Source organism: Panthera onca, chromosome F1 (genome assembly GCF_046562875.1).
Source record: "Panthera onca isolate mPanOnc1 chromosome F1, mPanOnc1 haplotype 2, whole genome shotgun sequence".
NCBI lineage: Eukaryota > Metazoa > Chordata > Mammalia > Carnivora > Felidae > Panthera > Panthera onca.
This window is the reverse complement of record NC_138355.1, coordinates 66,287,470-66,556,381: the sequence shown is the minus strand read 5'-3', so window position 1 is coordinate 66,556,381 and position 268,912 is coordinate 66,287,470. Positions and strand designations below refer to the sequence as shown.

General features: G+C 53.1%; 21 protein-coding genes and 2 long non-coding RNA genes across 60 annotated transcripts; 11 read left to right on the top strand and 12 right to left on the bottom strand.

Moving 5' to 3' along the window:
- Positions 1-2,299: 2,299 nt before the first annotated feature.
- F11R (F11 receptor) lies at positions 2,300-26,740 on the bottom strand. 2 transcript variants are annotated; one of them, XM_060644520.3, is made up of 10 exons: positions 26,574-26,740; positions 7,026-7,094; positions 6,753-6,860; positions 6,419-6,565; positions 5,908-6,110; positions 5,413-5,515; positions 5,168-5,275; positions 4,936-4,948; positions 4,553-4,601; positions 2,300-4,419 (listed from the first exon to the last, which is right to left on the bottom strand). In XM_060644520.3, the coding sequence occupies exons 1-10, from the start codon at positions 26,632-26,634 to the stop codon at positions 4,384-4,386; spliced, it is 897 nt and encodes a 298-aa protein (XP_060500503.1). In that variant the 5' UTR covers positions 26,635-26,740; the 3' UTR covers positions 2,300-4,383. The 2 variants fall into 2 exon arrangements, with proteins under 2 accessions (XP_060500503.1, XP_060500504.1); XM_060644521.3 differs by lacking the exons at positions 2,300-4,419; positions 4,553-4,601; positions 4,936-4,948; positions 5,168-5,275 and adding an exon at positions 5,048-5,119.
- A 17,540-nt stretch (positions 26,741-44,280) lies between these two features.
- TSTD1 (thiosulfate sulfurtransferase like domain containing 1) lies at positions 44,281-45,680 on the bottom strand. Of its 2 annotated transcripts, XM_060644517.2 has the most exons (4): positions 45,541-45,674; positions 45,261-45,383; positions 44,572-44,734; positions 44,281-44,477 (listed from the first exon to the last, which is right to left on the bottom strand). In XM_060644517.2, exons 1-4 carry the CDS (start codon positions 45,614-45,616, stop codon positions 44,426-44,428), a joined length of 414 nt encoding a protein of 137 aa, XP_060500500.1. In that variant the 5' UTR covers positions 45,617-45,674; the 3' UTR covers positions 44,281-44,425. The 2 variants fall into 2 exon arrangements, with proteins under 2 accessions (XP_060500500.1, XP_060500501.2); XM_060644518.2 differs by lacking the exon at positions 45,261-45,383 and having other exon boundaries at positions 45,541-45,680.
- Positions 45,681-45,916: 236 nt separating this feature from the next.
- USF1 (upstream transcription factor 1) lies at positions 45,917-51,576 on the bottom strand. Of its 5 annotated transcripts, none has more exons than XM_078440594.2 (11): positions 51,439-51,576; positions 49,591-49,683; positions 49,139-49,188; positions 48,861-48,976; positions 48,424-48,525; positions 47,985-48,180; positions 47,674-47,761; positions 47,480-47,538; positions 47,256-47,350; positions 46,883-47,011; positions 45,917-46,799 (listed from the first exon to the last, which is right to left on the bottom strand). In XM_078440594.2, the coding sequence occupies exons 2-11, from the start codon at positions 49,596-49,598 to the stop codon at positions 46,608-46,610; spliced, it is 1,035 nt and encodes a 344-aa protein (XP_078296720.1). In that variant the 5' UTR covers positions 49,599-49,683; positions 51,439-51,576; the 3' UTR covers positions 45,917-46,607. The 5 variants fall into 5 exon arrangements, with proteins under 5 accessions (XP_078296720.1, XP_078296719.1, XP_078296722.1 ...); XM_078440593.2 differs by lacking the exon at positions 51,439-51,576 and adding an exon at positions 50,693-51,427; XM_078440596.2 differs by lacking the exon at positions 51,439-51,576 and adding an exon at positions 50,693-51,423 and having other exon boundaries at positions 45,917-46,697.
- Positions 51,577-52,521: 945 nt separating this feature from the next.
- ARHGAP30 (Rho GTPase activating protein 30) lies at positions 52,522-68,439 on the bottom strand. Of its 2 annotated transcripts, none has more exons than XM_060644511.3 (12): positions 68,225-68,439; positions 62,833-62,935; positions 60,439-60,583; positions 59,415-59,497; positions 59,149-59,256; positions 58,464-58,591; positions 57,553-57,724; positions 57,371-57,474; positions 57,207-57,284; positions 56,246-56,647; positions 55,035-55,300; positions 52,522-54,943 (listed from the first exon to the last, which is right to left on the bottom strand). In XM_060644511.3, exons 1-12 carry the CDS (start codon positions 68,319-68,321, stop codon positions 53,309-53,311), a joined length of 3,321 nt encoding a protein of 1,106 aa, XP_060500494.3. In that variant the 5' UTR covers positions 68,322-68,439; the 3' UTR covers positions 52,522-53,308. The 2 variants fall into 2 exon arrangements, with proteins under 2 accessions (XP_060500494.3, XP_060500496.3); XM_060644513.3 differs by having other exon boundaries at positions 55,206-55,300.
- Positions 68,440-69,744: 1,305 nt separating this feature from the next.
- On the bottom strand, positions 69,745-86,021 carry NECTIN4 (nectin cell adhesion molecule 4). 3 transcript variants are annotated; one of them, XM_078440590.2, is made up of 9 exons: positions 85,538-86,021; positions 76,895-77,254; positions 74,839-75,129; positions 73,774-73,894; positions 72,736-72,884; positions 72,351-72,507; positions 71,856-71,943; positions 71,395-71,469; positions 69,745-71,103 (listed from the first exon to the last, which is right to left on the bottom strand). In XM_078440590.2, the coding sequence occupies exons 1-9, from the start codon at positions 85,614-85,616 to the stop codon at positions 70,879-70,881; spliced, it is 1,545 nt and encodes a 514-aa protein (XP_078296716.2). In that variant the 5' UTR covers positions 85,617-86,021; the 3' UTR covers positions 69,745-70,878. The 3 variants fall into 3 exon arrangements, with proteins under 3 accessions (XP_078296716.2, XP_078296717.2, XP_078296718.2); XM_078440591.2 differs by having other exon boundaries at positions 71,868-71,943; positions 85,538-86,018; XM_078440592.2 differs by lacking the exon at positions 71,395-71,469 and having other exon boundaries at positions 71,868-71,943; positions 85,538-86,019.
- A 9,680-nt stretch (positions 86,022-95,701) lies between these two features.
- On the top strand, positions 95,702-97,400 carry KLHDC9 (kelch domain containing 9). The gene is made up of 4 exons (XM_060644509.2): positions 95,702-96,239; positions 96,548-96,707; positions 96,801-96,999; positions 97,119-97,400. Exons 1-4 carry the CDS (start codon positions 95,722-95,724, stop codon positions 97,283-97,285), a joined length of 1,044 nt encoding a protein of 347 aa, XP_060500492.1. The 5' UTR covers positions 95,702-95,721; the 3' UTR covers positions 97,286-97,400.
- Positions 97,401-97,609: 209 nt separating this feature from the next.
- Positions 97,610-109,087, bottom strand: PFDN2 (prefoldin subunit 2). The gene is made up of 4 exons (XM_078440664.1): positions 108,963-109,087; positions 98,887-98,975; positions 98,652-98,775; positions 97,610-97,919 (listed from the first exon to the last, which is right to left on the bottom strand). The coding sequence occupies exons 1-4, from the start codon at positions 109,035-109,037 to the stop codon at positions 97,743-97,745; spliced, it is 465 nt and encodes a 154-aa protein (XP_078296790.1). The 5' UTR covers positions 109,038-109,087; the 3' UTR covers positions 97,610-97,742.
- A 2-nt stretch (positions 109,088-109,089) lies between these two features.
- NIT1 (nitrilase 1) lies at positions 109,090-112,091 on the top strand. Of its 5 annotated transcripts, none has more exons than XM_060627563.3 (7): positions 109,091-109,219; positions 109,789-109,887; positions 110,137-110,391; positions 110,523-110,626; positions 110,836-110,969; positions 111,138-111,263; positions 111,548-112,091. In XM_060627563.3, the coding sequence occupies exons 1-7, from the start codon at positions 109,167-109,169 to the stop codon at positions 111,812-111,814; spliced, it is 1,038 nt and encodes a 345-aa protein (XP_060483546.1). In that variant the 5' UTR covers positions 109,091-109,166; the 3' UTR covers positions 111,815-112,091. The 5 variants fall into 5 exon arrangements, with proteins under 5 accessions (XP_060483548.1, XP_060483546.1, XP_060483547.1 ...); XM_060627564.3 differs by having other exon boundaries at positions 109,100-109,188; XM_060627566.3 differs by having other exon boundaries at positions 109,194-109,380.
- Positions 112,092-113,049: 958 nt separating this feature from the next.
- Positions 113,050-124,495, bottom strand: DEDD (death effector domain containing). Of its 5 annotated transcripts, XM_081791940.1 has the most exons (7): positions 124,384-124,495; positions 122,532-122,564; positions 115,289-115,677; positions 114,984-115,091; positions 114,428-114,574; positions 113,199-113,590; positions 113,050-113,167 (listed from the first exon to the last, which is right to left on the bottom strand). In XM_081791940.1, the coding sequence occupies exons 3-6, from the start codon at positions 115,611-115,613 to the stop codon at positions 113,214-113,216; spliced, it is 957 nt and encodes a 318-aa protein (XP_081648066.1). In that variant the 5' UTR covers positions 115,614-115,677; positions 122,532-122,564; positions 124,384-124,495; the 3' UTR covers positions 113,050-113,167; positions 113,199-113,213. The 5 variants fall into 5 exon arrangements, with proteins under 5 accessions (XP_081648066.1, XP_078296786.1, XP_078296787.1 ...); XM_078440660.2 differs by having other exon boundaries at positions 113,050-113,590; XM_078440661.2 differs by lacking the exon at positions 124,384-124,495 and adding an exon at positions 124,225-124,325 and having other exon boundaries at positions 113,050-113,590.
- A 152-nt stretch (positions 124,496-124,647) lies between these two features.
- On the top strand, positions 124,648-134,431 carry LOC144614844 (uncharacterized). Its single transcript, XR_013553072.2, has 3 exons — positions 124,648-125,171; positions 132,509-132,602; positions 132,710-134,431. It is a non-coding gene; the product is annotated as an uncharacterized LOC144614844 (long non-coding RNA).
- Positions 134,432-142,805: 8,374 nt separating this feature from the next.
- On the top strand, positions 142,806-146,524 carry UFC1 (ubiquitin-fold modifier conjugating enzyme 1). Its single transcript, XM_060644508.3, has 6 exons — positions 142,806-143,032; positions 144,809-144,876; positions 145,116-145,179; positions 145,475-145,551; positions 145,793-145,883; positions 146,087-146,524. Exons 1-6 carry the CDS (start codon positions 142,910-142,912, stop codon positions 146,165-146,167), a joined length of 504 nt encoding a protein of 167 aa, XP_060500491.1. The 5' UTR covers positions 142,806-142,909; the 3' UTR covers positions 146,168-146,524.
- A 615-nt stretch (positions 146,525-147,139) lies between these two features.
- Positions 147,140-153,276, top strand: USP21 (ubiquitin specific peptidase 21). Of its 3 annotated transcripts, none has more exons than XM_060644504.3 (13): positions 147,140-147,349; positions 148,171-148,866; positions 149,610-149,669; positions 149,839-149,959; positions 150,168-150,279; positions 150,454-150,609; positions 151,124-151,188; positions 151,429-151,532; positions 151,714-151,800; positions 152,081-152,159; positions 152,401-152,508; positions 152,616-152,730; positions 152,903-153,276. In XM_060644504.3, exons 2-13 carry the CDS (start codon positions 148,192-148,194, stop codon positions 152,991-152,993), a joined length of 1,773 nt encoding a protein of 590 aa, XP_060500487.1. In that variant the 5' UTR covers positions 147,140-147,349; positions 148,171-148,191; the 3' UTR covers positions 152,994-153,276. The 3 variants fall into 3 exon arrangements, with proteins under 3 accessions (XP_060500487.1, XP_060500489.1, XP_060500488.1); XM_060644506.3 differs by having other exon boundaries at positions 147,141-147,349; positions 148,171-148,533; XM_060644505.3 differs by having other exon boundaries at positions 147,141-147,349; positions 148,171-148,794.
- Positions 153,277-154,002: 726 nt separating this feature from the next.
- Positions 154,003-157,742, top strand: PPOX (protoporphyrinogen oxidase). 4 transcript variants are annotated; one of them, XM_078441151.2, is made up of 13 exons: positions 154,003-154,197; positions 154,379-154,484; positions 154,623-154,757; positions 154,855-155,003; positions 155,139-155,271; positions 155,575-155,719; positions 155,827-156,017; positions 156,475-156,535; positions 156,719-156,837; positions 156,918-157,028; positions 157,128-157,277; positions 157,399-157,441; positions 157,525-157,742. In XM_078441151.2, the coding sequence occupies exons 2-13, from the start codon at positions 154,398-154,400 to the stop codon at positions 157,665-157,667; spliced, it is 1,467 nt and encodes a 488-aa protein (XP_078297277.1). In that variant the 5' UTR covers positions 154,003-154,197; positions 154,379-154,397; the 3' UTR covers positions 157,668-157,742. The 4 variants fall into 4 exon arrangements, with proteins under 4 accessions (XP_078297277.1, XP_078297278.1, XP_078297279.1 ...); XM_078441152.2 differs by having other exon boundaries at positions 154,004-154,197; positions 154,888-155,003; XM_078441153.2 differs by lacking the exon at positions 154,379-154,484 and having other exon boundaries at positions 154,005-154,197; positions 154,872-155,003.
- A 96-nt stretch (positions 157,743-157,838) lies between these two features.
- B4GALT3 (beta-1,4-galactosyltransferase 3) lies at positions 157,839-163,554 on the bottom strand. 5 transcript variants are annotated; one of them, XM_060644502.3, is made up of 9 exons: positions 163,424-163,515; positions 162,818-163,003; positions 162,474-162,619; positions 161,831-162,105; positions 161,070-161,305; positions 160,279-160,469; positions 160,027-160,149; positions 158,755-158,859; positions 157,839-158,624 (listed from the first exon to the last, which is right to left on the bottom strand). In XM_060644502.3, exons 4-9 carry the CDS (start codon positions 162,090-162,092, stop codon positions 158,351-158,353), a joined length of 1,191 nt encoding a protein of 396 aa, XP_060500485.1. In that variant the 5' UTR covers positions 162,093-162,105; positions 162,474-162,619; positions 162,818-163,003; positions 163,424-163,515; the 3' UTR covers positions 157,839-158,350. The 5 variants fall into 5 exon arrangements, with proteins under 5 accessions (XP_060500485.1, XP_078297283.1, XP_078297281.1 ...); XM_078441157.2 differs by having other exon boundaries at positions 162,474-162,548; XM_078441155.2 differs by lacking the exon at positions 162,818-163,003 and having other exon boundaries at positions 163,424-163,554.
- Positions 163,555-170,396: 6,842 nt separating this feature from the next.
- ADAMTS4 (ADAM metallopeptidase with thrombospondin type 1 motif 4) lies at positions 170,397-182,402 on the bottom strand. The gene is made up of 9 exons (XM_060644500.3): positions 178,903-182,402; positions 177,468-177,791; positions 177,084-177,216; positions 176,364-176,534; positions 175,360-175,646; positions 175,066-175,252; positions 174,639-174,814; positions 173,578-173,753; positions 170,397-173,063 (listed from the first exon to the last, which is right to left on the bottom strand). Exons 1-9 carry the CDS (start codon positions 179,524-179,526, stop codon positions 172,637-172,639), a joined length of 2,505 nt encoding a protein of 834 aa, XP_060500483.3. The 5' UTR covers positions 179,527-182,402; the 3' UTR covers positions 170,397-172,636.
- Positions 182,403-183,152: 750 nt separating this feature from the next.
- Positions 183,153-192,938, top strand: NDUFS2 (NADH:ubiquinone oxidoreductase core subunit S2). Its single transcript, XM_078440859.2, has 14 exons — positions 183,153-183,288; positions 184,090-184,196; positions 186,965-187,155; positions 189,120-189,240; positions 189,413-189,525; positions 189,789-189,863; positions 190,019-190,096; positions 190,273-190,358; positions 190,767-190,886; positions 191,563-191,692; positions 191,969-192,064; positions 192,243-192,326; positions 192,469-192,526; positions 192,719-192,938. The coding sequence occupies exons 1-14, from the start codon at positions 183,194-183,196 to the stop codon at positions 192,754-192,756; spliced, it is 1,392 nt and encodes a 463-aa protein (XP_078296985.1). The 5' UTR covers positions 183,153-183,193; the 3' UTR covers positions 192,757-192,938.
- A 530-nt stretch (positions 192,939-193,468) lies between these two features.
- Positions 193,469-197,638, top strand: FCER1G (Fc epsilon receptor Ig). Its single transcript, XM_060644501.3, has 5 exons — positions 193,469-193,634; positions 196,408-196,499; positions 196,670-196,705; positions 197,098-197,118; positions 197,255-197,638. Exons 1-5 carry the CDS (start codon positions 193,586-193,588, stop codon positions 197,315-197,317), a joined length of 261 nt encoding a protein of 86 aa, XP_060500484.1. The 5' UTR covers positions 193,469-193,585; the 3' UTR covers positions 197,318-197,638.
- A 290-nt stretch (positions 197,639-197,928) lies between these two features.
- Positions 197,929-199,780, top strand: LOC144614921 (uncharacterized). The gene is made up of 2 exons (XR_013553242.2): positions 197,929-198,418; positions 198,627-199,780. It is a non-coding gene; the product is annotated as an uncharacterized LOC144614921 (long non-coding RNA).
- On the bottom strand, positions 199,573-201,219 carry APOA2 (apolipoprotein A2). The gene is made up of 4 exons (XM_060644499.3): positions 201,177-201,219; positions 200,930-201,005; positions 200,564-200,696; positions 199,573-199,805 (listed from the first exon to the last, which is right to left on the bottom strand). The coding sequence occupies exons 2-4, from the start codon at positions 200,979-200,981 to the stop codon at positions 199,688-199,690; spliced, it is 303 nt and encodes a 100-aa protein (XP_060500482.1). The 5' UTR covers positions 200,982-201,005; positions 201,177-201,219; the 3' UTR covers positions 199,573-199,687.
- Positions 201,220-203,146: 1,927 nt separating this feature from the next.
- On the top strand, positions 203,147-208,350 carry TOMM40L (translocase of outer mitochondrial membrane 40 like). 5 transcript variants are annotated; one of them, XM_060644494.3, is made up of 11 exons: positions 203,147-203,521; positions 203,844-203,994; positions 204,285-204,352; positions 204,639-204,731; positions 205,011-205,112; positions 205,256-205,361; positions 205,550-205,672; positions 205,789-205,865; positions 206,077-206,179; positions 206,535-206,640; positions 207,754-208,350. In XM_060644494.3, the coding sequence occupies exons 2-11, from the start codon at positions 203,880-203,882 to the stop codon at positions 207,833-207,835; spliced, it is 975 nt and encodes a 324-aa protein (XP_060500477.1). In that variant the 5' UTR covers positions 203,147-203,521; positions 203,844-203,879; the 3' UTR covers positions 207,836-208,350. The 5 variants fall into 5 exon arrangements, with proteins under 5 accessions (XP_060500477.1, XP_060500476.1, XP_078297337.1 ...); XM_060644493.3 differs by having other exon boundaries at positions 203,744-203,994; XM_078441211.2 differs by having other exon boundaries at positions 203,147-203,994.
- Positions 207,294-212,256, bottom strand: NR1I3 (nuclear receptor subfamily 1 group I member 3). 6 transcript variants are annotated; one of them, XM_078441210.2, is made up of 9 exons: positions 212,047-212,249; positions 211,513-211,652; positions 210,959-211,089; positions 209,663-209,832; positions 209,311-209,450; positions 208,904-209,049; positions 208,691-208,807; positions 208,414-208,519; positions 207,294-207,528 (listed from the first exon to the last, which is right to left on the bottom strand). In XM_078441210.2, the coding sequence occupies exons 2-9, from the start codon at positions 211,617-211,619 to the stop codon at positions 207,399-207,401; spliced, it is 1,047 nt and encodes a 348-aa protein (XP_078297336.2). In that variant the 5' UTR covers positions 211,620-211,652; positions 212,047-212,249; the 3' UTR covers positions 207,294-207,398. The 6 variants fall into 6 exon arrangements, 4 of the variants coding, with proteins under 4 accessions (XP_078297336.2, XP_078297334.2, XP_078297335.2 ...); XR_014136453.1 differs by having other exon boundaries at positions 207,415-207,528; positions 208,414-208,515; positions 212,047-212,243; XM_078441208.2 differs by having other exon boundaries at positions 208,414-208,807; positions 212,047-212,256.
- Positions 212,257-221,659: 9,403 nt separating this feature from the next.
- On the top strand, positions 221,660-245,690 carry PCP4L1 (Purkinje cell protein 4 like 1). Of its 3 annotated transcripts, XM_078440860.2 has the most exons (5): positions 221,660-221,909; positions 231,388-231,626; positions 243,965-244,019; positions 244,617-244,712; positions 244,892-245,690. In XM_078440860.2, exons 2-5 carry the CDS (start codon positions 231,492-231,494, stop codon positions 244,984-244,986), a joined length of 381 nt encoding a protein of 126 aa, XP_078296986.2. In that variant the 5' UTR covers positions 221,660-221,909; positions 231,388-231,491; the 3' UTR covers positions 244,987-245,690. The 3 variants fall into 3 exon arrangements, with proteins under 3 accessions (XP_078296986.2, XP_081648065.1, XP_078296987.1); XM_081791939.1 differs by lacking the exon at positions 231,388-231,626; XM_078440861.2 differs by having other exon boundaries at positions 244,617-245,690.
- A 14,443-nt stretch (positions 245,691-260,133) lies between these two features.
- MPZ (myelin protein zero) lies at positions 260,134-265,347 on the bottom strand. Its single transcript, XM_060644491.3, is given in 6 exon segments — positions 260,134-261,365; positions 261,490-261,547; positions 261,713-261,848; positions 262,098-262,311; positions 262,550-262,716; positions 265,205-265,347. Coding segments are annotated over 6 exon segments (936 nt in total). The 5' UTR covers positions 265,272-265,347; the 3' UTR covers positions 260,134-261,071.
- Positions 265,348-268,912: the final 3,565 nt, after the last annotated feature.

Genomic DNA, 268,912 nt, shown 5'->3' with positions numbered 1-268,912 from the left:
GCCTGGGATCTAAGAATGCTTTTTACACTTCTAAATGATTGGGGGGCTGGGGGGGGGCAGGGAATAAAAAGTTCCTTATTTCAGGACATGTGGAAATTATGAAATTCACAAAGAGACCATGGACAGCTCTTGTGTGAGGTGACATAAAGTGCTTCCCAAATCTTGCCTCATTTGCTTCTAAAAACTTCATTGGGTGAGGCTTTTAGGTGACAGAGACTGACGGGAGAAAACCTTGCCAACATCAAAGGCTGGAATCAGGCGAGGTCTGCGACCTCAAAGCTGGCAGTCTTTCCAGTACACGACACCCTTTTGAGAGGTCTGAAGGGCACATTCTGAATTATAACCAGTCTCCTTTGTTGTTGTTGTTGTTAATTTTTTTTTAATGTTTATTTTTAAGAGACACAGAGCACGAGCAGGGGAGGGGCAGAGAGAGAGGGAGACACAGAATCTGCAGCAGGCTCCAGGCTCTGAGCAGTCAGACACTCAACCGACTGAGCCACCCAGACGCCCCATAACCAGTCCCCTTTGGACAGTCAACCGTTGGTCCCGATCCTCTGTGAGGCCATCCATACAGTAATCTTCAAATATCTACAGGCTGCCATTTTGTCTTGCCGGACCTTTGATTCTCAGCTTGACTCTTGGTCTCTTTACCATCCACAACACTTTTATGAACACGTTCCAATTGGCCTATAATCGCTTTAAAGTGTAGCATCTAAAGCGACCTGATACAGGGGTCCAGTGCCATGAGCGGACTGCCTGCCTCTCTAGGTCTAGACGCTCTGTATCTTTCCATCTTTATTCATGACTTGAACTTTTTGGACCCAGAGGCAGAATCGTCCACTTACTGCTACTGAATTTTGGTCTAGAAGACGGAGTGTATCATTTGTGCTAAGATTTTTTCTTTTAATTCTAATTCCAGGGTAGTTAACAGTGTTATAGAAGTTTAGGTGCACAATGCGGTGGTTCAACAACCCCATCTATTACTCAGTGCTCTTCTCTTGGTCCCCCTCACCTATATCTCCCACCCGCCGCCCCTCTGGTAACCCTCTGTTTGTTCTATTGAGATGCTTGAATTCTCATTCTGCAGCCTAAGTTGCTGTTCTCTTTTGCCATCCACGAATACGATATGTACGCCTTCTGATTTTCACCTGGGTCACTGGCAAAAATGCAGTGGGCTTTGCCCTTCCTTCCAGAAGGTGGCACTCATAGGCCCTCCATTTTACCAAGAGCTTCCTATTTGTTTCACTGCGTCCCCTGGATCCTGTTGGGGTGGCAGGCTCAAGTGAAGTCACGGTTCAGAGGAAACCCCAGGTAAACATCATCGCTTTCAGGGTCCTCTCTGACACCCACAGGGCCACTTCGAAGGAGACCTTGTTTCCTCCTCCTCCTCCTGAATTCTTTTCCATTCAGGGTCACTGAGAGTGGGACGGTCTATCTGATCTTCTCTCCCCAGCTCTCTCGAGCCCAGTCCTCCCACTTGTCCAGTACTGGTTGTGAATTTGGACAAGTAACTTGGCATGTCTGTGCCTCTTTTCCCCATCTGTGGCCTAGGGGTATTAATAATAGCCAGTAAGTGAGTTAATGGATGATGATAATCATTCAACAAGGTACCCCTCAAAAAAGAAAAACTTCCATTTCATGTTAGATTTTTGTTGGGGGTGGGGTGGGGGGGGGGACACCTGGCTGGCTCGGTCAGTTAAAGCATCTGATTTCGGCTCAGGTCCTGACCTCATGGTTTGAGGGTTCAAGCTCTGTGCTGACAGCATGGACCTCGCTTGGGATTCTCTTTCCCTCTTTCTCTGCCCCTCCCCTGCTTGCATGCATTCTCTCTCTCCTCTCAAAGTGAATAAACTTTAAGGAAAAAATTAGGTTTTTTTCCTTAAAGTTGTACTTTTTCACTTAACACCCCCCCCTCCTTAAGGTGTCCCCATGCCCCATAAAGCATATTCTCCCTTCAAAGGGACCAAACCCATTTCCCCTCCCCTTGATCTGTAGATTCTGTTAAGACAGAACAAACACATCCTTGACAAGCATTTTATCCGCAATTACAGTGGGTTCGTGTCTCAAACCACCAATGCCCATAGAATTCTTCCCTCCAAGTGTCACTGGAAAGAAACGTCCACTTGAGTCATTCCCATTCAAGCACGGGCCAACGGTAATTTGGGGAGAAAAGTTAACTATCGGTCTCCGTGGAAGGAGATCTCAAATCTCTTAAGACTATCGGGAAGGTTTTGAGTCTCCAAACCACTCTGGAAGTCCCAGTTCGTTTACCACACAGAACTTCAGGCTGTAAACAAACTCAATGTGAAAAATAAACATTTATTACAAAATTAGCCTTGACATTTCGAAATGAAAGCAGGCAGGGTGTTTTCCAACTCAAGGGGACTGTGGTAAGCTGGAGAGGTGACTTCCAAGGCTGGTCACGCATGACTTCTGTTCACCACAAGTGACCGAGAGGGTGAGGAACCACTCACCTCAGACCTGACGGGACAATGAGTCACCTCTGCTTCCCTGTGGCCTTGTCTCCGCGTCCCTCCCACCCCGTCTCCCAACCAGGAGGCTGAAACACGCTTTAAAAATCTCTTTCTTACTGAACCATTTCATCATCTCTGCTTTTACTGTTTAATTAAATTTTATCTCCATCTGAAAAAGCTCTTTTTTTATTGGCCCATGACCCTTAACCGATGGTTTGGCTAGGCTTGTTTTTCCTCTTGGAGTCTCGATAGAAAACTCAATTCTGTCAGGGGTTTCCAGATCAGGGAATAAAACCTGGCAAAGTGGGGCTTAGCGTCCCCCACAGAAAGAAGTTAAGCAAAATCAACCCTTGAAGACCCCCCGGTGTTCGCCCTCTCGCTCGTTAATAGACCGGGCGACTATGGTAGAGGGGGAAACAGAAATTTAAGGGCAAAAAGGGCTGTCCAGACGCACAAAGGAAAGCAACGTCAGGCAGGCCTACCTTCCCATCACTCACACGCGGGTGGCCTGGCCACCTGGTCTCAAATTACCTTTCCTCTAAACAGCACCCCAGCCCCCAACTCCGCTCCAGTGAAGCAATGGTTACTTTACTGCTCTGGGGCAGTCTGTTCTCCTTAGAGAAGTCTTTCGATGCATCTGGTTGGCAGAGGGGGGAGGGGAGGGTGGGCACTTTCTCCCCTCAGTGGACCAGACCAGCGAGAACCCCAGGGCACAGCATCGGCTTCCTCCGGGTGTGCTCCCGCAGCCGAGGGCACTCCTCCCGCCGCCAGAGGGCTCCGGAATGAGGGCCCCAAGCTCAGAAGCTCTGCCTTGAGACGGGAGCCAGGAAGGGGTGGGACAGGGGGCCAGGACCAACCCAGGTTGTTGGGAAGCAGGGTTCCAGGCGCCTTCCTGTTTGTACAAAGGAGCCCGGGAACTTCACTTCCCCAACTTCCCGCGACGAGAGGCTTTGACAAACCAGCAACATCCGGCTACATCCAAACACACACCAACAGTCTCACCAAAGAGCGAAGACGCCCTGGACACACACCGCATTTCAGCAGAGAGCTAGGACCGAGCGCGCGAATGTGCACGCGCGCGCACACACGCACACGCACGCCCACACCCCACAGCAAAGAGCTAAGACCACTGCGCACGTCCGCACGGCTCTGCAGACACATCTTAAAAGGGTCCATCCAGTTGTTCCAGCCAAGGGAAGGGTGATGGTCGGAGCTCCCAGCTCCAGCTTCCTTTTCTTTAGATCAGGGGTTTTAAAACCCTTCCGCTCAGTGTCCCCTGAGAGCCCCCCCACTATGCTCTCCATAACAAAGCTCCGGTTTCTTTCTACAGACACAGATGGTGTCCGCCTGCGTTCAGGCCGGTGTAAGAGGGTCTCGGGGGCACTTCCCGTGGGAAGACAGAAGAAAGCGGAGTGGGCTGCAGGGGCGGGAGAGACTTGGTGTTGTCACCCCGCAACCTCTTCGGTGGCTCGGTCTCCAGTCCCCACTCTGGAACAGTGCGTCCCTCCTCACCACGGGAGGAAAGGGCCGAGGGACCAAACTCCAGATCCCTACTCGGGGGGAGGGGCCGCCGCCACACAGGGGGTATCGAGTGCCCCGCCACTGTTGCCACGTTCTGGGAAGGGAAGTCAAGGGGCGTGACGCTCAGGGCTGTTCCCTGATCCCTCGTAGGGATGGGGGACGAAAGCTTTTAAACAAGTCCCGGGCCACTCGGCAATGGCGGGAAAGGAAGGGCGGGATGCAGGGGGAAAGTGTACACAACCACATCCTAACTAAGATAAACGTGGGGACCCCTGTGGGGGCTAGAAGACGCGTAAGGGACCCTGTGAAACTACAGACACCACGGGCCGGAGTCTGGTAGCACCGGAAGAAGGCAAGCACGGAGGACAGGAGATGAGTCGGACCAGGGTCACACCAGGAATGACGAGGTCTGCCTGAATTCCCCCTGGAGAAATAAAACGCCCAAATCAACCCTGTACACTCTTGTTTAGCTGATAAGCTCCTGAACCTGTAAACACAGGGGAGGAGCCCCTCACTCCCGCAGGGAGACCCTCCCGGTCCCAGGGGAGCACACTCACTTCACTGCGGGCAGCGGGCTGGCTGTAAATCACCTTCTTACTCGAGGTCCTGCGGACAAGCCAGAAGATGGAGACGCACAGCAACCCGCCCCCCCCCCCCCCCCAACCCGTGCTCTCTTTAACCTCTGCTGGCCAACGTTAGAGGCTCGACCGAGAACTTTACGGAAGCACAGAGCTCTCAGTAGGGAGGGGTGGGTGGAGGGAGACCCGACAAGTGCAAGGTCACAGGGAACGGGGAGAGGCAGACACACAGATGGCCACCCAACCAGGGTGGCCTCTGCCTCCAGCCCCTCCCCCCGGGGCCCGTCTCCGCTTCAAACCACACGCATCCTTGTTCTCAACCTCCTTTGGAGACCTCCCAGGACGGCAGGTGGCTCACTCACCCTTTCTTTGTTCCTGAAAAAGAAGAAAGGGGACCGTGAGCGTCAGCGGGATAGGGGCCGGCCGGGCGCAGAAGGCTGGGGGGAATGGCACTCAATAGGTCACTGGTGCTCACCCGGGAGAGAACCCCTGCACACGTGGGCTCACTATCAGGTCAGTACTCAGATGGCACCCAAGGACCGTGCCCTGGAATGGGGACGATACAAAGGAGAGCCGTTGAGGGCAAGTACTTACTGTCAAAGTAGCCTCGTCTATAGGCGAACCAGATGCCCAAAATCAAGAATCCAAGGAGAATGAGTGTGACAAGGACAGCTGCCACAATGCCCCCCACATTCAACTCCGCTGTGAGACACAAACGAGAGGTCAGTCCTCTGAGGGCTCACTCACGTGACTGACAACACCACCAAAGCCAGGGTGGAAAGCAGACCCCGGGCCCCACCCCAGGTCCCAGCTCAAGCCCCTGCTAGAGCCTTGCTCACCGGCTTCCATGCGCACAGCCTCTGACCTCATGGGCATCCCGTACCCATTCCGCGCCTCACAGGTGTACTCGCCCGTATCCCAGGCTGACACGGGATCGAAGACCTGAAGGGAGGAAATCGGTTGGCCTCCTGCCTACAGAAGCCAAGCACCTACTTCTGGTGTTTTGTAAGTAAGCTCTACGCCGGACGCGGGGATCGAACTCCCGACCCCCGACACCAAGAGCCGCAGGCTCTACAGGAGCACCCCCCCCCCCCCATCCTCGTTTTTAAATTGCAGTATCGTGGACATACGCTGTTGCACTGGGGTTTCGGGTGCACGGCAGAGGGATCTGTGCACCTTATGACACCCTCATCCTGAGAAGCATCCAAGCCCCCATCTTTAGTCTTCTGACCCTAACGCCAAGCTCATCTTGCTGCTTGTCTTCCCCACCTTCCAGGGCTCTTTGGCCCTGCCCCCCCCCCCCCCAATACCCTAACGCACCACCCCATCCTTACCAGCTCCCCTGTCTTTTTATTCAGGCTGTAGGAAGAGTTGCTGAAGGCGCGGTTGCCCTTGGGATCCGAAGGCATCGGGACCCCGTCCTTGAACCAGTAGTACTCAGAAGGGGGGGAGCCATCCTTCTCTGAGCAGGTCAGCACTGCCCGACTCCCGATGGTGGCAGAGGAGGGGATGTGGACCGTGGGCTTGGATGGAGGCACTGCGAAGGGACAGAAGGGGCCCAGCACAAGTTCAGACAGCGCCGCCTAGAGGCCAAGCGGAAGACAACCCCATAGGTCAGCTCCAGCCTCCATCCCTTACCAGGCCCTCCGTTTCCCACTGTGCGAGGGGGAGGGGCGGGGCTCGTCGCCTCTGCAGCACAGAGACTGAAGCCCCCCACCACTCCCCACTCCCCCCCCCCCCCCCCAGCGCCCTGGCCATCAGTGAGCTCCAAAGCTCGGCAAAGCCCCTTGAGGACCTGGGAAGCAACGAATGCCAAACCCACACACAAAACGCGTGGGCACATACCAAGCACAGTGAGCTGGACGCTGACCTCCCCGTACGTGTTGCCGCCTTCGTCAGACACCATGCAAGTGTACGTCCCCGTGTCTTTCCGGGTCACCGAATGGAAAGTGATGCCACTGTGCGAGAAGGTGACTCGGTCTGCATAGGAGGCTACCAGGAGAGAGGAAGGGGCGGCCGGCTGAGTGCGCTGCGGGGCCACGAGAAGCTGGGTGGTGGCAGGGCAGGCCGCGTTAGAGTCCGCGGGACCTGGGCCCCAGGGTGCTCCTCTCCCCCGGGGGTCGGGCCCCGTCGACCCCTCCACAACCTAGGCCACCGGGGAGGAGGTGGGGCAACTCACCCGTGATCTTGTTTTTATAACAAACGAGGCTGGTGATGTCACCATGGGCGAACTTCCACTCCACGCGGGGGTTGGAGAAGCCCGAGTAGGAGCAGGACAACTTGGCGGCTGTGGGCAGCGCAAAAGTGAGCGGGACGAAGGAGCGGCGGCAAACGGAGGAGGAGAAGGGCCCCAAACTGCGTCGGCGGCTCTGCGCTGCCCGCCCTCCAGGCCCCAGGCGCACCTGCTTCCCCCCCTCCGCCCCACCCCCCTGCACAGCCGCCCACGACTCACGTTTGTCCTCAGGAACTCTGACATCGGGCTCAGAAGTATACACTGCGCCCCTGCCCAACGCCAGGGAGCCTGAGGAGGAGAGGGGTGGGCCATCAGGAGGGAGACACCAGAGCGGCCCAGCTGAAGGAGCTCCTGAGGCCCTTCCCGTGGCTTCTCCAAGGTGAAGAGACTCAGGAGATTCAGGCTCCCCCTGGGTCTCACGCCTCCTCACCAGTACCCTAAATACCTTCAAATGCTTTTTGCCACCATCGCAGGCCAATACTTCCATTATCAATGGAAATAAAATATTTCTCTCAGAGGTAATGTCTTTCATTTTTTTATTTTTCCCTCTGCAACTCCCAATAATCTAATTAGATTCCTAGTAGTCCAAGAACAGCTTCCCAAATGACTTTTCATGGTTCAGAGAAAGCTTCTCAACAAATAATTAATTGCAGTCACTTGTCAGACACTCCTGGCAGGAAGCCAGCAAAGCTGGAGGCAAGGGAGGTGGGTCAGGCAGGCAAGGAGGCAAGGAGGCAGGGAGGCAGGGAGGGAGGCAGGGGGGGCAGGGGGGCAGGGAGGGACGCAAGGAGGCAGGGGAGGAGCAGTAATGAGGATAATAACAATACTCAACATTTGTAGGGCATTTTGTGCTTTTTAAAGTGTTTTCACCTACTTTACGCTGTTTGATCCTCGAAACCAGAATGACAGATCAGCAGGACAGGTGTTATTATCCCAGTTTTACATGAGGAACCAAGCCCATGAGAGAGACGTAAAGAATCGTGCCTAAGATCACGCAGCTGGGTCTGAGCTGGGGTCGGGACCAGAACTGGGCTAGATCCTCTCCTAGATCTAGACACGAGATCTCCTCGTGCCCAGTGGAGAAGGAAAAGAAGGGGTGGCATGTGCTGGGGACACAGAGACGAGGCTGATTGCACGACAGGGTCGCTGGAGGGTCCAGCATTCCAAACGAAGCACCAGGGCCTGGGCTCAGACAGCCGGGCTCTGCTATAAACCTGCCCTTGGACAGTCACTCCCGTCCATGTTTTCCAAGTTCAAATTCACCACCTGGGCTTTCCTTATATCCCTAAGAGTCCCGTCTTCCTTAGATAAATGGAAGCACATTTTTCCTTTACGTAATCACTCGCATAACTGAATACGGTCTCGTGACCTCTGAAGCGCCCTCTTCTCACCCAGAACACGAAAGGTTTGGACTAGATGTTCGCTCAAGTCCTTTAGGGTTTTTTGGGGGGGGTTTGGGGACGTTAATGTCTAACGAGGACTTTTATACATACATTGATATCTATGAGGACTTTTATACATACATTGATATCTATCTGACACAACACTGTGACTTCGTCCAGGTACGTATTCTCTCTCCCACTTTACAGATGAGAAAATTAAGTGTCTAAAAAAAGTTCTGCATCTAGCCCCAAGTTTTCATAGCTATGAAACGGCAGAGCTGAGAGGAAAACACAGGTTCCCCCTACACCCCCATTTCCCTCATTATGTCAGACTTTTATAAACCATGCAGTTTCTCAGAGAGGCCGTGGCTTAATGGGGGGCAGACTATGTAATAAATGCCATTCTTTTATCTGTGAGCTATTTATACTAATATTACCTTATATGTGTGCATTTGGCATTACATTTTAATGTCAAATGTATAATCAAATATAATAACACGTAAGAAACTTAAACCAGATAGCCCTCCCTAAGTCGAAAACTGAGCCCATGGGAGTCTCTTACTCAGCTGTGAGGGGGGAACGCGGAGAATGAAATGCTTTGATTTTCGCCCGGATCAGTTTTCTCTGCTTCAACGATGGGCACTTGTTTTCTAAGATCCTCACATTTTACAATTTGCTACCCGTGATGTGCAGTGCGATGCTCGAACGAGATCTCTCTTCAGGAATGAAGGACTGACTTGTTGTCATCCAGCCTCTGGGACTTCTGCCAAATCAAAGCCCTCGGCCTATCAGCCCTTTCGGGGACAACAGCCGGGACACTGCGGGGCCCAGGGGCATGCGGTCCACCCGGGCAGGGACAGGGGCAGCTGGCATCCAATGCCTCATCACTGAATGAGAGGAGGGAAGCCCCAGGGAACCCCAGGTCTACTGCCCCAATCCCCCCCCACCACCCCACCACCCCCCAGCTCAGAACAACGCTGAAAAGCTATTCCCACCCCGTAAAGCTCCCTGGGGAATAGGTTGAAGCTACTCTGCAGCCCGAATTCTCCCTCTGCCCAACCCTGCTTCTTTTCCCTCCCCTGCCCTCCCCGAGCTGTGGACCCCAAGAGCCCTCCGTAATAAATGTCCTGGCACGATAAAGGACATCTCAGAGTCAGCTTCCTTAGAACCCAACCTATGACATGACCCAAATCAGGAAGAGCTTCTAATTCCACTAAAAACTAGCGTTTGAAATAAAGGGCCGCCAAAAAAGAAATGACAGCACAGGAATTTGGTGATTGTTTCCGCATCACTTCTGACGTCAGCTAAAGTTCTTTTGAGACCTCTCAGACCTCCGGATCTAAAACATTCAGGAACCACACACACACACACACACACACACACACACACACACACGTCCTCCCCAGCTCCTCAGTGTCCTGACCTCCATTGGCTAGTCCAGCCTTCTCTGGTTTAAAACACGGGCTCTGCCCCTCGCCTGGGTGGCTCAGTCGGTTAAGCATCCGACTTCGGCTAAGGTCACGATCTCACAGTTCACGAGTTCGAGCCCCGTGTTGGGATCTCTGCTGTAAGCACAGAGCCCACTTTGGATCCTCTGTCCGCCCCCTCTCTTCCCCTCTCGCACTCACTCTCTTGCTCTCTCTGTGAAAAATAAGTAAACGTATAATAATAATAATAATAAAATAAAATAAATAATAATAATAAAATATAAATAATAAAAAATAAATAAATAAATAAATAAATAATAAAATAAAATAAAATAATAATAAAATAAAACATAGGGCCTGCCCCTCAATGCCATCCCACCTCCCTCGGAGGCAGGACTGCAGCTGACTGTCTGTGGCCTGTCAACACTCTCACTCTATTGTGCCTGTGAATCGTCGCATGTGTCATACTCAGCCTCACCAGTGCTCCCTCCTCACCGTGGGACACCTCAGCCACTGTGGTCCACGCCTCCCCCCACCCCCTCCCACCTCGCCCCTGAATAAGCCTCTGGAACCAAGCTGCCTGATTCAAATCCCAGCTCCGGTACCTACTAGGCTGTGTGACTGGGCAAGCTACCTAAGTCGCTTTGAACCTCAGTTCACCCATCTGTAAAGTGGGGATAATAACAGTTTCTACATCAAAGGGCTGTGGTTGAGTTAAACAAGCTAATACAAATAAAGTGCTTTACAACAGGAAGCAGCAAACAACTATTATATTTTATTATTATTATTATTATTATTATTATTATCATCATCATCATCATCTGCCCATAGGTTCTCCACACACTTAATTGTTGACTTTAAAACTTTCTTCAATAAGACGTATAAATAAATCTAAACACTGCCTGAAAAATGCTTATGTTACAGCCCACCAAACCACCTCTCCTCTATCATTGCAATTGTCTTGGAAAAGCTAACTCTTCTCTAGAACCTTCCCAGGTAGACCAGCAGAGCGGAGGGCTTCCCCTCACTGCACCCCATCTCCATCAGGACACCCAGGCTCTTGCCCATGGCCTTCATCTATGTTGTATTTCCCTTGCCTCCTCATCCCCCCACCCCCCAGACCTATACTTGGCTCAATGACACACACAGTAAACCAAAATAGAAGGAAAGTTCACCCTTTCACCACGATGCTTAATTTACTACAAGTTCGCAGTAAGAAAAGCCACAAAGTCAAAGGCATCAACAGATTTTGGACCCTTTTGTGTACAGAAAACCTGCACTCAATCTCGCACACCTCTCTAGAGGGACTCCTCTCCTCCCTTCCTCCGCAAACTTTTATTTATTTGTTTGTTTGTTTGTTTTAGAGAGAGGGCACAAGCGAGTGAGGGGCAGAAAGAGAGAGAGACACAGACAGACAGACAAGGGGGGGCTCACCTGAGGCTCATGTTTTTTACCCAAAGCCAGGCTTGTGCTCACCCGTTGAGGGGCTCAAACTCATGGAACTTGAGATCACGACCTGAGCCAAAGTCAGGGTGGCCCTTCCTCTGCAAACTTCTTCAAAGAAGGCGTCTACACACAGTTCCCAGCCCAACACACTCAATCACCGCCTAACCTACCGCAATATGTCTTTGGCTCTCACCTTGGAATGAAAATTGCTTTTACTAAGATCACCAGTCATTCGCTCCTCAACTCTATGACGCCCTGATTATACGATAGAACAGCGATTTAATAACAGCTCCTTGGGGGGTGGGGACATCATATTAAATGTATAGTTAGGCTGTACGTCGCATCCCAATTTCCAAAACATTGAAGTAGTCTTAGAATTAAGGACAGCCACAATTGGCTTTTTCAGTTCCCTTCAGGGGCCCCTGTAAGAGGCCTGGCCCCGCCGACCACTCCCTTCCTCAGAAGTCACGCGCCCCTTGGTTTCTGCGTGCCGCCCTTCTGGTCATCCCCACCACTGACGAGTTTTCTCATTCTCTCCCTTGAACCGTGCTTCCTCTGTGGATCCCTTAACATGAGTGCTCCCCAGCATTCTATCCTGGGCCTTTTCTCCTGTCCACGTTCTCTCCGGGAAATCTCGAACACCACCCCAAAACTCATCTGCACCCACACGCGGCCACCTCCAGTCCCCGCCTCCCACCTGAGCTCCTGCCCTCATCACCGGAGTCCCCACACCCCTCCCCGTCTGCCGCCTGCTCCCTCCTCCTCCTCCTCCTCCTCCTCCTCCCCCAGGTCGGTGGTGGTGTCACGGTGTATTTCCATGTATTCCATCCGTCATCGTCAGTCAAACTGGAAGCCTTCCAGCAGCCACCACGCCTCCCCTCCTCAAGCAGCAAGCATTGGCATCGTCCCCTCCCAAATCTCCCTCAAACTGTGACCGTCACTTCTTAGCACCATCATCGTCTGATGAACCACAACTCGTCTCTCAAGCACACTCGGGTGTCTCTGCCTCATTTAATCTTAACCCACTCAGATCCACCCTCCATCCCAGGGCCGGAGGAAGGGCTAGTATTTACTGAGCACTTACTCTGTGCCAGGCAGTGCTGCAAGCGTATTGTATGGTCTGTCTCTTCATCCCTGCCACCTTGGGAGTGGGGCGATACTGTTTATTGCCATCACCTCTATTTTCTACACGGGGAAACTGAGGCCCCGAGCAGCAAACTGCTGGTGCTGATTCCAATCCAGGCAATTCCTGGGGCTGAAAATGCCAATCTGACACTCGCCTCAAGCTTTCAAGGATTCCACATTGCCTCTCAGATAAAATTCAACGTGTTGGGGGCGCCTGGGTGGCTCGGCCAGTCAGGCACCTGACTCTTGATTTCAGCTCAGGTCACGATCTCATGGTTCATAGGATCGAGCCCACGTTGGGCTCTGCACTGAGAGCACAGAGCCTGCTTGGGATTCTCTCTCCTTCCCCCCCCTACACCCCTCACCCTCAAAATAAATAAACAGTAAAAAAAAAAAAAAAAAAAAACAAACAAACACACCAAATTCTTCATCGAGGCAGAGGCCCAGCAGTACCGGACCCTCTGAAAGGCTGTCTACTCTTGGCGTGTTTCCCCTCTAGCAGTACAGAGGACTTAAAATTCCCAGCAAAGAGCCATTTCACAACGTCTGCTTTGCTCCTGCCATTCCAGCTTTGCAGAACACCCTTTCCCCTCTTTCTCCCTCTGGTCAGCTATTCATCCACGTTATTTTCCAGGAAATGACCTACCAACCCCCGATCCTACCAGAGCCAGCTTCAGACCTCTTCCGGAGGCTTGAACTACCCCATGCAACACACGGGTGAAGTACTTCCCACGTTATAATGACGTCATCTGTGCACATAAGTCTCCCCTAGCAGACAGTTAACCCCCCAGGGAACAGGGACCAGGTGTTATTTATTATTCTGAGTACTCCGTGCTCAGCAGAATGCCTGGTACAACTTGACATTGAACAACACGGAGCCTTAAACGAATTAGGTCCTAGCAGACCATTCACCATAACATCTACTGTTAAGGTTTATCTACAAAGATAACCCCAGTTTTCACTCTGGCAGATGGGGCACGCCCAAATGAGGAAAAAACAAATTTGATCCAAAGCTCTATCTTTTTAAAAGTTTAAGAAACTATTCTACCTTCGGGGGGGGGGGGGGGGGGGCGGGGAATGACTATTCCATCAATCTTTTTGTAAAAACTTAGTTTCAGAACATAAAAATTAAGTGGTTTTTTTTTTTAAGTTTATTTTTGAGGGAGAGAGAGAGAGAGAGAGAGAGGAAGAGAGAGAGTGAATCCAGAGCAGGCTCCACACTGTCAGCGTGGAGTCTGGTGTGGGCCTCAAACTCATGAACCGTGAGATTACGACCTGAGCCAAAACCAGGAATGGGACCCTTAACCTACTAAACCACCCAGGCACCCTAAGAATTGTGGGGTTTTTTAAAGATTTAAAAAAAATTTTTTTACGTTTATTTTATTATTGAGAGACAGAGTGAGACAGAGCATGAGCATGGGAGGGGCAGACAGAGGAGGAGACACAGAATCTGAAGCAGGTGCCAGGCTCTGAGCTGTCAGCACAGAGCCCGAAGCAGAGCTCGAACCCATCAACTGTGAGACCATGACCTGAGCTGAAGTCAGACGCCCAACCGACTGAGCCACCCAGGCGCCCCAAGATCTTTTTTTTTAAAACAAATTGTTTTTTAACATTCATTTATTTCTGAGAGACAGAGAGAACGTGAGCAAGGGAGGGGCAGAGAGAGAGGGAGACACAGAATCCAAAGCAGGCTCCAGGCTCTGAGCTGTCAGCACAGAACCCAGTGTGGGGCTCGAACTCACGAACTGTGTGATCACAACCTGAGTCGAAGTCGGACACTTAACCGACTGAGCCACCCAGGCACCCCAGGATTTTTTTTATTTTTAAGTAATCTCTACACCCAACATGGGGTTTGAATTCACAGCCCCAAGCAAGAGTCACACGCTCCACTGACTGAGCAGCCAGGCGCCCCCCAAATTAAGTGTTTTTAAATTTGCTTCATAGTTTTGGAATACAATCAGAGTACTCTGCACATGAGCAATTTCCAAGTGGCATTTTGCAACAGGGACTAATTTTTTTTTAAGTTTATTAATTTTTTTTGAGAGAGAAAGAGAGTACACATGGGGGAGGGGAAGAGAAAGGGAGACAGAGAATCTCGAGTAGGTTCCGCACCGTCAGTGCAGAGCCCCACGCGGCGCTTGAACCCACGAACTCATGAACGGTGAGATCATGACCTGAGCCGACTGAGCCACCCAGGCGCCCCGAGGGACTCGTTTCTCCGCGTGGGTCGCAGTGCTTACAGACTGCTTTCCTGCATCCAGGGAGGTGTGAAGAGACAAAAGAGGAAGTTGCAGGAGGTTTTCTGATGCAAGGTCTAAACCAGCAGCATGAAGTGGGGGGAAGGATGTGAATCCATTGAAAACATCCCCACTGGGGGCGCCTGGGTGGCTCAGTCGGTTGAGCGTCCGACCTCGGCTCAGGTCATGATCTCACGGTCTGTGAGTTCGAGTCCCGCGTCGGGCTCTGTGCTGACAGCTCGGGGCCTGGAGCCTGCTTCGGATTCTGTGTCTCCCTCTCTCTCTGCCCCTCCCCTGCTCACGCTCTCTGTTTCTCAAAAATAAATAAATGTAAAAAAAAAAAATTTTTTTTAAATAAAAATAAACAACAACAACAAAAATCCCCACTGTCTTCATGACCACAACAGGGAACTCCAAGCAGGTTCAAGTCAGCTGGGGAAGAGGCCTTGGCCAGGTAGGGCATTGCTCTCACTGCAAAGGTATCTTCAACACGGTTTACGGTTGTTATGGACCAAATGGTGTTCCCTCAGCTCCTATGTGAAAGCCTGAATCCCTGGTACCTCAAAATGTGACCGTATCGGGGCGCCTGGGCGTCTCAGTCGGTCAAGCCCCCAGCTATTGGTTTCAGCTCAGGTCATGATCTCAGTTTTTGGGTTCTGAGTTCGAGCCCTGCATCGGGCTCTGTGCTACAAAGTGAAGCCTGCTTGGAATTGTCTCTGCCCCTCCCCTGTTCATGCTCACTCACATGCTTGCACTCAGGCTCTCTCTCTCTCAAAATAAAGAAACTTAAAAAAAATGTAACTGTATCTGAAGACAAGGCCTGTCACAAGACAATTACATTAAAATAAGGCCCGTATGACACGCCCTAATCCAGTGTGACTGGTGTCCTTTATACAAAGAGACACCAAGGTGCTCATACAGAGGACAACCAGGGACAGAGTGGCTGCCTGCAAGCCAACGAGAGAGCCTCCAGAGGAAACCAACCCTAACACCGCAGTGGTCTTGAACTTCAAGCCTCTAGAACTGTAAGAAAATCAGTCACTGTTGTTTAAGCCCCCACCCTCACTCTCCCCATCCGTCTGTCTGTGATACGTTGTGACCATGGCCCAGGCAGATGAATAGAAAGGTCTCAGCTGGACATCAGCAGTGAACATTCTGGCTGAATCCCCTGTAACTACAGCCTTGACTTAGGTAATTATGATGACATTTCCAGACAATGGAAGAATCAACGCTCTGCTCTGCAAAGAAAACCATCAACAGAATGAAAAGGCTGCCTACTGAATGGGAGAAAATATCTGTAAATCACTTATCTAATAAGGGATTAATATCCAAGAAAATTGAGAACATACAAAGAACTCACAACTCACTAGTAAAACAACAACAAGAACAAAACACAATCCAATTAAAAACTGGGCAGAGGATCCATATAGATGTTTTTCCAAAGAAGACACCCAGATGGCCAGCAGGTACATGAAAAGATGTTCAACATCGCTAATCATCAGGGAAACGCAAATCAAAACCAAAATGAGATCTCACCACGCGTTATTATCGGAGACAAGAAGTAACAAGCACCGGCAAGGATAGAGGAAAGAGAACCCTTGTGCATGCTGCTGGGAATGTAAACTGCTGTAGCCACTATGAAAAATAGTGTGGGCGTTCCTTGAGAAATTAAAAATAGAAATACCGTATGATCCAGAAATTCCACTACTGGGTGTCTATCTGAAGAAAAGAAAACCACTGCTTACGAAAGATATATGCTCCCCATGTTCATTGCGGTGTTATTTACAATAGCCAAGATATGAAAACAACCTAGGTGTCCATCGATGAATGGATGAAGGATATGTGGTCCACACATGTAACAGTTTATTATTCAGCCGTAAAGAAGAATGAAACCTTGCCATTTGTGTTAACATGGGTAGACCTCGAGGCCATTATGCTACATGAAATAAGTCAGACATGGAAAGACAAATACCATAGGACCTCACTTATATGTGGGATCTAAATTAAAAACAAAACTGGGGCGCCTGGGTGGCTCAGTCGGTTAAGCCTCCGACTTCGGCTGAGGTCGTGAGGTCGTGATCTCGCAGTCCGTGAGTTCGAGCCCCGCGTCGGGCTCTGTGCTGACAGCTCGGAGCCTGGAGCCTGTTTCAGATTCTGTGTCTCCCTCTCTCTGACCCTCCCCCATTCATGCTCTGTCTCCCTCTGTCTCAAAAATAAGGGTTAAATTAAAAACAAAACTAAGCTTGCAGATACAGAGAACAGACTGGTGGTTCCCAGAGGTGGGGGATGGGCGGTGGCAAAATGGTTGATGGGGGTCGAAGGTTACAAACTTTCAGTTATAAAGTAAGTAAGTCATGGAGACATAATGTATGGCACAGTGACTACAGTTAATAACACTATATTGCAGGGCGCCCAGGGGGCTCAGTCAGTTGAGCATCCAACTTCGGCTCAGGTCACGATCTCGCGGTTCATGGGTTTGAGCCCCACACCGGGCTCTGTGCTGACAGCTCAGAGCCTGGAGTCTGCTTCCAATTCTGTGTCTCCCTCTCTCTATGCCCCGCCCTGTTGTGCTCGGTCTCTCTCTCTCTCTCTCGAAAGTAAATTAACGTCAAAAAAATTTTTTTTAAATAACACTGTATTATATCTCTGAAAGTTGCTAAGAGAGTAGATCTTAAAAAAGTTTCCATCACAAGAAAAAACAATTCTGTAACTATGTATGGGGATGAATGTTAACTAGATTTACTGTGGTGATTATTTTACCATCTATAGAGATATGGAATCATTATGATGTGTATCTGAAACTAATATAAGGCTATGTCAACAAGAAAAATAAATAAATAATTAAAAGGAAAGAATCAACAGAACTCCTGAAAACCTTTTTATAAGACTTGTCCTATACTTTCAATTACAGTTGACCTTTGAATGACACAAGTTTGAACTTCACGGGTCTAGTTATACACAAAATTTTTTTAATACAGTACAGTATTGTAAATGTATCGTCTCTTATGATCTTAACATTTTTTTCTCTAGCTTAATTTATTGTAAGAACACACTATATAATACATATAACAAAATACGTGTTCATCAGCTATTTATGTTATCAGTAAGGTTTTCAGTCAGTAGTAGGTTACTAGTTTTTCGGGAGTCAAAGAGTTATGCACAGATTTTCTTTCTTTCTTTTTTAAAAATGTATATCTATTTTTAGGAGAGAGAGAGAGAGAAGACAGAGAGTGAGCAGGAGAGGGGCAGGTGATAGAGAGAGACACAGAATCCGAAGCAGGCTCCAGGCTCTGAGCTGTCAGCACAGAGCTCGATACACGGGGCTCAAACTCATGAACCTCGAGATCACGACCTGAGCCAAAGTCAGCTGCTCATCTGACTGAGCCACCCAGGCTCCCCTGCACACATTTTCAACTCCATGGGGTTGAGACCCCAAAACCCATGCGTCGTTCAAGGGTCAACTGTAATCATATCTAAATTCTAGACACACATTACTGACCATGACCAAATGAATAACATAGGAGCAAGAATAAAATGATAATAGCAGTTAGCGTTTCTCGAATACTCACCACATGGCAGGACTCTTCTGAGCCCTTTACAGGATTAATTCATTTGATCCTTGCCATGATGCCATGAAATAAACATTACTGTTGCTCTCGTCTTCCAGATGAGTTCATTGGGGCACGTAAATTAAGTAATTTGCTCAAGTACAAAGCTAATAGGTGGCAGAGTAGGATTCTAACCCTGGGAATCTGGCTTCAGTATGATACATTATCAAAAACTATGTAAGAAATACATATTGCCATCTCAGAGGTCAAAGTAGATCAGAAGTATGTCCAAAATGTACAAGCAATATGTAGAATATGACCCTATATTTATAAATAATAAAAACAATCTGAGTATATGCATAACAAAATCTCTAAGAACAGATTCCAAGCACTAGACAGTGCATATTACCTGAGACCGCAGGCAGCTTTTCTTCTCTATGTTCTATATTTGTGTCATCAGCAAGCACGGGATTAAGTGTTTTAATTTAGAGAAAAACGCGGGGGAAAGGGGATGAAAAAGGGGGAAAAGAAAATCAGATCACAAGAAGGAGAGAAGAAGAAACAAAGCCAAAAGGGAGAGGCAAAGACGTTGATTAAACAAAACTTTAATTTTTTCTAACGTTTATTTATTTTTGAGAGAGAGGGAGACAGAGCGTGAGCCGAGAAGGGGCAGAGAGAGGGGGAGACACAGAATCCGAAGCAGGCTCCGGGCTCGGAGCTGTCCGCACAGAGCCCGACGCGGGGCTCAAACCGACAAACCGTGAGATCATGACCTGGGCCGAAGTCTGGCGCTTAACCGGCTGAGCCACCCAGGCGCCCCTGATTAAACAAAACTTTAAAGGTGAAATGAAGTAATAGATGAGAAAGAAATATGAGAGTACTAAACCATTGGGATCCTGGACAGTGCAGGTGAGTCTGATAAATTTCAAGGAGAGAAAAAGGGCAGGAGGTAAGGAGAGCAAAGGCGACTTGGAGACACTGTAGTTGACAATGGGGAAGTAGATAGGCGGTAGGAGTGGCTCAAGGGGGTGGGAGTGGGGAAGAGAAGTGAACCGGATAAAGAGAAGGGGAGACAGATAGTGATGCAGCCATTAATACTTAAATCAATCCCTACATGTTTTCATATGCTTCAGAAGAGAGTCGGTGGCGTCGAAATCTGTAAGACTGAGGATACAATTCTTGAAAACCACCATGTATCTGAATAATAAAACAACCGTGGCAAGTTATTATTTTCCAGAAGCAGACGCACGGATCTATCTCATCCCACCTGGTTTTCTTACATTGTGACTGAAGTAGATTCTAGGTTTCCTCCTCTTGAATCTGGGCACTGTCTTGTGACTGCTTCGACCAATGGAGTGTAATGGGAGAAATGACACAGTGAGCCCTCCCATGAAGGTGGGTGCCATATGCATTGTGTCCTTAGATTCTAATTGCAAAAACCCCATGAGACACAAGTTCTATTGTCACCATCCCATGTTCCAGATGAGAACACTGAGCTTAGAACAGCTGCTCCAAATCACACAGCTATAAGCAGCAAAGTAGAAAGGGAATCTTGTTGTTGTTGTTGTTGTTGTTGTTGTTGTTGTTTTAAGTAATCTCTACGCCCAACATGGGGCTCAAAGTCACAACCTGGAGATCAAGAGTCGGATGCTCTACCAACGGAGCCAGCCAGGTGCTCCATGGTGGGAAGGGCATCTTAACCCAAGTCTGCCTAATTCCGAGGCTCTAAAACCATGATACTACCGGGGCTCAGTCAGTTAGTTGGCTCAGGTCATGATCTCATGGTACCTGGGTTTGAGCCCTGCATTGGGCTCTGCTCTTACAGCACAGAGCACGCTTCAGATCCTCTGTCTCCCTCTCTCTCTGCCCCTTCCCCGCTCACTCTCTCTCTCTCTCTCTCTCAAAAATAAATAAACATTAAAAAATAATAATAATAAAGGGGCACCTGGGTGGTTCAGTCAGTTAAGCATCCAACTTCAGCTCAAGTCATGATCTCACAGTTCATAAGTTTGAGCCTCGCATTGGGCATTGTGCTGACAGCTCGGAGCCTGGAGCCTGCTTCGGACTGTGTCTCCTCTCTCTGCCCCTCCCTTGCTCGTGCTCTGTCTCTCTCAAAACTAAATAATCATTAAAACTCAAAATAATAATAATCATAATCATAATAATAAACTATGATGCTACAGAGCATCTCCGTCAGACAAGCAAGAAAAGTCTACTCATCCTTCAAGATCCTTTTCAAATGCCCCTTGCCCCACTATGACTTTTCCCAGTCAGAATTAATCTTCCCCAACTTCTAGGAATGTAGCCTAAGAAAACACTCAAGAGTTAAGCTTAAAGATGGAACAATTTCATGTTATTTAGCACAGCAAAGAAAAAGAAAACCTCAAAGTCCAACAAAAGGTGAACAGTTCATTATGATACAGCCATACAGTAGAATACGATAGAATGGATTTTGTTTAAAGCATATTTTGCTTAAATATACACAGATACTACATTATTCATAAAGGAAAGACTACAATTAAACACCAACAGTAAGTATTTATCTCTTGATAATAGGCCTACGTGTGATTTTCTTTTTTCCATATTCCTGTTTTCCCATTTTTCTACACTGAGCACATATCGTGTCTCTCTCTTCTTTTTTAAGAAGCATATATGTACATTTTTTTAATGTTTATGTATTTTTGAGAGAGAAAGAGAGGCAGAGAGAGGGGGAGACACAGAATCTGAAGAGGCTCCAGGCTCAGAGCTGTCTGCACAGAGCCCGATGTGCGGACTCATGAACTGTGAGATCATGACCTGAGCCGAAGTCGGACGCTCAACCGAGCCACCCAGGCACCCCTATTGTTTCTTAATAAAAATTTATTGTTTTGAAAAATTGATCTCTTCCCTTTTATGCTCCCCATTTTGTACTTTGAGTGCAGCTGCTGGCACCCCCTCGTCAGTCTACGTCTGTGGTTCCTGGAGGAGAGAATCTGTAGGTCCCCAGCTCCTAGCACGGTGCCTTGCCAGCGAAGATGCTCCATGACCCCTAACTGAAGCACGCTGTGAGGACAAGGTGGTCACAGAGGGCGGAGGCTTCCAGCTAACAGAAGCCAGCAAGCATCCCTGTACATGTAGACCAGATCCGCCACAGAAAAGCTACTTCCTTCTACTACTTTATTTTTTTCTTTTTTTAATCTTTATTTATTTTTGAGAGAGAGAGACAGAGTGTGAGCAGGGGAGGAGCAGAGAGAGAGGGAGACACAGAATCCGAAGCCGGCTCCGGGCTCTGAGCTGTCAGCACCGAGTCTGATGCGGGGCTCGAACTCGCGAACCACGAGATCATGACCTGACGACCTGAGCCGAAGTCAGACGCTCAGCCGACTGAGCCACCCAGGCAGGCGCCCCTCCTTCTACTACTTTATTAAGAAAACTCTGAGGGCGCCTGGGTGGTTCGGTCGGTTAAGCATCTGACTCTTGATTTCGGCTCAGGTCATGATCTCAGGGTCGGAGAGATCAGGCCCTGCCTCAGGCTCTGTGCTGCTGGTGGCAGAGCCTGCTCGGGATTTTCTCTCCCTCTTTGCCTCTCCCCACCGTCTCAAAATAAATAAATAAACTTAAAAAGAAAGAAAGAAAGAAAACTTTGTTTCCTCTACGCATCCTGTCCATTAGAATGTTCCTTAAGTTGCTTTTCTGCCATGAGTTTGTTTGAATTCCTTTTTTTTTTTTTTTTTTTTTTAATAAAAGGAAGAAAAAGGAGGGAAACCAGCCAGCCAGTCTCTCTGGTCTTCTCTAAGAATTCCTCCGATCTTCGCCTCCAGGCATATGAGGTCTACGGGAGGTGGGGGGGGGGGGGGGGCAGGAGCTGGAGAATGAGGGGGAGCCCTCACCTCCAAAAGGTTACTCCCGGGTTTCCTGATGTGAGCCAATTGTTTCCAATACCCCCAGCTCTCCTAAGAACTTTTTTTCTTTTAATTTTTTTAATGTTTACTTATTTTTGAGAGAGAGAGAGACAGAGGGTGCACAAGTGAGGGAGGGGGAGACACAGAACCCGAAGCAGGCTCGGGGCTCCGAGCCGTCAGCCCAGAGCCCGACGCGGGGCTCGAACTCACGGACCGCGAGATCATCACCTGAGCCGAAGTCGGACGCTCAACCGACGGAGCCCCCCAGGCGCCCCATCGCCTCAGAACTTCTAGATAGCAGGTGTGGTCTCTGCTTTGTCCCTACTCTCTAGCACAGGGCTGGAACACGGTAGACACCAATGTTCACCGGATTAACAGATGAACTTGACAAAGCAATATACCATCGGGACCTGGCCCTAGGGCTTCCACCCCCGGTTTGCCCTTTCCTCCCCACCGGCCACCCTGTAGAGACGGAACTCGCTCCTGGGGGTTAGGGCAGGACGGATAAGGAATGCAGGGGCAAGAGGAAGGCTCTGTGAGCCCGACAGGCTGGGCTAAGTCTAAACAGCCCTTCTTGGCTGCGCTTAGAGTGACGTCAGTGGCTGGCCCGGTGGGCCCTCAGGAGGGCAGAAGGTGGGGCGGGCAGCGTGGGACAGGAGAGCTCTCACTGGAAGGCTCCCTCCCGACCTCGCTCGGCAGCATTCCCAGTTCTACCTGCTGGGCTCCTCCCCTCCCCCACCCATCTCCCCATTACAAGGCTGTGCCCGCCCACCCAGGGCTGCTCCCTCCAGGGGCCTGGCATCACACTTCCCGGTCGGGCCAGCTGCTTCCTCCTGTCCTATCCCCACATTGCAAAACAAATACCACAGCCGGACTTTAGACAGAAACCCTGCTTATCAGGGAGTCCCAGACAGATGAACTCTTGAGTTTTCAATGCCTGGCAAAGCCCAGCGTGCGTCCACTCACGCGGCTTCCCCCCCCCCAGCCCCCTCACAACGCCGCACCCTCGTCCACAATGACATCTGACGGGCCGTCATCCACATCTTTCCTGGACCGCGGCAAAGGAAGCTCGTCTGAGTCGGGAGGCCCCCAAGGTCTCCTCTCCTCGATGCTAACAGAGGCGAAAAACCAGGCCCACCATTTCCAGCTTTTAAACCTATCTCTGAGCAAGGGTGCCAGTGTCCACAGAACAGGTGGCCCTCGACCCGGTGGACTTGGGCGGGTGGGGAGGGTGGGTCCTAATGACCAAGGCCACGGCACCCAAAAGGAAAAGATCTCCAGGGTATCCCAAAGCGAATGAAACAAGGGGCCTGATGTAGTAGAAAATCTGTAGTGTGCCTCATTTGGTGCAAGAAAGGGCAGAAACAAATACATATTTATATGTAATTGTGCCTGTGTAACAAAACACCGGAGGGGCACCTGGGTGGCTCAGTCGGTTGGGTGTCCGACTTCAGCTCAGGTCACGATCTCACACTCCGTGAGTTCGAGCCCCGCGTCGGGCTCTGGGCTGATGGCTCAGAGCCTGGAGCCTGCTTCTGATTCTGTGTCTCCCTCTCTTTCTGCCCCTCTCCCGTTCATGCTCTGTCTCTCTCTGTATCAAAAAATAAATAAACGTTAAAAAAAAAAATTAAAAAAAAAACCAAAACACTGGAAAGAGACATAAGAATCAGGTGGGGGGGGGGTGGGGGGGGGCATGGACTGAACCTTCTACATCCTTCTGATTCTCAAACAATGTATTAACCTGTTCCTTTTCGTTGCAGGAGCTCTACCCCGAACCAAAACCAGGCCGGAGATCCCTGGCAAACCAGTGAAAGAAACCAGACAGAAACATGGTGAAGTGAAAGTGTCCTGGGGCCCGGAGGTGAAGACTGAGGCAGAGACACCACAATCCCAGCCCCGCTCATTTCCTAGTTCCTAGTTCCTGCTGCCATCAGCCACTAGGCTTCAGGTTTCCAGGGAACAATTCTTTCCTGGGAGTAGCAACTGGCAGGCAGAGGGAGGGGAAAGGAGAAGTGACTCATCGACGTGGAGTTTGAGGTAAAGCTAGCAAAGCTCAACAGTAAAGCTGGAAGGGCTTGGGCGGGAACCGTCCCTGGAGAACACCAGCGCTCACAGGCGGACCCAGACACAGGGGGCCAGCAGCCCCTCCCTCCGGGAACGGCTCAGTGGGGACACCACCCTCAAGGAGGGGTGAGGAGGAAGGACCAGGGTTCCAGCCCAGGTTCCCCTTTCTTCCCCGTGGTGACACCAAAAGTCATCCTCGTCACACAGGACCCTGCTAAGCAGAAATGCCTCTCCCTGCTTGGGAGATGGCTGGAAACTTCTAAGTGCAGGTTCCCCAGGGAGAGGGAGACCGTGTTCTCCATCACTGGTTGGCTTTTCCCCAGGCCCAGTTCCCTCAGTGTTTGGGCTCCAATCCCTGGCCAACAGCCCGGGCCTTCCTCTCCGCTGAGCTCCCCAGGCTGGGGCTGGACCTTTGCTTGACTTGGATAATATCCTGCCCTTTTTCTTCTTCCTCTCTGATGGGCAGCAGCCCTGATGGAAGAGAGAGCATGTGGGCACCCACATATGATGCAGACATCCCTGGGTCACAGGACAGACCAGACACCCGAAAAACAGCCTTTAATGGAGTGCCTGGGTGGCTCAGCGGGTTAAGCATCCGACTTTGGCTCAGGTCATGATCTTGCAGTTTGTGGGTTTGAGCTCCAGGTCAGGCTCTGTGCTGACAGGTCAGAGCCTGGAGCCTGCTTGGGATTCTGTGTCTCCCTCTCTCTCTGCTCCTCCCCTGCTCATGCTCTATCTCTCTCTGTCCCTCAAAAATAAATGTAAAAAAAAAAAAAAAATTTTTAATGTGACATGGTCGGTTCCCCCATCCCCCGGACATGTTACTTCCCAGGACCCACAGTCCTGTCAAGCTGATGCAACATCACATCAGGTTCCCTGCAAACCACCTGAATCCCTGAAGAGACTGGAGGACGTCCCCCAGCTCAGGACGGTGCTACCACAATTCTTTCAGTGCCAGTATGAGATTATTGGGGGATGTCACGACGCACAAGAGTAGGAAGAGAGAAAAGGGAAGACGAAGAGGAAGAAGACTGTGGCTCCAGCAAGCTTGTGAACCCGACACACTCTGTCACAAATAGAGTCACCACTGAGAAACTTCTGGGTCTGGGGAAGGGAGCACTGGCACAGCACGAGGCCGAGTACCAGTAGGAGCCCCACACGGAACCGGCATGGTTGTCACAAGCAGTTCTACGGCCCAGGCAGAAATGAAAAAGCTGAAGAGTAGGAAAAGACTGGAAAGTGAGGCAAAAAGGAAAATGGAGACATAGAATGAAGAAGACAAGTGAGAGAAGACTCTAGTGGGAACTGAAAAGGTAAGAGGGTGGACCCGGGAGCGTGATCCCAGGCTGATGTTTGAGGTCGCGGTTCCCGTGCCACAGGGTGCTTGAGACGCGGACCCGGGAGTGGGAAAAGGAAAGGGACTCAGGAGATTTTGGTGCCATTCCCAGGTCCTTTCATCCATCTGGAAAAGTCATTTCCCCTCTCTGGACCTGTTTCCTTGTCTGTACAATAGGGCGAGGGTTAGACTTGCCTCTGGTCCACTGCACCCCAAGGGCTTTTATGTTTTTGTGATGAGGGACAAAGAAATTGTCCATCCATCCGTCCAAGGGCAGGGAACCTATTTCCACGCTTCGCAACTGGGCAAAGTGAACCGCCGTATAACCACCGATGCGGCTTTTTGTTTTTAATTTTCGTTCCCTTCACACTTCCTAAAGCTGCGTTCTTCAAGGGACCAACGAAGATCCCCCCACAGATCGCATACCCGCACCACGACCCACAGAGGCACAGACCCTCAAGACCCTGGCGGACCACGTCCAGCTGCTGACACGGGTCGCCTGAACTAAGGCCCAAAGCATCACGCAGCCCGGCCCATAGGCCCAAACCTATCTCTGGACGGAGGCAAGCCCCAGCAAGTGAGTCTCATTGTTCCACAGGAAAGGGAGTTTACAAAGGAAACAAAAACTCTCAGAGGCGGCCAGGGGGAGGGCAGAGCCCTGGCTCTGGGAAGCCTCCAGCCAACCGACAGGCAGGTCCTTCCCCTGGGAATAGTCCCTCGGTCAACAACAGCCACCAAGGGCTCTCAAGGTAGCTACTCCAGAAAGGAACTTGAAGTGCTGTGTGCTGAGAAAGTTCAGATTTCGAATTGATTTCTTCTTCGGACTTTGCACCCAGACACTTCTCCCGGTGGTTTCCCACCCCACCTCACCTCCGGTAGGTCTGCCCTGCCGACCCTTGAGGAGCAGACCACCCAGGGGCCAAAGGAGTCAGGGGTGCGGGGCTCGGGGCTTCTCCCGGGTTGGGCGCGGGTGTCGGGTGCGCGCTGCGGGGCAGGATGGCCCGCCCCGGCGCGGGCGGAGGGGTGCGCCTGGGCAGAGGCGTGCAGGGCCCTCGCCGGCAAGCGAGGCTGTGAAAAGCGGGGCCACCCCCTCCCGGTGGGTGCCGGGGCAGGGGGTGGGGGAGGGGAGCAGGCCACCCGCCGGGGGGGGGGGGGGAGGGGGAGGGGAAACAGGGAAGGGCCAGGGGTGGAAAGGCAACTCGCTGGGTGAGGCTGGCGGGTTTCTCAACGCCTCTGCTGCCGCGGGCGAGGGGCGTGGGGAGCGCCTCCCTCCAACCTCTGACCCGACCCACCGATTCCCCCCGAAACTCCGGGAACTTACTCAGGACGACCGACGTGAAGACGAGCAACTGTCTCCTCCCGGCTCTCGCCTCGGTCCCCATGGCGATCAGGACCCCGACGCGACGCGGCCGCTGCAGCCCCGGAGAGAGTCAGAGATTCCCCCGCAGCCACCCGCGGACTAAAACTCCAGCCGCCAGGTCGAGCCCCGCCCGGCCCCGCCCTCCACGGCGATTGGCCGGCGCCCCGCCCCTGCGCGCTCCCATTGGCGGAGGGAGTCGCCGCTCCCGCTGAGTGATTCACCGTCGCCAGGTGCGACCTCGGCCCCCGGCTCCCCGCCCCCCGGCGCTTGGCGCCTTTCCAAGCCCGAGCCGCCTCCGATTGGCCCGCGGGCCCGTCGCGTCCGGGGACCAGTGCGCACCTTCTGCAGGTGAGGACGCCCTGATTGGTCGGCGTTCCTCAAGTAGGGACTTTCTGACTGGCTGCTTCCGAGTCAGGACCGGAGGGAGAGCCCGGGGGAGGGCGGGGAGGGAGTTGTGCTCCGGGCCTCGTGGACACCCGGCTGGGTTTGCTTTCCGTGGCTTGGGTGTGGGTTTGCGGGTACATCGCCGGGTGCTGCGGGAACCTTGGCCCTCGTCCTTTGGCAGGTGAAAGCCACACATTCATATGGGGGGGGGGGGGGAGAGGGACCCGGAGAGAAGAGGACGCGAGCCCCAAAACGCCATCCTCCGTCCGCCCCATCCGCAGCATCACAAGCTTCGAGAGGGGGCGCGCGGAGAGGAGGAAAGGGAAGGGAGCCCTCAACTCCAAGGCGGGAAAAGCAGAATTACCTTCTCTCAAGAACTTTAAACATCCGATGGGGTCACCCACACCCGGATAACACAAGCTGACCCACAGACAGATGCCCCGCAGACATCACCGTGAGAGCCAGGATTTGCCCTTTACGCACGTCCGATGTGTCAGCGAAACGCTACGTTTCAAAATTGTTTATCCTCTCTCTGTGACTCACAGTCGGGTGCTGACTAAGCCCCTCTTGCTATAGACTATGTTAACACTCTAGCTTTCTGTTAATGTTTATATTGTTGTGTCATTTTTTTTTAATTGAAACTCACGCTCACCACCTTTACTATTTCTAGCTTTTGCTTTACCATGATTTCATCTTAACTGTTCTTGCCAAGTGGAAAACTTCCTGAACATGGTTTCATTGAGTGAGAAGTCCACACCTTTCTGCAAACCGGTAGGTAGCATTCTTTGACCTTCTGCTTCTTGCACTGTTGCTCTCAGTCCTTTGTCCACATCGCTTCTGGTCCCACCCAATCTGAAGCAATGGTTATTTAAGCACCTAGTGGATGCTGTAGGGAAAAACAGATCGATATAAACCAGTCTCTGACTTCACATGACCGACAATCTACTCCCAAGACTGATACAGAAACAAGATATTATGTAACCAAAAGAAACTTCATGTTACTGAACTGAAACAAATGTTCCGTGCCTGCCAGGGGCAAAGTTCTCTTCTTTACCCTCAAAGGAATTTAAGGTCTTGGAGACAGAGGCAGATACAAGGGGAAGGATGAGCTAGGAGAAGGGACCCGCAACTCGCAACTGCAGGGTTGCGAGTGTCAGAGAAAACTTTAAGGGCGGGGGGACTTGAGCAGCAGTTAAAGGAACTCTGATACTGGTCAGAAGTCTTTAGATGGAAGGGTCATCTTAGAGGTCGTTTAGTTCATTCTCTTGCCCTACATAGGAAGGCTCATACAACCACAGAGTGTTTTTTTTTTTAATTTTTTAATGTTTATTTATTTTGAGAGACACAGCATGTGCAGGGGAGAGGCAGTGAGAGAGGGAGACAGAATCTGAAGCAGGCTCCAGGCTCTGAGCTGTCAGCACAGAGCCCGATGCAGGGGCTCCAACCCATGAACTGTGAGATCATCACCTGAGCTGAAGTGGGACCCCTAACCCACTGAGCCACCCAGGTGCCCAACCACAGAGAGTTTATACATCCTCTGTTTAAACTCTAATAAAAATTCTCGAGGCAAACCATTCTGCTTTTTTGCACAGCTCTTAACTGTTAAAATATCCTTTCTGGGGGCACATGGGTGGCTCAGTCAGTTAAGCATCCAACTTCTGATTTCAGCTCAGGTCCTGATCTCATGGTTGTGAGCTCAAGCCCAAGTGGGGATCCGTGGGGCTCCTCGGCGCTCCGTAGGACTCCACGCTGAGCATGGAACCTGCTTTAGATGCTCTCTCTCTCTCCTGCTGCCCCTACCACCCCTCATAAAAAAGTATGTATATATACTTTCTGGAATCTGCTTGCTGGTAACTTCCAGCCTCTACTCTCTGGAGTTACGCAAAATAATGTCATTGTTCTTTGCCAATGACAGCCCTTCCTTCAAGTATTTTAATATACTTATTATGAGCCTCCTAAGTCTTTCCTTCTCCAAGCTAAACATCATTAAATCCTTCAAGAGTCTTCATATGGCATGGTTTCGCAATCTTCCGCCCCCCTCACCCCCCGCCAGGCACGGGAGAAACCATCTCTCCATGAGACAGACAGATCTCAGTTCAAATCCGGTCCCCCAGTTTCTAGCGAGTCCTTGGCCAGCTCACATCCCTCTGAAACTTTCTGCATCCAGAAGGTAGTTCTGATGACAATAATACCTTACAGCAAAAACAAGGATTAAATAATATAACACACACAATATGCTAAGCACAGCACCTGGTCCATTTTAAGCACTGGGGTGATGGCTATTTCCATCACTTGAACTTACAGCACAAGAATGCATTCACAAAATATAATAGCCATATTACACCGCTGAGTTAGTTACAGCCGACTTGTGGCAAAGTCAAACCCACAAGGCTTTTCTTCTTTTTTTTACATCGATAATAACTTTTGTTGTCATAAGCTCATCTACATTTTCCTAACATTCGGGCTTTAACCAACCTTTTTTTTTTTTATTCTAATTTTATTTATTTATTTTTAAATTTACATCCCAGTTAGTTAGCATATAGTGCAACAAAGATTTCAGGAGTAGATTCCTTAATGCCCCTTATCCATTTAGCCCATCCCCCCTCCCACAATTCCTCCAGTAACCCTCTGTTTGTTCTCCATATTCAAGAGTCTCTTCTGTTTTGTCCCCCTCCCAGTTTTTATATTATTTTTGCTTCCCTTCCCTTGTGTTCATCTGTTCTGTGTCTTAAAGTTCCTCATATGAGTGAAATCATATGATTTTTGTCTTTCTCTGACTGACTAATTTCACTTAGCATAATACCCTCCAGTTCCATCCACGTAGTTGCAAATGGCAAGATTTCTTTCTTTTTTTTTTTTTAATTTTTTTTTTTAACATTTATTCATTTTTGAAAGGCAGAGAGAGACAGAGCGAGAACGGGGGAGGGGCAGAGAGAGAGGGAGACACAGAAACAGAAGCAGGCTCCAGGCTCCGAGCTGTCAGCCCAGAGCCCGACGTGGGGCTCGAACTCACGGACCGCGAGATCATGACCTGAGCCAAAGTCGGCCATTTAACCGACTGAGCCACCCAGGCGCCCCAAGATTTCTTTCTTTTTGATTGCGGAGTAATACTCCAGTGTGTGTGTGTGTGTGTGTGTGTGTGTGTGTGTGTGTGTGTATACCACGTCTTTTTTTTTTTAATTTTTTTTTAACGTTTATTTATTTTTGAGACAGAGAGAGAGCATGAACGGGGGAGGGTCAGAGAGGGAGACACAGAATCTGAAACAGGCTCCGGGCTCTGAGCTGTCAGCACAGAGCCCGACGCAGGGCTCGAACTCACAGACCGCGAGATCATGACCTGAGACGAAGTCGGCCGCCTAACCGACTGAGCCACACAGGCGCCCCAACGTCTTCTTTATCCATTTATCCGTCGATGGACATTTGGGCTCCTTCCATTCTTTGGCTATTGTCGATAGTGCTACAAGCCTTTATTTTCCATTGGACTACTATTAAGTCAGGTCTCTCACATCCTGTACTTGTTCAGTTGTTTCTTTTTTCTTTTATGTTTTCTTTTATTTATGAGGAGGGGAGGGGCAGAGAGAGAGACCCAGAATCCGAAGCAGGCTCCAGTCTCCGAGCTGTCAGCACAGAGCCTGACGCAGGACTCAAACTCACAAACTGTGAGATCGTGACCTGAGCCGAAGTCAGACGCTTAACCAACTGAGCCAACCAGACGCCCCAACAGTTGTTTCTTAACTATAGTACATTTGCATTTAACCCCATTCAAGTTCATATTTTTTTGTTTTGAAAATGAAATATTCATATATACAAAAGTATACATGAGATAATGTTAATGGTTAATGTTAATTGAAAAAAAGGAAATACAAACAGTATGCATCCCAGTTATTTCTATACAAAATATTTGTGTATACAAGTATAAAGCATGAACGTAATTTTACGGCATGCGAATGATTTTTTATTCTCCATATATTTATTTTTCTCATAAAATTGCTTATATAAACCAGTTTATGAATCTCATTGTCATTGACATTTGTTTCTGTTTTTTAATTTTCAATTTTATTTTTTTATTTGAGAAAGAGAGCTGGGAGAGGTCAGAGGGAGAGAAAAAGAGAGAGAAAAAAAACCTTAAGCAGGCTCCACACACAGTGTAGAGCCTGACGCGGGCTCGATCCTATGACCCTGGGATCATGACCTGAGCCGAAATCAAGAGTCAGACACTCAACCGACTGGCCCACCCAGACGCCCTGACATTCAATTCTTATAGTCTCTTTAAAAAGGAACAGATTTGTAAACGTCAGGCTGGTGAGTTTGCCTGCAAAGTTGAAAACTGGAAGGGATTATTAAACGTAAATCTTGATCGCGTCATCCAATATATTAGCAATTGCACCTGAATTTGTGTTCTATGCAAGTTTCATAAACGTGCTTTCTGTGGCCTAACCCAGTAGGTTGATAAAAAAATATTGAACGAGGACAGAGTTGAAAACGGAATCCTGAAGTGACCTCTTTCCGAGCTGGCACTGTTAGCATTCTAGGTATTGATATTCCCAAATGTTCCTGCTGAGAGACACCGTGTTTCTGCCACGTATTTGTCTAATGGATACCTTGAATTTTATAACAAATCCTGTTAGTCATTTTGCTTTAGTCTCTAGGAAGACCAAATCCAAATTGGCAATTCAAGTCCAAAAACTGATACGCATTCCTGACTCCATCTGACTTCATCTGACTATCCTGAGTATGCTCTTCAATTTTCCCTTTACCTCGACATATTTTTTGAAAAATCTTTTATCCGGGGGCACTGGGGCGGCTCAATCCGTGCAGCCTCCGACTCTTGATATCCGCGCAGGTCGTGATCTCACGGGTTCGGGAATTCAATCCCTGCCTTGGGCTCTGTCAATTGAGGAAATAAAGACAGTGGCTACAGACAGGTCAACTGAGATTTTGCTGAGAGGGCAGCAGAGAAAAGAAGCAGCAGCTGGAGGGCTGTTGGAGGAAGGCAGAGCTAGTACTTTTGCATGGAAACACTGTATGCTAATGGCAATGATCCAGCAGAAAGAAAAAAAATCAGCGCCGTGTGAGAAAGAGGGGACAGCGGCACTTCCGAGTTCTTGAGGAGAGAGGGGATGGGACCCAGGGTTCAAGGTGGGTGTTAAAAAGGAACAGAGCCAACCATCCTCCGTGACAAGAGGGAAGTGATTGGTACAGCTGGTCATCCGTTACTCGTCTGCGGGAAGATGATGGAAATTCCGTCTGACTTCTGTTCTCAGTTCAGTAGGAGGCAAAGTCATTGGCAACAAATGCACAGGGGAAAGGAAGGTTAGGGGATCTAACTAGTGGGGGGACTTCCTGTGCAGGTAGCACCCTTGCAAGCATGGTGAGCCTTCCTAGAACCTGCCAGGCTTTCTGTGAGAAGTGTGGCAAGCGCCAGCCCACAAAGTGACACAGGACAAGACAGGCAAAAGATCCTCTGTAGGCTCAGGACAAGCGGCATAATGACAGGAAGCAGGGTGGCCACAGCGGGCAGACTAAGATCATTTTCCAGTAAAAGGCTGCAAAAGTACGAAGCAGCTTGCATTGAGGTTTGAAGGTGTTGAAACCAGATGCAAATCTAAGAGAATGCTGGCTGTTAAGAGACACAAGCATTTTGAGGGCACTTGAGTGGCTCAGTCAGTTAAGCATCAGACTCTTGGTTTTAGCTCAGGTCATGATCTCACCGTTCATGGGTTCGAGCCCCTTGTCAAGCTCCGAGCTAACAGTGGGGAGCCTGCTTGGGATTCTCTCTGCTCCTCCCCTGCTTGCTCTCTACCCGCCCCCCCCCCCACCTCTCTCTCTCTCTCTCTCTCAAAATAAATAAATAAAAACATTTTAAAAAAAGATGTGAACATTTTGAACTGTGAGGAGATAAGAAAAGGAAGGGCCCTGTGATCCAGTTCCAATCCTCATATTTTGTTTTATTCTGAAGACAATAGAATCTTGTGTTAAAAAAATAAATAAAAATTAATCAGTTAATTAATTAAAGATATTTTTAAAAAATGGGGCACCTGGGTGGCTCAATGAGTTGGGCGTCTGACTTTGGCTCAGGTCACGATCTCACTGTTCATGGGTTCGAGCCTCGCGTCGGGCTCTGTGCTGACAGCTCGGAGCCCGGAGCCTGCTTCGGATTCTGTGTCTCCCTCTCTCTCGGCCCTTCCCCTGCTCGTGCTTGCTCGCTCTCCCAAAAATAAATAAACATTAAAAAAATTAAAAAATACAGGGTGGAGAGAAGTGGAGACAGGAACTGAACACACACTAAGAAAGTGTATCGGGACTAGTGAGCTGTGTCAACTGCCTACTAGATATTTCGGACACAAATTTAAAGAGAGATCCTTCACACGGGTGTGAGTTTTACCCCAGCTGTTCGACTGCAGGGAAGGAGTAAGCCGTTGGGTTTGACCATAGTTGGGTTTTTCCTAAGCAAGCGGATGGAGACAACAGCAAGGCTGCAGAAGGGGTTTCCATCTCTTACAAGTTCTTACTAGTTCTGTGTCCTTCCGAGCCTTCCTTTTGCGAACATAAGCAATTACACATAAGTAAGCAAATAAATAAGTAAATGTGTGGTTATACACACACAAACGCATGTCCATATTGTCTTCCTTTTTTTCTTTCAAGATTTTCTTTAAATTCAAGTTCGTTAACATATAACGAAAAGCCTTTTTTCAAAGAGAGGGCACGCGCTCACTGTGTGCACATCCCTGGAAATTGGCGGGGGGCGGGGCAGGCTTCCGCAGATTCACGCTCAGCGTGGAGCCCAACCTGGGGCTCAATCTCGTGGCCCCGGGATCACGACTTGAGCCGAAATCAAGAGTCAGACGCTCAACTGAGCTACTTTTTTTTTTTTTTTTTTTAACACAAAAGATAGCATAGTACCTTTTTTCCCACTTAACAATGAATCTGGGAGATCCTGAGTACACAGAGAGCTTCCTCGTTCTTTTCTGCAGTTCCACAATATTCTGTTGTGTGCTTAAAATGTTGTTGATTCAGCCAGTTTTCACTAAGAGACCCTTGGATTGCTTTCAGTCTTTTGCTAACGTAAGTAATGAAATGAATAAACAGGTACACGTGTCATTTCACATGGGTGGAAGCTTATTTCCAGAAAGCTTCCAGAAATGTGAGTGCTGGGTCAAAGGGTATATGCAGATACTGACAAAGAGCCCTCCCATAGAGTGTGTACCAATTTGTATGTACGTAATCTATTTTTTCAATCTTCACTTTATTTTTTTAAAAGTTTATTCATTTTTGAGAGAGAGAGAGAGAGAGAGTGAGCGGGGAAGGGGCAGAGAGAGGGGGACAGAGGATCCCAAGCGGGCTCCGGTGCTAACAGCAGTGAGCCCCTTGTGGGGCTCAGACTCACGACCTTGAGATCATGACCCGAGCTGAGGTCTGATGTTCAACAGACTGAGCCACCCAGGTGCCCCGACATAACTATTACCATATCTGTTCTCCCACAGTCTTGCAAAAGAGAGTTTTCTCAGACATTTGAATATTGGCTAAACTGATCAGTGTAAATTCAAGTACAATTTACATTAGTGCATTTACCTGATTAATGTAAAATGAGTTTAGTTTTTTCGTGTCATTTTTAGCGTCTTTTCAAAATTTTATTTATTTACTTATTTTGAGAGAGAAAGAGAGTGCCAGCAGAGTGGGGCAGAGCCAGATGTGGGCTTGAACTCAGGAACCGTGAGATCATGACATGAAGGGAAATCAAGAGTCAGAGGCTTAACCCACTGGGCCACCCGGGTGCCCTGTGTGTCTTTTTTTTTTAAAAAGAGAGACATTTTTGGGATGCCTGGGTGGCTCCATCGGTTAGGCGCCAGACTTCAGCTCAGGTGATAACTTTGAGCCCCGCATCAGGCTCTGTGCTGTTAGTTCAGAGCCTGGAGCCTGCTTCAGATTCTGTGTCTCCCTCTCTTTCTGGCCCTTTCTGACTCACGCTCTGTCTCTCTCTACGGAAAAATGAATAAACGTTTAAAAAAATTTTAAGAGAGACATTTTAAGGGAGACATTCTATCTTTTTAATTTTTATTTATTTATTTATTTAGAGAGACCGTCTTTTTTTTTTTTTTTTTTTTTTTTTAGTTTAGTTAACATTCAAGTTAGTTAGCATATGGTGCAACAATGATTTCAAGACTAGATTCCTTAATGCCCCTGACCCATTTAGCTCATTCTACCATCCACAGCCCCTCCAGCAACCCTCAGTTTGTTCTCTGTCTTTAAGAGTCTCTTATGTTTTGTCCCCCTCCCTGTTGTTATGTTATTTTTGCCTCCCTTCCCTTCTGTTCATCTGCTTTGTATCTTAAATTACACATATGAGTGAAGTCATATGATATTTGTCTTTCTCTAATTTCCCTTAGCATAATACCCTCCAGTTCCATCCACGTAGTTGCAAATGGCAAGATTTCATTCTTTTTGATTGTCGAGTAATACTCCATTGTATATACATACCACATTTTCTTTATCCATTCATCCATCGAAGGACATTTGGGCTCTTTCCATACTTTGGCTATTGTTGATAGAGCTGCTGTAAACATGGGCGTGCATGTGTCCCTTTGAAACAGCACACCTGTATCCCTTGGATAAATGCCTAGTAGTGCAATGGCTTGGGTCGTAGGGTAGCTCTATTTTTAATTTTTTTGAGGAACCTCCATGCTGTTTCCAGAGGGGTTACACGGGTTTGCCTTCCCACCAGCAGTGCAAAAGAGATCCTCTCTCTCCGCATCCTCGCCAGCATCTGTTGTGGGAGAGACAATCTTAAGCAGCCTGCGAGCCCAGCATGGAGCCCAATGCGGACTCCATCTCAAAACCTTGAGATCAGGACCTGAGCCAAAATCAAGAGTTGGACGCCTCACCGGCTGAACCCCCAGCCGCCCCGGGGTTTAGTGTAACTTGTGTATCTCAAAGTGAGCATCCCCATAACTTCAAGAGTCCTGTGTATTCTGTGAGCTCTTCATTTGTTTTTCATTTCTCTTCATATGTTTTGCTCATTTTTTATTGGAGTAATTGTCTTTTTCTTATCCGTTTGTAAGGGCTCTTTATATAGTCAGGAATTAGACCTTTGTGTACACACTGAGTTGATTTTCCCCCCAGTTGGCTGCTTGTCTTTTGACTTGATTTCTGTGATGTTTGCCTGTCTTTGCCATGCAGGCAGAAGGCTTTTGATTGCTTGCGTTGTTTGTTTGTTTGTTTGTTTTTGTTTTTGAGAGAAAGAGAGAAGAGAGCACGTTTCTTGGGCTCCTCACTGGGCATGGAGCCTGCTTGAGATTCTCTCTTTCCCCTCTCCTGCCCCTCCCCCACTCTCAAAAAAAAAAAAAAAGTCACATGCTCCACGACTCAGCCAGCCAGGCGCCCATGGACTTGAGCTTGAGCTTTCTTGATAAGTTTATCCCTGGTTCTGCAAAGGAACGGTGATAGCAATGACCCATGCATAGAATCTACTGCATTAGGAGGAATACAAAGGCATGAGGAAATTAATAAATAGCAAAATGTTGGTAAGGTCGATGAATTGGGTGACTTGGTAGGTTGAGGAACGTGGTGACAAATAGGAATAGGAATAGGAAGCAGAGTGAATGAGTGGGAAGGACGTCCCTCCGGATAACCTGATGACATTTTCCTGACTCATGTTCTCTTTGGGGTCTCTAGCAATGAACTTATCTTATGTTTTCTTTCAGTTTTAAAATCTGCTTTCCTAGAGTCCACTTCTTTTTTTTCTTAGTTTTTTAAAGTTTATGTTTTGAGAGAGAGAGAGAGACAGAGTGTGAGTGGGGGAGGGGCAGAGAGAGAGAGGGAGACACAGGGTCCAAAGCAGGCTCCAGGCTCCGAGCTGTCAGCACAGAGCCCCACGCAGGGCTCGAACTCACAGACCGTGAGATCATGACCTGAGCTGAAGTCGGACGCTGAACCGACTGAGCCACCCGGGTGCCCCTTCCTGTAGTGAAGCTGGTATATTTGCACTGGTATGAAACAAAACAGACTTTGAAACTAGTTGAAGGGGACCTAATGAGAAAGGAATCCAATCAGGAGGAAGCGTTACAGTTCTGTGTACAATCTAATACCACAGTCTCCAAATATACAAAGTAGAGGTAACAGAACTAAAGGGGAAATAGACAAATCCCTATCATAGTGACAGATTTAAACATACCTCTGTAAGAACCTGAGAGTACAAGTAGACAAGAAAATTCTAGAGACATAAATAGATTTGAACAATCTATTAATTAATAATCAATTAATAAATATAATTATAATTAATAAATTGGACCTAACGGACATAGAGAGCACTGTACCCCCAAACTGCAGGATATACCCTCTTTTTTTTGCAAATAATTTTTAACAGTTACTTATTTTTGAGACAGAGAGAGACAGAGCATGAACGGGGGAGGGTCAGAGAGAGAGGGAGACACAGAATCTGAAACAGGCTCCAGGCTCTGAGCTGTCAGCACAGAGCCCGACGCGGGGCTCGAACTCACAGACCGCGAGATCATGACCTGAGCCGAAGTCGGCCGCTTAACCGACTGAGCCACCCAGGCGCCCCTGCAAATAATTTTTAAAAATTTATTTGTTTATTGAGAAAGAGGGAGAGAGACAGGATCCCAAGCGGGCCCCACCCTGTCAGCACAGAGCCCAACGCGGGGCTCGAACCCACAAACCGTGAGATCATGACCTGAGCCAAAACCAAGTGTCGGGTGAGCCACCCACGTGCCCCTGTACCCTCTTTTCAAGCGTTCATGGAACATCTACAAAAATTGACCACACAATTGGCCATAAAGCCAGTCACAACAGAGTTTAAGTTTGTACATGCAATGTATGTTTTCTGAGCACAGGGGTGGTAAAATGAGGGTGTTCACTTTGCAGAAATCCATCCAGCTGCACGCTTATGAAGTCTGGCTGTTCTATTAAATATATTTTCTTTTTAATATGACATACTTTCCCACGGCCTGTCACACGTTCCCTTCCATCAAGTTTCAAAATACCTACGCAATTTTATTTACCTTCTTGTGTTCATTATTCATAGATATATATCCACACCTTCTACATGGCAGGTACTTTACATGTGTTACCATTAAAAAAAATTTTTTTTAATGCTTATTTAATTTTGAGACAGAGAAGGAAAGAATGCAAGCAGGGGAAGGGCAGAGACAGAGGGAGACACAGAATCCGAAGCAGGCTCCAGGCTCTGAGCTGTCAGCACAGAGCTCGACGCGGGGCTCGAACCCACGAGCTGTGAGATCATGACCTGAGCCGAAGTCAGACCAGAGCCACCCAGGTGCCCCTACATATGTTATCTTAATCAACTTCCACAACCGGGCACCTGGGTGGCTCAGTCGGTTGAGCATCTGACTTCGGCTCAGGTCATAATCTCACGGTTCGAGTTCAAGCCCCGCATCAGGCTCACCGCTGTCAGCGCAGGACCCACTTTGGATCCTCTGTCTCCCTCTCTCTTTGCCCCTCCCCCGCTCACACGCTCCCTCAAAAATAAACATTAAATAAATAAATAAATAAACTTCCACGACTATCCAAAGAGACGTGTTCTAACCCCCGTTTTTACAGATAAAGAAAGTGAGGGTTGGGATAGTTAAAAAGTAGTTAGCGGTGACCACTAGCCTTTCCTCTTTACAGAAAAACGTGCTACCCTTCATGAGTATTAGTCCCAACTTTCTCCCCTTGCATTTTTCCCTCTGAGAGTTACTCAATACCTCGGGAAAAATTCCACATTTATGGAAGTACCTCCTCCGAGCCAGGTGCTGGTTGAATTGTTGGCCACACAAAAATGGAGTCAACATAAGCAAAGAGCCATCCATGCAAGTTATCACACAACATGAGAAGTGCGTGCCTCCTCCCTGTCCTCCTGGTCTCATGGCCTTTGTGGAATTCAGTGATACAATATCATCTACTTATTTTCCTCCCTCCTCCTTTAGTTTTAAAGCCCTCTGGATGAGGACAGCAAGTGTCCTGCCAAATACATTCTTCCAATTCTTGTGAAATTCAAAGTAATCACAAAAGAGCCTGGAAGCTTCCCAAACGGGGGGAAATGGTGAGCAGGCGCCACCACGGGGAGGAGGGAGTAGAGGCTGCTTAGTCCCCTAAAAAAATCCAGCCTGGTGGGGGCAGGTGCTGAAGAGGAAGTTTGCAAAGGCGGGGTGACGCCAGATCTAGGCTACAGATTGCTCAGAAGGCCGGGCCATGATGCGTGCCCGAGCCAGTAGGCAACAAGGACTTCTTGTAAAATTATCGACTCTGACTGATAAGATAAAATGTTATTCTTTTAATTTTTTTAATTTTGTTAATGTTTATGTATTTATTGTGGGGGGAGGGGAAGAGAGAGAGGAAGACAGAATCCGAAGCAGGGTCCAGGCTCCGAGCTGTCAGCACAGAGCCCGACACGGGGCTCGAACCCACGAGCCGTGAGATAGGACCTGAGCCAAAGTTGGACGGTCAACTGACTGAGCCACCCAGGCGCCCCCTTTTAATTTTTAAAAAAATTTCGGGGGCACCTGGGTGGCTCAGTCAGGTGAGCGACCGACTTCAGCTCAGGTCATGACCTCATGGCTCGTGAGTTCGAGCCCCACACGGGCTTTTGCTTCTGTCAGCACGGAGCCCACTTCTGATCCTCTGTCCCCCTCTCTCGTCCCTCTCCTACTTGCATGCCTGCACGCTCTCTCTCTCACTCAAAAATAAAAGATACAAACATTAAAAATTTTTTGAAGAATTTATTTTTAGTTATTTATTTTATATTAGAGAGAGAGAGAGAGAGAGAAAGTGCACCAGTGGGGTAGAGGGGAAGAGAGAGAATCCGAAGCAGAATTCAAGCTCAGCCCCACACGGTGCTTGATCCCACAACCCTGGCATCACGACCTGAGCCGAAATCAGGAGTCAGACGCTCAGCCAATTGAGCCACCCAATTGCCACTAAAAGATTTTATTTTTATTTTAATTTTTTTTTAACGTTTATTTATTTTTGAGACAGAGAGAGACAGAGCATGAATGGGGGAAGGTCAGAGAGAGAGGAAGACACAGAATCCGAAACAGGCTCCAGGCTCCGAGCTGTCAGCACAGAGCCTGATGCGGGGCTCGAACTCACAGACTATGAGATCATGACCTGAGCCGAAGTCGGCCGCTTAACCGACGGAGCCACCCAGGAGCCCCAGATTTTATTTTTAAATGAAAAATAGTCAGTTGGGCGACTGAGTTCACTCAGGTCATGATCTCACAGATCGTGAGTTCGAGCCCCCTGTCAGGCTCTGTGCTGACACCTCAGAGCCTGGAGCCTGCTTTGGATTCTGTGTCTCCTCTCTCTCTGCCCCTCTCCCACTCACGTTCTGTCTGTCTCCTTCAAAAATAAACATTAACAAAAAAAAAAAAAAATTAAAAAAAAAAAGATTTTATTTTTAAGCAATCTCTACACCCAAAGTGGGACTTGAACTCACAATCCTGGGATCAAGAGCAACATGGTCTTGCAGCTGAGCCACAGCCACACACCCCAAGGAACCAATTGTTGTTTTGTTGTTTTAAGTAAGCTGCACACCCAACATGGGGCTTGAACTCCTCACCCTGAGTCGGGAAGTCGCATGCTCTACTGACTGAGCCAGCTGGGCGCCCAAAAATGTTATTTTAAGGTTGCTCAGCCAGCGGTGTTTCCAAAAGGCTGAAGTCAGAAGATTCTGAACCTTGGCAGGGTAGTGAGGCTCCACAAATACCCACTGAGAACTCGCGTTCGTTTGGGGCACTTCTGTCTTTAAGGAGCTCAAACCGACTGGGAGGAGTTCACAACAAAAACGGAGGGTGACAGATATGACACAGGTATTGGTCCACACAACGTGGGGCAAAATTTGGTGAGAGGAAGGAGCCCAGTGGAGTCTGGAAAGGAAGGCAGAAGGCAAGGGGACAGACAGCTGGTCCGCTCGAGCTCCCGGCCTCACCTGTTGAAATAGTTAGCTATGAGGAAAGGGAAGAATTAAAAAACAAAAAAACAACCTTTTAATGTTTTTTAAATTTACTTTTGAGAGAAAGAGACACAGAACGAGCTGGGGAGGGGCAGAGAGAGAGAGAGAGGGAGACACAGAATCCAAAGCAGGCTCCAGGCTCTGAGCTGTCAGCACAGAGCCTGACTCGAGGCTCAAACCCACGAACCATGAGATCGTGACCTGAGTGGAAGTCGGATGCTCAACCGACTGAGCCACGCAGGCGCCCCTGAAAGGGAAGAATTTTAAAGGGCAAAGGAATGGGTTGGAACAGCCTTATCAAGTTTATGAACCAAACAGTTAATGAGGGAGAAAGAGGAAAGATCTCTTCATGATGACCAAGCCAGGGGGCATGGTCGGTCATGGAACACAGGCCAGTTTACTTCCGGGGCCCTCTCTGACCCTCATCAGCTAAACTGAAGAAAGCAAATAACGTAGGTTGGCAGGCTGAGAAGGAAGCTAAAACACTAGTGTACAGCGATAGAAGATAGACAATGGTGCCTAGAAAAAGATTAAGGATGGAACTGACTGCAAAGGGGCCCCAGAAAAACCTCGGGGATGTCAGTGTTCTAGATCTTATCAGGGTGGTTGTTACAAGTGAGCATACGCTTGCCAAAACTCAATGAACTGTACATTTAAGAACTGTGCATTTTATTGGAGGTAAATTATGCTTCAAAAAAAAAAAAAAAAAGGAAGAAAGAAATGCTATAATCCAATTACAATATTTGAGGAGGCAAAAAAAGAACACTAGAGCAGTTGAGAATCAAACAAGGAGGGAAATTAGACCCCAGGAAAACCTTCCAAGCAGTCTGAAAACCAAAGGGAGGTGGGTGTTTGAAGGAAGAAACGGCAGGGACGATTTGCCAGAACTTAGCCCAGACTCACATGTTTCGATTGTTATCTGTAGACCCAACGCTGTCCAGCTAAGTGCGGACAGAAATGAACTGTGGTTGGGGCACCTGCGTGACTCAGTCGGTTGATTCCCACTCAGGTCATGATCTCATGGTTCATGGGTTCGGGCCTCGAGTCCGGCTCTGTGCCGACAGCTCAGAGCCTGGAGCCTGCTTCGGATTCTGTGTCTCCCTCTCTCTTCTTTGCCCCTCCCCCGCTGGTGCACTGTCTGTCTCTGTCTCTCAAAAATAAGTAGACGTTAATGAAAGAAAGAAAAAAGAAAAAAAGAACAAAGGAAGGAAGGTAGGAAGGAAGGAGTGGAGGGAAGGGAAGGAGGAAGGAAGGAAGGAAGGAAGGAAGGGAGGGAGGAAGGGAGGAAGGAAGGAAAGGGAGGGCGGGAAGCGTGGGAAGGGAGGGGAGGAAAGGAGGAAGGGAGGAATGGAGGAAGGGAGGAAGGGAGGAAGGAAGGAAGGAAGGAATTGTGGTTAGCCCAGGGAGAATGGGAGAGCCATGACAGAGAAGCTGGAGAACCCAGAAGAACAGATTTTGTGGAGGTGCACGGTAGGCTGTGACATAAGACACAGAAGGGCTGGGGACAGCCCAGGAGGTAGAAGGGGAGAGAAAAGGAGGGAGAGGAAGGCAAGGAATGCAGGGAATTGAAGGCATTTCTCCAGAAACTTGAAAAATCAGAAAATTGGGTCCAACTTCCTCTTCCACCAATAAAGGAACAGAATTGTATTATTTATTTTTTAAGATTGTATCTTTTTTCATTTTAAAAAATTGTTTATTTAAATATAATTTATTGTCCAATTGGCTTCCATACAACACCCAGTGCTCATCCCAACAGGTGCCCTCCTCAGTGCCCATCACCCACTTTCCCGTCTCCCCCACCCCCTCCACCCTAGGTTTTTCAGTATTTAAGAGTCTCTTAGGGTTTGCCTCCCTTCCTCTCTGTAACTAAATATGTTTATTTATTCTGAGAGAGAGAGAGCACAAGCGAGCGAGCACAGGGGAGGGGCAGAGAGAGAATCCCAAGCAGGCTCTGAGCTGTCAGCACGGAGCTCGATGTGGGGCTCAAACTCACCAACCAGGAGATCATAACCTGAGCCGAAATCCAGAAATGGAGGCTTAATCAACCGAGCCATCCAGGCACTCCTCTTAAGTTTTCATTTATTTTTTTTCAGGAATCATCCCGCCCAACGTGGGGCTCAAACTCGCAACCCCAAGATCAAGAGTTGTAGGCTCTACCGACTAAGCCAGCCGGGCGCCTCAAGGAATAAAATTTTAAGACAGCAAACTTAGGAAGTCAGAACTCTGGCATGAAAATATTTGCAAGGTCTGGAAGGACATGCATCAAACTATGCCCCGCACCAGAGGGAAGGTACAAACACACCGTGTTGAGTTTTGTCAGCAAGTGTGTGTTTCTCATTTTCCTTAACCAATTAAATTTTGTTCAGTCCAGCGTGGGATCAAAGGACGGTGTTGCTAGAAGCTGGGGCCTGTCTTTGGTGTAACCTCACACTTGTAACCTGTGTTTGACACACCTGTAGGCATGAAGGGTGACATCTGTTCAGTCCCTCACTGCCTGGAGCTGCCCTTTCCTTTCCTCAACCCAGTGACGAAGCCGGAGGGAGGTGAGGTGGGGGCTGGGGACCCGAAGGGCAGGGGCAGGGGCAGGCAAACTATGGCCATCAAGGACTAGATAGTAAAAATGTTAGGACTGGAAGAACATAGAGTCCCTGTCACAACAATGCCGCCATTTTGCACAAAAGCAGTCACAGACAACGTGGAAAGAACAGTCATGGCAGCAAGGCCAAGCCAAGCCCCAGTCGGCTGCCCTCTGGAGCAGTGGTTCTGGTCCCTGACTGCACATTAGAATCACTTGGGGGGTGGGTAGGGGGGGGGAGAGGGGCACCTGGGTGGCTCAGTCGTTTGAGCATCCAACTCTTGGTTTCACGGTTTGGGCCGTGATCCCAGCGTCGCGGGATCCAGCCCCATATTGGGCTCCATGCTTGGTATGGAACCTGCTTGGGACTCCCATCCCCCCCACCCCCCCACCCCCGCTCTCGCTCCCGCGCTCTCTCTCTCAAAAGAAATGTAAACAACACTTAAAAAAATCACTTCGGGGGCTCATAAAACCACCACTCCCCAGGTCTCACCCCCAAGATTCCAAATCTGGAAGGGGACCCAAACTTTTTTTTTTTTTTAAGGTACCAGTTGATTCTGATGTGCTGAAAACCGTTGTTCCAGGAGAATCATCCTCTCAGGAAACTGCAGGGGGTTGGGAGGTTGGAGTGGGGGTGGGGGTGGGGGACAGAGAATGCTGGAGAAGGACCCAGGGCTGAAGTGAAGTCTAGATCAAGATTGGGAGTGTTCGCAGTGCACCTGACAAACTGCTTCCAATGCTTCGAGTAAACGGTCTTTATTTGATGCTTTTGCGCGCAGAGCACTGTAAGCAGTGCGCCAGCTGGGGAGTCAGACCCTCCACCACCCGCAGTTACGGTGGCCGCGGTGGGGAGGGAGAGGGGGCCATCAGTAAGCCACCTTCTACCTAACCTTCTTTCTGGAACCATTCTCTATAGGCCCCTGCGTAGTTGCGAGCCCTGTGGAGACAAAAGGGGGAGGGGGTGAGGGAAGGACAGGCCCGGGAGGCAGTCCCCAGTCACCCCCAGCTGGCGATGCGCACCTCCCCCATACCCTGTGTATCCAAGGCCCTGGGCCAGCTGCGTGGCCTGCAAACCCCGCTTGCCCATCTGGCAGAAGAAAATGAGATTCTCATCGTCCCGCTTCGGCTTCTCGGCGGAGTACACAGCCTGGAAAGCGGCGGGCTCCATTTGCAGGGCACTTTCCAGCTCAGACACTGGGAGGAGTCGAGGGGACAGAATGGGAAGCCGGCAGCTGGCGATCTCAGGTTCACACCGGGCCCGGCAGGACTGGCTCCCGCGGCCCGAGCGCGTCTCCGGAGCGCCCCCAAACCACACCGGGTGACCACGCCACACCCCAACCTCAAGGACGAGGCAGGCCCGCCCGCGCGGGAAGGCGGCCGCACACAGCTGAACGGGGGCCACCTCCCCTGCGGCGAGGAGGAGCGGCGGGCGGGCGGGCGGGCGCCCGGCCTCGGGGAGGTCAAGCGCGGAGCAGCGGGTCCGCCCCTTCCTCGCCGCCTGCGATCCGCTCAAACTGGAAGGGCCGGTTCCGCTGCCAGGATCCGCCTCCCACCAGCGTCTCTCCAGGAAGTTGGGAGGTGGGTGGGTAGGTGGGTGGGTGGGTGCGGGCGGCTTAAGGCAAGGCGGGACCCCCGCAGCCGTGCCTCCCCCACGCCGCCCTAGACGCCCCTCCTGCACGGCCTCTCGGCCACCCGCGCGGGCGTCCCCTCGGCCCCATACCCGGGATGTTGAGCGCCCCCGGGATGGTCCCCGCTGCCGCCTCCTCCCGAGATCTCACATCGATGAGCCGGGCCCGGCCCGAGGCCAGGAGCGAACGCAGTTCAGGGAGCGAGACCGTGGGCGCTGAGGAGGGAGGCACGAGAGCCTGGAGCGGAGCGCGGCGCCCCAGCCCGGGAGCGAGAGCGCGCGGACCTCCGCGCCCCCCGCCGCCGCGCCTCCTCCCGGGGGCTCCGCGCGCTCCCGGGGGTCGGCGCGAGGGCCCACGTCTCCCCGCAGGTACCTCCGGCCATGGCGCGCGCCGCGACGGCGAGCAGCAGGAATGCGGCCCCGGGCCGCCCCCTCCGTGCCCGCAGCATCTCCCCCGCCTCCCGGAGCCGGGACCGGAACCGGAAGCGAAGGCACCGCCTCCCGAACTGCCCCCTCGGCACCTGTTCGCGCGCGGTACAGCTGACACCCCCGCCGGCCCGAGATTCTTGCGACTGCCCGACTGCCCGGCGCGGACGGTCAGGCTTGGCCCAGGCACCGGGACTCAGAGTCATGAACACGGGAGTGGCACCCCACCCTAACCTGGGCCGACCAACCCTTACTGGGCAAAGTGCAATGTGCCCCCCTCCCTTCCGCCCTGGGGCCCACAAAAAGGAAAACCGGGAGAGAAATGTGGCTCTGAACATTTTATCTTTAAAAAAAAAAAAAAAGAAAGAAAAGAAAAGAAAGTAAAAGAAAAACCGTCCCCACAAGGGGGAAGGCCCCAAGTGGGCCCCCGTCTGTTGTTCTCCCCGGCTCCAGAGACTTCTGCATAGGCCTTAGATGCTTGCCGGCCAATCTCCTCTTCCTGGGGGCAGCGGCCGCTGCTAAGCATCCTTTTCCCCACTTCTCGCTAAAGCCTGTTCCCCAGAGTCCTCAGGTGCACGTCTGAGCTCCAGGGTGAGGAAGAACCAGTGGAAGAGAGCGCCAGAGTCCTGGGGCAGGCCAGAGCATCACTCGTTAGCGGACCCTCTGCTGGCACTCTAAGCGAGCACGGGGCAAGCTCCCCCCACCCCCGGCTCTGTGTGTCCAGTATCCAGCACGGAGACAGCACATGCATGCGCGAGAGGGGCACAAGGGCCCAGGGGCTGCATGGCGCGGGGCCGGGCAAGGCTGTCCGCGCCCGCCCACGCGTGTGTTTCAGGCCACTGCAGGCTGCTCGGTCACAGGGCCTCAGTTCAAAGCCACGCCTTCTGACTCCCCCTGGTCCCACGCCAGAAGTGGGCAGTGAAGGAAAGGGGCACGGGGTTGGCCTGCTGCTCCTGGGCTATCTGTAGTTCTCAGAAAGGGGCTGTAGGGCCCAAAGCCCCGGAGTCCCCATAGTTAGTTGCTGTCGTTCTTAATGACGACCTCTACTCCGTGGTGCCGCAACTGAGCTCGAAGCAGCAGGTTCTTGTTTTTAAGATCTTCCACCTGACGCGGAAAGGAGGCGATGAGGAGAGTAAATAGAAAAGTTGGCACTTTTCTGACCTTCTTCAGGCATCCACTAGTGAGGGGAAGAGGATGAGGCCCGCTCTATGGAAACCAAAGGAGGGAGTCCCAAACTGGCTCGGGGGCCCTGGAGTCGAGGAGGGCTGTACGGAGGACAGGGGTCTGACCTGCTGTCGAAGCACATCATTGTCCAGCTGCAGCTGGTCAAGCCCTTGCAGTTCCTCAGACAACCGGTGGTTACTCTGTCGAAGCTCCTGGATATAATCACAGGCTTTGGAGAGAATCCCACCTTTACTCTGCGAGAAGAAGCCAACAAAATGAGGACTAAGGTGCTCCCTGCCTGGCCTTCCTAAAGCACACACACACCCTGGGCCTCGTTTTCCCCTAAGGACGGCGGGGTAACCTTTCACAAGGACACGGGGAACCTCAGAGAGAGAGAAGCACGGGTTCCTGCCACGGGTGCCCTCGCCACCATTTCTGCAGGCGATACCAGGAGACAGAACCCAGGCATCCGGCCCACTCCCGGGGCCCTCCCGTGACCTGGCCAGACTTGGTGCTCTCCATGGAGCAGTCTGGGATGATCTTGGACAGCTGCACAATCCAATTGTTGATCTTGTCTCGGCGGCGGCGTTCGACTGTGGGGCAGAGCGGAGGTCAAGGCGACTCTGTGAGAACCGCCCCCCCCCCCCCCCGGCCCTGTCCAACTCCCCAAGCTCTCTCGCTCAGACACCACGCTGTCCCCGATGCCACCAAGCAGTACCCACCTTCATTATGCTGAGCCCTGCGTTTCTCATCCCGAGTGGTCCGCGGAGCTTCTGACTTCCTGACGACAGAGCCCAGGGCGGCCAGGGTAAGGGAAGGACGAGAGAGAAGATTGGAGGTGGGGTTAGGGGACGACACAGGAGTTGGCGGGGATCAAGAACACCACGGCAGCCGAGGAGAACCAGGGGTCACTCACGGGGAATAAGGGTGAGTCCTTGGGGCAATGGAGCGCTGGCTTCCTCCCTGCAACACTTCTTGTGGCGACATCATCACAAAGAATTGGCCTGTGAAGATGCGGGGTCGGTTCTGTCAGGACGTGGGACCAGGAACCTCATCGAGCTCTGAGGCCAAGGCCCTAGGATCCTCTAAGAAGGACACACTTCCTCCTGCTGGAAGGGCAGCCCCAGACTCACTGCCTGCCCGGGTCTTAGCGATCGTTAGGGGGTCATGAGGAAAGGCCTCCTGCCCCCAGCCTTGTCCCTCCAGCCGCACCCTCACACGTCTCACCGGTGCCGGGAGGGGTCGCCTGCCCCAGCAGTGCCTCTGAGCCCTGCGTCGTGACAACCGCGGCCGCGCTCCCCGAGGTGGTACCCGCGGCCCCATCGCCCACGGCAGTGCTGGGGAAGTAAGTGTAGTGCGTCTCGGCAGCTGTCCCCTCGGCGTCAACCGTATCGTCACTGGTGAATGCACCCTGGATCACCGCCTGGGAAAGGGAACATGAGAACAAAGTTCAACGACAGTCGGGTACTTCCCACCGAACTACTCACTGCACAGCTCCTATCCCCGAGAGGAAGGAGGGAGAAATATCGAGAAAGGGAGAACCTAGCACCTTGGGACAAAGCAGCCCCAGGTGCCTCACCGCCCCAGCCCCAGCCCCAGCCCATGGGCTCAGCTTCATTTTCCTCCACGGAGCCCTGGGCCCCCTCCCCAGCCCGTACCCTGGTACCTGGGTCATGGACTGAGTGGCAGGATAGCCACTGATGGCGCCAGTCCCCTCAGTCTGGCCATCCAGCTGCCCCTCAGACACCTGGATCACCCTGTACATCACCTAGAAGCAGGAGGAAAGGGAAGCGGTGGGGAGGGAGAGCAGGAGAGTAAATGCTGGGGACCCCAGGACCCTCGTAAAGCTTCTCTCAGATAATGCCCCAAAACAAGAGTGCGTCAGAGACAGAGATTCAGCCACTCTCCCCTCTTTCCCCAGAAGTGTCAGCACGCCCCCAATCCCTACCCCAAACCTCATCCTCCAAGCCCCTCCCCACCCCGCAGGGGTCCACACCTTCGCCCCACCCCCACCTCCAAGCCAGGTCTCCCCCTGAGGGTTCGATTACCTCCCTCAACCCCAACCCCAGGTAACACCTGCAGGCGCCTGGCCCCCTCCCTTACCTGGCCCCCATTCTCAGTTCGGAAGACGTACTTGACGTTGGGGTCAGGGAAGGTGGCAGATGACTGGATGCTGGCAATGGCCACGCTGGTGGGGTCCTCCCCAGTTGCCACCGCTCCTGAATTAAAAGAGCGAAGGAAAACTCTGCGAGGTATGGACTTTCTCCCCCTGTTCCACGAAGGACAAGGGTGCACAGGAGGTGCGCCCGCGGGGGGGGGGGGGGGGGGGCAGGGAGGGGCCACGATGGGCTCTGGGTCTCAGGTCTGTTTCTACCACTCACCTTCCTGAATCTGCACTGTCCCCTCTTCCGCTTCAGCTGTTTTCTGCTGCCTGTTTGTGATGGGGGGGGGGGGGGGGAATAAGGCAGGAAGTGAATAAAAAGCTCACTGACCCAGTTACATGTGGCTCCCAAACTCCCATGGCCTTCCCAACAGATGCCGGGTTAGGTTAGAATAACAATCTAACTGGTATTTACTGAGTGTTTATTGTGTGTGCGTAGCACCGAACTCAGCACTGAACACGCGTTATTTTAGCTCATACTAAGAACAGCACGATGAGCTAAGCAGCGTCACTTGCGTTTTGTAGATGGGGAGCCAGATCACAACACTAGTAGGTGATGGAGCTGAAACCGGAATCCAGGTCTGCCTGACTCCAGAGCCAGTGCTCTCAGCCGTTGTGCGTCCTCCCCGGCCTCCCACCTCCCGCCCCAGACCCTACCTCTTCTTCACTCACCCCTTCATCTCTCTGTAAGGGGGCACATCCAAGGAGCTGGTCCTTCTTTGGAAGCCTTTGTATCTCCCGCCTCACAGGCCAGAGTGTTAAGTCCTGGTAGAAAATCAGGGAGTTTGCGGTGAGGCCAGGAAACTGAACAGCCTGTTTCAAGAAGCCAGGCTCCATGAAGACTCAGCCAGGAACAAAGCGCAGTCATCTACAGGGGACAGTTTCCCCCCGTTCTGATGCTGAGAGGTGGGCTACAGTATTTGAAAAAGTAACTCTACAAATAGTGCTCCTCGGCCCTCCACGATCACTCCAAGTCACGTGGGCACTGATGCTTCTTCCCGCTTCTCGGCCACAGAAATTTCTGTACCAAGAAATTTGTTTTCAAATCTAGGAAGGGACACCTGAAATCCACTGCTATTGGCAAACCTCCCTGAACCGTAAAGAACATCCGTGGCCCCTGGGCCTCATTCTGCTTAGCCCCTTGGGCTCTTGTTTCGGGGTGTCCAGATTTGTGTCATCTGTTCAAGACCCTAGAGTCCAAGTGTGTCATCTACAAGCCCCTTCTATTTTCTTCACCAAGCCTTCCCGTGGAACAACAGGGTTGCTAAAATGTTGCCATGACAACTCCAGATCAACTGAATCCCAGCAAGAAGGGGGGAAAAAAAAAAAACAACACTCCAGGCTCAAGGTTCGGGAAGGAGAGACAATGGAAAAGGAACTCATTTGCAAGGTGGCCCGCCTTAGGATCCTGACACCGGCCGGAGGGCAGGAAACACAAAGAGCGGAGAAGACAAATGTCTCCAGAAAGATACAGCTACACGTACAAAACGACAAAACGATCCCCGCACGAGAGGGTAAGCTTTTTTGTCAAAGGTCCCCCAAACCTCTCCTACCCAAGGGAAATCTTCAGCGGATGACTGAAAAGCCCGCATCGAAGGAAAGTATTGACCGAAAAGAGAAGAAAAAAAACCCAACCAACCAAACAAACAAAAACAAAGGGCGAAGAAAAAAAAAAAAAAGAAGAACCGAAAGCGAAAGTGTCCGGAGGAAGCAGCGCAGCGAGAAGATCCCAGTCCCTAAGGGGAAGTAGGACCAGGGTTTCGGGACCACCTACCTGTCCATCCCCAAACCTACGGAGGAAGTGCCCCTCCGAGGCTTGCTGCGCTGACTGCAGGAGGAGGCGATGGAAGAGACCGCAGGGCACAGGAGGCGTCTCTATCGCCCACAGCTGTCAGCCAGGGGCAGCCTCGGAGGACACCCAGCAACGGGGTCAGGCCGCTTATTCAAATCTTAGTTGGACATCCGGAAGCATTTCCTGAGCATTAGGGGATGCGACACGGAAACGCGGGCGGGATGTTGTGGCGTGCACGCTCGGGCCAGCGGGGCCCGGCAAGAGCCCCTGCTACGTCTGGACACAAAGGGGAGAACGACCAAGTCCCGAAAGAAGTCGGGCGCCCGACCTTGCCCAAGAACGCGGCGCGTCCCTGCAGGCCCCGCAGCCAGCAGGCGCGAGCCCGCGAGCCCGGGAGCCCGCGAGCCCGGGCGGCCGCCGCGCTCCCTCGGCGGCCCGGCGCTGCGCTCGGCGGCCCGGAAAGGGCGCGGGGCTCGGCGGGCCCGCGGTCCCGGCCCCGCGGCAGGCAGCGCAGGAGGGCGGGGACGCGCGCGCTCGGGGGCGGGGAGTGCGCTCGGCCCACAAAGGGGGGCGGGAGAGAAAGAACCGGGCTCGGCCCCCTCCCGCAAAACAAAGGCTTCCTCCCCGGGAGGTCCGCCACCTGAAAACGGGAACAAAACCCACGCTGCCCTGCCTTGCCGGCCCACCCAGCCCCTAGACTCCCGGCTCGCGTCCCGTCCCGAACTCACCGGCCAAGGCCGCCTCAGCCGCCGATCTCCCCCGACCGTGTTCTCCCTCTCCGGACTCGGAGAGCTCCATGGACGGCTGCTCATGCGCACTCCCGGCCTGCGGCCATGTTGCTGAGGGGCGGAAGTGTCTCTCTCGACCCGCCCAGGCTCTGAGCGGCCCCACTTCCGGTCGATGCCGCTTGAGGAAAGGAGCGGTTGGGTGGGGCTGTCGCCGGGGCATAGAAGAAGTCACTTCCTGGGGCCCGGGGAGAGTAACACTGGAGTATTTGCGGCATTCGGCAAGAACGGGAGAACGACGACTGATGCGTGCTTCCATCTTTCTGCTGGACAAGGCGTTTTTAGGGGCAGAAGGGAGGGAGGTTGGCTTAGATCAAGGGAGAGACGTCGGACGGAGGCGCCATCTTTAACAAGGGCTACTTGGGAGGCCATCTTGGGTCGGGACGCTTTTTTGGTGTCCACTGGAGACGAAGATAGATTTGGGTATATTCCTTTGTAGTAGCGTCAGCAGTTGCTCACCCAAAGACCCCCCCCAGAACTTCCAGTTTTTGTGAGGCCCTCAGTTTCTGTGAGAGGGATCTTGGTTCCCATTCCTTCTTAGTTAAGACCTACTCTTAATGGATTTGGAGCAGTGTGGTGTGATCAGAAGAGTTTAGCCTCTGGAGCCAAACTCGGATCTCAAACCTGTCTCTGCCGCTTCTTACCGCTGAGAACATTGGCAAGCCTTTTGGCTTAATTAGCCTCAGTTCTCTCATCTGTAAAATGGAGACACCAATACCAAACTTACCGAATCGTTATACGGACTAAGTAAAATCAAGGGTATAGATGTTATGCTCGTAGAATACCTCGCCTCTACTGGTAGGTCATGAGCATTATGTAAATAAAAGTTTCTCTTCCCCATTTCCTGACCACCATGAACCCAGCTCTAGTTTCTAGCCACAGGTCTCCTTGACAACAACTGAGGAAGAGCACCCTAACAGCAACAGCAAGAAGACATCTTGCCAAATATGAAAATGTAATACCCGTCACCTAAGACTCTAGTTAAAAAAAAAAGAACAAAACAAAAAAACACGAGGCTTCACGCTGTGTAGGTATAAAAGTACAACTTTTATTCTGAGATTGCTTCTTACTGGGATGGAACATCTGTTCCCAGCCTGTCTGGAGAAACAGTCCCAGGGCCTGAGTTATGCTATTCCCCTTCCTTGAAATAGGAGGAAGTTATTCCAAAGGAAAAAGGAGAAGCCAGGGAGATCTGCAGAAGATCTCTCTTCCTAACGGTGACTGGAGGCAGAGGGTGGGGATGCTGGAGAGGGAGCCAGTCCCTCCCAACACACTTTGAGGACTTCAGAGAGCTTCCTTGACGTGGTCCTCCTAATCTGGAGCTAGGAGAGTCAGGAGGTACCCAAGGGTCCAAGAACAGAATAAGGATGGGCAACTCGGAAGTGTTGATGTGTGAGAGCCTCTGACCTGGCCCCACCCTCCCCTCCTCCACCCTGGGCTTCCATGAAGGGAAGTGCCCGGCCCCAGAGGAGGCAGGAACTTAGCTGGAGTTCCCTCTTCATTCTTCACTTCGAGAAACCTCTTAAGTTTTCTGCCTACTCTTTGTTCCCTTTGACCAATGACCCCGCTCCTTGGTAGCAGGACCTCGGTGACTTCCTTGGGAATATCCTAAGGGATAAGTGCTTTGTGTCTGAGACAAGCTCAAGTAAACCGACGGAGGCAATGCTTCCCACAGTCGAAAAGAGAAGCTGGAGGGTCAAAGCCTATGGTGCTGGACACTCCAGCCGTTCAGGCTGCAGGAGAAACAGCCGGTCTGGGAATCTGGAGGTTCAAGACGACTTACTGTCCCCTTTGCCCAGCACTGTGGTCCTACTCACAGTCCCTCACCTCTCCCAGGGTTGGCCTGTGTTTCAAACGCATATGATCGGCGCTGGGGGGACAGAAGAGGGTCGGGGGGCTGGGGTTCCCGGGGGGGCAGACTAAGCCGACTCCGGTGTCCAGACCCTTCTGTGTCTTCTTCGGGTGGGAGCTCCAGGCAGCTAAGTGGCCGAGAATAGGCAGGGATCACACTACACGGGGAGGCTCTGGGGACGAGGCTGTAGTCCCCACCCCCCGTACAGGTCTGGGTCCGCCGAATTCCCTGAGCCTCAGTCCTCTGGCGGTCCCGGGCCAGGGCCACAGCAGCATCAAAAGAAAGACTGCCCCCGTTCCTCCAAGAGGAACGGGAGGCTCGGGAACCCCAAGCCCTTTCCCCAGGAGTCCCATCAAGCCGGCCAGGCCTCGGGCATGGGTTTGCAGGTGCCACGTGGATCTTGCTACACATCGCACTAGGCATCTTGGCAAATTGTGGTTTGGGGGGCACCACAGGCACAGAGCGGACCTGTTGGACCTGGACCAGGCTGGAAGCCAGGCGCATGCCCACACCACCAGCTGAGCCAAGAGGACAGGGACACGGGTTGCAGCCCTCTGGACCGAGCGGCCCCCCGGGCTCCATCTCCTGTGGCCGGGGTGGCTGCGGGACCGCCTGTTCTGCCTCAGAGGACTGGGGGTTGCCCTCTTCGGCACTGCCAACCTCCAGGGGCTCTGCGTGTGACCCTTCAGGAAGGGCGTCCTTCTCTACACGGTCACCTCCAGCACTCTGGTCTCCCTCACGCTCCCCGTCCCCACTCTCCTGTCCCTCGCTGACCTTCCCTGCTCCTCCTTCAGCTGCTGCTTCAGGGCTTCTGCCGTCTTCACCACCTCCTTGGGCTTCTCTTGCCCCTTGGTTCTCAGGCCCCTGCTGTCCTTTGGCCTCATCCTCTCTGCCTCCGACAGCCTCTTGTTTGTGTACAGCTTCCCAGCTCCCCTTGGCAACTTGGGTTTCCTGGGCCCCGCACTCCGGGTCCCTTCTGGCTTGTACCTCGGCTTCCTCTCCTCCCTCAGCCTCTTCCCCTCTCTCCTTCCTTTCTTTCTCCTCGTCTTTACCCTGCTCTCCTCCTGTTCCCACCGCACGCTTAGCTTCCTCCATGCTGCCCTCCTCCTGCTCACCACGGGACTCCTCTTCCTTGGCCTCTGGCTCTTCCCCACCCCCTTCCTTCACACTGACCATCATCTCCTGGCTTTCCCCAGCCTTCCCTCCTCCCTCACCTGCTTCTCCATCCTCCACCTCGCTCTCCAGACTCCCCTCAGCCTCCTCTGGGACGTCCCATCTGCCTTCAGGCTCAGCCTCCCGGTCCTCCCCACCTTCCCGGCAGGCCTGCTCTCCCTCAGCCTGCCCTGGAGCCCCCCGTCCCCTGCATCCTGCTGCCTCTTCTTCCAGGCTCCCTGGACCCTCCCAGTTTGGGTGTTTGGGCCCCAAAAGGGGACTTAGGTCATCGTAGGCACTCAGGAAGACTTCCTCCCCACTCTCCTCTTCTCCTTCAGGCCCGGGGCCCGCAGAGTCCGGGGAACAGCAGCTGGGAGCCAGGACAAACTGTGCCTCGTCCAGAGACAGGTCATCCAGGGGCGGCTCCACAGAGAACTCCTCCACCTGCGGGCATAGCACCGTGGCTCAGGACCAGGGGGCCCTGCCCACCCTCTGGCCTCCCCGGCACCCCAAACCCAGCACAGCTCCTTCTTACCTGAGGCCCGACTCTCAGGAGCTCCTCTAGGTAGCCCATCCCAGGGTCGTCCTCCCCAGGGGAGAAGGCTGCTCCTGCAGTTCCTGCCTTGGCCACCTCCCCATCTTCCACCCCCACCCACTCGGGCTCTGAGCTGCTTGAGTCCTCTAGGAAGGAGAAGGAATCCTGCACCTCCTGGGACAGGCAGTCCTCCAGGGCAGGGGCCACGTCCGCCGGGCCACAGTCAGCCGGGGGACCTGCGGCCGAACTTGCCTCCAACTTCTCATCTGTTGAGAGAAAGGTAGTCCCAGGAACACACAGGTCAAGACCAGCCTTGACCCTTTACAAAATGGATCTTCCTAGCCTTGCTACCGTATCGGGACCAACGCCCCCGGCATAGATTTGGTCCGTGGCCAATGCTTTCAGACCAGCATCCCTACCTACTGGCTTATCGCTCCCACCAGGTGCCAGGCACCATCCTGTACGTTTTACAGTGCACTGTCTTATTTCTTCCCCCCACGACACAGCCCGATAATGTAGGGTATTTGTCCCCATTTTACACACGAGGAAAGCAAGACCCAGAGAGGTCTGTCCAAGGTCACGCAAACAGTGAGTGGCACGGCCCAATTTTGAACCCAAGTCTACTTAACTCTGTAGCCCGAGTCCTTCCCCGCTGCCCTGTGCTGCCTCAATACTTCTCATCAGTGAGTCTTCAGAACCCCTGAACTAACTCCATGGCAAATAACTTAACCTAGGTCTCCAGTCCCACTGCTGTGACAGAAGCACAGCAACAATGACGGTGTCGTAAGATCGCAAAAGAAGAAAACAAGCGAATGCCTGCAAAGTCCTTAACACAGCCCAGGGCATACAGTAAACCTTCAATATATGTTAGCGACTGGTGTTAATCCTATGTTACCACCAGCGTCTATTACACAGCCCCGCCTTGTACTCCGTGATCCCTACTGTCTGAGTCTGACCCGGACTCCCAGTCTCGGGTATATCAGTGATCTGAAGACTGCCGGGGGTCCTCTCTCTGTGGATTTCACAGAACCTGATAATATTACCGGATCCCCCCCTCCCCCAACCTGGAAGTCAGGGAGGCAGCCGAAGGTGACCACCCAGAGCCTGAGGACTGAGGCGTCTGCCATTCTCGGGACAGATACCTTGCATCAGAGCTTCAGCCTGGAATTCTAGTCCCTTCTCCCAGGCCTGGGAAATCCCCGGGGCCTCACCTGGGGGGCCGGGGCCGGGGCCGGGGCCAGGACCCGGGCCAGAGGCAGGGCTTGGCCGGGGCTGTAGGGCGGGGCACTCAAGGCCGCGGGTGAGCCTGGCCAAGGAGACGTTGGAGATGATGTTTGGGGGCACGTTGAGGATGGAGGTGATGTGCAGTGGGAGGTTGACGTTGTAGGGGTCCGAGATGTGGACTCCAGCACAGCGCTCTGCTCGGCTGCTGCTCCCGGCGCGGATCCCCGACCGGCCGGCCCGCGGCGTGCCAGGCTCAGAGTTGGTGCCGCCCAGCGCCTCCGGCTCCCGCTCCCGGTCACCCTCCGCCGCCTCCACGGAGTCATTCTCCAAGCTGTCCTGCAGCAACGCGCTCGGCTGGGGATGGCTGGGTCCCGCCAGCCCCTCCGGCTCTGTGCGGGAGAGAGCGCAGGGCGGCAGAGGGGCCCGGACACCTCAGGAAGGCTCTGGAGAGCGGGCCCTGCTTTCTCAAGCCTGAGAGTTAGGACAGCCTGGAAGGCACCGGGCCCGGCTTCCCTTGGCCACCGCTGCGAACCTTCCACAGTGACACTTACTTAGGAACCCCCCCCTCCGTCCCTCCGGCCGTCCCTGCCCCCCCCACAAACCCACACCCCGCTCTCTCCCCCTTTGGACGCTCATTTGAACACACCTGTTGATCAGATGATCAACTCACTATTGTAAACCCAACATCGGGTACTGTGGCTGGTGTATAATAAGCACGCATTACGTGTATATTTTTCTTTGAAATTAGCGAGCACACAGCCACGTGTACAGACACACAAACACGCAGGAGTGCACACACAATGGTCTCATCCGTAACACTGCTATTCCCTTGCAGAGACACCCACACACGCACACGCAGGTGTTCGCCAGCCTCTTCATGCACGCGCGCACACGCACGCACACGCACGCACACACACACACACACACCACGTGCACACCTGTACTCACCATCACTGACCCCAGCCGCAGCACTCAGTGAGTCCATGCTCTTGGCTGGCCGCAAAGTCCCCTTATCGGATTTGTCCTCTGCAAGACATGAATGTTTGTAGGGCCAGGGTCCTGCTCGCCTTCAGCAGAGCACCCCCCCCCCCACTACGTCCCTCCAGACTCACCTCTGTCCTCAGCGCCCCGCGGAAGTTTACGTTTGGCCTCATGGCCAGAGCGACCCAGATTGAAGATAGATTTCCACTTCCTGACCTTCAGAGACCCTTTCCTCCTGGAAGGAATGGAGAAATCATTGGGGTTGGAGCCTGGCGGTCAATGTCGGGGAGGAGGGCCAGGAAGGAGACCTTACTTGTGCTCCGCAATTTCAATGATAGTGTGGTAGGGCCGTATCTGCGGGGGTCCATCACCAGCCTGCAGGATGCTAGGCAGATTGTAGGGCAGGGACCTGGGCATAAGGTCCTCGGGGCTGCCTGATGCCCGGGCCCCTGGAAGTGATCGCCATCCACTCTCCATTTCACCACCTAGGGAAAGAAGAGGAATTGGCCGGCCAAGAACAGAGATGACAGGGCGCCTGGCTGGCGCAGTCGGTTGAGCATCCGACTTCGGCTCAGGTCATGAGCTCACGGTCCGTGGGTTCGAGCCCCGCGTCGGGCTCTGTGCTGACGGCTCGGAGCCTGGAGCCTGCCTTGGATTCTGTGTCTCCCTCTCTCTCTGCCTCTCCCCTGCTCACACTCTGTCTCGCTCTCTCGCTCTCAAAAATAAATACATATTAAAAAATTTTTAATAATAAATAATTATAATAAATAATAAAATAAACATTTTTTTTTAAAAGAGTTGAAAGAGGGCTTCAGCTCCCTGTAGCACCCTCCCACCCACCAACTGACCGCCAGGCTAAGGATATACTCAGAGGCCTTGGGAGACAGACCCTCTGTGTCTGGCTCCTCAAGAGGGCGTCCTCGGGGACAAGGGTCAGGAGATCCCAGCCCACCGGCCAGGTGGGCTGGGGTAGGAATGATCGGTCACTGGCCCCGAGAGCCAGGATGGTGATTAGAAGGTCAGGCTATGCAGGAGAGGTTTGCTCAAGGACGGACTAGGCCATCACCTCTCCAGGATTTTCTCCATGTGACCACAGCTGTGAGTCTCAGCTGTCTCATCTGCAAAACGGGGAGACTGAACGAGGTGGCCTCTGAGGCCCCCTGTGACCCTGACATGACTCCCCAGACAGACGGTGGTGCTGTGGTGGCTGGGAGGGACACTCACTGGAAAGGGCAGCGCCCCCAAAGAGCTGGTCCACATGCGTGAGGATAAACTCGACCACGATGGACTGCACCCGCACCTCCATGAAGGCTGCTGTCCCATTGAAGCCCGAGGCCTCTATGTCCTTAGACCTGTGGAGACGTGGAATTATTCCCCTCCAGCCCCACCACACTTCCCCGTCTGAATTCTCCCTAAAAATACCCCCACCCCCCCTCCCCTGCGTGCCCTTAACCTCATCCCCACCTCTTAAACCACATGCGTGATGCAAGCCTCAAATGCCTTCCTTCAGGAAGCCCTCTGGGAATTTACTCCCGTCAGAATTCATCTCTAACCTTTGCACGCGAGGGTGCCTCGTTATAATGACTCTCAGGACTTCTCATGGTCTGCCTTACACCACGGGGGGTGATATACAGGCCAGATCTCCAATAGACCACGAGACGTTTGCTCGACACACCTTCAACAAGGACTCTGAGCTCGGGGACACGGCACCAGAGGAACAAGTCCTCGTGTCCAGTGGGTAAGCCCCGTCCCGCTCAACGTAATTGGGAAACCCCCTGTTTCTCACCGGGCTCTAGGAGGCCTCACCCCTTCCCCAGGGCACCCCCACAGCCACGCCCGTTCCTGGGGCAGCCTCTGGGGGCTGGGTTCTGCCAGGATCCGCCCCCAGGCTGCTCGCACATGTGCCCACCTCAGCAGGTTGGGGGCCCACACGATGGCCAGGTTGCGGGCGTGCATGTTGGTCTGAGCACTGAACGAGGCCATGTGCACCAAGTGCCGCGTGAGGAACTCCAGGGTCCTGCAGAAGGGGGGCATTGTGGGCCGGGGGTCACACAGGGGACGCCCAGGGCCGGGGTCGGATTGAGGTCTGGGAGCCGGAAGGAAAGAGACAAATCGACGCCCCAGGGTTGCGTGGGGCGCGGGGCGGCCCTCTGGGGAGGGAGGAACCCCACGCACCTGTAGTTTGGGAGAGGGAGTTCTCCAAGCACCTCGAGGATCTTGATCAGACGTTCTGGCTCCAACTGCACTGCCACGGCCTCCTGGTGGGGAGGAAGGTTCAAGAACCGGGTCAGCCGGCCGCGCCGCCCTTGCTGACTCCTCGGAGGTCAGCCGGCCCGCGCCGCCCTTGCTGACTCCTCGGAGCACTGAGCCCAACCGTCGGAAAGAGCCTGTGCTGCACCCCACCCCATCCCCCAGCCCAGCTCTTCGGAAGCCACGCGATGAGCAGACAGAGCCCAGAGCTCGGGGGGCCCACGGCACCTGCTGCTGGGTCTCAGCCCTGCCACCCCAGAGCTCTGTGACCTCGAGCAACTCCCTGCCGCTCTGCCTTGGCCTCCTCCCCCGGTGCCGCTCCGGTACAGGAATACCTCCGTGGTCCCTCCCTGCGGGTGTTCCAGGGGCCGTGGAGTTATTCCGAGGTGCCCAGGGAGGCCTGCGCCCACGCGGTCCGGCCGGCGTGGGCTGAACTGTGTGGGCCGCTGCTCCCGGCTCCTACAACCCTATCGTGCTCGACAAAATGCAACTCACTGTTTAAATGCTACTGAACTCAAGATAGCATTTTTGTCCCGGGTTCCCTCACTCAAAAGCTGTCCAGCATCCGGTCCGCTGGTGGAGGCGCGCTCCGGGACAAGTTTTGACGTCTAAGAAGGGTTCTCCTTCTCTCCCACGGAGGGAAGCTCTGGCCCAGGTGATTTCCCAGGGCCCTCTGCTCTCCGCCTGGGTTCTACGTCCCCCAGCCTCGTCCCTGCACCGTGCGTGAGCCGCAGGCCCCAAGGGAAGGAGGGGAGGCGAAGAGAAGAGGGGGGAGATTGGCGGGAGGGGGGGGGGGTCTTTTCCTTTTCACGTGGTCTCTGTCATTCGGGATCATCAGCACTCTGTCCGGCCGTGAACACCCACTTGGGACATCGGCGCCAGGACGATCACCCCTCAGCCTCGTCTTCTCCGCCACCACCCCCCCCCCCCCCCCGGCCTCTCAACTCACAGCAAACTTGTCATAGAGCCGGTAAGTGAGCAGAGGGTCTGGAAGTTCCCTGAAGTAGGCCTTTAACAGGGAAGAGACACAATGGATGTCCTGCAGGTAAACATCTCTCCGCAGGTCCGGCTTCCGCTCTGCCTCAAACTCCTGCCTGGGGAGGTGCGGAGTGTGAGGCGTGGGGGAAGGGGCGTGGGGGGGCAGTGGGAGAGGCGGGGGGCAGTGGGAGAGGCGGGGGCTGTGCGGGTGGGTCCAGGCAGGGTCAGCGGTCAGCAGGCTCGGGACTTGGGAGGAGGACGTTGGGGCGTGTGTGTCCGTGAGGCAGCAGACGCAGGGGCACCTGTCGCGGTGCCCGGGGGGTGTGCAGGCGGCCGGGTGGGTAGGGAAAGGGACCCGTGCGTGCGGGCACAGGGAGACGCGTCGGGGATGGAGCCGCGGGGGGTGAGCGGCAAGGCAGGGGGGCGTCCGAGCCAGTAAGGGTGGAGGGGTGCGCCTGCACGTGCTTCTGGGCTCGTGAAAAGGTGGAGGGGACGCAGATCTTGGAAGGAAACGTAAGTGTAACCCTTCGTGGTTACAGCCCACAGGTTCTCAGATAAGACGCCAAAAGCACAAGCGGCCAAAGGACAAACAGATACACGGAGCGTCACGTGACAAACTTTTGGGCGTCAGAGGACAGTGTCACGAAAGCCAGGACAACCCACAGAACGGAAGAAAACATGTGCGAAGCGTAGATTTGCCGGAGCGTTTAGTATCTGGACCGTATGAAGAATCCTTACAGCTCAAAGGAAACAAATAACCCAATTTAAAAATGAGCGAGGCGGGGAGGTGGGGGGAGGGGTGGCCGGGTGGCTCAGTCAGCTGAGCATCTGACTGTTGATTTCGGCTCAGGTGGTGATGTCATGGCTTCGTGAGTTCAAGCCCTGCAACCGGGTTTGCGCACTGACCACAGAGCCTGCTTTGGATTCTCTCTCTCTCTCTCTCTCCCTCTCTCTCTGCCCCTCCCCGACTTGGGCTCTCTCTCTGTCTCTCTCTCAAAAAGTAAATGGATAAACTTAAAAAAAAAAAAAAAACGAGCAAGGGAGGGGCGCCTGAGTGGCTCAGTCGGTTAAGCATCTGACTTCAGCTCCAGTCACGATCTCACAGCTCGGCTGGTAAGTTCGAGCCCCGCGTCGGGCTCTGGGCTGACGGCTCAGAGCCTGGAACCTGCTTCGGATGCTGTGCCTCCCTCTCTCTGCCCCTCCCCTGCTCACACTTTGTCCCCCCCCCCCCCTCTCTCTCTCAAACATAACTAAGCCTCAAAAAAATTAAAAAATAAAAAGATCTACAAGTGAGCGAGAAGCACACAGGATGTTCGGCGTCATTGGCTGTTAGGGAAGATGCGAACCCAGGTGAAACATGACTTCACATCCGCTGGGATGGCCGGCGGGATGCGGGGAAATTGGAGCCCTCGTGCCCGGCTGCTGGGGGTGCGAACTGACGCCCGGCCACGGAAAACGGTCCGGCAGCTCCTTAAAAAGTTCGACATGCGACCCAGCAAGCCCGCTCCCACGTGTCTACCCCAGAGAACCGAAGCCGCACATCGGCACCAACACCGGCAGGCGAACGTTCGAGGCCGCGCCGTTGCTCGCAGCCAAGAGGCGCACTGCCCATCGGCCGATGTACAGATGAACCAAATGTGGTCGAGCCGCACACGGATGGCTTACTCAGCCGGAAACGGAGATGAAGTAGCGGCAGGTGCGACAACGTGCACGAGCCCCTGCCGGTCCACCACGTAAAGAAGCCAGACGCGAAAGGGTACGGTAATACGGTTCCGTTTGTATGAAACGTCCAGAACGGGCAAGCCCGCGGAGCCAGGTGGTGGACCCGTGGCTGCCAGAGGCTGCGGGAAAGGGGAAATGTGGAGCGAGTGCTTTGGGGGTTGATGAATGTTCCGGAATGAGTGGTGATGGTGGCATGCCTGGCCTTGTGAATGTACTAAAAATCGCTGAGTCGTACGTATTTATTTTTAGTGTTATTTTTTTTGTTTAGTTTTGAGAGAGAGAGAGAGAGAGCGGGGGAGGGGCAGAGAGAGAGGGAGACACCGAATCGGAAGCAGGCTCCAGGCTCCGAGCTGTCAGCACAGGGACCGACGCGGGGCTTGAACCCACAGACCGTGAGATCATGACCTGAGCCGACGTCGGTCGCTCAACCCACTGAGCCCCCCCAGGCGCCCCTGCGTCGTACACGTTTAAATAGTGAGTTTTATGGTGTACGAGTTATATGCAATTTTTTAGAACTGGGTGGGCGTATATGGGAGTGGAGACATGCACCTCCCGAGGAGAGACTCCAGAGTCCACGCTTCCTTCTCCCCGCTTCCCTCGCCCCTCCGGGCCCACGGAGCCCTCCCCTCCCTGCCTGACTCACCGGAGCTTCTGGATGTTCGAGGAGACCCCCGAGAGGCGGTAGATCCCATCTACTACCCCGTATTCTTCCACGAACTCTGCACAGCTCCTCAGCACCTGTGGCACTGGGGACACAGATGACACAGAGAAGAGAGATCAGCAGGCCTGGGAGGACAGAGACCGCAGGGGATCTGAGAGATGGAAGCATTGGGGACAGGGGTTGGGGGAGACCGAAGGCAGAGCTCGCGGAATAGCAACCCGTCGCAAGGAGGCTCAGAGGACCTCAGCCCCCGGTCTCTCCGTCCATTGGGTCCAGAGAGTCTGCAAAAATGCCCCAGGTGAGGGGGGAGCACACTGCCTGTCCAGACCGCCCACTCCTGCTGGAAAGTTCTGCCTTTTGTTGAGCTGAAATCTGTCTCTCTGTAATTACTACCTGCTACCCCAGAATCTTCGAAGGGGCAGCAGTCTGCTTGGAAGGAGACTCGGAGTAAAAGGACGGGTCTCGAAAGTGCATTTATTTAGGGGCGCCTGGGTGGCTCAGTCAAGGAAGGGTCTGACCCCGGATTTCGGCCCGGGGTCACGATCTCACGGTTCGTGAGTCCGAGCCCCACATCGAGCTCTGTGCCGACAGCGTGGAGCCCGCTTGGGATTCTCTCTCTCCCCCCTCTCTCTGCCCCTCCCCCGCTCTCTCTCTCTCTCTCTCTCTCAAAGGAAATACCTAAACTTAAAAAAACAAGGAAAGTACGTTTATTTAACACTCTATAGAAAATGAAGGAGCATGAGTTGTCCGGACCCACAAGGCGCAGGGCTGACGGGGACTGTTGTCAAGCCAGGAGGCCAGTGCGTGCGTAGTAGGTCTGTCATAGGAAGGCGCACAAGATCGCGGCAAACCTGCACACAGGTCGGGGCAGGAGAGAAGCAGCGATGTGCCAAGCTCTGTGCGTTAGGTATCCTAGTCCCCATTCTGCAGAGGGTCAGAGAAGTAACGAGTGCCCAGCATTACCAGCTAGCGCCAGGATTCCCATCCAGGGGTGCCAAAAGTCGCGTTCTCTTTCCCACCCTGGGGCCCCTCCCCTGTTGCCAGACCGTAAGCTCCTGAAGGACAAGATCTAAGTGCGACCGGTTCTGTGTGTGTGTGTGTGTGTGTGTGTGTGTGTGTGCACCCTCTCTGAGACCCAAACAGAATGTTACTGATTTTGACATCCCTCATGTTTTCTTTTTTCTTTTTTTACGTTTATTTATTTTTGAGAGAGAGAGAGAGAGAGAGAGAGAGAGAGAGACAGAGCATGAGCAGGGGAGGGGCAGAGAGAGAGGGAGACACAGAATGGGAAGCAGGTTCCAGGCTCCAAGCTGTCAGCACAGAGCCTGACGCGGGGCTCGAACTCACGGGCCGAGAGATCATGACCTGAGTCAAAGTCGGACGTTTAACCGACTGAGCCCCCCAGGCGCCCCGACATCCCTCATGTTTTCTGACATGATGTCTCAGACTCGGGAAATCTTCCAACGCCCTGTGTGAAACCCTGTCTCCAGAAGGCCGTGTATTTCTCTTGCGAAAGCTTTCCCTGCCTTAAATCTTCTGCTCCATAAACACTTTGCTTCAGCCCAGTCTTCACTGCTCGGCCTACAGATGGAGGATAAAATAGAAACCCCTCAGCCTGGTGCATAAGGCCCTGCAACGGCCGGGCCCAGCTGCTCTCCCAGCCTCGGCTCCGGTTGCCTCTCCGACGAGCCCTAGGATCCGGCTTTTTGCTGCTCCGTGAACACGCCTTGGCCCCGTAACTCGTGTCGTTCCCTTGCCTGGAAATACCCTTCCCTCTGTCTTTGACGGGTGAACTCCAATGCGTTCGCCAAAACACGCCTCAAAGATCACCTCCAACTCTGAGCCCCTTGCTTGTATCTGTATCGTGGCACTTACCACACTTCGTTATCACTGGTTTCCTTTGCGTCTCCACCTCTGAAAACCAGTGACATGTTCCCCGGCATCTAGCACGGGGTGGAAACAGCAGGTGCTCGATAATGGTGTATTGATGACTCGGGGAAGAGAGCCATCAGGTATGAGGATGACTAACATCCCCTGGAGGTTGAACTAGAGAATATTGCCCAAGACAAAACACTAAGTTCGATTCACCAAGACTTTCTAGAGAAATCCCTCTCCCGTGTCAGTGTCATGAAAAGCTGTCTCTCCTCAGCCATCTGGTTTTTTTTTTTTCTTTCCTTATGGGCTTTATGAGTCTTAGACCTGATTATGTTCACCTCTTTGGTTACCAGGAAGCTCAGAGCCCACATCTAGAAACCGTGTAGAATCGCCCGATACGCGCTTCTGGGCACGGATCTTGACCTTCCTCTCATTCCCCCTTCAACCCAATTCCCTCGGTCATTTTATTCTATGTTTTTGTAAAGTGTTAGCTTTTGGAATCATCCATCCCAAGTTCTTGGTGGGATGAAGTAATTAATTAGAGAAATACAGAGTGAAGGAAATAATCAATAAACCCATTATTCACTATTGTAAACCCTCCTCATGTGGCCTGGTGTCCACACCCTTTGTCCCCCACCCCCACCCCAGAGCCAGGACTTGGGTGAGACAAGGAAGGCCCAGGTGCAGAATTTACGGAAGCACCCATTCCTAGACCTGTGCAAGTGCCAACTGTGCACAAACACGACCTTCAGAAGAGCATGGAACTCTTGATCTCGGGGTCATAAGTTCGAGCCCCACATTGAGAGTACTAAAAAAATTAATAAACTTTTTAAAAAAGGGAGGGAGGGAGAGAGAGAGAGGAAGGAAGGAAGGAAGGAAGGAAGGAAGGAGGAAAGGAAGGAAGAAGGAAGGAAGGAATGAAGGAAGGAAGGAGGGAGGGAAGGAAGGAAGGAGGAAAGGAAGGAAGGAGGGAAAGAAGGAAGGATGGAAGGAAGGACAGAAGAAGGAAGGAAGGAAGCAAGGATGGAAGAAGGAAGAAAGGAAGGAAGGAAGGAAGGAAGGGGGAGGGAAAAAGAAAGGGGCACCCTGGGTACTGTGGTGGCCCTAGGTCGAGGGCTTCCTTAAATTTTGCGCCTTGGTCACCTCTCTTGCCTCACCTTAGTCCTGGCCCTACAGTTCACCATCTATCCTTCCACGACCTGTGCCCATTTGCCAGGGCCCCCTGACCTCAGGTTCCCAGCACTGAAGAAACGGGGTGGACCCTCCTCAGGTGCCTAGTGCCACACCAACTCTCTTGGCCGCCATATTACTCCATTGACTCATAGATAGTCCGCTGTCACCCAAGGCCTAGGTCCTTTTCACATGAACTACATCCAAGCCAGATCCTCCCCATCCTGCCCTTCTCTGTTGATTCTGAATCTCCAGAAAAGGCCCTTAAAGAAGGTATTAGAGAGCCTAAGGAGTCAGAGCCACGGAGGAGGTGGGTCATGGAGATGAAAGGAGAGATAACAGGCCGAGAGACGAGAGACGGGGCGGGGCGGGGGGAGCGTCAAGGAAATAGAGATCAGAGCCATGGCATCAGAGACGAAAGTAAGAGACAGGGCTGAGGTGATGGAGTCAAGGGCTGGAGACCTCGGGGAACGGAGGCGGGGTCCGAGAGGAGGGCCCAGAATTTAGAGACTTCGAGGATCAGAAGTGCTACCTGACCAGGGTAGCAAAGAGCTAAACGTTAGGAAAAGGAAGAACTCAGTAGAGGTAGGGCTTGGGGAAGGAAGAGATGGCCCCCGGGGCAAGGAGCTGGGAGAGGGTGCTGAGACAGAGTGAAGACAGATGGAGAAAACCAAGATCCTCAGGGAGGATAAATGAAGCAGAAACACAGACCATGAGTCTTGGGTTGAAGAGAGAAGCCATCACCAGCCTCTCTCTGACCTTTCACTGTCCACCTGTCTGTGCCCAGGGAAGGGGTGGATAGGGAGAGGGGCCCGAGATCACTCCATCCTTGGGCTCAGGTGAGGTGCTGGGGAAGGGAAGCGGGTGCTCCTCTCCTCCTCTGGGTCTCACTAGGGCCAGGCCCCAGCAACCTTCCAGAGAACATGCCCCTCACCTGCTGGGAATGCAGACAGGCCAGGAGGGGATACAGGAGTGGGGTCTGGGCCCGCTGGGGGTTCCATGTTTCAACATGGCGCTGGGGGGGGCCACGGGGAAGGGCAGCCCCAGGATGAGGAGACTGAACTGAGGGTTTGCAGAGAACTGGAAGCACATCAGCCCCATTGGATCATGTGGCCCTTGCTTGGCCCAGAAGTCATCATTCTCAAGAGGAATCCCTTGTAAAGGAGTCAGCCCTGTGCTGGCAGTCAGGCTCTTCACGGTGAGAAGAGAAAGGCAGAGCAAAGCCTTCGGGACTTCAGCTCTTTAAGACTCTCTGGGGCCCTGGGTTTCCCTGAACGGAGGCCGGTGGGGATGGGGGCCCCTGGGGGAGGAGAAAAGGGGAAGGAGGTGTCTGGGGATGAGGGGGCGGGGCTAAGAGCAGGAAATGAGCCGGGAACCACCATCACCCTCCCTGACTGAAGGCACCACAACCCAGAGGGGAGAAGAGGAAATGACAGATTGGGGTGGGGTAGGGTGGGGGGGGGGGTGGAAATCGTGCCCTTCTCTGGGAGGAGCTCGGAGGGGCACAAACAAGCCGGGATACCTGTGTTCAATTTCAAATCAAGGCGAAGTTTGTGAGTGGCCACTCCATGCGGGGATGAGCCCCGAGTGGTCCCCCGTCCTGCTGGCTTCCGAGCCCCTCCAGGGAACTCAGGGAGGCAGCCGACAGGCCCCACGCCCACCTCCTTGCACCCTGCACCCCTGCCCTCCGACCAGCCTCGGGGCATCTCTCTGACCCTTCCTGCAGCCCACATTTCAGCCGCTTCTGCCCTCGCCCCTCCACTCCCAACCCAAACCCGCTCCTCCTTTGCACAGGGAGAGTCACAGAGACTGGCAGAGGGAGGTGCCAGCCCACACCCTCACCTGCGGCCCGCCAAGGCTGCAGAGGGCCCCGAGCCCTGCGACCACGGCCCTGGGGTGCTCTCCTCCAACCAGGAAACCCCCGTGCACCCCAGCGCCACCCTCAAACTCTCCTGGCACCCTTCTCCTGTCCCCTTTCATTCAGACCCAAGGCCCGTCCATGGGCCCTTTCGCCATTCGTCTCCTGGCCCTGTCCCGCCGCCTCCCGTCCCCAGCAGTGATGCCTTCCCCTGTCTCTTGCCTACGCCTCTCGGTCTCCCAGCTCTCCGGCCTCCCCACCCACAGGTAGTTACACAAGGGGGCTCCCCTGTCTCCTCGGCCGCCGAGCCACATTTCCTGCCGCACCTGCTTGACAGCCGCCTGGGCGCTGACCCCGAGCCACTGCCCCTTCGCCACAGGCACCTGGGAGCTGCCTCCGTCCCTGAGGCTGGACCGGGCTGGAGAGGCTCCGGGCCCCCCACCCAACAGCAGCCCTGAGCCACCTCCTTACCCTCCTGGCCGGAACGCTGCAGCTGCTCCTGTAAGTCGCACCCAAACACCCTCTCCTTGGAGCTGCCCTTCTTCTTCCCTTTCTGCCGAGACTTCATGGCTGGAGCCCCCAGGTCCTGGCCCAGCCACCTCTCTGCCCCCCAAGACCTTTGCCCTACCGGTCCCCCATAGGATCCCAAGCCAGTCTTTGGGCTTGGCCCGGCCCCAGGGGGCAGGGCTCCGAACCAGGGCGGGGTGGAGGGTGGCCTGGGCCACGGGCCGCAGCTCGCGCCTCTGGGGGCCCCGGCCACACGGAAGCGGCCGTGGAAGAGGAAGCCGCCAGGACCCTGGCAAGAAGTTGTGTCTCGTGGCCCAGGCTGGCACTCGCCCCTCCGGCCCTGCTCAGCCCTGGGGGAGCAGGAAGCCGTGTGGCTCCTCAAACCCGCTTCCTGTTAGAGCATCTTTGCAACCACAGGGCCTGGGGTGGGGGAGGCAGCCGACATTCACATCCTCAACCCAGCGCTGGGACTTCGCTCATTGGTCAAGGGGAGGTGATGTCAGAGCCCCGGGGTGGGGTGGCGGCGCCTGGGGCGTGAGCAGGTGGCTGACACCCTCGGAGATCAGAATTCGGGGTTCCGAGGCGGAGACAGGGGGCCGGCCTGAGAGCGAGGTGGCACAGGGCCGTGCGGAGCCCCCAGGTGGATGCCAGGCTGGGCCCCTGGCGGGCCTGTGACGAGTCACATTACCTCGCTGAGCCTGTTTCCACACATGTGACAAGGAAGGGGGTGAACTAGGTGATCTCTAATCCTTCCAGCTCTTTCCACGGAACTCATTGGAGGGCCAGCTTCTTTGTCTGGAAAGAGCGTGCACAGCATTCTGCCTCCCAGGCCCATTTTGGTGACGCTGGGGCACGACACAGGATTGACGACAGGGCGCACAAGGGCGCCGGCTGTCCCAGAAGGACCCGGGGACTCGGAGACGGCAGAGGGTCTGGCGGGGACACGTCTTTCCCCTTTACCTCCCAGCCACAGACATGCTCTCTCCTCCTGCCCTACTCGGGGCCACAGGGAGGACGATGCAGAGGGAAAATCGAGTTGTTCAAGGCTTACACAGCTCAGGGGCAAGACAGGAACCAGGCAGAACAGCTTTTATCTGTTTATTTAAAAACAGAATATCATTTTATATACAAATATGCACATATTTACACAAAATGTACACACTAGGACCCCAGATCTTTGGGCTCCACATCCAAAGTCCTGAGCTGGCCAGGGAGCAGGGGGTGAAATCCAGCTGTTTTCGGGCCAAGTGGGGCTTGGGTACAAAATCTAGGCATTCTGGCTGAGTGTGTTTCTGGTGGGCAAGGCAACGGTGGACCGTATCTAACCCCAGCACCCCCCCCAAAACTGCCAAAAGAGCCCCAAGCTAGTGACCCGGAGGCCCCTGGGGGAAAGGAGACATTCTTGCCTCCAGCGGCAGCTTTGCCCCACCTGACCCCCCTCTGCCCTGGTCCGTAATCACGACCCTTTCTCCCTTACACCAACTCCGAACCAGGAGCCCTTGTCACCCAGTCCCCGCACCTCCCCCCCAAGGGACCACAAACAACTGGGGACACAACTAAGAAAAAAGACGCGGTAGGGAAGGGACCGGGGAGCCTCTAGGGCCAGGGACCCCACCCTGTCCTCCTGCAGCCCCTGACCCAGGGGCTCACACCGTTGACTCAGACTCCACAACTCCAGGCTCCCTCCCAAGAGGCTGCCTAAATTAAAGTGTCTTAGCAGGAACACCTTTCAGAACCATGGGCGTTGGCCCCCTGCTGGGGTCTGAGCACAGTCTCTTGGTCTCCCGGGAGGGGGGTGGCTGACCAGTGGCTGACTCCCAGGGTTGTCGGCTAGTCATACTCCAAGCAGTCCAAGCAATAACCAACATCCAGAGGCAGCGCAAATTTTCTTTCAAAGACAATTTGAAAGAAATTCAAATTTTTGTGTCTCTTATTACAGTATTCGGAGCAGTATTCCCTACAGAAACTCCCCCAGCAGGTCTATTTATAGAAAATAGGCAGGTGCAGCAGGGCCCAGAGGCCACCAGAGGCCACCAGAGGGCCAGGGGCTTCTTCCCGAACAGGGTTAGCCTGGCAGGCCCCTGAGCTGGCCGCTTCACGCTTGCCCCCGCTGGCTTTCAAGTGGAGGGAGCCCAGCTCCCCAGCTCAGAGGAGGCCAGAATCCAGCTCTGGCCTGTGCACCTGCGTCTGGCCCACCGTCTCCACCTCTCGCCTCCAACCTCTGCGTCATTAATACTGCTCTGGGGTCCGAGGAGATAACCTGCGCTTACAGATAGAGGTCACGCAGCCACACGACACGCCAGCAAACCCACCACAGTTCACTTGGAGGCTGACATGAAGCACGGGCACATCACCCCCGCACAGGCACAAGGTCAGCGAACGCTCACACATGCACACGGTGATCTGTGCGCGCACACACACACACACACACACAGGGAAGGACTCAACCAGCAGAGCCCCCCCTTTGTCGAACAGAGGGGCTGGAGGAAAAGGTTGAGCAGTCGGGATGGGGAGCATCTTCCTGAAGAAATAGGGTGTTTAGAGAGCCCCCTCTCCCCGAACAGAAATCCCCAGGTCAGCAGAAGGAGCCAGGCTTAGGGGACGGAGGCAGGCCTGGGTCAGACCAGATGCCCCCGCCCATTGATGTAGATGCCATTGCCTGTGGGTTTGGCCCGCAGGGTCCCGTTCTCTTGGACGAAATGGCTCATGGCCTGTTTGATGCCTTCGTCCCGATCTTCCTCCTCCTCTGCCCGCCCGGAGCCTGGAGACAGCAGTTCAGTCTGGGTTTCAATCTCCCTCACCGTGGTCAGCGTCGAGTAACTACGGCCCTCCGGCTCTTCGCTCTGGACGCCAAGGGCAGAGGGCAAGTCAGGAACCGAGGCAGGGGAGCCAGACGGGAGGGGGGCCGGGTGGGGAGCCGTAGGGTCAGAGGTCAGGGGCTCAGACACAGGGGCCAGGAATGAGCGTCAGGCGCGGAGTGGGGGGAAGGAGAGCCACAGGTGAACAAAGGCACAGCCGAGGTGCCGGGCCCGAGACAGAGGGTCTGGTGAGGGGCGGCTGGCGCGCCACATCCCCGAGCAGGAGAGGGGCCTGAGGACAGTGGTGGGGACGCCGGTGGGGCCGGGGGGCCTCACCATCACAGAGCAGCTACTGTTGTCCTTGAGACTATCGGGGTGGCCCTCGGCTCTCAGCCCTACACTCTCCTCCGGCTGTGGGGCCCGGACATGGGGGAGGAGTCAGAACAGGGCTCAGCCTCCTCCGTCATCACCTCTCCCCCCACCCGACCTGTCCACCTGTCTGCCTGTCTGCTCTCCCTGACGCCCGTCCTCGCCCCCCCACCCGGCCCCACCCTGGAGCCAGGGCTGACGGCGGCTTCCCCGAGCAGCCCCGGGGGCCAGTGCTAAAGGGGGGCCAGGTGGACCCAGAGTGGACCCCAAAACAGCTCTACTCCCAGCCCAGGCCACGAGTCAGTGGCCAGACCTGGCCGAGGGCTGTCTGTCCTCCTCGTCTGCAGAAGGGCCCCCCGAGCCCCCCTTCCCCCCACCTCTCTTCCCCACCCTTCCCCTCCCCCATCCCGCTCCCAGATGCACCCGACCTTGGCACACACCTGGCTCCTGGGGTCCGAGTGATGGGAGTGCAGCCTCCGGATGGAGTTCTCCCGGGTCAGGGTCAGCTCCTCCTCACTGGGAAAGACACGCCCTTGTTAGGAGCTGAGGGTACTGGTGGCTCCCAAGGTGGGCAGGCCAAGAGCCTATGTGAGCCGGGGCTGGAGGGTGTGGGGGCTGTGCTGTCCCCCCCCCCCCCCAGTGTGAGTGAGTGGCTGCAGAGCGAGCGTGAGCCCCGCTAGGGTGTGTGTGCTTGGGGATACCCGGGCACGTGGATCTGGGCCTCCCCACCGACTCAGCTGTGGCCCCAGCCCCCCTGGCTCCCCGAAGGACCCTGCCCAGCTCCGGTCCATGAGCTCCCCAGCCATCAGCACCACCCCCCCCGCCCGCCTCCCCTCTCTCCTGGGTGCCGGCCCCCACCTCCCGCTCAGCCCCCTGGCTTTGCCCCCAGCTTAGCTCCGCCCCCCCCAGCGGCCACGACTCACTATTTCTGGGTCATCTGCTGAGCCTTGCGCCGATGGTACCGGGACATGAGCACGACCACCACCACCAGCAGGAGGAACAAGAGTGCGGCGATCACGCCCACCACCACCACTGAGGCCGACACCAGGTTCACCTGCTTCCCGGGGGCCTCCTGCGGGTCTGCGGGAGACAGGCCTCGGTCTGGGGGGGCTGCCCACACCCCCGCCCTCCCCAACCCTGCCCCCGTGTCCTCCCAACACACCCCCCAAACCACCCCCTCTGCAAAATACACGCGGTCCAGCACCCCCCCCACCGCCCCCGCCCCCAGCTCACCCTCTCTGTCACCGTTGCCCCTCCAGGCTCTCGGCCAGGCCCCCCCCCCCCCCCCGTGTCTGCCCCGGTGCTCACCAAGGATGTCCACAGTGACCCGGGAATCCCTCGAAGAGAGCTCGTTGCTGACGTGGCACACGTAGATGCCGCTGTGCTCGGGGGTCAGCGGAGGAAAGCCCAGAGTGTCCCCTTCCGCTCGCACCCCGCTGGGCAGAGGCCCGTCCAACCTGGACGACAGGGAGGCTGCGGCGGCCCGAGGCTGCCCCCACCCAACGTGCCCGGGCAGCTCTCCCCTCCCGCCCCCGTGACGTCACCCGAGCCGCTGGCTGTTCCCACGGTGCCCCTCCCTCCCCCGGGCAGGTCTGGGCAGAGGCCCCTGCTCCCTGCCGCCCAGGCTGACCCGGGCACCCCCCCACACACACACACACACACACGTCACCCGGCACTGGGTACCAGGGAGACACGGTATGAGGTCCACACCGCAGGACACCCCGTCCCTCTCTGGGCTCAGACGGACTGGGAGAGTGTGACCGCAGGCCCCAACACCCACGACATTGCGTGGCAGGGGACCTGAACGGAGCCCGGGGCACGCACGAGGCCACACGCACGGTTCATCCGCTCACGTGTGAGAATGTGCCTGTCGGGGGCTCACACACGTGTGCACCTGACCCCTCCCCAACCCCCTGGACACCTGAGACCCGGGAAAAAGCCAAGGAACCGGCAGAGGCGGGCGGCTGGCACTTCTAAGGTGCTTCCAAGGGTCTTACAAGATCACAGCAGTGCCTTTTTGTCCTCTCCGCCTCAGGTACTCACGTAAACATATAAAACATTAATATTTAAATCTTGCGCTATGCCTCGCGATTGAAGAGTTAGGGGGAAAAGCCAAGGACTTACTAGCTTGTTCCCTCCCAACGACCGCGTGCATCGTGGGCCCCCGGCTGCAAGCCCATCGTGATATTTGGTGACCACGCGTATTCTTGAGTGGGCCTGAACACGTGCCCCACTTTATCCGGGGTCCAGAATATACCGTCCCAGCCCCTAATGAGGACACGGCAGCCCTGCGAGGGAAGGACCCTGGCCGCAAGCGAGGCCCTCCCCCCGGGGCCAGGCCCTTACCGTGTCCAGTTGTACGAGGGAGAAGGGTATCCCTCGCTCAGGCACTTGAGGGTAGCCCCTTCTCTGCCCACCTGCCACAGCTTTTGGTCTTCGAGGCCCCTCACAGAGGCCTCGGTGAGGACTGGAGTGGGAGGAGGGAGGAGGAAGAAGGGGAATGAGGCTTTCCATCATCTGCTCCTCCAGGGGCCCCCTGCTCGGGCCCCACCCTGCCCTTCTCTGTCCTTCTCATCTGCTTCCAAACCCAGCCCAGCCCAGCCTGGCCGCCGGGTCCTGGCCCCCCCCGGCTCCCGTGTGGAGCTCTGAGCTCAGAGCCCACTGTGGTTTGTCCGGGCAACGAGCCTAGAAGTCCCTCAGCAAAGAGTCACGCTTTTTCGGAATCCCCTGTGGTCCCCCCGGCACAGTGCTGGTCGCGGAACAGGTGTTCCGTCAATGCTCCCTGATTCTCCAAAGACGTAAGCATCCTACTTGTCTCTACATTTCCTTGACAAACATTTGCCGAGGGCCTACTTTGTGCCAAATGCTGGGTTCGTATGAATAGAAAACAGCCCTGTGCCCGGAGAGGCTCTGAGCTTAGTGCTGGGAAAACGGTATCTGCTGCGGACTGAGGACCATTCAAGCACTCAGCGTCGTGTGAGATGCTTTGCGTTCGTGGTTTCTAATTCCCATCGGAACCCTGTAAAGTTCATGTAATTATACTCCTGCTGCGGAGGAAAATGAAGACGGACAAGATTGACTAACAGCCGGTGCACGGCAGAAAGAGGGCCTGTCCGACCAGAACCAGGGTCAAGCTGTGGGGCCCGAAGCTGTCTCTCTTCGTGTGTGTCACACAGTGCTTTCAAGTCTGTGTTTATACCGGATTCTCCCCACAACCCTGTGGCGTAGGACAACCCCCTTTGTAAACGGGACACCAAAGGCCAGAGAGGTCTGAGTGATCTGTCAAGGTCATCCGGGACGGCCTCCTGGTCTTCGACCTTTGCACTAGGGGTCTCCCGGCCACACGAGGCCGCCTTTCACGATCCAGCCTGGCCAGACTGGTGAGTCTCTACCCAAGGTTCAAGTACTCACAGGCCACTTGGAGGATGTGGGTGATCCTTTGGTCCTGCAGCAGGCCAGGATGGGACACCACGCAGGTGAGTGGCTGCCCATTCATGCTGCGGCTGGGCACCAGGTGGAACTCCGAAGTGACAGCAGCTGAGCGGGAGTGCTTGAAGGAGCGGCTGGTCGCGGTGCCCTTGACCTCTGTGTCCCAGGTCACGCTGGGGGCTGGGCTGCCCTCTGCCGTGCAGGAGGCTGCCAGCGTCAGGCCCTGGCCTTCTTCTAGCGCCGGACCAGGGTTCAGTGAGGGCAGGGGAGGCACTGCAGGGGGGAGGAGGCAGGGGTCACGGTCTGCACACCCGTCCGGAGGCCCTGGCCCGTCCCAGCTCGGTCTTGCAGGGAAACATTTCCAGGCCCTGTTCGTTGTCTTATCTCACCAATGTGGACACCACCAGATGAGTGGTAGGCTTTCAGCTTTCTCCATTGTTTTGATTTTTAAAATTTTTTTTTACAACGAGCAGGGATCATTTTTTAATAAAAAATGATGAAGTAAATAAAAAGCTGACCAGATAACATCTCTGTGCTAATAATAATAGCCAGCACTTAGTGAGCACTTATTATGTGCCGGGTATCGTGCTAAACACTCGATCGATGTTGTCTCATTAATCCTGCCGGCGGGCCAGCAAGGTGGGCATCCCTACCCCTGTTCTACAAGTCAGGACACCGGCGCGTTGGGGAGGTTAGAGGATTTGTCCCAGATGGTCAGCTGTTGGAGGATGGGGCCCAGATTCACACTCAGGATTTTCACCCCCAAGGCTAGTGTTACTAAGTTCCACGCAGATAAAGGGAAACTGAAGAAGGTTCTTTATTTCTATCTTCTTGACATGAACAGCTCAAGCACAAAATGCAAAAGCCTTAAGTAGACCATAGGTCTAGGGCATCCATAGACCACAAGGGCCCACAGCGCAAAATGGTGGTTTAAAAGAAAGGTGGGGGCGCCTGGGTGGCTCAGTCGGTTAAGCGTCTGACTTGGGCTCAGGTCACCATCTCACGGTCCGTGAGTTCGAGCCCCGCGTCGGGCTCTGTGCTGACTGCTCAGAACCTGGATCCTGTTTCAGATTCTGTGTCTCCCTCTCTCTCTGACCCCCCCCCCCCCGTTCATGCTCTGTCTCTCCCTGTCTCAAAAATAAATAAAACGTTAAAAAAAAAAATTAAAAAAAAAAAGAAAGGTGATGGTGAGGGGCGCCTGTGTGTCTGAGTTGGTTGAGCGTCTGCCTCTTGACTTTGGCTCTCAGGTCATGATCTCACGGTCTGAGATCGAGCCCCGCATCAGGCTCTACCCTGACTGGTGCAGAGCCTGCTTGCTTGGGACTCTCTGTCTCCTCTCTCTGCCCCTCCCAGGCAGGTGCAGGCGCTCGCTCGTTCTCTCTCTCTCTCTCAAAATAAACAAATAAAAATAAAATAAGGTAAAATAAAAGGTGATTGTGATCTCCAGCCACATTCACTGAAGGTCCAGACCAGGAAAGGTATGAGCCCCACTGGTCAGGCACAGCCACGCCCGTTGGGGGCTGGGTCCCCGTGGTTCATATCTCAGCCCCACATTTTAAAATCGTCGATGGCCAGGGAGGCTGCGAAGGAGTGCCTTTGGTAGAACCACTGCGGGAACTAGTAAGTGTAACTTCCGGAAGAGGAGACTGGGGGCTGGGGTGGGCGTGGGGAATGGCAAAGGTCCTCAGCTCTTTGAAAGGCTCGCGGGCAGGGGAGAGAATGAGCCTGTGCCACCTTGCTTCGGAGGGCGACAGCGACCAGGGAGGGTGGTGCAAGTCCACAGAAGAATGTTCTATTACGTGGACTCTTCCCCCAGGCTGACCGCTGTGTGCGTGGCAAGCTGCTGAGGTCACTCGGAGGGAATTTCTGGATTGGGTGGGAGGATGGGCTGCGCCGGGCTCCCTCACCCCTACGGGACCCCACCTCTTACTCCCGCTCGCCCGCTGCCCCACGCCTCTCGGCGCCCCCCACCCCCGCTCTCGCCTGCGAAGCCGCGGGCGAGGGCCTGGTGGCCCCGTGCGCCCGGCACCCCACTTACCCAGCACGCGGAGCCGCAGCCGCGTCTGGAAGCTGCCTGCGGGGAAGGTGCTGACGCGACACTCGTACTCGCCCTCGTCGGCCTGCACCGCGTTGCGCAGGAGCACGGCGCCGTCCAGGGGGCTGCGTGGAGGCGGCGGCTGCTCCACGCGGCCCTCGTAGGCCGCGCTCACGTGCAGCCCGTACTTGGAGTGCAGCAGCGCGAGCTCCCGGGCGCCCTCGCCCGCGTCCACCCGAGCCCACGCCACCTGCCCCACCTGCTCGCCGGGCTCCCCTCGGTAGAAGCAGGGCAGCTTGGCGTCCTGGCCCAGCACCACGGTCACCGGGTCCGAGGTCTCCAGCTCGCCCGCCCGGCAGCGGCCTGCAGGGGGCAGACAGGAGCAGCCTAGATTAGGGGCGCGGCGGGAACCCCGGGGGGAGCACTTCCTGATGCAGACGCCCGGGGGCGAGGAGGCCACCGGAACTCCTGGAGCACTTTCTGCTTGCCAAGCGCGTTCAGTCCATTACCTCATTAGATCCACACAGCATTCCCGAGGTGGGCGTTATTATCGCCATTTGACAGATGAGGAAACTGAGGCCCAGAGAGAGGAAGCGACTTGCCTAAGGCCACGGGGACGCCGGGTGGGAGAGCCACACCCTCTCCCAGCCCAGGAGTGTGGAGGCTGCAGCTGGAGAGAGGCAGCCTCCGCCCTCAGGGAGTTCCCAGTCCTCTCACGAAAATGGGTTTTGGGCGTAGAGACCGGGGAAGCCCTGGGCAAACCTTCACAGAAGGTTCAACCCACCAAGGAGGGGGCGGGGGCGGGGGGGAAAGTGAACGCTTTCAGGAAGTGTGGCCGGGAGACGAGGCAGGGATGGAAGGCAGCTGGCGGCTGGGATGGGGCACGTAGGGGGCGAAAGGGGCCCTTCGGAACATTCTTTTCATGGCTTCAAGATGACCGATCTGGATTCCCAGAGAGCAGGCCTTCTCTGTGGGAGGAATGGCCGCAACGGAGGCTCAGAGACAGGAATGACAAGTCACTGAAGACAGAAAGGCCCCAGGTCAGAAGCCCAGAGAGATGAGGTCAGGGCAGACACCCAGCGACAGGGTCAGAACGGTGGCGAGCGAGCCGGAATCAGAGGGGCAGAGACGGGGACCAGCGGGGAAGGGCGAGCGTTCTGTGCATCGACAAGGACAGCACGCAGCACCCAGGGGCATCTATCAGGTCACCTTGTTTTCAAAGAAGGATCCCTTTCCTGTCTTGTCCTCATGGAACCTGAGGTCTGGAGACACATTTTGTGGACGTGTATGGAAAGGCGTGACGGTCTCTGATTTAGTGCTCAGGGGTGTGTTGCAGGCCACTTGGGGGATGGGACAGTCACCGTGGACCCGCGTCCTGCGGGAGGGCCTCGTGCATGAGCTGGGTAGGACCAGGAGGGGGAGACCCCGGAAAGGGATTCCAGGTGAGGGACCCAGAGGGGTGGAGAGGCTGGCTGGCTCAGGAAGCAGGGCGGAAAGGACGCACCTAAGGCAGGCGGTGTGCGTCCAGCAGGACAGGTACACGTGCTTGGGCCTTGCACACCAGGGGAAGGAACTCATGGGGAGCCATCACTGCGGCAAGAGGCCAGTGGCTGTGTGCCCTCCGGCTGGAAAGCAGGGAGACTGAAGCCCCGAGACTCTCTAGGAACCCTTCATGCTGTGGGACAGGGAGGAGGGGACAGTCCTGGAGGACCCTCAGCAGGATTTGATCACTGACCAGAGAGAGAGAGAGAGAAAAGAGAGGCCGGACAAAGACAACTCCTACCGGTTCCAGGATGAGTGACGTAGAGGGGGGGCGGGGCTTGGGGAAACTCAGGGTCCAGGAGGAATAAATAAATTCGTGGAATAAGGCATGTGAAACGCAGGGCTGGGGGCAGAGGGAGGGTTCTCTCTGGGAAGCCAAGAGCTCTCTGCCTTGGGATGTATATCCAGCAACGCCCCGCAGCGCGCAGCCCCTGCCTCTGGCCACACATGCCTGGCTCACCTGGGCCCCTCCCGGGAGGTGCTCCTCCCGGTGTCTGGAGGGATGACTCCTACTCAGCCTTAGACTCCGCTTAGACAACGCTTCCTCCGCCACCCCACCCCCACCTCAGGCAGAATGAGGGGCCCTCGCTCCGTCCTGCCCTAGCGCCCTGCTCTGACCTCGCCACCGTACTGTATCCCCCCTGGATTGCATTTGGGCGCTTCCCGTCTGCCTCTCCCGCCGGACGGAGCTGCCCAAGAGAAGAAGCTGGGTCTCACATCACATAGGGAAACACGGTTTTCTGACTTAGGGCTCAGTGGCAGGTGGTCTGCCTTCTTGGCACATAAGGGGACCTCGATGAATGTTTATTGAATGAATGAATGAATGAATGAATGAGAGAGAGAGAGAGAGAGAGACAGGGAGAAGAAGGAAAAGGTAGAGCGAGCAGGAATGAACCTTGGGCTGGGCTGGGCAGACAGGGAGGGGGTTGGCATGGCAGCCCGGGGTGGAGGCAGGCTGGGCTGGCTACCTGGGTTCGATGCCAGAGGGAACAGCTCTGACCGCTCACAGGGAGAAGGCCGGGGCTGGATGGGGCAGTTATGGAGGGAGGAAGTGGTCCACTCGGATGGACCAGAGGGCTCCGGGGAGGCTGAGCATAGGCCAGAGGAAGGGGGTCCCCGTGACCCTGTGAGCAGGGGTGGAGGGAGGGAGGGTGCTGTCGGGAGCTGGGAGGACCCAAACGGGACGGGACAGACCTGCAGGGCCAGATACCGGGGCCCTGACCTGCCTAAGCTGGTGTGGGTCCCACCCAGCCCGGCCTGGGAGTCCGGCTCACCACCCGCACCCCTCCTTGGCAGGGAGCAAGGCTGCCAAGGAAGGGCTGGAGGTGGGCTGGAGATGGGGGCTCAGCCCCAGCACATCCTCTGCTTCAAGCACTGGTTTCCGCAGGCACAGGGGTCACAAGCCCTGCTCCGCTGGGACACTCAGACCCTTCTACGGGACACCGTCGGATGGCGTATTTCCCATCCCTATCCCTATGCTTGCCAACCATCCGGCCCCTCTCCACAACCCATCGCCCACATTTTCCCCAACATATGTCTCCCTTAGGGCACAACAGACCATATGCCCGCGTCGCGGTCCTCTGCGTCCCTCCCCGTAAGTCCAAGATCCCCACCGCCGAGCAACAAGCCCACGCTTCGCAGGATGAAGAACCCAATAAAACAGGAGAGCCCCTTCAGGACCTCTCCCACAGCCCCCCATTGTCCTAAGTCCCCTATTCACCAGGAGCATCACAGCTTCGGGCAACAGCCCCTCACACTTCATACGCACACACACACACACAGGGGCTGCGACAGAAGGAGGAGAGAACTTGGGCTCTAGAATCCCCATCCTGGACTAAACTGGACCCAGAAGCCCAGACTCCCAGGCCAGGGCAGGCCGGCGCTGCCTCCTGCCTCTCTCCCCCACCCAGTGCCCGCCTGGCGTCAGCATGATGATGTCACCAGAGCGAAGGAGACACGCCGCCCGCCTGGTGAGGTCACCCTGCGGGCATGTAGTTGCCAGGCGGGGCCAAGCCCACGGACCCTTCTGCTGCGAACTGTTCGCCGAGGCTGGTGGACTCTGCTGGCTGGGCACTCCTCCCTCTGACCGTCCCCACCCCTCCTCCCGGGAGCACAGGACGCTGGTCAGGAGCCCTGGTGATTCAGATGCCGCCACAGAGCAGCAGGCCCAGCCACAGCCGCCACCAGCCATCACCTTGCGCAAGGAAAGAACAGGCCCAACTGGCCAGACGGGATCCCTGCCCTCGGCCTCCCCCACCCCTGGCCAGGCCCCCACGGGCCTCTTTGGGGCCCTGCCCTCTGTGTACCCCGCCCGCTCCCAGACAGGCCCTCCATTCCTGGTCCGGGTTGGCTCTCTGGGTCCCAGCTTTCCTCTGTGTGGGGGGCCTGGCCTCTGATCTCAGGAGGGGAAACTGAGGCTAGCAGCTGCAGATAACAGCGTCGTTGGGCAAGGAGGCTTTCCTCTGTGAGGGGCCTTTCTCCCTCGGTATCCCCTGCATCTAGGGGTCCTGGCGACGAGTCTGTGCATGAGTCTTTTGCGTGTGAATGTCTGATCACTTTGGGAGAGGGCCTGGCGGGGTGTAAGTGAGGCCGACTCCTTACTGAACTTGGGGGTGTTTTGCACTTCTAAGCGCTCACGTGTTATCGTTAGGAAGGTGTCTGTGCTCGCCTGCCTCCAGAGACAAGAGCCACGGAGTGATCTGTGTGCAAGCGTGCGCGCTCCCGTCCCGCGGAATTCTGAACACAGGGTAAATGTTTTGATGCTGGTCCCTCCTGGCTTCCACGTGTCTGTCTGTCTTAGCTGCCCGTGGTCAGTGGTGGGTTGGCTCTGCCCCTTCGCCTCTGCGGCCCGTCTGGAGCGGAGCCAGGCACCCCTCCCCACCTCACCCCAGACTTGAGGGCAGATTCATCTCAGGCGGAGGTACCCAGAGATGAGGTCACTGTCCCTCCAGGTGATGGGAAACTGCCGTCAAGGACTCCTCAGCAGAGCAAAACAGAGGCTCACCCTCCCCTGGCTCCTCAGGCTCCTGCTAGAAGGACTCCCCCCCCTCCCCCGACCCCCCAACCACCTCCCTCGGCCCCCCAGGAGGCCTCTCCCTGGGAATCTCTGTCAGGCCTCTGCTGCTGCCACCACCAGAAAAACCAGCTCTAGCTCCGGGCCTGGGGTGAGGGTTGTCTGGTGTGGGTTTGGTGGGAAGGGAGGGGGCGGGGGGGACTCCTGCTTAGGGCTAGGGGGAGGGGTCCAAGCGGTCCAGGGGCTCAGGCTCCTTTGTTAACTCTTGCCTCCCCTCGCCCCACAGTGGCAGCCTCTACCAGACAGAGCTGGAATGGGTGGGAGTGTTTGGGGTAAGAAAGAACCTGGGAGGAGCCCTGAAGCCCCCCATTCAAGACAGGTGACATCAACCACCCGGCAAGCCCTTTTTTCTTCCACCCTTCCTCCCATAACCTTGGCCTTGGAGGTGCTAAGGAGCCTGGAAAACCAGGAGACTCTCCGTCTGCCTTCATCCACGTCCCTCACTTGGCCCCCATCGTCCTAAGCCCCCCAGCTTAGTGACAGCTTCCCAACCCGGGCAAAGTGCCCACCCACAGATTAGTGTCTGGGGAGGGGGGCCACACCAATCACAAAGGCAGCTGAGAACAATGGGGGGAGGACAGGCCTTGAGGCAGCCCGGCTCTGGCCCAGACACAGCTCCCAGCACAGATAAGTCCCCTAAACCCCCCCGGAGCCAGAGTCTGAGCCCGGCTGAGTCACGACAACAGCCACACTGTGGGTGGGAGACCCAGAATTCAGCTTCTCCCAAACTCCTGAGATCTTAGCCACCCGGCACCCCTAAATCCTGCCAGCCACCTCCCCCCAAAGTGGGGGCCAGCTCTGCCCCACCCCAAATCAACCCAGCTCTCAGGACACCAGTTACAAAGGCAAGCGAGGAGGGGGTGGCCAGAAAACGCTGGGAAAAGTTCCTGGGGCCAGAGGCTCCCCGTCCCAGGGAGAGAGAGAGACGATCCAAACCACCTCCTTCACAGCCCTCCTCTACGAGGCTTGGTGGCCCGGCCCCAGTTCTGAACTTGACCTTCGCGTGCGGTTTTAGATTCAGCCCCTAGGCTCCTGTCCTCCCTTCCCTCCTGACTCAGCTCCCCACCCCACCCCCAGCCTTCTACTCTGCTAGCCTTTGGTCAGTGCTAGAGTAAGCTTTGGAGGCCGGAAAGCCCAGGCAGTCTCTCCTCCCGAGGCCTAGCTCCCTACAGTGGCTGTCCTCCTCAGCCTGGAGGACTCCAGGGCCCCGAGATGATGCTCCAGAAGCTGGGACCGTGCGCTGTGCCACAAACTCCTCACCGCCATCTCTGTAGCTGGGGTCCTCTGAGCCCAGCCCCCGCGAAACACCCGGGTGGGACCAAGGTCACTGGGGCCACGGGGCTTCCCTTGTGATTCTCCTAGTCCCCGCTACCTTGGGTGGGGAAGCTAGCTTCCCTTTCTGGCTTCCCTGGGTTAGGGTAGGTCCTGCAGGAAAGGGCCTGCCCCCCTCTGTAAACAGGAACAGAAAAGCAGGGATGGGGGCCCCTCCCTTTCTAGGAAACTAACCTCAGGTAGAAAGCCGATCCTAATCTTCGGAGGGCACAGAATTCAGGGCAACCCCCCCTCCCAACACTCTGGCCCTACAATCGGGTCCAGACAAAGAGCTAGAAACTAGCATCCCACTGGAGGGGTGTCTGTAGATTTGAGCCGGTCGGCTGCAGGACAGGAGATGGAGGGAGTAGGGAGGGGACCTTACCCGGAAATTCATCCCATTAAGGAGAGACAAAGAACTGTGGTGTCAGGCACCTCCCAAGCCTGGGCTCCTCTCCCTGTCAGGGGTGGGGCAGGGCCCTGGGGCTCAGAGCTCTAATGGCCCAGGAGTGGGGGGGCACTGATTTGCAGCAGGGCAGGGGCGGAAGGCAGCATCCGGCATAAAGCTACCTTGGTCCCCACTGAGAGATGGGCCAGGACCCTTCCCCCCGCCATCACCGCAGCCAGACTGACCGCCTCTTCCTGCACCCAGCACCCCCCTTCGGTCAGCGGCTGGACAGGCACACGGCCACAGGACTGCAGAGGTGGAAGGCCCATAGAGATCCCGGGGTCCCACCTCGTGGGCTGCCGAAGTCTACGTTCTTAGTTGCCAAAGGTCACCTAGCAAATGGAGACCAGAAATGGGGCCACAACGCAAGCCTCCGGACTCCCAGCCCAAAGCTCTTTCGGAGGCAAGACCTCCGGCTTTCTGGGGGCTTCCACAGAGAGGAGCCAGAAGGGGGGCGGCAGTGGATGTGGTCGTCAGGCTGGGAACCTGGGGCCCGCGCTGCAGGCCTCAGAGCACCCTCCAGCTCTGTGCAGGTCCTCGCAGCCATGGGGGGGGGGGGGGGGCGGCTCACCGGGCCCCAGTTACCCCGGATAATTCTGGAGTTAGGGTGCCCCTGTAGCCACGGCACCTGTCCATCGGGCATTGGGCAAGGTCGGGGTGATGCCCTGACTGCAGGAGGTCTCCTCTCCCCTTCCCTGGGCTTCTCTTAGAAAGAACAGCCTCACGTCCTGGAAAAAGAAGGCAGGACCACGTCCCGTTTGCCACCACATCTCCAGCATTTAGTCCCCTGGCTGTGCCCCGTGCACACTCAGACCTACTAGCCTTTAACAGACTGGAGGCTGGGAGACCCTGGACACTCGCCCTGGTCTTGCTGCTAACACTGAGTCGTCTTGAGACGTCGCTTGCCTGTTTGTCTCAGTTTTGCTGTCTGTAAAATGAGGCAGTTAGAGCGGTGGCCTCTCTGACCCTTTCCATGTCCTGAGACATTGTGGCTCCACTCTTCAAGGGTGGCCAGGTCCCCCAGAAAAGTGGCTGCCGAGTTCTCTGGCCCCAGCGACCAGACCCCACCCTCTGGGCCTGAGCAAGTGAGGAGGGTTGTCTGGAAGATGGGAGTTAAGGCAGGGGTGGAAAGCAGAGGGGCTGGAGCTCAGGACCCTGTGACTGGAGACTGGCCGATGCCCTTGCATCCCCCCTCCACTATAAGATCAGACAGGAGCAGTGCCCCCCCCCCCACCCCCCATCTGTGCCTCATGCTCCTGACAGCTTCAGCTGGTGACGGAAGGAGAAGGAATCCCTGCCGGGCCCCGCTGGACAATGACACTTCCTTGCTCCTGGGCCTATCCAGACAGGGCTCTGTCTTCCCAGGACAAAGATTCCCCAGTTACTCATTACTCTGGAAAGAGCCTAGGGAATCCCACTATGGTGTCACTGTGCCTACACATGCTTAGACACACGCACACACACGCATTCTGTTCCCCACTCTGGAGATTGTCAATTCCTGTAATTTACATCTACTACATACACATTAGACAGGAGTAACCGAAGGCATCCAGATGAGAAAATGAGGAGACAGGGAATAAACAAAAGGAGACCACACCCTATCTAGAAGATACTCTACCCTAGACCTCCCCTCATCTAAGCATCACCGCCCCCATTAAATAGTGTCTCCAGGGAAAGAGAGGGGCCCGAGGGAAGGCGCCCCAGCTCCCCCCTTGTCTCCCAGCAGGTGCTCCAAAGCCGGTACTGTAGGACCTCATAAGGAGAAGGGAACAGAAGGGCCCTGGCCACGGTCTGGGCATCAGGCTTCCTGCACCCTGATGACTGCTGACACCAGCTCCGCCCTGAGTCAGCCCAGCTCCAGTCAGCACTTCTGGAGCCCCGGGAGCAGGCGAAGGAGCCTCCAGGAAACCCTGGGGTGAGAGGGTCCCCCACCTGTGCCACCTCCCTGCCCCACCTGCACTGGGTCGACACGTCCGCTCCCCGGGCTGAGGCAAGGCTGTGGCAGAGGCGGGCAGGGCCCCCAGACGCAGGGCTGTGGCCTGGGGCTGGAAGAGGGCGCGAAGGGAAAGAGTGAGGCTGGCCCTTCTGGGGGCGCCATCGGCGGTGGGGGGGTGGGGGTGGGAGAGAGAGATTGGTTGCTCAGTCCAGAGTCAAAGGGAAGAGAATGTTTAGGTGTGCGTGTGTCCGTGTGTGCGTGTGCGTGCGTGCGTGTGCGTGTCTGTGCTGGCTCGGGCTCAGAAGCAAGGGTCCCGATGGTTCGGGCAAGTCCTACCTGGAAACGATAGCAGCAGCAGCAGCAGCAGCAGCAAGGCCTCGGGCCCCCGCATCTTGGCTCCCAGGGACAGGGGCATCGGTGGAAAGGCAGAGCCGCCCAGTGTTTCTGACGGTCCCCTGAGTTCTCCCTGGGAGCCGGCTCTAGAGCTGGGTAGGGCGCGACCCGGAAGGCAGGAAATCACGGAGTCCTCAGGCACTGCCTCGCCTGCCTATCCCTCCGGGGTCTCTGCTGGGGACCCAGCCCTCCTCTACCCGCCCAGCTCCGGCTACCCCCGAAAAGCCGTGATCGGGAGCTCCGAGCTCCCCCAGAGCTGCTTCCCACGCCGGGGCCAACGACGACGGCAGAAACCTGGGAACCTGCTCAGCAGGTCAGAACAGGTGCGTCTCTGGGGGTTGGGCCTGGCACGAAGACGTACCAGCCACCGCCCCCACGGCCTGGGCTAGCTAATGGGCGCCAGGGAGGGAGGGCAGGAGGGAAGGACCCGGCGGTGGTGGTGGTGGCGGCAGGGCGGGGGTGGGGGGGGTGGGGGGGGATCCCATCGTCAGCTCCAGGCTTCACCGGGCAGTGTGGCAGGGGCTGGGGAGGGAGAGGCAGGGTGCGGGGGGCGGGGCAGGAAAAGGCCCAGGGTGGCTCAAAGAGGGAGGCACCAGGCCAGGAGGAACAGGGGCAAGGCCCTTGTGGGTGGAAAGGAGCCCAAGCATCCCACACCCCAGCCAGCCTCGCTGCCTCCCGGGGGCCTTGCCAAGTTCCCCAGTCTCCTGCAGGGGCTCGGCTTTGAAGCTGAGAACCAGAGAAGGGCCAGAACTGGGAAGTATGGGACTGGCCTATATACCTCTTGCTTTAGGTGAGAACAGAGGCCCAGGGAGGGGAACGGCCTTGGAGGACACACAGCTTAGGTAGGAACACGGTTTTCTCAGACGCCTGTATCCTCAGACAGGGGGCTGGTTCCAAGACGCCCGAGAAGGAGCTTAAGTGACACCGTCCCCAATGCCACCGTATATGGAAGCTGATGGACTGACCAAGAAATGAGCCCCGCGGGTTCCTGGCCTCCCTCGCTGGATCCTCTCTCCACTTCAAGGCCTCCTCGTCACCTGGCCAGGAGTCCCCAAAGTGCACCAGCCCAACACTCCACGGTCATTTTACCCTCTTATCCCACGGTCATGGGACAAGACCACATGTCTGGACTTTGCAAGGTCAAGCTCGATTTCAAATACTCTGCCCCTGTATCCCTGTAAGTTTTTTCCTACCTGTAAGCCCCCGGGTTTCCATTCCGGATGCAAACAATATAGCCGCCAAGTGACACAAGACCTTGCTGGCCAATGTGGGATAGCCAGAGGATGGGGGCAGGCTCTGAACTCCCTGAAAACTGAGTGACCAGGAGCCACAAGCTCACTGTCAGACTGGGGCTAAAAAAAAAAAAAAAAAAAAAAAAAGGAAAAAAGTACTGAGCTAAACATGAGGAAAGAAAAAAAAAAAATATATATATATATAGGTTACAATTTGCAGCAGGACCCTTTTGTCTGGCCGGAGGCAGGAAGCAGGGTCCGAGAGCAATAAGGGAGGGTCACTTTGCTTAGACTGTGCTCTCCACACCTCACACCCCCAACTCTGTCACAATCTTATTCATCTTTCAAAGCTGCCCTCACAGGCCACGTCTTCCGTGGGGCTTTCTCAGCGCCTCCCACCCAAAATGGATCTTCCTCTGTCCTTCCCCAGCCTCTGCTAGTCCCTTTATTATAGCCTGTGCGCCCATAATTTGTGCACATCTTATCTCCTTGACTAAATGTAAGCTTCGGTTTCAAGAAACATGGATTGGGGCCTGCTGCGTGCCAGGGACTCAGTTAAACGTGTGAAACCAGGGGCCAGGACGGGCAGCTGTAGTCTGTGAGCTCCTGGAAAGTCAGGCCTGTTTTATAACCTTTGTCGCAGTCGCCCAGGCCCGCACGGGACACACTTCTGTCCCTTCTGGCGCACGTTTGTGAATGAATGGATGTCAGCGTGGAAAGGATGGTCAGGGAGGGCCAGGGAAGGGGACACCCCGACTCTCCCGAACCTGAGCCGTCACCCGGACTCTAACCCTGGCCTCAGGACCATGACCCCAACTCCTGGCAGTGACCTTGGTAGTGACCCTTTCTTCAAGGGCTATTTCCGGCAGGCCCTCCTCAAGGGCCAGGCCAGATGCCAAAACTCCCCAGCTCCTCTCCACCTCCACCTTGGCAAACCCCTTCCCCTCTTTAGGACTCAGGTCCCCACCTGTGCCAGGGGAAGCGGCCTCACCCCGATGCTGCTTTGAGATGCAGTGTCGCAGGGGTGGGGTAGGGCCAGGGGCTATGGGAGGGGGGAGCATCCTGTATTATAATTATAATTATCACACCTCGGATCCTATCGCACGGTTTCCTTCCCACGGATTCACCCCTCCTGGTCCGGGAAACCACCGGAGAAACCGAGGCATGGGGTGGGGGGGCAGGGGGACAGCAGTGGGTTTCCAGTTCTGGTTCCGTATCTCCTCAGCCTTCCCATGCACCATACGCCCCCAACCCCGCCCCAGTGCAACCAGTCAGGGAGTCTGTGAGCCCCTCGTCCACTCACCCCCAGCTCCAGCCATGTGGAGAGCTGACGGGAGGCGGGACTTGCCCGAGGTGTCGCTGGGGCCGAGGACCCAAGGTGGTCCAGCCAGGCCTCTGGTTGAAGTCGAAGTGTTGCCCTCCCTCACCAAACAAATATCCGTCTCCAAATCTCTCTGCTCCCTGGGCCATCTTGCGTGTCTCACAAGGGCCATGCGCTTGGGGGACAAGCCCTCATACGCAGGCCTTTCTGTCCCTCTTTTGGGATGAGTCCTGCGGAAGGCAGATTCTAGGGCTGGGGCTGGAAGAAAATCCTGGCTGCGGAAGCCTTTCTAGGCCAGTGCCTGGTATCCTGCCCTCCGTTCTTTGCTCCCCATCGAACCCCCATTCCCCTCATGCCTCGCTACCTACCTTCCTCCCACCCACATTCTGGGCCCGAAGAATGGGAACAATTCAAGCCGCGGTGGCATCGTTAACGTGCGTACGTGTCTGAGCGGCGTCACCAGGCCTGCCTGCCTCAGTTCAATTACGGACACTTAGTGAGCACCGCTGAGCACCAGGCTCCAGGGAGGGGACGGGGCCGCAGCACACACGGCCCCTGCCCTCCGCGAGCCCCTCCGTTGGGGGAGGGGGCCGCGTCGGCCGGCAGACGCCACGTCCCGCCACCGTGCGTTCCCTTCGCGTCCTCGTGCACGTGCAGGGTCCAGGCTCAGGGCTGTTTCCGCGAGCGGAGCTGCAGATGCTTACCGTCCTGTGGCCGGGCACCCGCTTGCAACTCCTGTCTGTCCCCGCGGCAGGCTGCACACCTAGGCCAAACCGGTCGGGGTGGGTCGTGCTGAAAGTTTTGTTTGTGTCAGTGGGACTGGGAGGTGAGTCAGGGAGGGACGAGGAGGGGTGGGGTGGGGTGGCGAGGAGAGTGAGAGCGAGGGTCAGGCTGAGCGAGGGGGAGGAGGAGCGGACACGGGGGCGGGGTGGGGGGAGAACCTTGGGCTTTGGGAGAGACGGGGTAGTCCAATCAGAGTGGACCGAGTCGGAGGCACGAGGGTGGACGGCGTGTCTGCGACCCAGTCCTGCCCCGCTGTGTGGCCCTGCGCGACACGAAGCTGCTTCCGATGCGCTCGTCGCCTTGGCTTCTGCACTTTGCACAGAGAGGCTTCGGGGGCGCTGACCGACACTGTGGCAGAAGGTTCCCGACAAGGGGTTTGATTCCGTCCCCCGGGACCGCGGCTCCTTCAGGTAGAGGCTTCAAGCTCATTTCTGCTCCTTCCGGGGCTGCCCCCCTCACACAGAGGGTCCCGCACAGAGGAGGGGTTCCCGGAGCTTTTCTGCCACGGAGACACCCCTTCGCCCCCCACCCCTGCAGCCGGAGCTTCGCTGTGCCCACTGTTAGAATGGTGGCACCCAGTTTTCCGGAAGGTTTCATCTAAACGTTCCATCTGGCACGCGCTCTGCTGTTCCCATTCGCCCCGTTCTGCAGGCCCAGGGATCCCGGGTACCCAGCCCCGGTCCTTCAACGACAACCACACTTCCTGGTTGCCTCACAACATCCCTGGGAGCCCAGGGGGCTGGGTTTGTTTGCCGCTAAAGAGGTCTAAAGCTGGGGTGACCCACCCAGGGCGACGGCTCAGCTAGAGGCGCGCCCGTGGGCTCCGTTTCTCAGTCGGCCTCCGCGTGCGCAGCCCCACCTGCTGGCTGTCACCCCCTGGACCCCCCAAGCGTCGGCAAATACACGACCGTGAACTCAGGGACCTCGAGCATGGGGTAGGAGACAGATGCCCTTATTCTTTGACCCCCCTGTCTCTGGATGGGCTGGCCCTTTTAGAAGGCTCTAGAAGTGGGTGCTGGCAGGTCTAGGACAAGAGTCGGAGCCCTCACGGAGAGCAGAGTCTTTGGAGCAGCAGCGAGAGATGTAGCAGCAAAGGAGGAAGTAGGAGCAAAGGCAGGCAGGGTCCTGAGAGCTCGGACCCCAAGCGGTGCTCCCCATGCATCCTCCCAGTCTCCATCCCAACCGCGGAGGCTCCTCCCGGGAAGCCCGGCTGCGGGGAATCATGGGGGGAGCTCCCCAGGGGCCAGACGGGTACCTTCAGGTGCTCCCGGCCTTTGGGGCTTCTGCTCCCCTCCAAACAGCGGCCTGGATGCCCAGGGCAGGGTGCCTGTCCAAACCAGACAGCCACCCCCCCGCCATCAGCCTGAGCCCCTGTCACCACCCGGCGCAGCTGCCCCAGCGGAAAGCAAGCCTCCAGAGGCCCTGCCATCAAGTGTCCGCCTCGGACCAGGCGCTGGGGGTGGCAGGACGGCTGCAGAGCGGAAAATGGCCCCGTGAATCCAGGAGACCAGAAGGCCCAGCGCGGGGAGAAGCCTGGAAGGGCTGGGAGCTGCGAGAAGAGTGGAGAAGCCCCTGAGGGGAAAGGTGGATGTTCTCGAGGGGACACAGGAGCAGAGAGGGGCCGAAGCTGACAGAGCACGGGGGCCAAGGGGGAGCGCGGCACGGGGGGGGCGGGGAGGGGGGAACGGGGAGGAGCTGGGGACTCCCCGTAATTTGAGGGCACATCTGCTTTTGAAGTTTGTTGGCACAATCTTCCTTCTGTGTGGCCTGGGAACATTCACCTGTCCGTCTTGTAAACCCGAGCTCCCTCCTCCTCTCCCCTCCAAGCCCCAGGTGGCCTCAGACCTGCGGCCGGCCTGTTTCCATGGCCAGCACTCAGCAGCCGCGTGCCTGCCCTGGTCAGAGGCCAGGACGCGTCACAGCCGTCGAGGGGCCCAGTCCCGGGCGCCCAGGTTCCATCTGGGTCTGCGCCCCCCACCCCTCCCCGGCCCCCAGGAAGCAGGGGCCAGGACTTCCGGTTTCCGGCCGTCCTGGGGCAGCACGACTCGTTCTTGGCCTTGCTCCCGCCACACTTGGGAGACCTGGACTCCATCCTGCATCGGTTTTCAGCCCCACACACAGCGAGGCCGGGAGCTTGAGAAGTCCCGGGAGGCAGAGGTGCAAGCTGAGCAGGCCCCCCACTCCCCTGCTGGGCATTCCCCGCCCCCCACAACCCCGCACACCCCAAGATGCACGCGTGCCTTCCCCTTGCACCCCTAAGTGACTGCCCTCCAGCATCACCCCGAAGCCTTTTTGAACCTCAGTTGCTCCTTCATTTCTAGAAGTGGCATAAAAAAAGGACTAGGGATCAGGAAACAGAGCGCGAGTTCCCTCCTGCGACAGTTTGCAAGATCAGGTCCATAACGGAAAGGATAGAGGAGTAAAGACTGGAATCTGTCTCCGTTTGCCTGTCAGCTTCCCTCCCTGGGCCTAGGCCTCCACCCTCCAAGGTCTCCTGTGGGGAAATCCTACTCCCTGAAAAGGCCCCGAACATCGGAGCTCCCTCGGGTCCTCGTTAGTCATCAATATACCCTCTGACTGTGCCCAGGGGCCCCACACTGAGTATACAGTCTAGAACACAGCCAAAGGGGAGAAGCCTGGTCACTCCTGGAAGGTTCCAGAGCTCCTTGAAGGAAAGTCAGATGGTTGCCTCTGTTCAGTGTGGGGGGGGGGGGGGGATGGGGAGGGGCGGGAAGAGCAGACTTGGAAATGGTGACAGATCTCAAGGCACACACAGTAAGACCAGGTAGAAACCTGGAGAAAGAAAGGAGTTGGGGCAGAAACACACACACACACACACACACACACACACACACACACACACACGGAGTAACGGAGGGGCGTAATTCGGAGACAAAGACGCTGAGACAAGGCCTGAAGCAGAGACACAAAGACCCTAAAGAGAAGTTTCTGAATGCCTAGGTGTCCTCATCTACCTGAGTTTCAGCCACTCAACAGTGGGACCCAACAACGTTTCCTCTTCAATACCGCCAAGTCCCTTAAATATTCAAAATTTTGGGGCACCTGGGTGACTCAGTCAGTTAAGCGTCCGACTTCAGCTCAGGTTCATGATCTCGTGGTTCATGAGTTCGAGCCCCGCATCAGGCTCTCTGCTGTCACCACAGAACCTGCTTCAGATCCTCTGTCCCCACCCTCTCTCTCTCCAAAATAAACATTTAAATTTTTTTTTTCAAAAATTCAAGATATTCCCCATCCTTACCCCATCTCTCCACCGTCCTCCAGTTAGACTGATGCCGCCCCCCACCCCCCACTCCGTCTGCTGACAGGTCCACCTTTTCTCAAACCCCTTCCAGCTCAGGTCACAGTTACAATCGGATGAGCTCTCAAGATCTGGCCTCTTGCGGTCTCTTTTCCCAGCCATTCCTCTGCCTTTCTGTTTATCCGTGTCCTTATTCTGGCTGATCTGAGAGCAAAGCACCAGAATTAGGGCCAGGGAAGCAGGGAGCCAGGAAGACAACTGGCCAGAGTGAGCTGTGGGGAAAAATGTAGAAAGGTCAGAGGACAGTAGAAGAGGCAGTGCGGGCCGGCCTGAAGGGTGGCACAGCCGGGGACACATCGGCAGAAGGAACTGAGCAAGTCCTGAGCAGGCGGGCGGTTGTGTCCTGAACAATGCTGAGAACCGGGGATGGCTCCAGGGCCAGACTGAATTTAAGGGAAGGAGAAAAGAGAGTTTTCTGAAGACAGATTGGGTACAGATTTGGGGCTGGGACAGACATCTGAGACTGGGAAGCTGGGCAGCGGGCATCCTTGTACCAGAAATGGCCAACTGGGACCAAACTCATGGGATCAGGTCAGGACTGTGAGACTTTCAGAATGATCTGCCCTAGCCCCCAGCCCTGGACAGACATCGTCCCGGAATATTATTAGCAGGTGAAAGCAGGTCCAGAAAAGGAGGGGCCCTTGTGGCTGCCCTTCTCCTGTTCTCCCAAAGTCCTTTGTCAGGCCTACCCTTCACTTTATCCTAATGCCCCTTCAGCTTCTGGATCACTGACAGGGTCATCATAGACCACTTTAGATGCTGCTCTGGGTATAAAATAAGTCATACAAAGGCAGACTGGCTTGTGTTTTTTCTTTTCTTCCTGTCTTTTATTTCTTCCTTCCTTCCTCCATCTCTGGCTCCCTCCTTTCCTTCCTTCCCTCTTTCTTTCCTCCCTTCCTTCCTTCCCTCTTTCTTTCCTCCCTCCCTCCCTCCCTCCCTTCCTTCCTTCCTTCTTCCCTCCCTCCCTCCCTCCCTCCCTCCCACCCTCGTCTCTCTTTTTCTTTCCCCTAGACTCTTTTCTACCTCCTCCAAACTATGGGCTTGGTTCAGACTAACCAAAGGAGATGGGAGTCCTGAGCAGCTCCTTCCCTGGGTCTATGTCTGGAACAGCAGTGGCTAAACACCTCAAGCTTCTAGATGGCCCTGGAGGGGGTACCACCAAGGAGGATGTGGGGTTCAGGCTCTACATCCAAGCGAAATGCAAACCGCTGAGGGCTCAGAGCCAGGGTGGAAGCTGAGGGAAGGAACACAAAGCTGTGAGAGAGAAGCTGGAAAGGCCCCTGGGGTGGGGAGTTCCCGGCTCTACCCAGGAGAGGCAGAAAATGACTCTGGCCAGGGGCGCCTGGCGGGCTCAGTCAGTAGCATGTGACTCTTGATCTTGGGGTTGTTAAGTTCAAACCCCACCTCGGATGTAGAGATTACTTAAAAATAAAATCTTTGGAGGCGCCTGGGTGGCTCAATCGATTAAGCATCTGACTTTTGATTTTGGCTCAGGTCATGATCTCACGGTTTGTGTGTTCGAGCCCAACGGCTGGGCTCCATGCAGGGCATGGAGACTGCTTAAGATTCTCTCCCTCCCTCTCCCTCTACTCCTCCCCTGCTCTGGAGTGCACGCTCTCTCTCTCTAAGAAAGAAAGAAAGAAAAAGGAAGGAAGGAAGGAAGGAAGGAAGGAAGGAAGGAAAGAAAGAAAAAGGAAGGAAGGAAGGAAGGAAGGAAGGAAGGAAGGAAGGAAGGAAGTTAGTTAAATTAAATTAAATTAAATTAAATCTTTGGGAAAGAAAAAAAGAAAAGGAGTCTGGCAAAATGGGCATATAGGCCCACAAGGCTTAAGTGAAATGACCACCCCGCCTCCCTTGTCCCAGGCAACTCCTTGCCTAAATCCTAGCTGGTTGGAGGCTAGCCAGTCAGAGCAGTCTTAGGGAGAAGGCTGGCTTTCAGATTTCAGTCGGGGATGTTAGCAGTTGGGGATTTTCTAGAGATTTCGTTACCATGATCTGGTAAAACTGAGGATCATCTCCGCCAGACTCCAGGAAAGCTGGAATTGGGGGGGACGGGGACTTTCGAAGCTCTTACTGGTTCTCGGCTTCAAGGACAAGTGGGAAACGGGTCTCGTAACCTTCCAGTCTCTCCGCGCCTTCCCGCACATACTGTTGCCATGCTGTGTGCTCAGAGGACGTGTGCTCAGAGGACGCGCACCATCAGACCCCTGAATCACAGGTCCTCCCCGCCTGCAGTCCTGGTCTCCCTCGTGCCTCCATTTCTGGGGCGTGATGGGGAACGAGCTGATGTGTGGAGACCACAGGCGACGATAGCAGCCATCACCCGCATTTGCAGCCCAGGGCTGGGGACACACGTCCGGTTTCTGTGCTGGGAGCAGAAATCTGTCTGCATTGGCTCCTGGGGCCCAAACTCCTCAGCTTGGATCCGGGCCTCTTGGTCCCTCACCGGGTCCTGGAGGGACAGAGTCAGGAGGAAGGGCAGGGGACCTGGCTGGAATTAAAGGGAGATACCAGGGAGTAACAGATGCTTGTTTTTCTGTTCTTCTGCCCCCTCCCCCACTACGCCCCCCTCCAGCTTCCAGGGCTGGGCAGCTGCTGGCCTGGATCTTCTCGGGAGAAACTCCCTGCCCTTAACCTCGAGTTCCAGATGCCACAGCACCTCAGTTTCCTTGCAAGCCTATGAGGCGAGCTGAAATAAGGAATTATTCTTCCCGGGACACCGTAGTGGAAAGTTCTCCAAGTTTCAGGCATTCCCCCTCACCCCCAACCCAACCCCGCCCCCCAACACGCGCGCGCGCGCACACACACACACACACACACACACACACACACACACACGCACACACACACGCACGCGCGGTGTGCCCTGACAGCAGGCTCTACCACCCTCTAGTGGCCAGAACAGAAAGGACGCTTCCACCCAGCCCACCGGGATCTTCAGCCTCTAGCAGGGAAAGTCGTCTGCAAGACGCCTGAGACAGAAAACCCACAGCACAGTTTATAAATGAGAAATCTGAGGGTGCCCGCGGTCACCCCGAGAGTCAGGGGCACGGCTGGGACCAGAACCCAAGTCTCCTGACTCCCACTTTCACGCCCCCTCTTCCCCTCCCCCAGACTCATCCCGGGGGAGGGCAGGTGCAATTGGAAAAGGGTGTCCCTCGTCGCCCCCCGCAGAGCCACGCCTGCACCTCAAATCAGCTCGCGGCTTTGATAACGGGGGTCCGTCTGAGGACCTGGCCGCCCTCTGACAGTCTTTCAGGATTGTTCTGGACTTCGCGCAGCTCCCGTCGCCGCGGTGACAACACCGTCCCTTCCCTCAGCTACCCGGGTCTCCCGGTCTCCACGGTAACCGGTGCTTTGCGACCTTCTGTTTGCAGCCGGTCGCGCTGCCAGTGCGGCAGTGGTTGCTGGGCGACGGCGGCGCGTGGCAGGGACCCGGGCGGTTCCTGGGGGGCAGGTGGGGGGAGGGGTCATGGCGCTGGCGGGGCCCCCGGGGGGCGCGGGCTGGACCTGGCGGCCGGTGGCCCGGGACGCGCTCCTGGCGCGGGCCTTCCATTCCTGCACTGAGCTGCGGGGACGCTTCTACCTGGTGGGGGGCCTCCCGGCCGGAGGGGCGACGGAGCCGAGCGGCGACACGGTGGTCTTCGACCCGGCGGGGGGCCAGGCCGTACGGCTGGGGGCCCGGGGCGGCCCGCGGCGCAGCCACCACGACGCGGCGCCGGTGGGCGGGCGCTGGCTCTGCGTGGTGGGCGGCTGGGACGGGTCGCGCCGCGTGGCCACCGTAGCCGCGCTGGACACGGAGCGCGGAGCGTGGGAGGCGTGGAGCGCGGCCCCCGGCAGCCGCCCACCCGCCGGCCTCAGCAGCCACACCTGTACCCGCGTCTCCGACCGCGAGCTGCGGGTGGCGGGCCGGGAGGGCGGGACCCGCACCCAGCGTCGCTACGGCAGCGTCTACACGCTACGGCTGGACCCCGGCGCCCGCACCTACAGGTATGGCACCCCGGGCCCCGCACCGTCCCCCGTCCCTTCATCTGTGCTCTGGAAAAGCGCAGGGGAACAGAATCGCAAGCACTCCGGCCGCAGCCGCACCCCGGCACCCGCCTCCCCCCGCACCCACCGTGACTACGATAGCGAGCTCGTTCTCTGCCGCTGCTACCCTCTCTCTCTCATCCGACCGCTGCTCGGTCCCTGCCTCCTTTCCATGCTTGGCACCACAGAAAGGGGCTGGGGAAAGGGCAGTACAGCACTTGTATTTTCCAGAAAACCCAACTCAGGCCCGAACTGCTGCATATCCACAGCTATAAGGAAGAGGGCTGTCACACAGCCTCACGCTCGGGTCACTGCGCTGCCCTGCTCCAAACTCCCGGGCCCCGCCCAGGCCACCAGCTCCTGCTCTTTGGGGGCTGCAACTCGGCTGAACCAGAAGTAGCCGGGCACTGGAGTCACGGGAAGCTTGGGGTACCTGTCGACTCACAACTTGTTAGGGTGGAAAGGGGCAAAAACTGGGAGGCCCAAATCCCTCCAGCCAACACCCCTTCTTTCTCCCGCAAGGAGGAACCACCTGCTGCCCCCCGTCTGAGGGAGCAGCTTGCCAGGCTTGTGAGCACTGGGCAGGGGTCCCGGCAGGGGCCCCGGGGCCTGCGGCATCACTCGTGTTCCGTGGTGGGGCCCTTTGCCGTGCTGTTTGGCGGAGAAACTCTGACCAGAGCCAGAGACACCATCTGCAATGACCTGTACATCTATGACACCCGTGAGGGCCGGCTGGTTGAGGCGGGGAAGAGGGTGGGGAGAAGGTGGGAAGACGAGGAGGAGCCCCATGGTGCCAAAACGGTACCGCCTCAATAAGCACCCTCTGCTCTTCCCCAACAGGCAGGTCCCCTCCTTCGTGGTTCCACTTCCCCTGCGCAGACCAAGGGCTGAAGCGCGTGGGCCATCGCACCTGCCTTTGGAATGACCAGCTTTACCTGGTTGGGGGTTTCGGTGAGGATGGCAGGACGCCTAGTCCACAGGTTTGCATCCTGGACCTTTTTATCTAAAGAACATGCCAAGACACATCGCCAAGCCCCCGTTTTGTTGCAAACTCGCGGCGCGTTACCACCAGACCGATCTGCCTCATTTCACCTGCTTATTAAATTTCAATCTGAGAGTCAACATTTGTCTCTGAATCTTTTGGGGGGGTGGGGGAGGGCAGTGAATAAGGAGATACATCTTTATTTGCAAGGGAAAGGATAAAATATGGGGCCTCCTCCGAAACTGTGAACCATCAGCCCGATGGAGCCAAACCCCACAGATCATGGGCTTTTTTCCATGCCTCATGCAGATCCCGCCCCTAATATTGGGAGAAAGCTTGAGGCTGGAGCTGAGCATTCTGACCAAAACATTTAATTAACAAAAAAATATTACAATAGCAGAGAAAATAATAATAATAACAATAAAGAGAAATCAGAAGAAGTGGGAGTCAGGGTAGAAAAAAAAAAGCAAAGGCCTTGGTCCCTAGGAGACCAACACTCCGGCTGAGGTGGACTTGGCCCCAGCCCCGTCGGAGTTTTCCTTGGCTGCCGGCTTGTCATCTTCCCCCATGAGACGAATGTTGTGCTTTTCCCGGAACTCATTTAATTCTCTTCCCTTTGCCTGAAGCTGCTGTGTAAGTGTCTCAATGATCTTCTGTATCTAGAGGGCCAGCGATAGGATTACATGAGGATTTCAGGAACAACCTTCCCCTACCTGGGATGGACTATAGTTGGGGGACGGGAAGGAGAGAGGACACCTGTAACCTCACCTTTTACCAAGTATTAATAGTAGAGCCGAGACCCTAAAAGTATGCCTTTCTCAAACACAACGGCGTGTGAGCTTTAATGTACGTTAAGAACCACTTGGGCTGTTTATTTTTAAAATGCCACTCCGTGGGGTGGCTGGCTGGCTGGCTCGGTCAGTAGAGCATGTGACTCTTGATCGTGGGATTGTGGGTTCGAGCCCTATGTTGGGTGCAGAGAGGACTTTAAAAAAAAAAAAAAAGGATGCCACCCCATAGGCCCCCTAGCCAGTTGTTCTGAATCGGTGGGTCCAGGCAGCTGCATTTTGGGTCAGGCCTCCAGGTGACCTGGATGCAGGTGTCCCCGGACCACACTGTGAGAGACCCTGCTCTCACTGCTGCCTCTCCCCCTTGGGAGAGCCAGGCTTGTGAGCCAGGTCACAGAGTGCCGGGGAAGAGGCCGCCAGCCAGCAGTCCCTCCTGTGTGAGGAGTTAGACTTTGCACAGCATAAAAAGCACAGGCTGACAGGCTGCACGTGCCATCTTCAACATGGGTGCCCGCCCACTTCCTCCACCATGCTCCCCCAGTCCCGGCCTCCCTTCCCTCACCCCTCGGGGCCCAGAGCTTGTCCGCAGGGACTCCCGCTCACCTGCTCCTTGTTGCTCTCCAGGGCCGGCAACACCTCCTTGACCGTCCGCTCCACCAGCACGCCTCCCACCATGCGGTAGCACTTGCGGGCTTCGTCCACCTCCTTCAGGGTGTCTATCACCAGGCTGGGGTGGGAGGACAAGGCCGCTCGGAGAATCCAGCCCCGCTCCACGGCAGCCCGCCCTTACAATGTGGCCTGCCCGCCGCTCCTGTTTGCGCCTCCCCAACGCCCTCACCTGTGCTCATTCAACTCCATCTCTAGCTCGGCTGCCTTGGACGCCAGACCCCGCTGTTCCTGTCGAAGGCGGTTGAAGCCAGCAATGACCTTAGAAGGTGAGAAAGAGTTAAGTGAGAGAGGAGACAGCGGGCACGGCAGAGGGTCAAGACACAACACAGGACGGCGAGCTTTGGACACCTCCCTTAGAAAAGGAGTAGAACCCACGTCTGTCATTTCGACCTTCAGTCTGTCCGGAAGCCACTCACCCTGCACTGAGAGCCTGCCCGGTGTGAGAGAGAGCTCTGCTAGTCCCTCTCGCAGCTTCCCGTGTGGTGAGGAACAGGCATGTGTAACTCAGGATGGGGTGGAGAGCCACTGGGGCACCTGCAGAGAGGCTTAGACTTGCAGGTAAAGAAGGCTGTTCGGAAAGACTCTGTGGTGAGTTAACTCCTGTTTGGACCTGCCCAGCCGGCATTCTTCCCACAGGGGAGCCGCCCCTCCTTAGCTCAGGGGGTGCTTGTGGGGCTACCATTCACAGGACCCTTGGCCCTTGACCACAAGGGCGGTGACCTGTTGTTCTATACCAGAGTCTCTGTACAGGAACTGATTTGGGGGGTAGAGAGAAACGGGTACGGAAGACAGGTGCAGCGAAGGCAACTACTTGTCCTGCAGAGACGATCCTCCATTCCTCCTCCTGAAATCCCCAAAGCTGCCCTAGTTCTTGAACTTGGTGGGACTCAGTTATTTAACCTTTCTCTTCATTGTGGTCAATTCTGTGAACTACCCGCCAGCCTTCCAAAACACTCCTTCAAAAAAGAAAAGGTTGCTCAGGGTCCATGTCTGTAGCCTGGAAACCCCAACTAACATAGGCTTCCTGACAGACACGGCCTTAACTGAAGCCTGAAGGACGAGAAACTGGGGGAGGAAAGGGTGCAAAGGAGGCATAAGAAGTAACACACATAAAGGCCCAGAGAAATGATTACTACCAGCTCCTTGTTCCCCAGAAACAGAGCAGGGAACCTAAAACAGCGTGAAAGCCAGACTGGGTACTAAAATCACCACCTCCGTCACTCTCAGTACAGGGCTCTGATGACTGTGTTTAGAAAGAAGTACCAGATGAAAGGCGGAAAATGTAATGAGGAAAGAAGATCGTGGGGGTGTGTGTGGGGCAAACATGGGGCCCAGAGACAAAAAACCAGGTTCAAGTTGGTCTGTGCCATATATTGGCTCTATGGCCTTGGACATTTAATCCGATGGTTCTCAACCCCGGCGCCACGTTAAAGTCCCCAGGAGAGCATTTTCAAAACACAAATGGTGGAACCTCAGAACAATTACACAATCACTGGGTGAGGCCCCTGGGATCTCAGCACTTCTAACACTCCCCCATAATTCTAATGTGCATCCAGAAAGGAGAACCACCGGGTTTCCCCCTCTGGGCCTGAGTTCCCTCACCTGTGACACACACAGGGTCACCTACTTTATAGAACTGCTGTATGGTGTGGGCTAGTTAGGAAAGGGCTTCGTAGGCAGGAAAAGTGCGTTAACTGCTGTCATGGCCTTCTCCCCAAATCCAAGTGCCCCCTTGGCCCTTCCTGATCAGCTGAGGGCCGTGGGCCCGCCCACGCTCTCGCTCCCAGCCATATCCTGCCCAGTCTCATGCTACTGGTGACCGCCTCATCTTTACTAGGACCTTCTATCCCATACCTCTCTCCACAAGGCTCATCTACAGCTGATAAGACCCTGCTGGCTGGCCTGTGCCACCCCTACACCTCTTTTCCTGCTCAAAAAACCAAGAAATAAGTCTGACTAGGAGGCCGTCGCCCCAGTCGTATGCTGCCTCCTCCCGGCCACCAACCTTTGATCTCCGTGTACTTCTCGCACTCATTGCAACAAACGCTTTGAAACCTAACTCCACTACCTATACCAAACTATTCCATTTATGGTTAGCTTTTCCTTCACTATCGATGTTACAGATCAAAGTAATTTCATCTATGGAAATTCCACAACGAAACCAGATTCTAGATGCTCTCCCAGCATCCAAATGACCCTCTCTTCTGGATGTATTTTGTTGAACACATCAGTGAAATCAGCTTAAGAGTCTAAAATTTCTGAGGCCTAGACTTATTTTCCTTAGTAATTAGTAGGAATCTACTTTTCAGCCACCAATTTAACACAACTAAAGGCAAGAAGAGGTTTTGTTTTCAACTCCAATTTTTCTTCAAACATTATTGCTAATTAACAACCCCTACTTCCTCTTGGCCCAGTTTATGAACTTTTAATCAAATGGCAAATTAAAATAAATCTATTTCAGTGTATGAGTTATCTACAGTTATTATGGAAAATTTCAGCCACTGGTGCACTTAAAGGAAATGAAATCTCTTAGCAGCTAACCGTAACCTAACTGTAAATTAGATGCAAAATAAGCCCATAGTAACCTGCCAATGAAGACAGAAAGGCTGTGATGTATTCCCACGTTCTTCCTCTGAAAATACTTTTCTAATGGTCTTTTCCCTTATGGCCAGACTTATTTTCTTTCTCTTTCCCTTATTGCCATTCTCCTAAAGTTGTCTGGCGTGAGAAGGGATGGTTAGGTCAGTGTTGATTCCCTCAGCCCTACTAAAATCTTCATCTTACATGTAAACATCCCTACTGAAAAAGAATCCAATTAAATTAAAATACCAACTGTTTATCCTATTCAAAAGTAACTTCAATCCTGGCAACTATACAGAGCTCTTTACATTCTTGGCACACTTTTATACAGGACATGGTTTTCTACCCCCACCCCCCCAGCTTTACTGACATAAAACTGACATATTACATTGTGTAAGTTTAAGGTATACATTATGATTTAGTATATGTATATATTGTGAAATGATTGATAATAAAGTTAGTTAATACATCCCATATGTTAACCCTCTCTGTGTGTTCACATATAAATGCATATCAATTCCTTAAATTTTTTGGTAGAAAAGCTTTCCAATTTTAGTGCATTTCTAATTTTCAACTATGCAGGCCTGCCTTCTAATCTTTACTGTTGTCTTCTTTGAAATTTTAAATATGCAAATGCAACCTCTTTTAAAAAAATTTTTTTTTTTTTTTTTTTTTTTTTTTTTAAATTTTTTTTAACGTTTATTTATTTTTGAGACAGAGACAGAGCATGAACGGGGGAGGGTCAGAGAGAGAGGGAGACACAGAATCCGAAACAGGCTCCAGGCTCTGAGCAGTCAGCACAGAGCCTGACGCGGGGCTTGAACTCACGAACCGTGAGATCATGACCTGAGCCGAAGTCGGACGCTTAACCGACTGAGCCACCCAGGTGCCCCTAAAAAAATTTTTTAATGTTTATTTTTGAGAGAGAGACAGAGACTGAGCAGGGGAGGGGCAGAGAGAGACAGAGGGAGAGGGAGACACAGAAACTGAAGCAGGCTCCAGGCTCTGAGCTGTCAGCACAGAGCCTGACGCGGGGCTCCAACTCAAGAACCGTGGGATCATGACTTGAGCCGAAGTCGGACTAACTGACTGAGCCACCCAGGCACCCCTGCAACCTCTTTTTAAATACCTGTTTTTTCCACAGTCCTACAATATTGCACCTTCCGCCCAAGGTTTGTAAGGAAAAGAACACTACTATATGCCAGGCACTCTGCTCGACTCTATCTCATTTAATTCTAAAACAAACAAACAAAAAAGCACAGTATAAGACCTGTACCTTCATTTTATGGGTCAGTAGACCAAAGATGGTGGAGAGAGAAAGAGGGAAGAGGGAGGAGGGAGGAGGGAGGAGGGAGGAGGGAGGAGGGAGGAGGGGAGGGGAGGGAAGGGAGAGGGAGAGGGAGGGGAGGGAGAGGGAGGGGAGGGAGAGGGAGGGGAGGAGATAGGCAGCAGGGAAGGGGACAGGCAGCAGGGGAGGAAGAGGGAGGGGAGGAAGAGGGAGGGGAGGAAGAGGGAGGGGAGGGAGAGGGAGGTGAGGGGAGGAGATAGGCAGCAGGGGAGGGGACAGGCAGCAGGGGAGGAGGAGGGAGGGGAGGGAGGGGAGGGAGGGGAGAAGGAGAGAGAGAGAGAATGTGTTAGCGCAGTAAGCTGCGGAACTGGTACCTCTCCCCAGCTCTGTGGAACTCTAAGGACCCTTTTCTAGCTGATGTATTATTCCCAGCTTGTCATCCGTCACCTCTCATAGAGGTCAAACTAGGGGGTGTCTGGCTGGGCTCATTTGGAAGAGCGTGTGAATCTTGACCCAGGGATTGTGAGTTCAAGCCCAACATTGGATGGAGAGATTACTCAAAAAATAAAATCTCAAAAAAAAAAAAAAAAGAAGTCAAACTAGTTTTGTATGATTTATTTGCCTGCTTTATTTTTTCTTTCTTTTTTCTTTTGTTTAATCACTACCGTATAGTTTTGGTAACTTCACAAAAAATCTGCAATCAATACCTTTATCCCCAAAATGTCCTTTGGTCTTTTTTTTTTCTTGTCCTTTGGTCTTCTTACCTACGTGATATTTACTCTTATTGGTTCACTGAAGAATAGAATAACAGGTCAAGAATTACGACTGGATGCGTCTGGAAAAGCATTTTATAGGGTATCACTCACTAAATATCTTCTTTTCAGTTCAGTGCCCTCTTTTCCTGACAAACATACTCAGCTGTCAAAGAAAACTTCTTTGACCTTATTACTCCAACAAATAATGGTTCTAAGCCCTTCTCTTCATCTTTTTTTTTTTTTTTTTTTTTAAAGTAGGCTTGCCGCCCAGCATGGAGCCTGTTGTGGGCCCCAAATCACAACCCAGAGAGCAAGACCTGAGCTGAGATGCAGAGTAGGGCACTCAACTGACTGAGCCACGCAGTCGCCCCTTCATCATGTTTTTAGGACTAGTCTATACTCACTGCCTCGACTTCCTCACCTCCCATTCATTCCCAGCCCACTTTAAATTGCTTTCTATCTATACTAGTTATTAAACTATTACTACTTATTAAACTAACTTCTCAAAGATCACGAATGGCCTCCTGCCTAACCCAACAATTTTTTCTCAATTTTCACTCTGCTGCTTTGAAACTCTCTTAAGTAGCACACGGTAAGGTGGAACTAGCCCAGACTTCTGAGTCTATTGTGGACGGGTTCATATCCTAGTGTTTTTGCTGTTTACTTGCTGTATGACCAAGCTACTTAACTTCTCTTGGTTTCCTCATTTATAAAATGCAGTTAATACACCATAAAGCAGGGTTTCTAAACGTCAGCACTACTGAAGTTTTGGGCAGGAAAATACTTTCTTATGGGGGGCTGTCCTGTGCATTGTAAGATATTTAGCAACCTCCCTGATTCCACCTACTAAAAGCCAGCAGCAACTCCTACTTGTGACAACCAAAAATGTCTCCAGGCAATGCCAAATTTCTTGGGGGGGGGGGGGGGGAGTCCCAGCAAGCGGAGAACCATTGTCTCAGGGTAGCAATGAGGACTGAACTGAGAGGCCCAGTGTAACGTACATTCTCTTCTCACTTTTAGCTTCCAGGACCCTTCAGTTCCTTGGTTCTCTAACCTGTCTTAACACTCCGTTCCCCTTCCTGAAGTTCTTCCTCTCATCCCAACAGTGGAGAAGGATCTAAGATTCTTTTCATAGCACTTCTCCCTTTATTACCTATACTATTTCAACTGGTATTCTTAGCTACCTCTGTGGTTCCAACAACTGCCTTCATTTGACTGCCTGCAAATCCAGGCCTCAGAAATTCTAGACCCAAATTTCAAGTTAGAGGAAGGCATTCGGAAGTCAGTCAGCAATGGCTTCAAAATCTGTGAGCGAGTTACCCCTTTTCTGAATCTCAGTTTCTTCACCAAGAACATAAAGGTAGTATCAGTCTCCTAGCATGTTTGTGAAGATCAACTAGTTACATCAAGAACTTAGGACAGGGGCGCCTGGGTGGCTCAGTCGGTTGCGCGTCCGACTTCGGCGCAGGTCATGATCTCGCGATCTGTGAGTTCGAGCCCCGCGTCGGGCTCTGTGCTGACAGCTCAGAGCCTGGAGCCTGTTTCAGATTCTATGCCTCCCTCTTTCCTCTGACCCTCCCCTGTTCATGCTCTCTCTCTCTCTCTCTGTCTCAAAAATAAATAAATGTTAAAAAAAAAAAAAAAAAAAAGAACTTAGGACAATATCCAGCAGAAAACAGATTGTCATTAAATGGTAACAATTAGCACGGAACATTTCCACTTAAATGTCCTACGGGTACCGTAAACTCGGGTCATTCAAAGCTGAACTGATCATCTTTTACCCCGTTTTAAACTGCTCCCTTTTCTTGTCTCCCCCAGTTCTGCTAATGACACCACCCTGGCCCTCCAGGTAGGAAACCCTGGTTTCGTCTTTGAACACACCTTTATCGCAACAACTGCCAAGTTTATTGCATCAATCTCAGAAATTTTTCTTTGGCTCCCTGACATCACCCCACTTCGAGCCTTCATTATCTCTTGTCTAAACTACTCCCGTCGTCTTCTAAATTATCTCCCTAGTTTTGGACTCTCCAAATTCATCCTATACGCTGCTGGTGACTTAATTTTCCTAACACTTGGATGACACAGCAAACTGTTCGTGACATATTAGGCTTACAATGCAGATTGCAAAATGGTATATACTGTACGATGCTATTGTACTGGACCAATATTATAAAGTATGCAAATTCGTAAAGAACACACATCCTCCCTTTCCATCTACACATGCATATACAAAAACATAAAAGAGGGGAGAAACCTCTTTTGGAGTATATCAAAGGATATACTCCAAAATGGTAATAATAGTTATCTTTTGGACAGTAGGCTCATGGGTACATTCACTTATTTTGTACTTTTTCCTGTGTTTCCCACATTTTCCATAATAAACATGCCTTATTTTAGGTAGCAGAAAAAAAAAAAAAAAACAATAGTGTACCATATACCCTTCTGTGACTCGGGCACTGCTTACATTAAAGAGTTCCAAATTCTTGGGGCGCCTGGGTGGCTCAGTCAGTGGAGCATCTAGCTCTTGATTTCAGTTCAGGGCATGATCTCACAGTTCGTGAGTTCAAGCCCCCGCATAGGGCTCTGAGCTGACAGTGCAGAGCCTGCTTGGGATTCTTCTCCCTCACTCTCTGCCCCTCCCCTGCTCGCTCGCACACGCTCTCTCTCTCTCTCTCTCTGTCACACACACTCTCTCTCAAAATAAACTTAAAAAAAAAAAAAAAAAAAAGGTTCCAAATTCTTTGCCATGCAAAGACTCAGCTTGCTTTAAGCACCACAACTTTCTTATACCTTGTGATTTAGCTAAACTAACGACTCACTGTCAGCCTGTGCTTTCCCTAGGTCTCCTCTTCTCATCCTATTCCCTATATTCTATTTCCATTACCACCTGTTCAAATCTATCCAATCCTTCAGGCCCAGCTCAAATATCTTTAATACGGTCGTGGTGTAAATGGAAAAATAGGTCTGTCTGATTCTCAACTCGCTCACTCAGTTAAAAGCCCCACCCTTCCAGTTACTGACTTTGGGTGAGTTAACCAAAGTCTCTGAAACTCAAATGTCCTTACCTACAATATAGGTAGGTAAGGTATAGGAAGACAACATAACCTACCCAAATGGCATAATAAATTAACAGAAGATCAAACAAATGCCTAGTACAATGTTACTTCCTTCTATCTTGTTTATAAGGGACCTATGTAGCTCACGTTTGCAGCAGTGATAAATCATACACACACACACACACACACACACACACACACACACACACACACATCTTTAAAGTCAGCTCCAGGCCCAACGTGGGGCTTGAACACATGACCCTAAGATCAAGAGTCACATGCTCCACCTACTGGGCCAGCCAGGCGCCCTGATAAATCTTCTATTTTTTACCCAGTGTTCTCTCTAGAACACAAAGACCACAGAATGCTAAGCAAGAACAGCCTCCGAACTCAATTATCACAACCGCTCAGCCCTCTTTGAGGGGTTCTTTTCTTTCTCCACAACCCCTTAAATATTGGCTCCATCCTCGTTCTGCTTCTCTTCTCACTTTCTGTACAAACCCTAGAGGATTTCACCCACAACCGTGGCTTTGTCTACCATCCATAAGCTTATAATTCTCTAATCCGTATCTCTGACTCAGGTTTCTGTAACTCAAGATTTATAAATCAAACCAACTACTAGATGTCTCTACTTGACCGTCCTACAAGAAACCCAAACTCAACCCCCGAAAATAAACGTATTTTCCCTCCCCGACATTTCCGATCTTCCTACATTCTCTACGGCACCAGCATCCATCAAAGACAGAGATCTGAGAAATATCCTAGATCCCTCTCTATCCCTTTTCCCCCACATTCGAGTCTTGCACCCCATGCCATACTTTGTCTACCTGCACCCTAAACGTGCCAGGCGGTTTTATGCCTCGGTGCTTTTAAGTACCTTATTCCCTCTACCTAGGAAACTCCCCACTTCCTTCTTTGCCTGACTCACTCCTCTCATCCTTTAGAATTCACTGGAAGGAATATCTCTTCCAGAAGGGGAAAGAAGAAAAGAAAAACAAAACAAAACAAAACAAAACCTAGCATTTATTAAGCACATACTATATTCCAATCACTGTGCAAAAACACTCTGAATACCTTTTTTGACTAATAATCAAAATAGTGATGAGGTACGCACCATTATGCATAATTTTTATTTTAGAGCGTGTGCACATGCGGGACAGAGGGAGAGAATGTTAAGCAGGCTCCACGCCTGGCACGGAGCTCGACTTGGGGCTCGATCCCACGACCCTAGGATCATGACCTGAGCCAAAATCAAGAGTCGGATGCCCAAGAGACCGAGCCACCCAGGCGCCCCTGCACCATTATATTTTCACAGGAGAGCAAGGTGAAAGAAGTCACCTATACAAAATAAATAGCAGAAATGTGATTCAAACACAGATCTGTCAAACCCAAGTGCACTTCTTACGCTCTAAGCCACCCCACTATACCACAGCTTCCCTTTCCCACCCATTCCTCGAATCTCATAACCTCTTGCTAGGGGGTCCCTCCTTTAGCTACCATAAAGAGGGGCCTGTGTGGAATACTGTACATTGAGTCTGTGAGCTAACTTGAAAACAAGATCTAGGTTTCCCTATACACAGCAGAGGGCCTGGCACAAGGCAGACCCTCAGAAAGTATCAGGTGTCTTTTCCCTTCCCTTCCATCTCTCTCCCCCCTCCCCCGCAGAAACTCTCCCCCCCCCCCAAAACCCCACAGCACTTTATACCTGTTAGAACACTCACCTTCTGCCTCATATTAGCATTTTGTATGTGTTATTTTACTACGGGCTCTTTGCATGGGGCAATTTGAAAAACCCTTATGCGGATACCTTTGCCTGTAGCAACTGTTCCACAAATAAATGATAAATGAACCTGTAATTAGAAGAGCTCTTGTTTATGTTTTCCTTTCTATCATGGAGATTTCTTCCCACTCCCATTAAAACACTAGCCTCACTATTAGCAAATGGCTCCCATGCCACAAAAGGCTTTCTGAGTTATTTATCAAACATCTCGCGATGCCAGAGACTGGCGGAAATGCAAACTCGGGTTAGGAAAGGGTTTCTGGTCGCTAAAGAAATTCAATCTTACAATGAGTCCCGAATCAAAACAGTATGAAACACTAGACTGTTCGAGTATGTGAGTCACGTGGCTCTGCAGGGTGAGGGCGACTGTCAACGTGGTTTCAGGGTCACGTAACAGACCACATACAACCAGCCCGTTGACTAATCCCCTGGGATTCGTTACGAGCGGCCTTGCCCAGCCTATCCTGTTTGAGGGTGCGGAGAAGTGGGGAAAGTGACGACCTATCTCCCCTCACAACTGTGCATCCTCCCACACCCCGCATCTCGGGGCTCTCGCCTCCTGCTGGCTCACCCAACACCCCCAAGGGAGGCGTGGCCTTCACCTACCAACCCTTTGGCTCTCTCCCTGGGGGCTCGGCCAGCTTCTCCAAGGACCCTCCCCTCTCTGGGCGGCCTCGCAAAGGTGGGACTGGAGCGAGGCCTGCACCGGCCACAAGCTCCCCCCCTCTCTCCGCATCGACTTCGGACCCGGCCCGGCTGCCCTCCTTCGCGTTCTCCGCTCCTCACCTGCTCTGCCGACACCGCCCCTTTCCCCGCGCCGCTGCCGCTGCTCTTGCCGGCGCGACCGCTGCTCTCCGCCATCTTCGCCGCCTGCTGGGCTTCCGGCCTGCGCAGCCCCGCCCCGCCGTGCGTCACATCCGGTCTGGCAGTTACCGCCCACTCGCCCCGGTGCCTCTGCCTCCAGGCCGCTCTTCGGTTCGGATCCTGCGGATGGTTTTGGCTGTGTCTCCATGTAGGACCTACCGTCTGCCCCGCCGGCCGCGGTGAATTCCGCCTGCGGTGCTTTAACTTGTGCAACAGAGACACTGCCCCTGGGAGAGGGGCAGAACCCTTTCGGACGGGTTAACCGGAGAGTGGGGGCGTGGGTTGGGATCTGGGTGCCAGTGCCCTCTGCCCAGCACGGGGCGGTGGGAAAGGAGGGAAGGTGAATTTCCCCTCAGAGATTCCGGGGTGGGGGGGGGGGGGTGGTATGTTTTGAGCAGCAAAGCTGTGCAGGTGTGCAGTCAGGAAGAGAGACTGGGAAAAACAAGGAAGTTTCATGGAGATGACTTTTGAAGCGCGGATAGGTTTGGCTGAGGAAAATGGCTTCAGTTTAATATGAGATCACTGGAAGTCGAGGTATTCAGGTGCCCAGTAAAGCCCTTTCCTCCATCTTCCCACTTTATGATCTCTTCCTGTAGCCCATAATTACTTACAGTAAAGAGTGTTTTGAAGACTTAGGGGGTGTTACTGGCAGGGCCCCGATTCGGCCCCACAGTGTGAAAAGTCAGAGAAGCCTAGAAATGTACTCCTTGAGGGAGGGGCCGGTGTCCTGATTTCTCACCGTCTTCAGGCTGGGCTTCATCATCAGGCCTCCTCACCAGCTCCTGTCCCTTCTTTTGTGTCCTGGACTCCGGATCCCTCGACCGTCAGTACTTTGTGCACAGCCCAGGTAACACGTTTTGTTCTGTCCTCAGTGCCTCAGTAGATGCTCAGTAAATGTTTGTTAAATGACCAGATGGTGGGAAACACTGGGGTACCAACCATCCACAGAACATTTCATCAGTGGGTGGTTGTGCCCCGTTAAGAGCACAAATCAAAGGGCAGTCCAGCCCTCCCGCCTCCCCATTTGAGACCCTGATCATTAAACTGGGATTTTCCCGTGCTGGGAAATCTGAGTCCTGCCTTGTGCCATTCACAGGCCCAGAGCCATGGCCATCTTCTCTTCTTCCTGGGAACTACCGCTGGTGGCTGTGTGCCAGGTAACCTCAACCCCAGACAAGCAGCAGAACTTTAAAACATGCGCAGAGCTTGTTCGAGAGGCTGCCAGACTGGGTGCTTGCCTGGCTTTCCTGCCGGAGGCATTTGACTTCGTTGCGAGGGACCCTGCAGAGACGCTCCGCCTGTCTGAGCCACTGGGTGGGAACCTTTTAGGAGAATATACCCAGCTTGCCAGGTATCAGGGCAAGGGGGAGGAAAAGGTAGTTTCTTTGTTGGGCACTTGTCCCTGAGTTGCCAGGTGGGAGGGTAGAACCTTGAGAAGAGTCGTCCGTGTCGCCTCCTCCCCCTGCCCCCCTCCTCCCCCAGGGAATGTGGACTCTGGCTGTCCTTGGGTGGTTTCCACGAGCGAGGCCAGGACTGGGAACAGACTCAGAAAATCTACAATTGTCATGTGCTTCTGGACAACAAGGGTGAGACTTCCGAACTCTCCAGCCTCCCTCTTCCCAGGCTTCGCTACCTAAAGTAAGATCCTCCAGAACTGTTACGCAACTCTTTGCTTGGTCAAGGGGCATTTGTACTTGGCATCCTAGCTTACAAGCTAGCTCCCTGGGAGGAGAGGAACGAGGTTGGCTGCTTCTAGGGCACCAGCACTGAGCACTCCTTCTCCATCTTGCTCCAGGGTCAGTAGTGGCCACTTACAGGAAGACCCATCTGTGTGACGTGGAGATTCCAGGGCAGGGGCCTATGCGTGAGAGCAACTCTACCATCCCGGGGCCCAGTCTCGAGTCTCCTGTCAGCACACCAGCAGGCAAGGTGGGAGTTGTGAGAGGAGGAGATGCGGGATCAGGAACACGAGGGAGGAGAGTAGGAACACTCTGAGGTGGTAACAGAGGCTGGAAAGCCCTAAGGAGCGGGGTAGGGAGGTAACGACTAGATGCCGTGACAAACAGAATAGGGGTGTCAGGCTCTTTTTCATTGCAGGTTGGTCTAGCGATCTGCTACGATATGCGCTTTCCTGAACTCTCTCTGGCATTGGCTCAGGCTGGAGCAGAAATACTTACCTACCCTTCAGCTTTCGGATCTGTTACGGGCCCAGCCCACTGGGAGGTAAGAGACCCTCCCTTCAAAACCCAAGGGCCTCCTCTAAACTTCCTTCTCCACCCTTGGCCCTACCAGCCGAAGAAAAGATTTTCCTCCCCTTCCCACCCAGGGGGAAGCGTTCATTCCCTAGATTGCTGCCCTTCACGTTAGAGAACAGGTAACAGTAAATCATTCCTAGGCAGTTATCAGAATGGTCACAAGGAGTAGACTGGCCTGTAACATCCGTCACCTATCGATTCCCCACTGGACGTTCCATGTACGTGAGTGAACGCATGTCTCCTCATCCCCAGGTGTTGCTGCGGGCCCGTGCCATTGAAACCCAGTGCTACGTCGTGGCAGCAGCACAGTGTGGACGCCACCACGAGAAGAGAGCAAGTTATGGCCACAGCATGGTGGTGGATCCCTGGGGGACAGTGGTGGCCCGCTGCTCTGAAGGACCGGGCCTCTGCCTTGCCCGAATCGACCTCCGTTATCTGCGACAGCTGCGCCAACAGCTGCCTGTGTTCCGGCACCGCAGGCCGGACCTCTACGGCAGTCTGGGCCACCCACGGTCTTAAGACTGACTTCTGTGAGCTGACACTCCCATCGTGAGCTGGCGTTGCCGTGACTTGATGGCAGGACCCAGGCGCGGCTCCCCTCACGTGGAGAAGCTCGACTGCCTTGGCGGAACACAGGCTCAGCTTCTCGAGAAAGAAGAAACTTTCGCCTGAGCTCCCATTTCAGTTTCAGAAAGGTGGAATTTTCTACAGTCACTGTTTATTTCATGAAAACTGAAGTTATGCAGAGGGCTGAGCAGCACTGGCATTGAAAAAAATAGAATCATCAGAAAGTCTGTGTCTGGACATCTCCTTTGGGAGCTAAAAAGGGGAGGTGGGGTCGTACCAGCCGGACGAGGCTCCAGTTCTAGGCCTTCTGGCTCCTTCGACAAGCCTCCCTGCCCCGATCAAAGTGCGACACTCAGTGCATGTCCCGGCCCCACGCTCCCAAGCTTGAGCATGGGAGTGGGGTGGGGGGGGGGGGGGAGGAAAAAGGAGAGAGGGGTGGGTACTGAATGACTTCGCTTTCACCTAGACTGCCCTTCGCCCAAGCCAGAAGAAAGCAAAGGGGAAAGGGCTGCAGGGTACATGATTTATTTTCACTTGAACATGGAAGGGAAGTCTCACACTCCCCCTTCCCCTTTCCAGGGGGAGTGTATTCTTATCAGCAACCCCTTTGCCATCCGCCCTGTGCGGGAGCAGGGAACTAGGCTGCCCTAGTCCTCTTACCTCAGACTCCCTTTCGGAGGGTTTGACCAAAGGGGGGAAAAGGAAGGCGCCACCCCAGGCAGAGGTTTCAAGCCATGGAATGGAGGAAAACGAGGCAGAGAGGAGCAGCACCAGAGGCCGGCAGAGAGTGGAGAGGGCCACAGCTTCTTTGTTTTTTAAAAATTCTATAATTTGGGAGAGGGTGGTGATTAGTTTCCAAAATATGCTTCAGAGTCCCACCTTCCACACAGCTCCCTCACTCAGCCCTTTGGTTTTTGCAGACAAAATTTAAGAGCCCTCAGAAAGCCAGAAGTACTGATGACCCCGCAATGCACCCGGAAGCAGTGTTCACTTCGATCCCCTACAAAGACTATGTTCTATAGACTTTGCTTCTCCCTCTACGTTTGTCTTACGGCTCAGTGGCAAGGTGGCTGTAGACGCACATCAGGAGGGGATGTGGGAAAGGGAAACAGGGGAAGCCCAGGCACGTGGGTGCAGGGAGGGGTGGGGAACACCGCTTCCATTTTCCTTTGTCTTTTCCTTTTAAAAAAAAAAAAAAAAAAAAAAGGCAGGGGTGTGATTGGTCGGAAGGGTAGAGAACAAACCCCAGAACGGTATGTGAGCTCCAGAGGTGGGCGGGGGGAGCAGTCCCCCGAGAGGTGAGAGGTGAGAGGGGAAGTCCCCCGAGAGGTGAGAGGTGAGAGGGGAAAGGTCAGGGCAGTGCCTGCAGCATCAAGTTCCTCAGCAGTTTCTGCCGGCCCAGCTCGTAGTCCTCCTCGTCCACATTCACCAGCAGCTTGATGGCTTCGTGGCCCACAGCCTGCTTGAGGGAGTCTGTGATAAAGACACCTTTGAGCGCCTCTAGTAGCGAGCCGTTGATGTAGTCGCGCCAGAAGGCGTCGAGGTAGGTGAGCTCGGAGAACTTGATGTCGCAGATGATGGAGCCCAGGTCCCGGGACTTGAGGATGGTGTTGGCCTGGTTGAAGCGCTCGAACTGCCGCTCCAGTGGGTCCTGCTTGTTGGAGAACACGTTGCCTTGCAGGGCGGTCTCGTGCTGGCAGTATTCGGCCCGAACCCGCAGTCTGATGTCTGTGGGGAAGAGAAGACACGCACAAGCGGTTGCGGAGGGGGCGCGGACAAGCGGGCTCGAGAGGCTGGAAGACCGGCGGAGGAGCAAAGCTGGGAGCGTCACCTGACGGCTTTCCTGCCTCTCCCCCCGGGACCAGTCCTTTCCCAAGCACCTCTGAAATCCTCGCCCGAACACACGAGTTTCCTTTAAACAGGCCAGGCCCAGGCCAGATCACTGCCATCCCTCACGAGGAGCACCCTGCTTCCAGGCAGTATGTTCCTAACAGGCACAAGTTCATTTAATTGTTTTCATTTTGTTTTTAATATATTTTTTAAATGCTTTATTTATTTTTGAGAGAGAAAGAGCGTGAGCGGGGGAGGGGCAGAGAGAGAGAGAGAGAGAGAGAGAGAGAGACACACACACACACACACACACACAACTCAAAGCAGGCTCCAGGCTCTAAGCTGTCAGCACAGAGCCCGATGCCGGGGCTCAAACCCATGAACCTTGAGATCATGACCTGAGCCGAAGTCCAAGGCTTAACCGACTAAGCCACCCAGGCGCCCCCAGGCACACGAGTTCATTTCAGTATTCGATCAAAACTTGGTCCATCCTACAATAAGGATGTTGTAACAGCATCCCTTTGATCTCGTATTAACTAGAAAGACGTGAATTGGACTCTGCCACAAAGACAGAGGAATTCTCTCCCCACAGATGAGGCCGTTCAATCCCACTAAACCATTCACCCATTCAATGCGAGCCTGGCACTAAACAGCATAAACTGCCCGGGGTCTCAGCACTTCTCCGTATTTCCCCCTCCCATCTGCTCCACCTCCAGAGCCCTTAAATTTCCTCACCACATGTCTGCTTTTCCTTGGGATCTGGTGTTACTGACTTCCGGCGTTTTCGCTGGCTCCCGAGTGTGGCTCTCCCTCGAGCTGGCCGCTTGCTACACATCTGAGGGCCCGACGTGGGGCAGCACACCACAGGATAGTGGGGAGGCACTGGCCAGAGGGGAAAAGGGGAAAAAACATAGTAGGGGAAAGGGAGAAATACAAACCGATCTCTTGGAATGAGGAAGGAATCGCTCAAGACTTAGCACTAAGAGCCTACGGGACCTGAAAAGAGGACGCACGATGTGGGGACAATCACAGGACGCAGGTGAAGCATTAACACCTCACCTAATTTTTATAGGGCTAGATGCTGGGGAAGCGGGGGTGAGAGAGACCCGGCGCCCTTTCATGCAGGCTGGCGAGGCTGGAAAAATGGCGAGTTTAGGGTCTTCTTTTTTTTTTTTTTTTAAGTGAGCGCTATTCCCAAAACGGGGCTTGACCTCACAACCCCAAGGTCAAGAGTGCATGCCCCGCTGACCGAGCCAGCCAGGAGAATTCAGAGGAGTTCCTATCTTCTTACCTGTTTTAGGGGATTGGGGAGGCCTCGGTTCTGGATCGCTGAGGGCTCTGGGGGTCACGTAGCGAATTGACGTCTCCTCCAGATACTTGTCTACAAGATCGGGGCACACTACAGGAGGGGAGGGGGTCCTTCAGGAAAAGATGCACCCCCCGCCCCCGGTCCAACCCTCCCACGGGCCTCCTAACTCCTCCTAGGTAGCCCCCAGGGTCATCGCCTCCTCCCACCCGGGCTCCTGTGCTGCCGGCTCCAGGCCTCCCACCACTGGTCCCCGGGCCCCCGCGGTCTGGCCCCTCGTGCACCCTCACCGGCCCGTCTCCTCTTGAGGGTGACGTAGGGCAGCAGGTCGTGGCGAGTGATGATACGCAGCAGCTGCAGCACCTGGCGGAAGTTACTCTCATCGCAGCGGCCCTGGCGCTCCAACGCCAGCAAGAAGTCACGTCCGTTTCGGATGAGGCCACGCTCGTGGTCATCGATGACATCGACAAAGAGGAAGGAAAGGACGCGCACGTCCCTGTGTGTCAGGTGGGCGCCCACGATGTCAAACATGCGGTGCAGGCTATAGAGCCCGTGCTCCTGCTCGCCGCATTCTTCGGGCCACACCTGGCCGGCCCGCCGCTTCAGGCCCGCCATGCCGGGGGCTCAGGTGCGCGGCGCGGTCCAGAGTCCCCGCTCGGCGGCCGCGGGCCCCGCTACACTGTAGGGACGAGGAAACAGAGCCTGTGAGCCACCCGGTGGAAGAACTGGTCTTGTTCGCTCCCGTACCCCCAGGGCCTAACGCCGTGCCTGGCACACGGCAACACCGAGGGTTTATCACGTTTTAAAAAGTGATTACTGCAAAATAAAGCCCAGAGCTCTCCACATCCAACAGCTGTTACCTTAAGTCCAGACCCTACTGGAGAAACAGGGTCGCGATCCCTGAGAGTGTTATATGCAACTTCAGGCTGCAGACTCAGCAGGAATTGCCGTTAGAGGGTACCCCGATTCTTCCCCTGCCCCCCAAATACTGCTTTTGGTCCCTTTGTGCTCTCCCTCCTTCCCCCAACCATCTCACCTCTTAAAGGTAGGCAATCCCGAGAAAAGTAGAGAATTCACTTTCTTTTTTTAATGTTTATTTATTTTTGAGAGAGAGAGACAGAGTGTGAGCCAAGGAGGATCAGAGAGAGAGAGAGACGCAGAATCCGAAGCAGGCTCCAGGCTCTGAGCTGTCCGCACAGAGCCCGACGCGGGGCTCGAACTCACAAACTGTGAGATCGTGACCAGAGCTGAAGTCAGATGCTTAACCCACTGAGCCACCCAGGCGCCCCAAGAATTCGCCCTTAACTAATATGGAAGCTGCAGGAGACAAACCTACAGACGGACAGTAGGGAAACTGAAAATCTTTAGGTAAACCTAGTTTTCATTCTGCCCGTATCATTAACAAGCTAGCTGTGTAGCTGTGTGACTTCAGGCAAGTCACCTCACTTCAAAGTCGCACTGTCCCCCATCTACAAAACATGAAGGAAAGAAGCTACTCCTCAGACTTGTTAAGAATCCAATTAGAAAATACATGTGAAACTGCTGGGGCGATGATTGTGAAAGAGATTTCAAAGAGATAAGCACCCCTGACCTCTGCAGCCCAGAGCCACCCCCTCCCCCAACCTTATCCTCATACTTCCTGCAATCCAACCAAGTTCAAAAGCCTAACTGCACAGGAGGCTAACCAATAACGTTCACCCAAACTCATGGATTTACATCAACGAACATTACTACGTTGAGCACGCTCGTGACCCTCCTATGCCAGGTGAACTCACCAGTGATGTTCACGCACCATTTGGATATATGCCCCTTCTACTCCTTCCTCGTGGTTGTCATTTCCCCACCCCCTCGCAATGACCCACAGCAGCCAACACTCGTTCTGTAATTTGTTATTTGTGGGTTTTTTTTTTAATATTTATTTATTTTGGAAGAGAGAGAGCACGAGAGAGAGAGAACGAGGAGAGGGGCAGAGAGGGAGACAGAGAATCCCAAGCAGGCTCCACGCTCAGCAAAGAGCCTGACGCGGGGTTTAATCTCACAGTCGTGATCGTGACCTGAGCCAAAATCGAGTCAGACGCTCACCCGACTGGGCCCCCCAGGCGCCCCCATAATTCAGTGTTTGGCTCACCAAGTTTCAGCATCAAGCTGGATAATGTCAATGACCTGTGACCGAGCCTGAAGTCCACAGGCTTCCACATCCACACTTGTCACACACACGTGCCACCCAATACTGTTCCACCAAACCACAGCTCCAATCACCTGATCCATTATATATTCCTATTGAAGCCACTTCTAAATACGTCTCCAATCACCTCCACCACCCTGCTTCAGGTCCTGATGATCCCTCACGTGGACTATGGCCACAGCCTCTCGAGGGCTCCCCTGCCCACCAATCTTAACCCACCTAAGTCCATCCCTCATATCCAGCTGAATTCGCTATCTAAAACGCACAACTGAGGAGCGCCTGGGTGGCTCAGTTGGTTAAGCGTCCGATTTCAGCTCAGGTCATGATCTTGCAGTCTGTGAGTTCAAGCCCTGTGTCAGGCTCATGCGGACAGCTCAGAGCCTGGAACCTGCTTTGGATTCTGTGTCTCTGCTTCTCTCTGCCTCTCTCCCACTCATGCTCCGTCTGTCTCTCTCTCTCTCTCAAACATAAACATTAAAAAAAACATTTTTTGGGGGGCGCCTAGGTGGCTCAGCTGGTTAAGCATCCAACTTCAGCTCAGGTCATGATCTCACAGTCCGTGAGTTCGAGCCCTGCATCAGGCTCTGTGCTGACAGCTCAGAGCCTGGAGCCTGCCTCAGATTGTGTCTCCCTCTCTCTCTGCCCCTCCTCTGCTCACGCTCTATCTCAAAAATAAATAAAAACATTAAAAAAACCCACATTTTGAAAAATAAAATGCACAACTGACCACATCACTTTTCTGCTTAAGACCTATCTACAGCCCCCTCCTTACCTAGAACACTCCAGACTCCTCACACAACACACCAAGCCTTCTGAGATCAGGCCCTGCCTACCTTTTCAACCTCATAACCCACTTTTGATTCTCTACCGTTATCGGTTTGTTTATAACTCACATACAGCAGGCAGCTCATTTCTCTGTCCCTTTCTTCAGGCTACTGCCATTGCCTGAGTGCCCCTCTCCCTTCTCTGTACCCTACCCCCCTATACCACTCCTCTTTTTCACACGGCTAACTCCTACTCATCCTTTACGAGTCAGCTCAGATACCATCTTCAAATTCATTCTCCACACCTCCATGCTGGGATACGTAATCCTCTTCTGTGCTCCTATGGAACATCATGCCTATTTCTTTTTTTTTTTTTTTTTAATTTTTTTTTTTCAACGTTTTTTATTTATTTTTGGGACAGAGAGAGACAGAGCATGAACGGGGGAGGGGCAGAGAGAGAGGGAGACACAGAATTGGAAACAGGCTCCAGGCTCCGAGCCATCAGCCCAGAGCCTGACGCGGGGCTCGAACTCACGGACCGCGACATCGTGACCTGGCTGAAGTCGGACGCTTAACCGACTGCGCCACCCAGGCGCCCCATGCGTATTTCTTTTAAACCCCATTTGTGTATTTATCACCCCAGCCCATCTTAAGCAACTCGTGAAAATGGACTAAGTCACATTCACCTTTATATTCTCAGTGCCTAGCAATGAATAGAGGTTGGTACACAGTACTCACAACCTACTGAACCGAGCTTAGTCTCCAAGAAATCATCAAAAGCAGCATCAATTAAGGAACAAACCCACACAGGGGTGCCTGGGTGGCTCAGTCGGTTGAGCGTCTGACTCGGTTCAGGTCAAGAGCTTGCAGTTCGTGAGGTCGAGCCCCACGTCGGGCTCTGTGCCGACAGCTGGGAGCCTGGAGCCTGCTTCGGATTCTGTGTCTCCTTCTCTCTCTACCTCTCCCCCAATTGCACTCTGTGTCTCTCTCTCTCAAAAATAAATTCAAAAATTGGGGCGCCTGGGTGGCGCCGTCGGTTAAGCGTCCGACTTCAGCCAGGTCACGATCTCGCGGTCCGTGAGTTCGAGCCCCGCGTCAGGCTCTGGGCTGATGGCTCGGAGCCTGGAGCCTGTTTCCAATTCTGTGTCTCCCTCTCTCTCTGCCCCTCCCCCGTTCATGCTCTGTCTCTCTCTGTCCCCAAAATAAATAAAAAACGTTGAAAAAAAAATTTTTTAAATAAATAAATTCAAAAATTAAAAGCAAAAAACAAAAAACAGATACACACACCCTGGTTACCACGCATACACTCTAGCTAGCCGTAGCCTCCCCTACGCTGTGTGGAACTACCCATACCACGGCACCCTACTAAGCAAGAAGATTGGTGGTCCCGTTTTATACACCGAGACACTGAGGCTAAGTTACAAAAGAGAGTAAGGCACGCCAGGGTGGCTCAGTCGGTTAAGTGACCGTCCGACTCTGGACTTCAGGTCAGGTCATGATCGCACGGTTTGATCAAGCCCCGGGTCAGGCTCTGCGCTGACCAGATGGAACCTGCTTGGGATTCTCTCTGCCTCTCCCCTGCTCACAGTGTGTGTGTGTACGCTCTCTCTCGCAAAATAAATAAAGTTTAAAAGAGAGAGAATAAAATGAGCCACTTCCAAAGAGCCAAGTTGATGGGGTCTTAGAAAACTGCAGAGCAAGTGAACCCAATCCTCCCTTCCTCAAGAACCTAAAAGGGAAGCAAAGACTCATACCCACAAGAAAAGGGGAGCTCCATCCCGCACTCACTTAGCCCCCAAACATGGGTTTGATATACGGACAAGAAATATGGCTCACAGCTACTTAGGAGAGCCCAGATGCCCCCCACCCCCCACTCGCCTGCTGAGCACGGGAACAGCTGGGAAAACAGCTACCCAACTACAGGGTAGTTTTCTCTGTATCTTCCTCTCACCTGTTGTACTTACTGGGTACAAATGGGGGCGGGGTGGGGGGGGGGTGCTGAAGGAAAGTAACTCCTTGCTCATAGCAGGCAACATGAGAAAACCGAGCCTCCTTAGGCGTCTCCCTGTTCCCTGTCCCACCTGTTCCTCTTGGCCAGCTGCTGATTATGAGGATCTCAGAAAAAGCAGATGGGCAGGTTTCACATTCAACCAATCCTAAGAGCAGGTTGCTAGAGAGCTCCCTAATTCAAACTGTTCTGACTTTAAGTCCCCGGAAATGAAGAAATATGGTCCCTACATACCTCGTCCCTGGAAAATGAGGCAAAATGCAGGAAAGCATTATGGTCCTAATTATTATATATCAATGTATGCAATTCTGTAATAGACCTCAGTCCTCTGAGGGTTAACTCCCTAGATAGGATGGAAGAAACAGCCACCTTAAGTCCTAGACCCCAGGCTGGATCATTCAAAGTGCCAGGAATTATCAGCGCTTCTAGGTCAGTGGTTCTCAACCACGGAGGACGCTGCCTCCCTCCCCCCCCCCCGCCCCCCCCCCCCCCCCCGGACATCTGGCGATGTCTGGAGACATTTCAGACTGTTATGACTGGAAGGGGTAAAGGACTGTGCCAGTGGCATGCAGTGAGTAGAGGCCACGGATGTCTCTAAACATCTTAGAATGCCTAGAAGAGCCCCCACAACAAAGAATTATCCAGCCCCAAATGTCAATAATGCTGAGGATGAGAAACCCTGTTCTCGATGGACCATGACACGAAGGGGCCAAAGAAGAGAGACAGTATGTCACCGTCCCCCCTAGATCTAGAGACGGAAGCCATTGGGTCCCTCTGACCCAAACCCATCGAACAGTATTTCAGAAGAAAAGCAAAGCCGGTCAGACACAGACTATAAACTCGTAAGTCCAACGAACCCGAAGGAGTCCCACCCACTCCAACCCTGGCTTCTCTAACACCTGCGGCTGCCATTCAGGTGAGCAGCAAGCGGTGGGCCTACACTCTCTTCGGCCCCATCCCAGGAGGTCGAATGTGACCTAGTTCAATCTGGATCTCTACGAAGATAAGAGAAATGCCATCCTGTGCAAGACAAACAGAAAGGATCCTGCCCTTAGGCCTCACAGCCACCTTTCAAGTCCTGAACCTAGAGTTGCAGACCCTTCCTTATTTGACTGCTCATCAGACATCCTGCTTATTCTATGAAGCGAAATGCAGAAGAGGCTAGAGTTTCCCAAGGCCGTGTCCTTGAGAGAACTGTCAGGAGGCTGACAGGCAAGCTAATACGCACCCCCCCCCACCCCACTTAATTATCATCTGGGATGGTGAGTTCACTCAGTTAGCAATCCAGATGGGGTTCCAAGAATCGATCTAACTTCAGTGCTGAAAGAACATGCCCAACTTCCTCTTAAACCAAAATATACTCAGCTTTCTGTGGAAGTGAAGCTTGGGAACACAGCTTAAATTATACAGAGATCCCAGAGAGACCAGAGTCGTGAGGAGAACGTACCCCCTCTAAACAACAGAATTAAGAGACCTTCTGAGTCCCGGTATCTGAAATATTGCCAGATAACAAGAAACGGACCAAACGCTCCGCTCAACGAGAGTCCTGATCCCGCGGGCTGCTTTGAGTCCACGTGAGAACCTAACAGGGGTCCCCCCCGCTACAGTTCCCCAAGAATAATTCTTTATTCCGAGGAACCGCCGCATTTCCTGGAGTTGTAGTTTTTTGCTAGTTTGTTTTCTTTAGGGAGGCCCAAGCCAGCCCAGGGCCAACAGACGGTGCCTATATACCTACAGAATTGTCTGTCTGGTTCCTACTTCCAAGCAAACTCTAGTCTCATCCCAACCAGGAATGACATCCGTATTTTTTGAGGTACTTGGCTCTCTCAGAAGCCCTTAGAGGACAGTCCCGCGGAGGAAACAAAAAAGAATGATCTCTTGAAAGGAAGACGCAACTCTGGTATCATCGCAACCAGGATGACATCTGTATTTTCGTAGAACTAGAGGTATTTGGCTCTCTCCGAAGCCCTGGGGGACGAAAGTCATGTGGAAGAACTAAAAGAGTGAGGTCTAGAAAGTTGGAATGAAAACAGCACGGAGAAGCCTGAAGAGGGCAGAAAGAGCTTTCCTGCTGGTGGGATAGGGAAAATGTAGCCAAATATCTAGAAGTCAGAATTACACAGTATGTTTTCAAAAGGAAGATTCCAGGAACCCTGAACAACGAAAAGACAAAGGTGAGGTGCTGCTTCAGCAGCCCTCCAAGAGTAACACTCAGAGACACTGTACAAGGGCACCAGTTCCGTATGTTAAAAAAAAAAAATGTGTCTCTCAGAGCTCGCCAAGAAGACTAGATAATGACAAACCAAAGCTGGGGGCTTGCCCCCACACACCTGATTTCTGCTCTCCTTTTCCTCCTACCAATTTCCAGTTATCCAGAGACACAGTGACTGCAACAGGTCTTAGGCACTCAGCTGGGTAGGTGAAAACACACGTTCCCTGGCCTCGAACCCCTTACTGGGCTCAACCCCAATGCATTTCTCTTGCCATTCCCATCCCCTTCCATTGTTCAAAAAAAAAAAAAAAAAAAAAAACAACCAAAAAACAAACAAAAAAACCATAAAAAGTTCCAGACTTACCTTTGCAAGAAACTTAATTTCCCAGGTCTCTTCCTAGCACAAGGTTGGAAGCCAGCAGCAAAACAAAAACAAATGAGGGGGAAAGAGTCAATTTTCCAGCATGATTTTGAAACATCAAAGGCCCAAAAAATTAGTCAGTCCCAGTTCCAAAAATACAGACACACCTAAAGCCATTTCGATTAAAATGATCCACTGTGAGCCAAAGGGGAGAACTCACTCCCAACCAAGTCCCCAGGCCTCCCTAACGCTCTACTGGCCAATTCACGAAACAATACCAACTCCCAGAATTTCCAGCCTGGGTGGCTCATGGCAAGAAAGGTCCCAAATTCGACAACTTGCGGGAAAACCAATCATCCTCTGATACCTGCTCACCTGACTCCTCAATGCCTTATGAGACCCACGTCTTTCGTTACATTTTTGTTACATTTTAACACTGACTTTCAACTTTAGGGAGAACTGGAGACAGGGAAATGATTACAGCCAAAGAAGGCACTTTCTATCCCTTCCCTTATCAGACCAGACCTAGCCTCCAAATTCTGTCTTCACCCTTTCCCTTTGCACACAGTGAAAACAAAATATCCACTGAGGCCGGGCTCCCTGATACATCTACATTTCACCAGGGAACCTTTCCTATATGTGAACGCTGACCCCTCCCTCTTAGCACTTAAACAGAAAAAAAAAAAGAAAAAGAAAAAAAAAAGTCTGGAAACTAAAGCAATCATTTAATTATCCAGGCTGCCCAGATGCCATCCTGTTTTCTGTTCCCTTTCTCAGACTTCCAGAGCCTCCACCCTGGCATGTAGGGCTCCAAACCAGCATGGCTGTTTCCCCATTCTTACACTGCTAATTGCTAGAAACTAGAAAAGTCCTTTACTCCTTCTACACTTCGGCGGCCGTGACACCGGCTTCCCCGTTCTCCCTTCTTTCCCTGACCAGGAAAAACAAGGGAGCAGTAAGTCAGGGAGCCTCTGGAAAGCAAATCCAGTTGAACCCCCATCCGTTCTCCAAATTCCCTAATTCTCCCAATTCCCCATTTCTCCAAACCATTCCCTTCTGCCCTTCCCACCCTATTAAAAGCTAAAGGCCTGGCCATTAGAATTGGTTGCAACTGAGGCTGCTTAACTCTGCTCGCTCTTCCTTTCCACGGGGAAAGGGAAACCCCCAACCTCTATCCCCCGTGCAGCTCCACTGTCCTATCTCCCAGCCCATTCCCCTTCCTCCCAAACTTTCCTCTTAGTCTCTCACTTTCCCCATTACCTCGTCACACCGCCACGCTCTCCATTCCCCCCAATCTCCGCGCTCTCCTTTTCCACCCAAATGCTCCCCTAGGCCCTTCCCCCTCCCACCTCCAATTTCACACTTTCAAAACCGCCCCCCCCCCCCCCACGTCTGAAGTCCCCTCCTCACCCTTTCCCACCCCCTCCCAAGACCGCTCTCCAGAGTCCAGTCCCTCCCACCACATGCCACCGGCCCCTTCCCCTCCGCACCCTCGGCCGCTCCCTCCCGCGCCCACCGCCCTCAATCCGGCGGGATCGCAGCCTCACTCCCACCTCGGCCGCGCCAGCACCCCCGGCCGGGCCCGGCCCGGCCCTTGTTTACGCCCCTCCCCGCGCCCAATCCCCCGCCTCGCCCCTGCGCTCTCCCACAGTTGCCACCTCCCCCGCACGCCCCCTCGGCCGCTCCCCTCCCCCACCTCGCAGCGTCCCGTCACCTCCCTCTCTCGAGGTTCTCGGGCTGGACGTCGCCTCCGCCTCCCCCTCCACTTTCCTTCCCCTAGCCCTCCGCGGCCCCGCCCGGCCCCGCCCCGTCCCGCTCGCCTCCCCCTCCCCACCCCGCCGCCCCGCCGCCTCACTCTCGGCTCAGGCTCGGCGCCGCCATGTTGGATCCATCCGCGCCGCCCTCCCGTGCCGTCGCACGCCGCCGCATCCGGGCTCCGGCCGCCGCCGCCGCCGCCGCCGCCGCCGCCGCGGGCGCGGGGGAGGCGGGGGGGGGGCGGCCGCGTCCGGAGCAGCGCCTCCCGGAACCCGGCCGGTTAGCGGCGGCTTCGAGACCATAGTGAGGCATGAGCCGGGGTGGCCATGCTAGGTGTGGGCAGCCTGGCAGCGGCATTAACCGGGGCGTGGATAGCTTCACTTTGGGTCGAGAGACTAGAGACTGGCAGCCATCTTGCTTTGGGGCAAGCGGGCAACGCAAGTTCTTCCCGACGGCGGCTTCAGGGCCGTCACGAGGCGGGAGTGCGGGTTGCGTTTTCGGGTGTGAGGACGTTGGCGGCGCCGGAGCCGGCCGGTGTCGACTTCAAGACCCATCGAAAGACTGGGACTAGCAGCCATGACTCATGAGGGCGGAATCTAGCAAGGGTCGGACTGCCCCCGCGAACTTCGGGAAAGGTTCACGATCGGGATTTGACCTTTGCCCTGAACTTCCGGTAAATCCGGACTTTCCGTGAACCTCAGTCCGGAGCCGAGAGCGCTGCTCGGATGCCCCCTCGGATTTCACTCTTTGAGCATTTGCCTTTTAAGCGCCCGCTTCCCGAAGGAAGTGTCGCCAGAGCCGAACCTTTGACTGGTGGGAATTGGGGCTGGGGGGGGGGGGGGCCGGATACGTTCTGGAGCTGTCAGCAGCCTGTGGGTTAAAGGAGAGGTAACCGAGGAGGCCTGGGAGAATGGGAGGGGCCGATGGCGCAAGGCCTTGTAAATTAGTTGATTTTATCCGAAGGGCCGTGATTTTATTCGAAGAGCCTTGGCCGAGAAGGGAACAATTGTGTTTGCGTTTTTTAAAGATCGCTGGTTGCAGTAGGGAGAATGGATAGGAGGGAACGACGTTAGAGGCAAGGAGACCAGTTGGGAAGTTTTTTTACCCACGCAGGAGACGGGGGTGGTCCGCCCTAGAGAAGGGCGACTGCAGGCGGAGAAAACTAGATCGGAGATGGGGATGAGGCCGAGGTTATTTCCCAGTGCTCTGACTCGGACAACTGGGGGAAAGTGATGCCATTTTCTGTTTTGTTTGGGGGGAGAGAATGAGTTTTCGGTGCCTGTGGGATCCCTATCAGACAATTGAATATTCGGTAACGTGGATTGGAAGGCCGGCAGAAAAGTTTGAGGTGTGCGTGCGCGCGAGCGAGCGTGTGAACGTAGATAGTTGTTGAAGCCGGGGAAGTGGATAAGACGGCCTGGAGAGGGATGTCTGCGTCTGAAAAATGAGGGGAGAACAGGAAAGGGGGGCGTTGAGAAGGGGCAGACGAGGGGAAGAAGGAATCCAGGAGAGAGGTATCAGGGAACCTGGTCAAAGTGATAAACGTAAGAGATTAGGTAAATGTGGACTAAAATGTGACCAGTGGGTATTGCAAAATTGCCTTTAGTAATTTTGAAGCACCTTGTTTCAGAGATGCGGTGGGATAGGAACCAGAGTAAGTTGAATTGAGCGACTGGAAAAGGACAGTTTGTAAAGACCGTTTTCTCACGGTGTTGTCTGTAAAAAAAGGGGCTGGCAGTCGAGTGTAGCCTGAGGCTGAATTCCAAAGAAAGGGAAGGAGTTTTCGCTGCCTGTGGGAAGGCCAGAACTACCAATGGCGATTGAATATACAGATCTAATAGTAGAAGTAAATTAAATGGAAATTACTACCTGGGGAAAAAAAGCAATGCCAGAAGAACCCATACAGCACATTTACACAGGCATTAAAAAATTGACCATGAAGAGTGTGGGCCTGAGAAGGCTGGAATTTATACTTTTTATTTTAGATCCGTCTTTACTGTTTGAATTTGTTTTCCTATGTACATATGTGGTCTTTACAGAAAACTACTTTTTTTTTTTTTTTAAACTTTAGTGATATATAGGTCAGAAATTCGGAATTACGAACATTTCAGTGGCAGTTGAAGCTGTAGATTTGGGTAAATTCCAGAGAACAGCAGAGGGCTAAGGAGAGTGCTTTGGGGAGAATTCCAACATTTAAGGTACAAGTAGAGGGGCACTGGATCGCTCAGTTGGTTAAGCATCTGACTTCAGCTCAGGTCATGATCTCACGGTTCGTGGGTTCGAGCCCCACATCGGGCTCTGTGCTGCCGGCTCAGAGCCTGGAGCCTGCTTCCGATTCTCTCTCTCTCTCTCTCTCTCTCTCTCTCTCTGTCTCTGTCTCTGTCTCCGTCTCCCTTCTCTGCTTGCTCTCTCTCAAAAATAAACATTAAAAAAGAAATTTTTTTTAAAGTCCAAGTAGAAAAAGGGCCCTCGGAGAATCTTTGAAGAGGAACAGCCAATGAGAAAGAGTAGAAATGGGGTGATAACTGTTGTAGAATCTGACGGAAGAGAGTGAGTGTTTCAAGAGGATCACAGTTGTTAAAAGTGTCAGATGTCCTCAGGAAGGCACCTAACAGGAAACGTGCTTTTAGTTCCAGACCTACTTTTTCTGGAAGCTTGGCACACAGGTCACATGCAGATCATGAACCTTCCCCCACATATGTGGAATCTGATCCCTGTGCTTTCCACCCTTGTGCATCATGGCTGCCAGTCCCATCTCAGAATCCGGTTCTGACACCACCCATGTTTCCACACTCAGCATTGCTGCCTCTCCCGTTCCTTGCCATGGCCCTGAAGCTGCCCTCAAGAAAAAACCCGTGTTGGGGCACCTGGCTGGCTCAGTGGGGAGAGCATGCGACTCAAGAGTCTCAGGGTTGTGAGTTCAAGCCCCACATTGGGTGCCGGGGTTACTTAAAAAATAAAATTAGAAGTGGATTCTCTCTTTTAAAAAAAGGAAGAAAGAAAGAAAACCCTGTGTAGCCGAAATGGTGAAGATAAGGAAAGTAGGGGTATAGACTGGAGTTGAGCAAGTCAAGAAGTAACGGGGGCGGGGCGCCTCATTAAAAGAAAAAGAACTAACTCGAGGTCACGTGGATTTTCCTAAAACCACCCAGAACGATAGGGGAGTTGGCAGACAGAGGTTACTGAATAGGTGCTGGGGGTCCTCAAAAAGCAGGAGGGCTGGAGCTTCAAGGGGGAACGAGTTTTAGCAAGATGGTGAAAGCACAATCCTCTGAAGATGAACAGCCTCTACTTTAGAAGGTTGAAAGGGGGGCGCCTGGATGGCTCAGTCGGTTTAAGCCGCAGACTTCAGCTCAGGTCATGATCTCGCGGTCCGTGAGTTCGAGCCCCGCGTCGGGCTCTGTGCTGACAGCTCAGAGCCTGGAGCCTGTTTCGGATTCTGTGTCTCCCTCTCTCTGACCCTCCCCTGTTCATGCTCTGTCTCTCCCTGTCTCAAAAGTAAATAAAACGTTAAAAAAAAAATTTAAAAAAAAAAAGGTTGAAAGGAATGGGGTGGGGCGCCTGGGTGGCTCAGCCAGTTGGGCATCCGACTTCGGCTTGGGTCATGATCTCACAGTCATGTGAGTTCGAGCCCCGCGTTGGGCTCTGTGCTGACAGCTCAAGGCCTGGAGCCTGCCTTGGATTCTGTGTCTCCCTCTCTCTGCCCCTCCCCTGCTCATGCTCTGTCTCTCTCTCAAAAATAAATAAAATAGAAAATAAAATAAAATAAAAAGAAGAAGAGGGGCACCTGGGTGGCTCAGTCGGTTAAGCATCCGACTTCGGCTCAGGTCATGATCTCCGCAGTCTGTGAATTGAATTCGAGCCCCGCGTCGGGCTCTGTGCTGACAGTTCAGAGCCTGGAGCCTGCTTCAGTCCTGTGTCTCCCTCTCTCTCTTTTCCTCTCCCCCTCATGCTCTGTCTCTCTGTCTCTGTCTCTCTCTCTCTCTCTCTCTCTCTCTCTCTCTCTCAGAAATAAACATTATCAAAAAAAGAAGGTCGAAGGGAAGAGGTCTCCCTTAGAAAAACCAAAAATTTCCACCCCACTCATTTCCCCCCTTGAACCCATGGGAACTCCTCCTCTGTAAACAGCCTCCTCTCTCACCTCATTTTCTTCATAGATTGCTCCCTCGCTTTCCCTCGAGGAAGACTCATCAGGACATAGGTAGCTGTGATGTCGGGGGGGGGGGGTGCCCCCAAATACGTAAGTCCCCCCCAAAAGAAAAACAGGTCTACTACTGAAATTAACCTCACGTTCTCGCCATACCCACATCCTGAAAGTGGCTTGACATGCTGGCGATGCGGACGTCATGGCAGTAATTCCTCTCCATGAGCCCACCCGTCCTCTCCAAACTTAGCGCAACCGCATTGAGAGGTTCAGAGAGGAAATGGCGTGCTGAGGACGGCCTTCTCCAGTAGTGTGGTGTCCAGTGTGCCCATTGAAGCCTACGGGGGAGAAACCACAGTGCCTCTAAGCTCAGAATGGAAAACGAAAGGGAGGGCCGGGGCTCCCCTTCAACTTAGCAACTGAGCTTTACAAATCCCAGGGCCCGGCCGGCTGTCCCTAAGCTAGTCAATCCATCGGTGGCTGCGTCTGTAGGAATGTTTTGTCTGGGGAGCCTTGGAAGTTCACTCTCTCGACATGAAGCCTTGAGATGTAATAGGTGTTGACGAGATCGTAATGGCCACGTCAGAGCTGAGCAGATTTCCTGAGATGAACTGTAAAAACACGAGCTAAAGTGGAGAGACCCGTGTGGAAACGGGCACTGTCACACCTGTCACCTGAAAAAGTGTGTCGAACACATTAAGGTTTTGTGTTAGCCATAGCTAAACCATTTCCCCCTTGGCTTAACCTCTCCGTCACCTCTACAGTGAAAGCAACAACTTCGTCTCTTGCCTTATGATCCCTTTCTACCCCCTCCTTGCTTCCACTAGAAATTTGGGGAAATTGGGGCACCTGGGTCGCTCCGTCAGTTAAGCATCCGACTCTTGGTTTCAGCTCAGGTCATGAACTCGGGCAGTCCTGAGTCTGAGCCCCACTTTGGGCCCTGTGCTGACAGTGCGGAACCTTTTTGGGATTCTCTCTCTCCCTCTCTCTCTGTCCCTCCCCTGCCCGTGCTCTCTCTCAAAATAAATAAACTTGAAAACAAAACAAAACTCTGGGGTGCCTGGGCAGCTCACTCAGTTAAGCGTCAGACTTCAGCTTAGGTCATGATCTCATGGTTCATGGGATCGAGCCCCACACTGGGCTCTGTGCTGACAACTCAGAGCCAGGAGCCTGCTTCCGATTCTGTGTCTCCCTCTCTCTCTGCCCCATAATGCGCACGCACTCACTGTCTCTGTCTCTCTCTCTCTCAAAAATGAATAAACATTAAAAAAAAAAAAAGTCCTCTTGACTCTTGCGGGACCACTCTGATTCCTGTGTCCCTGCCTGGGCTTTACTCTTGAATGTTGGCCCTTCAGCGACTTGTGGACCTGACAGTTCTCTCTAGTTCTTGGGTCTGTTAACTGCAATCTGTTCATGTTATTCTTTTTCAGCCAGACATCTTGTTAGCTCCTAGTTTCATTTGAACTTCAAACCTACCTATAAGCCCTTAGCTAGAACTCCAGTATCTCCTGGCTTCTGAATGGGACCACAATCAGTCATGAATCCTAGTGACCTGTGTAAAAATCTCCTTAACCTGTTCCCTTTGCCCGTTCCCCTGCTCTGACTCACTGATAACGACTTTGGGCAAGTTCCTTCGCTTCTCTGAGCTTCTGTAAAAGGGCAAATATAACATCCACCCCATAGGTCATTGTTTTAGTGATTATATTAAGTTAACATATATGAACTGTTAGCATAGGACCCAGCCCATGGTAAGTGCTCTATCAATGTTACCCAGTATTTATGGGTTAGAATTTTCAGCAGGTTTCAGAAATCCCTGGGGTTCTTTACCAGTGCTCTCTGCTGCCCCCATGTGGATGACTTTTTCTAAGCCACTGGGTATCCTACAGGCCATGACCCAAAACGGCCCTGCTAAATCGGCCTCCCCGGCTAGCTAATTAGAGAATCAATTCTTTGGTTGATTGGTTGTTCAGTCAAATAAAAACGCTTCTATATTCTAGCCCATTCTCTGTTTAAAGGAACTTGTCAGGAAACCTATGTTTTTCTGAAAGCAAGATATACCATCAGGGTGCCTGGGTGGCTCAGCCGGTTAGTTTCAGGTCATGATCTCACAGTTTTGTGGGTTCGAGCCCCACATCAGACTCTGTGCTGACAGTGCAAAGCCTGCTTGGGATTCTCTCCCTCCCTCTCTCTCTGCCCCTCCCCACTCATGCTGTTTCTGTCTCTCTCAAAATAAATAAATAAACTTGAAAAATTAAAAAAAAAAAAAAAAAAAGATATACCCTCTATGACATTCTCCTAGTTTGTAACAAAGTAACACGGGCAAAGAATGTCACTTAGATTTACTTAACTTGGAGCGCCTGGGCTGGCTCGGTGGAGTGACTCTTGATCTCAGGGTTGTGAGTTTGAGCCCCACACTGGGTGTAGAGACTATTTGAAAATAAAATCTTTAGGGGCGCCTGAGTGGCTCAGTCAGTTAAGTATTCACCTCTTTGGTTTCGGCTCGGGTCATGATCTCACAGTTCATGAGATCAAACCCCACGTCAGGCTCTGCTTAGGAGTTCCTCTCTCCCTCTCTCCCTCTCTGCTCCTCCCGTATGTGTGTGCTCTGTTCTCTCTCTCTCTCAAAATAAATAAAACATTTCTAAAAATACTAAAATAAAATCTTAAAAAAAGACACAGGTAGGTCTTCATGGAGCTCACTGTTTACATGAGCATACAGACACTAAGGAAAGAAAATAAATATTCTAAATTGAGAGAGGTGCTAGGAAGGAAAAGAACAGAAGTCTGTGACAGAAAAATGAGTGATCAGGAAAAGTCTCACTCTCTCTCTCTCTTTAAATGTTTATTGATTTATTTTGAGGGGGAAAGAGTGAGAACGAGCAGGGAGGGGCAGAGAGAAGGAGAGGGAGAGAATCCCAAGCAGGCTCCACACCATCAGCGCAGAGCCCGATGCGGGGCTCAAACCCACGAACCGTGAGATTAGGACCTGAGCCAAAACCAAGAGTCTGACGCTTAACTGACTGAACCCGCCAGGTGCCCCAGGGAAAGTCTCTCTTTGAAGAGGTGACTTGGAAACTGAGACCCAAAGGCCACAAAGCAGCTAACCACCCTGCAGAGAATAGGATACTCCTAGGCTGAGGATACCTAGGCAAGAGGACCAAAGGTGAGGAAGACTTGACATCGCGTAGTGGATTGCGGTAAACGGCTGTAGGCATCTGGGGACCACAGCCTTCTTTTCTCAGTGCGCATAAATCACTTTTTTTTTTTCTTTTTTAGTTGACATGTAATAATGATTTCAAGAATTGAATTTAGTGATTCATCACTTACATATAACCCCCCAGTGCTCATCCCAACAAGTGTCCCCCTTAATGTCCCTCGCCCAGTTAGCCCATCCCCCCTCCAGCAACCCTCAATTTGTTCTCTGTACTTAAGAGTCTCTCACAGTTTGCCTCCCTCTCTGTTTTTATCTTCTTTTTTCTTCCCTTCCCCTATGATCATCTGTTGTATTTCTTAAATTCCACATATGAGTGAAATCATGTAATATTTGTCTTTCTCGGGCTGACTTATTTCACATAGCACAATACACTCTAGTTCCATCCGCATTGTTGCAAAGGCCAAGATTTCATTCTTTTCAATCACTGAGAAATATTCCAGTGTGTGTGTGTGTGTGTGTGTGTGTGTGTGTGTGTGTGTGTGTATATGTATATATAAACACATATATACCTACACATATACCTACATATATATATATATTTGTGTATGTGTGTGTATACCTACATATATATATATATGTATATATATATATATATATATATATATATATATAGGTATATGTGTAGGTATATATATATATATATCCCACATCTTCTTTATCCATTCATCATGTCCATATCCTTGATGGACATTTGGGTCTCTCCATCCTTTCGCTATTGTTGATAGTGCTGCTATAAACATTGGGACGCATGTGCCCCTTTGAATCAGCACTCTTGTAGCCTTTGGACAAATACCTAGCAGTGCAGTCGCTGGGTCGTACGGTTGTTCTATGTTTAATTTTTTGAGGAACCTCCACACTGTTTTCCAGAGCGGCTGCACCAGTTTGCATTCCCACCAGCAGAGAGAAGTGTTCCTCCTTCTCTGCATCCTCGCCAACATCTGTTGTTCCCAGAGTTGTTAAGGTTAGTCATTCTGACAGGTGTGGGGTGATATCTCATTGTGGTCTTGATAAGCCATTTTTTAATACATGTTCTGTAATTTTACTAAGAATCAATCATCTGTTTTTCAGTTTCCAGAATTCACCATCGAGAATTGCACCCTTTGAAAATGTGGACATTTGCTGTATTGTGAGTTCTTCAGATTATGTAAAGGGGACAAAATTTCACTTACATAATACTTCTGATTTCTAGAATACCATGTGTCCAGGGGCTGAACTCATTTAAAATGCTAAGGATCCTGTCATTTAAAATGCCAAGGATCCTAAAATACTGTTTTAGTTGATCATTAATGAACTTATAACTAACATAAAGAATTTTCCTCACTCCTCATTTTACATCATTTCTTCATGTTCCAAGCTTTAGCTATTTATATACGTTTCCATACCGTTAAAATAATAATATAATTAGCATTATTACAGAAGATATCTTATTTACCTAGATCACTCATGCGAATCAACTTTAAAATTACAGCAAATAATAGTAGAATTTAGTAAAGTGGGAGGAAAGCAACATGTAAAAATAAATATCCTTTATATATATAAACACTAAGTTAAAGATGTAATTAAAGAAAAGACTCCATAGCAACAAAACAGATAAAATGCCTAGGAATAACCTTAACAAGAATGTGCAAGATCTGTATGAATTTTAAAATGCTACCCACATAAAAGAAAACTTGAACAAATGGAAAGTAACATCATGTTCTTGGATAGAGAGAATATATAATGATGTCACTTTTCCAAAGTTGTCTATAAATTTAATATGATCCGTAGAAAAATATTGGCAGGAGTTTTTAAAATTAAACAGGCTTATTTTAAGTTTACATGGAGAAATAAAAGAGGATTGAAAGGAAAATCCTGGAAAAGTAACAAAGAGAAGCTGGCCCAGCCAGATTGAAAAATGTATTATAGGGGCTCCTGGCCAGCTCAGTCCATATAGCATGTGATTCTTGATCTCGGGGTTGTAAGTGTGAGCCCCACACTGGACGTAGAGATTACTTTAAAATAAAAATCTAGGGGCCCCTGGGGGGCTCAGTGGGTTAAGTGTCTGACTTCAGCTCAGGTCATGATCTCACAGTTCATGGGTTCGAGCCTCACGTCAGGATCTCCGCTGTCAGCTCAGAGCCTGCTTTGGATCCTCTGTCTCCCTCTCTCTCTCTGCCCTTCCCCCTTTAACACTCTCTCAAAATAAATAAATAAACATTAAAAAATAATACAATTAAAATCTTAAAAAAAAAGAAGAAAATATTATGAAGCGACACTAATTAAAGCTGTGGGTGATGTCCTGTGTGTGAACAACTCTATGCAACAGAATAGAAATGAAAAGAGACCCAAATACATGTCGAAATTTTGTATTGATAAAGGTTTGCATTATTGAATTCATTAATTACTTTTTAAAATGTTTATTTATTTTGAGAGAGGCAGAGACAGAGAGCGAGCGGGGTAGGGGCAGAGAGAGAGGGAGACAGAGAATCCCAAGCAGGCTCTGCAGCTGTCAGCACAGAGCCTGATGCGGGGCTCGAGCTCATGAACCAGGACATCATGACCTGAGCCGAAATCAAGAGTTGGATGCTTCACCAACTGAGACATCCAGGCGCCCCAAGAATATGCATTATTTAATGAGTGGTGTTGGTGCAACTGAATCAACATCTAGGGGGAAAATGTTGGGTCCATACCGCATACCCTTCATCCAAATCAATCCCATATAGATGAATATCCAATCATAATTAATGTAAAATACTAGAAGCTATCTAAACTTAAGGGCACAACAATGCTGAATGTAAAAGAACGGAAAAAGGCATACCACGCAAACATAAACCAAAAAGAAAATTATGTAAAGTAGATATAGTAGACTTCAAGGCAAAAAGCATTACTAGAAATAAAGAAGGGCACTTCATATCAATCACTGCAACTTACCAGGAAGCTGTAAATTTGTATATATTTAATAACAGTCTCAAATTACGTACAGCAACAGAGCTATAAGGAAAAAATAGACGAATTTACAGTCATAAGAGGAGACTGAACACACCTCACTGTAAACAGCAAGGCTAAACTGATAGAGAGTATCTCTTTCAGAATCAGTAGACCCCCCCCAAAAAAAAAAATCAGTAAGGTAGAAAAAAACTTAAATAATATGAGGATCAAATGGAATTCGGCAAGCACGTATAGTCCACTATACCTAACCACTACAAATTACAAATTATTTTCAAGCACACTTGGAACATTTTATTACTATTATTTTTAATGTCTATTTGGGGGAGAGAGAGAGAGAGAGCATAAGCAGGGGCGGGGCAGAGAGAGAACAGGGGACAGAGGAGCAGAAGCAGGCTCCGTGCTGACAACGGTGAGCCCGATGCCGGGCTCGAACTCACCAGCTGTGAGATCATGACCTGAGCCGAAGTCACACATGAGATCGTGATGTGAGCTGAAGTCAGATGCTCAACTGACTGAGCCACCCAGGTGCCCTGCAGTTGGAACATTTAAAAAAAAGACGGTATTGTGCTGTAGAACAAATTTCAATGGATTGAACGTATACAAAGCATGTTTCTTGCTGTCATTGCAGGTAAGCTAGAAATCAGTGACAAGGTAACTACAAATTCTGTTTTACAAATTAGGAAATAGCCTCGGTTAAGCATCCGACTTTTCGTCTCAGCTCAGGTGTTGATCTCACGGTTCTTGGCATTGAGCTCCATCGGGCTCTTCAGTGACGGCGCGGAGCCTGCTTGGGGTTCTCTCCCCCTCTCTCTCTGCCCCTCCCCTGCACTCTCTGTCTGTCTCTGTCTCAAAATAAATAAATGAACAAAAATAAAATCTTGGGAAAAAACACCCAATTATAATTGGAGTTAGAGGAGAATTTGAACTGAATGATAATAAAAATAGTACATGCCAAAATTTACAGGATGGGGCTGAAGCTATGCTTTACCAAGGAAATGTATACTCAATGCATATATTAGGAAAAAAGAAAAGCTGACGATGGGTGAGCCTCGTGTTATCTCAAAAACCTAGAAGTAAATTAAACCCAAAGAAAGCAGAAGAAAGAAAGTGTGCGTGCAGAATGTCGGGAAGGACATATACTCAAAATAATAGAAGTTTTTAATCTCCTGGGGTAGGATTTTGAATTGATTTCACTTTTCTATATTGTTTAAATAAGCTACAACAAACAAAGCCATTTTCACGTTAGGAAAGAGAGTAGTAGAGGAAAACACAGGATAATCTTTTTGTTGTTTTTTAAGTAAGCTCTACACCCAGCGTGGGGCTTGAACTCACGACCCTGAGATCAAGACTTGCACGCTCTGTAGACTGAGCCAGCCGGGTGCCCTGGTTTTTTGTTTTTTGTGGGGTTTTTTGCATACGTATATTTTTTTAATTTAATTTTTTATTTTTTAAAAATTACATCCAAATTAGTTAGCGTATAGTGCAACAATGATTTCAGGAGTAGATTCCTTAGTGCCGCTTCCCCATTTAGCCCATCCCCCCTCCCCCAACCCCTCCCGTAACCCTCAGTTTGTTCTCCAGGTTTGAGTCTCTTCTGTTTTGTCCCCCTCCCTGTTTTTAGATTATTTTTGTTTCCCTTCCCTTATGTTCGTCTGTTGTATCTCTTAAAGTCCTCATATGAGTGAAGTCATAGGATATTTGTCTTTCTCTGACTAATTTCGCTTAGCATGATACCCTCCAGTTCCATCCACATAGTTGCAAATGGCAAGATTTTGTTCTTTTTGACAGCCGAGTAATACTCCATTGTATAGATATACCACATCTCCTTTATCCATTCATCCATCGATGGACATTTGGGTTCTTTCCATCCTTTGGCTATTGTCGATAGTGCTGCTATAAACATGGGGGTGCATGTGTCCCTTTGAAACAGCCCATCTGTATCCTTGGATAAATACCTAGTTGTGCAATGGCTGGGTCGTAGGTTAGTTCTATTTGGTTTTTTGAGGAACCTCCATACTGTTTTCCAGAGTGGCTACACCAGCTTGCATTCCCACCCTGGGTGTTGTTTTTATAAAATAATCTAGACTGTTGTAGCGACATACCAGAAGCCATGTAAGCAAAAAGACTGGTACGCTCCACCTCGTGCATGAACATTTTCTAAATGGTTAAAAATGCTGTTAAGAACAACAAAGACTGAGAGTAAACTGGGAAAATTATTTATAACTCATCACAAATGTCTAATTGCTTTCATACAAAAAAGGAAAGAAAGAAAACAATAAGCCTTCACATAAATCACTACGAAAAAAATGAATGGTCATTTAAAAGAGGCAAAGGCTATAAGGATTCACAGAAAACGAGAAAGGAAATACAAATGAACGCTAAGCTTATCAGAAGACATTTAGCTAAGGGCGCCTGGCTGGCTCAGTTGACAGAACATGTGACCCTTGATCTCAAGATCCTGAGTTCAAGCCCCACATTGGACACAGAGCTTACTTAAAAAAAAAGAAAAAAAAAAATCAGCCTCACTCTTCATAAAAGAGGTAGATGGACATTAAAATTGTTCTGAGATTCCATTTCAATCACGGAATTAGCAAAAACAGCTCTTTTGTTAACCATGACCTGTTTGGGGGAGGGGGGCGGGGGGAGACCTTGTTGTTTCATTTATTGCTAACGGTACTACAAATTGCTTTACTCTTTCTGGACGGTAATTTGGCAATATTTAGCAACACTTAAAATGCACACATCTTTGGAGACAGCAGTTCCATATATGAGTATTTATTGCACATGTACAAAATGGTGGATAGACCAGGCTATTTACTGCAGCACTGTTTGCAACAGCAAAAAAACTGAACACAATCTAAATATCTCTCCATGAGGGTCTGGTTGGAGAAGTTATGGCAAATCCCTACATTGGGAGGTACTTCCTAAAGAAGAAGAGGGGGAGAGAGAAGGAAAAGAAAAATGAGATAGTTGTATATGCATTATATTAATAATAATTGTATATGATGATATATTACTATATTATATATTATTATAATATTATAATATTATAATATATAATAATAATATATATATAACTAGCTGGAGGAGAGGGCCCCTAGAGAAGGGACCTAAGCTGCCAAGGAATGAGGTAAGAGGGAGACTTAACGTTTGACTCTACATCCTTTTGCACCTTTTGAATTCTGAGCAGGTTCATGGATTAGCTATTCAAAAGCAAATATTTTTGAACTCCAGGTATATAAAATTTTGTGTTCTGATGTTTGTCTCATAACTATTTTCATATAGCATATCGCATAGAATTAATTAATGGTTCCTACGAGCATTCTCCCCCTTCCATGATAAATAATGATCTTTCCTCGTGGCTTCCTGCCTTACCTGTGCTCTCAGTCTGCCTAGAACGCCTTACCTCCCCTGCTCTCTCCTCGCCTGCACGTCCAGGGGATTCATCCTAAGAGTTGGGGTTCAAAGGCCATCAGCCTTACCCTGTTCTCTCAGGCATTGTCGCTCAGACAGTACTTTGTACACCTGGGGAACAGAGACTTTTTTTTTGATGGTAATTGTCTGCATATTCGTTCCTCCTCCCCAATGAAAAGAGGTCTTTTCATCTCTGTTAACCAAATCCTCTGGCACCCCCAGAGCTTCCCAGCTGGTAGGTAGAAGGGAAGTCACATTAACAGTGAAACTCAGAGTCCACAGTTCCCAAGTTCCTATGAGCACCTCAGGGGGGCCCACGCGCACGTCAGCCCATTCCAGGGAAGAGGTTGGTTGTCACATACGTGTTCCTGCAGTTCTGCCGTGCTTGCATGTGCAAGTGGGGGTAGGGGCAGAGAGAGAGAGAGAGAAGAGAGAGAGAACTCCAAGCAGGCTCTGCACTGTCAGCCCAAAGCCTAACTCGGGGCTCGATTTTACAAATCGTGAGATGGTGACCTGAGCTGAAATTAAGAGTAGGACTGACTGAGCCACCCAGGCACCCCAGGGCTTTCTTTCATGGAGGCTGACTGTGCTTCACTTTCTTCAAATGTAAATGAGGACAATGAGAGTACCTGCCCTGAGGTTGTGGCCAGATGTAAGGGAGTTGATTTTGCAAAATGCTTAGGACACTGCCTAGCACACAGTAAGCACTATATAAACGTTAGTTGTTATGGTTCTCTTTACCAAGTGCTTCTAAGTGCGGACCCGATTTTTCCCAGGGCATAACGGAGACAATGTTATAATTTATGATAATTCTTTGCTAGGCAATAACAGAAAAATTTCCAAAATTGGCTGCCCATCTGCACGTATCCTCTTTAGGGTGGCTCCCTCCCTCTAATAGAGCCAGCAATCCCTTCACCATTTTGAGGTGTCTTCCAGCATATTGGAGTCTGGACCAACCCCATAAAGACCAGAGCAGGGAAAACTTTCAATTTCTTCTCTAATCTGTGGTCTATTTCTCCTTCCGTCCAGGAGCTACCTTTTCCTACGATGGCTGACAATGGGACTTTCAACTACTTTCAGGGCCTCCCCTATATACCCAACTGTACTATCCCATCAAAAGAAAGGTCTCGCATCAGTGAATTTTCTAGACTTGAATTATCCAATCAATCCTGATCAATCCTTTTTTATAGCTGTTTTAGGGTCATTTCCGTGAGGACAAGGACTCTGCCTGCCTTGTACATGACTGTATTCCCAGTGCCTGGAGGTAATAGGGACTTCATAAACATTTGCTCATGAATGAGTTCTTCCTTTGAAAAAAGAAGTTCAGGCCTGCATACTCTTCTCTCAGTTTTCTAGGTCCTAGCTTCTCATCACTTATCAGAATTACACAAAGCAAGAATGAGCTTAAGTCCATAATTTAAAAATAAATATTTCACAAAAGTAAATATACCCTACAGAGTTGCAACTATGCCTCCCATAGGGATGGCTCTTTGTACTTTCATACACGTTATGAACTCTGCTTTTTACTAAATGGTCTAATAAGGTAATTCTCCAACACAATTAAACAAAAATAAGATTCAGATTTTAAAAGACAGCTTTTTTAGTGCTTACCTTACCCACTAAGATTTTCATTCATTTTATTTATTTTTTAAATATTTATTTATTAAGAAATCTCGGGGCGCCTGGGTGGCTCAGTCGGTTAAGCGGCCGACTTCAGCTCAGGTCATGATCTCACAGTCAGTGAGTTCGAGCCCCGCGTCGGGCTCTGTGCTGACAGCTCAGAGCCTGGAGCCTGTTTCAGTCTGTGATTCCCTGTCTCTCTGCCCCTCCCCCGTTCATGCTCTGTCTCTCCCTGTCTCAAAAATAAATACAATGTTAAAAAAAAATTTTTTTTTAAAAAAGAAATCTCTACACCCAACATGGGACTCAAACTTATAACCCCAAGATCAAGAGTCACATGCTCTTCTGTCTTAGCCAGCCAGATGTCCCAGATTTTCATTTATTTTTAAAAATACTGACTGAGCACCTACTTTGTGATAGGCACTACAGTACATTATTACATTTTAGAAATACAGCAATGAACCAGATAGACACACAGTCCCTACCTTGAACTTCCAGTCTTTTAAGACAATTAAACAATTAACAAAGTGTGATGAGTCCTTAACATAGGGGAAGTATTCTAAGGACTAGTGGTCTGGCTGCAGTTGAGAGAGGGCAGGTCTGCATTGATCGTTTTTGTATTTTGAGATTCCAACTTAAGATTTTGTTTGTAAATTTGGCTCTGCTACTACAGAAGGTTTGAAAATTACTGCTATAGGGGCGCCTGGGTGGCTAAGTCTGTTAAGCGTCCGACTTCAGCTCAGGTCACAATCTCGCGGTCCATGAGTTTGAGCCCTGCGTCGGGCTCTGGGCTGATGGCTCGGAGCCTGGAGCCTGCTTCCGATTCTGTGTCTCCCTCTCTCTCTGCCCCTCCCCCGTTCATGCTCTGTCTCTCTCTGTCTCAAAAATAAATAAAAAACGTTAAACAAAAAATTTAAAAAAAAAGAAAAAAAAAAGAAAATTACTGCTATATATTTAATCTGAATTTCATCCTGAAAGCCTATTATGTGAAGGAATGAATGAATAAAGAGACATTGCATTTATAGTTACAACCCTATAAGCATTACTATCCTCCTTTTAAAACATTTTTTCTTCAGGGGCACCTGGGTGGCTCAGTTGGTTAAGCATCTGACTGTGGCTCAAGTCATGATCTCACAGTTCATGAGTTTGAGCCCCTTGTCGGGCTCTGCTTCAAATTCTGTGTCTCTCTCTCTGCCCCTCCCCTGCTTGTGTGTGTGTTTTTTTTTCTCTCTCTCTCTCTCTCTCTCTCTCAAAAATAAATAAATAAACACTTAATAAAACATAGCAACAGAACTGTAAAAACAACAACAACAACCAATAAAACTTTTTTTTTTCAGTTTATTTGTTTGAGAGACTGAGAATGGGGCAGAGAGAGGAAAGAGAGAATCCCAAGCAGGCTCCTCTCAGCAGGAGCTGGGATGCAGGGCTCAATCTCACAAACTGCAAGGTTGTGACCTGAGCTGAAATCAAGAGTTGCAGGCTTAACTGAGCCATCCAGGCACCCCACTATCCTCCTTTTACACGTGAGAAAATACTGTTCGCACAATTACTCTCCAAAATCTTTTCCCCCCAACTGTATTGAGGAGTAACTAACAAATATTTTTGTATATATTTAAAGTGACGATTTGGTATACATGCATGTATATATCATAAACATGTACACATGATGATTATAAACACATATACGTTGTGGAATGATTACCAAGATCAAGATAATGAACACATGCTTCACATAGTTGACTCACATAGTTAATTCTTTGTGTGTGTGCGTGTGTGTATGTGTATGTGTGTATAGTGGGAATGCTTAAGATCTACTCTCAACAACTTTCAAATAAATATACAACACCATATCATCAACTATAGTTATCATGCTGTACATTAGATCCTTGGAATTTATTATTTTTATTAGAAAGTTTGCACCATTTAACCTACATTTCCCCATCGACCCCTCACCCCATCACCAAAGTCATATGACAACTAAATTGCAAAGCCTCATTCCTAATCTCTGTAATCTGTACCACTCCACAGTGCCTACACCCAAAAGGGAATAAATCTTTACTTCCCAGAGAAGAGAGGCTGCTAGTAAGGTATTGCAAGGCTTTGCCTTAGCTTTATCCAATACGTAATTTTTTTTTTTAAGAAAGAAATATATGGCATGCTAATAAAAGACAAAAACCACATTATCATCCTAATGAACACATACAAAAAAAGCATTTGGAAAAAATCCAACATCCATTCATGATAAAAAACCCTCAACACCACAATAAGAAGGGAACTTTCTTAACCTGATAAAGGACCATCTATGAAGAGCCTACAGCTAACATCATAACGAAAAAAGCCAATGCTTTTCCTCCTAAAATCACAACAAGACAGGGATGTATGCCCTCAAAACTTTTATTCAACATTGTACTGGAAGTTACAGCCATTAGAAATGAAGATATAGCATGCTTATAATTAAGATATAGCTTTGTAAATGGACGATAGAATTTGACGAATCTGATTCAAAGTTACTGCCACAGGCTGATTAAGGGAGTAAACATGATATGTAAATTAAAGCCAAAATTGTGTGTGGGTTGAAAAGCCAACAGGAAGATACAAAATTCTGCAAAAGTATGACCACATACCTACTGTGTGCCATGCACCAGAATCCTTCCTGGGTGATTTAAATCCAGATTAAAAAATGTCTAGGCTAGACTAAGGCAAGTTTTCCTGCGATCTTTAAACTGCTTGGGAACTTACTAAGAATTCTCTAATTCGATTGTGTTAATTCTTCAGGACCGAGGGTGTGTATACTTTGATTCCCCATGGTTTCCAATCATTATCACGAGATCAATATCCTTCTGTTGGATGACTGCTTTGCCCCTGCTACCTGAACCGAACTACATGGAAGCTAAGGAAGCTTATCCAAACACGTGAACAGCGCGTTTCAGGAAGACAGTGCCCCGCACAGTGCCTACACCAGCCTGAAATTCTAACAACTCTCCCAAGTTTGGGAAGGCGGCCGAGTTTTCTGAAACTCCTTCTCTGAGCATGAGCGGAAGTCACCCTTTGAGCAATCTGCGGGGTTTTTAGATAATAGGTACCATATTAAGAAGCAATCCGTTACGTTCTCTTTTTTCCGTTGCACCCACAAGCAAGTGACCAGGTGACGAATTTGTCTTCGTTACAAGAAAATAAAGACCGCACTCAAAGAAGCCCGAAGGCAGCCCAACAAACAGCCCATCTTCCCACAGTAAAGATGGCGGCCCCCTGAGTGTAAACTGCAGGCAGTACCACTTCCGCGTTTCTCTGGCGCCCTCGTCCAAGATGGCGGACGAGGCTACCCGGCGTGTGGTGTCTGAGATCCCGGTGCTGAAGACTAACGCCGGACCTCGAGATCGTGAGTTGTGGGTGCAGCGACTCAAAGAGGAATATCAGTCTCTTATCCGGGTTAGTTGTGCTTCTGCGGCCGGCCGCGTCGCCGAAGGGTTGCGGGTAATCGGGTGTCCTTGGGAATACGCTCCGTGTGGAAGCCGCTTCCGGTTATAAAGTTGAAGTCCCAAATTCAGAGAAACTGGACGATTGTGGGGCTGGGGGGCTTAGGAGGGTATGGGAGGGGGCAAAGGAAACTCAGTTTGGGAGCCCAGGCGGGGCCAAAGCAGCAGTTGTTTTAGGGATACGCCTCCCCGGAAGGTGACGTGTCCCTCTGGCTCCAGGTGTTTGCTGTCCTGGATGGAGGGGAGGCGGTCAAAAGGGATCCCTGGGGCTCCAAGTCCCTGGCTCGTCGCTCTGCTCCTTCCTTCACTCTTCCTGAGGGAGGCACAGGCTAAGGCTGAAAATTCAGGCGTTAGTTGCCAAGAGTTGAGGAGTGAAGCTCACAGTCAGGAATGAGCTATCTTCCCGGCTCATCTCCCTTCGTGGAAAAGGAAGAAAGTTTGTCTTCCTTGCCGTGACCTCTGTTTCAAAGGGCAGCAGCACTTTATTCGCTAAAAACAACAACAACAACAACAACAACAACAACAAAAAACACCACATTTATTGTACACCTAGCACCTAGGAACGGGATCCAAAGCCGAATAAGCCGGAGCCTGCTGAGATGGGTAGAAACAAATCCTTACAACTCGTTAAGGGGCGGGAGAGGGGGAGGGAAAGATTGCTAGGATGTTTTGAGAGCAGAAGGTGAGATACCTAATCCAGCTTGGGTCTTGTCCGGGAGGGCTTCCTCGAAGAGGCAGTGCTTGAGCTGAGCCTGAAAGGGTAAACATAATCTGATCAACATGAGGATAAGAGAAAGATGTTGACGGGAAAAGAAACAGCATGAGCAAAAGCATAGAAGCTAGAAAGGGCACGATGCCTATGAAGAAACAGAAATGGAAGCAGTTCAGAGTTGCTAAAGCATCAAGTGTATGGCGGGGAATGGTAGACAAGGCTTGAGAGATCGGCTTGAGCTCTTGAAATTTCTGTTGTAGGCACTGGGATACCCTTTACAGTATTTTAAGCTGAGGGATAGCATGGTCAGATTGGGGTTAGGTCAATCACAATGGCAGTGGAGAGGAAAATGGAATTGAAAGAGATGAGATTGAAGGGAGGAAGCAAATTTAGGAGGCTGTCATTAATCCAGGCGAAAGAAAGGTGATGATCTAAACTGGATAGGTATAGTTAGGATAGAGAGAAGAGGTAGATTTGAAGAACCTTCAAAGGGTAAAATCAGCAGGACATCGTGAAGGTCTGGGGAGAGGAGAGGAGAGGGAAGGTCAAGGATGATTCCCAGGGTTTGGCTTGCATGACTGAGTGAATGCGGTCATTGAAATTGGTGCAGTGAAGAAATAGTCTGAAGGACCAGGGGGAAATGCTGAGTTTGAGGTGCCTGTGAAGGGAAAGTAAAAGTTTCAACTTACAGGGGCACCTGGGTGGTTCAGTTGGCTAAGCTTCTGACTCAGGTCACGATCTCATGATTCATGGGATGCAGTCCGAGTCAGGCTCTGCGCTGTTGGCAAGGAGCCTGCTTGGGATTCTCTCTCTCTCTCTCTCTCTCTCTCTCTCTCTCTCTACCTTTATCTCTCCTCCTCCCCCACTTCTGTGCATGCTCTCTCAAAATAAATGAGCTTTAAAAAAAAAAAAAAGTTGGGTACACACTAAGAAAGTAACCACACACTTTTCTGTTGAGGGAAGAGGACTGCCCTTGGTCTCAACTCCCTCCTCAAAGACCTCATTCTCTGCTTTTAGTACGTGGAGAACAACAAGAATGCCGACAATGATTGGTTCCGACTGGAGTCCAACAAGGAAGGGACTCGGTAGGCAGACCCTCTTGGTCGTTTGGGGGGGTGGGAATCTTACGTGGCTTGAGCACTTTAATGTCCCAGAGCCCACTGCCAGGTCTTCCCTGCCTCCTGTTAGCTGCCTCCCGCCCACAGTCCAGAGTGCCCCAGTTCCCATCCCATGAGTCTCCCAAGCTGATCACCTAAGCCAAGAAGATGTTATTTGAGCATGAGAAGAATGGGCAGATTGGACTGAGGTTTGGTCTTTGTTACAGGTGGTTTGGAAAATGCTGGTACATCCATGACCTGCTCAAATATGAGTTTGACATTGAGTTTGACGTAAGTCTGATGGAATGGGAAATACGGAAGTTAGTGGAAGGGGAGGGATTAGGTGGCTGTTAACAAGCTAACCTTTCTTGGAGAAACCAGAGAAAACTTTCAAAATGGGAGGGAAACGCTAAGGATTGGAGCAAGCAGAGAGGACAGCTACTCCTCTCCATGTCCAGCATCCCTGCGTCGGCATGCTGCTTGGGGGGTTTGTCGCACATTTCAGTTCAACCAAGAGATACGTGTGATTAGATTAGTTCCTTTCTATCCCGATGCTTGTGTCATTCAGGCCTTATATTTCCTCCAGATTCCTATCACATACCCCACTACTGCTCCAGAAATTGCAGTCCCTGAACTGGATGGAAAAACAGCAAAGATGTACAGGTAGGACTCAAAAGGAGACGGGAAAAGGTCTAAGAGGCCTTAGGGAAGACCTCTGGGAGACAACAATTGTCCTAGCGCCTAGAAGGCCTCCACGCTCCCCTCTACCGCACCTGGGCAAAGTACTCAGCTAACCTTGTGCCTAATTCTGATCACTGGCTATCATCTTGTGCTTCCAAGAGGCTGCTATGCTTTATGGTAAACCTTGCATGTCAACACCTTCTTCCTCCTGTCCCTCTCATAGGGGTGGCAAAATATGCCTGACTGATCACTTTAAGCCTTTGTGGGCCAGGAACGTGCCCAAGTTTGGACTCGCTCATCTCATGGCTCTGGGGGTAAGTTTGGGATATTTGGCATATTAGGGGAGGGAGAGGAATTAGGCACTGAGCAATGTAAGAAAAGTAACTGAGAGTAAACAGGGAATAACAGTGTTTTCCGTGGGCATGCTCATAAAAATCTGTCTAGGAAGGAGCTTCTGATGGGACAAGAGGCACTGACTCGGTGGTAGTAATCTCACAGGGTCTCCCTTGTGTTGCAGCTGGGTCCATGGCTGGCAGTGGAAATCCCCGATCTGATTCAGAAGGGCGTGATTCAGCATAAAGAGAAATGCAACCAATGAAGGATCAAGCCACTGAGGCAGGACAGAGGGACCTTTGACGGGCTATGTTCTGTTCCTGTTTCTGTGCCTCACTCCTACTCATCCACCTGCTTCCCCCCCAAGCCCCTCCACCCATAATTGTTACTAAGTAGCCGCATCAGGCGTTGCTGAAAAAAATAAACAACACAATCACCACTGAATTTCTAAGGCTACACAGGGAGGGGAAAGACGGGGGCTTTGGAAAACCAAGGCAATTCATATCCCTTCCCCAGGTGGAACAATGTGAGATCCAGGAAGGATGGGAAGCAGGCTGGAAAGTGGGTGCATAGTCTTTTTGGTCTCTGGAGATAACTCATCAATAAAAGCTGCTTCCTCTGATGACCCGTCGTTCTCTTTGGTGACTGTGAAGAGACGGTGAGCCGGCTGAGACCCAAGGCACATGTACAACGACCTTAGTGTGGAGGGAGGGGAAGATGGGGGGTGCTGTGGTGAGGAGCTGGGAAATGAAGGGAAATCTTGACTGCTCTCCCTCCTGCTGAGATCTGCTTGCAGAGATCTGCTGGTGTCCTTTAGCGGGGTGCCTACTGCTTTGGTCTGCAAGATGCTTGAGGAATGGTTTTGCAGGACCAGCATTCCCCGCCCTCCAGGGATCTTCCCATCCCTGTGTGGAGTGCCGGATGCTTCTCCACCGGTCTGAGGGCCGGACCCAAGCATCGCAGCTTCCCACACTGGCACCCGGACTCCCCGGCAAGGATCTGTCTGCAAGCCTGGGGGCCATACTACGACCCTCGGATCTTCATCCCTATGGTCACAGGACCCTATGGCTGCAGGGACTTGCTTTGGAGAGACGGTTTAAAAACCATTCAAAGCAGATCTGGGAACCGGCGGTCCTAAAGTTGGCTGCGTTTCCATGGTGTCGGCGGCGGAGCCAAGGGGGCGGGTTCACGCAGGCGCCGAGGAAGGAGGTGGGTGGATTCCGAGTGTCGGTGCGCAGGCGCCGTGAGAGGCGGTGAAGCCGGTGGCCGGTGGCCGGGCGGGACCAACAAAGATGGCGGCGGCCCCTGCGGCGGGAGAGATCTGGGCAACAGCTGCAGCGAAAGCTGCAGCCCGGCCCTCGGGGGGGCTGCACGGGGGTAGTAGGGGGTGGCCCTGAGCTGGGGCTTGGCCCCGGCTGGCCTCCCCCGTCGCCTCACCGGGGGACAGGTACGGGCCGGGGCGCTATGGCGTGGGGGAGGGGGGGGCCGCGGGAAGACCGCTCCAGACCCGAAAGGACGCCCTCCACAAAGGCAGGGCGCGGGGGGCCCAGCAGGCCTGGGGGATCCGGGCTGGAGGGACAGCATCCGTGGACCGCAGGGACTACGCCGCCGGACCCCGTAGCCAATCAGCGGCCTCGGCCTTTCTGCCCTCGAGGGGGGCGGACCCGGCTGAAGCCCTGCCGTGGTGGGAGAGGTGCGGAGATGAGGGTCTCGTTCGACCTCCCTCCCCGCCACTGCCCCTGAGCCCCAAACACCTCGTTGCAGCTCAGACGTGGGGGAGGGAGTGATTCGCAAGGCACCCGTTTAGTCCGCTTCAGTGCAGCCCGGAGGGCAGGCAGGGGTTTGAGGGTGGGACGCTGTCTTTGGGGCTGTTTTCCTTACATCCACACCCTCGTTTGTCCAGAGGTTCCAAGTGACCCAGGGCACCTCCCGTTGACTAGCCGGGTATGGGGGCCCTCGTCATGAGCGTTTAGATCATAAAGACCGCCGAGATAGAGACTGTCCTGGGCTTTTCAGTCAAGCTGTGTTCTGCAGGAAGGGGACGGGGAATACAGAAAGAGCCAACGCGGGGGGGCTGCTGTCATTCATTCCCTTACTCAACGGATACCGAGTATTTACTTTGTGCCCAATACGATGCCAGGTGCTGGGGATACAGTGACTGACGTGACAGACGGGGTACCTGCCTGTGGAGTATGTAGAAGCTAGTGTGGTAACCTAGGTTCCCGCCTCCCTCCACATGCAAATACTGACCCTCTCTTCTCCTCCCAGGTCCAGCCTGTGGTGTCCACAATGCCCCAGGCCTCTGAGCACCGCCTGGGCCGGACCCGAGAGCCACCTGTTAATGTCCAGCCCCGAGTGGGATCCAAGCTACCATTTGCCCCACGGGCCCGAAGCAAGGAGCGCCGAAACCCAGCCCCCGGGCCGAACCCCATGTTAAGACCTCTGCCTCCCCGGCCGGGGCCCCCTGAGGAACGGCTCAAGAAACTGGAGCTGGGACGGGGTCGGACCTCAGGCCCTCGTCCCAGAGGACCCCTTCGGGCAGATCATGGAGTTCCCCTGCCTGGCTCACCACCCCCGACCACCGTGGCTCTGCCTCTCCCTTCCAGGACCAACCTAGCCCGTTCCAAGTCTGTGAGCAGTGGGGACTTGCGGCCTATGGGGATTGCCCTGGGAGGGCACCGTGGCGCTGGGGAGCTCGGGGCTGCTCTGAGCCGCCTGGCGCTCCGGCCTGAGCCACCGGCTTTGAGACGCAGCGCTTCTCTCCGCCGCCTCGGGGGCTTTCCCGGTCCCCCAACCTTGCTCAGTATACGGACGGAGCCCCCTACTTCCCATGGCTCCTTTCACGTCATATCGGCCCGGCCCTCTGAGTCTTTCTACTCCGATGACAAAATGGTGAGGACTTGTCCGGCACCCGTGGCCTTCCGTGCCCGTGCTCCTCTGTGCCTCCAGCTTTCTTGCCATCAGGTGGCTTTCCTTTCCCTCTTTTCCCCGAGTTCCTTTCCCAGTCCCTCAGTGCAGCAGCTGGGACTCTCCTCTCCCTCACTTAAGTACCCTCGAGCCTCGCAGACCTTTTTTTCGGGGTTGTCTGTGAGTCCCCAGCACGGTGTGCCGTTTCAGTCCCCAGAGAATTAACCCAACCAGTTGGAATTCTTCTCCGCGTCCCCGGTCCCCGGGCCCTTACTCTCCCTTGCTTCCCCTTCTCTCCTAGGATGCTGCCTGGGCCTAATTAATCTCTGGAGCTGAAGAGAGGCGGGCTCAGAGCATCTGAGTTAGGGTGGTTGTCCATTTCCCAAGCTAAGTGAGCTAGGTTGACTGCAGTTGTATCCATCAGGAGAGGGCTCAGGAAGGGGCCCCGGGGGGCGGGAGTGGGGCCTTGGGGGAAGCAAGGTGGGCATGGGGAGCGGCTGGGCAGCCATGCCCGTGCTTGGGGAGCTGCCCCAGGAGCTGCAGCGCCGGCCAGCTGGGCAGGCGAGTAAGTGGGGAGCAGGTGGGACAGCCCTGGCCGAGTCCGTGCTGCGCTCAGCTGCGATGGGCTTACATGCTCACGGCCAGTGAGGTAGGGGAGCCCCCAGTACCCGGTGGGGGAAAGAGGGTGGAGCTTGGGGGTGCAGTGCAGGGGTGGGGAAGCGGTGGGCAGCATGCTGTTGAAAGGTCGGAGTGCTGGGCGGGATAGATGGGAAACCGCTGACTCCACTCTGACCTTCCAGGCTCATCACACACTGCTCCTGGGCTCTGGTCACGTTGGCCTGCGAAACCTGGGGAACACGGTGAGAGCCAGCCTCCTGTCCTTCCTCCCTATCGGGAATGAGAAATGGTGCGGGCTGGGGGTGGCGGGGGGCCGACCTGGGGGAGGTGGGGAAGGAGCGCACTGAAGCCCTTCTAGGCGTCAGGTCAGTGGTCTGCAGCAATGATGGCCGTGTCTCTCGCGCCTCCCAGTGCTTCCTGAATGCAGTGCTACAGTGTTTGAGCAGCACTCGGCCTCTTCGGGACTTCTGTCTGCGGAGGGACTTCCGGCAAGAGGTGCCTGGAGGGGGTCGAGCGCAAGAGCTCACTGAAGGTAGGGCAACACCTCTTGCTCCCCCCTTTCCGGGTCCTCTCCCCGACCTCTGGGTCCGCCTGCCAGGCACGGTGGCCCTGACCGTTGCATCTGGCCATCTGTTTTTCCTGCTGCCTGCTTCCCTAGAGGTGGTTCTCCGCCCTCTGAGCCACCCCTGGCCCGCCTCTTCTAGTCACTAACCTCGGTCTCCCCACGCCTGCCCCGACAGCCTTTGCGGATGTGATCGGTGCCCTGTGGCATCCTGACTCCTGTGAAGCTGTGAATCCCACCCGATTCCGAGCTGTCTTCCAGAAATACGTTCCCTCCTTCTCTGGATACAGGTGGGAGAGCCGGAGGGGAGGAGGCTCCTCTCTGGGCCGAGCAGGGGCCCTGGCCGCGTTGTCCTGGGCCCTCGGATGTCCTTCATCCGAGAAGTGGGGACCGACGTGCGGGTGGGGGGTCGTGTCTGGGGACCAGGTGGGGGTCGGTGGCCCACACCCTGTTTCTGGCCGCAGCCAGCAGGATGCCCAAGAGTTCCTGAAGCTCCTCATGGAGCGGCTGCACCTCGAAATCAACCGACGAGGCCGCCGGGCTGCACCCATCTTGGCCAGTGGTGCGGCTGCCTCTCAGCCCCGCCGCGGGGGGGCTCTGCTAGAAGAACCAGAGCTGAGGTGAGGTCACTCTCCCTCCTTCACCTTCCCGTACACGCTTGGCAGCCTTCACCCCACACAGAACTGGGCTAGTCCGGATGGAGGATGTAGGGTCCAGGGAACCGCTTAGCCCGGAAGCTGGTTGGAGAAGCAGCGCAGAGGTCGGAGGAGGGAGGGAGGCCAAGGGTACGGCTGGAGGCAGAGGGCAGTGCTGGGATGGCCCGGGGTTGAGGCAGAGGGGATAATTTACAACCAGGGACCTAAAGAGTTTCAAGCCAGGTGAAGACAGCTGTTCTTTCCCTGTCCTTCCTTATTCCCTTCTTTTCCCTCACCTTGGATTTCCCCGGAAAGCCCTCTGAGCCTTCTGAAGCGTTACTCCTTTGACCTACTCCTTTGACGCTTCTTTGAAATGTAGAGAAGGAGCTGGGGGTGGGTGGGGTGCAGGGCTGCGTGAGTCGTTTCCGTGGTGTTGGGGGGCCGCCCCGGTGTCCCCGCCGTCTCATGGGTGCTCCTCGCTTCCCTTGACCTGTGGTAGTGACGATGACCGAGCCAACCTAATGTGGAAGCGTTACCTGGAGCGAGAAGACAGCAAGATTGTGGGTACGGAACCGGGCAAAGCCACGCGGGCAAATCAGCGTGGGGGAGGGGTGCAGGCTTGGGAGAAAGACTGATACCATGAAGGGGTGTGGCAGCGAGACTAGAGGGTGAAAATGCGGACGAGGGGGCGAGGGGGTTAGGAAAAGAAGGGTCAGGAAGAGGGGTGGGAAGAGAGGAGGGGCCAAGGGAGCACCTCTGGCATCCCGGAATGACTGTCTGTCCCGCCTCTTCGCTTCTGTCTAGACCTGTTTGTGGGCCAGTTGAAAAGTTGTCTCAAGTGCCAGGCCTGTGGGTATCGCTCCACGACCTTCGAGGTTTTTTGTGACCTGTCCCTGCCCATCCCCAAGGTGGGAGTCCGGAGGATTCCAGGGTTGGATGGGACATGGGTTCTGTGACCCGTCCCTCCCCACCCCCAGAGCGTGGGAGGGAGCCCTGTGGGAAGCACTGAAGCCTGGGTTGATGGAGACGAGTTGGAGAAGCACATCCAGAACATGCTGACCTTTCATTCCTGTTCCCCCCCCCCCCCAGAAAGGATTTGCCGGGGGCAAGGTATCTCTGCGGGATTGTTTCAACCTTTTCACCAAGGAAGAAGAGCTGGAGTCAGAGAATGCTCCAGTATGTGGGGTTCCACAAGGGATACAGTAAGGGTGGGAGGCCTGGGGAGGGGGCCCGTCTGAGTAAAAGGGGTCGCATGATGCTTTGATACGGGCGTAATATTTGTGTGTCTGGGTTTGTGTCGGGCTCTCAGATACGGCCTAGGAATCCTAGGGCGCAGGGGAGTGGCCCCGAGGAGAAGGGAGTAATGGGAAGCGTGGTAAATTTGTGAGTTAAGGTGTCAGAAAAGCCGGCTGAGGGGCGGAGCACGTTAACATGACGTTATCTGACATTCATTCAGGTGTGTGATCGATGTCGGCAGAAAACACGAAGTACCAAAAAGTTGACAGTACAAAGATTCCCCCGAATCCTCGTGCTCCGTATCCTGATCTTCAGATTCTTATTTGTCCCGTCCGGTTGGCCCCCCTCGTTTTCCATGTCTGCCCAGGCTGGACGTTTGGCAATTGAGTTTTCCTTAGGAAAAGCCTGCCACTCCGCCTTTTCCTGCCCTGCTCCCGGAGGGGAGGGGACAGCATTCAGTCCCCTTCAAATGCCCTCTGCGCCCCCCCTCCCCCCCCCCCCCCCCCCCCCCCCCGCACATGCTCCTTAACTAGGGCTTAGATCTTAATCGATTCTCTGCCTCCCGAGGCTCCATCAAGAAAAGTTCAGTAGGTGTAGACTTCCCGCTGCAGCGACTGAGCCTAGGGGACTTTGCCAGTGACAAAGCCGGTAAGTCTGGAAGGGAAGGTCCTGAAGAGCTCCTCTGAAGGGGAGGGAGAGCGGGCGGGAGCGGGCCCAGCTCTGGCCCTGGAATGTGGTCGACTCTCGCCCGACAGGAAGCCCCATCTATCAGCTGTATGCCCTTTGCAACCACTCGGGCAGCGTCCACTACGGCCACTACACGGCCCTGTGCCGGTGCCAGACTGGCTGGCACGTCTACAATGATTCTCGGTGAGACCCGCCCCCCCCATTCCTGCCCCATCCCCACCGCTGCTCCCCTGTCCCCCGTGTGAAGCCCCAGAAGGGCGGGGCGCTCTTCCTAGATGCCCCAGGTTGATCTTGCGGGGAGGAGGGAAGACCCGGGAGCCGTCACAAGCCCCGTCCCCTCTCATCCTCCTCCCAGTGTCTCCCCTGTCAGTGAAAACCAGGTGGCGTCCAGTGAGGGCTACGTGCTGTTCTACCAACTGATGCAGGAGCCACCCCGGTGCCTGTGACACCCCCTTTACGCCCTGGCACCTGTGACGCCCTTTCAACACCCTTAAGCCCCAGGCTCCCCATTTACCTCAGAGACGTCTATTTTTGTGTCTTTTTAATCGGGGAGGGGGGAGGCGGTGGTTGTAGCTCCCGTTATTTTTTTTATTAAGAAGTACCCTTCCACCTGGAGGCTCCCTCGTCTCCCAGCCCCATGTACAGAGCTGCCCAGGTCCCTGCCCGTGTACAGCCCCCAGACCCTCTACAACCTCACTTTTTGTGAATAAATTTATTAAGAAAAAGTGATGTCCTTCTCTGTATTTGCGCTTAGGGGGCAGATAAGAGAACCGGCGGAACGGGAGTCCCCCTGGGACCCAGTTCCCTCTCTGGACAGACGGGGGCGCTCTCGGGCGGAGGTGGGGGTGCCGGACCCGGACACGCGGGGGCCAACGTGGGGGCAAAGAGGGAAGGCACACCTGCGACTCGTGAAGCTACGGGGAAGCCAGTGCAAGCTCGGGGCGCCGTCTTCTGCCCGGAACGGGGCTGCCCCTCGAGGGCGAGGCACCCGAGGACCCCTGTTGACAAACACGGGGCGCGTTGCCGGGCGGCCCCGGCTCCCGTAGGCCCGGGCTGTTGCTAACATCAAGGAGCTGTTTACGGAGCCTCCTCCCCACGGAGCGGCCCGTGTCCCTGTCCGCTCTCCCTGCACCCAACGCTCGCCTCTCTCCCATCCCCCCCGCCTCTGGGCTGTCACCGTCGCCGGGCCTGGGACGCCTGAGCCGGGGCCCGCTGACCGGGCTCCAGTCCTCGCCGCCGCAGCCCCCGGGGAGGGCAGGGCCCGGCCGACCGCCCTCTCCAACTGGCACCTAAGCAGTTAACCGCCGCCCGGCGCCGCAGCCTCACGCAGGGCCGGCCTCCGCGGGGCGGGGCAGGGGCGGAGGGGGGGGGGGGGAAGCCACCTCCGGCTCTGTGCTCTCATTGGTGGGCGTGATCCGGGGCCTCCCAGGGCCCGCCAATCCGGAGGCGGGAGGGAGTGGACGCGGAGTCGGAGGGCCCGAAGGGGGCGGCCGGAGCGGCGGCGTCCGAGCCGCGGGCCTGGGGCCCCTCACGGCGCCACGAACCCTGCGCGGGCAGATAGCGCGGGCGGGGTCCTTATCCGCCTCCACGCCGGGCGCCGGCCGGGGAACCCGGAGACCTCTCCCTCCAGCTCCCTCGGCCCTCTCGCGGGTGGGTCCTGGGCCCTGGGCGGGGACCTCACCGGCCCCACCCCGTCCGCGGGCTCTGCGGGTTTCCCCTGGAGCAGTGGCCCGGACCGGGGGTGGAACGTGGAACCTGGGGGGCTTCCGCAGAGCAGGTGCAGCCCCGTCAGCCTGTCCGATCCCCCTCCCCCACCGCGCCCCCTACCCAGGCTACGCCCAGGCTTCCTAATGGGCCGGACCGTGGTCGTGCTGGGAGGAGGCATCAGCGGCTTGGCCGCCAGTTACCACCTGAGCCGGGCCCCCTGTCCCCCCAAGGTGAGTGCCCCGTCGTGCCAGAGGGAGGCTGCTTTAATACCCTCCTCCCGTTTCCAGCAAAAGGGAGTGCGCTGCCCTCTTCCCCTGCAGACCATTTACCCCGAGGCTATGTAGGCCGTGCCGCCCTCTTGTCCCCAGGTGGTCCTGGTGGAGGCCAGCGAGCGTCTGGGAGGCTGGATCCGCTCAGTCCGAGGGCCAGGTGGTGCTATCTTTGAACTTGGACCTCGAGGAATTCGGCCGGCGGGAGCCCTGGGGGCCCGGACCCTGCTCCTGGTGAGAAGGCTACGGAATGCCTAGGAGGGCTTGCGGAGGGCCCTTCACTAGAGGACAGGCTTGGGAGGGAGCATTGGTGGGCCAGTCCTTTCCTTAGTTTCTCCTCTTCCTGAGGATGTGTGGAGAGCAGGTTTCTGAGCTTGGCTTGGACTCAGAAGTGTTGCCTGTCCGGGGAGACCACCCAGCTGCCAAGAACAGGTTCCTGTATGTAGGTGGCGCCCTGCATGCGCTGCCCTCGGGCCTCAGGTAACGCCGTCACCTCCTTACTGCACCCCTGCCCGCCTGGCTTTCACCCCTTCCACCACTGCATCTCCCAGTCTGTCAGCCCTCCCGGCAAGAGGAGCCAGATGAATGGAAATGACTATGCCTTCCTCAGTGCAGGGGGCTCTTCCGCCCTTCACCGCCCTTCTCCAAACCTCTGTTTTGGGCTGGGCTGAGGGAGTTGACCGCGCCCAGGGGCAAAGACCCTGATGAGACTGTGCACAGTTTTGCCCAGCGCCGCCTTGGACCCGAGGTAACGTGGCCCCAGAGGCCCCGAAATCCCTCCCCTCCTAACCAGCTGCAGAGCCCTCCACTCATACCTGCCACCTAGGGGGGCTCTTCTGTAGGGCTTAGGGACGCCCCCTTCTCTTCACATCCAGTAGTCCTCAGAACAGTCGGGAGTGGATGCTCTCCGTTGCTTCCCATTCTTTTGCTACAGCGGGACTGCTTCCCAACCGAAACCCTACCCCACCCCTGTTCCCTACCTAGCAGGGCCAGCGGGAAGTAGGCTGTGCGGCTTCTTCCTTGGCCTCTCAATCCTGGTCTCACCCTTAAGGTGGCGTCTCTAGCCATGGACAGCCTCTGCCGAGGAGTGTTTGCAGGCAACAGCCGAGAGCTCAGCGTCAGGTCCTGCTTTCCCAGTCTCTTCCAAGCCGAGCAAACCCATCGTTCCGTTTTACTGGGGCTGCTGCTGGGAGCAGGTGAGTGGGGATTGGTTCAAGGGGTGAAGATATTAAGGACCGCCAGAGTAAGGGACTGGAGGCGAGGGTGCTGTTTTAATGATTCTTCCCTGCCTCCCCCTGTGCAGGGCAGAGCCCGCAGCCAGACTCCGCACTCATTAGCCAGGCCCGAGCCGAGCGCTGGAGCCAGTGGTCCCTCCGAGGAGGGCTGGAAACGTTGCCCCAAGCCCTTAACACCCACCTGACTAGTAGAGGAGTCCGTATTCTCAGAGGCCAGCCCGTCTGTGGGCTCAGCCTCCAGGCAGACAGGCGCTGGAAGGTAGGAGAGGCCCCTGGTGTGGAATGTGTGTCTAATTAGAGTTTCCATCTTTGCCTCTATGTTTTAACCAGGCCGGGGTGGGCCAGACTAGTTATTCATGGTTTTCCTAGATGCTGTTTAAGTACGGGCTACCCCGGGGTCTTAGACTTTATTTGTAGACCTTCCTCCGAGATCTGCCTGATCCAACTCTAGACAGAAGTAGTGCTTGTAAGTGGCTTAGGTAGGGGAAGGGCCAGCCCAGCTCCATTACGAATCTCAGAGAGGCCACGCTGGCTTGTCTGGTCTGCTTCCTGGAGTAACTGGGAGGGGGGGGGGGGGGAGGGGGCGGGGGTTCTGTGCTGATCGCACAGTCTCTTCATCCTGGCTCAGCACTCAGTCTCTCCTGCCCGTTTGGTGCCTAGGAAAGTGGGGCAACGCTCCCATTCTGTCTGTCCCTCAAATGTTTTCGTCCCGTCAGGTGTCTCTAGGGGACAGCAGTCTGGATGCTGACCATGTTATCAGTGCTGTTCCGGCTTCAGGTAACGAGGTAGCCACCGTCCCCTTCCCCGGCGGGAGTGAGGCAAAGTTCAGCTTCCGGGACCCACGGGACCATCCTGCGCCCCTGAACCGGCCATCCCTGTGGGGGGTCCAACCCCGGGGAGGGCGGGCGAGACTGGTGGGCAGGCCTCCTGACGCGGGCCCCCGCCTGCTCTCCCCCCCAGTGCTTGGCAAGCTGCTCCCTGCGGAGGCTGCGCCTCTGGCCCGGGCCCTGAGCGCCATCACTGCGGTGTCTGTGGCTGTGGTGAACCTGCAGTACCGAGGAGCCCGTCTGCCCGTGCAGGTAGCCGTGACACAGAGGAACGAGAGGCGTGGGCTCAACCGGAACCTCTCCTTCCTGACCCGGTCTTCTCCTCGCCCCAGGGATTCGGACATTTGGTGCCATCCTCAGAAGACCCGGGCGTCCTGGGAATCGTGTATGACTCAGTTGCTTTCCCTGAGCAGGACGGAAGCCCCCCTGGCCTCCGAGTGACCGTGAGAAGCGACAGCTTTGCTTAGCGGGGGTTTCCAGAGGGCTCCTCCGTGCCCAGCGCAGGTCAGGCCAGGCTGCTCAGTGCCATATCCTCTCCCTAGGTGATGCTGGGAGGGTCCTGGTTACAGACGCTGGAAGCCAGGGGCGCCGTCTTATCTCAGGAGCTGCTCCAACAACAGGCCCAGGAAGCAGCTGCCACCCAGTTAGGACTGAAAGAGCCACCCAGCCACTGCTTGGTCCATCTACACAAGGTGAGTTGAGCAAACGCTCCTCGACTCCCACCGAAGGCAGGAAGCGGTGCATTTGTCACCGTCTACCTGGGCCTGGACATCAGCAGCAAAAATTTCCCCGTATCCCCTCTTCTCTCCCCAGAACTGCATCCCCCAGTATACACTAGGCCACTGGCAAAAACTGGGTGAGTTGGGAGAGCGAGTGTGCTGAGGAGGGCAAGGAGACCAGACCCCCAGCTCTAACCGTCCTTTCATCCTTTCTTTCCAGAGGCAGCTACGCACTTCTTGGCTTCTCAGAGGCTGCCCTTGACTCTGGCCGGAGCCTCCTACGAGGGGGTTGCCGTCAACGACTGTATAGAGAGCGGACGCCAGGCAGCAGCCCGGGTCCTGGGCTCGGAACCGAACAGCTGATCCCCAACTCCCACCTCCTCCTGGCCCCGCTGGTGGCAGTTCTTGACCCACGAAAATAAAAGTTGCTGGAGCTTGGCCGGATCTGGTTGTTCTGTCACCTACAGGCACGAGGCGGCAGGGGGGGAGGTCGCAAAGATAGGCACGAGGTGCCTGGGATGCAGCAAGCAGGAGCAGAGGCAAGACAAAGTCCTTTATTAGAAAATATATCAAAATCCCAGCCCCCTGCGCCAGGTCCAGAAGAGGAAGCTACTCCAGCACTGGCAGAAAAGTACCCAGGGAGGGGTTTCCTTCACCAAACGTTACTTCCTCGGAACCATAAATAGAATAAATATTCACAGAGGTCCCAGGAAAAGCCGGATCACTCTTCTCTCCTGGAAGAGGAAGGGACTTGGGGTCCAGCCCTGCTCTTACCCCTGGGGCCGGGGACTCTCAGGAGTCATCACATAAAATCATGACATCAAGGATTCACAGTCATAAGCCCTGGCAGGTGACCCTAGAAAGAGGGACCCCCAGGTCTAAAGGAGCCCAGCTCCAGTCCAGCAGTGAGGAGAGGCCCTTGCCTCCAGCCCAGCACTGGAGTTCAGTTCCCCCACGTCCCCTCTGAGAGCAGTGAGGAGCCGAGGGCGGGGAGAACACGACCCCTCGGATTCGGTTTCATGATTGAGGTGGGCAGGAAGGAGTGGTCAGTGTGAGCCCTGGGGGGCTGTGTGGTTGGCAGTAGGCAGAGGGCCAGGCCTGGCTGGGGGCCGGCGCTGCAGCATCTCTTGGCGGAAGGCCTGGGAGGAACCAGGTGGGTAACGGGGCCCAGAGGGAGTCCGGGGACCCCGAGGGTCAGTTCCAATGTCTGCTGTGATGTTGGTATAGAGAGGGCCCAGCTCTCGAGCCAGCAGTCGGTATGTCAGTGAGTTCATCCCATCTTGTGTCCAAGAATTCTGGGTACGGACCAGGAGGTCAAATCTGAGGGTCAGAGGTTGGAGAACTAAGGCCCAGAGAGAAACAGCCGGGGACTTAGGGACCTCTAGGCGTTTCCTGGCTGGGATGCAGAACCCTGAGGGCCCAGTCACCATTCGCGGGCAGTCCTCCCTACCTGTGGGGGTTTTCCTCATTTCCCTTGTCTCCTCGGTGCTTCACCATCTTATAGTGCCCCACGGATGTCGGGGGCCGCGAGATCTTCATTCCAGCCAGACGTACCCTATGGGAAAAGTGAGGGCACCGTGGAGGATCCGGAGTGGAGGAAAGCTCCTGACAGGCCAACAGGAGCTACGTCCGGCCAGCAAGGAAGCGATTACGTGTTTCTGTACACAGAGAGCCACTCTCACCGGTTAGGCAAAAAAGTGCCACGTACTGGAAGGAGAGAGAAAGTCAAAGAGAAAGAAGGAAGTGGCACGAGAGAACGCAGAAGCTGGATGTATCCAAAGCCTGGGGCTGGTGCCAGCGCATCCAAACCCTGGGGCCTCGTTAAACAACGGGCAGAGGTGGGTTCGCACGTCCCACCTTTGCTCTCTGAGTGGCTAACGGGAAGCGCCCTGGCAGTCCAGGAAGGGCAGGGAGAGGAGCCATCTGATCAAAAGGACAGGGCAAGACCGAGAGTCGCGGACCCAAGCTCAGCAACTCTCATCTAGAATGGCGGCCGAGCTGCCTCAACTCCCTCACCCCGACCCCTCCACCTGTCCCCGTCATTAGGAAAAGAACGGAACCAAATAATCAGGACCTGGAAAGAAACAAACCCCATCTGGGACACACAGAAGCAAGACCTGAAGATGGCCTGGGAAGGTACTGGAAGCACACGTACGTTTAGAAACTGCTGGGTCCTTCACACACATACAGAGGACAAGAATTCAGAGAGCTGGTCCCGGAGGGGCCAAGGGGGGAGGGGACGCAATGGGTCTAGCACAGCAAGCCCAAATCCTCACGCCACAGATGGGAAACTGGGTCAGCTGAGGCTGAAGGTCAAAACGTTTCACAGGTTAAAAATGAGCTGGCACCGTGCCAGCGACACGGACTCCAACCAACAAAGTGGTTCTGGGCGGTATGGAGCAGAGCCCCTCCTCCCCTGCCCCACCGGAAGTGGTCTGGATGCAAGCCTGGCGGCAGGCAGGACTGCAGTATCGCTAGGCCCTCTTCCGACTCTGGAAGGAATCCCGTGATACTGTAGCCTCTTGATCTCATCGTCTCTCCCAGAAACATAAGTCATCAGGATCTAGGAGACCGGGGGACGACAGAATGGAGACCGGCACGCAAAGCCTGACCCGGATGGACTGAAAAAGCTAAGGGAGAAGAATGGGCCCGGTGTGGGTGGTCTCCGAGGACAGGCCCCCAGGCGGGGGTGAGGGGAGGGAGCGGGGGCAGGAAGTCTGACCTGGTAGCAATGTCGTCATCCTCACCGCCCCAGCCCCAGTATTCATTGGGGAAGCCATTCATCTTCAGGTACTGGTCAGGAGTGAGCGCTGAGACTCCTCCAAAGTACTGGGGGTACGGGAGGCTAGGGAGAGAAAGGTGCCTGGATTCCACAAGTCTTTTGGGGAGACATCCCCACCCACATCCCCTTGGCCCTCCTCCCAGTGGACGGTGGGGTTCCCTACTTCCCCGCGCCCTCTCGTGCCCTCTATACCTGTATCCGAACTTGTTCATGGCGACAGCGACGTGCCGGGGTCCCCGGGGGTCACACACATACAGATTGTGGTCGTTCTCGGGCAGCAGGTCCACGTCGTGCAGGAACAGGCAGTCCCATTCCTCGTCACGCAGGGCCTCCCGCACCCCAACGTTCAGCAGCTTGGCCCTGTTAAAGGTCCCATTGCCGGCCTGGAAGGTAATGGGGGAGAACCAGACCGTGTCTGTAGGCAGCATGGAGAAGAGGGGCCCAAGTACAAAAATGAAAGGAGGGAGATCAAAGGCGGGTGAAGGGAGGGTGGCGAGCCGAATGGAGAGAAAGACAAACTTTCGTTTTTCGTTCAGCAAATACTCGTGGAGCATCAGCGTGTGTCTGATACTTACATGCCGCTGTCTAGCATTTTCATCCTGACAACCAATAGCCACGGAAAACAGGTGTCTATTAGTTTTCACTCTTTGCCTCATTTCAGGGGGTTAAGAAACGTGTTCAAGGTCACGTGTGGGACAAATGGCAGAACTAACTTTAGTCCAGGTCTGGCCGGTCCTAAACTTGCACCATTGCAAGTTCAACAAAGGAAGAAATCACGGAAGACCGTGGGAACAACACCCTGCACAGAAGCGGAGGAGTTACGGGGCGAGCCAGCTGGCCGAGCAGTGCTGCGTGTTTCCCCATCTTCGACGGTCCGACCCCCTCAGCACTGTTCCGGGGACCTACTACGTGGGAATTGGGGGGGGGGGGCGGGCAGGGACCTGAGGCTCCGTCACAGAGAGAGCGGGGCTGGGCCGGGGTACCTGGTGGATGACGTAGATGCCGTAGGCAAGCTGCTGGCGCTGCAGGAAGGGGTGCAGGTGGTAGAGCAGCAGGCGCAGGTGATGCTCCCGGGCACGGTGGGGCACAATGATGGCGGTTCGGGAGCGCGGCTCACACCCCGCGGGGCGGTACCGACCCCCCGGTTCCACCCGGGGATTCCTCTCCACAATCTCCGCCAGTGACGGCACCGGGCTAAAGGACACGGACACAGGACCCACTGTAGGGAGAGAACGGCCAGGTCAGGGATTCGAGGGGCAATAAGAAAAGGACCCCCAGGCCTGGGAACGCCTCTGGCCCTGGCAGTCTGCTGCCGGGGCTCAGCTTTCCCAAGGGCTCGTTAGAAACCTCACAAGCCGTCACTGGGACAGCTTTACAAAGTCTGGAAGGTGCAGGCTCTTCACCCGGCCTGCCTCTTTTCACGCTCCCTCTCTCCTGCCTCGCTGGGCCGGAGGCTACCGTTAGAAGATGGGAGAACACAGGACTTGCAACTAACTAAACCAGAGCTCATCTACAAAGGAAGCAATTCCCAGCTCAAGGCAGGGAGAGCACGAGAATGGCCAGGCGATGGAAAGCTGTGGCTCAACCCAGGAGCCCAATCTAATTCCAAATTCAGAATGGGCTCCACGTCAACCTCAGCCCACCTTTCGGGTACTTTAACATCCTCCAAGGCCCACTCCTGCCGCCCCAGCCCTGTCCCCACACCTTGGCCTTCCCTTTACTTCCTCGTCCTTTCTGCACTCACCTAAGAGAGGAGATCGTTCTGGACAGTAGGGCAGACCTTGAGGAGCTGGAGGACCCCCTGGGGCAACAGGGGCCCCAGGTAGGTGACTGAGGTTACTGTAGACATCATGGGGATGAGAATAGTCAAATGTCGGCCCCTGCTCTCGGCCAAATAGGGCACTGAGGCTTCGGAAGCCCCCCAGGGACAGGTACATCATGACAGCCAGCTGGGAGCCCACAAGCAGGGCCAGTGTGCAGGGCCGCTCCAGCAGCCTCCGCAACATCCTGGGGTGAGGTCTGAGGAGGGAGAGAGGAGAGTTCTGGGGGGCAGGCAGGCAACGAGCAAGCCAGCAGAGAGATCCTCAGTTAAGAATTGAAGGCGGCAACGCGAGTTAAGAGGAAGAAGAGACAAAGAACAAAGTCGCAGAAGGGAGCACACAGGTGAACGGTCAGGCACGAAAAAGAAACAGAATGTAACCGCCAGCAGCCCTACCACCTGCCATTTCCAGCCCAAGTTTCACTCTCCTCCACCTCCTCCCCAAACCACTCAGCCAACTACTCTCGGTCCCCACCCCCAAGAATGCTTACATCATTCAGGTCCCATGTCCCTTTCACAGGAGTCCCTGGAGAACCTCCCTTCCAATTTTAGAGGGGGAAAGACTCACCTAGGTTCAAGCTGTCTTCTTCGGGGTCATGGGAGCTTCGGGGGGTCCCGGCGGGGCAGAGATGTGAGGCATTATCTAAAATTGGAAATGTCACAGAGGACAGAGAAGGGCTCCATCCAACACTCCAACAGCGATCCTGGGGCCAGCTGTAACACAAGTGGTCAAGGATAACTACCCACCCAGAGGGGCAGAGCTCAACATCAGGGTGAAACTGGGAAGTGAGGGAAAGCGGTTGGAAAGACAAGGGGAGGAGCCAGAGATCGTAGGTCCCTGGCTTCTGCCCCGGCTGCCCTAGAGTGTCGGTTCACGCTTGCTTAACCATACCCCACCCCAACAGGACCAACCTGTTTGGGGAGTAGGGACAAGGCAGCTAATGGAACCATTATTTTCGCCAAGGGGTGAGGCAGTCACGACAGGATTGTGGAGTGGCCTCAGGAGGACCAAGGGCGGAGTAGGAAACAGGCTCCTTTCCGTTCTTCACGTGCCTGGGAGCTAGCTCCGCAGGTGCAGGCAGCGTGACCACCTGGGAGCTGCAAGCAAACAGCCCCGGAGCGCGGCGGGCAGGAGGGTGGGGGTGGCCTCCTCTACCTTTTCTACCCCATCCCCGTCCTAGCGGGGGTGGGGAGGAGGGTTACGGCTAAAAGTGAGGCAGGGAGAAGGAGGGCTGGGCAGAACCTGTCGGGGATACCTGGCCTGGCTCACCGAAGGGGCGTGGCCAGCGCGCTGCAGAGGGTCACAGACGGGTTCTTTCCGCGCACCCCCATCCCACCCCAACCTCCTCTTGCATTTGCAACGTGAGCCCACCGGCCTCTGTCCGAACGTCCACCTGGGACGCCCCCCCCCCACCCCCGCTCAAGCTGGTCTCCAGCCTTTGCCCAAAACTTCTCAACGCGCCAGTCGCCCGAACCTTTCTCCCGGGCCTCTCACCCCATCACCCCCAGCCCACATACCTGCTCTCCAGCTTCCCGTCTTCACCGCCACCCCGACTGCCTGGCGGGCATCGCCGCCGCCATCTTGGAAGCGGGCGCCGCGGGGCGGGGCTTGGCGTCACGGGGCGGGGTCTGGCGTCACGGGGCGGGGCCTGGCGGGCGGGGCGCCCGAGACAGAGGGGGACAGAGGCCGACAGAGGCCCGAGCGCAGGGTGGCGGGGCTGGGGCGCTCCGAGAGCCGGCGGGGGGGCTCTCCTTCCTGGACGCGCTCCGGCCCGGATGCCATTTCCCACCCCTCAGACTGGGAAGACATCAGCTCCAACCAGGGCTCTCTTGCCGGGCCGAGCCTGACCCAGAGGCCAGTGCGACAGTTTCTGGCGCGCCCCAAGACCTGTCACGGCGGGCCAGCCTCTTCCCGGCGTGTCCGTGGTGCCCCTGCGACTTAGTGCCACTTAGTCTCACAATTGTTTCTTGCTCAGGGTATCTCGTTGCGACTGCTCAGGCGCATTTTTGTATCCCCAGGGTGTCCCGCGACCTTGAAATAGAAACGGTTAGTTAATAAAACAAGGAAACATTGAGTGAAGAGGGAAGCGCCAGCTTCAATGTAAAACTGCGTTTTCCCAGATATTAGAATAAAATGGACGCTCCATTAGTACCCAATATGTTTATCTTGCGGCTTCCACTACCCTCTTAGCATGTTATGTTCCTAAGAAGCTGCTGTTCAGAGCCAGGAAACTTGGAGTAAGTCACGGTGTCTGCCTCAAAAAGTTCATGAGCGTGTACGGGAGGAAGGGAAGGATATAAACAATATAGTGTGATAAACACGATTGCCCAGAAATTGCAACCCATTCTCACGTAGAGACTCGGGAAACACTTCCCAGAAGTGACGATCCCGCTGCTGCCTTACGAGATTCTGTTTCCATGGGAACTATTTTACAACTCTGTAGGTAACTGATCCGACATGCAAATTTTGTCCCGATATCGGGTTCAATTAACCCCCTATTCCCCACATCACACAAAACAAACAAACAAGCAAACAGTTTTTGCCTCCATTTTCATATTCAATTCTGTACTCTTGATCTGTAAATGTCTCTTCTTCAGATTTTCTTTTAAACTAACTATACCATCTGCCAGTTCCCTCGTGAGTTAAATAACATCTTTCACACGTGTTCATTTTTATTTAGATATTGACAAAGACTCTCCTCAACCAAACTTCAGACAGGCTCCTCTGAGGTTTCTTTTCAAATAGGCCTCATCCTTGGACCACCAGCCACTTTCAGCAAGAACCCTGCTAAGTCAGTTTAGCCAGGATCTCCTTATCCTTGATGTAATTTTCCATCCACTGACCCTCTCATACTTCTCATTGGCTCTAAATAGCCCCTTGTCCTTATTGTACTCAGAGTGGAGCCCAACCTCTCTGACTGGGATAGTCTTTACACGTATCACAATGGTCCTGAAGAAAGTCTTCCTTACCATTTGAACAATTGTCGTCAGAATAATTGTTTCTTTAGCAGCATGACCGTCATCATTTTACCTTTTTCTGAAAACTGTATTTTTTAAATTTTGTTTTAAGTTTATTTATTTATCTTGAGAGAGATCACACGACCTGAGCTGAAACCAAGAGTCACATGCTCAACCGACTGAGCCACCCAGGCGCCCCAAGACTCCCCGATTTCTCGTGTGGACCGCTGGGTGGATGGTGGCATCATTCAGTAAGAAACAAAACTTAGAAGAGGCACGTTTGGGCGAAACAGTAGAGATGACCAGTTAAACTTGGGACTTCATGAACTGGAGATGCCTGGGGAGGTTCAAAATGAGATAATGGTGGGTTTCAGCAGAATCACCGGCTTTTGATCATACACACCCTGGCTGTGTGATGTTGAACAATACACTTTCTAGGTTTCATCTATAAAATGAACCCCATCTTAAGGGGTTTTGTGATACTGTGAACTAGGGAACAATGCCAGCAGAAGTAGATATTCAGTCTATCTGAATTTTGAGCACAAAGTAGGAACAGAATAAAAGCCCTGATTGTTTAAGGAGTTCACGGTGTCGTGGAAAAGACAGACTCCTAGAGAAAGTGGAAATGTGGTTCACTCACAGGACCCTTCCCCTGAGCCTCTCTACTCCTCCATGGTGTTCAGTTTTTGAAAAACTGAACTTCATCGTCTATCCCACATCTCCACCTGCCTTCTGCTGCAGTTCTCCTGCATTAATTCGCAAGCTTCATTTTCAAGAACTTGCACCTCTATTCCATTTCACCCTGGCCACACTCCAGACTTGATCATCACCTAGAAATGCTATGTCTCTGAAAACGTAAATTCTAATATTGCTGGTTTCTACCACAGTATCCTGTCTTTCTACGTTCTGAATAAATTCTGGGAGCTCAGTTGGTTAAGGATCAGACACGTGCTTTCGCCTCAGGTCATGATCTCCAAGTTTTGTGAGTTTCAGCCCGGGGGCCGGGCTCCATGCTAACAGTGCGGAGCCTGCTTGGAATTCTCTGTCTCCTCTCTGCCCCTCCCCCGCTCGCACAGTCTCTCTCTCTTTCAAAATAAATAAATAAACTTAAAAGATAATAATAATACAGACTTCAAGCTGTATTACAAAGCTGTGATCATCAAGACAGTATGGTACTGGCACCAAAACAGACACTCAGATCAATGGAACAGAATAGAGAACCCAGAAATGGACCCACAAACATATGGCCAACTAATCTTTGACAAAGCAGGAAAGAATATCCAATGGAATAAAGACAGACTCTTCAGCAAGTGGTGCTGGGAAAACTGGACGGCGACATGCAGAAGAATGAACCTGGACCACTTTCTTACACCACACACAAAAATAAACTCCAAGTGGATGAAAGACCTCGATGTAAGACAGGAAGCCATCAAAATCCTCGAGGAGAAAGAGGCAAAAACCTCTTTGACCTTGGCCGCAGCAACTTCTGACTCAACAGGTCTCTAGAGGCAAGGGAAACAAAAGCAAAAATGAACTATTGGGACCTCATCAAAATAAAAAGCTTCTGCACAGCAAAGAATTCAGCAAAACTAAAAGGCAACTGACAGAATGGGAGAAGGTATTTGTAAAGAACATATCAGATAAAGGGTTAGTATCCAACAACTATAAAGAACTTAACAAACTCAACACCCGAAGAACAAATAATCCGGTGAAGAAATGGGCAAAAGACGTGAATAGACACTTCTCCAAAGAAGACATCCAGATGGTCAACCGACGCATGAAAAAATGCTCCACATCACTCATCATCAGGGAAATACAAATCAAAACCACAATGAGATACCACCACACCTGTCAGAATGGCTAAAATTAACAACTCAGGCAAGGACAGATGCTGGGGAGGATGCGGAGAAAGAGGAACCCTTTTGCACTGCTGGCGGGAATGCAAACTGGTGCAGCCGCTCTGGAAAACAGTATGGAGGTTCTTCAAAAAACTAAAAATAGAACTACCCTACTACCCAGCCATTGCATTACCAGGTATTTATCCAAGGGATACAGGTATGCTGTTTCGAAGGGGCACATGCGCCCCAATGTTTATAGCAGCACTATCGACAACAGCCAAAGGATGGAAAGAGCCCAAATGCATCCACGGATGAATGAATAAAGAAGAAGCAGTATGTATATACAATAGAGTATTACTCGGCAATCAAAAAGAACGAAATCTTGCCATTTGCAACGACGTGGATGGAACTGGAGGGTATTATGCTAAGCGAAATTGGTCAGTCAGAGAAAGACAAATATCATGTGGCTTCACTCATGTGAGGAATTTAAGATACAAAACAGATGAACATAGGGGAAGGGAAGCAAAAATAATATAGAAACAGGGAGGGGGCCAAAACAGAAGAGACTCTTAAACATGGCGAACAAACGGAGGGTTACTGGAGGGGTTGTAGGAGGGGGGATGGGCTAAACGGGGAAGGGGCACTAAGGAATCTACTCCTGAAATCATTGTTGCACTAGATGCTAACTAACTGGGATGTAAATTAAAAAAAGAAAAAATAACAATAATAAAAATTTTAAAATCCTAGGACCCCTAGTGGTCCAGTCATGACACACAACGCAATAGAAGAAATCTGGTCTCGTTTCAAAATGAATTTAAAGGCATATAAATCTCTAGTTTCTCAAGGAAACATCGGAGGCATTGGGAGGAGACAGCACGGACCAGGAGCACATTCTATGGAACAGCCCAATGTCTTTAAAATCTTCGCTCTCCCATTCAACGTTGTCCACTGAGATGTAGCTTCTAACTCCAACCACCCCTTCCAACCCTACTGGGCCACTTACAATATTATCCTCCAGCTTCAAAGCTGTTTTACTTGTCTTTGGTTTTGCATAACAGAGAAGAACCCTTGAGCTGCCCTCCGGAGCAGAAACTCTTTCTTCTTCCACCACCCGCTTACTCTCCTTGGGGGCCCTGCAGTCTCACAGCCTTCTAGAAGGGGAGGCAGACACCTCCTCCAGGAACACTTGTGGCCCCATCTTCTATGCTAGGCGTCCCTCATCTCATGGCATCTGTCACGGGGGGCTGGCATTTTGGTCTTACTTGACCGTCTCAGCCACCAGACTGTGAACTCCAAGGACGGGGACCATGGCTTCCTTTTATCATCCCCTGAACGTAACCAAGAATTTGTAGCACAAATTCTACAAAATAGCCCATCTTATATCTGACCTAGACGGTTCCTCAGTATACTTATTTTCTCATGCTAATACAGGAGTGGAAAGAGGGGGCAGGCAAAGGAAGAGATCGGAGGGGAAGAGAATCAGCATGTATTGGCAGTTACTAGAAGCCAGACACAGGGCCAAACACGTACACCATTATATTCTTCTTCTTTTTTTTTAATGTTTATTTATTTTTGAGAGACAGAGAGAGAGAGAGAGCAGTGGGGGGGGCAGAGAGGGAGAGAGGGAGAGGGAGCATCCCAAGCAGGGCTGGAACTCACAAACCGTGAGATCATGACCTGAGCTGAAATTAAGAATCAAACGCCCGACGACCGAGCCACCCAGGCGCCCCTGCCATTATATTCTTAAGTTCTGACAACCTCTCCGTAAGGCAGGTAGTAGTAATACCCACTTTACACATTAAGAAACCGATGGTCACCGAGATCAAGGAATCTCAGATCACATCATCACGTGTGAGTAGCAAAGCTTAGATTCAGTCTGACTCCAAAACTCGGTGTCCTTTCCAGATGCCGTGAGAGCGTGATTCTGACTCCTGTTCATAACCCGATGGCTTAGTTACTGAACAAATGGAGAAACAGTCAGTTCTCCGTAGGAAGTGCTATTCCAATTAATATGTTTTCCTCTGACCCACTTTCAGGCCAAAATTCTCATATTTGCAGCTTCTCGATGCTTGTACGCCTCTACGTTATCGGGAGGATGTGCTGATACATCTCTTTGAAGCTGGACAGGCCAACCTCAGGGTGCGTCCCTGCGTTTGCAGGGCCGGGTGCTGGTTTCCCAAAGACCGTGAGGGGTGTCTTAAACATGCTTCCTCTCCTCCCTTTCCTTCCGAAGGCTACTTAAGTCCTCTGGGCCTGTGCCTATACAAGGTCCTTTCTGGGGAAATTGTTCAGTAATTCCTCTCTGCCACCACCCACCCCCCCCCCCACCCTCCCGCACCCCTCGGGCTTCTTCTGAGCATTTTTAGAACCGGTGGTTTCCCTCAGCTGTCAGCTGGTTGAGTCTTGCTGCAAATGATTTTGGCTTACCCCTCTAGCAACAGTCAATGGGGAAAGTATTCAATTGGTTCAGAAGCATCCTCTTAGCCAATAAAATGTTAATACATCGAATTCCACTTTCTTCCCCCTCCTTCCCCCCCCCCCCCCCCAGCCCTGACCAATGAGCTGCTGGGTTTTGTCACTGACTGTCAGTCTGGTAGTTTAGAAGGCCAAACACTGTAATACTACATGAAGATTGAAGAAGAGGGGCTGGGGCTGGGGTAGACGTGTACGTGAGCAGAGCATCCCAGAAACCTGGCTTTCTCACCCCCCACCGCGAAAATCGTGGCTGGACAAATGCCCGGATTTCCTCTGCTCTAACCGCAGAGGTGGAAGATCTGAGGGGCAGAAGGAGCTTTAAGAAATTGGCTCAGCTCACAGTTATTGTTCAAGCCCCCTGCCCCACCCCAAACACACAGGCACAGCACTTAACACCCCATAAAATGGTTGTCCAAGGGGCGCCTGGGTGGCTCAGTCGGCTAAGCGTCCCACTTTGGCTCAGGTCATGATCTCACGGTCCGCGAGTTCGAGCCAAGCGTCAGGCTCTGAGCTGTCAGCACAGCCGACAGAGCCTGCCTCGGATTCTGTGTCTCCCTCTCTCTCTGACCCTCCCCCGTTCGTGCTCTGTCTCTCGCTGTCTCAAAAATAAATACGCGTTAAAAAAAAAATGGTTGTCCAAACTCTGCTTGAACTTCTCCAGGGACAGGGCGCTCGCTGCCCTCGTCCTCCCACAGTCACAGACCCCCCTTTCATCAGCTCACTGTTGTTCTCTCTTTTTCCCTCTAAGACCAGATACTGGAGCTCGGTGTGCATAACGTAACTTCCTGGTATTCCTGTTTCTCCTCCCGATTGCTCGCCCACAATGTAGCACAGGCCCGGGAAGGCAATAAGTAGGCAGACTGGAGAGACAAGAGCCCATCTGGCTCTTACAAGAAGGTATGAATTCGCCCCATCCCTGGCAAGAACTGGCTGGATCCCTGAGGGGGGCTTCAGGCCAGTCTCTAGCCGAGATAGGGGAAGGGTGGTCTGGAGAAGAGCGTTCCAGAAAGGGGTCGGGCGTCGCCCGGGATTGAGGGCCGTGATGCCCACTACTCGTCTTTGAGAGGCTAGCTCTCTGTGTCCTCCGCTTTCACGCCCACCCAATCACAGACACGGTCCCTAAGCTCTTTCCCTCTCTGGGAAAAATTTCATAAGTTGAAACCAAAATGTTTTGTAATGTTTTATTTATTTTTGAGAAAGAGAGAACAAGCAGGGGAGGGGCGGAGAGAGATCGGGGGGGAGGCGGGCAGAGGATCCAAAGCAGGCACCACCGTCTGTGCTGACAGCAGCAAGCCCGCTGCGGGGCTCGAACTCCTGAACTGCAAGATCACGCCCTCTGAGCCGGGAGTCAGACGCTCAACCGACTGAGCCACCCATGCACCCCTGAGAAAAGTTTCCTCTTTATGCCAGGCGGAGCCCGACGCGGTGAGGGAAGGGCCTCCTGTTAAGAGGCTGCACGTGAAGGTGACTTTCAAAGTGTGAACTCCCGCGAGCACGACGGAAAGGCGAGAAGGCCGTCAGGGTGGCCCTCTGCTCAGCCCAGCCTGAGACTCACCCTCCTTACCCCTCACAGCCCACTGAGTCTGGGCTCAGGCTCTATGGCTTATCTGGCCCTTATGATGCAGAGCTTTGCAACGTCCTGTTGTTTCCGATGGGCGAGCCCCGTCAGTCACGCTCTGTGTGTGTGCGTGTGTGTGTGTGTGTGTGTGTGTACCTCGCACGGACTTCGCACAGGGCTCTGCCTATCCTTCCGATCCACCTGCCACCCCTTTTCCAACCGCGCGTCCTCCACGACGCACACAGGGTTGCCCCGGTTCTTTCTTAAGCAAGGCCACCTGCTCGGAAGGAAAAGTACAGCTGTGTCTGGTGCCCTCCTGCCCCTCGAGTCTGTGTTCCCTGTGTCGACCTCCAGGGAACACCTGGCTGTCTGCCCCCCCAGACCCGCCTCCCCGCCATTCTCCTCGCCCTCTGGACTTCCCAAACCATGCCCTGCCCTCTGTTAAATGCCGTTCTACCCTCACACCTTCAGAGACGTCTGCTGTGTTTGCCCCGGTTGATTCTGGGGGCCCCTGTCCTAATCACTCAGTAGTCACAAGGGTAACCTCTCACGCGGTTCGGCCTTTGCTGTTCTGAAACTGTGGTTATCAACTGTTTCCAGAACAACCCGGTGGGGATGGGTATTATCAGCCCCCTGACGCATAAGAGCCGCCGAAGGCTCAGCACCAGTGACTTCCCCAACACCACTAGCCGGTAAGACTGAACCCCAACTCAAATTCACGCCCGGGGACTCCCTCTCCAGTGCCCTTCCTACAATGACATCCCCACCAGACCCCACGAGGGGCCCTCAGTCCTAAGTGCCTTTTGTGTGGATGGAGCTGTTCTTGTTTTCCTTTGCGCCTTCTCGTTCTTATCAACTGTGTCTGGGGTCGAGCGTTTATTCTGTCTCCATTGACTGGGCGTCTCCAGGGATCAGGGACACAGCCGTCCTTTCTCTGAGAGTCCCTCCGAGTGCAGGACGGCGTTCTGCCCACCAGAGGAGCGTGGCCTGGGGCTGAGGGTGGGCACCGCTGACGTGCTCTCCACCACCTCCGAGCCCCTGGACGCCGGAGGCAGGCAGAGCGGCGGTGACACTACCTAGAGGCAGCGGCCACCGCAGAGCACTTGACCCAGCGCCGGGCACGATGCTAGTCCTTTATTTACATGACTTAGTCCTCACAACAATTTCCAAGGGAGGTATTATTATTGGCAACTGAGGAAACGAACGTTCGGAGGTGTGGAGCCGGGGTGCAAGCCCACATGTGTCTGACTCCCAAAGGAGCACATAAATAGCAGAATTCAATATATATTTAAAAAATATGATAATCCCTTACTCCCTGAAGGCCTATCCTCCCCTTGACTCTTCCTTTCCCAGAAAACAAAGTTCAGGGAGAAGAAAGCAGGGCAGGATGTACCTTATACGTGAACACACACACACACACATGCACAGGCACACACGCACACACACACACACACACACACACACACATACACACGGATCAGTTATGCCTATCACCACCACCCTGGATTTCCTAGCCGGGGTGAGGGTTATGAGGGGCGGAAGTCAGTTTCCCCAGGACCCTAGCCCTCGTCCCCTTCCCTGGTGCTAAATAAAAGTGAATAAATACTAAATAAATACAACTGCTGCCCCCGGCTTCCCCCTCCCTCCTGTGACCAGCAGGGTGGAGGGGGCAGTTTAGATGGGGGACTGTCCCCAGCCCCTTCCATCCACCACCCGTCACTGCCGTCCAGGGCAGGAAACCAGGGCAGGGCCAGCCTGCGCATCAGGGCAGGGGAGGAGGGCAGGCCTCACAGTCTCAGCCCCTCCCCGCCGTGGCAGCGTGAGGCAGCCGCGGAAGCCCCCTCTCTCTCCCAACTCAGTCCGAGGCCCCGGTGCCCGCAGAGGGCAGCAGGGACGATGAGGTTATTTCCTGCCCGCCCAGGGGCGCCGCCGGAGGATCTCCAGGATCTGTGCCTTGCGGTGCAGCCAGTCCTGGGGGGTGGGACGCGGCGTCGAAGGGGCCGGCTGGGGCACGAAGAAGCTGTACCGGAGGCGAGCGTTCTGGGGGTTGCTAGCCACCAGGACCTGCAGCGTTAAGGGCTGGGCCAGCGGCCCGTGGCCTGACAGTGTCTCTGAGGCCGCGGTGGCCCCGCTGTAGCGTAGACTGACCGCCCCGGGCAGCACCACATCCGTGGCAGAGGGCATCAGGGTGTATTCACCGTTGAGGGCGTAGGAGCCGTCCTGGAGCTTCAGGGCCAGGTAGAGGCTGCGGACACCGGGGGCCCCCTGCTGCCGGACAAGGATATGAGTGGCCCCCGCGGGGATCGTGACCACGTTGTTGTACCCGTACCTGCGTGGGAGGAATAGAGGGGGAGCTCAGCATCTTCCGGAATCCCTCCAGCCTTTCCGAGCTGTGTTTGTACGGCCGTATGTGTGAGTGTGTGTGCAAAGAGGGTCGTCCCCCTAAAACTGTGTAAGGGGTCCGCATAGACCTGAGATCCGATCGTCTCAGATCTGTAGGTCTGAGCTGTGTGCAAGCGTGCCCTCCCCCCTCTTCTCTCTAGACCTTTGCATCCGGTGCCCCCTCACTGAGGTGCCCACTGAAGCCCACCTCTTCGATGCCGGTCCGATTCCCACTCTCCCTCCAGGAGCAAGTTACCTCCTGGGGAAGCCCTCCCAGAGGCCCACCAGGGCCCTCACAGCAGCCCAGGCTGCCACCTGCTCAACACGTGGAACCCTGTGCTGTACCTGGCTACTCATCTGTCTCCCCTGCGAGACAGGAAGCTCTGTGAGGGGAGAAACAGCGTTAAGTTCATCCTGGCATCCCCAGGGGCCCGAGGGGAGGAAATAAATAGCGGACGAACCTGAATTTTCTGAAGGAGCCGGACTGCTTTCGGCAGCTGGAACCATCCCCCCCGCACACCATGCACTTGTCAAACTTCTTTTTGGAGCCGATGACACGGTCACAGCCGGCGTGGATGCAGCGGCCCTGCACACAGACCGAGGAGCTGTCCGGGGAACAGGGCGTTCCGTCTACCACCTGCCGAGAGAGCAGCAATGCCAAGTCAGGAGGGATTGGGTGAAGCCAGATCCCGCCAGGAAGGCACCGTCGTAAAGGCTGGGCAGGGGGGGACGTGGACGGGGTGCGGCGTGAGCCCCACCTCTGTAAGGGGTGATGAGCGTGGCGACAACAGAAATTTAAAACTCTACCGTTTTCAGAATACTCCCTATGGACCAGGCACTGTGCTACGTGCTTTGTAAACAAGAATGCAAATCTCACAAGCACTCCTTGAGGTTTCCAGAGATGGAACACGGAGGTTTCAGAAGGATGAGCACAGTCTCCCAAAGGGGAGACAGCTGGCAAGTAGAGGGGCCCAGGCGGACACCACAAGTCCGTCCAAGTCTCAACACCAGCCCTGAACCTCGAAGGCAGCGACCCACATGGACGCTAGGGGGCGGCCGACGTGTACGAGTTTTCCCCGGGGTAGGGGTGAAAAATCTGCCAGGGCTCCTCCCTTGGGCCTTCAACAAACCGCCCTAGCGCAGGGAGGGAGTGGGGAGGCGCCCCTGTCTCCAAGAGGCCTGTCCAGTGACGGACTGGCCATCCGCGAGCTGAACGAGGCCACCCCTGGAATTCAGAGAGGAGCCCAAGGAAACGGGGTCAAAGACTTGCCCGAAAGGCCACATCCCTTCTCACGAAGCAGAGCCCAGGGAGACGGGAAGAGAGAGAAAAAGAAACCACGGGAAACTTATCTAGAGTCTGGGGCTTGTTTTCCCAATACCCGGGGGACAGAGGAGCCTGACCGAGCCCGGGCTGGCCCCGCACGGCTCTGGGCTGCTTTGGGGGAACTGTGCCAGCTCAGCAGGTAGGGGGGCTGCGGGAAAGACCGTGAACGCACGGCGCCCGGGGGCGTCCGGCCCTCACCCGTGGCTCCAGCACGTAGTAGTAGCCCAGGGCCCGGGCCTGGCAGGTGAGTTTGCACTGGTCCCGGGGGGCCACCCCCGTGTAGCGCGGGACCCAGTCCATGGGCCCCGGAAAGCTCTTGAAGAGGTCGGTGCGGTGGTTGTAGGCGGCACACTGCTCTTCGCGGAAGGTCAGTGCTGTCGGGGTAAAACGGCCGGTCAGGGTCCTCTTTCCTTACCACGTCCCACCGGAGCCCCTCCGTCCCAGCCCCTCAGGCCCCTGGACGGCGTGGCACCGCTCTCCCCCCACAGACTGCCAGAGGAGGTCCCTGAGCCCTGAACGGTGAGGTCGCTCCCCTCGACAGCAGGGGACAGTCCCTACACTCAAGGGACGACCGCCTCAGCCCCACCGTCCCCGCCTGAAGGCCTCTGTCCCTCCCACTGCTCACCTGACCCCGTTGGGCAGTCCTGGGTGTTGCAGGAACGGAAGCGGGTGCGGCGGCCCTCACAGTACTTGCCGCCGTTGCGGGGGACCGGCCGCGTGCAGTCCCGGGAAGAGAACTGGACGCCGCCCCCGCAGCTCCGAGAGCAGCCGCCCCATGATCCCCAGGGACCCCAGCCGCCAGCCTGTGGGACCTGCAGAAGCAGAAAGGGTGCCGTGCCAGTAAGTACAGTCTCCCAGGCCCAGGGCCAGTCCCCACTCCCCCTGGCCCCCTGCTTGCACCCCTGGCCTGGGACCTCACGTTGAAATCCTGAAGCTGGTCCACGTGGAGGCAGCGGCCACCCATGCAGGCCTGCGCCGGGCCGCAGGGGGTGCCATCGGCCCAGGGGGAATGCTTGGTCTGGCACATGGCATGGCCGTTGAGATGGCCGGAGCACCAGAGGGCAGCACAGGGCGGAGGCAGCTGCGGACAATGGCGTGAGTCAGGCCCGAAGGTCAGCTGGCACTGGCGATCAGCGTCATAGTCCTTGCCGGGGAAAGTCACAGGCAGATGCAGGGGCGCCTCTGGCTTGTCTAAGAGACAGTGCCCTGGGAAGGGGGTAGGGATGTGAGGTCAGCAGCGGGCTGAGGGAACGCTCTAGGTTGCCGGCTGAAAGCTTGGACTCCCTGGGGCCTGAGGGATCCTAGAATCCAAATCCCAAGGCCGGAGAAAGCTTTCAGTAGCAGAGGCAATTGCCTGGGTGCTTGTTACGTGATGAGCCTCGGCTAAATGCCTGAGCGACGCTCTCTCGTTTAACCGAGAGACCTGTTTTACAGATCGGACACACAGACGCGAAGAAACTTACACTCTCTACGCGTGTCTAACGAACAGCATCAGGACAGGAACCCAAAGCCCTGAGTCTTCCTACCTGCTCTAAGCAACTACAGGGCTCTGGAGTCTGCTTCCTATCAGCAACCTGCCGAGTAGCAGGCCGTCCCTCAGGCTTGCACACCTCAAGTGACGGGCAGTCACCCCCCCTCACAGCGGGCCCATTCTGGTGTGAACAGGGCTGACCCTTAAAAGGTGAGATCTAATTCTACCGCACCAAAAGTTGCCTGCCTTGGCTGTGCTATTTATTCTAGAGGAAGTGGGAACCACGCAAAGACAGAAGCATTTCTCACCCCGTCCCACACTGCAGAGGAAACACACTTGAGGTAGTCAACTGGGTCCATGCAGAACGTAGCAGAAGAGAGAGTATGGTGGGGGGTGGGGGGCGGGGCAGGAGCCCAGAGCCGAACAGAGAAAGGGGTGAGCCATCTGCTTACCATAGCCATTGTCCAGGAAGTCAGTGATGAAGCGGGCACTGCAGGGGGACCAGGGCTCCTCGGGGTCCACGTGAGCCATCACAGGAGCCATGACATGGCGGGAGGTACTTCCAGGCCCATTCAGACCAACACATGACTTTGAGTTGTCGTGGAGCATGTTGAAGACATGGCCTGTGAGAGCAGAGGCCTGGTTAGGGTCCAAGGGTCCCCTCTCTGTGCCCTCGGGGGGCTTCAAGCCCATGATAAACCTGGTTCCAGCTGTGGATGGTCAGATTCTCCCCGCATCCCACACTGCCCCCGCCCCCATCTCCTTCCGGTGTTCCAGGGTTCCTCCATATGTACCCCCCATGTCTCTGTCTCCCCTTCCCCCCAAACACACTCAGGGCACCTCCCTACCCCCTTTGCCTTGTAGCCAACGTTCCCAACATTCTATCACTGACTCTGACGAATAGTCTCTCTCTCAATATTGTGCCGTCCTCAAACACACACACACACACACACACACACAGAGTTCACAGTAAGTTTCCACACGCTATCTCATTTAATAGACGAAGCTAAATGTTTGTCTACATCCACAGCAGAGAAGGATAATGGCCCTGCGCCTAGGCCGGGTCGCCTTGTGACCCCTACTTGCATTCTAGTGAGCCCATTGTCCCCTTTCCCCGGGCCTGCTACCTCTCTCATCCATCCCGGGTGCCCCACAGCCCCACTCCCAATTACCCAGTTCGTGAGCAGCGGTGAAGGCTGACTGGAGCCCATCGTCCTCCACAATAGCACAGCTCCGAGCCGGGTCACACACGGTGCCCACGTCGGCCATGCCCAGAGTGTCGCAGGTGGAGACCCCACACAGGTCCTGCGGAGAGGGGGGGGTCACAGAAGACGCATGAGGAACCAAGACCCCCGGGGCCCGCCGGGACGAGAGATCTAGGTCAGCTGGGCCCCCGGCACGGTCGGGGCCTGGATGGCCCCGGCCGCGTGGCCCGGGGCCGAGGCGACACGGCGTCGTGCGGCTCCAGGGGCGCCGTTTCCGGCACGGTTTCCGCAGCGCCGCTGGTTGGGGAGTTAACGCAGCACGTGGCCCGTGGGGGCCGACTGGGGCCTCACCTGCCGGGTGAACAGAATGGCCGTGTCAAAGTGGGCCGGGTCCGAGTCCTCGGGGGTGTTGAGCCCTCGTTGCCAGGCGCAGAAGCCGCGCAGGGTCTGGGCGGCGCTGGGCCCCACTTGGGGCCCTTCCTCGCCTGGCCCCAGAATCACGAGGCGAGTCACCACCAAGCTGACGGGGTTGCGGATGCTTGGGTGCTTGAAGGCCTTGGCCGCTGCCGCCATCACCGTCAGCAGGTAGCGCTTTAGCCCGGCGCCGTGAAATGCTGCCATCTTGCCGTCGGCCACCACCAGAGTCTCCACAAATCTACTCAGTGAAGCGAAGCGCTGGATTGGAAAAGAGGGGGGGGGGCGCCCTGAAACAGCCACCCAGCCCCGCGGATCACTACCCCCCACGCCCCCTTACTTCCTGGGTCTGGAGCTCAGCAGAGCCAGCGGCGCCACACGTTCCCCACGGGTCTCGCCTGGGCCCTCCCCCCAACCCCAAAGTCCCAGGGCTTCTGTGGTAACTCTGAGAAATCAGCTGTCGGTTCTGAGAAGGGGAGGGGATGGGGGGGGGGATGCCACGTCCCAGGGCTGCGTGAGCCCCAGAGGCGAAAGCGCAGTGAGAATGCCTCTGGGAGGGGTTTGGGGGTCCCCCAGGCCCGAGTGGTGCGACGGGGCCTGCAGGCCTGGAGCTAGAGGGCCGGGCTGCAACGTGTCTGCCCTGTGTGGTTGGAGGAACAATTCAGTCAGCAGCTAGGGCCAGGGCCAGATCTCAGCGTGGCGGGTGTGGAGGGAGAGCGGCTGGTCTGGATTAAAGCGAGAGAGGGAGGGAGGGGAGGGGGGGGGAGGCCGGCCGTGGGAGGGAGGGAAGGATGGAGCCTCAGGCCGCCTTGCAGTCAGTCCGCAGTGCTGGAAGGGGACTGACCAGGTAACGGGGCGCCTTTCCTCCTCGTCCACTTCGGCCCTAGTTTGCACTTTGCCAGAACTATCGTGAAGGCAGCACCAGAAGCCAGAGGCCAATCCTCACTCCTTTCAAACCTCTCACTCCTTTATAGTTGGTGGGGGGGAGGGGGGGGTAGAAATCAAATTTGGGGCACGGAAAGTTTGGGACGGCCAAGGGGCCTTCAGGATAGCCTTATCGCAGGAGACGGTACCAGTAGGATGCTGTGGCCAAGCGGGGTTGGCGTGGCCAGAGGGGAGGTCACTCCCGGCAGAGAACCCCGAGAGCCCTCCTCGGGTGGGATCAGCAGTCCGGCCAGGAGAAGGGATGGGGCAGGGAGAAGCCAGAGCCTTCCCGAGAAGGGAGGCTGGTGGAAAGAGCGGAGGCAGACAGAAGGCAGGGAAGAAGCAGAATGGCCAGCAATGGAAGTGGGTGGAGAGAGCGTGAATGGGGGTCAGTAGGACAGACATGGCGGGAGGACGCTGCAGGACACAGACTCCAGGGTTTGCCTACCTTGGCTCTTCGGGGGCTGGGGCTGGGGTCCCCGGGGGGAGCCTTGACGTTGCACATGGGGCCCTGGCCGCTGGCAGGACTCTTCCGGCGTAGGATGTGAGCCCCGGGGCCCCCGGCAGAGTTAGGGGTGCCTCCCTCCAGGGGCTGGATGTGGAGCTCAGTCCCCCGATACTGCAGCACCCCTAACAGGGCTCCCCCGTCCCAGTGCAGAGATGCCACCGACTCTGGGTCTCCATTGACGGTGCCGGTGAGGTAGGTGCCCGGCTCTGGCCCTCCCAGCAGCTCAGGTGCTTGGCCCAGGTACTGCACCGTCAGCCCCTCAACCCGCACGCCGGGGTCCTGCTCCAGCTCTAGCAGCAGCGTCTCCCCAAAGGCTGGCAGGCGGTACAGAAGCCTGGCAGGGGCGCCCAGACCCGGCAGGATGCTGCCGTTAAGCTTCTCTGGAAACACGATCTCCTCCTCCCGGGGGAGGGGGCTGGCCGGCCGGGCCGAGGGCAGGAGGGAGGCCAGCAGTAGCAGCGGCGGCAGGGAGACGGGCGCAGGGGGGAGCGGCAGGCGGGGTCGGGCTCCCCACGGCCAGCACCCCGCCAAGCCCCTCCTGGGATGCCGGTCCGTCCTGTTCATGGCACTGGTGCCGCGGCTGGGAGGGATTGAGGCCGTCTGGGCACCAAGTCCTCCCCGCCCTGGCTTTGGAAAGCTCCTCTCTGCAGCCTGGGGGCTCGGACTTGTGCCAAGGTCAGAGGCAGAGTTTTCAGAGGGGCCGGGGCCGGTCAGAGGAGATGGGGAAAACTTGGCCCTTAGGCTTAGGAGAGGCGCCTAGTGGCCTGGCTTCCCCCAAACTCTCCTCTCACACCCCCTCCTCTCCTATGTCTTTGTCTCTCCCTGCCCGTGTCTTCTTTAGCTTCTCTGGCCTCTCCTTCTGGGCTCCCTCAGACTGTCTGGCTTTGCCTCTGTGCCTGCCCTGTCTCTGGCTCCTTCCGCTGTGCCTTTGTCTCTGTCTCTCCTCCTCTCTCTCCCGTGTCTATGTGTCTGTGGGTCTCCCTGTGGGTTCTTCCCAGCCTCTCTCCGCGCCAGCTCTTTTAAGCAGCCCGAGCTTCGGCGATTGGCTGAGCTATAAGCCATTCAGACAGGAGCTTGGTTGGTGGAACTCAGATGGGTGTCTCATTGCTTCCCAAAAATCCTAGTTTTTGTTTTCCTTTAAAAAAAAAAATGGGACTTGCCCAGGGGAGGGGAATCTCTAGCAGCCGGATGGATCATAGGCACCGGGCCAGCTGATGACATAGCCTTTCCCCAAACCCCACAGTCGGCTCTCAGCTGTCTCTTTCCCTTTTTGGTGGGACAGAGCCCCAGGAGGGGTAGGAAGTCAGGGAAAGGGCCTGGTCAACATGCACAGAAAGGCCACGGTCCCGGGAGAATTCTCGCTCCCATTCTCTCATCTGGCATGGCCTCCCTTTTCTCAGGGCTCCCTCAAGAGCTGCCCTCTGCCCCTAGAGGCTGCTTTCCAGAGCTGAGGCAACTGAGAGAACTGCCCAGGGAAAGGCAGTGGGCAACAGGTAAGGAAGCACCGAGAGGGCAGAACAAAGGAGGTGGCCGGCCTTTGGCTCAGGACGGGAACAAACAGTGGGAGAGAAGCCGGTCGGCCAGGCGGGAGATGGGGCAGGCAAGGAGACAGCCATCAGGGAATTTACTGCCCAAAGGTAGGATGAGTCGGCTTGGAATGGGCATGTGGAGCAGGCAGAGGATAAGGCAGGAGGGGTTAACGACTTTTCCTTTTATAGAAGGAGGATCCAGGGTGGCACCTCCTCTTCTCTAACACTCCCTCTCTCCCTCGGGCTCCCCCGTTCCTGAGTTACCACTACCCACACCCTCCAAAGCCCGGAACAGCCATTCCGCCTCCATTCCCCCCAGGGCTCCCCCTCCCCACTTCCTGGCTCCCCATTTCCCTGGCCCAGCTCCCAGTAGCTTCCCCCAGGCTCTTGGCCCTGTTCCTGCCCACTCCCAACTGCCCTAAAACCCTCCCCCAGCCCCAAGTCAGCCAGCCCCCAGCACAGAAAGATTTGCTCTCTCAGAAACCCAGATGCACCCAAAGTCAACCCATCCTAGGGAATCCCCCCACCTGGCTCCCTCCTTTGGCCTCACATTGCCCCGAGAACACAACTGTTCCCGGAATATCTAGTAATCTTTTATTTCTCACTGCCCATGAGACAGGGACAGGGTGGAGGCAGGACTGTGTGTATAGGGAAATTAGGGTACTGGAGAGGAACAGGAACCCAGTGCCTGGGGTGGGGAGAGTGCCTGGGGAGGAAGGGGCAGTATTCGGAGAAGGAAGTGGTTCTAGACGGGAGAGAACTCAGCAAAGAGGTCTCCGGGGGTGGACTCTGGAGGCACGGAAGCAAGGGGTACAGAAGGAGGGAAAATTTCTGCCCACCCCATGCTGTGGCCACTCCTTTCCCCAGGATATCCCCAGGAAAGAGAATGCAGTCAGCCGTGCCTTTCCTTTCCCAGAGGCAGATCACCTGCCCCTGCCCCCATTCCCCTATCCACTCTCTGCCTTGTCACCTCCTGTCTCCCAAATCATATCCGCCAGAACACTTCCTTTCCCCCTCCCTTCCTGCTCAGGTCACTAATACCTGCCCTGGTGCCCACCACTTCCGGAGTCACCCACCACATGCCCTGACTGTGGCCCTAACTCTGGAGGGGGTTGGGGTTGCAGGAGTCAGACAAAGGACAGGAGACCAGAGGGGGCAGGGGCAAGAGGAGCCATCACCAGAGGACTCTTACTGCCCCTTTCCACCCCCCATCTGAGATGAGGACAAAGGGGGTGACTAAGCAATGAAAGACAAAGGGCCTCAGAATCAGAGCAGCAGCGTGTGGGGGTGTCGGCCGCAGGGAGAGGGCACAAAAGATGTAGTGTCCTAGGTAGCCCCCCCAGGAGCCCTCACAACGGTGCCGGCTCAAGTTGCCTCCAAGGCTAAGCAGCCCGGACTCGACCCTGACTTCTCCTGGGGCTGGATTAGGGTAAAGAAATGCAGTTCCCCCCCATCACATTCACTGTGTCCAACTACAGGGGAAGAGAAGGCCCAGGGAAAGGGTGGGGGGGACGAGGGAGGCAGAGCCTCTGCCTGGCTGCCCAGTCCACCCCGGGGCCGGGCCCAGTCAGTTCCCACAGCCAGGGATGTGGCCCCACCCTTTGGTATGGTTCCCATTAGGTCAACTCCCAGGCTAGAAGTCTGGCTTTCCTCTCTTTCTCCACAGCTAAGAATTCCCTGCCTCTGCCACTTTCCTGGTCCGTCGGCCCCACCCTGCTGCACTGCTGGTGGGCTCTCAGGGACCCTGGTGCGGGGAGGGGGAGAGATTTGGGGAAGGCCTCTTTCCAGGCTCAGAGCGGGAGGGATGTGCAAACTCAGCGGGTGGCCCAGCGGGAGCTGGGTTTGGAGGCACAAGGAGAGAACAGAACCGGCCTCCAAGGCTGCAAAACGCTTTGTTCCATACAGGACTGGGATCGGACTCCTGGTGGTACTACATCTCTACGCCGCCGTCGCCAGGGGCCAGGACTAAGGCGGGGTCGGAAAGACCGGAGGGAAAAAGGGCTGACCCCCAGGGAAGTGGGGTGTGAGGCATCTCTCAGGTCGCTTCCTGGGTCTGTCATTCTGCAGCTTCTGGAAGCCTGGCAGACATCAGGGTCACCCACAGGGGGCCTCCCCGCCTCTTGGCCGAGGTGGCTCCTACACACCCAGCAGCCCACTCCAGTGCTGGTGGCCTTGGCGTCCTCCTCGTTTTTCATTTGGGTTTGGCGGGAGCTCTCGGGCCCGCCCAGCCCCGCTTGGGCCCCCTCTTCCCTAACCCACTCAGGCCGTCTGGAAACGAGCTGGCTTTCCCCGCTCCGAGTCTCTTGGCAAAGCCTGGGGCTGCCCCGGGAGGGCCGGGCTCAGAAGCCGCCATCGGGAGCGGGGCTCGGGCAGGGGGCGGCCCCGGCGGGGCGCAGGAGAGCGAGGGAGAGCCGGGGGGGGGGCGGCAGGGCACACACACAGGGTCCCGCGGGGGCCGCAAGCTGCTCCGGCTCCCGCCTCTGCGAGTCAGCCACGAGCGGCCAGGTGAACCGCGCCCCGCCGCCGCTCTGAGAGCGAAAGTGAAGCCCTGGCGCCGAACCCGGATGTAGTCGGCGGGCGCCCGCGACCCTGCCAGCTTCCAAGAGGGCGGCCCCGTGGCGCCAATGGGCGGGAAGCCCGCGAGGCGGCGCGCAGGAAGCACTTCCGCCCGTTCTCCTTCCCGCAGTCCGCGGCGGGGCAAGATGGCGGCGCTCAGGGCTCTGCGCAGCCTCCGCGGCGTCGCGGCCCAGGCGCTGCGGTCCGGGGTCGGGGGCCGGCTGCCCGTTCAGCCCAGCAGGTGAGACTCCGGGCAGCCCTCGACGCGCAGCCCCCGAGGCCAGGGTTTCTCGGGTCTGGGGTCTCCGCGGGCCCTGTGACACCCCCCCCCCTCCAGGAAAGAATGACCCAGGCCGGTGACCCCCTCGCCCAGGCCTTCTGTCTCGGGCTCCAGGATGCAGTGGCGCCCGCCCTGGCCGAGGGAGGAAAGAGGGTCTCGAGCTCTTTCTGCCAGGGGTGAAATCAGCGGAGGGGCGCCCGTGCCCTTGAACGTTAATGATAGTGTCACCTTCCCCTTGTGCCTTGCTGCTTCTCCCGAACCTCATCACGGGTGGCGTGGGACTGCTGAAAAGTCTCGTTAGACGAGAAGAGGGAGGTAAAGGAGGAGCACAAGCCAAGACACCTCCCTTGTCCCCGCGTCGGTCCCAGGGCATCACTCGGGTCTTACCTGGGCCGAGCCGCGGAGCCAGCATGCCCCTCCCCCGCCATGCACCGGCCCGGGACACCTCTTAGTCTTTGGTTGACCGTGAACAAACACCTTTCTTGCGTTCGTATTCACCAAGGTGGAAAGAAGAACATGATGAGAAGTGGAAGGAATTAGGATCCCTAACCTTGCATGCCCAGGAGTGACCAGGAATTAGGCAGTTAGTAGCAACGGAGCCTCTAGAGGTCCAGCTCGTTCTGCCTAAGCTACGCTGTGTGTCAGTCACTTGGCTTTGGAGAATCCCAGGCACTTCCCTGGGCCCACCTGAGAGTGAACGGGAACAGAGGAACCAAGCCCTGTTGAGGCCCCTGTGTCCAGGATCTGTCTTTAACTCCCTAGAGGTTCTCGGCAATGGCAGCCAGATATGGAATGGGCAGAGCAGTTTGGGGGAGCGGTCATGTACCCCACCAAGGAAACGGCCCACTGGAAGCCTCCACCTTGGAATGGTGAGTTCCCAGAGCTCCTGTCCCAACTCACACCCATCCCTGCCCCACGCTGTTTGCCAAGTGCTCCTGAGCTCTCTGTCAAAGCAAGTTTTAGCCCCCGCCCCCCGCGCCATTTTTGCTGATTTTTCTAGCAATGCCACAGACACGATAACAGCAGGCATTTGTCAAGCAGAGAAGGAAAGGAAGAACATTCCAGGAGAAAAAGAGTAGGTCCCAGTCAACCCTTGGAGGTCCCTACCAGATTTATCTTTCTCCCTGCAGCTTTTTCCAGAGGTTCAGTATATTTCCATGTCCCTTGGAAGCCAAGGTGGTTTTTCAAACCTTCAAAGGCACTGCTAGTTGTTTTTCAAAAAAGCCACAGTAACAGTAGCTGAGTGCTTCCCAGGTGTCAGGAGTTTTGTCTGACTTATTGCGTTTAGTCCTTGCAACAACTCCATGAGAATGATGCCGGTATTGTACCGCTTTGGAGGAAATTACGGTGCCGGGAGATTAAAACTTGGTCAAGGGCACATAATCGGATTTGTGTCTGGGTCTGTGTGACTCCAAAGCCCATGGTGAAGAATTTGCGTTGCAAAGTTAAGCTCTTGGCTTCAAACCTCAACTCTCCATTTACCAGCGAATAAAGCGGCTATTTCACAGCATCACTGTAAGGATTAAGTGAGATTGTAACGTGGACCGGTTAGTGTAGTGACTGGCACACGGTAAGTTCCTCCATAAGTATTGTTATTAAGGGATACTGATAATTGAGCCACTACACCCTACTGCCTGCCAGCACTAATCTGTCTCTGTGTAGGTGAGAGTTTCACAGATACTTCCTTGTTTCTGAGATTTGATCTTTGTTGATTCCATAGCCTGGGATGCTCTTCTCTGCCTATTTGAATCATTCCCTGTATTTAAGAACCAGCTCTTGGGGCGCCTGGGTGGCTCAGTCGGTTAAGCCCCCGACTTGGGCTCAGGTCATGATCTCACAGTCCGTGAGTTCGAGCCCCACATCGGGCTTTGTGCTGATAGCTCGGAGCTTGAAGCCTGCTTCGGATTCTGTGTCTCCCTCTCTCTCTCTGCCCCTCTCCTACCTGCACTCTGCCTCTTTCTCAAAGATAAATAAATGTTAAAAGTTAAAAAAAAACAAAACAACACCAAAAACCAGCTCAGATCCTGCCTTCGTGAATTCTTCACAGTATTCTTTTCTTCCTTTAAATATTTAAATTTTTTTTTTTTAATGTTTATTTTTGAGACAGAGAGAGACAGAGCATGAACAGGGGAGGGTCAGAGAGAGGGAGACACAGAATCCAAAACAGGCTCCGGGCTCTGAGCGGTCAGCACAGAGCCCGACGCGGGGCTCGAACTCACGGACTGCGAGATCATGACCTGAGCCGAAGTCGGCCGCTTAACCGACTGAGCCACCCAGGCGCCCCTCTTCCTTTAAATATTTAACAGCTAAGCCACTTAGTTGGTAACTCTGTTACTAGTTTCTCACGTGTACTTATTTTCCAAATTAAATCGTATGCTTTTTGAGGGTAACAGCTGTCATTCAGTGGTAGCAAGAACTAAATAGACATTTCCTGAGTAGTTGGGCATTCATCAGATAGATTTGGAAGGCCGGGTATCATGGTGGTTAAGAGCGTGGACCCTGAGGGGCGCCTCAGTGGCTCAGTTGTTTGAACATCTGACTCTTGATTTCCGCTCAGGTCATGATCTCATGGTTCGTGAGGTTGAGCCCTGCGTCAGGCGCTGCGCTGACAGCGTGGGATTCTCTCTCCTCCTCCTTCTCTTTCTCTCTCTCTCTCTCTCAAAATAAACAAACTTAAAAAAAAAAAAAAAAAGCTGAACGAGCTGAGCTAAATCCTGGCTCTGCCACTTGCTAGCTGTCTGAGAAGTCATTTATCCTCTCTGGCCTCAGCATCCCCAACAAAATAAAGATAATAATAGAATGTACTACTTGTATGGTTATTAGGGGAATTAAGTTAATTAAAATCAGTGAAGGGCTTAGGTTGGTGGTTGGTACGCAGTAAGAGCTATACAAGTGTTATCAGTATTATCATCTTTAAAAAGGTCTGGGGGGGGCACCTGGGTGGCTCAGTCTGTTAAGTGTCCGACTTCGGCTCAAGTCCTGATCTCACGGTGCGTGGGTTCGAGCCCCGCGGCAGGCTCTGTGCTGACAGCTTAGAGCCTGGAACCTGCTTTGGATTCTGTGTCTCCCTCTCTCTCTGCTCCTCCTCTGCTCGTGCTCTCTCTCTCCCTCCCTCTCTCTCTCTCTCTCTCTCTCTCTCTCTCTCTCAAAAAAACATTAAAAAAAAGAAAAGGACTCTGGGAAACATGGAAGGGCGAGATTTGGGTGCCTGGGTGGCTCCGTCGGTTAAGTGTCTCAACTCTTGATTTCGGCTCAGATCATGATCTCAGTTTGTGAGTTCAAGCCCCACATTGGGCTCTGTGCTGGCAGCTTGGGATTCTCTCTCTCTCTCTCTCTGTCTCTCTGTCTCTCTGTCTCTCTCTCTGCTCCTCCCCCACTGGTGCTTTCTCTGTCTCTGAAAAGTAAATAAACTCTAACAGAAAAAGAAAGAGCAAGGTTTGTGCGTGGTCCCCCCTCATGAGAAAATCTCGATCTCCCTTCCCGTTTTTCCGTGTAATGGTCTTCTTCCCCGTTATGTTGGCAGTTGGGAAGTTAACAAGGTGTGGATTGGTGAGGTGAAAGAGGGACGGGGAGAGGCTGACTCCTTACTGTCTCCGGGGAGTCACCATTTGGCTCTGAACTATTTCCCACTTCTCAGATGTGGACCCTCCAAAGGACACAATGGTGACGAACCTGACCCTGAACTTTGGGCCCCAGCACCCAGCAGCCCATGGAGTCCTGCGACTAGTGATGGAGTTGAGTGGGGAGATGGTGCGCAAGTGTGACCCCCACATCGGGCTTCTGCACCGAGGAACCGAGAAGCTCATTGAGTACAAGACCTATCTGCAGGTGTGAGGGCGAACAGGGGCCTGCTGACGGGACCTAGGCATGCTGTGGCCTGGGGCATTGCCGGTTTGCTGCCCCCAAAACCCCGGGGGAGGAGGGTGTTGAGGATGCAAGGACCGTTTTGGTTGGAGGACGGAGGGACGTGGCAAGGGATGTTTGAAATCCATCCAGATCTGGTTTATCCAGCAGAAATGCTTTGGAGCCGGAACTACACCACCGGCTTTTCTCCGGCTGACTTTTGGCTGACCCCTTTGCCCTTTTTCGAATGCCTCAGTTTCCCTGTTCTTATCATACCAATACGTCAAAGCCGCGATCCCTGGGGGCAGGGAAAGGGGGGAGAGACGTCAGTTCCCTAGGACGAACAGCCGATTCTCGTATCTTCCGGCTGTCTTAAGTTTGTTTTCGAAACACTCAGTGAGTCAGAGTGACCGAGAGAGGGTTTGTGGCAGTGTGCCGTGTTTCAGGAGAGCTGTGTGACCCCCAGTGGTGAGGGTCAGGTTTGAGGGAATTGGAGCCGGGGTGAGCATCTGAAAGTTTTGTCTTAGTGCCATGAGGAGAGGGCTTGATGACACAGGGTGACGGGGTTAGGACAGAGCCAGCTGACTAGACTGCGCTGCCCCCGAGAGTCCAGGCACCGATGGTTTCTGGTCCCAGAGACCGTGGAGCTAAACGGTGCGGCACTAACCCGCGTCACAGTGACATCAGGACAAGAACTGGCTGTCCCCGAGAGGGCTGTCGTAGCCCCGCCCCCTTCCTGGAAGCTGAAGCTGGTTCAGTGGTTCGGCAGACAGCTAGACTTGGCTTTCTTGGTGTCCCGGGGAAAGAACCCTTTCTCCCCAACTGTTCCCGCCAGAAGCCAATCCAGTCCTTCTCAGGGCCCTGTCTTCCTGAAATCTCTCACTCACCCGATCACTCTGACAGCCTTGTGGGCCAGAGGAGCGTTGGCTGTGGTGTGCCGGGGCCAGCTCAAGCCTGCTCGCGAGAACAGAGTGTTATGTTTCCAGGCATTTTGTGAGCCAGTTGTTAAACGTAGCCATTACTAAAAATTAAATGATCTTGGCTTACAATTGATTGATTGATTGATTGATTTTTTAATAAATTTTTTTTAACGTTTTATTTATTTTCGAGACAGGGAGAGACAGAGCATGAACAGGGGAGGGTCACAGAGAGGTAGACACAGAATCTGAAACAGGCTCCAGGGGGGGCACCTGGGCTCAGTCAGTTAAGCGGCCGACTTCGGCTCAGGTCATGATCTCGCGGTCCGTGAGTTTGAGCCCCGCGTCGGGCTCTGTGCCGACAGCTCGGAGCCTGGAGCCTGTTTTGGATTCTGTGTCTCCCTCTCTCTGACCCTCCCCCGTTCATGCTCTGTCTCTCTCTGTCTCAAAAATAAATAAACGTTAAAAAAAAAAATTAAAGAAAAAGAAACAGGCTCCAGGCTCCGAGCTGTCAGCACAGAGCCCGACGCGGGGCTCGATCTCACGGACCGCGAGATCATGACCTGAGCCGAAGTCGGCCGCTTAACCGACTGAGCCACCCAGGCGCCCCTTGGCTTACGATTTAATAAATTATATCAAAAGCCAGGGTAAGAAGTACTCAGAGCTCATCATTTTCTTGCTTGACTCCTCTGTGCTCCTAAGTGATTTTATTGTCTCTGCATGGCAGAGACTGTGCTCCCCTGCCCAGTGCTGTGCTCAGTTATGTAACGTTGGTAGCTTAAAGCTGGCCCTGCTGGAGTATTTTCACCGTGGAAATGGGCACACGCAACAAATCACCCCTTCAGAGATTTGACTATTAAAGAAACATTTACCAGCATGCTGCTGGATATCGGGCACTGCCTTGTTTAGCTCCTGAGACTAGAAGGTTAATGCAGCGTAGACTTTTGATGCCCACTGAGAGCAATGCTTTTGGCAGGCAGTCTGAGGGCTCCTGGCCTGTCAGGTGTGACCCAGGTTCTTCCTTCTTCCCAGGCTCTTCCATACTTTGACCGCCTAGACTATGTGTCCATGATGTGTAATGAGCAGGCCTACTCACTGGCTGTGGAGAAGTTACTCAATATCCAGCCTCCGCCCCGGGCACAGTGGATCCGAGGTATGCCCGTCTCCTTCCTGTGGCCCCGCTGTGAGCGCAGCCTAGTGCCCCTCCCGCACCATTCCCATCGTGGGAGCATCCAACCCAGGCTTAGTTCGCAGACCCTAGACGCTGCCCAGAACCGCTGTGTCCACTCGCTGTCGATCCTCTCGCTGTCTTCCTGTCTCTACAGTGCTGTTTGGAGAGATCACACGGCTTTTGAACCACATTATGGCTGTGACCACACATGCCCTGGACATTGGGGCTATGACCCCTTTCTTCTGGATGTTTGAGGAGAGGGAGAAGGTAAGAGAAGGAGGAAAGGATAGGATAGGCAGGGAGGTACAGGAAGTGGAGAAGGTAGGAAGGAGCCAAGGGATGGAAAGGAGACAGAACGAAGAACACGTAGAGGAAGAAGGTATATTTAACTTGGGTTCTGTCCTTGAGGAACTCTGTGTCATGAGGGGTTGGTAGGGCACAAGAAGGCAGAGGGCAGGAGAGTGGACCACCATGTTGCTGGACTTAGGGGCCCAGGACTTTGTCACTAATTCCCAGTGTGTCCTATCAAGATGTTTGAATTCTACGAGCGCGTGTCTGGGGCTCGGATGCATGCTGCCTACGTCCGGCCAGGAGGTGTGCACCAGGTGAGCGGACTCCCCTGCCTTCTTGAACTTTCGGTCCACGCCTGTATCCTCTGTGGCCACTGGAGGGCAGCCCCGGCTGATGGAAACGCCAACCCTGTAGCCCTGGGGCAGGGAGGCTGAGCTGTACTCTCTGTCCTTCTCCGTTTGGCTTCTAGGACCTACCCCTTGGGCTTATGGATGACATTTATGAGTTTTCTAAGAACTTCTCACTTCGGATTGATGAGTTGGAAGAGGTAAGATAGGAACTGGTGGGAAGAGTCCCTCTTTTCCTCTCAAGAAAGGCTTGTGGGCTTTAGTGTATGTGCTGCCGAAGCAGCTTGTGGGTTTTAGTCCCTAGTTGTAAAGAGATACAGAGGCGTTTGGAGGGAGGTGTGGAGGGTGTTCACACGCCGGTTCTCTTGATCGATAGATGCTGACCAACAACAGGATCTGGCGAAATCGGACAGTCGACATTGGGGTCGTAACAGCCGAAGACGCACTTAACTATGGATTTAGGTGGGAGGAATGACTTCTCTCCTTAGGGGGCGCCGGGGGGGGGGGGGGTGTCGGTCGGCTAAGCGTCCAACTCGGTTTTGGCTCCAGTCACGATCTCACGGTTTGTGAGTCCGAGCCCCGCATCGGGCTCTGCACTGACAGCGCGGAGCCTGCTTGGGATCCTCTCCCTCTGCCCCTCCCCTGCTCTCTTGCACACACTCTCTCTCTTTCTCTCTCAAAATAAATATTTAAAAAAAAAAAAAGACTTCTCTCCTTGGGCACGGGGTAGTTCTAGCCTGCTAATCTCGGCTTCGGGACGGTGTGGCGCCTTCCGGGCCATGCTCCGAGCGTGGGGGCGGAAGAAAGCGCGCCTCCTCTCTTGGTCTGTGGAAAGTGACCCTTGTTCCCATCGTGCCCCATGCCCCACAGTGGCGTGATGCTGCGGGGCTCAGGCATCCAGTGGGACCTGCGGAAGACCCAGCCCTATGATGTTTACGACCAGGTGGACTTTGATGTTCCTATAGGCTCTCGAGGGGACTGCTACGACAGGTAAGGCCCACGTCCCCTCGGCTCGTTTTCCAGCTGCTTCCCCTCGTCTGACCTGTTTCTCGGTTACTTTCTTTATGCCCATATTTTCCCATATCTGCTGGAGCTCTTGGTCTGTTAAACAAGGTGGTTTTTTGAAGCACTTTCACGGGTGTACATCTTCTTTTGCCCTCATCCTCGTGTTTTAGATGGAACTAGTTTTGGCTGAGAAAGCTGAGGCATAAAAAAGGGAGCGATCGGCCTGGATTATCCTGTTAGTGGGGGTTGAGACTAGAATCCTCCTGACCCGGGGCTCTTGCCACCAGAGTCTAAGCTTCACGTTCCATTCTTGTTTGCTGACCCTGAATGAGATTCGCTTGTTTTCTTTTTGAGTCAGTTTGACCCTTACCCATTCTGCGGTCCAGGAAGTGTCTAAGAGGGCAATTGAAGAGGGAAGTAGTGCAGGGCACGGTAGGGGGAGAAGATCAGGAGAGGACAGGGGGCAGGAGCCAGTACCAGAACCAGAAGACTGTAGGTTTTACCTGGGGCCAAGCCAAGCAGAGATCCCGCGCTAGGAGAAAAGAGGAAGGGGAAAAAGTCAGCCAGCCCTTTGCGGGTCAGCCACGGGCGTCCTTCCCAGCCTCACGTCCCGTGCCCTGACCGGTCCTCTCTTGCTCTGAGCCTGTCTCATCCACCCCAGGTACCTGTGTCGGGTAGAGGAGATGCGCCAGTCCCTTCGAATCATCTTGCAATGTCTCAACAAGATGCCTCCTGGGGAGATCAAGGTCGATGATGCCAAAGTGTCTCCGCCTAAGCGAGCAGAGATGAAGGTTGGCCCCGGGAAGAGGGCAAAGGGAAAGGGGCCAGCAGCCAGGGAGGAGTACCCTCAGATGACCTCCTCCTCCTCAGTTTTCCTTTTTGGAAGAATTCGCCATATGAGTCTCAACCTCCCGTAGCCTCCTCTGTCACTCTGTCTTCTCTGCTTTCTCGCTCACTGTGTGGGTTTTAGTTTCCCCGAGGGTAGAGGTTATTGTCTGTGCTGGGGAGGGGGAGGCCCGGGAAACCTTTGGACCGGCTTCCTGATGCTCCCTTTTTCCTCTTTCCAGACTTCCATGGAATCACTGATTCACCACTTTAAGTTGTATACAGAGGGCTACCAGGTTCCCCCGGGGGCCACGTACACCGCCATCGAGGCTCCTAAGGTGAGGAGAGATGGGGAAGGATAAGGCTGTCTGTGCGCTGGGGGACCGGAGACAGATGTCCAAGTAGCTGCTTGGTCACCAGCGCGAGAGAGGACACGCGGGCCAATAGAGAGGTTTTCTGGGCAGAGGAGAGTGTTCTTCCTGTTAACGGAGGCAGCGACCTTTCTTCCTTGGACAGGGAGAGTTCGGGGTGTACCTGGTGTCCGATGGCAGCAGCCGCCCTTACCGATGCAAGATCAAGGCTCCTGGTTTCGCCCACCTGGTAAGAACCGACCCCGGTGACTCTCCCTCCAGTAGAGGAGTCCGTAATTTCTGACCTTGGTTGAGATTTTCACGCACTTTCCTTGCTTCTCCTCCCACCCTGCTAATCTTGCCTAACACTGTTGCTGTCTCAATCTCTCCAGGCCGGTTTGGACAAGATGTCAAAGGGACACATGCTGGCGGATGTTGTTGCCATCATAGGTACGCGGCCTGTCTTGTAACAGAGATGCCACAGACGAGGGAGTTCGGGACTCTAATTGGGGGCGGAAAGCGAACACTTCCTGTTCAGCACAGACAATGGGCCCAGAGCCACATCCTCAATCTCCTGGGCACGGTGATGGGTTCTGGATTTTGGATAACACCGCGTTTTTCCTCCTCCCGTTGGTCTCTTAGGTACCCAAGATATTGTGTTTGGAGAAGTGGATCGGTGAGCAGGGGAACAGCGTTGGATCTCCCTGCCGGTCTGCTTCCTCCTTGGAGCCTGGCCGTCTCTGGAAAGGGACTCTGTGTGTGTGTGTGTGTACACGTGCGTGAACAGTTAGCTGTCAGGCTTTCCGTGCATGTACCAGAAAAGGAGAAATTATAATAAATAAGCCGCCTTCCGGCCCCTGTGCCCAAACTTCTGGAATGTCTTCCTCAGTATCTTACTGCCTTTCACTTTGCTAGGAAACTCAAGAATGTTAATTAATTAACCCTGCTCTTCTGTCTGAGACTCGGTTCTTGGCAGTCTTTCCTGTTCCTCGCCACCCCCTTCTCTGACTCTTGTCTTTCCCACTTCTCCATTCCCCGTTTCCTCTTTTCCTCTCGGTTCCCCCCTGCCCAGAATTCGCTGCCTACACAAATTGGTAAACCCCTCTGCCTCTGCCCAAGTCCTGGGTCAAGCGTCACATGCAAGGGAAAGGGCTGTGGTGGGCTCTCAGGGAATTCGAAGGGACGGTTTATTCCAGAGGTATCTGAACAGGGCGGGGGTGACGGCGGGTGGACGCGGTCTTTCTCAAGCGCGGGAGTCCCCCTTTCCCCTGGTGGCAGGGGCCTGGTCACTGAAGGCCTGAGGCGTGAGAGCCCATATCGAGCTCCCTCCGTCGGCCCTTCCGGGAGCCGCCCGGGCTCTAATGCAGGAAGGGGAAGGGGCCGAAGCTGGGGGAAGGCGGGGCAGGAAGGGGGGAACTCTGTGGTCAGGGAGCCACTCGCTGAGCACAGCTGCACAGTGCTGGCAGCGCGTCCGATCCCCGGCTCGCCGCCCTTCAGCTCCGGCCCAAGATGATTCCAGCTGTGCTCTTGATCATCCTCCTTTCGGTGGAACAAGCAGGTGAGCTGGTTTGGTGCGGGACCGCGAGCCGGGCTCCGGGCTGGGAGTCAAGGGCACGCGTCTGGGGGCCGAGGCAGGGGCAGAGGGGGGCTGGCGGCGGGCAGGTGGGCGCGGGGCTCAGATGGACACCGAGACCTTGAGGCTGGTCCCGTCTGGTCCCCATCGGGGTGCGAGAGTCCTGGTTCCCTCCCTTGTGGTCTGGACTTATTTAGGATCGATAGCGGGCAAGGCTTCAGTGTGGCAGGGAATGGTTGTGTGATGTAGGGCCGGTCTGGGGAGAAGCTCCCTTCCCCATGATCAGCATTTCCTGTGTGGTGTCTTTGGGCCGGTCCGCCGGGAGGTGATCTCTAGCTGGTTAACGATACTGACAGAGCCCCTTCAGGAAGGCGGGAGCCCGTCCTTAGGTTTGGGAGTGAGGCAAGGACAACCAAAATAGACCCGTGTTCTGCCTCCGTGGGCCATCTCCGGCGTAGACCATTCTGCAAACAGCCGCCATGAGTGTGGGCAGCACTCGATGCCCGGCTCCGGAGGCCTGAGCACTGGCCAAGAGATGGGGGCAGATGTGGGGAGTTCTCAGCAGCTCTAGGTTTCCGGTCACTCAGTGTTCGTTTGTTCTTTCTTTCTCTTTCTTTCTTTCTTTCTCTTTCTTTCTTTCTTTTTCTTTCTTTCTTTCTTTCTTTCTTTCTTTCCTTCTTTCTTTCCGGTCACTCAGTGTTCATTCCTTCGTTCTTTTTCTTTCTTTCTCTTTCTTTCTTTCTTTCTTTCTTTCTTTCTTTCTTTCTTTCTCTCTTTCTCTTTCTTTCTTTCTTTCTTTCTTTTTCTTTATTTCTCTTTCTTTCTCTCTCTTTTTCTTTCTTTCTTTAATGTTTATTCATTTTTGAGAGACAGAGACAGAGTGTGAGCAAGGGAGGGGCAGAGAGAGAGAGGGAGACACAGAATCTGAAACAGGCTCCAGGCTCTGAGCTGTCAGCACAGAACCCGACGCGGGGCTCGAACTCACAAACTGTGAGATCCTGACCTGAGCCGAAGTCGGACACTCAACCGACCGAGCCACCCAGGCGCCCCGGTCACTCAGTTTCTTGATCCGCCACCCCTCGCTCGCTTTGGGCCGCCCGTGTGTATGGTTTTTGAAGAGGGTTGCCGCTGAGGCTTGGGGAGGAGGGGTTGAGTGAAACGTCAGGGAGATGGGACATTGAAAGATTGGGGGGGTCCAGCAGCACCCCTGTGCAGCGGAGAGAGGGAGGGATTCCGTGACTGCCAGCATGCTGCCATGAGGCAAGAACGGAGCAGGGGCACTGAGGCAGAGGGAGGGGCACGAGCTCTGACAGCAGAGAGCCTGGAGTTGAGCTCCAGCTCTCTCCCTTCATCCTCTGGCCCTCAAGGAGTTACTTAGCTCTCTCCAGCCTCAGTTTCTTCATTTGTAAAATGGCGACCACGATGTCTCCCCCCCACCCCCCCACCCCCCCCACGGGGTAGTTTTGAGATTTACGCGGTATTGCGTGAAAGCGCGTCAGGGCATAGAAATTACTCCATTGACCTCACTCGTGTGCCCACGAGCCCTTCACATAGGGGCTGAGGGCAGACGGGGGCTGGTGCTCGGACCCTATTTGTTTCTTTTAAGTTTTTATTATGTACTTTTGAGAGAGGGAGACACACAGAGCATGAGCAAGGGAGGGGCAGAGAGAGAGGGAGACACAGAATCCGAAGCGGGCTCCAGGCTCCGAGCGGTCAGCACACCCCGACACCGGGTGCGAACCCGCGAACCTTGAGGTCATGACCCAAGCTGAAGTCAGACGCTTAACCGACCGAGCCACCCAGGCGCCCCCCGCCCCCCATCCTTGTTTGATTTTTGTTTTAAGTTTCTGTATTTATTTTGAGAGAGAGAAAAAACCCAAGCAGGTTCCCCACCACCAGCACGGAGCCCCTTGCAGGGCTCAAACTCCCCAACCGCGAGACCGTGACCTGAGCCGAAATCAAGAGTCGGAGGCTTAAGTGACTGAGCCACCCGGGCACCCCGCTGTTTGATTTTTTTTTTTTTTTTTTTTTTGATTGCACAAAACTTCCTCTCTCCGCGGCCCAGGGTGAGTGAGTAACAGGGCAAGTGTCCGGACGCGGAATCCAGCCTGCTGTCATCCCGCCGAGGCTGGGCCGAGACGCTCTCCCGGCCGTGCGCAGAGCCATCAGGATCTGTGAGGCCTAGGAGAGCAGACACCTGTTTTTCCACTTCGACGTGTCTTGCTGTGGGCCCGAGGGTGATGAGGCTGGGGCTCAGGGATAACCAATAGCTGCCTTCCCTCCCTTCCCCGGCTCACATCCTTCCTGTCCAGCCCTCAGCCACAGGTCACAGGACTCAGCAGAGACACTCCTGTGGTTTCTTCAGTGAAATTTGTCACCGCCTGTCCGTCACCCTGCCCCTCTGGGCTGAGGTTTCGGTCTCAGCCCAGTGAACTCAGATAAGTCCCTTGAGGGCTGTGAAGTGCTCAGTGGCGCCTGAGGAGCCGACAGCGCGAACCCAGGGGGCTCGGCTCTTAGCACCTACCTGTAGGGCGCCATCGAGGTGGTACCCGCCATGCGTCCTGTCCTAGCCCTGCCCTAGTGCGAGGGAGAAGAGGGTAAGCCGAGGAATAGGATCCAGAGAGGAAGCTCCAGTGTCTCTCTCCTCGGAGCCTCCCCGCCAGGCCCTGTCCTACCTGCCGGAGCCCTTTCCCTTCTGTCCCCTGGTGCCAGATCTTCCCTGATGCCCCCACCCTTCGGGCCCCCTCTATCCCCTCAGCCGCCCTGGGAGAGCCTCAGCTCTGCTATATCTTGGATGCCATCCTGTTCTTGTATGGTATTGTCCTCACCCTGCTCTACTGCCGACTCAAGGTAAGGCTGGGGGAGGCTCGGAGGGGGGAGAGGGCTGGAAGAGGCATGGGAGGGCCGGCCGAGCAGCAGGGCTTTGAGGAGCGGGAATGACAGGGGCTCCCCGCGAAGTTCGGAGGGACGGGGTTGGGCCACTAACTCCGCCGTTACTGATTACCTTTCCCCCACTCCAGATCCAGGTGCGGAAGGCGGCGATAGCCAGCTATGAGGTAGGGACCCTTCCACGCGTGGGGGTCTGTTTGACGGCCTCTCGGCCTCGGGGTCCGTGGCCTCCGGGAGGGCGTGAGTCTTGGATGCGGACCGGCACGAGCTTCAGAGCCCCCGCCCCCACACCCCATCCCTAGCCAAGTCACGAGTGGAATATTCGGCGGGTGACAAGGGAGGGTCACGTGAAGAGTGACCATGAGCACGGGCGGGTTGGATGTGGTGTGTATATGTGCGTTGGTGGCCATGTGGGCACGTGGCGTTCCTGCCCTGGAGTGTCGCTGCGAGGACCCTCCCGCCCCAGGGGCCTGCCACCTCCTCGGGAGGGGACGACGCTGCCGCGGGACCCTGAAGGAGCGGTGGGTCTCTAATGCCTTTGCCCCTTTTCCCTCTGCAGAAATCAGATGGCATTTACACGGTGAGTGACCCTGTCTCCCTCCACCCCAGCCCCGGGAAGTCGGCAGAAGAGGGTGGGATTTTGTGTGACTGTTGGAAGACATGGGGTCTATGGGGGTGGGTGGGAGCCCTGACCATCCTCCTACCTCTGACCCCAGGGGCTGAGCACCCGGAACCAGGAGACTTATGAGACCCTGAAGCATGAGAAACCACCCCAGTAACTTTAGGACAGATGCCCTTGGCCGCATCCTTCCGCGCCTGTTCTCCTCCTAGCCCTCATGGTCGGCGTCACACATGCCTCCCGTTAATGCCACCTGACCCCGTCTCTGCAATGATGCTATGCCCGCCCCCCCCCTGTTGCCCCCCCCCTCCGTTAATGTGCACACTGGTTCTTCCTCCCCCTCGAAGACCTGTGCTCAGATGCTAGTCATGAACGTTTATATTTTCGCCTCCCCTCCTTTCCTCCCCCTTTTTTTTCCCGTCTCCAACCCCCACTCGACAATGACAAGAGAGGACCACCAATAAAGCCGCCACAGACTGGACCCTATTCGTTCATTTACCACGTATTTATTCAGCCTCCACTGGGCACTAGGCTGGGTTCTGAAGATACCATTTTTTTTTTTTTTAATGTTTATTTATTTTTGAGACTGAGAGAGACAGAGCATGAATGGGGGAGGGTCAGAGAGAGGGAGACACAGAATCTGAAACAGGCTCCAGGCTCTGAGCTGTCAGCACAGAGCCTGACGCGGGGCTCGAACTCACGTACTGCAAGATCGTGACCTGGGCCGAAGTCGGCCGCTTAACCGACTGAGCCACCCAGGCGCCCCTGAAGATACCATTTTTAAGTAAACAGCCCCTGACCTTACAGAGCTCACAATCCAACAGACATCAGGCTGACCCTTGCCTGGTCAAAGGGACAAAAGCTGACTGTGGCGGCTGGGGCCGGGGCCGGGGCCGGGGCCGGGGGGTGGGCAGGAATGAGACCCCCAGCCCCAGGTTCTCTGGCACGGAGCTCGAACAGGGAGTGAAGTGTTGGGAGTCTGGGCCCATTTAGAAACATTGGAACCCAAGAAACGACGCCCGCACCCGCTTTCCGTGTCTGGCAACTGAACCAAGGTCGGGTCGTGGAGAAGCCGGACTGTCCAACCCTCCCCCCGCCGCCCCCCTCCCCCCAGATCGGAGTGGGCTTCAGGGAACAGCATGGGGACAACCCGCAACGCACACATACGTGGGCAGTGGCGTGGCTGAAAAGCCAAAACCAAACATGCAGGATAATGGTGTGACAGAGCCTTGGAAGGTTTCACGGGAACAGTGGGTTTTCGGTGCGTCTGGGGCAAAGAGGGACCTCAGAGGGCCGGGCCGGGGGTGCGGGAGGGTGAAGCAAAGGGGAGCAAATTGGGTCTAGATGGGGGGAGGGCAGCTCCTCCGAGCACGTAGGTGGGTGGCCGGGGCTTCACCCTTGTCAGTCCCCGCCCTGCTTGTGGCTGTGCCAGGAGAGCAGGATTTCCTGTGGTATCTGAATCCCACCAGATGCTGCCACTCCTACCTGTGACCCGGAAGCCCTGTCAGAGTAGGACTACCCTGGCACTCCCCGTGTTGGGGAAGACTGTGCACCACGCGGCGACTCACCCTGTTGAGAGTGTTTCCCAGCTTGCTTGTAGTATTTTGATCTGGTCAGTAACCCGGTGGGGGAGGGGGGGGGCGGGGAGGGGGTTCAGGCTCTTTGAAGGTAATTAACCTGTCCGAGGTCATCCTGCAAGTGACAGACTGAGACTTCTTTGTCCCCACACATCTTACCCCGTGAGAAAAAACCAGAAACTGGGAAAGAGAGGGAGGAAAATAACCATGAGTGGTGAGGGCCTCGAAGGCCAGACTGAAAAGGCTGATCGATCCGCCAAAGAACGTGGAGCCAGCGCGGGCGGCTGGGGAAACCGTGATCTCAGAGGAGATGCGAGAAATGAGCCCCGGCCGGAAGGTAACTGTTTGACATGCAAAGTGGGAGCGAACTTTTATTGGAACACGCCTACTTTTCGTTGCCCTGCGTTCTGGTGTGTGAGTGTCCCACGTCGGCCCAGCCTGATTTCCACCCCATTTTGATTTAATCCAGGAGACCTTAGCTGGCTATCCTGTCTGCTAGTTTCAGGTCTGGCTACCTGGCCAGTTCTGTGAACGGCACCCGGGTTATAGTGGGGGAGGGGTTTGGAAGGGCTGTTCCCCAGACAGGGGGTCTAGGTGAGAGATTGTGCAATGCAGAGGCTCTTCTGTCTGCTGCAAAGCAGTTCCCAGGCTTGTGGGCAGAAGAATCCCAGACAGAGCTCCCCCCACCCCGCCCGCCCCCCCCTTTGTCTCCCACTTTTGTCTCTTCAGCCCTCCTCTCCTCTCACTGAACCCCTCTCCCAGTGGGAGCCCATCTCTCTGTTCTCCCCTCACCGATTCCCTGACTCCTCCCGGTCTCCCAAAGCACCAGGCTCACACCTGACTCCTTCAATATTTATTGTAGAAAATAAGGGGCGGGTTGGGAGAGGGCTCTAGGCCTGACCAGTGGGAGTTCCAGGGCTCAGCTGGGGGTGGAGGACAGTGGTCTGGACACCTCACTGGGTGGCAGGCTGTGTTTTGAGGTCCATGAAGTTGTTCAGGAAGTTAATCAGGTCAGTTCCAGCCTTCTTGACCAGGGGTGTTAACTGCTCCTGGGTCTTCTCGAAGTAAGCCCTGTGTATTCAGAGGATTAGAGGTCAGTGTGAGAGACCAGGGGCCTTGTGGGTGGTGGGAGATGAGACCCAGCTCCCCAGACTTTAGTGCCTGGTCCATCCTGTCATGACCACAAGCCCTCCCCTGGGCAGAGGAACAGACCCTAGAGATTGAAATTCAAAGCCTGTCCAAGAGGTCGATGGGACCTATGAGGTGGTGAAGGAATCTTTCCGTCCCACTTAAACCCCATCCTCCCTGGGGCGCCTGGGTGGCTCAGTTGGTCAAGCATCTGACTTTGGCTCGGGTCATGATTTCACAGGTCGTGAGTTTGAGCCCCACGTTGGACTCTGTGCTGACAGGTCACAGCCTGGAGCCTGCTTCGGATTCCGTGTCTCCCTCTCTCTCTGCTCCTCCCCTGCTCGCACTCTGTCTCTCTCTCAAAAATAAACAAACAGTAAACAAAACAAAACAAAAAATTAATCCTCCCTAACCCCCACCCTTGAGCTCAGTCTTCTGTGCAACCTTTGATCTTCCCTTCTTTCTCTCTATAGCTCCCTGGTTCCTGACCACCACCACCCCCTCCCCCGCCTTTTTTCTTTCTTTTTTCTTTTCTTTTCTTTTCTTTTCTTTTCTTTTCTTTCTTTCTTTTTTTTAAAGATTTTATTTTTAAGCAATCTCTACACCCAATGTGGGGCCTGAACTCACAATCCAGGGACCAAGACTTGCATGCTCTCCTGAGTCGGCCAGGTGTCCCCTGAACCTTTTTCACTGAAACTTACTTTGCCTGGGCCTGAAGCTCTGGGCCCTTGGCCTTCTCCACCAGGTCCTTGCCGTAGTCAGTCACCGTCTGGAAGTACTGAGAGACCAGTCTCTGTAGACTCAGCTCCTCTGCCTGTCTCCTCACCAAAGCCCCTGCACGCACGGAAACACACGCACGCGCACATACCTTCTTAGCTGGATACCCATCAATGAGCTCTCAGGCCCCTCCCCAAACAGGTACCCAGCTCCAGGAGCTTTAGAGGGGGGACGATCTATCTTTTGAGCTCTCTGGTGGCTAGAGCGGGGCATAGGAGTACAGCCAGATGGGTAGCTACGACCCCCAGCACCTTCTCCTTCTTCGGGACCCCTCTCTGTACCACACCCACCTTCAAGGCTACAGATGGTGAGGAGTAGCACAGTCATTGCCAGCAGCTTCATGGTGGTGACAGTGGGGAAGGTGGCCTGGAAACAAGTGGGGGTAGGGGAGGGGCTGAAGCGGAACGAGCTTCATTCAGTTTCAGCCCCTCCCCGGAGATGGCTACTTAAGTACCCACTCCGACCGGGTTCCCTCCCTTCCCACAATTAAAACCTGGCCTTTGGATCCCGACCACACCCCTTGCTCCCTTCGCCTACCGGGTCAGTGCGTGTGTCCTCGTTGTCTGTGCCTGCTGACTGGGGAGACAGGGGCTATATATACTGCTGCTTCCCCACGCCCCCCGTCAGGTGATAAGGACTGTGGAAGGACCCGATGGGGCAGGGGCCATGTTGGAGTAAACAAGTCAGAGATATGGGGGAGGAGAGGATAAGCACGTGGGGGACTCATGGTGGGGGGGGGGCGGGGCATGGGGAGGCAGGCCTTAGTGGAGTCCAAGGGGATACACTCCAGGCTTATTCAACATTCACTCTTTTGGGGTCTGGGGCTGGCAGTCCTCGGATCTGAATACCGCAGGGGGGCCCCTGGGTGGCTCAGTTGGTTGGGCGTCTGACTCTGGCTCGGGTCATGATCTCGCGGCTTGTGGTCCCGACGCCCACCCCCGCGTCGGGCTCTGTGCTGACAGCTCAGCCTGACAGCTCAGCTCAGCCTGGAGCCTGCTTAGGATTCTGCGTCTCCCTCTCTCCCTGGCCCTCCCTCCCTCGTGCTGTGTCTCTCTCAAAAATCAAAAATGTGTTTAAAAAATGAATGCTGCAGGAAGGGTTCCTAGTCTCCCCTGGGAAGCCCTGACATATGAAGCCCGCAGCAGCAGCCGTTGGTAACTTTGTCCCATCGTGGGTAGATTTTCTCTCCGCGGAATCATCCCCTTGACTTGGCAGACCGGAATTGGGAACAGAAGAAAGGAGAAAGGAGTAGAAATCAGGGGATGGGGTGAGGGGAACGAGGATTAGGAGAGTCCTGGGACGGGCCAAAGGGCAGGTATGATCGCCTCTCTCCAGTGTTCAGTTAATGTGTGACAAGACGGGGGAGAAAACACGAGAGCCCAGAATGACCCTCCCGACTGCTGATACATGAGGACACCCCACCCCCAATAAAACAAATTCAGAAAGTAGCCTCTGCCTTCTCCTTCCCAAATGGCGGGCCCTGGCAAGAAAGGAAGTGAACGAGAGTCCTCTACCAAGGATAAAGGTCGAAGTTCCCTGGCCATTCTCCAGTGGTGGTCAGCCAATGTGAGTCAGCAGGGGCCACGGCATCCCTCTGACCAAGGCCCCAGCCCCCCGTGCCAGCTCTGATTGTGAGGGAGGAGAGAAGGGGTCGGAGAGGTGAGGGCAAGTGGGGGAAGTGACCGGGGGGCCCCAAATTCTTACTCCATCTTCAATTATTCCTCTGGGGAATGCCTAGTACTTGAAGAGCCCTCCATGGACTGTCCCTGGCTGTGGAGTGGAGTTCATTTGGGGACCAACAGATTTTATCTGCCAACAACACCTGGGCCACGGTGGGGGGGGGGGGGAGGGGGGGATTAACCCATAGGGGCAGCTGTTTTAGGGAATAGGGTTTTTTTTTTAATTTTTAAAAATGTGTTATTTGTTTTTTGAGAGAGAGAGACAGAGACAGAGCGTGAGCGGGGGAGGGGCGGAGAGAGAGGGAGACACAGAATCGGAAGCAGGCTCCAGGCTCCGAGACATCAGCACAGAGCCCGACGCGGGGGCTCCAACTCACCGACCGTGGGATCATGACCTGAGCCCCAGTCGGACGCCTAACTCAGGAAATGGTTTCGTTAGTAGGAAGGCTGCAGCCCCTGCTCCTTTCACCGCAACTCCCACCCATTTCCCTTCCGCCAAGAGAACTAGAAGGTGAACTTGGGGAGGTGTAGACCTCCAGGTGTGGGGCCATGTTCCAGGGAGAGCAGTACTCGCGAGCAGTACTCATCTGGAGGTGCACTGTGTACTGTGCTGTACTGGGGAGGGCTGTCAGGAGTCCCTAGGGGTTCGAGGTGGGGGCACCCAGGAGCCATAGGAACCAGGGTCCGAATGAAGTTCTCACAATCATTCCGTCCGCCGCCCTTCACAAAACGGGTCTCCAGGCCGTAGGGTGAAAGTGGCCCAAGTTCCAAGATGCTCCCTCTAGTGTCTTGTGCGCTCACGGCTTTTCTCCCCCCGACCTTGTAGACGCCGGGCGATCTAAGGCCATCCACTTGAGTAAGTCTAAGGAGCTACCAATCAAGTCCCGCCCGCCTCTGCAGTGCCTGGGTTGGAGCTCCCTGGACCTGCGTCTGTCACTCCTTCGCTTCCTCCTCTCCCATTGGCCGCGGGGAGAGGGAGGCAGCTTTTTTTTTTTTTTTTTTTTATCGATTGGGCGGGGCCCAATCAAGGGAGGGTCGGTCGGATCTTTGATGTCTTTTTTTTGCCCGATTCCAAGATGGCGTGGATGACCACGCTGGGAATGCAGCGTGAAGCCGCAGTTCTGCCATCACTCAAGATGGCTGCCCCCATCAAGATGACCGGGGTGTGCCGGGGGAAAGGGGGCAGCAGGATGGTCTGAGACGGTAAGAGCTACTGCTTCGTTGCAAGCCTCGCCTTGGGGCCTAGGAATGGAGAGCAGAAAGACTGGGAAGCTGGGTGAGGTCTGTGTGGGAGCTAGGGTTAGAGAATGGGGGAGGGGAGGGGGTGACAGGTGGGGGTGAAGGATCGAAGATGGGACGGGAGTGTGGGGGTGTCTGGGGTTCAATCTCCCCACCGGCGCCCTCTCCCCACTCTTCCTGTTCCAGGTGTAGCGTCGGACCATGTGGAAGTTTCTGGGAGTGGGGAGTCGGATGATGGGGGGTGGGGCCCGTGGGGGGTAGAGGGAGCAATAGCGTCCTTTCTCAGGCTAACCCCGGCCCCTCCCCTGTCCTCTGGACTGAAATGGGGAACACGCTGGGCCTGGCACCGATGGGGGCTTTGCCCCGCCGGAGCCCCCGGCGAGAGGAACCTCTGCCCAACCCTGGGAGCTTCGATGAGCTGCACCGGCTATGCAAAGGTGAGAACTTGGCATGTGGGTGTCTCAAGTTGAAGGGGCAGAGCAGGGGAGGGTCCTGAATGCTGGGTGTCCAGTGATGGGAGCAGGAAAGGGAGATCACAGCCGGGGCATCCAGCCCCTGGGAGGATCCCATGCCTGAATGGAGTGGAGCATTTCGTGATAGGACTCGAAAGGAGGTCAGATCCTCCCAAGTGCTTTCTATGGGATTGGAAGGGGACACTTACCTCTGGGGGTAGGGGTGCCTTGTCTGTGCTTATTGCTCCCCTTCCCCTCCCCTCCACCCCCTTCAGATGTGTTCCCAGCACAGATGGAGGGAGTGAAGCTCGTTGTCAACAAGGTTCTGAGCAGCCATTTCCAGGTGCTCCCACTTCTCTGGCCCTCCTCACTATCCCTCCCCGCCTATCCCTGGGTCCTCTCCTCCTTGCCTTTTGTACTCAAGCCTTAAGCAGGCTCTATGGGACAAATGAGGGAGGATGTGGGGCTCTCCCTGCTTCCCTTGCCTGTGGGACTTGTTGCTTTTTGTCTGGTGTTGGCTATGTTGAATCTTTGGGATTCTTAAAAGGCCATCTGGCTGGGGAGCAGCTGGGGGGGAGGGGGTTGAAATCGGCAGGAACGCTTTCCTCCAGTGACTTCTCTTTCCTCAGGTGGCTCACACCGTGCATATGAGTGCTCTGGGCTTGCCAGGCTATCACCTCCACGCGGCCTACGCGGGGGACTGGCAACTTAGCCCCACCGAGGTGAGGACTCCTCACGCCCGGGTCATCTCCCTGAAAGCCCAGCCGGGACCCGGGCCTAGAGGAGGAGGAAATGTGTGTGTTATGGGGAAGAGCGTCCAGGGCGCCTGCTTCTCCGTGTTTCCTCTGAAGGGGAGAGAGTGGGGAAAGGTGGCGCGAGAAGTCTACCTCTGTGGCTCCACCAGGGGGCGCTGGGTACTGTTAAAGAAATCCTAGCGAGTTGGATGGAGGCGGAGTGGTGCCCCCCACCAGCCGGGTCTTACCGGGGACCCTCTCCAACAGGTGTTCCCCACTGTGGTAGGGGATATGGACAGCAGCGGCAGCCTCAACGCCCAGGTCCTGCTCCTCCTGGCAGAGCGGCTCCGAGCCAAGGCTGTCTTCCAGGTGACCCATGGTCCCCGCCTCTAGCCGCTGAAGCCTGTCCTCCTCCACGGGTGTCCTGCTCTGGGGGCTCCAGCGAGAGGCGCGGAGGCCCCCGTGACCGCGAAGGAGGAGGAAGGCTTCACTCCTTTTTCTCCCCGCTGCAGACGCAGCAGGCCAAGTTCCTGACGTGGCAGTTCGATGGCGAGTATCGAGGAGATGACTACACGGCTACTCTGACCCTGGGGAATCCTGACCTGATTGGGGAGTCGGGTGAGGAATTGGCACAGGGTTCTTTTGATCTTGGCCGATCACTTGCTAACGTTGGCTAGGCCTCGTCGTCGTCGTCGTCGTCGTCTGTGCAGATCGGGGACTGGAAAGTTCTTGGGTGGGCCGGGGCGGCGGAGCAGGCCCGGACGTTGTCCCTGTGACCGATGCCATGTGTCTCCACTACCCCGCAGTGATCATGGTCGCTCACTTCCTGCAGAGCCTCACCCATCGGCTGGTGCTGGGAGGAGAGTTAGTTTATCACCGGCGGCCAGGCGAAGAGGGGGCCATCTTGACCCTGGCTGGGAAGTACTCGGGTATGGGGTGAGGGGGGAGCAGCGATGGGGAGGGGCAACGCCGGCCTTGGCGAGGGCTCCTGGCCCGTGTCCTGCTACAGTAACGCCCCTCGTCTCCTCCCCTTTGGTTTCGACAGCCCTGCACTGGGTGGCCACGTTGAATGTGGGATCAGGTGGGGCCCATGCAAGTTATTACCACAGGGCCAACGAACAGGTGAGATTACCGACGCCATCTTCCGCCCCCGCAAGTCAGTCGTGAACTCTGACCCCTCCAGACGGCCACGGGCCCCGCTGGCCTACTGTTCTTCCTACCCACACGGCACAGACGTTTCCCCCCGCCTGCCTTCATCCCGTGGGTCCCCCGTCAGGGCTCCTCGAGGCCTCACTGAGACAGATCCTTCTCCCACCCTTGCCCTGCTTCTCAGGTTCAGGTCGGGGTGGAGTTTGAGGCAAACACGAGGCTACAAGACACAACCTTCTCCTTTGGTTACCACCTGACTCTGCCCCAGGCCAACATGGTGTTTAGAGGTGAGGGTCATTCGGACGGCATTCGCAGGTGCCGAGGGCTTGGGGGGACCGAGGGAGGGAAGGTCCGCCTTACTTCTGACCCCTTTCTGCAAGCCTGTTAAATAACCCAGTCCAGGGGCACCTGAGGGGGGGTGCTCAGTCGGTCAGGCGTCCGACTTCGGCTCAGGTCATGATCTCGGGGTTCTTGAGTTCGAGCCCCGCGTCGGGCTCTGTGCTGTCAGCTCAGGGTCTGGAGCCCGCTTCGGATTCCGTGTCTCCCTCTCTCTCTCGCCCCGCCCCCCCACCAGATAAATAAACGTTAAGAAAAATTAAAAAAATAAATACCTAACCCGGTCTACATTCTGTTCCCCCACAGGCTTGGTGGACAGTAACTGGTGTGTGGGTGCCGTGCTGGAGAAGAAGATGCCCCCCTTGCCTGTCACCCTAGCCCTCGGAGCCTTCCTCAACCACTGGCGGAACAGGTTCCATTGTGGGTTCAGCATCACTGTGGGCTGAGGTTGTCCCAGAGCCAGCACCCGCTGAAGCTGGAGCCTCCGAGTCAGGTGCCCGAGGGCCAGAGACTAGGCCCCTCTCCAGAGCCCACCCTGCTGGGTGACCTCTAGGTCCCAGGAGCAGAGTGGCGGACAGGGCCGTGCCCTCCTCAGAACTGGGGCTGCCGCAGGGGCGGCTGCCGAGGGGCTGGCGTGAGACTCCGACCTCTGCCACCCCCCCCCCCCCCCACCCCCGTGGCGTCCTCTTCCCGTGCTCTTGTGGCTCTGGACCGAGGGAGAAGGATTAGGGGGTCTGTCTGGCTGACTTCTCTCCCCTCACTCCCCCCCCCCACCTTCTACATCTCCCTGTCGATCAAAGCTCCCAGCGTCTTCCTCTTCAGAGCAGAAAAGTCTGCATGGGATCAGCTCCCCGTCCTGTTTTCCATCCCAGAGTCTCCCGAGGGCCGAAGGGCTAAATCTTTGCCCTGGGAAAGTGGGCCCCCCCCTCACTTCCCGGAAGGCGCTTCTTTACCTCTTCGCCCCGAGGCTCCCTCCTTCCTCATTTTCTGTGCTTCCGGAGAACAACTCTGTCCCCGTGGTCCTCCCCCACGGCCCCCAAGACTGCATGAAGAGGCAGTTATCGCTTTGGTCTTTCATTGCAACCACTGGGCTCCCTTTCTACCGCTCCCAACCTCTGGCCCCAGTATTTCCCCCTTCCCCAGTCCCGTGTGTCCACATGGGCTGGGGCCTCAGCTGCAGATCTCCTGGAGCAGTGGCATCATGGCGGCCAGCCCCCCGATGTGCCGGATTTGGTAGCCAAAGGCGTTGTTAATGCTCCGGAGCTCGGCCAACAGGCCCAGCAGCTTCGCATACAGAAACCTTTGGAGGAAGCGGTGGGGTCACCAGGGAAAGAGGAGGAGAACGAGGTAGCTGAGAGTCTTGCCCTGACGTCCTGAGCCCCTGAACTGTCCCTCGGCGAAGCTAGGTCTGACCCCTAGAGAAAATCACGCTCTGGTAGGACGAATTTATCCAGAATTCCAAAAGGTCCCCGAGGGGGTCCTCTGACACTTTCCTCTCTCACCATGCCGTATTTCTTGAACCCAGAGGTCTGAGGGCCAAGTGTGAAGAAAGCCCCAGATGTGGCCAGGACGTCACCTGTGTGGAGTCTGTGCATCGGGTCTCCTAGAGCAGGTTCTAGAAGGTGGGTGCGTCCTATGGTGTAAAGCATCCCTCTCCTGGCCAAACCGGCTCATTGAGGAACAGCCGAGAACAAGGGGAGTGTGCCTCAGGGCCTGAATAGATCACGGACTTTTGGGCCAGGGGACCGGCCTGGGCCATGAAACTGAACGACCCTGACTTCAAGGGGGAATGAATGAAACATTAATGGGCCCAACGGAGAGGAGGGGAAGGGCCAAGGAAAGAGAGCGAACGAGAGACCTGGCCGGCTGCTTGAGCCTGGAGAGGGGACGGGTGAGACACTGGATGTCATCAATCTCAGGAATGCTGTTATACAGAGCCTGCCAGCTCCTACTTTGCATCTCTACCGAATAAAAAAAAAAAAAAAAAATCTGGAAAAAATCAGGTGAAACGCCCGTAGGAGCACTTTGGATGCCAGAACTAGATGAGGCACGAGGGAAGGACTCGAGCCCCCGAGGGACCCGGTTTCCCACAGGAAGGGACAGTAAAAGCATTCCCCCTGAGCTCAGCGTTTCCCTCGCCTTCGTGCCCTGGCGTAGCCTCCAGCCCCCCCGGGGTCCCCCGTACCGACTCCCAGGCCTTGGCTGCTGGCCTTCGATGTAGCTCTGCAGGGTCAGTGCCGTCACCTCTTGCAGATGATCAATCTCTTCCCTCCGGGTAACCCCAGGCCTGTCTGGAAGGAGGTGGGGGTGGCGGGGAAGGACGGGTGGGGTCGGGCGCGGTCCTGCCGTGCGGAACGGGCCCAGGCTGGGTTTGAAGACAGAGCCCGGGTCGTGGGTGGGTTCACGGGGCTGGGAGTGGGGGCAGAGGCGGAGGCGCCCCTCTGGGCTTTGGGGACGCTCACCGGGAGAGAAGAGGGCCACGGCGGCCATGAGCACATACTCGGGCTCCTGGAGCTGGAGTCGTCTCAGGGTCCCGTGGAAGCGAAAGAGCAGCTCTAAAAACTGTTCCTGGAAGCCCACTGTGGGAGACGCCAGGCTTAGGATCCTTCGGGTCACCTGGCCGCACACCATACCTCGAAGGGCACGTGCCCTCTGCGGTTCTAGCACCGTCTCACCGTGGGCTCCGTCCTCTATCGTGTAGTGGAGTGGCCCACAGAGGAAGTTTTGTGTTTGGAGGCAGAAGGTGGTGTTGAGGGCGATGTGGCAGATCTCTACAGCCGCTCCCTTGAGAAGGGAGATCTGGTCCTCCATGGGCAGGGACCTGTGGGGAGCAGGGGACGAGAGCACCTCAGGCTCCACCCTGAACTTCAGACAGGGAGAGGAGCCCCCCTGGTTCTGAGGGAGATACTTAAAAACAAAGCTGGGGATTCACGACCTGGTGCTCAGACAGGATGCAGGGTGGGTGATGGGCAGGGGGGGGTCGGTGACTTTTTTTTTTTTTTTTTTTTTCCTTTGGCGTGCGTCTGGGGATTATGACTTCCTGGAGTGTTTTCTTCCTGAAGGGTAAGGGGAGGTCACGTACCGGAAGAGGGGCAGATCCTTGGTGAACTTGATGATTTGCTGCACCATGAAGGTGTTGATCTCTGCGAAGTGCGTCAGCAGAGGCGGTACAGGGACCGAGCCGGGCAAATGCTGGTGGCGGACGAACAGATGAGCGGGAGGCTGCAGAGATCAGAGCCTCAGTGGGAGGCTCTCTTTAGGCCGCTCCAGCCCTGGCTTGGAAGGGCGCTGGGCTGAGGCGTCTGTCTACACTGGGGGTTCTGGAGAAGCCTCGTCCTCCGTATCGGTGCCTGGAACACAGCCCCCTCCCTCGGGTCAGCCCCCCTTGGGCACCCTTTTGGTCACCTTCCGGCCCGAAGCCTGTCAAGGCTCACCCTGAACTGCACAAACTGGTCAAACATGGTGCCCACGTGGCGGGTGTGGGCCCCCAGGAGAGTCCGGACCAGCTCTTTCTGCTTGTCGCTCAGCTGGCTGGGTGCTCGCTGCGCGCGCCGCTGGGCCTGCTTTGCTCGCCGCAGCGCCAAGGCCTCTGCCGACAGGATCACTGTGTCCGGGGAACACAGGTGACAGACCCACTGAGACCAGCCCAGAGCACCTGTCTCTGCCAGCCCCACGTCCGGGACCCCTCTGGTACCCAGCAGGGTGAAGGATGTGGGGCGGGAGGGCTTGGCTGAAATCCTCGAAGGCTCCGGGCCGCAGGGGATTCCTGGCCACTTGTCCGTCCTGCCGGGCCCTGCGGCAGAAAAGAGGGCACCGCGGCGGAGAAAGGAAGGGTGGAGGGTAAGGGGGTCGTCGTGAAGGGAGATGTTTGGCTCCTGGGCCAACACTGACGAGGGAGGGCCCTGGATGCCTAAAACGTCACCGTATGTTTCCATATAGCGCTCTCATTTCAAGGGTTCTGAGGTTAAATCTCCCTGGATGCAGTAACCCTCTGGGTAGACAGGGCGGGTGTTATTATCCGTGTTTTTCAGAGACATGAGCGGGCTGACACCCCAGTGACAGGTCCAAGGTCACAAACACTTAAGTGACGGAGCTTGAATTTTTTGTTTGTTTGTTTTTAACTTCCACGGGTTCCTTTCTTTCCACTGCTCCGTATGGAAAAGTCGTGTGATGTCATGGAAAAAGCAAGGCCTTGGGAGTCAGACAGAAGAGATTAAATACAGATGGTGTAGCTTTGTAGCTGAGCGAACCCGGGGCACATTGACTTCTGCGAGCCCCGGGGAGACTATCTGTGGGGAGCATAGCCTGGGTACCTGGCGCGGAGAAATGACAGCAAGTGATTAACGGTTATCAAGTACCTACTGAGTGACAGGCACTATATGTGAAACACAGAAGAGAAAGGTCAAGCCACGTGAACATCTGGGGCAAGCAGATTCCTGGTGGAGGGGACGGCAAATGCCATCACACGGGTCCCGAGGGGTGTGTTTGACAGCCGCACTGCGTGGCTGGAGTGTGGCCGTGATGGGCTGTGCCAGGCGGAAAGAGTAGGAGGGAGAGGATCGTGGGGTCACGGACCGTAAGGCGGACGAGGAGCCGCTGGGGTTTTGGGCGGAATAGTAACATCGTTGGACTTGTTCCTACTCTTCTTGTGTGACGTACACGCTGTGGGACCAAGGGCAAGGCCGAGAGACCTGGTCCATGGATGCTCGTGTTGGGAGGGGCCAACTCACTGTCCTTCTTCATGCCAGCATCCAGGCACTTCTGCAACCTGCAGGCTGGGCAGTGACGTCTCTGGATCTTGTTGACCTCACAGCGTCCAGCAAAGGGGCAGGTGAGACCAGTGCTTCTGGTGACGGTTCGTCTGTGGGAGACAGAGACGTTTGGGAGGGCGGGAGGGGATGGCAGCGAACGGGTGGCGACGTGAGGGTCTGAGATGACGTGGTCTAAAAGGATCGGCGGTGACGTAGGCTAATCCGAGCTGTGCCCAAGGGTCCCTGGGGGGGGGGGGGGTAGGGTACAAAGCAAGCATCTCCGTAGGGCACGGGATCAGCACTCTCGACTAAGGGGTTGTGTCCATAGCACAAACCCTCGGCCTTCCCTCTGTTATCGTATCACCTGTTGGCTCAGTGTTGAGGTTGGCAAGATAGAACATGCTGGCCACGGGGTAGTCGGGCTCTGGGATGCAGGGGGGTTGTAGCTGGACAAGCTCGCGCACGTGCCGGGGCTTAAAGGCTGCCCGGCGGGCGGTTTGGGAGGTTGTTTCTACGGGGAGGGGGGCTCTCACCTGAAGAAACCCTTGCAGCCCTCACAAGTCAGGGCATGGAAGTGGTAGCCTGTGGCTCGGTCCCCGCACACCGCACAGTTCCTCGGCTCGTCTTCCCCACCGGCCATGGCTTCAGATGTTGGAGTGGCCGTCACGGGCCCCTGAATGTGGGAAGGGTCAGCGGTCAGCTCCTGGTACCCTTGACCCCCTTCTCCCCCTCTTAGAGACCCCCTTCCCGAACCCGCCCTGGATCTGACCCTCTGCATTATCTGTACTTTATTGCTTTTATGTATTTATTTTACATTTACGTATTTTTGAGAGACAGAGAGAGACAGAGCACAAGTGGGGGAGGGGGCAGAGAGAGACGGAGACCCAGAATCCGAAGCGGGCTCCAGGCTCTGAGCTGTCGGCACAGAGCCCGACGCGGGGCTCGAACTCACAAACCGGGAGATCGTGACCTGAGCTGAAGTCGGCCGACTGAGCCCCCCGCCCCCAACCCAGGCGCCCCTGTACTTTATTGCTTTTAGACTCTGCCTCCCCCCAAAGATGTCCTACCTGCTACTCTTGGGCAGTCACCTGCAGGGCTCAGCATCTGGTGTGGGACACCTCTCCCCAAACTTCCACGCTGCCAGGGTTTGGAGTTAGGGAGTATGGCCCTCCACGCCTGGAAAACAAGGCACTTCTGTTGTGGGTGGCCTCCAGTGGTTCCCAGCGACTACCTAGATAGGGCACAGACTCTGGACCCAGGGCAAAGGCCTGGGTGGGAGGTTTTCCCAGCATGCCCAGGGTGCAGGTTGCTGGCACATGGGGCAGGACGCTGGTGGGGGTGGGGACCCTCACAACTCGCTGGAAGCTGCTTCTCATCAGACCCGTGGAGATCTTCCCTACTAGCTAGCTTCAGGCTAGATCTGTAAGCCGCCCCTGAACGTGGATCTTGGACAAACTGGGAAGGGAGAGGGAGAGACAGAGCACGCTTTTTCACGTGCAGTATGACGACGGTAAAAGGGTGGGCGTAACGGTGGCACAAGGCTCCCAAAGTGAAAGTTCTTAAAAAGAGACCAGGGTCTAACGAAGAGTGTATGCAAAGAGCTAACGAGGTCCACGCTTCCTAACTAGGGAGGGCTGAGAATCAAATCAGAGTGGCCCCTAACACATTAGAGGTAGTAGTTAGGGTTGATTTGAGGACCCTTGCACCAGAGCTGGCTTCATGGGCATGTGACCTATGCAGTCACACAAGACCCTGGGCTCAGAGGAGCCTTGGGTTTGGTTTGATGCTCTGCCATTGCTGTCTTGAGATTCTTAACGATTTTTGAACAAGGGGATCTGCATTTCTGGTTTTTAGTGGGTCCTGTGAATTATGTTTTCAGTCCTGTCTGGGAGAGAGCATGTGAGCAGGGGGAGGGGCAGGGGAAGGGAGAGAGAATCCCCAGCAGGCTCCACGCTCAGCACGGAGCCCAATGGAGGGCTCAGTCTCACAAGAGTGAGATCAGGACCTAAGCTGATCTCAAGAGTTGGATGTTTAACCGACCGAGCCACCCAGGCGCCTCCAGATGAAGGACTTCGAATTAATAAGTTTAAGAATCAAAAGTAGGGGCCAGTTCCACCTCTGGGAACCTGCCCACTCTCCCACCTTGAATATATTTTTTGCTTTAGTAAACTGCTGTGTAAAAAATAAATAAAAAAGAATCACAAGTTGGAGCCTTCACTGGAGTTGGTCTGGTGCTCCATCAACATTGAAGAACGTTTTCGGGGCACCTGGGTGGCTCAGTCGGTTAGGCATCTGACTTCGGCTCCGGTCACGATCTCACAGTTTGTGAGTTCGAGCCCCGCGTTGGGCTCCGTGCTGACAGCTCGGAGCCTGGAGCCTGCTTCGGATTCTGTGTCTCCCTCTCTCTCTGCCCCTCCCCTGCTTGCTCTCTGTCTCTCTCTCTCTCTCTCTTTCTCAAAAATAAATAAACATTAAAAAAACTTAAAAAAAAGAATATTTTCACAAGTGTGAACAGTGTGTGTGTGTGAATAAATATGTATATATGAATAAATGTATATATATATACACATACTCCAAAGATCTATGATGACTGAGATGTTCTTCTGTCCTCATGGAATTTACATGTGCTAGTGGGGCAGACAGACCCTCGCACAGATAAAGCGAAACGTAGTCAGAGCAAGGACGGCGCTGTGCACAGAGCATATGGGACCACAGGTGAGGGGCACCTAAGTCCGCTGTGGCAAAAAGGTGCTAAAGAGGAGGCAGGAAAGGTTTCCTGGAGGCGTGACAACTGAGCCGATTTGGAAAGGGGACCGAGGAGTCAGGTGACGGCAAAATGCAGCTCAGGCAGAGGGCGCAACCTGCGGAAGTTCACGAAGCCAGACCCAAAAGTGGGTGTGGCTGAACCTCAAATATCTCCCTCTCGCAGGAGCCTGGCCCTTCAGATTGGAGGTGGGAGGAGAGAATTCTGGAGAGGTGGGCTGGGAGGCTGAGACACAGGCAGGGCCAGTTTGCAGGGGACCTCCTGTCTCCCAGACTAAGCAGCTTGAGTCCGCCAGACAGCTTGTATTTGTTTGTTTGTTTATTATTTGAGAGAGAGAATCTTAAGCAGGCTCTGCGCTGAGCCCTGACATGGGGCTCGATCCCACGACCCTGAGCTCATGACCTGAGCTCAACCAATAATCAAGTGTCAGATGCTCAACCGACTGAGCCACCCAGGTGCCCCGGGTCCATCAGAAAGCTTTTAAATTTTTTTTTTAATGTTTATTTTTGAGAGAGAGAGAGAGACAGAGAGACAGAGAGAGAGAGAGAGAGAGAGAGAGCGCCAGCGGGGGAGGGGCAGAGAGAGAGAGAGAGAGAGAGGGAGACACAGAATCTGAAGCAGGATCTGAGCTGTCAGCACAGAGCCTGATGCGGGGCTCGAACCCATGAGCTGTGAGATCATGACCTGAGCTGAAGTCGGATGCTCAACTGACTGAGCCACCCAGGCGCCCCCAGAAAGCTTTTAAAGGGGAAGCCGAGAAGTGACATTAGGCTATCTATTCTGGATAGATCTATCTTATTGTAAATATCTTTCTTTGCTGGCTGTTTGGAAGATGGATTTGATGGGGCTGGACCTGAGGCGAAGAGACCAGTAAGAAAGCTCTTGTTGTCCCATAACTGGGAGAAGATTACGCCTGAGCTAGGACAGTGGGAGGACGTAGAGGAAGAGAGGGTTTTGAGAAATTCCCAGAGGTGCAATCATTGGAACTTGGTGTTGCTAGACTGTCTGCCCGGAGAAAGAGGAAGGGGAGTTCAACAGAACTTCAGGTTTCTAGCACCAGTGATGAAATGGATTCTGGTTCCACCCACTGGGAAAGAGATGGCTAGAGGAGGACACAGTCCTGCATCCTGGGCCTCTATCCATTTCTACAGCTGGAAGCTATTAAGTGCCCACTCTGTGGTGACACTTTATTGGGACGGACAAAAGAGAAGGTCCCTATTACTGAGGAATGTATTGTCTAATTATGGAGCGTGCACGAACAAATTGAACTCCTACATCTTACAGGAAAGAATCGAGCTCTAAGTTGTGTGATAAAAATTATATAATAGGCTAGGCATCCATCGCTCCATTAATTTATTCTCGGTGAGCGTTAACTCTACCAGATAGATAATATCACCATTTTACGGAAGAGAAAACTAAGCCTCAGAGAGTTTAAATAACTTACAGGAGGATCAGTAGACCCACCAGTTTATTAGATGTCTTTATTTGGGTGTCACATGGGCATCTCAAATTCATTAGGTCTTACAATGGAGCTCTACGATACCCAAGGCACAGGCAACAAAACAAAAAATAAACAAGTAGGACTATGTCAAGCTAAAAAGCTTCTGCACAGCAAAGGGAACCATCAGTAAAATGAAAAGGCGACCTACACAATGGGAGAAAATGTTTGCAAAGAACACATCCCGTAAGGGGTTAATATCCAAAATATATAAACAACTCAATAGAAAAAACCCTCAAATAATCCAATGAAAAATGAACAAAGGACCGAGGTAGACATTTTCTCAAAGATCAAAGAAGATGTTTAAATGGCCAAACAGGTACATGAAAAGGTGCTCAGCATCGCTGATCAACAGGGAAATGCAAATCAAAACCACAATGAGGTATCACCTCACACCCGTCAGAGCCAACATCGAAAAGACAAGAGACAACAAATGGTGGAGGGAATGTGAAGAAAAGGGAACCCTTGTGTGTGGGAATGTAAATTCACAGCCACTATGGAAAACAGTATGGAGGCTCCTCAAAAGATTAAAAATAGAACTAGCATGTGAGTCAGCAGTTCTATTTCTGGGTATATAGCCAAAGGAAACAACATGACTGTCCTGAAGGGATCCACGCACCCCCTTGTTCATTGTAACATTATTTACAACAGCGAAGACAAAAAAGGTGTCTATCACTAGATACATGGAAAATGATGTGAGCACGCGCGCGCACGCGCGCACACACACACACACACACACACACACACACACACAGTGGAATACTATTCAGCCATAAAAAGAAGGAAATCTTGCCATTTGTAACAACATGGAGGGAACTTGAGGGCATTATGCTAAGCGAAGTAAGTCAGAGGAAGACAGCTACTATAGGATCTCACTTACCTGTGGAATCGAAGACAAACTCATGGAAACAGAGATCAGATTTTTGGTTGCCAGAGGTGGAGGGGGAAGGTGGTGCGGGAATTGGGTGAAGTTGGTCAAAAGGTACAAACGCCTAGTTATACGATAAAAAAAAATTCAAAGGATGTAATACACAGCATGGTGACTATAATTAACCATATGGTACATTCTAAGGTGGCTCAGAGAGTCGATCTTCAAAGTTCTCATTACAAGGAAAAGAATTTGGAACGCTGTCAGGTGAATCATTTCACCATACGTGTACGAAGAAATCATGATGTTGTGCACCTCAAATTTATACAATGTTATCTGTCAATTATATCTTAATAATACTGAAAAAAAAAGGAAAAAAAAATAAAATAATACTGAAAAAAAAAAGAAAATCATTGTCGACTCCCACTAACTTCTATGTTACCCAACTTGGTGGCTATCCCAGCACGAGAAAGTGGAAAGAGCGTGAGTTTGGGCGTCATAAGACTTAGGTTCAAATTCTGACTAGGCTCGTGCTAGCTGAGTTACTTTTGTGATTATTTGACATCACTGAGACCCAGCTCCATGAGAGTCTGAATTCATCAGGCTGGGCCAATCCCAGACAAGGGAAGGGAGGCCGACTTCCTCCTCCTGGATGGGTATTAGATGCTTAGGGAGGAGTTCAGGCTGGTGGAAGGATGCTCGGGCCCAGGGCTGCCCCTTCTCCTGGGGCCCAGGGACCACCCTGAGCCCTGTTCTTTTGGCAGTTGCCTTGGGGACACACATCTCTGAGCTTGGTCTTCTATGTACAGAAGTGCTCCCAGCCTTGAGGCACCTGCCTGTCTCAGTTGAAAGAGCATATGACTCTTGATCTCTGGGTTGTGAATTTGAGTCCCATGTGGGGTGTAGAGATTACTTGAATCAATAAAAATTAAAAAAAAAAAAAAAAAGACGTGCTCCCAGCCTTGGGGCACCTGGCTGTCACAGATGAAAGAGTATGTGACTCTTGATCTTCGGGTTGTGAGTTTGAGTCCCATGTGGGGTGTAGAGATTACTTGAATCAATTAAAAAAAAAAAGTGCTCCCAGCCTTAAGGTCTTCCCCACGAAGCAGACTGAGGCTGGGAGCCGCTGTGGTAGGCCCTTCACATCCATGCTGAGCAGACTTTCAGGGTTAACTGGGGTCCTTACCCTCTTCCCACATTCCTGTCCCAGGGACTGGAAAAAAAAAAAAAAAAAAAAGCTCTGCTGTCTATGACCTACTGGGCTAAACTCTCTGAACTTCAGTCTTCTTATCTGGAAAAGGGGGTTAATAACGCCCACTCGCCAGGTCTGTTGTGAACAAGGAAGGAAGTTGACACATAATCGTCCTCTTACCCTCCTTCTTTCCTTCCTCTCCATTGCCACCTGCTCCCAGATGCCAAGCCAGAAGCCGCCGGGGAGTCACCCAGCCTCCTTTCTCTCCCTCCCTCCCTGAAAATGATCACATGCCGTGCGGGTCACTCCTGTCTCTTGACCTGCCATGCCCACTACCTCGAAGCTGAGTTCAGACCCTCATCACTTTCTACTTATTACTGCGGTAGCCTGCTAAATTATTCTCCTACACCCAGTGCCATCTCCTTCTGGCCCATCCTCTATGCTGTTGCTATTTCTAAAATGCAAATTGGATCATGTCTCTTTCCTGCTTAAAATTCTTCATTTGCTTCCCATCACCTTCAGGATAAAAGCCAATCTCTTTAGCATGTCACACACAGTCCTTTGCGATCTGGCCCCTGTTTGTCACTCTGGTCTCATCTATTCCAACCCCACTTCCCTCTCCTGATCTAACACATCACATTCTGGCTCTAGAGGTGCTTGAACACTTAGAGATCCCCGAACAAGCTGGGCTCACTCACCCCTGAACACGAGCCCTTGTTATTCTGTCTGGTTGGAGTTGCCATACACACCTCGGCTTCCAAAGCATCACCGCCCACCCCCCCCCCCCACCACTTCCCTGGTCCTCCCGATCCGCGTGGCCCTTCAGGCCCCCAAGCACAGAAGATTGCCTTTGGGAGACTGCGGGTCAGAGCTACACCTCTGCACACACTTATCAGTCACACCACTTACACATTGCTGAGCAATTGTTTCTTTCAGATTCTGTCAATCAACTGTGAGTCGTTGAAGCCAACAGCGGCCTCTTTCTTTCATTTTTCAGACCCTGAGGGTTTGTATATGCCAGGCCCATATAATAAATGCTTATGGAATGAAGAAAAAGGATATGCGTTACGGTCTGATTCCAAACTCACGCTCTTTCCACATGTTATTATTTGTGACTGCATTCACTTAGCAGGTATTTAATGGACACCCACCTTATACTAGGCATTTTCTAGCAGTTCCAGGTTCCATGATGTCACCCGGACGCATTCCTGTTTCCCTTGTAGTCACTGTCTTTTACAGCTAATCATCCTTTGCTATCCTGGTTCTCCGACGGGAAACTCATTAGGCTTCTAGTCTGATTCCTGACTCCATTCTGGCTTCTGAGCCATTCCTACCTGCCATGTTCGCATCTGACATGTGGCTGACCTCACTCAGGTGTTCGGGTTTGAGCCAAACCTCCAGTCTCAGTCTGCTTTATTCTGTTTGGTCCCCCAGGTTCCGGTTCAAACACTTCCCTTCTCTTCTGTCACTTTCCCTACGCTCCCCCAGACTCATATTTTGTCCAACTGCAAAATCCCCATCTTGCTCTCCCTGCTCCTCACCTTTCTCTTGCCAGATCAGCCCTGTTTCCTCTGGAAGAATAATCTAAAAATGCTGTTTGTACAAAGGTCAGGTTTAAGTTCCTTATTCTGATATTCAAGGCCCTATACATCTCCTGTAGCTTCCCTATTCACCAACCAGTCTTTTTTTAAAAAAACAGACAAACAAACATGCCACTGATGAGTTTTCAAAAATTTTTATGTTTATTTATTTATTTTGAGAGAGAGAGAGAGAGAGAGAGAGAGAGAGAGAGAATCCCAAGCAGTCTCCTCACTGTCAGCGCAGAGCCTGATGGGCGGCTCAGTCTCACAAACTGCCAGATCATGGCCTGAGCTGAAATCAAGAGTTTAGTGCTTCACTGAGTCACCCAGGTGCCCCTCATCAACCACAGTCTTATTTCATTATTTTTCTCTTGTTAACACCCAGAGGCCAGATAGATACATCTTTTTTTTCCCTTCTTTCCATTTCCTTCCACTATTTGCCTAAATATTATCCTTCCCTTGAGGCCCAACCCAAATCCCATTTTCTGCAGGAAGGTTTTGGTCTTTTGGTCCTGGACCATGTCTATCTTCTTTGATCTATTACTATTTACTATGATGCAACTTACTGTTGTACACACTGCTGGGTATGTAATCATCTAAGTAAGCCAGATCTGGCCTCCTGCTTTTTTTTTTGCAGAACCTATGAGCTGAGAATGGTTTTTATATTTAAACTTAAAAAGAAGAAAAAGAATATTTCATGACACATGAAAATTACGTGAAATTCACACTCCAGTGTCCACAAATAAAGTTTTATTAGCATATAGCCACCCTTATTGTTTATGACTGCTTTCAGGCCGTGGCGGGAGACTTGAATCATTTTAACAGAGACCACGATGCCTGCAAAGCTTACAATATTTACTCTCTGGTTGTTACAGAAAAAGCATGCTGATGATCTCTGACCTAGGACCTTAAATTCTCTTTATAATCTTTGCAGAGCTGTTTAAGAACTTGGGAGAGGTGTGCTTCGTTACAGGCAATCTTTTCAATACGAATTAACCATTCATTAGAAAGGTGGGGGTAGCCAGAGGAGCAGGTTGCATAGAGTGAGTAGGAGCTAGCCTGGTTAGAAACTGGGTAACTTAGGCAACCAGATTCCCATTGGTAACTGAGAGTCAGAGGATCTCAGGTGGATGGGGGAAAAGACGTGATCTTTCCCCCTTCTTCTCTGTTTCTGATCTAGCAGAGAAAGTGTAAAAGCACTTTGGTCATGGATAGAATTGTTGAATCATGACATTGTACACCCGAACCTAATATAACCCTGTATGTTAACTATAATGGAATTAAAGTTTTTTTCATTACCAAGGAATAAAAAAAAAAAGTGAAAATGTGAAAGCACCAAGGATCCAGCTAGAGAAAGGGTATTGAGGTCTTATCTGAATCTGGTTGTTGAAAAGAGAGCAGTGGTTCTTGGCTGAGAGTAGCCCAACTATAATGACTCAGTTGTTACAGGCCATGAAGGAAACTATCAAAAGAACGTCATAGCTGAAGCTGAGAGAGTTTGGTTTTGGCACACTGAAACTCTATGGAGGCTTTACATCCGCCTAAAAGTTTTTTCAATGGCTTTACAGTGCCTAGAAGTATCTAGGCAAGAGGATTTGAAGGATTTCCTTAAAGCAGAAATGAAAGCTAGATAGTTAGATAAAAGGGAGTATCAGTGGAAGTTCTTGGGGAGTTCATGACTCTCGCCTCTGTGTTTGACTTCCCTTCATCTTGCTCAAACCATATTTTCCCTCTGAAACTTAGACGACATAATTATTTTTTTTTATTTTTTTTTAACGTTTTTATTTTTGAGACAGAGAGAGACAAAGCATGAACGGGGGAGAGTCAGAGAGAGGGAGACACAGAATCTGAAACAGGCTCCAGGCTCTGAGCTGTCAGCACAGAGCCCGACGCGGGGCTTGAACTCATGGACCGCGAGATCATGACCCTACCTAAATTGCAGGAAGACACAGGCCAATGGGACTTGCATGTTGAACCCTATTTCAATGGCACCAATAGGTGCAAAGTCATATTAAATGTGTCTCCTTTTTTTTTTTTTTTTAATGCTCTCAGCATCATGCCTGATACAGTGGAGAGCACATCGTCAGACTGAGACTGAATGAATAAGCAGTTGTAAATTCACTCTGCTGGGGAGCTCATTACCTATTCAAGTGGATGCTTAAGGGACCTTTTTTCTTTTTTTTTTTTGCATTATATGGGAGGTAAGACAGGTGAATCGTAAACTGTCTTTCTACTCCTAAGATCTAGAATATTCTCAAACAAGCACTTCACAATTTCCCAGCTCTTTGCCATGGAATCCGGTCCGCTTGCTTCTGTCTCTGAGTCTCTCCTCCCTCCTCTCTATCTCTCCCTCTCTTCCTCCTTTGTTCCCTTTTCTTAATCAGACTGCCGTCCTACGACTAAATCTTAATCTGCAACAACTCTTGGCTTTACCCCTTTCATTCGGATACCCTCTTGATTTCCTTCCAGTTCTTTCTCCGCTGTCTCGAACTCCCGCACTCCTTCCTTCCCTCTCCCCCCCCCCCCCCCCTCGTGTACCACTCCCTCCTCTCCCTCCTTCTTTGCTCCCGCGACTTCACTTTCCGCGCTCTCTTCCCCCGACGGTCTCCCCCTCCTTCCCGCTCTCGGACCTTCTTACCCTAGTTTGGAAATGCAGCAGACCGCTGGGCCCGCCACCATTGGATGCGCCGCGCCGTCACTCTGCGGCAGGAGGCGCTCCTATTGGTCGGGCCGGAGGCGGGTGCGGCGCCGACTATAAAAGGAGCGCCCGGCGGAGGCGCGCGGAGCGGCTCCGACAGGACGGGGTCGGGAGGGAACCGGGCGACGGGGAGCCGGTCGCCGAGAGCCGGGGTGCGGGTTCCGGAGCAGCGGCCCCCCCCCCCCTTCCCCGCACCAGCCTCTGCTCCGCTCGTCGGCCGGGGCTCCCGCCTCCGAGCCCCGCCACCCGCGGCCGTCGCCCGCGCAGCCCCGAGGGCCCCTCGCCTCTGCTGCACGTGCCGCGCCCCGTCCGGCCGCCGCGATGAGCGAGGTGAGCTCCGGGCGAGCCTACGGCGGGGAGGCCGCGGCGCGGGAACCCGGGAGCGAGGGAGGGCGCGGCAGCCCCGAGTCCCCGAGCCCTCCGGGGGCGCCCCACGGCCCCTCCGGGGAAGCTCCCGCCCCGGGCGCTGGGAAGCGACTGCAAGACGGAGGCTTTCAGCCCGGCGCGTTGGATGGAGCTTTGGCGGAGGGGGGCGGGGGGGGGGGGGACTGCGGTCTCAGGTGATAAGTCGCCTCCTCGGGATACCGCTCTCTGCATCTGTCTTAGCGCTGCGAGGCCACTCGGGCTTCCCTGCACTCCCCGGACTTCGGAGAGAAAGGCTCGCCTGTACCCTCCTTCTCCAGGCTGTGCTGCACTCGCTCCTTAGGTAGCATTCAGCCACAACCCCAGCCCTCGCCCCCTGTGGGCGTCACCTCCCCCTTTTGGGGAAGGTGGCATCCCCCCCCCGCCCCCCCCCCCCCCATTCAGACGGGAGCCAACCATTGGAGGGACCGGTGCTGCTATTCAGAAGCCCCTGTTGTGGGGGCACGTCCACTCCTGGAGCCACGTCCCCTTCCGGAGAGGTCTCCCTCTGCAGTGTTTGTTACAGCCTAGGTCTTTCTGGCTGGCTCCGTGGCATCCATCTGAGACAGAGCCAGTCCATCAACTGGGATTTTCTCTTTTCCAAGGACACTGTCCCTAGGTGGGGGTCAAAGCAGAGACTTGGAAAGACCTCTCCCATTGTTTGAATGCATTTGGAGGATCCAAAAACCAGGATCTCCCTTCCCAAGTGAAGTCAGTATGGGCTAAGTAGCGCCGCAAGCTTGCCCTCTGCACCCCCCTTTCCTAGTACCCAGGATCTTGTGATAAATCCGGCGTCTCAGCCACATGCCAGGGCCCAGCCCTATGACTTCCTAGCTATGTGGTCTTAGGCAGGTTACTAGATCTTTCTCTGCTTCGTTGTTTGATCTGTAAAATTGGGGTAATACGGATCGTTCAAGTGATTAAATGAGATAATAATATGCAAAAGACTTAGAACAGTGGCACAGAGGAGGTACTCAATCCACATTAGCTATCTATCGTTACTGTCTCCCCGTTTCTGTTTTGGAATATTACAGAAAATGAGCGCGAGAATTCTCAAGAATACCAGGTTAGTGAGGGGACAGGACCCTGGAACCTAGGTCTCAATTTAGATCTTTATCTCTAGTAGGAGCTCTACTAAGAGTTGCTGTCCAGGGAACCAATTAGTGCCCACGGCTGTGTTGTGTTGGTTGCTATGTCCACTGAGTTTATCCTGGAAAATTCAGCTAGTCTGGGGGCTGCAGATGAACCAAAGTGGCTTCAAGTCCCTCACCTAGTTGTGACTGTGACCAGGGCAGCCTTTCAGAAAGAGAAGGAAAGAAAAATGGTTCAATCTTCTTTCCACTTCTTTCTTTCTTTTTTTTAACATTAAAAAAAAATAGTTATTTTTGAGTGAGAGCGCACAAGCAAGCAGGGGAGGGGCAGAGAGCGAATAGAGACGCAGAATCCAAAGCAGGCTCCAGGCTCTGAGCTGTCAGCACGGGACTCGAACCCATGAACCGTGACATCACGACCTGAGCCAAAGTCAGATGCTTAACTGACTGAGCCACCCAGGCGTCCCCTTTCCTCTTGCTTCTAATGTGAGCAGCCCTGATATGAGAAGAGAGGTTTCCTTTGCCCTCTTTTCAGTGAGCTCTGGAGTTCAAGGCCCCCTCTAGTGTTTCTAAATCTGAAAGTTGCAATTCAAGCCGTCCCCTGGGAGATTGTGACCTGAAGGCTATGCCAGCGTGAATATGTGTGGTTAGCCTGTGCTTTGGGGGGGGGGGGGGGGGGGGAAGTGCGCAGACTCTCTGTAGGGCACGCTACAGGGGCTGGTATTTAGGGTGGCATTTGGTGGAGGGATGAAGCTGTTTCGGTGATCAGGAAGACCGTTTGGTGTGTGAGGGGAAAGTCAAGCCTTGACTTCATGGCGGAACTTGGCTAGCCTCACTCAGGAGCTCGCTCGGTAGAATGATGACTGTAGGATCCTCGGATGGGGACTAGCTGTCTGCGTGCGCAGGGGTGCCCAGGCCGTCAGAGTGAACTGGTTCTAACTAGCAATTTAGTTCTCAAGGCTGCCTTCTAATATGGAGCTGAGCCTGGCTTCAGGGATGAGTATTTATAAAATCCAGAAGCAGCCACCTGGGTCTACGCAGAGACTAGCTCTTTCTGAACCAGATCCCCAAGGGGTCTCTGCTCCTTGAGAGGCCAAGACCCGGCCTGTTTTCTTCCTCTGGTAGGAAAAAAAAAAACAACAACACGATAAAAAGCGGAAGTATTGCCCAGGGCTCTGGAGCTCCAGGGAGACGCCAAACCTCTCTACCTCTCCCTGGGCAGCCCCAAGGCTCTCCACCTCAGGCTGCCCAGGAAAGCCCCGTGCACCCTAAATCTTATATAAGCTTCACCCCCCCCACACACACACACACCACCTGTTTATTTTCTTGCTTCAGAGAAACTGCCTGAAACGAGAGGATTTGGGATCTCCTTACGAGATTCCCATTTCAACTGAAGAACCAAAACCGAAGGGCAGTCTTCAGACGTAGTGCAACCAAGGAGCAGGGGTTCCGGTGGGGCTGCTGGGGACGATCTCCAGCTCCTCTTTGCCTCCATGGCTGTTTGCTGTCCCTCAGTACTGCAGCAGAGCATTTCCCCATAAACGTACACGTGTGTGTGTGTGTGTGTGTGTGTGTGTGTGTGTCCACGCGCAGGGGAGCTGCAGGGGACTCAGCTTCAGCTTGCTGTATTCACAGCTGCAGGCAGGACTTGATTGCTGTGAATCACGGTCTCTTGTCGTTTCATAACTTTTCGCTGGTTTCAACGAAGGATGGGAATGGGAGATGCACGCCGTCCCCGGGGGCTCTGTCCCATAACCCCTCGTGACACTCCTACGGTGTAGCCGGCTGCTTACAGCACAGATGCAAGTTCTCCTGTGATCCTGTCGCATTTTTCAACTGTGAGGAGCGCAGCTGGTGCGATCCCTTGGTCTGGCCGTCCTTCTGTTGAAACGGGGGTCGTGGGTGCCTGGGAACTGTGCTCACAATGTCTGTCTTGTGTTTTGGCTGGTAGGGGCCAAAAATCCGTTAAACCTTGCTAGGAGAGAGCTCAGAACTGGTACTCCCTCCTTTATCCTCCTGCTGGCTCTCGTCTTAGGTACTGGCAATGGGATATCGCATTTGGGAGATCACGTTCTCGTTCGTGCGCGTATCTATCAGAGTCTGCAACCTTCCCCACAACGGAAGCTTGGGCAGGCCTATACCATTCTGTTGTCTTCTGTGAGCCAGTTGTTAGGGAACCTGGAAGGGACTTGGAGGAAATCCAAGTTTCCCTCTCCCTTCGGTATTTTATTATAATTATTACGGTTCTATTGGACATATAAAACAGAAGGGCTAGCTACTTAATATTGGAATGCCCTCCACGTCTGAAAATAATCTGTCTTCCAAAGCGAGGGAAATCAGAACTTGGTTCCAGAACTTGCTTTCTCAGTCACCCATCCAGGTCGTTGGCTTTAGCTGCTTGAGTGGGAGCCTCTCGCTGGTAAAAGTGGATGACTGTTATCTCCTAGCCAGGAATTGGGACGACTGTTTTTCCTAAGCCGCAGCTGTGGTCTGTTGCGTCGTAGAATGTCACGGCTCTATAAGGGCAGGCGCCCATAAGCAATGTGGCTGGAGTTGAAATATGCAAACCTGAGGCATCTTTCCGTCGGTCTGTGGAGGGTCTTCAGGAATGCAAGTGATGGAGATAGGGTTGAAGGGGAAGAAGAGGAAGAAGGGTCAGGTGAGTAATTGTCCTTTCAGAGCAGTGGTTCTATGAATGCCTCTCCCTGTTTCCTGTTTCTCTATAGTCCCAAATTGCCCTTCATGAGTTTCTTTCCTCATGGAAAACAATTTTGGGTGCGCGGGTGGCTTGGTTGGTTGAGTGGCTGACTCTTGATTTTGGCTCAGGTCATGATCTCACAGTTTGTGCGTTCAAGCCCTGTGTTGGCCTCCACACTGACCGCACAGAACTTGCTTGGGATTCTCTCTCAAAATAAATGAAAGAAAGAAAGAAAGAAAGAAAGAAAGAAAGAAAGAAAGAAAGAAAGAAAGCAAGCTTGGTTTGCAAAAATTCTTCAAGATAGAAATACAGATATATCTTTCACCAAGAAAATCTCAAATAAACAAACATTTTATTATTTAAAAAACATTTTTGTAACTAGGCTTCATGCCCAGTGTGGAGCCCAGCACTTGAACTCACAACCCTGAGAGCAAGACCTGAGCTGAGGTCAACAGTCAGATGCTTACCCGACTGAGCCACCCAGGCATCCCCGTCCAAACGTTTTAGTGATATGATTTTAGATATGTTAAGAAGCCCTAAAGATCATCTGATCCCATCTTCCTATCTTAAAAATGAGGAAACTGAGGCCCAAAACTGAGCTAAGTGTACACAACACTACAACGAAGACTAGGGCACAGACTGCTCATTCCAAAAGAACTTTCCATATGAGCCCTTTAATATGTTACCCCAGCGAGCATAGAATGCCGTGATTGATATGCAACCTTTAAGGAATAGGTCCCAAGTACTTTCTACAGGAAATCTAAGCAATGTGATTTAATACCTGCTGAGCAAGAGGGTAGAGGGAGACGAGAGATCCACGGGAGATAATATTTATTGACAGGGTACATTTTGGTAGGATACTAGGCAGGGCAACTACTGCCCCTAATGCAGGATGTGCAGTCGCCCTGAAAATGGGTGCAGTGAATGTGCTCAAGTGGCTCAGGCAAGCTAACAGGAGAGACGCTGAGGGGAAACCTGGAGGCCCCCTTTTCCTGGGTTCTTAGTTTCCGGTGTCCATCATCGATCCCCGGAACTGCAGAGCATCAAGGGCCAGAAGGAGCGGTTTTATGTCGGAAAAGAAAGAAACGAGAGCAGTTCTCTGACGTCCGGTGAAGTTTCGACTTGGAGGGCCCAGTGCAGGACAAAAGATCTCGCAATAAAATCGGTGTACCTGCTAACCAAACAAGGGCCCTTTCATTTGGGCCACTTGACTTCCAAGAAGAGTAGTACAAAGGCTTTGGGAGGAAGAGTCTACGGAGGGGGAAAGAAGAACGTGTTAGACCTGCAAAGTAAGTGTTAGCAGCCTGCTAGGATTCCAGGATCCGAAGCGCGTGCTTTTCCAAATCCATGCTCCAGACGGGCTGCTCAAAATGCCTTGACTTGCCCCAGAATTGTTTTACCCGAGGGAGTAAGCCAAGTCGGAAGCAGATCCCAAACCGCTTTTTCCAAGAGCTCTGCATCCCTGCGGGTGCCCATGAGCAGGTGCCCCAAATCCTGGACCCTGTCGCATTCTCCTCCCTGAAGCCTCGTTATTGCTTCGTTCTAGGCTGACTCCTGAAGGCATGCCCACCTGGGTTTCCCAGCAGCGCCCCCCCCCCCCCACCCCAGGGAAAGAGGTGCCATTTCCCACTCTGTTGTCCTTGGTGCTGCCTCCCTCCCACACAAAGCCCTCCAGCTGAGTGTTTGCTTTGTAGGCTGTGGGGGGATTAATACGTTTATTTTGGGACATTAAGGCCATGGGTGGGATGCACATTGAAGATTATAGTAATAAATGATGCCTGGCGCTGCTCGCTCTCCCCCACCCCTACCCTCAGTGTGGGGTAGAAGGCACAGCTCCAAGCTGTGTGCAGGGCACCGCAAAGAACCGCTCATTAAACTGTGGCAGCCCACGCTGGGGGGACAGCGGGGCTGTTGACTCACCGCGTGCCACGAGCTAGCCTGGCCCAAGGAGTTCTGCCTCTGGCTCCGGTGGGGGGTATGCTATTCCAGGCACCAGGGCTGGGGTGTCTGAGGGGCCGGGGGGAGGGGGCAGAGTGGGGGGGGGGGTGGTGCTCGGGAGCTCCGACCGCTCAGGTCCAGTTCCTGTTTTAGGAGGCATCTGGGTTCCAGGATATTTGGCTCACATTCCTTATATGAGGAGAAGAACGTGTGTGTGTGGGACCTGAAGTAAGAATTCCCAGTTCTCCTTCTGTTGTTGTCTTGAGGGTGACCTTGAACGAGTCTTTCAGAGGCTGTTTGAAGACTGCAGCTGGTTGCTGCACTGAAGGAATTGAACCGGTTCCAACAGTGCTCCCAACAGCAGGCTAGGGTCTCGCAGAGGCACCCGGACATCCCACGGGCCTCTCTGAAGTCCTTCGGCAGCGACGTTCATCTAGCATTGGGGGAAGATACGTCAGCAGGGGTGCAAGGGTCCCTGGGGACCCTCTTTGTCACCACTTGGAAGCAGCTGCACGAACTCCTGTCTCCCGTCCCTTTCTGCACCTCTGACGCAGGCGGGGAGCTTACGGAGCCGGGGATTTATGTCTCTACCAAACCAAGGAAGGGGTTGGGGTCTTTTGGGGGCTCCTGTTTCGGAGTTTGACGATTCAGGCCCTTTTGAGGTTTCCTGCCCTGGGCTGTAGGGCGGGACGCTGAGTCCCTGTGCTTCTTCATCTGAACCCTGTGATTCCAGCAGCACCAGAATGTGTAGATGATGTGTTTTCATGTGCAAAGCATCCCAGCCGGATCATGCAAATCCAGGTATGGTGAGGTCCTCCTTTGTTCCTTCTGTTGCCGCCCCCCCGAACAACCTCTTTCAAGAGCCCAGGGGGAAGAGGAGTGCGGGGAAATCTGGGTAGTTTACCTTCTCCAAGGTTGGCTCTAACTTGCTGCTCGGAGCAGAGGGGGTGACACTGTCTTGCCTATTCTGGTGACAGTGGTTGCCGTGGCAACACCATTACAGATGAAGAAGACAAAGAAAGGAAGAAACGCAGCCCTTGAAGGAGGCAGAGGGAGTCAGGCCTAAAGTGATAAGGTACCTATTCCCCAGCGGTGGCAGGAGGGAAACGGTACTTAAGTCACCACCAGTTTGACTGTTCTCAGGCGTTTTGCCAAGACAATGCTAACAAGCCATCCTTCTGATTGAGCAGATTTGCAATGAACAGATTTGCACAATCATCGTTTGGATTCAAAAAATAAAATGCGTGTCTGTGTCTTAGAGGTTTGTTTTTTTTTTTTAAGTGTATTTATTTATTTTTGAGAGAGGGAGTGTGTGCGTGCACATATAAGCAGGGTAGGGGCGGAGAGAGAGGGAGAGAGAGAGAGAGAATCCCGAGCAGCCTCCGCACTGTCAGTGCAGAGCCCAACACGGGGCTCAAACCCACGAACTAGAAGATCATGTCCTGAGCCCAAATCAAGAGACTGATGCTTAACTGACTGAGCCACCCAGGCGCCCCTAGAGTTCTTTGAAATGAAACGTGAACAGGGGCACCTGGGTGGCTCGGTCGGTTCAACGGTTAAGCGTCCAGCTTTTCGGCTCAGGTCATGATCCCCGGTTTGTGAGTTCGAGCCCCGCGTCGGGCTCTGTGCTGACAAGCTCGGAGCCTGGAGCCTGCTTCGGATTCTGGGTCTCCCTCTCTCTCCGCCCCCACCCTGCTAATGCTCTGTCTCTGTCTCTCAAAAATAAACAAATGTTAAAAAAAATTTTGAAATGAAACGTGAACACTTACGGAGGTGCCGTATAGGACCCCCTTCCTGTGTACCCGGGAGTGGCTCCAGGAGTCTCCAGGACTGCAGACCTGGGCGGCTGCTGCACGGAATTCAGTTTCCGTCCACGCAGACTATTGTTGGGCCCTTGATCAGAGTTTAGAGCCATCGTCAGCATTTCTGGGGACAAACATTGGGAAGATGGAGATTGTGATTTCCAGCATTGGTTTAGAGTAAAAAGAGCTCCGTCATGAAGGTCCTGTGGTTGGAGAATAAGCCTCAAGTCCCCTTAGACCAATCCTGGCATAGTCTTCGGCCTTCAGGTCTCTTTAGGGAAGATAAACTCTGTAGCAACTTTAGTCTTTGATTCCAGGACTTTAACCAGGCAATTCCCCAGTAACTTGACCTATTCCTGTATTTAACCCAGGATTATATTACCTCAAAATACTAACTATTTATTTTAATACATGCTAGGCATTTTACATACATTTTCTCTAGTTCTTTTCACCCTTCAGAACAGATACTGTCTCTTTTCTGCAGGTGAGAGGTCTGAGCACAGCAAGGCTAAGCGATTTACCCAATGTCACACAGCTAGGAATGGCAGAACTGGGATTTTTTTTTTTTCTTTTTTTCCAGAGAGGGCGCGAGTGAGCGAGCAAGTAGGGGAGGGGCAGAGAGAGAGGGAGACCCAGAAACCGAGGCAGGCTCCAGGCTCCGAGCCGTCAGCACAGAGCCCGACGTGGGGCTTGAACCCAGGAGCCATGAGATCATGACCTGAGCCGAAGTCAGACCCTCAACCGACCGAACCACCCAGGCGCCCCAGAACTGGGATTTGAAGATCGTCAGTGCAGACCCGGGATATGAAACCAGATCTGTCTAGCTCCACCTAATGTGCCATAGCACTCCTTCCGGGAATTTGAGGCTGGAGAACTTTTTAGTTCACATAAATATCTGTCGGGTACCTCTTCTGTGCAAGGCCTAGGTTGCAGTTACTGTGACACGCAAATAAGTGGTAAATATGGACTGTGCTTTCGAGGCAGTGGAATCTGGTAGGTGGTAAGGGTGGGGGAAGGGAAGCCAAATGCACGGTAGCTGTCGTACAGGCGATAGGAGGTACGCTTCCGGACAGGTTCTCCTTCGTCCTCAACTCCTTTTCAGGCACAACGTACCGACGCGAGGAAGAGCAGTGACCTGGCTTCTGATACTCTTAACAGCCTCTGAACTAGCTATAGCCAGCTGAAAACAAATTTGCTTTCAGAAATCCAGATGAGGTGGCAAATAGAGCACAGTGGGAGCTCTTTCGTTCATTCGACAAACCCTGAGTACATAAAGGCCTTGTGCTAGACCCTGGGGGTACGGTAGTGAGTTAAGGTAGACACTGCCCCCACCTCATAGGAACTCACACCCAAATGGAGGGGACGTACATTCGATATTTGACCACAAAATTATGATTTAGTTACACGAGTGATAAGTGCTACCAAGAGGAAATCCTCGGCGCTGATTAAAACATAATGAGGGGTGCCTGGGGGGGCTCAGGCAGGCGTCCAACTCTTGATTTCAGCTCAGGTCGTGATCTCACGGTTCGTGGGTTTGAGCCCCGCATCAGGCTCCACGTTCACAGTGCAGAGCCTGCTTGGGATTCTCTCTCTCTTTCTCGCTCTCAAATAAATCAACAACAACAAACATAATGAGGGCCCTGGCCAAGTCTGGGTAGCCAAGAAGAGCCTCCCGGAAGAAGGACCCCTTGAGGGGAGCTCTGAAGGATAAGCAGGAATTAATTAGATAAGGGAGTAAAGATAAGAGAATCCTGTGCCAAGGTCCTGAGGTAGGAAGGCATAAGGTATGTTCCAGAGATGAGGTTACTGAGGCAATCAGAGGCTTCATAATATAGGGGCCTTTTGACCACAGTAATGATTCTATTCTTCATCCTAAGACCATCGGTAACCGCTTGGGCTATTGCACTGGCCCACCTAGGAAGCAAGTGCGTTAGGGCAGCAGCGGTGGAAAGAAGTGACGGGAGTGAGAAATCCTTAGGAGATGAAGTTAACAGGCGTTCATACTGAATGGGACACACAGTGTGACGGAAAGAAGGACAGTCGTCGGGGACAATTTCCGGGTTTCTGGCTTGTGCAGCTGGATGAGATAGAGAATATTTGCAGAAGACAAGGTTGGGTAAGTAGGATTATGAGTCCGGTTTGAGATGCATAGAGCTTGAGGTTTCTGGAGGCCATCGGGTGGAGGTGTTTTGAAACCCACAGGAGGGCTCTGGGACAGAGATGTCCATCGGAGTCGGCAGTGGCCGTTCAGAATGGCTGTTCAGAATGGCAGCCACTAGGCACCTGTCGCTCTTTAACTTCTTGAAGTTAACCAACGCTTGACAACTAACGCTTAACTTAGGAATTAAATAAAGTTACACATTTTATTCCTCGGTTGCACGGGCCACATTACATAAGTACTCAACAGCCACATGGATGCCGTATACCAGACCGCACAGATCTAAAACATTTCTATCATGGGGCGCCCGGGTGGCTCAGTCGGTTAAGCGTCCGACTTCAGCTCAGGTCACGATCTCACCGTCCGTGGGTTCGAGCCCCGGGTCGGGCTCTGTGCTGACAGCTCGGAGCCTGGAGCCTGCTTCCGATTCTGTGTCTCCCTCTCCCTCTCTCTCTGCCCCTTCCCCGCTCACGCTCTGTCTCTCTGTCTCTGAAAAATGAATAACCTTTTAAAAAAATAAAAAATAAATAAAAACAAAACATTTCTATCATTGCAGAAAGATCTGTTGCAGTTCTATGGCAAACTTTTTCTGTAATGGGCCAGATACTAAATGTATTTGGCCCTGTGGACCATATGGTCTCTGTTGCAACTACTCAACTCTGCTGATGCAGAGCCAAGGAGCCATAGACAACATGTAAACGATCGGTGTGGCTATAAAACTTTATTTACACAAATAGGCTACAGATCAGATTCGTCAGGGAGACTGTAGTCTGCCAACCCCCATTCTCCGGGACGGTACATAAATGATGACTGAAGTCAGAGGTACGGATATGATCCTCTAGGAAGAGAGAACAGAAGGAGAGTCTGGCTCCAAACCTCGAGAGTCTCCAATACTTAAGCATTGGGCAGAAGTGCCCAGGAAGGAGAAAAACCAGGAAAAATCATGATGTCCCAGGAGCCAGGGCAAGCATGTGGGTCGAGAAAGGCGAAACGATTGCGTGTCGAATGCCTCAAGTCAAGCCAAATGGAGTTGGCACCTTTGCATTGACTTGGTATCATAGAGTCATTGCTTGTCCGAAGAGTCATTTCACTGGAGTAGGAGGGGCAGAGGAGGGGTTGAAATGGGTTGGAGAGTCTGGAAGGTGAGGAGACGGAGACAGTAAGTGTTCAGAGAGCCCTGCTGTGAAGAGGGGAGCCGTGAGAGGCCCTAGGCCCACCCCCTCCCCCCAGTCTGTCTTACTACCCTGCCTTTTTTTTTTTTTTTTAATGTTTATTTATTTTTGAGAGAGAGAGAGACAGAATGCAAGCAGGGGAGGGGCAGAGAGAGAGGGAGACACAGAATCCGAAGCAGGCTCCAGGCTCTGAGCCGTCAGCATAGAACCCGACACGGGACTCGAACCCACGAACCGTGACATCATGACCTGAGCCGAAGTCGGACGCTTAACCGAGCGAGCCACCCAGGTGCCCCCTACTACCCTGCCTTTCTAAGTGCTCCTTCTCAGTCGTTGTTAGCTTCTTGACCTCCCCTTAACCCTTTTCCACACTGAAGACATTAACATAAAATTTCTATGTAGTAAAATGGACCCTTATCAGTGTGTAGGTCTGTGAATCTTGACAAACACATGTGGTCATGAAACCACCACCACAATCAAGATACGGGTCAGTTTCATCATCCCCAGATCCCTCCTTCGCCTTTGTCACCACCCCTCCCGTGACCTCAGCCGCCACTGACATGATCTTTCTATGTTCCCTATAGTTTTGCCCTTACAAGAAATGTCATATCGTTAGAATCATACTATGTATACGTAGATTTTTGGGACTGGCTTCTTTCACTTAACCTAACGCTTTTTTTCTTTTTTTTTTTTAAGTGAGCTCTACGCCCAACTTGAACACAAGACCGTGAGATCAGTAGTCACAAGCTCTATGGACTGAGCCGGCCAGGCGCCCCCTAGCCTAATGAATTTGAGGTTCATCCATCATGCATATCGTTGTATCAGTGGCTTATGCCTTCTTTTAACTGCCGAGTAGTATCGCAGCACACGGACGGACCACGCTTCGTTTATCCCTTCCCCACGTGAGGGACATGTGGGCTGCTTCCAGTTTTTGGTGATGACAAGTAGGGCTGTTACGGGCATTCATTTCCAGGTGTATGTGTAGGGGTTTTCATCTCACTGGGAAAAATCCGTAGGAGGGGGATTGCTGGGGTCAGCAGTGACGGTGCCTGAGAAACCACCAAGTGGCCGCGCCCTTTTGCATTCCCAGCAACAGTAGACGGCGTTCCAGGCACTGGATCTTTGCCAGCACGCCGTGTGGTTAGAACAAACAAACAAAACGAAAAAACCACGAGAGTAGTGGCGTGTAATGGTACCTCGGTGGGGTTATAATTTGAATTCCCCAAACGGCTAATGATGTTATGTATCTTCTCTCCTGTGCTCATCTGTCACCCATGTATCTTCTTTGGCAAGGTGTCCAAATATCTTGCCCGTGTTTACAAATTGCATTCACGTTACCGAGATTTGAAAGTTGTTTATGTATGTGGGATATAAGGCGTTTGTCAGACATGTGATTTGCAGGCATTTTCTCCTAATCTGTGGCTTGCCTCTTCAGTCTCTTAGGAGTGTCTTTCTAAGAGCAGTTCTTACTTTTTTTGTTTTAATGTTTTATTTATTTATTTTTGAGAGACAGAGAGAGAGAGAGAACACAAGCAGGCAAAGGGCAGACAGAGAGGGAGACAGAATCTGAAACAGGCTCCAGGCTCTGAGCTGTCAGCGCAGAGCCTGACTGGGGACTTGAATCCACAAACCGTGAGATCATGACATGAGCTGAAGTCAGACGCTTAACCCACTGAGCCCCCCAGGCGCCCTTCAGAGAGCAGTTCTTACTTTTGACGAAGTCCAATTTATAATTTTTTTCTCTTATGGATTTTACCTGTGGTATATCTAAGAAATGTTTGCCTATCCCAAGGTTGGAAAGATTTTTTTCCCTATATTCTCTTCTAGAAGTCTTACAGTTTTAGGTTTTATGTGTGCTTGGAGTTAATTTTTGTGTGAAGTACAAGGTACAGATGGAGGTTTTTTTTGTTTTTCGGTTTTTTTTTTTTTTTTTGCAATATTTGTATTTGTTGAAAAGATCCCTCTAACCTTTGAGTATTGGGGTTCCTCCAGGCATGGTCCTAGACCTGCTGCTTTTCCCTCTAATGGTAGTTGAAAAAAGAATTCAGCTCGAGGAAGTCTTTTTTACCCCTTTTTTAAAGACAGGGAGACTTTATATATAAGAGAGTGAGGGGAGTTAATCGTAAAGACTCCCGAGAAGGAGAAAGGAGGAAGCTAAATGGAAGAATCGGGATTCATCTGAATGCTAATGAATGCCCCGGGAGGAGGTATCACACTGGGAAAGGGAGGCTGTTGCCTTGGCCGAATCCTCTCTGCGGTCCCAGAGCCCCAAGACCCCTAAGCTAACAGGCCTGGCCTCTCCTTTTCCTCCTTCCCCAGGGGAAGGGAGGGCCCACAACTTTGAACTGCAGAGGAAACCAGAATATACTCATGGGGAACTTGGCAGCTACCGCCAACGTGATAGAATGGAACTTGGGAGTAGGTCAGGCCCAGAGGTGAGGGGAAGAGGAGTGCAGGGAGGTAGGCAAGGAAAGAAGTGGGACCCTCTGGGGAAAGGCGAGAGTTGATGGCCTCACAGTTGCTAATTAGCGTTTGGTGCGTGTTGAGACGTGAGAAACATCTCGTCCTGGTGTGGGCACGGAGGCTGAGCCGAACCCAGCTCTAAGCGCACCGGAGACACAGAATCGCGGATTGAATGTAGGCGGGGGAGTCCTTCGAGGCGGAAACCAGGGCGATGGCCCCGCACGTGGAATTCTCGGCATCTGAAGCGTCCGCTTCACAGCGTCACCGCGAGTAGAGAGCGTACGTCGGGTTATAGCTGTCCCCCAGAGGTCAGCCTGCTGTGTGTCAGGTGGCCCACAGAGCACACGCTGAGATAAAAGCCAGAATCGGGGTGGTCAGGTCAACCGGCAGGGCCGGAATCTGAGTCAGTACGCACGCTCTGGGAGCAGGTTGTGTAGTAAGATTTCCCCACAGTAGGGGGGGGGGGGGGATGGGGGGAACGTGCCTGGGTGGCTCAGTGGTTAGGCGTCCACCTCTTGATTTCAGCTCAGGTCACGAGCTCATGTTTTGTGAGTTCGAGCCCCGTATTGGCCGGCGCAGAGCCTGCTTGGGATTCTCTCTCTCTGCCTCTCCCCGCCTCAAAATAAATAAACTTAAAAAAAAAAAAATAAAGATTTCCCCACGATGGGAGGACGTGATACTGTTCCCTTGTTCCCTGTGGAGAGTACGTGAAGAAAGTGCTGGGGCCCGTGGATTGAGAGACTGACCTTGACTCTGGCTGCCTGTGGGAATGATTAGGATTTTCCCTCCCACTGTCCTTCCTTGGCTAGAGACGGGAGAGTGGTGTTCACAGCGTGGTGTTCAAAAGCCTGGACTCTGGAGTCAGACTGGCCCCACGTTCTGGCTTTCCTACTTCTTAGCTGGGTGACCGTAGGCAAGTTACTCTCTTGACCTCAGTTTCCTTCTCTGTAAAATGAGAAGGGCAACAATAGCCGTCTGGTAGGGCTGTGATAAGACCCCTCGTGTCCATGCTCATAACGTGTGTAGAAAGGTGACTGACACCGAGTAGGTATGACATATGTGATGACCAGTAAGGCAGCGTGACGTGACGCGGTCCTCGATTCCTCCTCGTTCTCCTGCTGGGTCCTGTAAGGGAGAGGATTCGCTAAACCATTTCATTGCCGTTACTGGTCAGAAGAACTCAGGATCGAAAGAAAGAGAAGACCACCCGAGAGTTTGTCGCGCATCCCTGGCCGGGATGTGAGGTGGGCAGAGGCTGAGAAACGCTCACCTGTCACAGCTCTTGTGGCTTCGCAGATGTGAGTTCTTGGGAGAGGGACTCTTACAGAGCATGTGGTTTCTGGTTCACCCAGAGTGGACCCCTCCGCCTCCCCGCCACGCCTCCCTGGTTTATCTGAAATGCAGGTAGTCAGCCTGCTTGCAGGTGATATACCAGGGGACCTTGACTCATCGAAAACTGCTGGGATTCTGGAGAACAAACAGGGGAGTTGGGGCAGAGACCAGGGAGCAGGAAAGGGCCGAGTACCGTATGGAGTGTGGGAGCTGACAACCTGCGATCTAACTGCCCCCACCCCCCAACCTCAGCAAATCCCAAAAAGCCAAGTCGAGAAATCCAGTGTCCAGAGCGGCTGTTTTGAGAACTGGCTGGAAAGGGCCGAGGGAGGAGGCCAGGAGGTGGGAGACTCAGCACCCTGCTTCTCAGCGGAAGGTTCGAGGGGGGCGTTGGGAGTGATAGGGCCTTTCTCCTCCTTAGAGCAAGCACCCTCTCCTGGTCTCCCCGGTGACCCCTCATGAATTGAAGCCGCACCGGGAACCCCTGGGGGACCAGACAGCAGCTGAGCCACGGCCGCGTCCCAGGGTCGGTCATCTCCGGAGAGACTGAGGCAGGGCAGGGCAGAGGGGAAGCGGTGGCCGGTGTGGGTCTGTCCCCACACCTATTCCCGCTCAGAGGAAGTTCAAGAGTAGCCAAGATGAGAAGCACAGTAGAGGAAGAGCTAGCCATCTGAGGAGAGATGTTCAACATTGGGCCCTGACTGTCCTCCAAAGGGGGAGGCGCTAGGGTGAGAGAACTCTAAGGGAACAGGCTTAGAGTCAGAGGGACAACAGTTAAAGCAAGGATCAGAGCCGGGGATTTGCTGGCGATCGAGAAAGTAGGATTTGAACTAGGAGGTCATGCACTCGCCTCTTGACCCATGACCCTCTTGCCTGGACTATTGACTGTTATCCTGTTACCGTCCCCGCCCTGCTTTTGCAGTGTGGACGAAGCGCTCGTGATGACGGCGTACCAGAGGGCAACGTGTCACGTAGGCGACTACTGGGCCATTATATCGATCGTGTGCAAGAAGATACGGAAATGAAAAATAAATTTGACCACAGGAAGATCATGGGGAAAGAAAGCAGTGACTGGCTGGTCCCCCAAGAGTCTCAGAAACAACGTTTCTTTTCAGGGGCCCTTTCTTTTGGTCAAAGGGGGACTAGCCAAGGAGTCCCTGGCTGGCTCAGTCAGTAGAACACATGACTCTTGACCTCAGGGTCGTGAGTTGAGTTCAAGCCCCGTGTTGGACATGGAGCTTACTTTAAAAACAAAACAAAACAAAACAAAACAAAACAAAACAGGGGCGCCTGGGGGCTCAGCCAGTTAAGTGTCAGGCTCTTGATTTCGGCTCCGGTCGTGATCTCACAGTTTGCAGGTTCGAGCCCTATGTCTGCCTCCATGTTGACAGCACTGAACCTGCTTGGGATTCTCTCTCCCTCTCTCTCTGACCCTCCCCTGCTTGTGCTCTCTCTCTCTCAAATAAATAAATAAACTTAAAAACACAATGAAAGGGGAACCAGCAGGAATTCTGTAGAGTTTCAGGAATACTTTTGTGAATGTTCTTCCAGATTTTTATGATTTTTATTCATTATTATTAAGATTTTTTAAGGATTTATTCATCTTTTGAGAGAGAGAGAGAGACAGGGCATGAGTGGGGGGAGCGGTAGAGAAAGAGGGAGACACAGAATCTGAAGCAGGTTCCAGGCCCTGAGCTGTCAGCACACAGCCCAACACAGGGCTTGAACTCATAAGCAGTGAGATCATGACCTGAGCCGAAGTCGGATGCTTGACCAACTGAACCCCCCAGGTGGAGAGAGGGAACACAAATAGGAGAGGGGCAGAGGGAGAGAGAGAGAGACAATCTTTAGCAGGTTCCACACCCAGCACAGAATCTAATTCAGGGCTCAATCCCACGACCCTGGCATCATGACCTGAGCCGAAATCAAGAGTCAGACACATAACTGACTGAGTCACCCAGGCACCCTATTATCATTTTTTAATTTTTTCAGATTTTATTTCTAAGTAATCTCTACACCCATCGTGGGGCTTGAACTCCTGACCCTGAGATCAAGAGTTGCATGCTCCTTCAACTGAGGCAGCCGGGAGCCCTTCTTTCAGATTTGTAAACTGAAATGGATAGATAGATAAACAGTCTATATCTTTTTAAAAACATTTTTTTAATGTTTTATTTTTGAGAGAGAAAGAGACAGAGTGTGAGTGGGGGAGGGGACAGAGAGAGAGGGAGACACGGAATGTGAAGCAGGCTCTAGGCTCCGAGCCATCAGCACAGAGCCCAACGCGGGGCTCGAACCCACGTACCGTGAGATCATGACCTGAGCCGAAGTCGGACGCTCAACCGACTGAGCCACCCAGGCGCCCCAGCAGTCTATATCTTTTACAAAAATTGGACCATACCAATTTATAGCCTACTTTTAAAACATGTCATAGTAATTTTTGTTTTACTTCAAATTATGATTTTCTTATTTCCCCCTAACTTTTTATTAGAGAAATTTATCAGAGTTGAAAGAACAGTTCAGTGTGCATCTATGTGCTTTTCACCCAGATTCGGTCGTTGTTAGCATAATGGCATATTTGGGCCAGCGTGTGACAATATTCCATCCTGTGGAAACAGCAGAGCCTGGTGGTTGAACGTGGAGTCTGCCACTCTGGGTCCCAAAGCCAGTTCCACTGTTTCCTAGCAGTGTGGGTTGACCTTGGACAAGACCTTTAACTTCTCTAAGCCTGTTTCCTCAACTATGAAATAGGGATGACTCCTCAGAAATTTCAGAGGATCCAATGAGATCATGTTTGGCACCTAGGAAGTTCTCAGTAAATACCGTTTGGGTGCTCTTCACTCAGCCTGGAAGCTGGGGACACTATCTGAATTGGTTTCACTTTAAATCCGTGTCCATTGGGGCGCCTGGGTGGCGCAGTCGGTTAAGCGTCCGACTTCAGCTCAGGTCACAATCTCGCGCTCCGTGAGTTCGAGCCCCGCATCGGGCTCTGGGCTGATGGCTCAGAGCCTGGAGCCTGCTTCCGATTCTGTGTCTCCTTCTCTCTCTGCCCCTCCCCCCTTCATGCTCTGTCTCTCTCTGTCTCAAAAATAAATAAACGTCAAAAAAAAATTTAAAAAATAAATAAATCCGTGTCCATTAGCCTCAAGTGGGCCCTTAGGGCTGCGTGGTGACCCTACCACATCTCATTATTCGCTCTCTTACTTTCTTACGTGATTATGTCACTCCTCCTCCTTTCTCCTCAAACCTTTACTGCTTTGTGGCCCTTCTTCGCTCTTAGCTGGCAACTGTGCTTTCTTCTTGTTTAACCGAGGAAATAGAAGCAATCAGAAGAGAACTTTCACGCAGTCCCATTACAGGTACCCTCTTGCTTGCCTCCGTACCCATGTTCGTTGCCTTCATTCCTGTATTATGGATGGACTGTCTATATCTCTGAGGCCAACCCCTCTCCTTGTGTGCTAGGTCCATTTCCTTTTGCCTGTTCAAGGCACTGTTCTAGCGACTATGCTCTCTCTCTTCTGCATCATCAAGTTTTCCTTCTCAACTCACTTGCTGAAACACTCTCCCACGACTCCGCATTCTTCCCCACCTTCCGCCAAATTTCTCTGCTGCTCTTAAAGCAGAGCTCTTTGAAAGAGCTATCGTTACACACACATCCATCAAAAAGTCCCATGGATCCTACCATGAAAATTGTCTCCAGTCTGAATACTTCTCATCACCTCCAGCCCTATTCCAAACCCCCATGATCTGGCTTCTCCACTCACTGGCTTATCGTCCTCATAATTCTTTCCCCTGGTTTCTCTCTTGCCTCTCTAGGGTCTGTTCTCTGAGCAGCAAAGTGATTCTTTAAAAATATATCAGGCTATGGTTCCCTGTGCCCCGAACTTTGTAATGCCTTTCCATCAACTAAAACAAACAAACAAACAAACAACCAAAGCCTTGGCTCTGGTCCAGAGATATTCATATTCTGGCTCCCCACCCAGCTTCATTTCTTCTACACTCTCCCTCATTCACTCGGCTCCAGCCATGCTGGTTTTCTTACTCTTCCTTGAACACAGAAGGCACAAAACCTGCCTCAGGGACTTTCCACCTGATGTTTCATCCGCCTGGAAGGCTTCTCTCCCACATGTTCACATGGCTTGTTTTTATATGTCATTCAAACTTCTGCTCAAATGTCACTCATCAGAGAGCCCTTCCTAGATACGCCGCTTCATTTTCCTTCTTGGAACATGTCACTAACTGGCATAAGTGTTTAATGAGTTCGGGAACTTTATTTTGCTCACCGCTTCATCCCCAGTGTCTAGAATGATGCTTGGCATGTATTAGGCAGTGATACGTTTCTTGAATAAATGGATCTTGTGTTTCTTCTATACTCCATTAGGGCGTAGAGTCAAACATCAGTAAGTGGTTGATAAATATTCATCAAAATAGGGTATAAATGGCATAATCTACGTGTCATACACTGGGTTCTTTCTATCCGCTCTTAAAGCAGAGCCCTTCTATCTGGCAGTCATTCAGCAAAGGTTTGCATTTGCTAAAATGAGGGATAATGCTGGAGACTCCACTGAGCTATCCTACGGATGAGATGACAGAACCTTCGTGAAAGCACTCGGTTCCTGTATTTTGGGAAATATCAGGTATTCGATTTGGAAATGAGCCCACAGACTCCAAGGGTGCCCAGGAGCCCACAGGCATGCCTCTGTCTCAAGATGAATTGTACCTTGCGATAGGAATGTCCAGATGAAGCAGCCCCGGTGACACAATTCTGAGGAAGGGGAACTAGTATTATTTTGAATTTAACTCTCCATCTGGGCAGAAAGGCCAGAGAAGAGCACACGTATCGCTGACTAATCTTATTTCAAATTCATGTCCTTGGCCTTAGGAGGGGCCCCAGTGCTTCCCAGCAATGCTGTTACTGTTTCCTACTTCAGTCACTTTCCTGCTTCCCTGGATGAGTATCTCATACCTTCTTTCCCTGCTTCCTTCTTTCAGTACCTCTTCCCTCCTCCTCTTGGATGATGACCATGTTACCTATTGTACTTCGAAAACAGACGCAATGAGAGGCACCTGGACGGTTCGGTTGGTTAAGTGTCCGTTTCTTGATTTTGGCTCAGGTCATGATCTCGCAGTTCGTGAGATCGAGCCCCGTGTCGGGTGAGCCATCAGCCGCTTGGGATTCTCTCTCTCTCTCTCTCTCTCTCTCTCTCTCCAATAAATACATAAATAAACTTAAAAAGAAAACCCAGAAGCAATGAGAAGAGACCTCGCAAATGTTCCCACGTGTTGCCTCTGGACCCGTAAGCTCTGCCTTCCCTCCAGTTCACCCCCCGTTCAGGGCCGCCTCTACTTACGCACCAGATCTCATCCCCTTTCTCCTTCTCCAGCAGTGAGGCTCTTGCAATACTGTAGTGCATCCTTCTCTACTGGATTATTTTCATAAAAACACAAACATTCTGTCATTTCTGCCATCTTCGGGCAGATCTTCTCGTGAGCCGTATCCCCCTCAAACCGCACACCCCCATCCCCATTTTTTTTGCAACGCCTTCTGCATTTGCTGCCTCAATCTCTCCTCCATTTCTTTCGCGAACCCACCATAACCAGACGTCTGCTCCCTTCCTCCACGGTGACCCTCCTGTCAGGGTCACCGGGTCAGCCCCCGTCTTCATCTTACTTGGCTGGCCTGCAGAATTGGACACGGTTCATCACTCTCTCCTGCGTGAAATAGTTTCTTCACAGGCCTTCTAAATTACTATAATCTCTCGGCTTTTCTCCTACCTGACTTCTTCTCAATTTCCCTTGCTGATTGTTCCTTAGTTCTACAACCTCAAATCACTGGAATGTCCCGGGCTTTGACTGTGTTCTCTTTATCTGATGGTGCCCTCATGCAGTCTGACAGCTTTAAAAAATTGTTTTTAATGTTTTTATTTATTTTTGAAGGAGAGAGAGAGGGAGACACGGAATCCGAAGCAGGCTCCGGGCTCTAAGCTGTCGGCACAGAGCCCGATGCGGGGCTCGAACCCACAAACTGTGAGATCGTGACCGGAGCCGAAGCCGGATGCTCAAGCGACCGAGCCACCCAGGCGCCCCTGACGGCTTTAAATGTCACCCATATGTTTAACAACTGCCCCATTTATACCTCTGGGCCGGGTCCTCCTCTTGGACATCCAGCAGCTCGTAGAAGAATCTCCACTTGAGTAATTAGTAGACCTCTTGGACTTGTCCGAACACAAGCTCCTGACCCTTTTCCTAAAATCTGCTGCTCCTGCCTCCTTCTCCACTGTGGGAAATGACAACTCCGTTTTGCTCACTTCTTCAGGCCACACACTCTGGAGTCATCCTTGACCCCTTTCTCAGAAGGCCACTCATCCAATCAACCGATCCCTTGGGTCATAACATGAAAATATACCCGGGATCGAACTCCTCACCACCCTGACCCAAGCCACCCCTATCTCTTGCCTCATTTTCTGCAGGAACCCCCCCCCCCCCGGGTTTTCCTGCTTCCTCCCACGTGCCCCTTTGTGCCTTCTCATCTCACCTATAAAAGTGAAAATCCTTAAGAAGGCTCCCAAGGCGTGGGTGCCTGGGTGGCTCAGTCAGTTAAGCGTCTGACTCTTGATTTCGGCTCAGGCCGTGATCTCCCAGTTTGTGGGATCGAACCCCGCCTAAGGGCTCTGGGCTGACCGCGTGGAGCCTGCTTGGGACTCTCTCTCCCTCTCTGTCTGCCCCTCCCCCCACTCTCCCACAAAATAAATAAATAAAACATTTTTTAAAAAAGCTCCCAAGTCCCCCCATGGTCGACCCACCCCAGTTTATCTCTGATCTTGTCTCCACCCCCCCTTTCTCTTGCTTCCCTCCTCTTGACGGCTCATCTCACTTCCATTCCACAGCCACTGGAGGGTCCCTGATCTCCTTCCGCTCTTGGCTCAAATGCTACTTTCAGAGAGGATTTTCCCGACCACTCTGCACACACCTGTTTTTTCTCCATTCCCACCCCAGCCCTCACTACCCCTCTGCCTGTCTTCTGTCTACACAGCACCTATGACCACCTAGCATACTAGCATAGTAGGTCTATCTGTGCACTAGGATGTAAACCCCGTGAGCACAGAGCTAGTCTGTTTTGTCCTCTGCGACTTCCCCAGCGCCAATAAATACTTGCTGAACGAGTTTTGACGACTTTTCTCCCTCCCTCCGATCTCGATCTCGAGACCCGCTTCTTCAAAAGCCTAGGGGAAAGCGCTTGGTAGGAGGACGTCAAAGTGTTGGTAAGGAGTCCGAGGGGATGGCACCTTAGTGCTTCTGTGAATATCTAACATTCTGATTTGTCTTTTCCAGCTTAATACCAAAATGTCCCCAGCAGCCAACCAGGCACCTGGCCCGGAGGAAAAGGGTGAGTGGGGTTGGGCGAGGCAATCTGTGGAGCGGGTAGATACACGGACATGAAGACGGGTAGGGCTGTAAGTCTGGAAGCTCCCAGAGTCAGACGTAGTCGGAATAGGAACGTGGATAAGTGAAACAAAGCACTCGGTTAGAACTCCTTCCACTTTTTCCTCAGAAGTAAACCTACCGGCCTTGCCTCTTTGATTTTAGAAACTGGCTCGGGAGTGCTTGCAAACAGGCACTGTGAGAGGAAGAAACTCGCCAGGTAATCGGGCCACTGTGTCAATCAGAAATTGAGAACACGCTGGGGACAGTGAACATGCTCTGGATGTGAAGCGCGGGGTTTAGGAATGAGTGGTGACAGAAGACATTTGCCATCTTGGTCTAAGAGCAGCAAAGCTCCTACGTAGCTAGAGAGAGCTCTCAGCCTCCGTCCCCTGACTCAAGTTTGCAGGAGACTTACCGGGCGTCCTTAGTCCTAGCAAAGACTGGAGAACCCCACAGAGCCCAGCAGGAAGTGGACCCTAACCGCTGCATTTGGGGGCCTGGAGAAAGGGGCGGGGGCAATGCCCGTGTACCCATTTATGAGTCTCTCAACCCCCTGCAGGGAAGGCCAACAGTGCCAAGAAGGCTGAGGAGGAAGAGGAGATTGATATTGATCTGACAGCACCGGAAACAGAGAAGGCCGCCCTTGCCATTCAGGGCAAGTTCCGGAGATTCCAGAAAAGGAAAAAGGATCCTAGCCCCTGAATAACCACGCTTGCCCTCCCCCACCTCCCTTCTCTCCCCTCCTCCACAGTTCCCACTCCTGTGTGTCCCTCTCGCCTCTTGTCGAGGCAAGTTCGACCCTTAGATATTATTTTCTCTGATCGCCCCCTCCAGCCATCGCCGCAGTGGAAGCACGAGGAACATGGGGAAGATGGAGAACCCAGTTGGCAGCCACCTGCCTGAGGTGGGCCGGTTTCTCCTCCGGATAAGCCTCCTTCGTCGGTACCTGTGCCTCGCCTGTGAGGTTGAGGGGCAAGAGGCTTTGAGGCTGAGACAGGGGCCCCCGCCAGCGTGGGAGGGAGGGGAAAGCCTTCAGAGCAGGGCGCCGAGGGGGGGGCACCAGCACCGTTCTGCCAGCTACAACATTCACACTTCAGGTAACGGGTTTTGCCGCTCACATCCTTCTGCGCCACCGCATCCACCCACCCTCTTAGGAGCTGGGTGACAGTGGGGACTGGAGCCCCCCCCCCCCCCAGGGGGACCCAAATCAAGCACCTTCCACGTTATTGCATGCCGAGTAGAGGAGTTCCCAGGAAGGGACGCTTCATCATCCAGTCTGCGACCATAAGAGGCAGAGGCAGAGCGGGTTCCCAGGGTCAAGGGCAGGGAGACGGGACTAGGACTAGAGCCGATCTGGAGAGGACAGGAGCGTGGGGGAGGGGGGCCTTCTGGAGACCCAGCTACTGCTGGGAGATGTGTACCCAGATGAAGGGTTTCCGGGACTTTGCTAACCTGCCTACCTCTAACCTCCCACATCTGGCCGTCCCTGAAGGCCGCCAAACCAAGTGACCCCTGGAGTCCCCACCTACCCTGCCGCGGAGTCCGAGCGGAAGTGACATAGCCCCTCTGTGTGATTTTAGCATGTTCAATGATGATTAAAGAAAAAAATAAACCCTCCAGTGGGGTCATTCGACCTCCGCTTCTGTCTTTTCTTGGAGGGGATGTGAGTGCGAGCCTGAGCTGGCCTGGGGGCGTGGGGGTTGGTGATGGAGAAGGTGCAAGGATTACGCGGCGCGGTGGCACAGGAAGTCAACGCTGCCTGAGCAATTAGACTGAGCCCCCCTCCCCCACCTGACCTCGCCCTCACCTTGATTCGCCGCCCACACCGGCTCTTTCTCTGCTGCTGTCACCGCCCCCGTGCACACCTGCAGGGTGCTCGCCTCCCTCCCTGTCGCCTTCCGGCTCGGAGCGCACTTGGGGTCTATCCCTGGGAGAACAAGCCTTCCTTGCTGCCCATCCCCGGGTGACCTACCCTTGCTGTCCCTCCCACATCCCCCCTCCCTCCCACTGTGTGTCTAACTTAGGGGCCGGAGAGGAAGGCTCTGGCTCAGGAGAGACCACCGCTGTCGCGCTGCAGATTCCAAACCATGAATTAAATAAAGGGATGGCGCTGAAGCGGGCTTGCACTGCTGAGAATTAACCTCTACACGCTGAAACCAGAAGCTGCGTGCCTGAAGGTCAAGCCAGGAGGGCTCGATCTCACACACCCTGTTCACTTAGTATTCATCCCCCCCTTTCTTGAGTCCAGAATACAGAAGCTTGGGGCGCCCGTGCGGGGGGGGGGGGCAGTCGGTTAAGCGGCCGACTTCAGCTCAGGTGATGATCTCACGGTTTAGTGACTTCGAGCCCCGCTGGTGGTGCGGAGCCTGCTTGGGATCCTCTCTCTCTCTCTCCCCCTCTTGCTCTCTGTCTCTGCCCCTCCCCCACTTGTGTGTGCTCTGTCTCTCAAAATAAATAAAAGAAAATAAATGGCTTCACAGAAGAGGCAGAAAACAGTCAAGGAAGAAAGCAAATTCAGTTACCGCACCTCGTTCCCGGACATGCCTCTTGGCGCGTTTTTGGCCGTGTAGGGGTGTAGGGAGCGGTGACAGAGCCGGGAGGGGAGCCCTGCCCAAAGTGCAAGAGGTTCAGGGATCTGAGCGGGGGGAACCTTCAGAGGACGTTCCCAAAGCCCAGACTCGAAGGCGAAGGTTTTGCGAGAAATTCCGGCAGCGAAACGGACAAGGCTCCAGCTTCCCGGGACCAGCTACTTTGAGGGACTTGGTGTCCTTGCTGGGTGGGACTCTTGACCTCTCCTTGACCTTGCCTGGGATGGAGGCAGCCTTCCCACTGTCCTCTCTTAACTTACTCCGCCCTCTTTGGGGGGGGGGGCGCCCTTCCGGCCCACTTCTGCCCCTCTTGCCCTTGCTGCGGTTCCTTTATGTCTGGGATCCTTTGTGGGGGGCAGTGGCTCCTGGCATCGTCTTTGCCCCTGCTGTTCCCGGTCCCTGAGACCCAGCCCTCCCTGAATCGCTGTCCAGTGAGCCGCTGGCCTCCTCCTCGTCTTCCCTGACCTCTCCCCAAAGCCAGCCCGTCTGCTGCCTGAGGGCCGGGGGGGTGGGGGGGGAGGGGGGAGGGGGTCAGGAGGTTCCTTTCTTTTCTGGTCACTTGGGAAGCAGCTCGGGCTCAGGGTCTCCAAAGGCCTAGACCCACAGTCCACAGGTGGTCGGAAAGTAAGCCTTTTGCCCGAGTTCACAGCCCTCCGTCTTCCTTCCAGGATTCTGTTCTTCCCCTGGTGTGAGGATGGTGACGCTGGTGGGTGATCGCGACGGTCGTGATCGTGATGATTGGCCTTTCTTGCTCCGCAGCCACCTAGATCTTCGCGAGCCGCCCACGGGGCGCCGCGTCCGCCACGTTAGCGGCGAGCGTTCTCTCCTGTGCAGAAAATGAACTCCGTCAGCTTCGGCCTCTTCATAGTTGGGGGCCTTAGGGATGCTCGGCCGCCACGTTGGGGGAACTTGCTGGCCTGATGCTCCCTGACGGGCATGAATGGTGGTGACGATAATGATATCTAAGATTTGCAAAGGAGTATGTGCAGACACTGTTCAAAGCACTTTTACATATATATATAATATAAATATATAAATATAAGTGTATATACATATATAATAGAGTGAGTGAGCGTGCATGGGGGAGGGGCAGGGAGGGAGAGAGAGAATCCCAAGCGGGCTCCATGCTGTGAGCACAGAGCCCGACCCAGGGCTCAGTCTCACCGTAGATCATGACCTGAGCCGAAATCAAGAGTCAGACACTTGTGGTGCCCGGGTGGCTCAGCCGGTTGGGCGGCTGACGTCAGCTCAGGTCATGGTCTCTCAGTGCGTGAGTTCGAGCCCCGAGTCCAGCTCTGTGCTGACCGCTCAGAGCCCGGAGCCTGCTTCGGATTCTGTGTCTCCCTCCCTCTCTGCCCCTCCCCCACTCGTGTCCGGTCTCTCTCTCAAAAATAAATAAATATTAGAAGGAAAAAAAAAAGAGTCGGCTGCTTAACTGAGCCACCCAGGCCCCCCAACACTTTTACGTATATCAACTCATCTGATTCTTGGAACCCTGTGGCAGGGATAACTATCACTATCCTCATTTCACACATGAAGAAACGGAGGCGCAGAGAGCCTAAATAACCTTCCCAAAGCAAAGCGAATGGTTGAGCCAGGACTGGAACTCAGGAGTCTAGCTCCGGAATCTGTGCTCCTTGTACCACCTTAACAAGGGACTGGATGAGCGAAGGCGGACGGCTTGGAAGGCGGGGATGTTGTCCAGCCAAGTTTGAGGGCAAACTTAGCTGTGCTCGGGCGTACCTGCTTGGGCCCTTGTGGCCACGCGGGAAGATCTGGGTCCCGTCTGGGCCCCATCCTTCCAGGAAAGGACCAGACTTAGCTTTCCCCGACTGCTCTGCCAGACTCCTTCCAGAATTCTATCAGCGCCTGGTCTCCTCCAGCTGCCTCCCCTCGTGTTCCAGGAAATGTGTAGGCCGCCCGAGGCGAAACGGGTAGAGAACTGGGGAGGGAGGGCCGATATGTGGGCCTAGAGAGGAGGGAGGGTCAACAGGCCCACGTCAGGTACAAGGGTGAACAGATGTGGGCCTCGTGAAAGGAAACCAAACTCTTCCCCAATTCCTGGGAGGGCTCCGGGTCACGTTTTGTCGCCTAAGCCACTTCTCAACAGGGGGACGTACTGCCCTCTAGAGGATGTTTTGGAAATCCGTGAGGGTAATTTGTGGTTATTTTAAGATGTTGGGGGGTGGGGTGGGCAAGGAGGAGGTATTATTTATTTTTTCCCGGTATTGCTCAGGGTCTCGGGGCCAAAGACGCAGCATATACTGCAGTGACCGGGACAGGACTGCACAAAATGTCCCACAGCCCACACGCCTTGGCAAAGCCCCACTGGATACCAACATAGGTGAAAGACCCGTTCTTGTCTGCGGGAGCCCAGAACTCCACTTAATTGCACAAAAGAACACAAACTGGGGTTTTTTTTTTTAAAATCATTTTAAACACCGAATTTGCCAGAAATGCAACTGATGTGTAGATGGAAGGAACTTATCATTTGTTCTGTTCAGGGCTTTGCCAAGAGCTGCTCCCCTTTCCAGAAATCCGTGTCCTCTAAAACACTGCTGCTTAACGGTATCTGAGTTACCGACGCCTATCCATTGGCTCATTTGCTGTCGCGTTCACAGTGATTCTATATTAAGTCCAAGGCTCTGACTATTAGATTAGATGTGGAGCCATGCCTGCTATTACATATTAAAATATTTTCTATTTTATTATAAATTAATCTTTTGTTTCACCTTTATAATATCAGAGCATTAAACTTACTTTTTGAAATTAGGTATATAGTTTATATTGCATATGAATATCGTTCAGGAGAGTGAAAGGGGCACCAGACCGAGGGGGTTGGGAACTAATGTCCTGAGCCTTTGGAAAGCCAGGCCCAGCACCAGCCTGAGGATTTGGGAACCTGCCTTTCTCCTGCCTCCACCCCTTTTCTCTCTAAAAGAGACCCCCAGGGGCGCCTGGGTGGCTCGGTCGGTTAAGCGTCCGACTTCGGCTCAGGTCATGATCTCACGGTCCGTGAGTTCGAGCCCCGCGTCGGGCTCTGTGCTGACAGCTCAGAGCCTGGAGCCTGTTTCAGATTCTGTGTCTCCCTCTCTCTCTCTGACCCTCCCCTGTTCATGCTCTGTCTCTCTCTGTCTCAAAAATAAATAAACGTTAAAAAAAATTAAAAAAAATAAAATAAAATAAAAATAAAAGAGACCCTCAAACATTACAGCCAGGCTGTGAGTCTTTACAATGGGCTGGCCGCTCAGAGAGGGACCCCAAGGTAAATAACGGGGGCTCAGCCAGAGCCATACTTAATGCCTAGAAAGGAAAGCATCTTCAGGACAAAAGGATGGTGTCTGTATTGTGATGGCGTCTGTATCGTGAAGCAGCCAGTGACAGATGGAGATCCAGACCAGTGGACAGGGAGTTAGGTGTCCTGCGGGAGAGTTCCCCCACTTCCTTCAACGGAAAAGAGGAAGAAAAGGGAGGGAGGTAGAGATGGTGAGGCACTAGCACGGATAAGGCTTCGACTCCATGCAAAGTGCCTAGAGACGTGGTTTACCCACATTCTCAATTTCTTCTTTGGAAGACAGCTATGCTAACCACTATGCCACCAACGCTCAATTTCTTCTTTGAAATTCACCATAGGTTAGGTGCTAACTTAACCAAGCTCCAGGTTCTGAAGTCAGGTAATTTGTCCTAGATCACAGAGAGCTACAGCAGGAATTTAAACCAGGTCTGGTTTGATGCCTATTTTAGGGTCTTGCCAAAAGCAGGGGTGAGTTCCTTCTCCAGGCCATTCCTAACTTGTGGTTCTTTCAGAATAAGCAAAGAGGTGTAAGTGCATCAGCTTCTGCTGAATCGTTATTTTACCCTAAAGCAATACTAAACAACATTCACACACTAGAATCAACCCTTTACTTATGAGATTGCTCTTTCTCTCTCTCTCACTGCGCACGCGTGCGCACGCACACACACACACACACACACACACACACACACACACACTTGCTCATTCCCAGACTCCCTACTCTTCTGGGGGAAGCACGGCCATTTGGCTTCACCCACACTGGTTAACTGCTTCCTAAGGAGGTGTTCTGATCGCTTTTATTTCCTGAGTGTGAATAACCAGGAGTGAGGAGATCCAGTGAGAACTCCACTGTCTTGGTGGAGCCTCTGGCTCAATGGACAAGACACTGCTTTTTAGCTGTAATTTCTCACAAGGACTTTGCAAGCATTGCACGTTCCATTCATTTCAATTCATGGAAACTGTCTTCGGGGAAGGAATATATAACATAGATTTTGATAGAACTTCTTTTTTCCAGATTTTTTTTGAGATACAACTGGCACATTACATTGTGTAAGTTTAGAGGATACAACCTGCTGATTTGACACATTTCTAAATTGCAAAATGAACACCATAGTATTAGCTACCACCGTCATTTGATCACATAGTTACCATTTCCGTTTTGTGGCGAGAACATTTAAGATCTACTCTCTTAGCAACATTCAAGTCTATGATACAGTATTATTAGCTAGTATCACTATGCTGTACATTAGATCCCCAAACTTGTTAATCTTATACTGGTGTAACTTCTATTGCACTACTGGGCATTTATCCAAGGGATACAGGTGTGCTGTTTCGAAGGGGCACATGCACCGCAATGTTTATAGCAGCGCTATCGACAATAGCCAGAGTAGGGAAGGAGCCCAAATATCCACCGATGGATGAATGGATAAAGAAGATATGGTATATATATACGTGGGGACAGTATATATGTGTATATATATATGTATATATATATACGTGGGGACAGTATATATGTATATATATATATGTACATACACACACACACACACACACACACACACACACACACATATATATATACACGTATACACACACACACACAATGGAGTATTACTCGGCAATCAAAAAGAATGAAATTTTGCCATTTGCAACTACGTGGATGGAACTAGAGGGTATTATGCTAAGTGAAATTAGTCAGTTGGAGAAAGACAAATACCACATGACTTCACTCACATGAGGACTTTAAGAGACAAAACAGCTGACCAGAAGGGAAGGGAAACAAAAATAATATAAAAACAGGGAGGGGGACAGGGGCACCTGAGTATCTCAGTCAGTTAAGCGTCCAACTTTGGCTCAGATCATGATCTCGAGGTTCGTGAGTTTGAGCCCCGAGTTGAGCTCTGTGCTGATGGCTCAGAGCCTGGAGCCTGAAACAGATTCTGTGTCCCTCTCTCTCTGCCCCTCCCCCACTTGCACTCTGTCTCTCTCTGTCTCTCAAAAATGAATAAATGTTACAAAAAATTAAAAAATAAAAACAGGGAGGGGGACAAAACATAAGAGCCTCTTAAACATAGAGAACAAAGCGTTGCTGGAGGGGTTGGGGGGGATGGGCTAAATGGGTCAGGGGCATTAAGGAATCTACTCCTGAAATCACTGTTGCACTATATGCTAACTAACTTAGATGTAAATTTAAAAATGAACAAATAAATTAAAAAATAAATAAAAATAAAATCTTTAGGGGCACCTGGGTGGTTCACTTGGTTAAGCGTCCAACTCTTGATTTTGGCTCAGATCATGATCTCACAGTTAGTAAGTTCAAGCCCCGGGTCGGGCTCTGCGCTGGCAGCACAGAGCCTCCTTGAGATTCTCTCTCTCTGCCCCTCCCCTCCCGGTGCATGCTCTCTCTCTCTTTCTCAAGAATAAGCATTTTTAAAAACTAAAATCTTTAAAATAAATAAAACCTTCTAGATGACTCCAAAGCACTTTCTAAGGAAAGAAGCTGTTATGGAAGGCTTTTCTGATTTGGGCCATAATTCCTTTAATTCTAACACCAATCTAGTAATCTGACATTCAGTACATCTCTTGTACGGGTTCTGTTCCCAATTCCAGAGGGTTTGTTTTTGTGTGTGTATGATTTTCCCACACCACCATGCAATTCTCTGACACTAGCTGGGCATCCTACAATTCAACTCAATTCTAACACTGTCTACCCAGAGATAATGTCAGGCCCACAGTTTATGGGCTTGGTCCTACAAAACTGCTCCTTGCCCCCTTCGGATGCCCGTTGGGAGTCCAAGGTTTTTACCTGGGCTTCTGACCCACCTGCTATAGAGGCCATAGGTTTCAATAACCTCCTCCTTGGATTTGATTAATTTGCTAGAGCAGCTCACAGAATTCAGAAACATTTTACTTACTAGATTACTGGCTCATTCTAAAAAAAACATCATGCTAGAACAGCCAGGTGGAACAGATACACGGGGCAATGTATGGGGAAGGGACAAGGAGCTTCCGTGCCCTTGCCAAGTGCACCACTGTCCCCACACTTCCGAGGGTTTCCCAACCCAGAAGCTCTCCTTGTAGTTTTTTGTTTTGTTTTGTTTTTAATGTTAGTTTATTTTTGAGACAGTGCAAGCTGGGGAGGGACAGAGAGGGGGACAGAGGATCTGAAGCGGGTTCTTCGCTGACACCAGTGAGCCCAATGCAGGACTCAACTCACCAACTGTGAGATCACGACCTGAGCTGAAGTCGTCATGCTCAACCCACTGAGCCACCCAGGCGCCCCTCCTTTTGAGCTTTTATGGAGGTTTCATTCCACAGACATGACTGATTAACTCATTGGCCACTGGTGATCGATTCAACCTTGAAGCCCCTGTCCCCTCTCTGGAGGTCAGGGGGACGGGACTGAAAGTTCCAAACCTCTAATCACTTGGCTGCTTCTCCCAACCCAGCATCATCTTTAGGTTAAGTAGAGCTTCCCTAACTTTGCCTCATTAACATAACAAATGATACCTTTATTGCAGTCATCAGGAAGTTCAAGAAACAGGACAAAGACCAAAGATGTGTGGTTTCTTTTAATTTTTAAAAATGTTTATTTTGGGGCGCCTGGGTGGCTCAGTCAGTTAAGCGTCCGACTCTGGCTCAAGTCATGATCTCACAGCTTGTGGGTTCGAGCCCCGCGTCGGGCTCTGGGCCTGGAGCCTGCTTCGGATTCTGTGTCTCCCTCTCTCTCTGCCCCTCTCCCACTCATGCTCTGTCTCTGCCTATCAAAAATAAAGAAACGTAATAATAAAAAAAAATTTTTTTAACGTTTATTTTTGAGAGAGAAAGAGAGTGCGTGCAAGCAGGGTAGGGGCAGAGAGAAAGGGGGACAGAGGATCCGAAGCAGGCTCTGTGCTGACAGCAGGACTCGAACTCCCAAACTGTGAGATCATGACCCCAGCCGAAGTCGGACGCTTAACTGACTGAGCCACCCAGTCACCCTGAACCAAGTGTTGTTTAATCCACTTAGCCATAAGATTGGGTATACACAATATCAGATTACCATTAATGGAAACTATATATAAAAAAACAAGCTTTTTTTTTTTTTTCCTCCAGAAGGTAAGTTGTATGAGCAGGAGGTTCAAGATCCTTTCACACTGCTCCTGCTGTATTGCTTCTCTTCCTCAATGCTTGACCAGTTGGCTGAATTAAAAAAAAATTTCAGCCTGGTTTATATGTGCTGGTAGTGCCCCAAAGCAAAGAGCTATAGGGGTGCCTGGCTGGCTCAGTTGGAAAAGCATGAGACTTTTGCTCTTGGGGTCATGAGTTTGAGCCCCACATTAGGTGTAGAGATTATTTAAAAAAAAAAAAAATCTTCAAAAGGGAAGAGCTATACCATTACAGCCCCACTCAGGAGTGACACCGAAGGACAATGGTAAAGGAAAATTCTCTCAGTGAAGGAAAAAGACTAGTCTTGGTGGCCAGTACATTTGGTTGTTCACTGTCGGCAGTGAGCAATGGCCAGAGGTATAGATCTATCCTGATTCAAGGGCAGTTACTAATGGTTTGGCTGGATGGTCAGAGACCAGAAAGCACAGGGTTCTAACACTGGTGGCAAGGAAGCCTGGGGAAGAGATGTTCCAATGGAATGCTGAGAATGGGCTCAGACTGTGTGTGTCCACCAAGGGCCTCTGTCCTTGCTCACCCCGGTGCTTGCTCAATGGTCTCTTGAATAAAGTGGCCATGTTGACAGACATGGAGGCTATGAATGAGCTCAAAAACATAGATTTCTCTCTACCAAGGCTAATCTGGTTAGCGCTATTGCCGAATGCCAATATGTCAACAGCAGAGACCAACACTGAGTCCCTGATATGTACCATTCCCTGGGGGAACCAGCCAGACATCTGAATTGGTGGAAGCAATGAAAATTGAATGAAAAGCATTGGTGAATTCACAGAATGCTTTACCCACAGTTGTAGCACTCCCTATAGCATTGTGTCTAATCGAGGAACTTACTGCATAGCAAAGGAAGGTGCGGTAATGGGATTGAAGTGGAATTCAGTGGTCTTACCACATACCCTACCATCTGGAATGAAGTGGTCTTACCATATCCCCCATCACCTGGAAGCCGATACCTGTTTGAAACATGGAAGGGCTTACTGAAGACCACAGCAACGGTTGGGAGACAACACCGAAGGAATGGAGTTCTGTCTCACAAGACGCAACCTACGCTTTGAATCAGAGACCATTATATGGTGTCGTCTCCCCTACTACAGCAGAGTATGTGGTTCAGAAGTCAGGGGTGGGAGTGGAGTGGTTCTTTCACTGTTACACCTAATAACCCCCTCACAGAATTTTTGTTTCTCTCAGCAACTTCGGGCTCTGTTGGTTTGAAGGACTTTGTTCCCAAACGGAGAATGTTTTCACCAGGGAACACAATGGTTCCATTGACTTGGAAGATGAGACTGTCACCTGGTCATTCGGGACTCCATGTACCACTGAACCAAGAGGTCCAGGGATTACTCAGCTGGCTGGTGTGGTTGATCCTGATAACCTGGGGGAATTTGGGTTGCTGCTGCCCACTGGGAGCAGCAAGAACTATTTCGGAGAACCCAGGGGATTCTCTGGGCCCACTTAGTACTTCCATGCCTAATAGTAAAGGTTAATGGAAAAACGTAGCAGCGGAAAAAAAGGCAGGACAATTGAGGGCTCAGACCTTGAGCCGGAAATGGAAGTCTGGGTCACTTTACCAGGTAAAGAACCTTGACTATCTGAGATTCTGGCTGAGGGCAGGGAAAATACGGAATGAATGGGGGAAGCAGTTCATAGATATCAATTATGGCTTCTTGATCAGTCACAGAAATGAGGACTATAGCGATGTGACACATTTTTTATTTGCTTGTTTTAGATATGTGTTGGTCTAAATTAGCCATTTTATTCTGAGGAGTAACTAATGTAGCCGGATGAGCATCGTGACGGATGGCCTGTTTGAGGAGCCGTGAGGAGTGTGTGTAAGTCTGCGTGTGTGTGTAAGTCTGTGTGTGTAAGTCTGACTGCAGCCTCCCTACCCCACCCTCGCTCCACACATGAATAGTTGTCCAGTTTCTTAGGTGTTTTCAGGCAGGGTAGCAAATTCATACACTCAGAGTCGTCAGGCAGGTAGGGAAGTGAGCAGTGAGTATGGAGGCCTCACTTGAAGTGGGGGGGAGGGGAAGCAATATTCAACTTGAGATGATTGTTGCCCTGTGACAATCAAATGTAGCTTTCATTTGGATAAACAAATAACACATCATGTGGGACAAACAAAAGATGTCTTCCAGGTTGCTTCTTTTTTTTTTTTTTTAATTTTTTTTTAATGTTTATTTATTTTTGAGACAGAGAGAGACAGAGCATGAACGGGGGAGGGTCAGAGAGAGAGGGAGACACAGAATCTGAAACAGGCTCCAGGCTCTGAGCTGTCAGTACAGAGACTGACGCGGGGCTCGAACTCACGGACCATGAGATCATGACCTGAGCCGAAGTCGGCCGCTTAACCGACTGAGCCACCCAGGCGCCCCCCAGGTTGCTTCAATCTCTACTTTAGGATGAATTCATGATTTCTCAAATAGGGAGGAGAAACACGAGGATAGAGTTTCAAGGAAGCCAAGAATTAGAGTGGTACCAGAAAGAGGAAGTGGTTGATAATGTTGAATGTTGAGAGACAGGTGCATATGAGTGGGGGGGGTGGGGGCTGGGGAGTGGAGGGGTGGGACAAGGGGAGGAGGGGCAGAGGGAGAGAGAGAGAGAAAGAGAGAGAGAGAGAGAGAGAGTGCGAGCGCTCGTGCACTCAAGTGGGGGAGGGGTAGAAGGAGACAGAGAATCTTAGGCAGGCTCCTCGTTCATCATGGAGTCCGATGCAGGGCTCGATCCCACGACCCTGGAATCATGACCTGAGCCGAAATCAAAAGTTGGTTCCTCAACTGACTGAGTCACCCAGGTGCCCCTAGTTTCATTTCTAATATATTGTTCCGTTAAAGTGGTTCAAGATTTTATGCGCTTATTATAAGATTTCTGAACTTCCTGACTTGCTTAAAAGACTTCCTCATCTGGAGATTAAGCAAATATTCTTATACATGATGTGTTATTTGTTTATCCAAATGAAAGCTACATTTGATTGTCACAGGGCAACAATCATCTTAAGTTGGATATTGCTTCCCCCCCCTTTTGATATTTGTGTATATATATATATATATATATATTTTTTTTTTTTTACATTTGATTTTAATTTTGAATACAAAACGATAAAGATCTTACTTTGTTTTCTTCCAGACACACATGTCAATTATGCTGATTTCTTTTATTAAATAATCCATTTATTTACTACTGAACTAGAATGTTACTTTCATAATATAATATAGCCTCACACTTATTTGCATGTTTCTGGACTCTGTAGTCTGTTCCACTGGTAAGGACTCTTCAGCTCAGACTCTCAACTTCATTGAGTTGTGACTAAACTTCTTCTCCCCCCCCTAAAAAAGCTATATGGCCTCTATTAGCCTTGATTTTCCATTTTTTTGGCATTGTGATAAAATACCCTTAACATAAAATCTACGATCTTGGGGCACCTGGGTGGCTCAGTCGGTAGAGCGTCCGGACTCCTGATTTCGGCGCAGGTCACGATCTCATGGTTCAGTTCCTGGAACAGAGCCCCGCAACGGGCTCTGTGCTCAGAGTGTGGAGCCTGCTGGGGATTCTGTCTCTCCCTTTCTCTCTGCCCCTCCCCTACTCACTCTCTCTCTCAAAATAAATATATGTTTATAATATAAAAGAAATAAATACACTTAAAAAATTTACCATCTTAACTATTTTTTTTTGTACAGTTCAGCGGTATTACGCACATCTGTAATACTCTGCAGCCGTCACCATTTTCCGTCACCATAACTCTTCATCTGATAAAACTGAAACTCTACACCTATTAAACAATAACTCCTCTGTCTCCCCTTCCCTCAGTCCCCGGAAACCACCATTCTACTCTCTGTCTGGACGATCGGGACTACTCTAAGTACATATCCTATAAGTGGAATCACACGATAGTTGTGTTTTTTGTGACTGGCTTATTTTACATAGCATAGTGTCCTCAAGTTCAATCACGTTGTAGCATAAGTCAGAATTTTCTTCCTTTCTGAAGAATAGTCAATTGCATGCATATACCACATTTTGCTTCTCTGATCACCCATCCACAGACATTTGGGTTGCTTCCACACTTTAGCTGCTGTGAATAATACTGTTGGGAACAGGGCTGTACAAATACCTCTTTAAGGCCCTGCTTGCAATCCTTTTGGGTATACATCCAAAAGCTGAATTGTTGAATCATATGGTAATTCTATATTTCATTATTTAAAAAATCTCCATATTGTTTTCCCCAGGGGCTGTACCAAATTACATTCCCACCAACAGGGTACAAGGCTTCTAATTTTTCCACATCCTCTCCAGCACTTGTCATTGTGTTTTGTTTTGTTGGGTTTTTTTAATGTTTATTTATTTTTGACAGAGAGGGAGAGAGAGAGAGAGAGCGCGCGCGCGCGCGCGCGCGCGCGCGCGCGCGCATGAGTGGGGGAGGGGAAGAGAGACAGAGGGAGACACAGACTCCGAAGCAGCCTCCAGGCTCTGTCAGCCCAGAGCCCAACGTGGGGCTCAAACTCACAGACCGTGAGATCATGACCTGAGCCGAAGTCGGATGCTCAACCGAGCCACCCAGGTGCCCCTTGTTTTGGTTTTTTGATAGGAGCCATCCTAATGGGTGTGAAGTGGTTTATCTCGTAGTTTTGATTTGCATTTATCCAATGAAATCTATTAGCTTTTGTATTAAAATGAATTTGGGTTAATTTTTCTTTATAAAAAAGTAGAAGACCGGGCTGCCTGGGTGGCTCAGTTAGTTGCGCGTCCGACTCTTGATTTCAGGCTCAGGTCTTGATCCCAGAGTTATGGGATCTAGCCCTGTGTTGGGGGCTCTGGGCTGAGCATGAAGCCTGCTTAAGATTCTCTCTCTGTCTCTCTCTCTCTTACTCTCTCTCACTCTGCTCCTCTCCACCCCCACTTGTGCACACTGTCACTCTAAAATAAAAAAAAATGTTTTTTAATAAAAAAATAAAAAAGCAGAAGACATGGCTTGAAATAAATGAAAGCACTCTGGATTTGGGCAAAGCCGGTGTTAAAAAAATCTTATCTTTAACCTCTTAATAAGGTGAAGAAATGACTTGCAGGAATCTTGGGGGTTTTTTTGCCATCAGTGACCCCCCAGGAAACTTATATATATCTTTCCACAATCATCTTAGTATCCCAGGCCATTAATGGTGTACCTACGTTAGCATACCAACAAACTAGATAATGAGGTATTAATAGCATAGCTAAAATAATGCACCAACTAAAGTTACACATGCCTGTGTTGGTAGGGGGAATGGGATTTATGCTAATTCGTAAAGTGTAATCCTTTAGGCAAGATGTAGAAATATCTTCAAGCAATCTTTTTAGAGAGGGAGACAGTGAGGAGGGGGAGAGAGAGAGGGGGAGAGGGAGAGAGAGAAAGAGAGAGAAAGAGACAATTCCAAGCAGGCTCCATGATCAGTGAGGAGCCTGCTGTGGGGCTCAATCCCATGACCTTGGGATCATGACCTGAGCCGAAATCAAGAGCCGGACACTCAACCAACTGAGTCACCCAGGCGCCCCTGTAGAAACATCTTTAAAAGACTGATCCTTAATATCTTAGTTGCATATCCATTTATGGTTTACAAAGGTTTCCATATACAGGATCTCATTTGCTTCTCAAAAAAATTAAGCAGGGCAGGTATCATCTCAATTTACAAAGGCAGAAACAGAAAAGTCAAATAACCAGCCATGGGCCACACAGATGGGTGGGCATATTTTAAAAACTCAGATCCTGGTAAAGAGGGAGTCTGTGTTCTAACCCATGTAAACACAGAGGCTGATACACAGTTCAGCACACAGGATAAACTCACTGGATATTTGCTGAAGGCGTCTTGGGAGCCTATTTCAGAGTTCTTTCCACTGTACTATGGAAGGTCCGTAACATAAAGCCAAATTCTTAACAACCGAAACCAGGTGATGAGGAAGAGGACTGGGAGAGGGGAAGGATGGGGGAAGGTAGGGGGCCGGGGATGGAATAGGGGGCAGGGATATTCCCAGGAGAATGAGGAAGTTGGAGATGGAGGCAGCACTTCTGGAAATGTCAGTGTTTATTAAACATTTAAGGACATTTGGGAGTTTGAGAAGAAATATACAGAATGTAGAAAAATCCTAAGAGTCCCCTGTGGCTGGGAGTGCAGCCTTCCCCTCCCCCCCCACTTCCCGTTTATTTTTCCTTTCTGTTTGGTTGTTTAAAGCCCTTTCTTAAGGCTTATTTGCCCCGTCCTCAATGCCCTGACCTGTGAGGATTCTTTGTCTCTCTCTGTCTCTCCTTCCCCATGACCTCGAGTCCCAGAACGGTGCCCTAAAGTGGTCAGGGGCACCAGTCCTGTAGCTGAGGATTGAGGACCAGGGGCCCCTCTGCTTGGGCTAGCTCTCCATGAAGGATTTAATGGGGAGGGGGGAGGGGGAAATGCAAAAACCACATGACGTCATTGGTACTCAGTCATGGGGGGAGGGCGCCGGTAAACAAACAAACAAGACTGGATTAAAAAATAAAAAATAACTAACAACCTAAATAAACCCTGAAGGAGAGTCTGATCTGGATGTTCTGGGTGTTAGCCGGGAGGACAGAATATGGAGCTGGGCCACCTGATGAAGGGGAGGGAGGGTCAGAAAGAAAAGAAGGAGGGACAGGCCGGGTGCCGCAAGGGATGGGAACGCCAGGTGGCCTGGAGCTGAGGCACGGGGTATCAAGGTCCCTTTCTTCTCGGTGCCAGAGGGACGGGCACCAAACACACAGTCCTTGGGGCCGGTGAAGGGGAGGGTGAGGCCCCTGGGTTCCCAGAAAGCCGTGGGTGCAGGTGGGGGGAGATGGGAGGGGCCTGGGGCATGAACTTTGGAATGAAACTTACATCTCAAAGGGTGCTGAGGGCAGGGCAGGGCTGGGGAGTTAAGGAGGAAAGCACCTAGACGGGGGGGAAGAAGAGGAGCCTAGGTCCCCCTGCTCTGGGAGGGCCCAGGGGGGTGGTCACTTGTCGGAGTCCAGACCCATCATGTTCTTGAGGGCGTTCTTGAGGCTGGTTCTGCTGGGGGACTTGACCGCAGGCCGGAGCTCCGAGCTCTGGTCATCCTTCCGCAGTTCCATCTCTATGACCACCACCTGAGAGCCTTTGGTGGGCTCCCGCCCTGACCCCCGACCCCCCGCCCGGCCCGCTAACCGCTATTTCTTATCCTTGCGAGACTCCCCCAGCCCCTTGGCCTTCTTTTCACTGGCAGCTTTGGTGCTTCTGCTGTGGTCCAGCATGGCATACAGCGCTGGCGTCTGCAGGGAGGGGGTCACACCTCAGTCACCCTTCTGGGGGGGCCCAGCCCCACCCTGGTCCCATCCCATCCCTTACTGCTGCCAGGTAGCTCCGTGCCTTGTCCAGGCCCCGAGTTCCACTGACCTGCCGGCCGCGCTTCGAGTCCTTCGCAGCCTTGTGCAATTTCCCCTTCTCCATGGCGCTGCAGGGAAAGGCGGTGCTGTGGGTTTGCCCCGCTCCAGGCCCGGGCCCCCCTGGGGAGCAGCTATAGCTTCCTCCTCCCTTTGCCGCTCCCCCCCCCCCCAAGAAGTTTCTGCCCCGATGGGGAACAGCGGGGTTAAAGGGAGGGTCGCCAGGCTCCCCTTACCTGAGCCTCCTCTGCAGGGCCGCCTGTCTGCGTAGCCAGCAGTATCGGGTCAGATAGAAAAGCAGCAGCAGCAACAGCACCACCCCCAAGACACCGCCGATCACGGCTCCCAGCACCACCCCGTACCTCGTAGGCACTAGGAGGGGAGGGAAAACAAGTAAAGGGGTGAGCGGGGCCACGCACCTTCGGTTCCTGGCCCCACACCCACTCCCTGCTGTTTCCGACATACAGCGCTCAGCCACGGCTGTCTTCTGCCCGCCCTCCCAGAGCCTGAAGGGCATTAGCCCAGGTATTTTGCCTCTTCCCCCAGCCCTTCCCTCCCCCCCACCCCCCACCCCCAGTCCTCCCTGTATTGCCAGACCCCCTGGGCCATCTCCTCTCACACCTTTTTCAAAGACATAGAGTGTGACCTGAGAAGTCTTGCCCACTATGTCTGGTGGGTTTTTGACGTCACAGGTGAAAGTGCCGTTGTCACTGTAGTCCAGGTTGTGTATGACAATAGAGCCATCCTTCCAGTGAGGGTCCCCTACCCACTGGATGCGCTCTTTGAAGGTCCCCACCTCGTCAATGTAGGGTTGTCCCTTGGCATAGTGGAAGATCTATGAGGAATGAGGGGAAGTATGTGGGTCTAGCCTCAGGGTAAGGGCTCCTGGGCTGGAGAGGGTAGTTGGGGGTGGGGGAGACAGTGTAGATAGGCCCTAGTCAGATGGCTACTTACCTTGCCACAGTTAGGGTTAGGGCTCAAAGGATGTCCCCTCGGTTGCCCAAGTGCTCTTTTCTGTTGTTCTTCGGAGCACCGTTTGGTTATCCAATCCCAGGACGCCCCCAGGCACTCACCGAGATAGCATCGCGGCCCCCTTCGGGCTGGTAGCGCCAGGTGAAGGAGATGTCATCTGAGATCCACTCGCTGGACCAGAACGAGCAATGCAGGGTCACCCGGGAGCCCACGGCGCCATGGACCTCCTTGTCCGTGTAAACCACAATGGCCTGGGCCAGGGGGAGCACTGCAAGCAGAGAGGAGAGTCAGATGGGCGCCTGGGACCCACTAAGGGATCCAGAGGAAGCGAGACCAATAGGAAGCCAAGGGCTGAGTAGAGACCACAGCAAAGCTGGGGCAGAAATGATCCACTGTCAAGCCCGGATTTCTCTGGGCCAGCTGAACAGTTAGGCAGAAACGCTGCGTTGGGTTCAAGTTCAGTGTGTTCATAAGAGGAAATGAAATCAGCAGTAACAGAACTCTCTTGAGGACTTCCAGAAGGTGGATTCTGTCTCCAAGTCTCCCTTTCCCTTTGGGTCAGTATTTAACTCTTAAGGTACCCCTAAGATGCAGGCTTAAAAAAATTTTAATTTATAAGTTATATGGTAATACATATTGCATTCTTTTTTAGAAACCATTCAAATAGAGATAAAGCTAAAGTCTTTCTTTTAAAAAAATTTTTTTTTAATGCTTATTTATTTCTGAGACAGAGAGAGAGCATGAGTCAGGGAGGGGCAGAGAGAGAGGGGGAGACACAGAATCAGAAGCAGGCTCCAAGCTCCGAGCTGTCAGCACAGAGCCCGACGTGGGGCTTGAACTCACAAACCGCAAGATCATGACCTGAGCCAAAGTCAGACGCTCAACCGACTGAGCCACCCAGGCGCCCCGCTAGAGTCTTTCTTGACGCCTCCCCCAACAAATGCTTTTCCTGTAGTCCCCTCCCAAATATGACCACTGTCGATCAGTTTAGTAAGTAACCGTTTTCTATGTATCGAGTGCAGTGTAAACCCAACAAACTCAAAACATGAAATAGTTTTGTCTTATGGAGCTTTTCTTTCCTTTTTGTGATACATTGCATTATATTGTACTTGGCTTTTTTCACTTAAGAGGATGTATAATATGCCTATGTGTCTGAGGGAACTTCCCATGTTGATTCATAGAGATCAATCTTATTTTTAACAGCTGCGTAGTATTTCACAGCATCACACATTCAAATTTCTCACAGAAAAAAAATGAAGATAATTAAGACTGTTTTTTCCTGGCCCAACTGTCCTCGCTGCTGCATCCCTGGTTGCCATACAGCTTGCTGTCGACTGGGAGGTCAGGGAGCTTCTCAGGGGAAGTTGGGTACAGAGGAAGATCCCAAGCTCAGAGCTCAGATGACTTTGCATGTGAGCCCTCTGTGGCTTGACCCTTGTCACCCTCCTCTTGGCCATGCTGGCCCAGTGCCACTCCCAAGACTCACCCACACAAGGAAGGCCATTCCAGGGAGATTATGTGTGTGGGCTGGCCCGGGGTGGGGGCAACTGTAGACCCTTTTGTTCTATGGGAGGGGGAGGAAGCGACCAAACAAACAGAGACCCATTGTCTGACCAATGTTGGGGGCTCCTGCCATCCCCAGACCCCATCACCACCCCCCACTCCTGCTCCATAGTCTCAAATCTCCCACCTCAGCATGCAAGATCAGTGGCCCGCTTCTCCTTAGAGGTCTCTTGGGAATCCCAAATGCAACAACGAAGGTTATTCATTGGATCTAACTTCTATTCCTCCTGTTCTAACATCAACCACTGCCCTTCAGCCCTGCTCAATGGTACTATGAGAAGGACAGGTGCTAGAACAGAACCCTCTTCCTTATTCTCCAACACTCCTTCTCCCCATTGCCCTCACTATGACCTTCTCCAACTCCTTATCTTTAACATTTTCTCTGGGTGTCCCAGACTAGTCCAGCACAGCATCCAGAAGGGTCTGGATTCTGGGGTCAGGACTCAAAGAGCTGATATTCTGAGCCGTTCTCCCCGACCCCCAATTTGCCTACTACTCATCTATTGTGTTAGGCTTTGGGGCCGTTTGGAGAAGGGAACTGTCCATTCAAATATCCCTACTTTTGACTTTCACTTGCCCACCCAACATCTGCCATGGGTGAGAAAGGGTTTGGCCACCTTATAAAGGAAGACTGCTTTAGATGGACAAGATCTTAGAATCTCATAGAACCTCCCTCCTACTCCTTTTGCCTGCATAATAGACAATGGATCCACAGAGAGAAACTGAGTCACCAAGAGACAAAGATTCGAGGAGTTGGGACCACAGACCTTGGGCTCCTTCCTTAGATCACGTTCCCCGACCTTCCTATTCAGGGGAACTAAGGTTAAGTACCTCAGGCACTGCTAGGGAATGATTAGGTACCCGACCCAGGTGTCTGTCCTGTTCCTTACCACACCATAACACTGCTTCCCACCAGGTACTCAGCATGGCTTTGGGGGCATGTTACTACCTTCCAACCTGGGTCCAGTCAGGTCCACCTCAGGGAAGCTCTCTACGCTCTTTTACCTTCTCCCTTCACAGAATACCTTTATTGTCTCCCTCTAAGCTATATATATTTTTTCTCCGACTATAATATCACCTTCCTGCTCCTGCTCACTCTTTGGTGGTGGTGGGGCATGCAGTGAAGGCAGGGAGAAGGTTGCTGAGAGGCAAGCTGAGCTCCAGGGCTCCCAGACTGGGGTGGCTCCACTTACCCAAAGAGGAGAAGAGCAGCGCAGCCAGGATAGGACTGGGGCTGGACGAGGGAGCCCCAGGAGCCATAGCTGGGGCAGGGGCAAGGGCTCGGAGCGTCTGTGGGGATGGGAGAGTGGGGGACAAGGAACTGAGCGGGGGGTTCCTGGAATCCGCTTAAAATCCCCTGGGGCCCCAGTATGAGGGGGCTGTCCTGAGCCAGTAACCAATTGCAGCCTGGCATGTGCAGTTGAGAGGTGGTGGGGAGGGGGGAAGAGTACAGGGAGCAGAAGGGGCATTGTGTCCTCTCGGTGGAGGGGTGGGGGGACACATACCACCCCATACACAGAGGGCTTTGTGTCTGATGGCCTCCCCCTGCCCTAGGCTGGAATGCCTGGGGGGGGGGGGGGAGGTGAGGGAGAGGGACAGAAAAAGGGACATAAACACACTTCTCCGAGGGATAGATGGGCAGGGGAACCTGAATCCTTAGGCCATGAGAGGGAATTTCTCTATAGCCTCCTTCCCAGAGAATGGCTCCCCCAGAGAACTCTGAAAATGGGATATCCCTTGTCTTTTTTTAATTTTAATTTTTAATTTTTTCGATGACTGCTGGTTGCATTATAGGCCTCTTGAGATGACCAGGTCATTTGGGAGTCCTTCCCCCCACCCCCCATCTCCCTGCATCCTGGGTGATTCTTCCCTGATAGAAGCTTTCTCCACTGGAAAATATCCAGGAAATAATTTCCCCAAGCTTTCCCTCTTTGTCAGGGAATCTTTCAATGCCTCATGCTGCAGTTTAAGTCCATTGCGGTTTAGGACAAGGCAACACAATTGTATTGAATGCCAGCTATATGTAAAGTATGGGTTTGTGGGTAACAGAAAGAGGAATAAAAATTAAGTTTCTCCTTGAAGGAGTTTAAAATCTAGTTGGCGGGGGGCAGAGAGGGGAGGACCAAAGGACAAATCCATCAGTACCCAACGTGATCAACCATCATGCTTGCCATAGCAGAGTGATGAACCAAGTGCTTAGTATACCAAGGAGGGCACAACCAGATCTGCTTGAACATGCGTAGTAGTTCACAAACATCCGGGAGATTAAGTTAGTAACGGAGGGTTAAAAACAAAACTAAACCATTTACTAAATGAAGTTCAGAGGCAGGGGGGTTGTGTCTGGAAGGCAACTTTAGATATGGACCAGCTTTGAAGGATGTGTGCCATTTTGAAGAAAAGAAATGGGTAAAGTTATCCAGGCAGATATAGCAAAAGCAAAAACAAAGACAGAAGAAAATGTGTGTGTGTGTGTGTGTGTGTGTGTGTGTGTAGGTTTCTGAAGTACTAAGGATATTCAAGGCAGATCTTGTGGCCTCCACTTTGACTTGATTTAGGGGAACATGAGGGGCATCATAGGAAACAAGTCTGTACAGGAAAGTTGAAGCCAATTGGTGAAAGGCATTAAACGGCAAATGAAAGAGGGTGGGCTTCATTGGTTCATCGTAAGAATTTCCTGATGGTTTGAGGGTGATATTTTGGGTTAGAGATGGGAGTGTCCACATGGTCAGAGCTGAGTTTTAAGACAAACCTGGCTAAAAAAAATCATTCCCACCAGAGCTCTCCTAATTGTTGTCTCCTTTGTTTCCCTTCTTGGGATTATCTGAAATGATTTTGTTTTTCACTGAACCTCTCATACTTCCATTTGAAATGTTTCCCCTTCTTTTCCCCCCTTTCTTTCTCTGATCTCAGGCCTTGGATAGACCCTGCTTTTCTCTCCTGCTTATTTTAAAGATAAACCCTGGTGATAAGGGGCTTGACTTAGTATCTTGTTTGAATTTCAGTGTAATTAATTTCAATCAGTTGTGAGCCCTACAGGTTAATTTGAGGGAAGAGGCCACTGTTTTCCTGCGATTGGGACCACTGCAGGTTCACCTGTAAAGCCACAGGCTCCTGGTACCTACCGGTCATCTCCTTACACAGGAGATGGAGGGTTCCATGATTAGTATTGGATTTGAACTGTGGAACTCTAAATGTGGGACTTGATCATAAACTCCACAGGCAAAATTATCAGTAAATGTTCAGGGGATGTTGTAGTCAATTACACCTCCCTAACCACAGGATGTTGTAGTCAATTACACCTCCCTAACCTCGTCTCCCCAGCTGCAAATGACCCACTTTCTGCTTTCATCCACCCCTTTACCTATACCTCTTTCACGGGGTTGCTACTTTCTTTGTTGTATTTACTTACTGATCCTGCTAAGGCATAAGCTGCTTGAGGACAATTACGTTTGTGTTTTTGAATCCCCTGAAGCACTTTCACATCCTCTACAAAAAGTTTATATATATATATATATATATATATATATATATATATATATATATAGGCATATATGTAGATGCCTCCTTTACTTAGCTCTTTAAATAAATTCATTATACATATAATTAATTATTATTTATTGTTATTCTGTGTGCACACATGAGTGAGTAGAGGAGGGGTAGAGAGAGAATCCCAAACAGGCTCCTGTGCTGTCAGTGCAGAGTCCAACCCTGGGCTCAAACCCATGAACTGTGAGATCACTGTCTGAGCCAAAATCAAGGGTAGGACACTTAACTGACTGAGCTACTCGGGCACCCCAATGACTGGAAGTTCAATAGCAGAAAACTGTATTTTATTTTTTTAAAGATTTTACTTGTAAGTAATCGCTACACCCATGTGGGGCTCGAAATCACAACCCTGAGATCAAGGGTCATATGCTACACTGACTAATCCAGCCAGGCTGCCCAGAAAACTTTATTTGAATGTAACAACTTTCTAATGATTAAGCAGTTTACTAAAAAAAAAAAAAAAAAAACAAACTTGTGTTTTGAGGGAACCTTTACCGAATGTGTTAAGAGTGCTGAAGATGAGTGGCCATCAATGTTTTATAGGAGATCCCTGCACTGAATAGAAACTAAAGTTAGAGAGCCGCTAAGGTCTCTGAACAGTCCAAAAGTCTATAAAAGTGCTTTCTTTGTCAAGTATTATAGAAATGCACAACAGGATTTTCATTTGATGCAGAGATAAGTGAATTTGTGCTATTTAAATCCTGAAAGTGCAGGAGTGCTAAATATAAATGAGATCTGAATAGTAATGTTAGCTGAATGTTTTATTGTAGAATAGGAGTTGCTCTAGGCTGTCTCCTTCACTTCTCTTTGCCCCGCCCTCGCCCGCAAAAAGACTCAAGAACTTTTTCAATTTTCTATTCCTGTCTCCCTTTTTCTTCCTTAAGTCACAAATGCTCTGCAATTGATTGCAGTGCTTGGGTTCCTCAAAACCATATATGTGTGTGTGTGTGTGTGTGTGTGTGTGTGTGTATAAATCAAAGCGAGTTCTCCCCCACTCCAGGTTCTTCTGGCTGTGGGCGTCACCCACACAGTCTTGAAACAAGGAACAAAGGAGTGTTGTATTTGGCTAGTGGGCGTCCAGCTCAGGCGGCAGTTCAAGCCCAGGAATTGTGGGCACAGAGCTGATCCAGGTGGTTAGACGAGGCTCCCAGGCCTTGGGATGGTGGTCTACGTAGTTCTCACGATCCTTCCTCAACTTGGGCCTCAACTCGTGTTCTCTGTACTCTGTTGTGGAGCTTCCCATCAGAACGGATGGAGCCCGTTTCCCTGGGAGTCTCGGCCGGCCTACCTGGCAAAGAGGGAGAGCGAAACTATTCTGGAGTCCCTGGTGAAGAATCAGGGCAAGTCAGAAGTTC

What these genes read in the sequence shown, in the direction of transcription:
- F11R (XM_060644520.3), bottom strand. Translation starts at nt 26,634, where the DNA reads ATGGGGACCGAGGCGAGAGCCGGGAGGAGACAGTTGCTCGTCTTCACG. An exon ending in TTATAAAAACAAGATCACGG is followed by an intron (nt 6,566 to 6,752) that starts GTGAGTTGCCCC and finishes CTCTCCTGGTAG; the next exon opens with CCTCCTATGCAGACCGAGTC. An exon ending in ATAAAAAGACAGGGGAGCTG is followed by an intron (nt 5,516 to 5,907) that starts GTAAGGATGGGG and finishes TCCTCCCTTCAG; the next exon opens with GTCTTCGATCCCGTGTCAGC.
- TSTD1 (XM_060644517.2), bottom strand. Translation starts at nt 45,616, where the DNA reads ATGCTGCGGGCACGGAGGGGGCGGCCCGGGGCCGCATTCCTGCTGCTC. An exon ending in GGCGCGCGCCATGGCCGGAG is followed by an intron (nt 45,384 to 45,540) that starts GTACCTGCGGGG and finishes CTCCCTCCTCAG; the next exon opens with CGCCCACGGTCTCGCTCCCT. An exon ending in CAGGGCCTTGGATACACAGG is followed by an intron (nt 44,478 to 44,571) that starts GTATGGGGGAGG and finishes TTGTCTCCACAG; the next exon opens with GGCTCGCAACTACGCAGGGG.
- USF1 (XM_078440594.2), bottom strand. An exon ending in GACAGTGCAGATTCAGGAAG is followed by an intron (nt 48,977 to 49,138) that starts GTGAGTGGTAGA and finishes CTTTTAATTCAG; the next exon opens with GAGCGGTGGCAACTGGGGAG. An exon ending in ATGATGTGCTTCGACAGCAG is followed by an intron (nt 46,800 to 46,882) that starts GTCAGACCCCTG and finishes TGGTTTCCATAG; the next exon opens with AGCGGGCCTCATCCTCTTCC.
- ARHGAP30 (XM_060644511.3), bottom strand. Translation starts at nt 68,321, where the DNA reads ATGAAGTCTCGGCAGAAAGGGAAGAAGAAGGGCAGCTCCAAGGAGAGG. An exon ending in TGGGCCCCCAACCTGCTGAG is followed by an intron (nt 58,592 to 59,148) that starts GTGGGCACATGT and finishes ACGTCTCCACAG; the next exon opens with GTCTAAGGACATAGAGGCCT. An exon ending in TGGGGGCGCTGCCCTTTCCA is followed by an intron (nt 57,725 to 58,463) that starts GTGAGTGTCCCT and finishes TTCTTTCCCTAG; the next exon opens with GTGGTGAAATGGAGAGTGGA.
- NECTIN4 (XM_078440590.2), bottom strand. Translation starts at nt 85,616, where the DNA reads ATGCCCCTGTCCCTGGGAGCCAAGATGCGGGGGCCCGAGGCCTTGCTG. An exon ending in GCTGCTGCTATCGTTTCCAG is followed by an intron (nt 77,255 to 85,537) that starts GTAGGACTTGCC and finishes TGCCCCCTGCAG; the next exon opens with GCCGCTGCCGGGCGGGCGAG. An exon ending in CCACATCCTCCAAGTGGCCT is followed by an intron (nt 73,895 to 74,838) that starts GTGAGTACTTGA and finishes CTCCCACTCCAG; the next exon opens with TCCTCACCGAGGCCTCTGTG.
- KLHDC9 (XM_060644509.2), top strand. Translation starts at nt 95,722, where the DNA reads ATGGCGCTGGCGGGGCCCCCGGGGGGCGCGGGCTGGACCTGGCGGCCG. An exon ending in CCCGGCGCCCGCACCTACAG is followed by an intron (nt 96,240 to 96,547) that starts GTATGGCACCCC and finishes GCATATCCACAG; the next exon opens with CTATAAGGAAGAGGGCTGTC. An exon ending in GGAGTCACGGGAAGCTTGGG is followed by an intron (nt 96,708 to 96,800) that starts GTACCTGTCGAC and finishes TTCTCCCGCAAG; the next exon opens with GAGGAACCACCTGCTGCCCC.
- PFDN2 (XM_078440664.1), bottom strand. Translation starts at nt 109,037, where the DNA reads ATGGCGGAGAGCAGCGGTCGCGCCGGCAAGAGCAGCGGCAGCGGCGCG. An exon ending in ATGGAGTTGAATGAGCACAG is followed by an intron (nt 98,776 to 98,886) that starts GTGAGGGCGTTG and finishes CTCCCACCCCAG; the next exon opens with CCTGGTGATAGACACCCTGA. An exon ending in TGGAGAGCAACAAGGAGCAG is followed by an intron (nt 97,920 to 98,651) that starts GTGAGCGGGAGT and finishes CTGGCCCTCTAG; the next exon opens with ATACAGAAGATCATTGAGAC.
- NIT1 (XM_060627563.3), top strand. Translation starts at nt 109,167, where the DNA reads ATGGTTTTGGCTGTGTCTCCATGTAGGACCTACCGTCTGCCCCGCCGG. An exon ending in GTACTTTGTGCACAGCCCAG is followed by an intron (nt 109,888 to 110,136) that starts GTAACACGTTTT and finishes TGCCATTCACAG; the next exon opens with GCCCAGAGCCATGGCCATCT. An exon ending in CGGGCCCAGCCCACTGGGAG is followed by an intron (nt 111,264 to 111,547) that starts GTAAGAGACCCT and finishes CCTCATCCCCAG; the next exon opens with GTGTTGCTGCGGGCCCGTGC.
- DEDD (XM_078440660.2), bottom strand. Translation starts at nt 115,613, where the DNA reads ATGGCGGGCCTGAAGCGGCGGGCCGGCCAGGTGTGGCCCGAAGAATGC. An exon ending in TCCCCAATCCCCTAAAACAG is followed by an intron (nt 114,575 to 114,983) that starts GTAAGAAGATAG and finishes CCCTCTGGCCAG; the next exon opens with TGCCTCCCCACTATCCTGTG. An exon ending in CAAGGAAAAGCAGACATGTG is followed by an intron (nt 113,591 to 114,427) that starts GTGAGGAAATTT and finishes TCTTCCCCACAG; the next exon opens with ACATCAGACTGCGGGTTCGG.
- UFC1 (XM_060644508.3), top strand. Translation starts at nt 142,910, where the DNA reads ATGGCGGACGAGGCTACCCGGCGTGTGGTGTCTGAGATCCCGGTGCTG. An exon ending in TCCAACAAGGAAGGGACTCG is followed by an intron (nt 144,877 to 145,115) that starts GTAGGCAGACCC and finishes TCTTTGTTACAG; the next exon opens with GTGGTTTGGAAAATGCTGGT. An exon ending in AGTTTGACATTGAGTTTGAC is followed by an intron (nt 145,180 to 145,474) that starts GTAAGTCTGATG and finishes TATTTCCTCCAG; the next exon opens with ATTCCTATCACATACCCCAC.
- USP21 (XM_060644504.3), top strand. Translation starts at nt 148,192, where the DNA reads ATGCCCCAGGCCTCTGAGCACCGCCTGGGCCGGACCCGAGAGCCACCT. An exon ending in TCCAGCTTTCTTGCCATCAG is followed by an intron (nt 148,867 to 149,609) that starts GTGGCTTTCCTT and finishes CTGACCTTCCAG; the next exon opens with GCTCATCACACACTGCTCCT. An exon ending in AGAAGACAGCAAGATTGTGG is followed by an intron (nt 151,189 to 151,428) that starts GTACGGAACCGG and finishes GCTTCTGTCTAG; the next exon opens with ACCTGTTTGTGGGCCAGTTG.
- PPOX (XM_078441151.2), top strand. Translation starts at nt 154,398, where the DNA reads ATGGGCCGGACCGTGGTCGTGCTGGGAGGAGGCATCAGCGGCTTGGCC. An exon ending in GGGCCCCCTGTCCCCCCAAG is followed by an intron (nt 154,485 to 154,622) that starts GTGAGTGCCCCG and finishes TCTTGTCCCCAG; the next exon opens with GTGGTCCTGGTGGAGGCCAG. An exon ending in GCGCTGCCCTCGGGCCTCAG is followed by an intron (nt 155,004 to 155,138) that starts GTAACGCCGTCA and finishes TCCTCAGTGCAG; the next exon opens with GGGGCTCTTCCGCCCTTCAC.
- B4GALT3 (XM_078441155.2), bottom strand. Translation starts at nt 162,092, where the DNA reads ATGTTGCGGAGGCTGCTGGAGCGGCCCTGCACACTGGCCCTGCTTGTG. An exon ending in GCATCTACGTCATCCACCAG is followed by an intron (nt 160,470 to 161,069) that starts GTACCCCGGCCC and finishes ATTACCTTCCAG; the next exon opens with GCCGGCAATGGGACCTTTAA. An exon ending in ATGAACAAGTTCGGATACAG is followed by an intron (nt 160,150 to 160,278) that starts GTATAGAGGGCA and finishes TTCTCTCCCTAG; the next exon opens with CCTCCCGTACCCCCAGTACT.
- ADAMTS4 (XM_060644500.3), bottom strand. Translation starts at nt 179,526, where the DNA reads ATGAACAGGACGGACCGGCATCCCAGGAGGGGCTTGGCGGGGTGCTGG. An exon ending in ACTACGTGCTGGAGCCACGG is followed by an intron (nt 173,754 to 174,638) that starts GTGAGGGCCGGA and finishes CTCTCTCGGCAG; the next exon opens with GTGGTAGACGGAACGCCCTG. An exon ending in GGCTCCTTCAGAAAATTCAG is followed by an intron (nt 173,064 to 173,577) that starts GTTCGTCCGCTA and finishes CCTCCCACGCAG; the next exon opens with GTACGGGTACAACAACGTGG.
- NDUFS2 (XM_078440859.2), top strand. Translation starts at nt 183,194, where the DNA reads ATGGCGGCGCTCAGGGCTCTGCGCAGCCTCCGCGGCGTCGCGGCCCAG. An exon ending in CCGCCATCGAGGCTCCTAAG is followed by an intron (nt 192,065 to 192,242) that starts GTGAGGAGAGAT and finishes TTCCTTGGACAG; the next exon opens with GGAGAGTTCGGGGTGTACCT. An exon ending in GGATGTTGTTGCCATCATAG is followed by an intron (nt 192,527 to 192,718) that starts GTACGCGGCCTG and finishes TTGGTCTCTTAG; the next exon opens with GTACCCAAGATATTGTGTTT.
- FCER1G (XM_060644501.3), top strand. Translation starts at nt 193,586, where the DNA reads ATGATTCCAGCTGTGCTCTTGATCATCCTCCTTTCGGTGGAACAAGCA. An exon ending in CGGCGATAGCCAGCTATGAG is followed by an intron (nt 196,706 to 197,097) that starts GTAGGGACCCTT and finishes TTCCCTCTGCAG; the next exon opens with AAATCAGATGGCATTTACAC. An exon ending in AATCAGATGGCATTTACACG is followed by an intron (nt 197,119 to 197,254) that starts GTGAGTGACCCT and finishes CTCTGACCCCAG; the next exon opens with GGGCTGAGCACCCGGAACCA.
- APOA2 (XM_060644499.3), bottom strand. Translation starts at nt 200,981, where the DNA reads ATGAAGCTGCTGGCAATGACTGTGCTACTCCTCACCATCTGTAGCCTT. An exon ending in CACCATCTGTAGCCTTGAAG is followed by an intron (nt 200,697 to 200,929) that starts GTGGGTGTGGTA and finishes CCGTGCGTGCAG; the next exon opens with GGGCTTTGGTGAGGAGACAG. An exon ending in GAGCTTCAGGCCCAGGCAAA is followed by an intron (nt 199,806 to 200,563) that starts GTAAGTTTCAGT and finishes CTGAATACACAG; the next exon opens with GGCTTACTTCGAGAAGACCC.
- TOMM40L (XM_060644494.3), top strand. Translation starts at nt 203,880, where the DNA reads ATGGGGAACACGCTGGGCCTGGCACCGATGGGGGCTTTGCCCCGCCGG. An exon ending in GCTGCACCGGCTATGCAAAG is followed by an intron (nt 203,995 to 204,284) that starts GTGAGAACTTGG and finishes CACCCCCTTCAG; the next exon opens with ATGTGTTCCCAGCACAGATG. An exon ending in CCTGGCTGGGAAGTACTCGG is followed by an intron (nt 205,673 to 205,788) that starts GTATGGGGTGAG and finishes TGGTTTCGACAG; the next exon opens with CCCTGCACTGGGTGGCCACG.
- NR1I3 (XM_078441207.2), bottom strand. Translation starts at nt 210,163, where the DNA reads ATGGAAACATACGGTGACGTTTTAGGCATCCAGGGCCCTCCCTCGTCA. An exon ending in GATAGAGGACGGAGCCCACG is followed by an intron (nt 208,808 to 208,903) that starts GTGAGACGGTGC and finishes CGTCTCCCACAG; the next exon opens with TGGGCTTCCAGGAACAGTTT. An exon ending in CAGCCAAGGCCTGGGAGTCG is followed by an intron (nt 207,529 to 208,413) that starts GTACGGGGGACC and finishes CTTCCTCCAAAG; the next exon opens with GTTTCTGTATGCGAAGCTGC.
- PCP4L1 (XM_078440860.2), top strand. Translation starts at nt 231,492, where the DNA reads ATGAAGTTAACAGGCGTTCATACTGAATGGGACACACAGTGTGACGGA. An exon ending in TTTGCAGAAGACAAGGTTGG is followed by an intron (nt 231,627 to 243,964) that starts GTAAGTAGGATT and finishes TGTCTTTTCCAG; the next exon opens with CTTAATACCAAAATGTCCCC. An exon ending in GGCCGCCCTTGCCATTCAGG is followed by an intron (nt 244,713 to 244,891) that starts GCAAGTTCCGGA and finishes CGCCCCCTCCAG; the next exon opens with CCATCGCCGCAGTGGAAGCA.